A 288,358-nucleotide genomic window follows, 5' to 3' on the forward strand; every position below is an offset into this window, starting at 1 on the left:
TCCACTGCGTGAATTATGCACAGTGGAATGCATGACAGGTGTTGCTGCACCAGCCACACTGCCACATTAGTGCCGGCTCCATTAGGAGCCGGCGTCAGTGTTAAGGCCCTGCGGTAAATTCATAATAGGGCCGGCGGGGTTCAGGCCACACAGGCGGTCTGAAGACGGGAAGAGTTTGGCGGGTGGCCTCCTCTGCCCGCCAAACTCCTAATGAGGGCCATAGTGTACACTATACATAATGTGCAATGGTTGTAATACTTCCTGTCTCACTGTTTATAACTCTTCCAAACTTCTAGTTTGTTTTACTATCCACATTTTGCCCCTCTGATCATCGACTGAGCAGCGGGACCACTCCCATCTAGTACATTCTATCATCACAGGGTAAACCCTGCATCTTGTTCAATCATATAATTGAATCTGCAGTCAAAGTCTCTACCAGATTTTAATGCAGCAAAGAAGGACAAGGAAGAGGACAAAATAACTACAGCACATGAGATAAAATCTAGTCTTTATTTTGTCATACCCGTTCAATTCCTAACAAGATAACTTATCAGACTGCAAACCATTTTCCACTTCAACAGACTTTTTATCATTTTTGTTTGCAGTGTGCATGCAGAGGAGGAATGGATAGTTTGTAGAAGAATTGAAGCTGAAATGTTGGCCAGCTTAAATTGGCAGTGGAGGTTTTTTTTTAAGGCTTTGCGGAAGGTAAGGATGATCTCCATTTTGCATAGTAGGTGCTTCCATTGTGCGGATTACTGTGATGACTGTTACCACAAGATGACGAAAGTCTTTCATGTTGGTTCTACTGAGGGCAGGCCAGACAGTCAGGGAGGTCATTAGTTCCAGAAGGAATAATTACAGCTGCAGGAGAGAAGTGTTAGAGTTGTGGAGGCTCTTGTCCTGATTCATGTTCTCTGCTGGGCTGTGCCCTTGGGAACGGGTAAGTATGGTTCCATCTAACTTCTCCCCTGCTTACCGGGAAGTCATGCTATTCCTTGGCTCCGCTAGGTGTTTGTAAGACCACCCGCAGTTTATGGGCCTAAGAGCACTGAAAGCTGCAAATGAGGAGCCACTCAACCATGTAGAGTGCCCAAAACGTCATCTCACACTAAGGCAATGAGCAGATCGGAGGCCAGAGTGGACATCATCAAAGAAACTGCCTGCATTCAGAAGGGCTTGCAGGCTAGAAACCCTAGTTACAGTTACACATTTAGAGAATGGCTGAAGACTTGCGATGGACCCTGCGCTTAGCTGTGCCTCTGCAGTGGCCAATAGTGTTGCTTCTATAAACATCTGAATTATCTGTAAAGAAGCCCCTTGTTGAAAGGAGTTGTCAAACCAGAAAGTAGGAAAAGGTATGCTACAGGACCAGCTGACACTTTCCATTCAGGCTCAGTGGACCTATAAGGTTTCTAAAGGCGGAAAATGAAAATACAACACAATCCAATAAATGAGATGGAACATCAAGGAAGGAGTTGGCACCAAAGCTGGAGACAAACAAAATATGTGGTTCAGTTCTTTGTTTACAACAATAGAGTTACATCTAGGAGGCTCTTTGTGTTTCTTGAGTTCTCTTATTTTGAGATCTTGTCTGTTTGTGCCATGCTCTGTGGGTCCAGCTATCAGAATGCTGACAGATTTCTTGCTTAGGCTGCAAAAGAGACTCTATTGTGAGCTTTCTTTTTCTTTCTAATACCAAGGGGCCCATTTAAGGTGCAGTGGGTGGCTTGCCAGCCCAGCAGAGGCCCTGACCTCTGCTTCGCAAACAGATGGCTACCTGCTATGCACAGGAAGGCAGGGATCTCGGTTCTGCACTGTAGCCATGGATGAAGGCCAAGCATGCGCCATATTTCAAGCCCGCTGTACATGGAGATAATTCCTTGTAGGTAACTGGCATTTTAAGGTTTCTCTGCCTGTCTGCCATATGAAAAGTGGCAGACCAGGGCTAGATCCAGTAAATAGGGTGGGGTGGTGCCATTGTGACCTGGCAACCAGGCTACCTAGTCAGCAGTGCTTAATTTGTAAATAAATAAGTGCCAGGGCCCAAGGTATTGCTCAGGAGGCCACTGCAGCTTGCAATACCAACTGGACCTGCCATTGTTACCACATGCAATTATTAAAGCTCCCTTCTGCCAGACTCCTATAAATCTGACAATTTGGACAGGTCTAAGCCACCCAAAGCTTTAAGAATGGCCCACAGACCCTAGAACTATTTTTTAAATGTCTATTTAATTGTTAAACTGATGTGATCCACTAACAAATAGACAGGCAGTGCCACTATGTGGTAGACTGCCATAAGTAAGTGCGGTGTTAACAAATAAATTCTGGTAATCCGCACCGTCAGCATTGGTACAAATCCACAAATCAAACACTGCTGCTCTGCTATCAGAAACCCAGTGGTCCCACGACTATAGATAAGGCAGGGTGGAACCTCCCAATATTTAGTGCTGCAGGAGCCTGGTGGGAGTGTTCTTACCTATGAACCTTACATTTCATGTCATGAGGACAATGTTTTACATGCGTTATTGCGCGTCAAAGTTCCCCCTGACTGTTAACTCATTAATATTGAAAGGTGCCATAAAAATAGACCTAGTTTATAAACGATGGTACAAAACCTAAACATTCCATATACACATATTTAAACATATATATATTTTCTCTATTTGTTGCATAATAAACATCTTTAACTCCATGAGATAAACAAGTTTTCAGCCGAGTTTGCCGCTCTTCTTTGCTTCCACCTTAGATGATGGTCAAGGACAACCACTGCAGGAAAAAAGAAGAAGGCAAATCTTTAGGAAAATACCCACAAGTATGTACTTAATTTAACTTCACTCACTCTCTTGCCTTCTCAAAATCTGCGGTTCTTGGTGATTCCCCAGCCTAGGAATCTGGATTCAGGGTTACCAGGTGTTCTTACAGCTGTAGAGCCCCACACTGCCTCTTTCATTCATTACCAGATTTTAAAAAGCGCATGGCTACCCAAAACCGGGCTTCCCAGCGCTGAAGAATACCGGAAAGCGATCGACTTTTACTCTGTTTTTGGAAAGAGGAAAGTTTTTTGTTGCTTGAGAAAGCACAGCCAATTCTTTTCGCTTCTCAGGCTCAGCGGGAGAGACTTCCATAACTTAAGTGCCAATAGGAGAAAGAACGCCCGCCTCCCCAGTCCCCTTTGGCTATGATTTGCTAGGAGATTGGCTGTCACCCTGATAGGTTTGTGAGTTCAGACATTGTTTTGGCTGGCTCATAGATACTACAGCTTATATAGGCTCTGAAATCTCCTGTATACTCTATTGCTAGACCCACTGGCACCTGCAGATATGGGATTTACAATCTAAGTTCTCTGCACGTGGTGGCTAAAACAATAAAAATTCGGAAGATGCTGATTGGTTCATACCTTAGCTGATGTGAACTAATCAGAGAAGGGCCTCTAAACTTAGGGAAAGGAGTCAGTCAGACAGGAGCTCCTTCTGAAGGACTGTTTGTAAAGTCCAGAGATTGCATTCTAACTTACGTTGAGCAAATCCAACGGAATCGTTCCAGTTTTATCCACGTCCAGTTTCCTAAACACTTCTGTAAAACAGAAAAAAACGCCAGTGAGCAAGTGGATTACCATTCGGAAAATTATCTTTTATCTTTGCATAATGGTCCTTTACATTTTGGTTATAGTTTGAGATCAGCAGAGTTTAACACTAGTATACATCATTTTACACAAATGCTTTGAAATTTGAAACAGGTTTTAGTTCAAGAATGTTTTTTTATGTTTTTGTTTTTTGCATATGCATTTACATGCTCACTTGGCGTACGCACTGTATATGCAGTATTTTCTCTATGAACAAATGCTGCTTTCCAGTGCTCATATTATTCTTGAGGTGCGAAAAATATCCTCCTCTTAGCAAATGTTGGAAATTTCTAATTGTAAGAAGACGCAGAATTACTAACACATTGTTTAATCGAAAAGTGGTGCAAACCAACACATTGGCATTTACTTTCCAGTGCAAAAGGCATTTTGTGATGACAATTTGTCAATTTTTAGTACAAAAAGTACTCTGCGTTGATTTGTACCACTTTGCAGAAAGGCGGTTTTACAGTGCAAAACACCCATAGCTTTTGACACAAAGCCTGGACTTCTAAGATAGCCTGACTGAGCTTCACAAATCAAGCACTAACAAGGAAAAATGTTTTCACTTGTCTGAATAACCCATGTTTTTCATGTGTGGTGAAGTTCACAGCAAATATCTATTGAATGGGATCCTTCTATGTTTATTTAGGCATAGTAATTTGTGCTCGAAGAGCACGTTTCAACTCCGGATCCTATGCTAGACAATGCACACTGACCTCCGAGACTGTGTATCGAGCAAAGCAGCCTTAAAGAGCACCAGCACAGAGGAAGATAGCAGCAGCAGGTGAGTCTGCACAGGGCTTCCCCCTTGTGTAATGCAGGACAACAAATTCACTAAATCTGACCCTAAGTGTTTAATTGTGCCAATCATCTGTGGACATAATCAGCAGTGCAACCTTTAGATCTAAATCGGCTACAGAAATACATGGTTTAATCTTTGTTCCTCATTGAGATTCCTCAGATCCTAAAAGTCTTTAAAATGATTCAACTTTCGTAATCAATGCAATTCCTGAAATGACCCGTGGCCCCTTCAGGATATAATTTTAATGGTTACAAATAACTGTATTAGTGTATACGATTTGATGTGGAATACTTCTTCACTGGTACCACAGAATTATATCAAATTCAGTCTAATGGAAAAGGAAAAAAGATGCAACGCTGTATCACTGAAACTCCCCATGGATCTATGGCTGGTTTGTAACAACACTCACATATATGTAGCAAAGGTTATTTTGTTGAAGGAGAGAGTGACTCGGTTTCAGATGTACCAAATTATTTCATCTAATATACATCAATGGTCTTTAAACATTTAACCAGGCCCCCAGAATGACAAACACGTTTTCTCCCACTAATTTAATAAAATCGGCAACCCTGAACATATTTAATAATTCAGACATTGCAGTTATGTTTAGGTTTCCAGTTTAACAATGCAATTAAATATATGATTTCCAATAAGCTATTGGTGGCCCAGTCTCCCTAAAAGCGTGATGGCACCCACAGAGCAAGTGACCTTAATTTGGATCCCCCACTTGGACACCTACAGGGCATGAGTGACAAAAATACTACTAATGGCCCACTACAGAGTGCTTCACTGCCACTCTTTTCTTTCATTAAAACACTGCACTCTTCAGAATGATGTTTGCTTGGTTCCCCAGAGTTAGAATACATGTTCTCCTTACCCTGAGCCTGACAGTCCCTTCAGATCAATTCAAGATGCCCTACACGGTCCAAGACACCTGGTGTAGGGGATATATGCTAATTTTACACAAGGCTATTAACAGTACTTGTATTCCATCTTGGCCTGATGTTCTCACCTTAATTCCGTGTTTACATGCATCTCTGTCAGACAGTTTATAGATCAGTTTTCCCCAAGGTATACATCAGTGTAAGGAAATGCCTCCTTGGCATGGTTGCCCCCTGACTTTTTGCCTTTGCTGATGCTATGTTTACAATTGAAAGTGTGCTGAGGCCTGCTAACCAGGCCCCAGCACCAGTGTTCTTTCCCTAACCTGTACTTTTGTATCCACAATTGGCAGACCCTGGCATCCAGATAAGTCCCTTGTAACTGGTACTTCTAGTACCAAGGGCCCTGATGCCAAGGAAGGTCTCTAAGGGCTGCAGCATGTCTTATGCCACCCTGGAGACCTCTCACTCAGCACAGACACACTGCTTGCCAGCTTGGGTGTGCTAGTGAGGACAAAACAAGTAAGTCGACATGGCACTCCCCTCAGGGTGCCATGCCAGCCTCTCACTGCCTATGCAGTATAGGTAAGACACCCCTCTAGCAGGCCTTACAGCCCTAAGGCAGGGTGCACTATACCATAGGTGAGGGTACCAGTGCATGAGCATGGTACCCCTACAGTGTCTAAACAAAACCTTAGACATTGTAAGTGCAGGGTAGCCATAAGAGTATATGGTCTGGGAGTCTGTCAAACACGAACTCCACAGCACCATAATGGCTACACTGAAAACTGGGAAGTTTGGTATCAAACTTCTCAGCACAATAAATGCACACTGATGCCAGTGTACATTTTATTGTAAAATACACCACAGAGGGCACCTTAGAGGTGCCCCCTGAAACTTAACCGACTGTCTGTGTAGGCTGACTAGTTCCAGCAGCCTGCCACACTAGAGACATGTTGCTGGCCCCATGGGGAGAGTGCCTTTGTCACTCTGAGGCCAGTAACAAAGCCTGCACTGGGTGGAGATGCTAACACCTCCCCCAGGCAGGAGCTGTAACACCTGGCGGTGAGCCTCAAAGGCTCACCCCTTTGTCACAGCACCGCAGGACACTCCAGCTAGTGGAGTTGCCCGCCCCCTCCGGCCCGGCCCCCACTTTTGGCGGCAAGGCCGGAGAAAATAATGAGAATAACAAGGAGGAGTCACTGGCCAGTCAGGACAGCCCCTAAGGTGTCCTGAGCTGAGGTGACTCTAACTTTTAGAAATCCTCCATCTTGCAGATGGAGGATTCCCCCAATAGGGTTAGGATTGTGACCCCCTCCCCTTGGGAGGAGGCACAAAGAGGGTGTACCCACCCTCAGGGCTAGTAGCCATTGGCTACTAACCCCCCAGACCTAAACACGCCCTTAAATTTAGTATTTAAGGGCTACCCTGAACCCTAGAAAATGAGATTCCTGCAAACTACAAGAAGAAGGACTGCCTAGCTGAAAACCCCTGCAGAGGAAGACCAGAAGACGACAACTGCCTTGGCTCCAGAAACTCACCGGCCTGTCTCCTGCCTTCCAAAGAACTCTGCTCCAGCGACGCCTTCCGAGGGACCAGCGACCTCTGAATCCTCTGAGGACTGCCCTGCTTCGAAAAAGACAAGAAACTCCCGAGGACAGCGGACCTGCTCCAAAAAGACTGCAACTTTGTTTCAAGGAGCAGCTTTAAAGACCCCTGCAACTCCCCGCAAGAAGCGTGAGACTTGCAACACTGCACCCGGCGACCCCGACTCGGCTGGTGGAGAACCAACACCTCAGGGAGGACCCCCGGACTACTCTCCGACTGTGAGTACCAAAACCTGTCCCCCCTGAGCCCCCACAGCGCCGCCTGCAGAGGGAATCCCGAGGCTTCCCCTGACCGCAACTCTCTGAAACCTAAGTCCCGACGCCTGGAAAAGACCCTGCACCCGCAGCCCCCAGGACCCGAAGGACCGGACTTTCACTGCAGAAGTGACCCCCAGGAGTCCCTCTCCCTTGCCCAAGTGGAGGTTTCCCCGAGGAAGCCCCCCTTGCCTGCCTGCAGCGCTGAAGAGATCCGTTGATCTCTCATAGACTAACATTGCGAACCCGACGCTTGTTTCTACACTGCACCCGGCCGCCCCCGCGCTGCTGAGGGTGAAATTTCTGTGTGGGCTTGTGTCCCCCCCGGTGCCCTACAAAACCCCCCTGGTCTGCCCTCCGAAGACGCGGGTACTTACCTGCAAGCAGACCGGAACCGGGGCACCCCCTTCTCTCCATTCTAGCCTATGCGTTTTGGGCACCACTTTGAACTCTGCACCTGACCGGCCCTGAGCTGCTGGTGTGGTGACTTTGGGGTTGCTCTGAACCCCCAACGGTGGGCTACCTTGGACCAAGAACTGAACCCTGTAAGTGTCTTACTTACCTGGTAAAACTAACAAAAACTTACCTCCCCCAGGAACTGTGAAAATTGCACTGTGTCCACTTTTGAAATAGCTATTTGTGAATAACTTGAAAAGTATACATGCAATTGAAATGATTCAACGTTCCTAATGTACTTACCTGCAATACCTTTCAAACAAGATATTACATGTTAAATTTGAACCTGTGGTTCTTAAAATAAACTAAGAAAAGATATTTTTCTATAACAAAACCTATTGGCTGGATTTGTCTCTGAGTGTGTGTACCTCATTTATTGTCTATGTGTATGTACAACAAATGCTTAACACTACTCCTTGGATAAGCCTACTGCTCGACCACACTACCACAAAATAGAGCATTAGTATTATCTCTTTTTACCACTATTTTACCTCTAAGGGGAACCCTTGGACTCTGTGCATGCTATTCCTTACTTTGAAATAGCACATACAGAGCCAACTTCCTACAATCAGTTAACAACTGTGTAGTCTGAGCTTGCAGAACATTTCCTTTACAGTGTAATCACACACTTAGATGTTCTTAACACTTGTGCTGCTTTTTGCTATTGAACAGTGATCATATGTCAGAAACAACTGTTGTGCTCACAAAAAACATAAATAAACAAATCTTACATATGAGAAGAACTTTAAACTAATGTACTAAATCCTACTTACTGAACATAAATTCAAGGCGAATTAGGCATCGAACAAAGTTATCAAAGTCGATGTTAAGCTCTTCGTCTGCAAATCGTGCAATAACAAGTTGGTGCATGGAGCGGTTTAACTTAAACCCTATAGAAGTAAAAATAGAATACGTTTATTACACAGAGTTAGGCTACACATTAATAAACATCAAAGAGGATTAGGAGCTATAGAAGTAAAAACACAATAGGTTTATTACACAGAGTTAGGCTAGACATTAATAAACATCAAATGTGATTAAGAGCTATAGAAGTAAAAACACAATAGGTTTATTACACAGAGTTAGGCTACACATTAATAAACATTGAAGGTGATTAGGAGCTATTTGGGTTTTTCTTTTATTACGTTCCAAGTAAGAGGAAAAGTTACTTCAGTGTAAACCCAGTTCTCCATCATGGAAATCTTTATTGATAACTATGAATGTTGAACACTCCTTCCCAAATGCAGGATACAAGAGCACTTTTAGCAAGATTCCAAATTGCAGTTTAAAAAAAACATTTTTTTTAAAATACAAGTGCCTATTTGCAGGCTATCCTTGTTTTTTAATTTAACAAAGGAACAATGGTGATAGAAAATGCACTTCATGAAAACTAAACTGCATGGAAGCCTTTTAATGAAATCTTTCTGAAGGGAAAGAGGAAAGAAAATTAGGAAAATTGAGTCATATAAGCAGCAGCTTTTTGAAGCTGAAAATTGACACTGCCCTTTTAAGGGCACACCAATTCTATTGTGCTCTGCAAAAGCAACTGCTTCATTTCATCTGGATGGAATCTGAGGATCCTGATTTTACATGTAGCCGTTGCGATGTGGCCACCGGACAGGATGGTAGGTTGTTTAGGATGCCACCGAAGAGTCACTAGGAAGTAAGTAAACCTCCCTTCTTCATCTTGGGATCTTCATTGTTAACCATACACTCTGATTTCCGTGGTTCCTCTCTCTAAAAGGCCACCGAGAAACACATCAGAATATGCATGTTAACAAAGTGGAATAAGGAGGCTTAACTCGCGTGGTTCTCAGCACTAGAATTGTATCTTGGACGGTGAAGTCTTTCAAGTGTGTGAATGGATCTCCAGGTTTCCACCGTGTGAATAATAATGGAAAGGAGTTCAGGATTCCCATAAAGGGACTTGTTAGCTTTCTGTAACCACTGAGGTACACTGGGACCAATCCATCTGGAAATGGACTGTATCGACAGGGCTACAAATGTATAAAAAGGCCCATAATTGAAAAAGAAATGTTTGGACTTTCTGAAATCCATAGTTTCGCCCTGGTAAAAATACAAGGCTCATCTAATATGTATTATATGTAATATCCTCTCTGCTCAAGAGGCAGTATTTTGGAAAAACAAAGGCAAGGCTGTGGATAGAAGAATATGAGTGCAAGACCAGTCTGTGTAAGAAGGCTGGATAAGTCCTTATGACTGTTCTATGCTACAGAACACCACACACGACCTCTGGAACTGTAAAAGGCCTGATTCTTTTGCTCTCTTTGTGTGGTGCAGCTGATAAATGGGTAAAAGAAAGCCTTTTCCATACAACAGCCATAATAGAGTCAGTCTGCAAGTACACCTGTGGAACTCAGGAAGTGTAGTAGATTCTATTTTCACATGAAATGCAGCATTGCAACTCTCGTGGAGGATGGTGTAAGAAGCACCTCACATCACAGGCTCTGCAAGACTGCAGACTAGTGGTCGTACGTGCTTGGGTATTGCTGGGTGCTGAATATCAGAGGCCTGGGACTGTGAGGCTACCATAGACAACTTGAGCTTTCTTGAACCTAATATTAGGAGAATGTGAAATATGTTGATGTGGTCAACAGAGGATGCTTTTGAAGGAGGCAACAATTTTACGGCTCATGCTGCAGTAATTTTAGGAGGATATCAGCGTTCCCACACAAAATTAAATATTGTTTGGAACCATAGGACATAAATTACCAACTTTTGGGTAACAAAAGTTGTTCTAAACAGGCCCCCCAAATATGCCTGGACAGAAGCCTCAAAATCCACAAGATGACACTGCTTGCCTCACATTCTGATTACATTTCAAGACTGTGTGTATATCAGACACAGAACACATGCTGAGAGTGGGACCTTTCCCTTCTTTCGTCCTGCAAAAGGAGGGACACTTTACAAACAGCAAGGTATACCAGAGAGAAGTTGTGAAGCGAAATGCAAACAATGATCAAATTCTTTCCAGAAAGTCCTAGAATAACACTGCTTGATTGGAAGCGCACTAAGGATAAAGTAAAAGAATGATATTTAGTTGAGTTTTCCTGTTAGAAAAGTGAAAATAAAAATAGGGAAGAGCCTGGTATGGTGCCCAGGAATCCTGATCACAAGGTGTAAAACATAACTAAAATATCACTACCGCCAGCCGTGGTGGGTTACTCGTGCTATTGGCACCCTTAATTGAATAGTGTCAATTTACATTTTCATAGCGGTGTAGCCTGTCTGCCTTCCTTTTCTTCATTTTGTTGCCTTTCGTAAATGTTTCATTAAAGAGGTTTGCCAGCGACTTAGTTGCACTCTAATGAATTTATATGCTTATACGTATTTTTAGATTAAAAACAAACAGATTACTATCAAGCAAATGAATCTAGAGAGTTTTCATATAGAAAATGCTACTTACTGTGTACATTTCTGTTCCTAGTGTGTAGAGCAGTGGTTCCCAACCTTTTGACGTCTTCGGACCCCCCCTTTTATTATTGAAACCCGGGGACCCCCACTGAATCATTATTGGAATCCAGGGATCCCTTCACTGAGTCATTACTGAAAGCTGGGGACCTAACCTGTTAATATTACTACATTTTCTAAGCAGTAGCGGACTCCCTGGGAGGCTTGGTGGCCCCCCGGGGCCCCCGGACGAAAGGTTGGGAAACACTGGTGTAGAGTTATTAATTCACATTATCTGCATTCTCCTGCCATCTAGTTTTAGGCTTGAATATTTACAAGTTCCAAGAAATCTTTCGACATGTGCTGTTATTCCTCCTTTGGTCTACAACGTGCATGGGTTTAGACTCCATCTTAGATTGTTTTTCGCTCAGCGAGTAAGAATGTATATAGTGTCAAGTAAGCATAGCTTGGTACACCATGCATATTGTGGTCTGTTAACTGGGCACTAAAAGAAGAGATCTGTAATCAGCACATACTTCCAGGGAAGAGGGTTGGGCGCATGTGACTCTACAGCACTACAGACTGAACAGATGCTTATAGGGTAACATTTTCCATTCACAGCATGAGTGGCAGGAGAAACACATGCTCTGCATCACCTATAATGTAGTGCCCTTCACAAGTGGTAGTTAGTGAGTAGATGATGCAGATATCTGGAACAAAAGTCCTTAAAACTGTCTGGCCAACCCAAGCCTGCTGATAGGCTAAGATGTCCACTCAATACTGCTTGGTAGAAGTGTGTGGTGATGACCAAGTGGCGGCTTTACAAATATCAGCTGGAGGGGGATTTCCCAAGAAAGTCATAGTACTTCTTCCTTAATGGATGGGGTGTGCCTTGGAAGGTACAGGTAAGACTCTCTTGTGGTATGGATGCTTTGGAGATGGGATGACACTTGTCATGAAGGCTACAAATAGTTGATCAGACTTACGAAAGGGCTTGATCCTATCAATGTAGTAAATAGGAGTTCTTTTAACATCTGGCAAGTGGAGAGCTCTCTCTCTCTTGGTTACTGAATGTAGCTGCAGAAAGAAGACTGAGCGCTCTATAGTGTGAGTGAGGTGAAAAGGTGATACCACCTTGGGGAGATACTTAGGATTGGTCTTGAGAGCCTGAGATTCTCTGTGAATCTGAACAAATGTTTTTGGAAGGTGAGTGCTTGCAGTTTGCTAATGCACTTGAGGGAAGTCATGATCTCTAAGAAGGCTACCTTCCACAACATTAACTGTAAGGGGCATTAGTGTAAAGGTTCAAAGGATAGCCCCATGAACCTTGGAAGGATAATTTTAAGGTTCTACAAGGGAGAGGAGGTATTTGAGGAGGTCTGACCCTCTAAACACATTCCATGAAAAGCTTTACCACAAGGATTTTAAAGAGGGATGAATGTTCCCTGTTTTGCAATGTAGGCGAGGTATACATTTAGTTATGTATAGGAATGGTTTGCATTTTGCAGATGTAAGAGATAGAAGACGGTGTCCTGGATGTTAGCCTTTAGAGGGTCCAAGATTTTGGAAAAGCAGTAGTGCACAAACCTTTTCCACTTTTCAGCGTAACATACCCATGTGGTGGGCTCATATGCTTTGTGGAGAATGGTATTGCATTCCTGGTGGAGATCACAATAGCCAAAACTCTAGGACCTCAGGTGCCAGGTCACTTGGATGAGCTGTTTCGGGTCTAGATGTCTGATCTAACCTTGTCTCTGTGTAAGGAGGCCTGCCTGAGGTGTAGCTTCCAGTGGGTGGGGGGCCTGATGGATATCTCTAGGAGCATGGAGTATCACAACTGCCTGGCCCAGTTGGGAGAGACTAGACTGAATATTGGGAATGCTTTTCTCGGTTTCCTCACCAAGTGCGAGAGCAGTGGCAGAAGACGAAAAGCATAGGCAAAGATCCAGGACCAGTACATCCAAAGTGCATTGCCAATGGACTGTAGATGAGGGTACAACGAGGTGAAGTTTGTGCATTTTGAGTTGTCAGAGGTGTAGAACAGGGCTTATTGTCGGTTGTCCCAATGCTGGAACTACTTGCATAGGACTTGCAGATGGAGTTCCCACTTATACACTTGATGAATCCTGCTGAGCAAGTCTGCAAAGTTGTTGTCCACCTTGAGAAGATGTTGCACATGGGGCTGCATTGTGGCGGACAGTCCAATTCCAAATTCCCTGCACTAGTGCTGAGAGCTAGGGAGAGTGTGTTCTGCCCTTTTCTGTAAATAAAGCATGGCTGTCATGTTGTCTGTCTTGATAGCAACTACATTCTTTAAATGAAGAAGGCTTTGATGGTTAGGTGTATGGCCAGCAATTCAAAGTAATTGATGTGGCGGCCCTTGTGTTGAAGGGCTTGCACCCTCTGTACAGTCATGGAGTTGAGATGCACCCCTCAGCCAGTAAGGGAGGTGTACTTTGTAATGGTCACCTGTGAAAATGGATATAAGAAAGACTTTCCCTGCAACAAGTTGTTGCAGTTCCACCACTGAGAGAGTTGAGTAATGGCTCTTAACAACACCAGATCCTCACAGTGTCCCTCCACCTGTAATCATTGCCTCGCAAATTACTCTTGTCTGGGGCACATGTGGAGCCTGGCATGGGGTACAATATAGATGAATGAGGCCCTCATACCTAGGAGGTGCATCACAGTACTGACCATGTGCTGAAGATTGGGCTGAAAAAAATGAAGCAGCTGGTAGAATGCCAACACTCTGTTATTGGGGTGGGTTTAATAAGGATCCTAGAAAAGGCTGGATATGTTGAGGTTGGAGGTGGGACTGGTGGCACTTATAGTGGATCCTAAACTGTGGAGCAGGAAATTGCGGCTAGAGTGTGAGCTAGTGTTGGGAAATGGCCTTCTCTTAAGGGTTGCCTTAAACTTTTGCCTTCCTCCTTCTCTTTTCTGACCTTGTTTTTGTTGGCTTTAGGAGTCTGAGCACTTTACGGCTGCTCACCTGTGCTAAAGCGCATGTGCTCTCTCCTCTAAACATGGTAACATTGGCTTATTCCCGTTTGGCATATTTAATGTACTTATAAGTTCCTAGTAAAGTGCACTACATGTGCCCAGGGCCTGTAAATTAAATGCTACTAGTGGGCCTGAAGCACTGATTGTGCCACCCACTTAAGTTGCCCCTTAACCGTGTCTCAGGTATGCCATTGCAGAGCCTGTCTGTGTAATTTTACACTGCCATGTCAACCTGGCAAAATAAACCTCTTGCCAGGCCTACACCTGCCCTTTTTACAGATATAAATCACCCCTTAAGTAGGCCCTCTAGAACCCATGGGCCATGGTGCAATGTATGTAAAAGGCAGGGCATGTACTTTTAAGTTTTACATGCCCTGATAGTGAAAAATGTTTTCACTACTGCAAGGCCTATCTTCTCATAGGATAACATTGGGATTACCTTATTACATCTTATAAGTGTAATTCTCAATCTGGGAGAGATAAGTTTGTCACGTTTGGTGTCTCTGAACTCACAATTTATAATCACAACTTAAAGCAAGGTTGGATTTTAAATAGCAGTTCTGAAAATGCCATTTAGAAAGTTGCCAATTTTCTTCCTTTAGCCATTTGCTGCCTACTGCTTGCCTCCAATAAAAGTCTGGGGTGGGGTGACATCTGAGCTTGTGCTTTCGCCTAGACAGCCACACACAAAGGGAGTTTAGATGTGACTGATACAGCATCAACATCCTGATGGGCCATCCTGGGCAGGATGGGTGGGAGGTGCTGACACACCTGAAAGGGCAGTGTCCTGCCGCTCACAAAGACCTGCATACCCCCCTGTAGTGAGTCTGGAGCCAGGGCAGAAAGAGAGGGCATCTGTACACTTCAAAGACTCTCTTTGAAGTCTCCCCCACTTCCAAGGCACAAACTGGGTACTGGTACTAGATCTCTGAGACCACCAACTCAGTACACTTCTGGTGCTGTGGATACTCTGCCAGGAAGAAAGACTGCTGTGCTGCTGCAAGGACTGCCACTCTGCCGAGCTGCACTCTGCTCGACTGATACCCTGAAGGAGCTGCTGCCTTGCTGTGTTGACCTCCTGACAGCTGCACTCCTGCCTGGGGAAGATGCTCCCAGTGCCTTCCAAGGATGCCAGACACTCCTGCTCACACCCAAAGTTGATGCCTACACCAGTAGTTCCATTTACACTGGATCTGAGGAATCGGAGGCTCTGATTCTTTGACATCTCCAGAAGAAACTTGGGGCCAGATGTAGCAAAGGTTTTTACCCATTCTGTGTCTATGGGAAAAAGTGTTCATACATATGGTCCTTGATGCCAGACAGAAGCGTCTCTTTATTCAGATATCAGAAAAATCCCCTCAGCGACTGCCCCTCCCTCTGTTGCTTCCCCTGTTTGTACCCTTGGTGTAATCCCTGCCATACTACTGGTGGAAGGTGTGCTGCTGTTTATGGTAAGACTGTGGTTTGTCTGTGTTGTAGCCTTGACTCCTACCCTGGGCTGTCCACTTTATGATGTACAGTAGCCCTCTGGATGACCTCATGGTAGGCCCTGGTATCATCAAGTAGAAATGCCCTAACTTGGGAGGGGTCCAAGTCAGGATCACCTCGAGGGTTGACATTCTAGTCTTCCCAGGAGTCATCAGTGGCTCTGAGTCTAAGGACTGGTCATATTGATCGAAGGGCTCATATGGACTGCCTGGACCAGAAAAGGTGTGTGGGGACTCCTCAGGTGACTCTTGTTGAGACAGAGTAGGTGGTGTGCATGAGCATGGTGGAGGAGGTGGTGGAGGTGGTTCATATGAGGAATGGTTTGTGCTCCAGTCCCTATGTTTCTTAAGGGGCCCTCTGAGGAGGCACTTTGAAGATAAGCATTCTCTGGTCTCTGAAGTGTTTGGTGGAGGGGATATCTGAATAAAGAGATGATTCTGTCTAGCATCAAGTTCCTCCTGGAGATCTTAAAGAATCAGAGCCACCGATTCCTCAGATCCAGCGTAAATGGGACTACTAGTGTGGGCATCAACTTAGGGTGTGAGCTGGAATCCCTGGCAGCCTTGGAAGGATTACGGCTAGATTTCCAGCAAGGGTCTGTGCCTTTTGGTATACGTCTGATCCTGACTGGGGGAAAAAACACACAATCTAAGATGAAATCCATGGCAATGTATATTGCAGAACAAAGGAGGAGTCATAGCATATCTTGTATCAAAAGGCTTCAAGGAAAAAACCTTGCAAACATCCAAGCCAAACAGTAAATGGCAGAAGTATGCAGAGCATAGATATCTACTGCCGGCACACATGCTACAAACATTATCTCTTATGGAAATGCTCCAGGGTTCCATATATCGGCAGCATTATTTGATGAGTAGGGCTATCAATGAAAATTGCATCATGGATGATTTAAATGTAATATTAACTTTTGTATTGAACATGCCTTTAAAACAGGCGAACACAGTGTGTAAATGCTACACTCGTGTTTCACAACATATCCATCCAAGTGCATTTATTTCTTGGAAATAGAGGCCTTAGGAATCATTGCATGACATACAAAGACCAGGTCTTCTAATTCAAGGGAGAGACGTTTATTTTCTTTTTCTTGACAACATTTATTTATTGAAAAATCACAAGACTTATTTGTACAGCCCATAGTCATAACTTACTGCAGTATGTTTCAGGGAGGACATGCTACATATACACATGATCATGAACAATGCTCTGCTGATAATCAATACTTAAGCCTGTATATCTCAACACTCACGAATACAAATATGTTTAAGAATGGTGATAAGGGGGTGAAAATGGGGTATGAATAAAGGGGGAGAGTGAGGCAAACAGGAAGATAAATGTATTAAAAAATTAGGATAATTAAACAATGAAGACAGGTGCATCCACCTGACCTTCACAGCAAATTGTCATAATCTACATAGTATGTATAGCATTGCAAGTGGGTGTTACAATCTTACTTTCAATATGAAGAGGAGGTGAGCAGTGTTATGAGGGGATAATATTTATGTCTCATAGTTCAGTTCATCTGTGTTCCAAATTGATAACATCATCTATTATAGTTCTTTGGCATAGAGGGGAGGGATTTTCTTTAAGAGAAATTTACTATTAATAAGTCTTGACAGCCATATTAATGCTCCTCATTGTAGGTCTAGATCTAAAGTAGGGTAGTTTATGCCTGAAAGACATTCTTAAGATATGTGAGAATGGGAGGCAAGCACAATAGCTCCTGAGGTGCTATAAGGACAAAATCTACCTTTGCGGGGAACATCACCACACATCTATATTTCAATCAAAAGTTGAAAGAATGTGTATAGATATTGCATATGGTACAACAGATTCCATTTGGGTTCCTAAAGGAAAGGAAGGAAAGTGCTCCTTTTTGACATGGTGACCCCCCACTTTTTGCCTGTAACATGATGCAATTTTGCCTGAAAGAAGACTGGGTTTCTGCTAACCAAGTCCCCAGTGCCAGATCTCTTTCCCTAAAATTGTACAACTGTTCCCCAACTGGCAATATCTTTGGCCCCCTTTGAGTCCCTAGTAAATGGCACCCCTGGTGCCTAGGGCATGGGTTCCAAAAAAGGTCCTCAGGGGCTGCAGCATGTATTATGCCACCCTCAGGGACCCTTCACCTAGCACATGGAAACCGCCATTGTGGGCTGCGTGTCTTGGTGCAGCTAAAACTGAAAACACGACATAGCACACAGCCTGTGTGCCTTGTCCCCTAATACTGTGTGCAATATATGTAAGTCACCCCTACAGCAGGCCTCCCAGCCCCTAAGGCAGGGTGCATTATATTGCATGTGAAGACTTATCTGCACGAGCAGATATGCCCCTGATATATCTTTGTTGATTCTTAGACATACTAAGTGATTACAGGGAAGCCATTTCAAATACATGTGTTGGATACAGGTCAATCAATACAAGTTCCCCAGTTACATTATGGCTTCACTGAAAATAGGGATGTCTAGTATCAACATCTTGTATTAATAATCTCTCACTGATTCCAGTGATGGGTTTATTAATACATGCATCCAGAGGGCACTTTAGAGGTGCCCCCTGACAACCTACTGACCGCTGGTGAGCTCACTGACTAGTTCTAACCAGTCTGCCTCCAACAGACGAGAATCTGACCCCAAGGATGAGAGCCTTTGCTCTCTGGAGGTCAGAAAGAAAGCCTACTCGGGCAGGGGTGCTACACTCTCCTCCCCACAGGATGACCTGCATTCCAAGGCAGCAGCTTCAAAGAATCCCACAGCCTTTGGTATACAGAACCTGCCTTCTTCAGAGGAGGATGCCAACCTCCATGCCCAGGGCCCATCTGGCACCTGGACAGCTGGGAAAACTAGTTATGCTGGAGGCATGTAGCATTTCTCGGCTGGACACACCCCAAGGGTGACCAGCCTGAAGTGGACATAGCCCAGCAAATTTCATCATCTTGTGTGTGGTGGAAAGCTGGACAGAGTGATGCCCACTCCCCACAGGACGTGATCATCAATGGGGTGTAGTGACCTTAAGGGTAAGTAGCCCATTGGCTATTACCCTTCACTCCCCTTACCCCCTAAATTGAGTATTTAGGGGCCCCCCGGATACCCGATCCTCAGATCTTCACTGGACACAAAGGAAGAGGTGGACAAGAAGCCTGCTGAATCCAATAACCGAAGAGCACAACAAACTTAGCAACAACCCTACTAGCTGGCATGCTGCACCCGACCTTCGAGGAGCAACTGACCTGTCCTGCCACTGCAGCCTCCAAGGAACTGGGAGAGCTGCCAGTGCTCTGCAAATTGCCAAGAAAAACTCCCTTGGAGCAGAGGAGCTCCTTCCCTGCATCTGTAGGCACCCAAAGAAAGCACTGTGGGGAATGGGACGGCCAAAAATCAGATGCCGGACAGCCTCACTGCACTCAAGCTACCTAGCCCGAGCTGAAGTGAGCCCTCCGGAGATGGAGCTCACCCCGAGTTTGCCCTATGAACTTCCCACCGGCACATGCAGCCTGATTCTGCAGACCCCCCTTCACCACAACCGCTTTCAGTGGCAAAGACCCGACAGTCCACTGCACCTGGATGCCCCAGACCAAGGAGAAGAGGACCAAAGGTGTCCCTACGTTCCCTAGGCTCGTAAGACCCAAGCCCCATTGTTGGATCAGCCAGACCGGACCCCCAGTCCATGTCTGCAGTCTGTTTCTGTGGGCCCCGCAACCGCAACCACCCATGGTGATGGTAAACCTGACGGTCCAAACCACGTCGGCACCCGGACGCCCCAGACAGAGGAGAACAGGACCACTGGTGTCCCTACATCTACGAGCATCGCAAGACTTGAACCCCCTTGGTGGTTCGCCCAGACTAGACTCTCAGTCCAGCCCTGCAGCAACTTTGTGACCAGAATGATCCTCATAGACTCACACGGGGCACCAGACTCTGAACTGCACCACTCTACAAGCCGTCCCTGAGCCGCCCGAAGTGACCTGTTGGTGTGGCCTGGACCTTGCCCCATACTTACCCTAAGTCCAGGAGAATGGTCCTATAAGTCGCTGTACTATACCTGTATGCAGAGTTTGTTCTTCCTCCATAGGATAACATCACAGCATATGAAAAATGCACTGTCAGCTTTTGCAGACTCTAAAAATTCATAATTCGAAACATACTCGCTTGATTCTGGTGATCTTGGTATCAAAGTTTATATAAAAGTATATGCTATTTTTTATAAATTGGTGCTGGATTTCTTTATTGAGTGTGTCTCACTTACTGTATGAGTGTGTGTCTTACATGCTTAACACTACTCTCTGATAGACCTAAGTGCTTGACACACCACCACAAAAGAAAGCATTTGGGTTGTAATCTGTGCCTTTGTGATATATTTGGGGTTTGCCTGGACTCTTTGCACAGTGTACTACTTTTTGCTCCACTATATAAAGAGGCAGCTTCCTACACCTGCCCACTTGCATCTTGGGAAAGGGACGAGGGAGTCCACCATACAAAAGTTGATAACTATTCCTCAAACCACCTTCAAGCCACTATGGCCAATAAATTATCCTCCCACAAATCGGAATACCTGCATTTTATCATATTCGTGCCTTTGTATTAAGTACTGGATGTGTCCCAACCAATCTATGTGCAGATTTCCAAGCTATGAACATGGCCCTAATGACAGGATTATCTACTTCCAGGGGAGTAGTATCAAAAGAGTAAACCACAAGCACTGAGAGCTTATGTTCTAATAAGATCCAAATAAGAGTGCCTTCTGAGCATTTATAACCACTCCATACGTGCAATCTAATAGAGTCAATCTGAATAAGTAATCTTTTAAGGATCGAGAGTGGCAGCATGACAAATATATATTAAACCTGGGTCCAGCTGTCATTTTAAATGTCTGTACACTACCCCACAGTGAGATATTTAGAAGCATCCATTCTGTGTAATATAGCTTAGTTAAAGCTTATCATAGGTAGCAGATTATGTTTTATCATTTCCACCAGACCTTTATTAATTTGAATAGCAGAGTATTGTAGCCCCTATGTGGCACAACACATATCGAAACCACGAGGGTTAGTCTTAGTAGTAACACATGACATTAGAACACAAAAAAGGGCCAGTGGTATTTAAAGACCAATGAGTACTTCCTCCCAACTTTTTAATGTATGGTACACAAGGTATTTGAAATCTAAATATTCTGGTGGCAAGCTATACCAACTGTCTATGGCTCCAGAAATATTTTTCTGTTAGAAGCAAAAACCTCCACCCATCCTTAGGTAGCATTCTTCATCATAGGGTTCCTTCTAACACCATAATGAAAATGTCACTTACCCAGTGTACATCTGTTCGTGGCATTAGTCGCTGCAGATTCACATGTTTCGCACAGTCCGCTGCCTGGTGTTGGGCTCGGAGTATTACAAGTTGTTTTTCTTCGAAGAAGTCTTTTTTGGTCACGGGACCGAAGGACTCCTCCCTCTTCGGCTCCATTGCGCATGGGCGTCGACTCCATCTTAGATTGTTTTCCCCGCAGAGGGTGAGGATGGAGTTGTTTGCTATAAATAGTGCCCATGCAATGGAGTGAATACGTATGTACATAAAAAGTTTATAATAATTATTTACAAATGTACAAATGTTTAAGATTTAAGATCTACTTCTAAACGGCTACAGGCTTCCCGGGGAGGCGGGAGGGCACATGTGAATCTGCAGCGACTAATGCCACGAACAGATGTACACTGGGTAAGTGACATTTTCAGTTCGATGGCATATGTTGCTGCAGATACACATGTTTCGCATAGACTATAAAGCAGTTACCTCCCCTAAAAGCGGTGGTTTAGCCTGTAGGAGTTGAAGTAGTTTGGAATAATGTTCTTAGTACAGCTTGGCCCACTGTAGCTTGTTGTGCATTTAGTACGTCTACACAGTAGTGTTTAGTAAATGTATGAGGCGTAGACCAGGTTGCAGCCTTACATATTTCGCTCATAGGAATGTTTCCTAGAAAGGCCATTGTAGCACCTTTCTTTCTGGTTGAGTGTGCCTTTGGTGTAATAGGCAATTCTCTTTTGGCTTTAAGATAGCATGTTTGAATACATCTGACTATCCATCTAGCAATGCCTTGTTTAGAGATTGGATTTCCTATGTGTGGTTTTTGAAAAGCTATGAACAGTTGTTTTGTTTTCCTGATTAGCTTTGTTCTGTCAATGTAGTACATTAGTGCTCTTTTGATGTCTAATGTATGTAGTGCCCTTTCAGCCACGGAATCTGGTTGTGGGAAGAACACTGGCAATTCTACTGTTTGATTTAAATGGAATGGTGAGATTACTTTTGGTAGAAATTTTGGATTTGTTCTTAGAACTATTTTATTTTTGTGTATTTGAATAAATGGTTCTTGTATGGTAAATGCCTGTATTTCACTTACTCTTCCGAGGGATGTGATTGCAATGAGAAATGCGACTTTCCAGGTTAGATATTGCATTTCACAGGAATGCATGGGTTCGAAAGGTGGACCCATGAGTCTTGTTAAGACGATGTTAAGGTTCCATGAAGGAACTGGTGGTGTTCTTGGTGGTATAATTCTTTTTAGCCCTTCCATGAATGCTTTAATAACTGGTATTATAAATAGAGACGATGAATGAGTAGTTTGTAGGTAAGCAGATATTGCTGCGAGGTGTATTTTTATAGATGAAAAAGCGAGATTCGCTTTTTGCAAATGTAGTAAGTATCCCACTATGTCCTTTGTAGAGGCATGCAATGGTTGGATTTGATTGGTATGGCAGTAGCAAACAAATCTTTTCCACTTAGATGCATAGCAGTGTCTAGTGGAAGCTTTTCTAGCTTGTTTTATGACCTCCATGCATTCTTGTGTGAGGTCTAAGTGTCCGAATTCTAGGATTTCAGGAGCCAAATTGCCAGATTCAATGATGCTGGGTTTGGATGCCTGATCTGTTGTTTGTGTTGTGTTAACAGATCTGGTCTGTTGGGTAGTTTGACATGCGGTACTAGTGAAAGGTCTAGTAGAGTTGTATACCAAGGTTGTCTTGCCCATGTGGGTGCTATCAGTATGAGTTTGAGTTGGTTTTGACTCAACTTGTTTACTAGATATGGAAGGAGAGGGAGAGGGGGAAAAGCGTATGCAAATATCCCTGACCAACTCATCCATAGAGCATTGCCTTGTGATTCGCGGTGTGGGTACCTGGATGCGAAGTTTTGGCATTTTGCGTTTTCTTTTGTTGCGAACAAATCTATCTGGGGTGTTCCCCAAATTTGAAAGTACTTGTTCAGAACTTGGGGGTGAATTTCCCATTCGTGGACTTGTTGGTGGTCTCGCGAAAGGTTGTCTGCTAGTTGGTTTTGGATCCCTGGAATAAATTGTGCTATTAGGCGAATGTTGTTGTGAATCGCCCACTGCCATATTTTTTGTGTTAGGAGGCACAATTGTGTTGAGTGTGTTCCTCCTTGTTTGTTTAAGTAATACATTGTTGTCATGTTGTCTGTTTTGACAAGAATGTATTTGTGTGTTATTATGGGTTGAAAGGCTTTTAACGCTAGAAATACTGCTAACAGTTCTAGGTAATTGATATGAAATTTTGTTTGGTGTACATCCCATTGTCCTTGAATGCTGTGGTGATTGAGGTGTGCTCCCCACCCTGTCATGGAAGCATCTGTTGTTATAACGTATTGAGGCACTGGGTCCTGAAATGTCCGCCCTTTGTTTAAATTGTTGCTGTTCCACCATAGAAGCGAGAGGTATGTTTGGCGGTCTACCAACACCAGATCTTGAAGTTGACCCTGTGCCTGTGACCATTGTGATGCTAGGCACTGTTGTAAGGGTCGCATGTGTAGTCTTGCGTTTGGGACAATGGCTATGCATGATGACATCATGCCTAGAAGTTTTAGCACAAATTTTGCTTGTATCTTTTGGTTTGGAAACATAGCACTTATTACCTTGTGGAATGCTTGCACTCTTTGTGGACTTGGAGTGGCAATTCCCTTTGATGTGTTGATGGTTGCTCCTAGATATTGTTGTGTCTGACACGGTTCGAGGTGTGATTTTGTATAGTTGATGGAGAAACCCAGTTTGTGAAGGGTTTGTATGACATATGTGGTGTCGTTTGTGCACTTTTTTACTGTGTTGGTCTTGATTAGCCAATCGTCCAGGTAAGGAAACACATGTATCTGTTGTCTCCTGATATGTGCTGCTACTACTGCTAGACATTTTGTGAACACTCTTGGTGCAGTTGTTATTCCGAATGGCAACACTTTGAATTGGTAATGTATTCCTTTGAATACGAACCTTAGGTACTTTCTGTGAGAAGGGTGTATCGGTATATGAAAGTACGCATCTTTTAGGTCTAATGTGGTCATGTAATCTTGCTGTTTGAGCAGTGGAATGATGTCTTGTAGTGTGACCATGTGAAAGTGGTCCGATATGATGTAGGTATTTAGTGTCCTGAGATCTAATATTGGTCTTAATGTTTTGTCTTTTTTTGGAATTAGAAAGTACAGGGAGTAAACTCCTGTGTTTTTTTGTTGTACTGGTACTAACTCTATTGCATCCTTTTGCAGTAGTGCTTGAACTTCTAGTCCTAAAAGTTCTAAATGTTGTGGTGACATTTTGCGTGTTTTTGGAGGGATGTTTGGTGGGAATTTGTGGAATTCTATGCAATAGCCATGTTGGATTATTGCTAATACCCAATTGTCTGTTGTAATCTGCTGCCAAGATTGGTAGAATTGGCTTAGTCTTCCCCCCACTGGTGTTGAGTGAAGGGGTTGTGTGACTTGAAAGTCACTGATTAGGTGGAGGTGTTTTTGGAGTTTGGAATCTTCCCCTACTCCTTGGGAATTGACCCCCTCTATATCCCCTGAAACCTCCCCTTTGGAATGAACCCTGATATGGTGTGGTTCTTGTTTGTTGGCTGGTGGTGTCTGTGGGTTGGCCACGAAACCCCCCTCTAAATGGAGTTTTTCTAAAAGAGCCTCTGCTCTGCGGGGAGTAGAGTGCGCCCATGGCTTTGGCCGTGTCTGTGTCCTTTTTAAGTTTTTCAATGGCTGTGTCCACTTCTGGGCCAAAAAGTTGTTTCTCGTTGAAGGGCATATTAAGGACAGTCTGCTGGATTTCAGGTTTGAAGCCTGAAGTGCGGAGCCAAGCGTGTCTCCTTATGGTGACAGCAGTGTTGACTGTTCTCGCTGCAGTATCGGCTGCGACCAGTGAAGAGCGGATTTGATTGTTTGAGATCGTTTGTCCCTCTTCAACTATTTGCTGCGCCCTTTTTTGGTATTCCTGGGGAAGATGGTCTACGAGAAGTTGCATCTCATCCCAGTGTGCGCGGTCATATCTGGCCAGCAGCGCTTGAGAATTTGCGATGCGCCACTGGTTGGCTGCCTGTGATGCTACTCTTTTTCCTGCCGCATCAAATTTTCTGCTTTCTTTGTCCGGAGGTGGGGCGTCGCCAGATGTATGGGAATTTGCTCTCTTGCGAGCTGCCCCTACTACTACGGAGTCAGGTGGTAACTGCGAAGTAATAAACACTGGGTCTGTGGGTGGTGGTTTGTATTTCTTATCCACCCTTGGGGTGATGGCTCTTGATTTTACGGGCTCTTCAAAAATTTGTTTTGCATGCCGTAACATCCCTGGTAGCATTGGGAGACATTGATATTGGCTATGTGTAGCCGAGAGGGTGTTAAATAAAAAATCATCCTCTATAGGATCGGAATGCAGTTGGACATTGTGGAATTCTGCAGCCCTAGCCACCAGTTGCGAGTATGAGGTACTGTCCTCTGGCGGTGACGGCTTTGTGGGGTATGAATCGGGATCATTGTCCGGCACTGGGGTGTCATATAGGTCCCAAGCGTCTTGATCCTGATTATCTTGACTTATGGTAGTTTGCGCTGGTGAGTGCATTTGTGGCGGTGTGTGTGCTGGCGATGCCTGTTGTGGTGGAGAGGGCGGAGGCGTGACTTTTTTAACCACTTTGGCTTGTGGTTGTGCGTCATCCTTGAGAGGTCCGATCCTTCTTTTCCTCATTATTGGGGGAAGGGTTGATATCTTCCCTGTATCTTGCTGGATGTACAGTCTCTTTTGTGTGTAGTCTGATTCTACACTTTGGAGCTCTTGTCCAAATCTGTGCATCTGGCCACTTATTCCTTGTTCCTCTGTGTAGGATGAAGGTGTGGAACTTTTCGGCGCCGAGAGAGAATCTTTTTTCGGCTTCGGCACCGACAGAATTTTTGTGGCTTTCGGCAGTGTGTCTCGGTGCCGATGTTTTTCGTTGCCGGCATCTTGTTTTTGCCTCTCGGAGCCGCTATCTCGGCTCCGAGGTTGCTCCATGGCGGTCCCTCGACCGGAGTCGGGTGTCTTCGCTATGGGCGTGCCCTTTTTCGGCGCCTTCGACGGGTCGCCGGTTTTATGGGTCGAGCCATGGCCTGTTGGCAGTGGCGTCCCCTGGGCTTTTGTCTTCTCGATGGTTTTAATTTTCGACGTCTTACTCACTGTTTGTTGCTGTTGTTCGACGTCGGAGTCTCCGGATTCTGATTCCGGAACCGAGAATGTTTCCTCTTCGTCGTCGAAACGTTGTTTTGTTGGCGTGGACGCCATTTGTAGACGCCTGGCTCTTCGGTCCCGGAGTGTTTTTCTGGACCGGAAGGCTCGACAGGCCTCACAGGTATCCTCCTTGTGCTCGGGGGACAAGCACAAGTTACAGACCAAGTGCTGATCTGTATAAGGATACTTACTGTGACATTTTGGGCAGAAACGAAACGGGGTCCGTTCCATCGGCTTCGATGTCGCACGCGGTCGGGCCGACCAGGCCCCGATGGGGGAATCGAAGCTACCCCAAAGTCTTCCGATGATCGGTGTCGATGTACCTAACTATCCCGATACCGAACGGAACAATACCAATGCTTTCTTCAGAGATTCTGACTAACTTTCCGAACCGAAACACGGAGCGAAAAGGAATACGTCCGAACCCGACAGCGGAAAAAAACAATCTAAGATGGAGTCGACGCCCATGCGCAATGGAGCCGAAGAGGGAGGAGTCCTTCGGTCCCGTGACCAAAAAAGACTTCTTCGAAGAAAAACAACTTGTAATACTCCGAGCCCAACACCAGGCAGCGGACTGTGCGAAACATGTGTATCTGCAGCAACATATGCCATCGAACAGATTGTTTATAGTATGGGCTTCAACTTCCCTGCAGGAGAGGAAATCCCTATGTGGGCAGTGGCGTGGGTGATAGTGCAGAGTGCAGTGGTAAGTCTAAACACCGGCTCCATCTGGCCAGAAGTTGTACTTTGTCTGGGCGCTGAACCGACTAGGCCTTACCTTTTGCTGTCTTGCATTGTAACCACATCTTAGACTTTGCCAAAACCCTGCTGAAGTGACCCACAGAAAAGGGGGCTGTGCTACCAGAGGAGAGGAGAAGATCGGAGCTGATTCCCTCACAGGGAGCTGAACCAATTAAGAGATTAATAGTCCTGCTGGCCAAAATCAACTAAAATAAAACAACTGAACCAAAAATGACTGTGAGACGATAAAATGTTTTATTAAATAGAAAATAATGTTTATTTACATTTGTTTAAATTAGAAAAATTAGGCCGCAAATAAAATGTATTGGGCCTCTGCCTGCTTGCACTGATATCCATTTTAAAGTTTCGGAAGAAAATGTGGCTTTTAAAGTTTTGTGAACAAGTTTCCTATGTGCATTTTTGTCTTCAGTGTTTTTCCTTGGGTTCATTTCATGGTGTTGTTTTCTTGTACTGAATATAATGTATCTACTTGTGAGCCTGAGGAGGAAACCATGTCAAGATGTTATACTACGTTGCAATATTCAAGGTCTGCTGCTGCGCAAGCCATAATTGTTCTCCGACAAGAGAGGGGGTGAGGGGTGTTGTGAGCATGTGTGGGGGTGTGTGTGACTGTTTGAATGTGTGCATGCGTGTGTGCATGAATGGGTGTGTGTGTACATGCATGTTGTGTTGTGTGATTGCATGTGTGCTCGTAAGTGTTGCTGTGAGTGTGTATGAATGTATGCATGCGTGGGTGGGTGTGTATGTATGGATGTGTATGTATGGGTGTGCATGTATGTGCGTGTATGTGTGTAAAGGTGGGGGGGTGGGAAAGGGAGGGCGGGGGAGGACTTTGGGGACGGGGAGGGAGCAGAGGAGACCCCTATTAGTGCCAGGGAAGGAATTGCCTGGAATTGATAGTGCCTACCGCCGTGGCTTCCATGGCGGTACAGAAACCACGGCGGTGGATGGGGTCAAAATGCCACAGGCGGCCTAGTGATGGCCACCAGGCTGGAGACTGTAGTCTCCAGCCCAGCGGCGGTCGGTGTGTTAAAGCCAAACTGCCAATGTCATAATAGTGGAGGTATGTACCGCCAGCCTGTTAGTGGTAATACCTCCACTATTACACCGACCGGCGGGGTCGTAATGACCCCCATAATGTGCCCTTTCTGGTGATGTGTGCCAGACTTGCCAGAGAATTTCTCAAGATTTTTTGCTTGCTTATTTCATTTATGCTTAGAAATTTTACTTGCTCTCATACCTGGCAGACTGCTATCTGACTTTATACTAAGGCTTTTTCTGCCTTTCATATGGGATGGGCTCTATGTCGGATGGACTGTTGTCTGATTTATATTTATTGCTCCCCTCTCTCAGGAACTAACTAGATTCATGATAGCTAATTCTTTTATGTTATGACCTCTTTCAATTGGCTATATTGTTATGCACTATTGGTGCTGAATGGAATCTGATTAACTACTTTTTGCCTTTTATAATGATTCCTATTTTCTAATAAACCTTTATGGTTTTGACTTTGAATTTTGTTGTGCAAAGGTTTTCTTTATTTGTTCAAGGGCCCCCATCCTTTGGGAATCACACAGCCCTGATCCTGTACATCTGCCCTTTACATTTACTAGGAAAAGGGCAGACAGAAACCAGAGGTCAATGAACTGCGAAGACACTTTCCAGGTTTGCCAGTGTAGTGCGAATACATAGTTTCTGACCTTCTCTGAAAAATCGTTGGCCACAGGAGAGTCTGTAGTTCTCTGCTTTCACTCCCAGAGGACACAATATTTTTTCTCTTCACCGCAGGCTGTGGTACAGTGCTCCATTAACTGCAAGTTGCCGCTAGGGTTGAACAGCCTCTCTAAGTCCTACTACTCTGCCATGTCCATTTTCAGCCACAATGGGACTGCAAGACTATATTCTAATTGCAAATAGTTGTGCCTGTCGGCGGCAGCGGAGCCTCTGGTCAAATGAGTGTGAAAACAACTGAGAATTGTTACTGCAACCAGTTAGTTTAGAGATATGGGCCTAAGGATACTGCTGTGATGCTAGATCTATTATAGTATCTAGTCCTGTTGCATTGATTTGCAGCTGATAAGTCCTTAACTGTTTTCAAAATGAACTGTGCTGTGTGTGTAAATCGACTAATGAGATCCCTGGATCCCTTTTATCTGAATATCAAGACTATCTTGTGGACTGGATGGCACCCAGGATATATTTTAAACTTTGATGAGACCCCTGTTTCACCCTAAAGATGCTGCATTTTGGGACAATTTCTCTGGAAACTTACTCTTTGGCCTGAATCCACTGGAAAGTCCTGTCTTTGACCCAAAATGAGAAGATGTAAAAAAAATAAGGCTAACTCCTGTCTGGCACTTTTGCCTCATTGTCTGAAGTTTATAAATTAAGATACAGTAAAACCTCTGAGTAAGGTTGCACCTTTGAGTCAGGAATTACAACTTCTGAAAAAAATGTATTTTGTTTTTGTGCATATACAACTCAACAAGATGCCAACATACATCCTGAACAATCCCAAACATCAGCAGGTGGGAATCAGTGCAGCAACCCCATTCGTAGATACAAGACCATTTTTCTGACATCCCCATAATAACAGCAAATAGCACGATAGCACTCACAACTAATTGGGGACAGTCAGGTTCCATCTCCCTCTGCAAGAAGGTCCAGCCTGCAGTATTGTCTCCATGGACCCCAGACTTAGTAAAATGTTTGAGGACACCTTCTGCTTGTATATGTGACTTCTGCTGTATCCATATACATGTCCATCCCCTTCCTCCATTCTCTCAAATTGGGAACCTCTGGTGCCCCCCCCCCCTCCACCAGTGTCTAGCAATATCCTTCTTTGTCACCACCGATCCAAGACTGCTGAAAAGGAGCTTTGCCTGGGGGACATCCACATCATTTAGTATACCCCGCAGAAAGTATTTTGGCTCTAGTGGGATATCCAACTCTAGCATGTTGCATAGTTTGCATATTATATTGTCCCAGTATACCCGAATTGGTGGGCACATCAACAACGTGTGAAGAAAGGTCCCGCTTTCCCCCTTACACCTCACACATTCTGGGAATGCTGCTCTCCCCATTAGATTAAGTCTTACACTGTTATAATAAATCCAGTGTAATATCATAAGCTGTATCAGCCTCAACCTATATTTAATAGCCACCTCCTGCGGGTGCATTAGGGCCGCCTCCTAGTCTGTCATCCATCTTGCCTGTGTCTCGCATTCGCCACCCACGAAGCTTAGTGATGGTGACTGGCATGTTGTTATTATGTGTTTTGTAGGTGAGGTTAACAGCCCCTCTCCCAAGTTCCTCCATAAGTAACCTCCCTTCCAAGGGTGCGTAGTCAGGGATCTCAACCTCACCCAGCTTCTCTGCCGGCCAGGCATGCCTCAATTGTTCGTTCTGCAGGTACTGATTTGGATGCAACTGGTATTCTCTATGAAGTGATGTGAAAGGCATTAGGTTCCCAACCTTAGAGATTCCAATCATGTCCCAGGCCGCAAAGCCTTTCAGCTTTTCCAGTTCCTGCAGCATTGCCCCCCTTCCCAGAATGGGGCCTCTCGAGTCACCCTATGGGCCTAACCAATATGCTTGGTGCCTTGGTGCATGCCTCCAATGTTACCTGTGCTTCTGGCAGCTGTTGTCGGACACCCCATCTATCATACAGAAAAGGCATGTGTGATCATGCCCTCAGTCGCTCCCCTCTCTAGCCTGTATGTCGGGTGAGTGTGTGATGTGTAGACCCATTCATTAATAGCCACTAGATGTCCGGCCCAGTTTTGAAGTACAACACTGAGCAATTTAACAGCATGCCCATAGATTAACATTGCTAATAGGACCCCATGCTATTTGTTTTCGTAGTGCTTAGTGTGAAAATGTCATAACAGTGCTTAGAGTTGTATCTCATCCCTAGAGGCTAGTAGGGTCTTTTTCTTTTTAATGTATGTATTCTTTTTTTTTTTATCAATGGTATTTCTTTAAATGTAAAAAGAAGACATTTAGTTTTTTAAAACTTTAGCGTTGACTGGGCATTATGCTAGTTCTCTGTAATTTCTTGACATGCGGTATCCAGTTTCAAACCCCCCTCTACCACCTCCTGGACAAGGCATACTTCCCTTGAAGACTCAACTGTACAAAGGGAGTAAACTTGTTATCCAAGGGATACCAGTGTGTGTAGAAACATTACCCAATTGGGCTCTCTACCCTGCCTGCCACAGGAGTCAGAGAAAAGTATTCACAAATCAAATTGAGGACTGGCCGACGTCTCCCTGAGCAAGGACCCTGATGTGATGATGCCTTCTAGTTGACATGTAGACCATTTTACAGACACTTCTTGTGGCACCCTTTGCTACGTCTACCATTTTCACAGTCTATTAATATAGCTTCTAGATTCGGGTCATAAAGAAAGGTTATACTTGTTTTATTCTATTTCATTTATCATGGACAAGGATACAGAGTGCAGAACAATCACCTTTCAGACCACAGTATGACTTCCTAGAATCTACAGGCTTTTTCCTTGCATCAATTGTACATCTAAGGCAAATTACTACAGCCTTGAAAAAGCCTACGGTCAACCGATGGAAGGGTGAAACATGGATTGGCAAAGTTTAAGAAGAGCAGAGGGGTAATATATATGTCCTGTTTTCAGTAAGTATGGAGTGTTTAATCTATGATTATATGATTAAGATATAGCCCTTTGGGAATTAAAATTGAGGATAAGGAAACCACTTGAACATCTTGAGTTCTTATTCCCAGTGCAACTTTACAAGAGATATTAATTAACAGGCATTTTGCTTTCAACATATTTTAAGTTTAGCAGCTAAAGGATGATTTATACCAGCTAGACTATTTTCGATGCTTTGGAAGTCCACCCATTTTTTATTAAAAAAATAAATAAACCTATCTTAATTATGCTTTCAAGAACTTTATTACCTAAGCTTTTGGCAGTGAGCAGTTTCAATCTTTTTATATCAAGCTCGGTTTGGGCCTTAAATTATTTTTCTCTTAAGAGTTTTGAATTGTGAATGCGGATTCTAGTGTCAAACGTCTAGTGGAGTTAAGACTTATCAGCTTACACTGTGTAAAGTTGATCTGATAAAAAGGTGCTTCAAGAACATGATTGGCCTGCCTCAGTCAATATCTAAATGTGGATACTGTGGCAGCTCAGCTAAAGGATGTTAACACCTTTAAACCCCTTACCCACACACCATACAGCTATGGAAGTGACTCCACCTCTTGTATTTGCAATCCAATGCCTTATAGCTAGGCTCACACTCTAGCATTCTGGCATAGTGCAACATAACCACAAAGTATTGTGCCAATAATCTAATCCATTTATAAAAGTTTGTTCAAATGAAATTAAAAACATATTAATATTAAAATATATTAGCCAATATACATCCAGTTTCCTTTCAGAAAATATTTCTATTGAACAACCAAGTGGGACTGGTAACATTTGGTGGGTGTGCTTATGTCAAGGCTCCTTACCTTCACATAAAACTGTGAGGCCATGATGGTGGTTTATGTTATTAATGCTGTACAAACACAGTACTTGAAAGTTCTTTCTCTACAATTTGGTTTAGGATTTATTTTCCTGCAGGGTTCTGATGGAAGCAAACAAAGTACCAAAACTACATCTTCTAATACTAACAATCTGTAAAAGCTGACATTAGAATGAAGGCTCTACTGTCAAAGACACAGTGAAAAAGATTTAGAATTTGTTTCCTAAATAAGTTCAAGTTGTGCCTACTTTACCTGCTTCTTCTAATGCTCTCCTCATCTCGTAAGCATTCATGGTACCTGAACGGTCAGTATCAATGTTCTTGTAAATTTTCTACAAACACAAAAAGATAAAGTATTGGCATGGGTAAATTCTAATCTTTTTTGCATGCTTCAAATCCCCACAATATGCTTATTTCCATAGGTCATTTTAATGTTAGTATATTACAAAACAATCAAACTATCTATCATAGAATATTACTTGAAATCTATTTTATGTTACAGAGAAGTGTTGAACAACTGAGAAACAAAACACATACTTTTTTTATCAAATAGTGGAAGTAAAATGATAGCATGCAGATGGCAGTGGGTGTGCTAGGAAGTGCCAGTAATGGTGTACACTGAAAGAGTCCTTAATGAAAGTGGATTACATCACAAAGAAGGTTCTGAAAAGGACGATAAGGTAATGGAATTGAGAAACATCTTTGAGCAATGCTGTTCTTTGAATGGCAAAGCCTTTCATTGAAAGGTGCTTAAACATTATAGTATATTTAGGTCAGTAGAGGGAAAAGTGTAACATTAATTACCTTCAGGAAAAGGTTTAATTTCAATATGGATCAAAGGTATGCAGGCTGTGGTAGTGATCTCAATAATTAGATTTAGCATTTTTTGTTTAACGTAAGAGATTTGTACATGGGCAGAGACATGGAAAGATTTTGAACAGATGAGCTTAACCCTGAAAGATGTGAGGTCCATGTAATTTTAAGAATGGGGTCCATGCTGGTAATGAATGTAAAGCATGTAATACATGAGTGAGGACCATATTGATTGTGAATGGGGTTCATGACATTTATCATTAGAGACTATGGGCCTCATTACGACCCTGGCAGCCGGCGGTAACACTGCCAATAGGCTGGCGGTGTACCGCCAGTGTATTATGACTGTGGCGCATCAGCCACGGCCATACCACCGGCCCCCTGCAACTGACCGCCTGGCTTCCGCCAGGTGGTTATAATCCCCAACCGCCAGCCTGTCCATGGTGGTAAACACTGCCATGGAAAGGCTGGGGGACTAGGGGTGCACCGTGGGCGCCCCTGCACTGCCCATGCTGGCATGGGCAGTGCAGGGGCCCACAGACACAGCCCCATTGCGCATTTCACTGCCCGAATTTCGGGCAGTGAAATGTGCGACGGGTGCTGCAGCACATCAACATTGCCGCCGGCTCTATTATGAGCTGGCGGCAATGTTGATGGGCTTTTCCGCTGGGCCAGCAGACGGAAACACGGTTTCCATCCGCTGGCCCAGCGGAAATGTCATAATAGGAAGCCACAAATACCGCCAGCACTGGCGGTATAGTGGCGTCTGCAGCTTCAGCGGTCTTTTTGTAAGACCGCCAAAGTTGTAATGAGGGCCTATGTCCTTTTTTGAAGGAGACAGAATACAATTCTCAACTTTTGACCTGCCTAGCCAGTGAATTGACAAGGAAAGGCAGTTACAATTACTTTTTGCTAAGGTTTTTTCTTTGTGATACTTATGTTGGCGGAGGCTAATATTCTCGGAAAATGTGATTTTTTTGTGTCTTTGTAACTCATTTAAACAGTAAAGGAAACATTTCTCGTTAGCCGATACCATTGTCCTATTGCTTTAATACTTTGGGAGATATAGCTGGATGAATCAAATAGTGTTAGGACAATAGTGATAATCTAGAAATAAAAAGATCAACATGAGTATAAATTACCATTTGCGTCTTCTCTTACCTGATATTTTTGAATTTTAGACCATAGTATGTAGAACTCCTTTATCCCTAGCTTGCCAGAACCATCTGTCTGTAAGTGTTATTGTTAAAAGAAAACCACATGAAAGTGAAACAAAAAACATTATTGTCAACCTATTTGTTACAGAAGAAACTGTGATGGCTTCACTTATTGCCTGGGGTTAGGGACTAAGGTTTGGAAGCTTTATCAAGTTCAGAGAATGTTTCAGACAGTTTGGTGCACTCATTGGGAGATGGGGATGGCAGTTATAGAAATATATATAATGAACCTCACTGCTCTTCTGGTCCAGCAACTATAGTGGTCCCCCAGCGTGGTACACGATACATGTGCACTAATACCAATTTGTGTTGTCCTGTGTCGGCTCATACCATGCAGGCATCACTCTTCCAAGTCCAAACTTTTTTTTAACCATAAGACAGTTATACAGGCCCAAAAGGCATAGTTACCATCTGCCTCTATACCAGGTGTGAGACACTGTCAACTTTTAAACAGATAATACTTTGCCTTGCAATTAATATCCAGTGTCCTTAAAGCAAGTGCTTTTGGCTAAAAAACTGTATGTTTAATGGGGTCACTCATGAAATAGGGCTTCCTGACACCAAGGGTGCACCGAGGACTTTTTGGCATGCCTTATATACCTGATCACAAAGGAGGCAGTTCTATTTAAGCCAAGTTACTGTTTGAGGTGACAATAGTAATTGGTCCTTGCCAATAGGTACATAATCAAAGAAATAGGTGCAAAGGAAAAGAGAGGCAGTGACTGTTAGAAATGGGGTCTCTAGTTGGCAGTCAGCTTACACCCTGTCCAAGTAGGAACCCTCTCTCTAGTCAGGGTAAGGGAGATACACAGCTCAGATAATCCTTGTTCACCCCCTTGGTAGCTTGGCACAAGCAGTCAGGCTTATCTCAGAGGCAATGTGCAAAGTATTTGCACACACACGCATACAGCAACACAGTGAAAACACAACAAAAAAACTCCACACCAGTTTAGAAAAGTAGCCAATATTTATCTAAATCAAACAAAACCAAAACAACAAAAATACAACATACACAAAAAGAGATATACATTTTAAAAGTAAAAAGAGTCAATTGAAATCTATGGATGTGTTGTTTTAGCACAAAGTACCTGAAATACATCAAAAATAAAGCCACAGTGGCGAGGGTGCATCAAAAATGCAATCGGTGAGTCGATTCCTTATTTGCAAGTGAGGCCATGCTTTGATTCTTTCCTCAACAGGTAAGGGATACGTCGGGTCCTTGCGGTGATGTTTAAGTTTTGGTGCCCAGGGGCGATGCATGTAAAATCCAGATGCACAACAATGAATTTGCACTGAGTTGGCGATGAGTAGATTTCTGCAACTATGAGGCAGGCGCTGTCTATTTTACAGCTGTGAGGCGGGTGCTGCATTGATTGTTCTTCTGCTCGGCTCCGGTGCATGGATTTTCACTCAGGTTTGACCAGCTTCTCCTTCCATTCCTGGCAGATTAAGTCTTCGATGTCCCTGAGACTTCCTAATAGGAAACAAGCTCAGTCCCAGCCCTTGGAGAAACTTCATAAGCAGGATACACAACAGGGTCCAGTCTTTGTCCTCTCTAAGGCAGAAGCAGCAACTGCAGGCCAGCCAAGCACACACAGCAAAGGGGCAGTACACCTCCTCACAGCTATTCAGCTCTTCTCCTTGGTAGAGGTTTCTCTTGATCTAGAAGTGTTCTAAAATTGTGTGGTCAGCAGGCCAATACTTATACTCATTTCTGCCTTTGAAGTAGGCAAACTTCAAAGGAACGTCTTTGTAGTGCACAAGACCCTTCCTCTTCCTTGCCTTGTCCCAGCCACACTCTAGGGGTTTGTAGACTGTATTGTACGAGGTCAGGCATAGCCCTTCCAAGTGCAGGTGCCAGCTCCTCCCTCCCAATCTAGCCCAGGAAGACTCACCAGGCTATGCAGGACACACCTCAGCTCCCTTTGTGTCACTGTCTAGAGTGAATTCACAAACAGCCCAACTGTCAGTCTGACCCAGGCGTAGATTCAGCAACCAAGCAGAGGCACAGAATGGTTAAGCAAGAAAATGCCCACTTTCTAAAAGTGGCATTTTCAAACAGACAATCTAAAAACCAACTTTACCAAATTATGTATTTTTAAATGGTGAGTTTAGAGACCCCAAGCTCCACATTTCTAGCTGCTCTCAATGGGAAACTACACTTAAGAGATATTTCAAGACAATCCCCATGTTAACCTATAGGAGAGATATGCCTTGCAATAGTGAAAACCAAATTTGACAGTATTTCATTATCAGGACATGTAAAACACATCAGTACGTGTTCTACCTTCTAAATACAATGCACCCTGCCCATGGGGATACGTTGGGCATACTTTAGGGCTTGCCCTACATGTAGTAAAAGGGAAGGCTTTGCCCTGGAAAGTGGGTATACTTGCTAGGTTGAATTGGCAGTGCAAGACTGCACACACAGATACTGCAATAGCAGGTCTGAGACTGGTTTACAGGGCTACTCATGTGGGTGGCACAAACAGTGCTGCAGGCCCACTAGTAGCATTTGATTTACAGGCCTTGTGCACCTCTACACTCTACTACGGACTTACTAGTGAATCAAATACGCCAATCAGGGATAACCAATCATAATCGCAATTTAGATAGTGAGCACTTGCACTTACCACTGGTCAGCAAAGTACCAAAAGCAGCAAAAACAAAATTCAGCACACAGTCAAAAATACAGGAAGCAGAGGAAAAAAGACAGAGGAAACCACTCCAAGGATGCCAGGTCTAACAGTGACATCAAAAAAAGAAGTAAAACTATTAACCTGTAAAGTGCACATACATCTGTGCTTTTTGTTGAAAGTGGACTTGGGTCATTATTCCCACAACCTCTATATAATTATTCTAAGAAATCAGCACTGACTTATTAGCACTGATGTGCATCTGAAGTGCAAGACACTTAAGAGAAGAAATACTATGCAGACCATCTCCATGTTTTTATTTTTTTAAGCAAGAGTGAACCATAGACTAATGGGCATAGATGTGTACTTTAAATATAAGGGGCCCTGTTATTGTTATTAAAATAAGACATATTTGAGTTTGAGAGCCTCTCCTGGAGAACTGTATTTAAATTAAACAATAATATTTATTGTTCTCTGTTCAAGCACAAATGGCCCAATTATTATGGCATTATATGGTTACTGTAGTTACGGATGACAGCTTTCTATTGAAGAGACATTTTTTGATTCGCTTATAACTTTGCAGACAACTATTCACCAAATTTGACATTCACTTAGTGTATTCAGTTAAGGTCCAACACACCTATTTTTATGCTGCTCCATGCAGGCTTGCAGGGGGAAAAAGTTAAAAGGTGCGGGGAGTGAGGGCGAGAAAGGTGTGTTTTCCAATTTTGACTCTCACAGGAAATTTTGCTTGCAACTTCAGTAAAAACCAATTACCAGATTTGTGCGATACTTGGCATGAAAATAGAACTTTACTCAAAGTGTGCTTTCATTGGTTTAGTGTAAACTCCATCAGTAGTTTTAGAGGTAATAAGCATTTTGTTAAGTAGGCTTTAAAGGGTTATCATTTTTTTTAATCACTACCATTTAAAATTGCTATCTCTGTCACTTGTATTTGATTGTTTTAACTGAATTTATTTTTGTTTATGACATCTTGAATAAGGCACCATTTTGAGTACACATAAATGAATTACTAATAAAAATAAAAAGGGAAAAATAATAATGATGCAAAATAGGAAAAGATCACTCAATGAGCACAGCTGGGGAGGCTCCCATGCAGTTGGGCTGAGAACTGTGGTCACACCTATCTTTTGGCTGTGTTAAGCAGGGCTTTGTTGCTGAAGGGGGGCTGAGTGCAGGGCCTGGTTTAGGCCAGGCCTTGGAGCCCACCCTTTCTGCATATGGCCAAAGGCCACCAGCAGCAGATATTAACTGCCACTGGACAGTTGGGCACCAGGCCGATCCCAAAGCCGAAGTGTCTTGGCAGTACTATAAAGTACCAGTTTTTGTCTCGATCATATGCTTAAATACTCCAATGCTGAGAGGTTTCTCCCAGACATTTCTTGTTGTCTTCAGACCCAGTAAGACCACAAAAGTTTGTTTTCACTCAACTGTGTCCTGGTAGTGCAATAAGGCTTTTGCACTTTGCGCTTTCAACCCATAATCTTTAGCAATTCAAGTGTTCCTAAATTCAGAGGACTCTCCATTGTTTGCAAAATTCCTTACCATTTTACTGCCAGAAAGCCTAGTCCTATCCTCCAAATGAAAAGTTAAACACACTGGTTGTACTTAGGCCCTGATTACAAGAAGTCCATAATTTCTAACGTAGTCCAAATCTCCTGTGACTGGCTGCATCGAGAAATGTGCGTCTTGCTAATATGGTGGTTCCTGAGTTTTTACCCCAGACATTTCATTCGCTCAAAGCAAGAGTGAAGTTCAAGTGAAAATAAGCATTCAAATGCCAACAAAACATGCAAGAATCGAATCTGATGGAGAAAGATCTTGAGAGAGTGTTTTGTGGCACCAAGTGATGCAAGCTGTATTGCATGACAAAAATAATTTGACTACCGCTGCTACAGTGTATGAAGGAGATGTTGAAGTTTCACTACACCTTGATATTTTGCTTCTCATAGGCTTAGATGTAAACAAATGTATGCATTTAAAGGATACATCAAGAAGATCAACTATGGTTTTACAGGTTTCAATGCTGAAGCCGTCCGATTTAATGTCTGGACCTGAAAGAAAGATTATTGGCAAATTATTTTTTATTGTTAAGATGGTACTGTTATTTTGAAATAAAACGTACATTTAACACAAATTATTTTCTCTCATTTTCCTACATTCAAAATTGTCTTTAATGGCATTCTGATGGCACCAGCTGCCTTATCTTTATTGCCAGAGGGTTTGTAATCCTAACTCCAGTAATGTAAACACTGCAAGGGACCCTGATCCACCTTTCATAATCAGTCTCTCGATCATACCCATTTTTTCCATAGAGCATTGAGGTGACATTGTAAGGTGTCTATTGATTTGTGTAGCTCCCTTACTTTAACAAGATTTATTTTGTTATATGGAGAAACATAATTGTAATAGTCGTTCACCGCATTTTATGGAACAAATATTATTTTAAGTAATTTATCACATTGTGTGATCGTTTTTGTAATGAATTATACTATCTAAACCCTTACCCCATACTTTGAGCTATTATCATCAAACTTCCCATTATAATGTGGCATGTGATTATGGACAGACCGAAAAAAGGAATCCTGCTTCTACTGGTTGTCCATTGCGCTTCTACTGTTTTGCATATATATTCTTCAAACAAAACAGTCCTCTCACGGCACGCTCCACAGCTGGTGCTTGCGTCAGGGATGGACCATTTCCCTGCATTTAATTTTCTTCCAAAAACAAAGCGGAGCACTCCAAAAGCCTTTACCGTGATCAAGACTGCGATAGTCTAAATGCGTTGGTGGTGATGATGGGTTGTTTTGGAACACATTAAAGAATTAGACGAAGGCTTTTGGAGTGCTGCGCTTTGTTTTTGGAGATTTTTTTATATATATATATATGGAAAATGTCACTTACCCAGTGTACATCTGTTCGTGGCATGAGACGCTGCAGATTCACATGCTGTGCATTATCCTGCCATCTAGTGTTGGGCTCGGAGTGTTACAAGTTGTTTTTCTTCTAAGAAGTCTTTGTGAGTCACGAGACCGAGGGACTCCTCCCTTTCAGCTCCATTGCGCATGGGCGTCGACTCCATCTTAGATTGTTTTCCTCGCAGAGGGTGAGGTAGGAGTTGTGAATATACTAGATGTGCCCATGCAATGGAGTAGGTATGTATGTACATAATGTGTATTAAAATAATGTTTATTTACAAATTTACAATTTTCATTCAACTAATAACGGCTACAGGCTCCCGTGGAGTTGGGAGGGCGCATGTGAATCTGCAGCGTCTCATGCCACGAACAGATGTACACTGGGTAAGTGACATTTTCCGTTCGGTGGCATGTGTAGCTGCAGATACACATGCTGTGCATAGACTAATAAGCAGTATTCTCCCCGAAAAGCAGTGGCTTAGCCTGTAGGAGTTGAAGTTGTCTGAAATAATGTTCTCAATACAGCCTGTCCTACTGTGGCTTGTTGTGTTGTTAACACATCTACACAGTAATGCTTCGTGAATGTATGAGGCGTAGACCAGGTGGCTGCCTTACAAATTTCTGTCATAGGTATATTCCCCAGAAAAGTCATTGTGGCGCCTTTTTTCCTAGTGGAATGCGCTCTTTGTGTAATAGGTAGATCTCTTTTTGCTTTAATATAGCAAGTTTGAATACATTTAACTATCCATCTGGCAATGCCTTGTTTGGATATAGGATTACCTGCATGAGGTTTTTGGAGGCTACGAACAATTGTTTTGTTTAACAACATTGTTTTGTTCTGTCAATGTAATACATTCGTGCTCTTTTTATGTCTAACGTATGTAAGGCTCTTTCGGAGTCTGGTTGTGGAAAGAAGACTGGGAGTTCCACTGTTTGGTTTAGGTGGAATGGCATATGACCTTTGGTAGGAATTTGGGATTTGTACGGAGAACCACTTTATGTTTATGTATTTGTATAAAGGGTTCTTGTATAGTAAATGCTTGTATCTCACTTACTCTTCTAAGTGACGTGATAGCTATTAGAAAGGCTGCATTCCAAGTGAGAAATTGGATTTGACACGAATGCATGGGTTCGAATGGTGGGCCCATGAGTCGTGTTAATACAATATTAAGGTTCCACGAAGGTACTGGTGGTGTTCTTGGGGGTATGATTCTTTTTAGTCCCTCCATAAATGCTTTGATGACTGGGATTCTAAAAAGCGATGTTGAATGTGTAATCTGCAGATAGGCAGATATTGCTGTGAGATGCATTTTAATTGAAGAGAATGCTAACTTAGACTTTTGTAAGTGTAATAAGTAGCCTACAATGTCCTTTGCGGAAGCATGTAGTGGTTGAATTTGATTAGTGAGGCAGTAGTAAACAAATCTTTTCCATTTGTTTGCATGACAATGTCTTGTGGTGGGTATTCTAGCTTGTTTAATGACCTCCATACATTCTTGTGTAAGGTCTAAGTGTCCAAATTCTATGACTTCAGGAGCCAGATTGCTAGATTGAGCGATGCTGGATTCGGGTGTCTGATCTGTTGTTTGTGTTGTGTTAACAGATCTGGCCTGTTTGGTAATTTGATGTGAGGTACTATTGATAACTCCAGCAGTGTTGTGTACCACGATAGGCGAGCCCAGGTTGGTGCTATGAGTATTAGTTTGAGTTTCTTTTGACTTAGTTTGTTTACCAGCTAAGGAATGAGTGGGAGAGGGGGAAAAGCGTAAGCAAATATCCCTGACCAACTGATCCATAACGCATTGCCCTTGGATTGAGGGTGTGGGTACCTGGACGCAAAGTTTTGGCATTTTGCGTTTTCTTTTGTTGCAAATAGGTCTATTTTTGGTGTTCCCCAGCGTAGGAAGTAATCTTGTAGGATCTGGGGATGAATTTCCCATTCGTGTGTTTGTTGGTGATCTCGACTGAGATTGTCGGCCAACTGGTTCTGAATGCCTGGGATGTATTGTGCTATTAGGTGAATGTGATTGTGAATTGCCCAATGCCAAATTTTTTGTGCTAAGAGACACAGTTGTGACGAGTGTGTCCCTCCTTGTTTGTTGAGATATACATTGTTGTCATGTTGTCGGTTTTGACAAGAATGTGTTTGTGGGCTATTAGTGGTTGAAATGCTTTTAATGCTACAAACACTGCCAACAGTTCTAAATGATTTATGTGGAGTTGTTTTTGTTGATTGTCCCATTGTCCCTGTATGCTGTGCTGGTTGAGGTGTGCTCCCCACCCCATCATGGAAGCATCTGTTGTGATCACGTCTTGAGGCACTGTGTCCTGGAATGGCCGCCCTTGGTTTAAATTGATACGGTTCCACCATTGAAGCGAGAAGTGTGTCTGGCGGTCTACCAACGCTAGATCTTGGAGTTGACCCTGTGCTTGTGTCCATTGTTTTGCTAGGCACTGTAAGGGCCGCATGTGTAATCTTGCGTTTGGGACAATGGCTATGCATGAAGACATCATGCCTAGAAGTTTAATTACAAACCTTACTTGGTAGTGTTGGTTTGGCTGTATGCTTGATGTTATATTTTGGAACGCTTGGACCCTTTGTGGACTTGGAGTGGCAATCGCTTTTTGTGTGTTGAGTGTTGCTCCCAAGTATTGTTGTATTTGGTATGGCTGCAGATGTGATTTCTGGTAATTTATAGAAAATCCTAGTTTGTTTAGAGTTTCTATAACGTATTGCGTGTGAAGAAGACACTGTTGTTGAGTGCTGGTTTTTATGAGCCAGTCGTCTAAGTATGGGAATACGTGCATGTGCTGTCTCCTTATGTGAGCGGCTACTACTGCAAGGCATTTTGTGAATGCCCTTGGGGCTGCTGTTATCCCAGACGGTAACACTTTGAATTGATAGTGTACGCCGTGTATTACAAACCTTAAGTATTTTCTGTGAGAAAGATGTATGGGTATGTGAAAGTAGGCACCCTTGAGATTTAACGTTGACATGTAGTCCTCTTTTTTAATAAGGGAATCACGTCTTGAAGTGTTACCATGTGGAAGTGATCGGACTTGATGAAGAGATTCAGTGTTCTGAGGTCTAATATAGGTCTTAACTTTTTGTCCTTCTTTGGAATTAGGAAATATAGTGAGTAGACACCTGTTCTTTTCTGATGGTTGGGTACTAACTATTGCTTGTTTTTGTAATAATGCTTGGACCTCTAGTTGTAATAGGTCTAAGTGTTGTTTTGACATATTGTGTGCCCTTGGGGGCACATCTGGCGGGAAATTTGTGAATTCAATGCAATAACCATGTTGGATAATGGCTAGGACCCATGTGTCCTTAGTTATGTGTGTCCAGTTTTGGTAGTATGCGGTAAGTCTCCCCCCCACTGGTGTTAAGTGTTCGGGTTTTGTGACATTGAAGTCACTGTTTGGTTTGACTTGTCTTAGGTGTTTGGAACTTTACCCTTCCTCTTGGGAATTTTCCACCTCTATATGAGCCACAAAACCCTCCTCTCTGGTATTGTCCCTGATAGGTGGGTCTGGTTTGCGAGGTGGAAGGCTCTGGTGTTTGCATTCGAAACCCCCCTCTAAATTGTGGCTTTCTAAATGTGCCTCTGCTCTGTGGGGAGTAGAGCGCGCCCATGGCTTTGGCCGTGTCCGTGTTCTTCTTTAATTTTTCAATTGCTGTGTCCACTTCCAGCCCAAACAATTGTTCCTGGTTAAAATGCATGTTTAACACTGCTTGTTGGATTTCTGGCTTGAATCCAGAGCTTCGTAACCATGCATGCCTGCGAATGGTTACCGCAGTGTTGACTGTTCGTGCTGCTGTGTCTGCCGAGTCTAATGCGGACCTTATTTGGTGGTTGGATATTGCTTGTCCTTCTTCCACAACCTGTTGGGCATGTTTCTGGTGTTCTTTGGGCAAGTGCTGTATAATGTGTTGTATCTCGTCCCAGTGTGCCCTGTGTGGCGAGCCAGTAGGGCTTGTGAGTTTGCGATCCGCCATTGATTGGCTGCCTGTGCTGCCACTCGTTTTCCCGCTGCATCAAACTTCCTACTCTCTTTGTCAGGCAGTGGAGCGTCTTCTGACGATTGAGAGTTTGCCCTCTTTCTTGCTGCTCCTACAATCACAGAGTCTGGTGTAAGTTGCTGTGTTATAAACACAGGGTCCGCGGGGGAGGATTGTATTTTTTCTCCACCCTAGGCGTGATAGCCCTTCCTTTAACTGGCTCTTGGAATACCTGTTTTGCATGCTTGAGCATGCCTGGGAGCATTGGCAGACTCTGGCAGGAAGTGTGGGTGGATGCCAAGGTGTTGAACAGGAAATCATCCTCTATTGGCTCTAAATGCATTGTTACATTGCTACATTGTGGAACGTAGCTGCCCTTGATAGTACCTGCGTATATGCAGTACTGTCCTCTGGAGGTGACGGCCTTGTTGGGTAACAATCTGGGCTGTTGTCTGATACTGGTGCATCATATAAGTCCCATGCATCCGGATCATCCTGTGTCATCCCTGTATGCGTAGGTTACAGCATTGGAGGTGTTCTTACCGGGGACAGCTGTGGTGAGTGTAGTGGGGAAGGTTGAGGAGAAAACCTTGGTTGTGGGGTTTTATCTCTGGCCACCTTCGCCTGCATTTCTGACTCATGAAATGCCAGCTTTCGTTTGGTTTGATTGGTGGAAGAGTTTGTATTTTTCCAGTCTCTTTCTGGATATGCAACCTCCTTTGCGTATGGTCTGGTTCCCCCATACTTATTTCCTGCTCAAATCTGTGTTTTTCATGCATTTGGCTGGAAAGTCCTTGCTCTTCTGTGTAAGAGCTTCTTTTCGGCTCCGAAGCCGCTTTTTTCGGTACTGATGCTTCCGATAAAGTCTTTTTTCAGTTCCGACGTTACTTTTCTCACCTTGGGTGAGTAAAACTCTCGGTGTCGAGATTGTTCGGTGCCTGAATCTCGACCGGAGTCGAATGTCTTTGGCAATTCTTTGGCCTTTTTCGGTGCCTATGTTTGGTCACCTTCTTTTCGAAGGGTTAAGCCATGGCCTGTTGGCGGTGGCATCCCCTTGGCCTTAACGATCTTTGTGTGAGTTTTGGACGGGGCAGTTTTACTCACTGTTTTCTGCATTGTCGTGGGTCGCTCACTTTCGGATTCGTCAGATTCCGTCCCCTGGATGGAAATTCTTTCCTCCTCTTCGACGTCGAGTTGTTCTATCAGTGTCTACGCCATTTGTAGTCTTCTCGCTCTTCGATCACGTAGGGTCTTTTTCGATCGAAACGCCCGACAGGCCTCACAAGTATCCTCCCTGTTTTCTGGTGATAAACACAGATTACAGACCAAGTGTTAGTCTGTATAAGGATACTTCGAGTGGCACTTCGGACAGAAGCGGAAGGGGGTCCGGTCCATTAGTTTCGTTGATGGATGCGGTCGGGCCAACCAGGCCCTGCTGAAGAGTGGAGGCCCCGAAGGGCTGCCGGAGCGCTTCTACTATCGGTGTCGATACAGTAACACTAAACCGGTACCGAGCGCGAACAATACCGTTGAATTTTCGATATTTAGCTAACTTTCCCGATTCGAAATACGGAGCGAAGAGGAACACGTCCGAACCCGATGGCGGAAAGAAAACAATCTAAGATGGAGTCGACGCCCATGCGCAATGGAGCCGAAAGGGAGGAGTCCCTCGGTCTCGTGATTCGAAAAGACTTTTCGAAGAAAAACAACTTGTAACACTCAGAGCCCACAATAGATGGCAGGATAGTGCACAGCATGTGTATCTGCAGCTACACATGCCACCGAACATACATATATATATATATATATATATATATATATATAACCTGGAGTGATTGGGTAAAGTGCTTGGCACCTTAGATCTTTCAATTGGTAAAAGACTTACGCTTAGATATCACTCGCTTCAAAATATTGCACAGTTCGAATGCAGAGATCTCTTTGTCCTGTGGAGAAATAAAATCATCAGTGACAATAGATACAAACACTCTTAGTACCATGTGTGACATAAGAGTCTGGAGCTCAGGCTATTTTCCTGACAGTTCCAAAGCCAAGCTTTCCTCATTCCCACTATCTTCCTTGGAACAAATGTAGCCTCTCTCTTACCCAAACCTACCCTGAAGAAAATGCTAAATCTTGCACCTCTCACTAATCAGGCCTAACAATAACTACTTGCACGCTGAAAGCAACTATCCCAGACCCTTTTCCACCACCAGTGGCCCACCAGGAGTACATCAAGTAGCCGGGCCCCAAACTTTAACTCTGTTCATTTACAAAATAGGGCAGAGGCTGAAAATGTCACACAACAAAATCTGGAATGACAGAATAGATGTTCAGAGTAAATTTCACTACAATAATGGGTCACCTAGAAGCTCTAGTTTGGCAAACATTTATTTTTGGCAGCCTCAGTACTGCAGAAGGGAACTGAATAAATCCATTGCAGAGAGCTCAAGTTATCTTCCTCTACTCAATTGTATTTTTTGATAAAGAGATTTTATTACATTTTGCATAAAATAATTGTGATTACAGTACAACATAATGCCAATGGGCATCAAACAATAATGGTCACGTCCTCGGTCCCTGCCACTTTTTATTACTAAATATTGCTCACTATCAACGCTTAAAGGCCCGCTACGTCCTCCCACTTCCCCCATATCTTCTTGTGTTTGTGTAAGCAACCTCTGGCCTCGTACACAAGTTTATCTCGCTGCGCACACCAGTCCACTCCCTGTCTCCACTTAGCCAGTGCCGGAGCCACCCTGGCCTTCCAATCTGCCATTATGTCCCTTTTGACCACTAGACACGCCACCCCTAAGAAGGACCGATCTGCTCTTCGTAGCTCTGTATCTCCCATGACCCCCAGAAGGAGGGGCAGTGGCGACCTCTCAACCACCTCCTGCAGGACCCCGGATGTCTCTTGCACCACCCTTTCCCAATAGGCCGTTATAATCGGACATGTCCATACCATGTGGTAGAAATCAGCTGTATGATACCTGCAGCGGGGGCATTCTGCTGTGGGGCGGAGGCCTGCTTTATGCAACCTGGCGGGTGTGAGGTATGCTGCATGTAGGAAATAGGATTGTATTAACCGGAAGCGTGTGGCCATCGTTAGGGAGCGTGGGGCCATTAGTGCTTCTGTCCAGTCCGCATCCTCCATGGGTCCCACCCAACTCTCCCACCTTTGGCGAAGCTCTCTCAGGGGTCCCCCAGCGGCGGTGATCAAGGTGCGATAAATCTGAGAAACCCCTCCCCTTCCCAGGTCTCCCATCAGTGCCTTGGCTTCCATGGGGCTATGCTCGGGTATGGTGTCTCCTGTCTGTAGGTGAACTAGTAGGGCATGGCGTAACTGGAGATATCGGTGGAATTGTGTCTTGTTTAAGGAATATTGTTTCTGGAGGTCTTGAAAAGATCGTATGTGTGCCCCTCTCCAAATATCTCCCAGCGTGGAGATCCCTATGGTGTCCCATTTCTGAAAGTCCTCCAGACCTGCCACATGCATCAGCTGCTTTCCATGCCATAGCGGGGTTTGTTGGGTTAGACGTCCCCACCACCCCGTCACTTTCTGGGCTGTACGCCATCCCAGAAGTACCACTTTGGTCACATCTGGGGTCTCTCGGGTATCTGGTTCCCGTAGAGTGTGTCAAGGATCCGTGGGTATCCCATTGTCTGTAATTCTAGTTGGTATGCGGGGTCTGTCCATCCACCTCCCATCCAGTCATTGATTACAAGTGTGTGCATCGCTAGATAATAGTATTGAATTTTCGACATGCCCAGTCCACCCTCATATACATCCCTCTGACAGGTTTTTAGCGACAATCTTGTACGTGAGCCACTCCATATGAATTGGCGTGCTAAAGAGTCCATCTCCTTGAACCATCTCACGGGGATGGGGAGTGGGAAATTCTGCAGGAGGTATAAGAGCCTGGGGAGAATCATCATCTTATACAGTGCTATTCTACCAAGTAGATTCAGGGGGAGGGCCTTCCAGCGCAGGAGGTCGATTTTGATTTTCTTTGTAAGCGGCGTGACATTGAGTTCCCACGCTAGCTCGGGGAGAAGTGAGATATGTATCCCGAGGTATTTAAAGCTGTTTTTCCGTACAGGGATATTCCGTTGCCAATCTATACAGTCGCGCGAGTGATGAAGGAGGATCAGTAAAGATTTGGCTGGATTCAGGGTCAGTCCTGAGGCTTCCGCGAAAAGTCTAAGGATCTCCAGGACGCGTGGGCCGCTTTTGGATGGGTTGGAGATATACAGGAGCACATCGTCTGCGTACAAAGCCACTCTGTCCTCCGAACCAGAGGGCCAGCGCCAGCCCTCGATCAGTGGGTCGCTTCTCAGTAGTATCGCCAATGGCTCTACCACTAGTGCGAAGAACAGGGGAGATAACGGGCAACCCTGTTGAGTCCCACGGCCAATGGGGATTGGGTCGGAGACTACTCCGTTTACCCTGATTCGGGCAGTCGGATTAGAGTATAGGAGTTTCACCAATCCCCGGAATTTAGGCCCAAGCCCGTTTTTATATAGGACCTGTTCGAGGTAGGACCAATCCACCGTATCAAAGGCCTTTTCGAAGTCGAGTAAAAGCAGTGCCAGTTGCGTATGCAATAGCGCTTTGCGGTGTGCCAAAGCAAGATGTAATCATCTGATGCAGTGCCTTGTGCTACGAGTGGGCATAAAACCACACTGGTCAGGGTGCACCAGCTTGGGCATTACCTCCTTCAGTCTGGAAGCAAGGATTGAAGAGAGCACCTTGACTTCCACATTTGGGAGCGAGATAGGCCGATACGCTGAACAGTGTCGTGATGGGGGTTGGGTTTTGGGGATCACCACAATAGTGGCTTGATCAATCTCTGTTGGGAAGCGGCCATGATTCTCCGCTTCTTCGTACATGTTGAGCAAGTGGGGACCCAGAATATCGCCGCATTTACTATAAAATTACGCTGGAAAGCCATCGGGGCCTGGTGTTTTGCCTGATGCCAGGCCCGATATTGCGCTGCATACTTCTACAAGACCAATGGCCTCGTCCAGTCTGTCTCTCGCCTCTGGGGATACCCCGGGAAGGGTAATCTCATTTAGTAGGGGGGACTCTCTCTCAACAGCAGGGCGTGGGTGTCTGGCGTATAGACGGGCGTAGTAGGAGGCGAAGCTATGTGCGATTTCCACTGCTGTTTTGACAAGGGTGCCCGAGTCATCTAAGATCTCCGGTATAATTCTGTTAGCCATGGGGCGGGTGGCCAGCCAATGCAGTAGCTTCCCGTTTTTATCCCCCCATCCAAAGATTCAGGCTGCTGAGGCTCTCCACATGTGCTTGGCCGATTCTAGCATTATATGTTTGATATCTTCTCTTACCCTGGTCAGTTTCCTCGTTGTCGAGGCCGATGCCAAGTTTATATGTTGGCATTCGAGTCTCCGGGCCTTGTTCTCTAGCTCGGTGATCTGGGAGTTTTGATCCCGCTCACGGGACCGAAGAATGCTTCTGGCATGTCCTCTAATAGTGGCCTTGCAGGCAGCCCAAAGCATTCCTGGGGACCGAACCGAGCCCTCATTTAATTCGAAATACTGGCCGAGGTGCAACCTGAACTCTTGGGTGTATTCTTTATCTTGTAAGTGCCACGCGTTCATGCGCCACATAGGCCGTCTGGTAAGGTCTGCTCTACCCAGTCGGATTCGTATTGGTGCATGATCGGAGACCCCCCCGTGGAAGAATCTCTGCCCCTGCGACTTTTAAGAAATCTAGGGCGGGCATGAACACCAGGTCTATTCTGGACTGCGTCTGGTGGGCTGCCGATGCATGTGTGTATTGGCGTTCTCTGGGATGCCAGGTGCGCCACACCTCATACAAGCCGAGGTTCTCCGCCCAATTACTTAGGGCTGAGGCCCGCTTGGATCTATTTATGGTAGTTTCCCCAGAAATGTCCAGTTTTGGGTCAAGGACTGCGTTGAAGTCGCCTCCCAGTAGGGTGGTCCCTTGGGGTAATCCTGTGGTTACTCGGTGGAGCGAAAGTAGGAAGGAGTCAAGATTTGCCGGGGGCGCATAGGCGCACACCAAGTTTAGCGGTTGTCCATGAAGAGTCCCTGTGACTACCATGAATCTACCTTGTGAGTCAGATTGCGTGTAAGTGACCACCATGGGCAGAGATCGATGGAGCAGAATTGCCACTCCTCTAGAGCCTCTGGAAAACCCTGCATGGTATACTCTATCGTATCCTCCCCTCGCAAGCATAGGGCATCTGGACCCAAGAAGATGGGTCTCTTGCAGGAGAACTACTGAGGGGGAATATCTGCGGAGGGTGTTAAATACTGCCGATCTTTTGATCTTGTCTAATAGGCCGTTTACATTCCAGGAGAGGACCTGGGTTACTGAGGGCCAAGCGTGAGGTGTGCCGATCCTCTACTCAATTGTTAATGTGGCTCATACCATTTACTTTCATAAATAGTGGAGTTTCCAAACTCTACTGAAATAACTTCAATGAAAGATTCATTGGCCTGCTAATAATCCCACCCCATCAACCCTCCGATCATGATTAAAAGCTTCAGCCCCCACCACCCATATATGGCCCACAAAACTCTAAACAGTTCTCCTGATCATCTACGTATACAGGGAGAAAGTCTGTAAGTTAATTTTTCAAGAAGAGAATGCTTAGTCCCTTTAATAAATTGAATTTACGGTCCCAACTCAGAAAATCGCCATCAGATGTGGAGAGGAGAGATTAATTTATATCTCTTTGTATGTAACTATGGTCCTTATAGAGCATATTGCATTCACTGAAATGCCTCGAGAAGTTTATGCGAAAGACTAGTGACAGAGGTTAATCAAGGGGCTATTGGAACTTGGACCCCTGTCTTCTAGTACTTCTGGTGATTTAGATTTCTGCCTCATTATACCTATGCAATAGTTACAATGCAACAGCTAAAACTATCTACAGACTTTGAAGTTCTCCTGAGAAGGTTCTAATGAATACATTATAGAGGTACATGTGGATCCTCTGGTTTCTGAAATGTGCTACTACAATTAAGTGCACCATTTTTAAAATCAGGTGCAGTGGTGCCTGAACGAAAACAAATCAAATTGTTGTCCCTCATCAATAAGGCAAAATTAGTCAATGTTTTACAGAACTGGAAGAAGGAGTACCATACTTTACAACTCTACTAAACAGTGACAAAGGGCCTGATTCACAAAGGCAATTTGAAATCCATATTGTAATATTCCAGTAGTACTGCTTCATGTGTTACAAAATGCAATCCACAAACCTACAGCCAGAGATCTCAACCTCTGTCTCCCTTGTCTTTTCTGACTTAGTAGCAGAGATCTCCGAACACACAGGCATACATATATACGCCTTTCTTGTACTTGTAGTATTAAGCAGAGGGAGTGGTGGGAGCATGGGAAATAAGTACTACAAAATGGGTAGGGTTAAGGGAAAACGAAGTTTAAGGAGTTGCATGCTAACACAAAACACACACCTACAAGAGTAAGACCCTGGATGCCCTAAATATTTGGGGATTCCAATATGAACTCACCCCAAATCTCATATATGTGCTTCAATTAACAGACACCCATTGCCAATAGGATTACCAATAATTTTTACACTATCTTTCAGGATCGGATCTTTCCCTAATTTATTAGCCAAGGTTTGCAAATCGCAGTCAAACCTGGAGCCGGTGAAAAATGGCTATATTCCCATCAATGCCAAGCAGGCCCATATTAAGAGGGCTACATTAAGTCAGTCCTTAAACATATATGAGTTCTGGTGCTTGTAGTTCTGCATTCCCCAAGTATGGACCTACAGCTGCCAGATAGTGTTGGGCTAAAATGTCAGGTCACCACGAAACTGCCCCTGTGACATGGAGGTAACTGGAAGCTACATATCTGTAGTCTAGCAAATCTCTTGGAGGGCTGCTTGGCACAGAAGAGTTGGTAACAAGTGAAGATGTTTTTCCAACCCCTTATTACAATCTCTAACAGTGACTATCCCAAGTTCACAAGAGGTCTACTGGAATGGATTCGGAGAGTTTTTAGTTTTCCTTTTGAGTGACCCAGAAACATAGGGATGGGTAGCAGAGAGCTTTGCCATTTTCATCAGAGGATGAGGAGAAGCAGAATCTGACTAAGGCTTCTTAGGAGAAGCAGTCCTTGAGCTTCAGAAGAACTTCCTGAGAAGGTTGCAGTCAAGTAGTATGGTGGGCTGTGAGATTTTGGATGGGTGTCATAGAAATCTAGGTGGCTGGACAAGCAAGATAAATGAAAGGAGGCAAGCCTAACCACAAAGCTTAATAACTCTCAGGTTTTCCTTGGCAAATTATAACTGAGCATGGGTCATGAAAGCATTTGAAGGACCAGAAGCTCTAGAGTACAACTTGCCAGTGTGCAGTCCAAACAGGCCTCCATCAAGACTTGCACTTGACCCAGAAGACAGTAATGATCAACACTGTTCCCTGCCTGAAAAACTACCTTCCTAAGGGCCATCATGCCACAACATTTCAAGATTTGAGCCTTGTCGCGTTAACAGCAAGGGCCTGACCAATACGCTTTAAAACATCAAGCTCATTCCAACACAGCAGGACTCCAGAAAGGAGCCAATATCGCGCCTTATCATGGAGTGGATGATGCACCACACAACAAATCTGCCAGCCAGTTCCAACACAACCAGCTTATGCATGACATATGTCTCACTCCACCTTATGCGCATTACTTCACTGAGCCCTGCCTAGGTTTTACCTTATAATTAGTGTGGACATAATCAAAACAACACTTTCCATTTTTGATGGGTAAGGTCTTGAGACTCACTTAAAATATGTTGCTTGTGGGGGCCGTGTTAACAGGTACCATTTGTAGGAACCAATGTTGAGTGATGAGGATGAACGTGCAGACTCTTTCAGAGAGTAAAATAAATGTTTCTGACACTGCAACTATGCACAAAGGGCAGAGATGACACTGCAGCTGTCTAGCAGACAAAAGCCACAAATGACAACAATGACAAACACTCGCTACAACTTTTTAGAAGGAAAGGGTAAAAGGAGGAATGCAAGCCTGAGCACTACTGTGCGTAAGACTGTAGAGAACCTTGCTTTTAAATGGCAATCCAATAGACTTCATGTGGCTCTGCAGCAATTAGAATAACACTTGATGCTTCTGTAGTGCAGAAGCTGCAAGGCTTTTGAAGCTATCTACAAGACTAATATGCTAATTTTATGTGGCTTGTGCAGTGGTTCTTTATCTTTTGATATTTTCAATGTCCATTTTCTCTTTAAAAAATGTAGTTTGGAAATTAAATTTGAAACACAACACCCATATGCAGTGGAAACGGCAAACACAGAATTTGTGCACATAGTACTAGCCTTACAGTGCATGCATGCACAAGCCTCACACAGCTGTAGTGGACAAAGCTCAAGGTGGACATAGCAGATACACAATTGACATTGCTGTTATGCAGAAACAGTTTCTAACATTGCAACAGAGGATACACGTCTCAACATGCCACATCATATAAGGACCAGGACTATGTCTTTAGTTATACAGTAAGAGAACGACTAATGCTGAAGCCATAGTGTGATCACATTATACTAGCACTGCAGTAAATGCATGCTGGACACAGCAGATATGCATAAGCCACATGCTGGAGAGTACTGGTATGTAAACAATCCATACAAATCATATTCTGGCGTTTGCTGCTATGAACACAGTATTGTTTGGAACTGATGGTATGCAAAAGACAGACAGTACTGCAGCAAAGCATGAGGCATGTCTATTACCAAAGCTATGCATGAGGCACGCCATCTGGGCATGGACATTTTAACTATGCACACCAAGCACTACGAATCACCCGCTCATTTGACAAAAGGAAAATTAATAGTAAGACAAGAAATGAAAAAATAAGGGTGTGCAGAATTTGTGATAAGAAAATGGGTTTTCCAGTGGGTTGAAAATTATAAATATTGCAAATTCAATGGTATGGAATTAATACTAGATGAGAAAACAAGGGCAGGAAACAGGTAAATAATGCACACATCACTGTACCTCCAAACCCTCCTGTGAATGTATGGAAAGAAAAATTGGAAAAATAAATTAGCTAAAGAATGTATGAAATCTGGATGACTTCACATAGTAACAGACAGATGTTGGATGCTCTGTAGGTGCTGTAACAGGTTCCTGATTGCACCTACCTCTCCAGCTAATTGTTGAAAAAGCCTTTGGAAATTGTCATCGATTTCATCTGTATTCACCTAAGATCCACCAGAGAAAAGAACACAAATTAAAAAGAAGTAAATGCCTTAGACACAACCCTTAAATGAGTACCTTCCTTGAAAAGGGGGGGGTGGAAGGAGTGGATGTGACCATCTGACAGTCAGCATTCTGTTGAGCTGTTTCTTCTTCCTCACAAACCACTACCATGAGGTCTCTTACACTAGTCGTCCTCAATGATCACTCACACTGTACTCATTTCCTTTTCTCCTCTTATCCCTCTTTCCCATCCTATCCGTTACTTGCCTTCTCTCCTGCTTACAGCCTTTTCCTTCAATATTGTTTGAGTTATTTCCATTCATAGTTGTATTCCATACTCTTTTGTGCCCTGGAAAGCTCAAAAACAATTGCTTATATTGGCAGGAAACATTACAAGATGAATTACTGGGTCACTGTAATCTCAAAACTCGGCTAAGGCAATGCCTGATCTGGGGCCTTAGTCAAACATTAAATTCCCCAATTACAGGTATACAAAAAGCAGTAGCCATCTCATTTTAAATATCATGAAGAGGACAAGTAGTGTATGTCAGGACTCAGATCTTAACAATAGTTGCATGTGGACAAACACACCTCCTTTCAAACTCCGAGTTTACTCTGCATATACCTGAATGATTAGTATTCTTTGCAGAGTTAATCCCTGGTTTTAAACTTTTCAACAGTGGCTTTCATCTAAATGAGTGTTTTGAATAAATTTAATTGCGTGATTTAAAAATACAAGGGGAATGTGTGCGCTTTTGTTTTTTTCCATCACATTTTACACACTGCTGAATACTGTAGCACAACGTTCCGTAACCAATACTCTTTTTCTTCTCTATATTAGGACAAGGAGCCCTTATCTCCAATAGAATTATTCTATATCCTATGTTATGATTTTGAGGTGTTTGCCATTGTTTTATTTAACTTGTGTAATACAATAATAAAGTGGAAACCTTGATAATCCGTCTCCATTATAGCACTAGGAGAACATCAGCGGACAGTGTCCCACCTGATCCACTAGATCATCTGATACTGGCCATTTGAAGGCCTACTTTATGCTGGAAAAGTGATCACAGATTCTCTGTGAGAGGGCCAAACAAATGGAAGGCCCCTGCATCTGAAGTACATAGTGAGCTTTGGAAAAGCTGTAGAAGCATACTTCCCACAACTCAAGGCACAGTTAATTCCCTTCTCATTTGTCTTCCTTGTCTCGGTTCTTACCACACGAGTTTTCTCTCATTGAATGGACAGAATTTGCCATCTTCTCCTTAAACCAGTAAGTTTGCCCCAACTATCTCTACCCATCCCTGTGAGGTATGAACAGGGATCCATCGTCACTTCCTCCTGTTCTTTTTCTGCCTCCAGAAGCATGCCGATATCCACAATCAGATACACACATCAATCCATCCACCCGTCCGTCTACATATCTAAGTTATATCTATATCTATAGAAATGTGCGTGTATTAGTGTTACAAAGGCTAGGAACTCTGGGTAGTTCCTGGATTGAGATGGAGGCCTGCTCCTGCTTTTAGAGCATATTTACACCAACAACCCTCTAAATCTGCCCACATCAAATGTATTTTGTGGATGTGCTCCGGTAAGTGGAGCAGCTTTCCACCATGTACACATTAAAATATACAAATAACGTATTGTATGGTCCACAGAGGCTATTAGTATCGCCAGCACAAGGACCAAATGTCACATTGATTTCCCTTTGTGCTTTAAAGCAGTGGTTCCCAACCTTTTGACTTCTATGGACCCCCACTATATCATTACTGGAACCCGGGGACCCCCACTGAATCATTATTGGAATCTGGAGACCCCCACACAGTCATTACTGAAAGCTGGGGACCTAACCTGTTATTTAATTTTCTAAGCAGTTGTGGAACCTCTAAGGGTCCCCGGACCACAGGTTGGGACCCACTGATTTAAAGCAGACCAACCTGCGTTAGCAAACTTCCTCAGACACCCCCTACTTTTTTGTGTAGCCTGACCAGAGTATTCATTTGCTTGCTATATCTTCAGTCAGTAGTTCTTATTCTGACCCGCAGAGTGGTGGTGGAGTGGCAGATGATCAACAACTATGCTCACTGGGACACACAGATTAGGGCTTAGGCTTCTACCTACCACTGCTGTGTGTTTAAGGAATGGATTTGCGTGACGTGTGATCTTGGGCAGGGCTGGCTCTAATGCTGGTGGCGCCCTGTGCGACAGCCTCTTTTGGTGCCCCACCCCATGACCACCTCCTCGGATTACCTCCCTACCACCCAGTAAATGTGCTCCTCATCCCTCCACAGCTCCCCTTTCACATACATTCATTTATTTTAAAGCGCTAGTAGAGGCTGGCTTTACTAATCCACTCAGCTATCCACATAAAATATAGTTCTGTTCTTTGCAGCAGGCAAATTAACCCTCTACGCTACCTTGTGGCTAGTCAGAGCTGCAGCTAGACAAAACTCCATCTCTCTCCCTAGCAGGAACATTAATCAGAAAAAGTATCTTGAGATTTTAATTGCTTCCTGAAGGCTGGATGCACAATGAACTTTTCAGCAGGTTTTAAATCGCAAATTTCTAAGTTATTTTCTAAACATTTTGGCCCCCTGAGGTCAGAGCCCCCAATTCAGGTCAGCATCTGGTGTGGCTGCACCGCTCGCACTGAGATAAAGCTGGTCCTAATCTTGGGATTGACGCATCAGCTTGACTCCATGATGGTGGCAGATGCATGAGGTTTCGCGTAAGCCATGTTGCTCTGTCTCTGGCTAACAGGAGAAGCATGAAGCTGCCTCCTTGGTCTAATGAGAAGCAGATCCCTGGTGGTTACAACACAAGGCACTGCAATACCCATCAAGCTGTAATATTCATAAGTGGAGTCTTTGGAGAATGAATTATCCTATCAGTTCCAGTCTGAACTGAGCCCACTCTCACTCAGCCTGTTACAGACTCTTATTAATCAGGCTGCTGAGCTGCTCTTACGGTTAATGAAACCCCGTCCAGAACAAAACCCAGACTAGAAATTTTATGTCAAGAACGGAGGCTCCTATTATGCTTCTCTAACTTGCTTTATTTTAAATAGCAGCAGTCAAGAAAACTACAACTCCCATGAGGCTTAACAAGACCAAAGCCAATGGGAGAAGAACAGGAATAACCAATGCACCAATCACCATCCACGGTGCTACGTAACCACTAAGCTTGACTGCGACCAGCCCTCTTTCTTGCTGCTCGCAGTCAAGATAAGTGGTGCTTTTATTCTCTCCTACGTTTTTCAGTGTTTATTCTTGTTATACTGTGTTTATTTGTAGAGATTCGAGCGCGTACTTTTCTCGGCGCTTTGCCGGTTTTTACTGCATGCGCTGACACTCCTCGCAGCGTTTCATTTCAGCACCTGCGGCTTTATGACCGGTGCTCACGTGCGTCTTCAGGCATTTGGCCTCCGGCATGCGAACGTTCTAATGCGAACGCTCCTTACCGCGGGGTGCCGAATTTCTTTCCTCACGCCGCTCGGAGTCCCGGAGTCTTCCTTCTTCACCTCAGCTTCACAGCGTCCTTTGCCTGACCTGGACACGCCTTAAGGGGCGTGTTTCTTCGGTTCCTTCAGCCTATCATTACTTCCTGGTTGCTATTAACCCCTTCTTCAGGGGCTCTCTCTCTTTTTTTCCTCATACCTGCTACAATTGTATTTCAAGTGCCATTTCTTGTACTGTATAATGGAGCCTCAGGATTCGTCTTCAGTTAATATTGAAGATTTTGGCACCCTCATTAATGAGGCTGTGGGAAAAGCTGTTTCAGCTTCAATGCAAAAAATGTCAAAAAAATTTGAGACCACTGTTCAAAACATGGTCCACAAATCCTTTCTGGCCCATTCTGCGGGGGATAGCAGAAAAAGAAATTATAAGGATTTGTCTAACCACAAACCATCCGCTAGCGCTGTTTTGACTGGTGAAGCTTCTTCACCCATGGATGAGGACGAGTTTCCTCCCAGGCCTCCTTCTCAGGAGGGGAATGGTAATGTTTTCAGCAAATGCAAATCTAAAGCCAAGCATTCTGTTACAGCGCTACAACAAATTGTTGTCTCCCACATTTCTGATACTGATGACGACGTCGGTGATGCAGATGAGGCAGATGATGCCTCTGACATATGGGGTTCTCAGTCTCAGGCTTCCCCTGCCAAAAAGCCTAAACTGAATGTTTCAGACCCATTTTTTGCCAAAACTATTTTGGATGCGGATGGCAACCCCATGTTCGACCCTTCACTTTTACACCACCCTAACTCCACTGAGTGGTCTCCGCCTTCTCATGTGGGTCAATATATTGCGTCCAGACTGAGAGTTCCTCTCGATAAGCAGACAAGGTCTAAATTGAGATCTGAATGCCCCAGACCATCACTTTTTTCCCAGATTACAGCGACTCCTACAATTGACGATTCTATACTTACTTTTTTCTCTAAATTCGGAAAGGATCCTCGTAAGGGGGTAGATAAGGCCTGGTCAAGTTGCCAGGACAAACTGCTAGATGTTGTGGGTCCTTTGGCTCGTATTTTAGATCTCGCTGAATCAGCAAGAATGGATGAAGCGGACATTGATCCGGCTGAGCTATCCTTATGGACACAGAGAGCCTTTTGCCTCCTTGGTAACGCTAATGCCTCCATCATTCACGAGAGAAAGAAAGGTTTGCTCCTAAAATTGGACCCCAAGTTGTCAAATCTGGCCAACATGGACCCCGGTGTTAAGGCTGATGGTCATCTTTTTGGGAATACTTTCGTTAAAGACTTAGGAAAATTCGTTTCCACCTTCTCCTCGATTGACAAAGCTCAACAAAATATCAAAAAGGTATTCAATCATCGGGTTTTTGCCAGGGCCGGTACAGGCAGGAGCCGCTCTACCGGCCGTTCCTTTCAAGGAAACAGAGGCTCCTACTACTCTTCTCAGTCCACCTATCCTGCTCAAGCCTACAAACCCCAGTTCTACCCTCAGCGTGGCAGAGGCTACTGAGGTCGGGGGCAACGTGGATTCCGATCCCACAACAATCAAGGTAAGCCCTGTTTTTGGCCTTACTCCAATAGGGGGACGACTTCGTCATTTCATCCAAAAATGGCGCTCGCTGACTTCAGACCCTTGGGTTCTCAATACCATTATGGGTTACCAAATAGAGTTCTACGCCACTCCCGTACAAAGGTACTTTCCCCCTCCTCCTCGATTTCCAAGGAGATGTCTTCCCTGATTTCAGAAGAAATAGCTTCGTTGCTCTCAAAACGAGCCATCCAAGAAGCCCCTCTAGACACCTCCGGTTTCCTCAGCTCTCTCTTTTTGGTGCAAAAGAAAAACAAAAAGTTCAGGCCGGTTATAAATCTCAGGGATTTCAATCAGTTTGTCGTTTATCGGCACTTCAAGATGGAGACCATTATCCATCTCAGGGACATTCTTCTTCCTGGCGATTTCATGGTACGTCTAGACCTTCAGGACGCATACCTTTCTGTTCCCATTCATCCAAATCACAGCAAATATCTACAGTTTCAATGGTTAGACCACACGTATCAATTTTCCTCCCTTCCATTCGGTCTTTCTTCCGCTCCTTGGTGTTTCACCAAGTTAATGAAGCCGGTCACGGCTCATCTCAGGTCATTAGGCATCAGGCTTCTAATTTATCTGGACGATATCCTTATACTACATCAGAATCGTGCTATTCTCCTGTCTCAGTTACAGATAACTTGTTCCCTTCTTTCCCAACTCGGTTTCCTTCTCAACGAAGCAAAGTCCAATGTTCTCCCTGCTCAACGTATAGACTTCTTAGGGTTCGAGATAGACTCTTTGTCTGCTACTCTCCATCTCCATTCACAAAAAGTACATATCATAAAATCGGAAATTCGGAAAACACTCAGCAGGTCAATGATTTCCCTCAGAATGCTGGCCAGGATTGTGGGCCTTCTGTCGGCTTCTATCCAAGCCATTTTTCCGGGCCCCCTCCATTATCGTGCTCTCCAGAGATTAAAAATCCGTCATCTCCGAAGAGGTCTTGCGTATTCAGAAATGATAGCTCTCGATCACGAGTCTCGTTTAGAACTCCAATGGTGGATAGACCATTTAGATGCCTGGAACGGCTGGGCTATTTTTCCATCAGCCCCGATCTTGTATTAGAATCCGATGCAAGCCTTACGGGTTGGGGCGCCCGCTGTGGCTCAATCTCGACTGGAGGTACATGGTCACTCGAGGAGTCCAGATTGCACATCAATTATTTAGAGATGCTTGCAGGCTCCTTTGCAATCAAAAGCCTGGCAAAAGACAGGGTGCAGTGTACCATCCTCCTCCGCATGGACAATGTTTCGGCTGTCCGATACATAAACCATCTCGGAGGCACCAGGTCAAAACCTCTGGCAGACCTCGCAAAAAGTATTTGGGAGTATTGTCTCCTCAACGAGATTTCCCTTTCAGCGGAATATCTTCCAGGTTCTCTCAACCAGACGGCGGACTGGCACTCTCGCTTCCTCAGAGATTACAGCGATTGGAAACTTCATCCTTCAGTTTTTCGCTCCATTTGTCGCAAATGGGGCCCTTTTGCCATAGACCTTTTCGCCTCCCGTCTCAACTCCCAATTACCCCTCTTTTTCAGTTGGCGCCCAGACCCTGTAGCTTTGGCCTCCAACGCTTTTCTACAGGACTGGTCCCAGGCAATCAACTATGCGTTTCCTCCTTTCTTGATGATCACCAGGGTTTTGGCCCAGATCAGACGCCAGAAAGCCACATCAGTACTGGTAGTACCTTTTTGGCAGTCACAAATGTGGTTCCCACCTCTTTTGGAGTTAACAATCGATTCCCCTCTTCTTCTCCCGTCTTTCCCTTCTCTTCTTCGAGATCCTCACGGAGATCCTCATCCCCTTGTCATCAACAATACTCTTCAGCTCTCGGCATGGAAGGTATCGGGACTTCCCGACCTTCCGTCCCGATTTCGAATGAAGCTGCGGACCTCATCAACAAGGCCTGGGCCCCGGGCACCAGAAAGGCATATAGCTCTGCTTGGTCGCTTTGGTCTTGCTGGTTTGTGGGAAGGGACCTCGATCCTGTTTCTGCAGACATAAACTATGTCATTAACTTCTTGGCGGCACAAGCCGGTTTGGGTAAGTCATACAGGACGATTAATCTATACCGATCAGCAATTTCCATGCACCATACTCAGATCAATGGCAAACCTGTCGGTGAACATCCCCTCCTTTGTCGCCTGTTAAAGGGAGTAAAATTTTCATTTCCTCCATTACCCAAATACTCAAAGTTGTGGGATGTGAATGTAGTACTGAATCTGTTTTTATCTTGGCAAGATAATCATGAGTTGTCTTTAAAATCACTTTCTGCCAAACTAACCATGTTACTCTGCCTAGTCTCTATCAAACGTTTATCTGATGTTCGAGCGTTAGATATTTCTTCTCGACAATTTGCCCCGTCTGGGGTATTATTTTCAGTTCATAGACGTACAAAATCTAATTTACATACAGTTTTCTACCCATACTTTCCTAATCAATCTAAGTTATGTGTTGGTCAATGTCTTAAATGTTATGAAGATCGCACGGCTGACCTCAGAACGTCTTCCTCTTCCCAGTTGCTCATTTCCTTTCGTAAACCCCACAGACCTGTTGCTTCAGCTACGCTGGCTAGATGGGTTTGTTGGGTTATGTCTCTTGCAGGGATTGATACCTCTGTTTTTGGGGCTCATTCCACTAGGGGTGCGATGGCTTCCAAAGCTTTTTGGGCTGGTTCTAGCCTGGAGGACATTCTGAGGTCTGCCGATTGGTCTAACGATAATGTTTTTAGAACATTTTACTGTAAACCGGTACATACTGCATCTTCTGTAGTGATTAATATGCTTTAAAAAAGCATAATAGGAGCCTCCGTTCTTGACATAAAATGTAGATTTTCCTAGTAATTTATGACGGAAAGTCTTAATTTTATTAAAGACACGGAGGCGAGTATTATCCCGCCTCGACTGGGACAAACTTTCTTAATTTTTTGTCCTTTCCCTCCCTTACAGCAACATCTACAACAACGCAACCAGCTACCTGATCAAGCTCTGGTCATGCCGAACTCCATCGTTCCTTTTGATCTTCAAGATTCATTTCTGGAAAACTCACAGAACATCTCTCGGCTTCCTCCTCGTCTCTTCTTTTGCCTGCACTTACTTCAGGAACTTTGTTCTTTGGTTCTGGCAATTGCTATCATTTTGACTATTTTTCCTTTGTTTTCACGCATCGACTAAACCCTCGCATCAAGAAAGAGGGCTGGTCGCAGTCAAGCTTAGTGGTTACGTAGCACCGTGGATGGTGATTGGTGCATTGGTTATTCCTGTTCTTCTCCCATTGGCTTTGGTCTTGTTAAGCCTCATGGGAGTTGTAGTTTTCTTGACTGCTGCTATTTAAAATAAAGCAAGTTAGAGAAGCATAATACTTGCCTCCGTGTCTTTAATAAAATTAAGACTTTCCGTCATAAATTACTAGGAAAATCTACATTTTCCCCTCTTCAGATACAGATTCCTCCTCCACTCCAGACGATAATCAATGATTTGTTTTTAACTGAGTATCAGAAGAAAGAACCTGAATCTCTGCTATTACATAATGTTGCCAGAAAGACCATGGGTAGAGAAAGGGGACATATGGAACAGCACAGTTTTCCAGGGTTTGTGATCCACAGATATCCACTGACCAACTCAAAGGAACAATTGCCTTCAGTAATCAAAGTAGATTTTTGTGGCTGACTTAACATCCCAAGAAGGCACTTCACCAGTGGATGCAGTCACCAAAAGGTTGATGGCGCTATAAACAGAAGGCGTTGTGCTCCCACATTTGTGGTCAGAGCCAATACCTAAGTAACCCACACTGTTCAGTCTCTCCTGCATGACTTTCAGGACTTAGCAGGGGAGGTGAAATAGGGCATGCACAGTTCTTCCAGTCTTTCAGTAACAGAACAGCAGGTGATATTTTTATCTAACATCTTTTTGCTGCCTGTATTCTGCAGTGAATGCTTCTGGTTCCTCAGTGCAGGCACACAAAGGATCTGGATGAGTGCCTTAAGGCACACAATTCTCAAAAAAGCTTGTGAGAACTTAACTTTCAGTGATGCAAAACGTTTTTGTCCTCAGTGGAATGACTTGGTAAAATAGCAGCTGAAATGTTCAAGTTGTTGGCCTCTGTTTGTCCATCAGCCTCCCTTTCATGAGAGGGGCTGCAGCCAGGGATGCTCTTTTTCTGACAACTCCTGTTATCTCCCAGTCATCACAAACTCTATCCCTCTGTATCCTAAGTCCTTACTGCAATACAAACTGTTAGGGACTGTAAGGGCTCGGTGTCAGTTTCGGGTTCTTTAGATCATCAAGCCAGGTTATCAAATTGGCTTCCAGGAAACCCTCGAAGACTTCAATGCAACTCCAGTTCCACATTCACCTCTGTGAATCCAAGATCATCTCCAGGTATCCGGGATTTGATTCACAAAGCTGCAATGATTTCAGTGTTTGAGAGAGACTGAGCAGCCATTCTATGCCATCTGATGGACAACTATTTTCATATCCTTGTCCACACAGCATTATGAGCATTTCTATAATTCTGTGTACAAGGAACACGCTTCCAACTTGGGCTTCCTCGTTTTGACTGGCCTATACTCGAAGGGTTTTCACCAAGCTAGTAGCTCCTCTGGTGTATATTCTTCATCGTGAAACTGTTCTGGTTTTACCTTACTTAGGTGACAAGCTCATTTGTGCCACTTCACTTTCTAGGTAGTGGAGACTGCTCATCGGGTGTGCAACATAAGAATATATGCATTTCTACTCAACTGTGCTGTCTCTCACCTTCAACCAATACAGAATCTGCAGTTTTGGAGTGGGGTACTTCATCAACACCTCATGGTGCAGCAAGCTGATGGGCCATCTGTTGTCCCTGCTACATCACTCAGAGGCTTATGTTCAGTGTGCTTCAGTGTGCAGGACGAGATGGCGTGTTGCCTGTTGTTCGTACTGTGAGCCAACCAGCACCTTCCTTCTTTGATAAATCAACTTTTTTCTCATTGGAACCTAAAGTTAGAGGATTGCGATGGAATGGTGCCTGTCACCCCTAAATTTGCCATGAGGCTGGTGGACAGTTTCAGCCTGTAGGAAGTTGACTCTGTATGTGCTATTTCAAAGTAAGGAATAGCATGCACAGAGTCCAAGGGTTCCCCTTAGAGGTAAAATAGTGGTAAAAATAGATAATACTAATGCTCTATTTTGTGGTAGTGTGGTCGAGCAGTAGGCTTATCCAAGGAGTAGTGTTAAGCATTTGTTGTACATACACAAGACAATAAATGAGGTACACACACTCCGAGACAAATCCAGCCAATAGGTTTTTATATAGAAAAATATATTTTCTTAGTTTATTTTAAGAACCACAGGTTCAAATTCTACATGTAATATCTCATTCGAAAGGTATTGCAGGTAAGTACTTTAGGAACTTCAAATCATCAAAATTGCATGTATACTTTTCAAGTTATTGACAAATAGCTGTTTTAAAAGTGGACACAGTGCAATTTTCACAGTTCCTGGGGGAGGTAAGTTTTTGTTAGTTTTACCAGGTAAGTAGGACACTTACAGGGTTCAGTTCTTGGTCCAAGGTAGCCCACCGTTGGGGGTTCAGAGCAACCCCAAAGTCACCACACCAGCAGCTCAGGGCCGGTCAGGTGCAGAGTTCAAAGTGGTGCCCAACACACATAGGCTAGAATGGAGAGAAGGGGGTGCCCCGGTTCCGGTCTGCTTGCAGGTAAGTACCCGCGTCTTCGGAGGGCAGACCAGGGGGGTTTTGTAGGGCACCGGGGGGGACACAAGTCCACACAGAAATTTCACCCTCAGCAGCGCGGGGGCGGCCGGGTGCAGTGTAGAAACAAGCGTCGGGTTTTCAATGTTAGTCTATGAGAGATCTCGGGATCTCTTCAGCGCTGCAGGCAGGCAAGGGGGGGATTCCTCGGGGAAACCTCCACTTGGGCAAGGGAGAGGGACTCCTGGGGGTCACTTCTCCAGTGAAAGTCCGGTCCTTCAGGTCCTGGGGGCTGCGGGTGCAGGGTCTCTCCCAGGCGTCGGGACTTTTAGGTTCAAAGAGTCGCGGTCAGGGGAAGCCTCGGGATTCCCTCTGCAGGCGGCGCTGTGGGGGCTCAGGGGGGACAGGTTTTGGTACTCACAGTATCAGAGTAGTCCTGGGGTCCCTCCTGAGGTGTTGGATCGCCACCAGCCGAGTCGGGGTCGCCGGGTGCAGTGTTGCAAGTTTCACGCTTCTTGCGGGGAGCTTGCAGGGTTCTTTAAAGCTGCTGGAAACAAAGTTGCAGCTTTTCTTGGAGCAGGTCCGCTGTCCTCGGGAGTTTCTTGTCTTTTCGAAGCAGGGGCAGTCCTCAGAGGATGTCGAGGTCGCTGGTCCCTTCGGAAGGCGTCGCTGGAGCAGGATCTTTGGAAGGCAGGAGACAGGCCGGTGAGTTTCTGGAGCCAAGGCAGTTGTCGTCTTCTGGTCTTCCGCTGCAGGGGTTTTCAGCTGGGCAGTCCTTCTTCTTGTTGCAGGAATCTACTTTTCTAGGGTTCAGGGTAGCCCTTAAATACTAAATTTAAGGGCGTGTTTAGGTCTGGGGGGTTAGTAGCCAATGGCTACTAGCCCTGAGGGTGGGTACACCCTTTTTGTGCCTCCTCCCAAGGGGAGGGGGTCACAATCCTAACCCTATTGGGGGAATCCTCCATCTGCAAGATGGAGGATTTCTAAAAGTTAGAGTCACCTCAGCTCAGGACACCTTAGGGGCTGTCCTGACTGGCCAGTGACTCCTCCTTGTTATTCTCATTATTTTCTCCGGCCTTGCCGCCAAAAGTGGGGCCTGGCCGGAGGGGGCGGGCAACTCCACTAGCTGGAGTGTCCTGCTGGGTTGGCACAAAGGAGGTGAGCCTTTGAGGCTCACCGCCAGGTGTGACAATTCCTGCCTGGGGGAGGTGTTAGCATCTCCACCCAGTGCAGGCTTTGTTACTGGCCTCAGAGTGACAAAGGCACTCTCCCCATGGGGCCAGCAACATGTCTCGGTTTGGGGCAGGCTGCTAAAACTAGTCAGCCTACACAGATAGTCGGTTAAGTTTCAGGGGGCACCTCTAAGGTGCCCTCTGGGGTGTATTTTACAATAAAATGTACACTGGCATCAGTGTGCATTTATTGTGCTGAGAAGTTTGATACCAAACTTCCCAGTTTTCAGTGTAGCCATTATGGTGCTGTGGAGTTCGTGTTTGACAGACTCCCAGACCATATACTCTTATGGCTACCCTGCACTTACAATGTCTAAGGTTTTGTTTAGACACTGTAGGGGCACCATGCTCATGCACTGGTACCCTCACCTATGGTATAGTGCACCCTGCCTTAGGGCTGTAAGGCCTGCTAGAGGGGTGTCTTACCTATACTGCATAGGCAGTGAGAGGCTGGCATGGCACCCTGAGGGGAGTGCCATGTCGACTTACTCGTTTTGTCCTCACTAGCACACACAAGCTGGCAAGCAGTGTGTCTGTGCTGAGTGAGAGGTCTCCAGGGTGGCATAAGACATGCTGCAGCCCTTAGAGACCTTCCTTGGCATCAGGGCCCTTGGTACTAGAAGTACCAGTTACAAGGGACTTATCTGGATGCCAGGGTCTGCCAATTGTGGATACAAAAGTACAGGTTAGGGAAAGAACACTGGTGCTGGGGCCTGGTTAGCAGGCCTCAGCACACTTTCAATTGTAAACATAGCATCAGCAAAGGCAAAAAGTCAGGGGGCAACCATGCCAAGGAGGCATTTCCTTACACAACCCCCCCCCAAACGAAAGAGGATGAGACTAACCTTTCCCAAGAGAGTCTTCATTTTCTAAGTGGAAGAACCTGGAAAGGCCATCTGCATTGGCATGGGCAGTCCCAGGTCTGTGTTCCACTATAAAGTCCATTCCCTGTAGGGAGATGGACCACCTCAACAGTTTAGGATTTTCACCTTTCATTTGCATCAGCCATTTGAGAGGTCTGTGGTCAGTTTGAACTAGGAAGTGAGTCCCAAAGAGGTATGGTCTCAGCTTCTTCAGGGACCAAACCACAGCAAAGGCCTCCCTCTCAATGGCACTCCAACGCTGCTCCCTGGGGAGTAACCTCCTGCTAATGAAAGCAACAGGCTGGTCAAGGCCATCATCATTTGTTTGGGACAAAACTGCCCCTATCCCATGTTCAGAGGCATCAGTCTGCACAATGAACTGCTTAGAATAATCTGGAGCTTTGAGAACTGGTGCTGAGCACATTGCCTGTTTCAGGGTGTCAAAGGCCTGTTGGCAGTCCACAGTCCAGTTTACTTTCTTGGGCATTTTCTTGGAGGTGAGTTCAGTGAGGGCTGTCACAATGGATCCATATCCCTTCACAAACCTCCTGTAATACCCAGTCAAGCCAAGGAATGCCCTGACTTGAGTCTGGGTTTTTGGAGCTACCCAGTCCAGAATAGTCTGGATCTTGGGTTGGAGTGGCTGAACTTGGCCTCCACCTACAAGGTGTCCCAAGTAAACCACAGTTCCCTGCCCTATCTGGCATTTGGATGCCTTGATAGAGAGGCCTGCAGATTGCAGAGCCTTCAAAACCTTCCTCAGGTGGACCAGGTGATCCTGCCAGGTGGAGCTAAAGACAGCAATATCATCAAGATAAGCTGTGCTAAAGGACTCCAAGCCAGCAAGGACTTGATTCACCAACCTTTGGAAGGTGGCAGGGGCATTCTTTAAACCAAAGGGCATAACAGTAAACTGATAATGCCCATCAGGTGTGGAGAATGCTGTCTTTTCTTTTGCTCCAGGTGCCATTTTTATTTGCCAGTACCCTGCTGTCAAGTCAAAGGTACTTAGAAATTTGGCAGCACCTAATTTATCAATGAGCTCATCAGCTCTTGGAATTGGATGAGCATCTGTCTTGGTGACAGAATTGAGCCCTCTGTAGTCCACACAAAACCTCATCTCTTTCTTTCCATCTTTGGTGTGAGGTTTGGGGACTAAGACCACTGGGCTAGCCCAGGGGCTGTCAGAGCGCTCAATTACTCCCAATTCCAGCATCTTGTGGACTTCCACCTTGATGCTTTCTTTAACATGGTCAGATTGTCTAAAAATTTTGTTCTTGACAGGCATGCTGTCTCCTGTGTCCACATCATGGGTACACAGGTGTGTCTGACCAGGGGTTAAGGAGAAGAGTTCAGGAAACTGTTGTAGGACTCTCCTACAATCAGCTTGCTGTTGGCCAGAGAGGGTGTCTGAGTAGATCACTCCATCTACTGTACCATCTTTTGGGTCTGATGACAGAAGATCAGGGAGAGGTTCACTCTCTGCCTCCTGATCCTCATCTGTTACCATCAACAGATTGACATCAGCCCTGTCGTGGAAGAGCTTAAGGCGGTTTACATGGATCACCCTCTTGGGGCTCCTGCTTGTGCCCAGGTCCACCAAGTAGGTGACCTGACTCTTCCTCTCTAGTACTGGGTAAGGGCCACTCCATTTGTCCTGGAGTGCCCTGGGAGCCACAGGCTCCAGAACCCAGACTTTCTGCCCTGGTTGGAACTCAACCAGTGCAGCCTTTTGGTCATACCAAAACTTCTGGAGCTGTTGGCTGGCCTCAAGGTTTTTGGTTGCCTTTTCCATGTACTCTGCCATTCTAGAGCGAAGGCCAAGTACATAGTCCACTATGTCTTGTTTTGGCTCATGGAGAGGTCTCTCCCAGCCTTCCTTAACAAGAGCAAGTGGTCCCCTTACAGGATGACCAAACAGAAGTTCAAAGGGTGAGAATCCTACTCCCTTCTGTGGCACCTCTCTGTAAGCGAAAAGCAGACATGGCAAGAGGACATCCCATCTCCTTTTGAGCTTTTCTGGGAGCCCCATGATCATGCCTTTTAATGTCTTGTTGAATCTCTCAACCAAGCCATTAGTTTGTGGGTGGTATGGTGTAGTGAATTTATAAGTCACTCCACACTCATTCCACATGTGCTTTAGGTATGCTGACATGAAGTTGGTACCCCTGTCAGACACCACCTCCTTAGGGAAACCCACTCTGGTAAAGATACCAATGAGGGCCTTGGCTACTGCAGGGGCAGTAGTCGACCTAAGGGGAATAGCTTCAGGATACCTGGTAGCATGATCCACTACTACCAGGATATACATATTTCCTGAGGCTGTGGGAGGTTCCAGTGGACCAACTATGTCCACACCCACTCTTTCAAAGGGAACCCCCACCACTGGAAGTGGAATGAGGGGGGCCTTTGGATGCCCACCTGTCTTACCACTGGCTTGACAGGTGGGGCAGGAGAGGCAAAACTCCTTAACCATGTTGGACATATTGGGCCAGTAGAAGTGGTTGACTAACCTCTCCCACGTCTTGGTTTGTCCCAAATGTCCAGCAAGGGGAATGTCATGGGCCAATGTTAGGATGAACTCTCTGAACAGCTGAGGCACTACCACTCTCCTAGTGGCACCAGGTTTGGGGTCTCTGGCCTCAGTGTACAGGAGTCCATCTTCCCAATAGACCCTATGCGTTCCATTTTTCTTGCCTTTGGACTCTTCAGCAGCTTGCTGCCTAAGGCCTTCAAGAGAGGGACAGGTTTCTTGTCCCTTACACAGCTCCTCCCTTGAGGGTCCCCCTGGGCCCAAGAGCTCAACCTGGTAAGGTTCAAGCTCCAAAGGCTCAGTTCCCTCAGAGGGCAGAACTTCTTCCTGAGAAGAGAGGTTCCCTTTCTTTTGCTGTGTTGCAGTTGGTTTCCCAACTGACTTTCCTGTTCTCTTGGTAGGCTGGGCCATTCTTCCAGACTCCAGCTCTACTTGTTCACCCTGTGCCTTGCACTGTGCTCTTGTTTTCACACACACCAGTTCAGGGATACCCAGCATTGCTGCATGGGTTTTTAGTTCTACCTCAGCCCATGCTGAGGACTCCAGGTCATTTCCAAGCAGACAGTCCACTGGGATATTTGAGGAGACCACCACCTGTTTCAGGCCATTGACCCCTCCCCATTCTAAAGTAACCATTGCCATGGGATGTACTTTTCTCTGATTGTCAGCGTTGGTGACTGTGTAAGTTTTTCCAGTCAGGTATTGGCCAGGGGAAACCAGTTTCTCTGTCACCATGGTGACACTGGCACCTGTATCCCTCAGGCCCTCTATTCTAGTCCCATTAATTAAGAGTTGCTGTCTGTATTTTTGCATGTTAGGCGGCCAGACAGCTAGTGTGGCTAAATCCACCCCACCCTCAGAAACTAGAGTAGCTTCACTGTGGACCCTGATTTGCTCTGGGCACACTGTTGATCCCACTTGGAGACTAGCCATACCAGTGTTACCTGGATGGGAGTTTGGAGTGGAATCTTTCTTGGGACAGGCCTTGTCTCCAGTTTGGTGTCCATGCTGTTTACAGCTATGACACCAGGCCTTTTTGGGATCAAAGTTTTTACCCTTGTACCCATTGTTTTGTGAAGAGGCTCTGGGCCCACCCTCCTGTGCAGGTTTTTGGGGGCCTGTAGAAGACTCTTTACTATTTTTAGTTTTGGTTGTCTCATCACCCTTCCCCTGGGGAGTCTTTGTGACCCCTTTCTTTTGGTCACCCCCTGTTGAAGTCTTGGACACCCTTGTCTTGACCCAATGGTCCGCCTTCTTTCCCAATTCTTGGGGAGAAATTGGTCCTAGGTCTACCAGATGCTGATGCAGTTTATCATTGAAACAATTACTTAACAGGTGTTCTTTCACAAATAAATTGTACAGCCCATCATAATTACTTACACCACTGCCTTGAATCCAACCATCTAGTGTTTTCACTGAGTAGTCAACAAAGTCAACCCAGGTCTGGCTCGAGGATTTTTGAGCCCCCCTGAACCTAATCCTGTACTCCTCAGTGGAGAATCCAAAGCCCTCAATCAGGGTACCCTTCATGAGGTCATAAGATTCTGCATCTTGTCCAGAGAGTGTGAGGAGTCTATCCCTACACTTTCCTGTGAACATTTCCCAAAGGAGAGCACCCCAGTGAGATCTGTTCACTTTTCTGGTTACACAAGCCCTCTCAAAAGCTGTGAACCATTTGGTGATGTCATCACCATCTTCATATTTAGTTACAATCCCTTTAGGGATTTTCAACATGTCAGGAGAATCTCTGACCCTATTTATATTGCTGCCACCATTGATGGGTCCTAGGCCCATCTCTTGCCTTTCCCTCTCTATGGCTAGGATCTGTCTTTCCAAAGCCAATCTTTTGGCCATCCTGGCTAACTGGATGTCCTCTTCACTGGGGCTATCCTCAGTGATTTCAGAGGTGTTGGTCTCTCCTGTGAGGGAACCAGCATCTCTGACTATTATTTTTGGAGTCAGGGTTTGAGGGACCCTGTTCTCCCTAGATAGGACTGGTAGGGGGGAATTGTCCTCCAAGTCACTATCCTCTTCCTCTGAGTTGCCACCCTCAGAGGGGTTGGCCTTTTCAAACTCTGCCAAAAGCTCCTGGAGCTGTATTTTGGTAGGTTTGGGGCCCATTGTTATTTTCTTTATTTTACAGAGTGACCTTAGCTCCCTCATCTTAAGATGGAGGTAAGGTGTGGTGTCGAGTTCCACCACAGTCACATCTGTGCTAGACATTTTGCTTCTAAAAGTTGGAATACTTTTTAAGAATCTACAACTGGTTCTAGAATCTAATTCAAACTTTTACAAACTTTTAAACTCTAAAAGAAATGCTAAACAGGATCTAACACAAGGCCCTAGCAGGTCTTTTAAGAATTTAGAAAACTTTTTCAAATTGCAAAAATCAATTTCTAATGACAATTTTGGAATTTGTCGTGTGATCAGGTATTGGCTGAGTAGTCCAGCAAATGCAAAGTCTTGTACCCCACCGCTGATCCACCAATGTAGGAAGTTGACTCTGTATGTGCTATTTCAAAGTAAGGAATAGCATGCACAGAGTCCAAGGGTTCCCCTTAGAGGTAAAATAGTGGTAAAAATAGATAATACTAATGCTCTATTTTGTGGTAGTGTGGTCGAGCAGTAGGCTTATCCAAGGAGTAGTGTTAAGCATTTGTTGTACATACACAAGACAATAAATGAGGTACACACACTCAGAGACAAATCCAGCCAATAGGTTTTTATATAGAAAAATATCTTTTCTTAGTTTATTTTAAGAACCACAGGTTCAAATTCTACATGTAATATCTCATTCGAAAGGTATTGCAGGTAAGTACTTTAGGAACTTCAAATCATCAAAATTGCATGTATACTTTTCAAGTTATTGACAAATAGCTGTTTTAAAAGTGGACACTTAGTGCAATTTTCACAGATCCTGGGGGAGGTAAGTTTTTGTTAGTTTTACCAGGTAAGTAGGACACTTACAGGGTTCAGTTCTTGGTCCAAGGTAGCCCACCGTTGGGGGTTCAGAGCAACCCCAAAGTCACCACACCAGCAGCTCAGGGCCGGTCAGGTGCAGAGTTCAAAGTGGTGCCCAACACACATAGGCTAGAATGGAGAGAAGGGGGTGCCCCGTTCCGGTCTGCTTGCAGGTAAGTACCCGCGTCTTCGGAGGGCAGACCAGGGGGGTTTTGTAGGGCACCGGGGGGGACACAAGTCCACACAGAAATTTCACCCTCAGCAGCGCGGGGGCGGCCGGGTGCAGTGTAGAAACAAGCGTCGGGTTTTCAATGTTAGTCTATGAGAGATCTCGGGATCTCTTCAGCGCTGCAGGCAGGCAAGGGGGGGATTCCTCGGGGAAACCTCCACTTGGGCAAGGGAGAGGGACTCCTGGGGGTCACTTCTCCAGTGAAAGTCCGGTCCTTCAGGTCCTGGGGGCTGCGGGTGCAGGGTCTCTCCCAGGCGTCGGGACTTTTAGGTTCAAAGAGTCGCGGTCAGGGGAAGCCTCGGGATTCCCTCTGCAGGCGGCGCTGTGGGGGCTCAGGGGGGACAGGTTTTGGTACTCACAGTATCAGAGTAGTCCTGGGGTCCCTCCTGAGGTGTTGGATCGCCACCAGCCGAGTCGGGGTCGCCGGGTGCAGTGTTGCAAGTTTCACGCTTCTTGCGGGGAGCTTGCAGGGTTCTTTAAAGCTGCTGGAAACAAAGTTGCAGCTTTTCTTGGAGCAGGTCCGCTGTCCTCGGGAGTTTCTTGTCTTTTCGAAGCAGGGGCAGTCCTCAGAGGATGTCGAGGTCGCTGGTCCCTTCGGAAGGCGTCGCTGGAGCAGGATCTTTGGAAGGCAGGAGACAGGCCGGTGAGTTTCTGGAGCCAAGGCAGTTGTCGTCTTCTGGTCTTCCGCTGCAGGGGTTTTCAGCTGGGCAGTCCTTCTTCTTGTTGCAGGAATCTACTTTTCTAGGGTTCAGGGTAGCCCTTAAATACTAAATTTAAGGGCGTGTTTAGGTCTGGGGGGTTAGTAGCCAATGGCTACTAGCCCTGAGGGTGGGTACACCCTTTTTGTGCCTCCTCCCAAGGGGAGGGGGTCACAATCCTAACCCTATTGGGGGAATCCTCCATCTGCAAGATGGAGGATTTCTAAAAGTTAGAGTCACCTCAGCTCAGGACACCTTAGGGGCTGTCCTGACTGGCCAGTGACTCCTCCTTGTTATTCTCATTATTTTCTCCGGCCTTGCCGCCAAAAGTGGGGCCTGGCCGGAGGGGGCGGGCAACTCCACTAGCTGGAGTGTCCTGCTGGGTTGGCACAAAGGAGGTGAGCCTTTGAGGCTCACCGCCAGGTGTGACAATTCCTGCCTGGGGGAGGTGTTAGCATCTCCACCCAGTGCAGGCTTTGTTACTGGCCTCAGAGTGACAAAGGCACTCTCCCCATGGGGCCAGCAACATGTCTCGGTTTGGGGCAGGCTGCTAAAACTAGTCAGCCTACACAGATAGTCGGTTAAGTTTCAGGGGGCACCTCTAAGGTGCCCTCTGGGGTGTATTTTACAATAAAATGTACACTGGCATCAGTGTGCATTTATTGTGCTGAGAAGTTTGATACCAAACTTCCCAGTTTTCAGTGTAGCCATTATGGTGCTGTGGAGTTCGTGTTTGACAGACTCCCAGACCATATACTCTTATGGCTACCCTGCACTTACAATGTCTAAGGTTTTGTTTAGACACTGTAGGGGCACCATGCTCATGCACTGGTACCCTCACCTATGGTATAGTGCACCCTGCCTTAGGGCTGTAAGGCCTGCTAGAGGGGTGTCTTACCTATACTGCATAGGCAGTGAGAGGCTGGCATGGCACCCTGAGGGGAGTGCCATGTCGACTTACTCGTTTTGTCCTCACTAGCACACACAAGCTGGCAAGCAGTGTGTCTGTGCTGAGTGAGAGGTCTCCAGGGTGGCATAAGACATGCTGCAGCCCTTAGAGACCTTCCTTGGCATCAGGGCCCTTGGTACTAGAAGTACCAGTTACAAGGGACTTATCTGGATGCCAGGGTCTGCCAATTGTGGATACAAAAGTACAGGTTAGGGAAAGAACACTGGTGCTGGGGCCTGGTTAGCAGGCCTCAGCACACTTTCAATTGTAAACATAGCATCAGCAAAGGCAAAAAGTCAGGGGGCAACCATGCCAAGGAGGCATTTCCTTACACAGCCCATCTGTCCTTCTTGGTCCTTTCCAACCAATATGTCAACAATGGATGCCAGCAGCAAAGGAGGGGGGGGAATGGACACACAAGAGGAAAACTTTAGAGTTGGCATTTGTTCACTGAGCTCAGCTCACTTCCCTCCTTAGCTCTCGGTCAGGCACTTTGAGTCTGTACCAACAATCAAGTGGCACAAGCTTATATCAATCATTTGGGGCAATCAAAGCTCCCAGTTTGGCCTGCCTGGCAAAGGCCATATGAACCTGTATGAAGTATGGCCATCTTTCCTTGTCAACAATTTACTTACAATAGATGGAGAATGTGCGAGAGGATCATTTGAGCTGTGTTTTACATTTGCCAGTGTCCTCCTCTGTTCCAAGAAATCCAGAAAGAATTTGGGACTGCTTGGCTAGATATGTTTACCTTAGTTGACAATGTTCTTCTCATCATGTCCTCTCAAGTACCCTCTCCAGATGAGTGTGAAGGTGAGGGTTAATCAATGTTATGAGCCTTCATTGGTTCAGCAGTTTTCCGTATGAGTTCCTCCAATCCCCCTTCTATTTTCTAGATGTGTATAGGGCCTTATCTATCTAGTTGGTTAGCACTGTTTTTTCATGAGACAGATACTCTCTGTGACCTCTGGATTAACCAAAAAGGGAAACAGTCCATCAACAGCAATCTTGAGTAGTTGGATTAAATGGGCCATCCCTTTGGTTTATCATAGTCTTCCTGGTCTAGTTCAGGGGCAGTCTACCTGGAGCACTTACAATTTTTGGGTAGCTCTCAGAGGGTCCTCTTTGAAAGGTATATGTGTTGTGGCCACTTGCGCTATTCACCACACCTTTATTTACCATAAACGATTTTGCATGGGAGATGTTGTCTCTACCTAAGTTCAAACATCTGTTTGGGCTCTACACATTGATTTCAGTACATAAAAAATACTGGGTGTTGCAGGTTTTCTCTTCATCTTTGTATGTTTAATCACTCTATAAACAGTGGTTCCTATTTTGGTGCTTGGGCTCCTCTCTCTCTTACTCATCAAGTTCTAGCTAACCATCATCCAAGGGTGATTTAGGGTTTACTTTAACAACAGGCTTCTTATAAAGGTTTGATATCTTGGAGCATTTGAGGCTCACTGTTTATACCTCACAGGAAGGTAAAGTGTGTCCATATAACACGACAAAACTAAAGAGGTAAGGACTGTGACTAGGAAGTCTTAAGGTAAAGATTTAAGTAATCAGGACATTAACCAGGTATCTCGATTAGTGTTTTTTATTCTATTTTACTTATGTTCTAGTGCTTACAAACAATTAAACTACCTCACATTGCAACAGAATATGGGATGTGCCATATACGGATATAAAAAATAAAAGACCCTTTTGACTTCACCCATAGCCCCAGTGTAACATCCAGCTTTCATCATCTCCTACTCCACACAGAGTTTTAATAACAGAAATAGAGCAGAGATGACCATTTGAGCTGGAGCAGGTGCTCCCTAGACTCGCTTAAGAAAGAGTTCACCAAAGGTTGGTGAAACATTCACCTGACAGTCCCTCAGTCAGTGTTCTACCTGAAAACTAATAAGCAACAAAGGGTTTAATCTGTATTGTAGTGTACAGTCAAAACTTGAGTAAGCATACAACACTTTGAATGACATACTCATTTCACAGTATAACCAATCTGTCATTTGGTCAGATATTTACTGTGGATAACACAAACAATTTCAACGCCTAAAATGAGCGATTTAATTTTGTTCCCTGAGTGGGAGGCTCAGATTGGTCAGTCAAACAGGTGAAAAATGAAATTCTTCTTACCACTTCAACGTTGGCCTCAAGCTCATCGTCGACTACCCTAAGGGTGAAAGAAAAGACTAGTTAGTGTTAAATGTAATATCAAATGCAATTTGAATCAACAAATTAGAGCCCCTGAGAAAGCTGTACAATTAAGTATAATGGGGCCATAATACACTCATAAAACAAGAAGAAACAGCAGTGGCGTAACAAAACTTAAGCCCCCCCTGCAAAGAACATGAAGGCCCCCCCTCTGGAGGCACTCAGGAGCTCTCAGGCAAGGGTGCTGTGCTGAGCTTCTGATTCAATCCTTGCATCCCATGTGCCTATAAATAATGTTGAGTGACGTAATTCTAAGTGCTGTGTTAACACTACAATCAGTTACGATCAAGTTAAAAAAAACTAAAGTGCAACAGGCAACAGGCAAAAGTAATAATTGCTAGTACATCTAAAACCAGTTAAACTGGAAATAGAGTCTTCATTCAAACCATTAGATACAGACATTTACCTTTTAACTATCTATGTACAAATTTCTATACACTGGTAGTATTTTTTGTAGTAATGATAAATATATATAAATATATATCCTTCCCAAGAGCAGGAAGGCCAGCATTTACAGCTGTTATTACACTCAACAGTCATCAGCCTCTGTCAATGAGACTACAAAAGTTCTACAAAGGCCCACCCCACATAGATGTGGGCACAAACATACATGAATGCACATTTCAGTACACAAACATACTATACTACTGCACCGAGTTTGATCTTTTCTGGAAGGGAATTCCATATCTGTGGCAATGACACACAGATTACCACACACTATGCCACTGCACTGAGGTGTCAAGCCGTTTAGTTCCAACGAGCCCTGAAGGTGATAACTAGGAGTGGACCTTGATTTCGGAACAGGATAACCCTGGTTCTGGGTAAGATCAACAATGAAAAAGGTATTAACACTCTCCTAAATTCCAACCTTTCACCATTGCCTGGGTTTACTTTAATGTAATTTTTTATGCTAAAAATAAAGTTGTGTGGAAGTGACACAGATTTATCTGCCTTTCAGTGGCCCTGATGTTGGCTTTCGTCTATGTAAAGAAAGTGGACTGAAACTTAAAGGCTAATACCTGGGTTCTTCTCCTGTGCTCTAGTCAGAAGATACAGATTATAAACAATACTTCACAACTCCATGAACTAGCTGACCTTGCCACCACTTTCTCAAAAACACAAAAAGCCTTGAGTTGGTGTGGGAGGCTAGTTTTTTTTTTTGAAGCACACGTAGGAATAGTGGTCTATGTAGCCTAATTCTGCTGTCGACAACTTAAATGACCAGTATCCTATCTGACAAACATCATACGTCAACGGTAGTATCACTCATGAACTCAAACGCTGACTATGCATAGTGCCATACTGGGAGGTCTTCGAACAAAGCATTTCAAGTGATTACAACTTGCTCACAACAGGGCAGCTCAACAATAAATTGGGTAGGTCTGACAGCACCAGGGCCAGGTTCAGTTCCCTTCATTGGCTACCAGTAGCCAAGCATGTCACATTCAAAATGGCATGATTGGTGTTTAAAAGCCTAATAGCAAATGCCCATACATACTTTCGGGAGAAGCATGATTGCCGATTTCTGCTTCTCAGACCCATAAGAACCAGGTTCCATTGTAAGTGGTGCCAAAGGTTTGCTGCCCTGATTCCACAGATATGGAATTCCCTTCCAAGAAGATCCAACTTGCGTCCACACTGGTAGGTTTCCGGTAAGCAGTTAAAACATTTGTATTCATATCTATACATCTGTGATGATGCATTGCGATGTTTAAGTATGATTGCTTTAAGCAGTGCTTGACCCCCCGAAACAATTTATTTTGTAGTAAGTGGCAAAAAAAGTGTGTGGTTGTCTTAATTTGGTAGGCATGCTATTCACCCACCTCTTGCATGCCCCTATTTCCAGTGGGGGGATGGTAGTTTTCCTAACACTGGAGCCATGGGTGGCTCTCACATCAGAAGAGCCCTTTATGCTGGTAATCCTCTGGTTTAAAGAGTGCCGTGCTAGAATACCTACCTACTTTAATGCAGGCCTACTGACACAATGTCCAGTAGCATTTTATCCTGTCTGGGATAGCCACACTGGTCAGGAAAAATGCTGAAATGTTCCCCAGAGTGGGAGAAAAGTTTTTAAGACTTGAAGTGTGAAGTGCACTATGCATACCATTATATACTTAATAATTAGGCTTGGTCATTAAGGCTGCAGTAAGACCTCTGTTTATGGCTTGCATGTTGGTCTTCCCAAATCTGCAATGGTCATTTATATACCCATCAATATTGGGCTAACATTGATTTTCAAGGATAAACCCGATACATTGTGGAGAGAGGATTCTGGGTCCATCTCCACGACAAATCAGTGTAATTTGCCAATGGGGGGAACTTCTTCTATTTCTTCTGAATGAACCCACAGCCATCTCCTTCACAGTGCTAGTGTGGAAAATGTCAAAGGAAAGAAAGGAGCATTGATTGGTCAGACCACAGGAAAAAACAAGTCTAAGTTTCAAATAACTATATTTCTACGTACTGCGCTTCTGCATTTTTCTCCGAAAAGACCCGAAGGCAGAAATCACCAGTCTTGTTTGGTTCATAGGTGGAAGGGACAATTACATATTCTCCTGGCGGGAGTCGGAAGCGGTTGAGAACTTCTCGCAGGTTTATGAACGTGTCGGAGCGCTCTGCTGCTTTGGTCCTCAGGAAGAAATCTCTGCTCAGGTGAGTGCTTTGCTGACCACGAAGCTTAGGTTTTCAAAGGAAGAAACAAGTATTAGCCATCAACGAACCGATAACTTGCATTAGTGTTTCAAAATAAGGGTCCAAGTCGAAGGGTGACTTCATGATTGCTTTTCTTTCTTGGGTAGAAGAAGAAAGGACCACTCAGGTTTTACCAAGCCAATTGTACCAATAGGATCTAATAAAATTAGACAGACGGTCAAAAAAGGCCGGTGCATTCTGGCATAGACACTAATTCAGATGCATCATCAGAGTTGTTACTTAATTTACCTTTAAAAGACATCATGGTTTCAGGCCCCAGCTAATTAAATGGAAAAGGGGCCCAAGTACGAGAAATTCACAGCCTTTGGTTCCACCAGGGAATGGTGCTTACCTGGTCATTCTACAACATATGCATTAACTTGATGACAGGATTCACTTTTTAATGGTACACCGCAAGAAAAAGATTCCAAATCACTGATTATGTTAAGTATGACAGCAATTTCTGACTTATAGGATTACCTTACCCCTGTGGATTTATGTATGTGGGCATAATGAACGGAAAATAGAAGACCCTCATCCTCAAATATAGAACCATAAACAAGGCAATCCAATGACTAAAAAACACCTTATACATGTGCATAGTTTACAGGCCATTCAGATAGTGCCAGGGAACCCTAGAGGTAGCAACAGGGCACACGCCTGGAATTCAAAGCAGGCCACCCATGAACAGGTTTAAGAACGGAAATGAACGTGCTTAAAACCTTCCTACAGTCCAACCTTTTAATACTGTCCCAATTTCCTTTTCGTCCTATTTCTATATGCCAGATACATCAACCTGGTTGCTACTAACCTCTACAGGTTTTAAACAACCAACAAACACTCACAGGACAAAATGTAGAGGGGCATTATTGGAAGAGTTGTTAAAAAATTGTGTCCTGTCCACCCTCTTCTCATCCCCCTCCTCATTTAGAGTTTAAGGGTGGTTTTCTTGACCGCTAACCCACGGCTGGCTCAATCATCAAGAAAATTCTCTACACTAGGCATCCACTGCTAAACATGGTGCCAGAAGACCCATATGATTTATGCATGCCAGCCAACACCATGCCCAGTACCCTTTTTTCCTGTTGGAAGCACGAAGTGAACCATGTCACCACTGGGCAGGAGAAATGCTGAAATGTTTAACACTCCCAGCATCCCAGGGGCATTGCCTTTATTTTTTACGAAGACAATAGAATTGGCCCATGGGTGTCATTTAGGGATCACCAGAGGTCTCCGCTGCGACCCCTGGCTTGCTGTTTGTGACCCCTGGCAGTGGTTCTGCGACCCCTGGCTTCAGAGGTAGCAAAATCAGTGCCAAGAAGACAGAGGCCGCTCAACCTTATGGGCACTGTGCTCCACCTTTCTGCCAATTTTTTATTACACTAATAGTGAATAAAAATATGTTATTCACTATTAGTGTAATAAAATGGAGAACCAGGAGCCAGAATGAGACATTCAGTAGCAGAAGTAGATGAAACAAATGTTTTTAAAGGTGTGTGAGAGTATTTGTGGGCACAAGAGCACGTGTTTGTGAGTGTGTGTACGTGCAAGCATTAGTGTGTGTCAGTGCAAGTGAGTAAGAGTCAGTGACAAGTAGTGAGAGTCAGTGACGTGCGAGTGAGAATAAGCGAGATTCAGTGACTAAGTATTAGTGAGTCAGAATGTGTGACAATAACAGCGAGTGCACATGAGTGATAAACTATGAGCCTGTGAGAGTGAATGTGAGTGAGAATGAGTATGATTGAGGGTTAGAGAATGACGGGGTGAGAATCACAGAGTTAGTGCAAGTGAGTATGAGTAGGTATGATTGAGTCAGATTAAGAATGAGTGAGGGTGAGTTAGAGTGAATGCCCAATAGTGTGTGAGAATAAATAAGTGCAAGTAGGAATTAATGATTAAGTGTGAGTGAGAATGAGTGTGCCTGAGTGAGAATGTGGTGTTATATTTGCTAGTCTGCCATTGGTCCTGACATACTGAAGGTAATTCTTGGCTTAGAGAGGCACCCATGAAAACATTATACTGCTAGCATACTAGAGGCATTGTTACCATCACAAGCACCTGTGAAAAATACGGGTACTGGTGTGCTGGAGGTAATTATTGGGCACCTTGGGAAAATAGTGGCACACTTGAGGAATTTTTGGCCATGGAGGCACCCATGGCAAAATGCTGACACTAGCTCGTTGGAGCTATTTCTTGGCACAAAGGAGGAAAACATGGCATATGGTAGGGGGCAACCATGACACAATTATGTATATGAGGTAAATTGGCAATAGGGTAACCTAAGGTATATGATGGCATTAATGACAGAACTTTGACACTGGGATATTGTGGGTAATATTTGGCATATGGAGGCATGCATGACATATGAGAGGAACCACTGACAAAATGCTGGCCCTGGCACAATGGAGATGATTTTTTATATAAGGGGCATCCATAGCAAATTCTGAAAATAACGGGGTGAACTCGGCACTCCTTGAAAATACTTAAATATGAATGAGTGCCCTTATAGAACCTTTGGCTTTTTAGCAAATTTATGTGTAAATTGTGCTTTTTTATACACTATTTGTTCCCATTAAAAATAAAAAATCTCAGTGGAAAAACTCCCCTAAGCCGACCGAGAAGAGGTTTGGCTCACCACAGTTCAGGGTATCATATCTCACCGCTTTCAAAAGTCATGTCAGCACCCTAATATAAGTGTTTCTAAAATGGCCATTTGTCTTTGATGTGTTTTTATACTAATTATTTAGCTATTACACAACTTTAGTGATGTCAATTATTGAAATATCTTAAGTGGTAAGGTCTTGTGACAACTTCCCGGGGGTACATTTAGGGTGAAAGTTCATATGATATCACTTCCTGGGATGTAATTAAGGTCCAAAATGTGTGATGTCACTTCTGTTACCCCTGGCATTTTGAGGAATAGATGTCCATGAATTTGACCCCTCACGCTTGCCATGTTTAGCGCGCCTGGATACAGGGTTTCAAGTAGAGACCATGATTACCAAGTAATCAGTGAAAAGAGAGTTACTTTTAATTAATGCTTCTAATAGGAAATGTAGAAAAATTGTCTCTAATAGACGCAGTAGGAAAGAACTTGCAAAATACCCTTCACATAACAGGTTCACGTTCTGTTGTGTTGGATCAATGATTGTTTCACTACTTCCGATTCTATGTGAAGTGCTATAAATTCTTCGTAATGCACTTCAGACGCCGAACAATACATTACAAACGCAAACCATGGTTTTATCAGCAATTTCTTAGACTTTAACACCATACATGTTTTGTAAAATTAAAGTTAAAATGTAACGTACCTGCTCAGGAACCTGTAAAGGAAATACAAACGTATAAATGTAATATCACATGTTGTTTTAAAAACAAAGGATGCATTTACATTGTGAAAGTCTTTTTCTGCATACAGCATAGATAAGAGGTTATAAAAGAAAAGTGAAGCTGTTCACAACATTATTTGCAGTAACTGAGACCTATCACATGTCAGATGTGGAAGAAGCTGGTGGTGGTTAAGACACACACACGTGCACAATGTGTCTTTACCACATTGGATATACTAACTGTGCTTCCGGTGTAGTTGTCTGCACACCCACATCTTGTAGGAGATACACCCTTACAGAGTTACTGACAGCTTACACAGGGTGGAGACACACCTAGTCAGCCAATTTCTTTCACTGATCTGTCTTTCCTCTTACAAAAGCAGTATTCCTTATGTGAATCCTAGGTTTTTCCATATGCTGTCATCTACCTCAGCTACATCACATTTGGCAAAAAGTAGTTCCAGCGCCCATACCACCATGCCTGTTAAATAGAGCATCCTTACGTCAATCCACAGCCACCCCACCACAAGTCTAAATTTCAAACCCCTTGTTCACAGACTTCGTGCATGAAGGATCTATATTATTTTACAGTGTTTATACCTTGAGTATGTCAATGCTCACGTTATCTCCTGTTCTGTATTCTAGACTGTACAGATGTATGTTATAATTTTTTTTAAAATCTGTTTAATGTATAACAAAGTGTGAAAAAAGAGAATAACATGTCACAGCCCATTACACCATCGTCACAGCAGTCGGGCAGCAGGCACGTTTGGTAAAAACATTATACATACCTCAAGGCATTTGCCATACTTCTTAGTACATGTAAGAGGAGGAGAGGGGAGGAGATAGGATATATGAACATAACTATGATTTCTTTAGTAGAACCAACCATTTCTGTTAGTGTCTGTCATATATTCTTCCTTGGGCTTTATATTATGGTGCTATCAATGAATTGGTATCCCATTAAAAGTATGTCCATGTAGCGCGTTTGTGTTTTTAAATGCCATAAAGTTTGTTTCTGGTTGATCGTAATTATTCCTCTGCAGTTTTTCTATTGATAAATGATGCTGCCGCTGCATATTGTGATTTATGGCAGCGCAATATGGGGCGATCCTCACTGCCGTGTTATACACACTTCCACTGCGGCCCAGGTACTATGCTTATTCTGTGTGGGTTGCGTGTCCTGATGTCCATCCTCCCACCAAATGTTTGTTATACATAATAAGTCTGATGGAGACTTTGTTCCATCTAATTAGATCTCTTGTGGACTGTCTAGTCCCTCCTTATCCATTTCGAAACGACAAATGAGGTCTCATCTACAGTGTATTTTATTTGACTAATGACACAGATATGCATTTGTATCAAGTATATGTGTATTGGTAAAGTGCACTGTTTCTCTAACAGCAGTCCGGTTGCTAGTTTAATCACACCAAGCAGAGAATTAAAGATACAGGTCAATATGTGACAATGTATGGAAACTGTTGTTGCATAAACTACGACTCTGGCGTTGTTCTACAAGGTTAGCTTTCTCACCCACGTGACGTGGTAGAACTCACTTAAATGCAGTGCTGAGTGTGAAAGACAAGTTATTGCAGCACCACAGAACCACACGCAATACCTTGTGGCAGTGGAGTTATTGCTTTTTGGTTACTAATAATACCTGCAACGGGATCAGGAACAGTGTAGTAACAGAAATAAACCTATTGGCTTAGTCACAAGCTGAACTAAAATGAATAGACACTTAACTAAAAGGATTTAATACAACAGGGCAAACCGGTTTCTCAGCACATGTAAAACAACTACACAGAATATCATAAAAATAGCAAGAAGGCACACTGTGATCAACAAGAATAAAATGAACAATTTTAATGTGCTAAAAAGGTACTCTAAAACCTTGCACCCTAAAACCTACTTTTTTGCGCTACACTAAGAGAGAATGGAAAGTAGAGCAACTTGAAATCTTGAGTTTCTTAGGGAGAAGAGATGCACTGCATAGATTGTTGACAGTAAAAACTGTAGTTATCGGTGGAGGTATGAGGGCAGTGTTCCCTGCAAAGGACAAATGGGCTGCTGTCGCAGCCTTCCTCCAGGACTCAGCTTTAGCAGTTGCAGGGAGATGTAGCATCTTCGAAGTGCGCTGGCAGTAGGTGAGTCTGTCGTCCGGCAAACTCTTCTGCGATAATGTGGGCACAGGACCTCTCCCCCAAGTGGCCAAGTGGCTTCCCTTATACACTAAATCTTATCGGAGACTGGAATGCCTGACATAAGTTTAGAAATGTCTGACATAGATTATGTGCATCAAAGTGTGCGTGCCAGATATATCATTATGAATATATAAGGCGAAAGGACTTCGATCCAGACTACACTATTTTGATTATATGTCTGGATTTATTCTTATTTGAGCTTCATATAGTGATAAGTAAATACTTGTTCCAGACTGATGTCATATCAGGTGTTTTATCTGTGTCATGAGCTTAAGACTTGACACTTCCACAGTTTTTAAACAGATAAGGTCAGACAATATCTGCACCAGTGGCAAACATGACAATGATTCTGCATAGAGGTGAGGAAAATGGTGATTCCTTTTACTTAAAACTGAGAAGATGCTGACCTTCATTACCTAAGATAGAGTTGGGCCCATTTTTGATGGAGTCAACTTTACGTCACTTTATAGCAAGAGTGGGCGTGGTTAAAAACCCACAGAGATATTACAACAGGCTAAAGTGCTTGCGTGCTCGACACTTCTATCCTAGCCTCCAAAGTAGTCAGTAATCTGAGGGGAAATGCCTGACCTCGTAGATTGCGAAGCCGATTGTCTGCATATCCTCCCCCATCTTCCTCTGTACCCTTCTGTTCTTCTGAATTAGGCCAACAATGAAGGTGCAACCATCCTCGTTGTCATCTGGATCGTCATCCGCTTCCTCCAGCTTAATCAGATACTGTGGGTTCATCCAGAAAGTGTCTGAGTGAAAGAAGAGGATGCACATTGGTCTTATGTGGGCACACTAAATTATGATTAAAATATGAGAAATGATACATAGCAAACTGATAACTTAGTACTTAAAATAAGCCCCAAAATATTGCTTGGTAAATATTGCATCTATAGTACAGACTAGACAGCTTTATCTATTTGTGATCAAATTGGTTAATTCCCTCCTAGAAAACCTCAACAATGGTTGCAAAGATGTCCTTGGTGTGTTCATGAAGTCAGATGAAACATTCACTTAGTTGGTACTAAAATCTCCAAAAATTATCTGTTTGCTCCTGCAGCACACCATATAATTACAGATAATGTGCCCCATTCATCTAGCACAAAGAGGGAAAAATGGAAATGGTAGCAAGACAAACAGTGATCCGTTAAGCAGGTGAATGTTTTTGATGTGACTGGATTCAGTTTCTTGATCAACAACTCTGGTTGACTGCAGTGAAAGGCGAGGTGCCTTTACTGCCTTTACTCACCCAGACTTGCCAACCAGAAAATATAAATCTCTGTGTGAGAAGGAGGCGTTGTTGTGGAGGGAAGGGGCTTTATGATGAACTACCTTTGAGGCCCATCTTCCCCCATTGACCTCCTTCCCGCCCCTCTGAAAAAAGAAAAACACAAAGGTTGCTGGGGTGCAGTCAATGTCCTGATGTGTTTCCACACCTCCTAATGGACATCGGCTGTTTACAGCCTACTAAGAGGAGCTGGAAATCCACACTTTTCAGGAGTTTCCAGCAACTCTTACCTGCCACTGTGTGATTTTGCCTCTCCACTGGGTGACCGGGAAAAGGCAGCTGAAATTGTGTGACACACGGTGGCACCTTGTGAGTTGGCAGGTCTGCTCACCCCCACATTCCATATACTCATCATGTTGGAGGCGTGCCCAAGACCCTGGGTGCATCCTTATTTGGTTAGGCCTCAAGAGCTAAACAACTTCAGTTTACAAATTGATGGTTCTCTTATTACAAGACCATGGCTTTGGGAGTTGTACAACTTTAAAAAGACAGTGCCAGGGTACATTTCTTCGATTTACATCCCTACACAACTCATCAGACCACCCAGGTTCCTCTTTAACATCTTTGTTGTCCTGGATAGCAGAAACTTACTTGGGAGGTAGACATCAATGATCTCTGGTTGCCACAAAACATCCTCCATCTCGTCTCATTTGGGCCTGCCTTCAACTTATATATGTGTGGGGGCATGGCCTTTGATTCAATGTGGACATGCCACTGACCCTGCCTTCTATTCCATCATATTTCTCTGTATGAGAAAGCAAGAGGCCAGGCCAGTCTCATTTTGGCAGCACAAAGGAATGGTATGAAGGAAACCAGGGGATAACTGTTCCTCCAACTTCTTAAGAATGATGCTCCTCCCTAGATCCAATGAAAATGTAAAAACAACATTGTGGAAAATAAGGGCTGCACTATGCAATGGCACGTTTAACCACACATTACACAACTGAGCAAACCGTAAGCGCTCAATAATGTCCCCAACCATGCTACAAGGTTGAATGGGGTGTCTTAGTGAGACAGATACAATGGTGTAAAAACTTGGGATAGAACTCAAGCTCATTCACAATATCAGTACAAAACATGAAAATACTTTTTTCCATTTTTTGACTAATATGCCATCAACCTAAATAAGGTATTTAGAAGTTTGACTTAATTTGGGGCATGTATGCCTAGTAGGTGCTGAAGTACAAGTTACTTACCTTTGATAACAATATATCTGGTAGAGACATATTCTACTTGCAGATTCCTTACTTTAGAATTTCGGCCAAGGCATCAGACTGGATCTGGAGATTTTTTCTTCGAGCAATACCCTCACACGTCGGTCGACTCCATGGGCGTTGAGGTCACCCCTATGATATCGGGAGTAATACATAGACGCTGCCTCAGTGCAGTGACGTCAGTTTCTTTTCACAACTTTCCACGCCAAAGCGCAGAGCCGCGAACAACACTGAAATAGGTGCTCCAGAGCTAAGGCCCTGAATGGGGAAGCCCTAGAAATCAGTTTGAAAGCGGGAAGGATGGGCGGGTCGGTAAGGAATCTGCAACTAGAATATGTCTCTACCAGATATATCTTTATAGAAGGTAAGTAACTTGTACATCTGATAGAGACTTCTAATTGCAGATTCCTTACCTTAGAATAGATACCCAAGCAATGCCATCCTCAGAGGTGGGTTGCGAACCAAGATCATACTAGTAAGTCCTGCAGGACCTAACGACCAAAGTAGCAATCCATACGGACTGGACTGTCCAGGCAGTAATGTTTAGTAAACGTGTGCAGGGATGCCCACGTGGCTGCCTGGCAGATATCCAGGACAGGGACTCTGTGTGCTAACGCTGTAGAAGCAGCAGTTGCTCTGGTGGAATGAGCGCACAAGCCCTCAGGTTTTTTTTGCCAATGCCTAGCATATTTTGATTCAAAGAAGTACCCATCTAGAGATGGTACGTTTTTGCACAGCCTTCCCTTTCTTCGCACCCACATATCCAGTGAAGAGTTGATCATCCACCCTGAAATCTTTGGTACGATTGAGATAGAACGCCAACGCTCTTTTTGGATCCAGACAGTGGAGTCTCTCCTCCTCATGGGAAGGATGTGGAGGTGCGTAAAAAGTAGACAAGGTGATAGACTGGCTGACAAGAGAAGATGTAACAAATTTGGGAAGGAAGGAAGCCTTAGTGCATAACACCACTTTGTCAGGGTGCACCGACAAGTATGGGGGCTTAGAAGAAAGAGCCTGAAGCTCACCCTCTCTGCGAGCGGAAGTGATGGCAACAAGAAAAACAGTTGTGAAAGTAAGGATCTGCAATGGACAATTGTGCATCGGCTCAAAGGGAGTACACATTAGGAAAGTAAGCACAAGATTGAGGTCCCACTGAGGCATGATAAATGGAGTGGGACCCTTAAAGATTCGACTAACAAAAGGAGACTTAAAGAGTGAAGGCTGATTAGGCAAAGTAACAAAGGCTGAAATAGCCAATAAATAACCTTTAAGAGTGCCCAGAGCAGAGCCCTGCTAGGCTAAAGAAAGAATGAACAAAAGAACCTCAGAAAGAGGAGCAGAGAGGGGATCAACAGATTTATTGGTACATCATGTGTAGGAAGTTGGCTCTATATATACTATCTCAAAGTGAGAGATAGTGTGCACAGAGTCCAAGGGTTCCCCTTAGAGGTCAATAGTGGCAAAATTAGATAATTCGAATGCTCTATTTTGTGGTAGTGTGGTCGAGCAGTAGGCTTATGCGAGGGTAGTGTTAGGCATTTGTTGTACACACACAGGCAATAAATGAAGAACACACACTCAAAGACTCCACTCCAGGCCAATAGTTTTAATATAGAAAAAATATATTTTCTTAATTTATTTTAGAACCAGAAGATTCAAGATTTGAAGTAAATACAGAAAATGCAAGGTACTCCACATAGGTAAGTAAGGAACTTTGAACTACAGCATTAATGGCAATAAGCTATGTTAAAAATGGACACAGTGCAAACATCAACAGTTCTGGGGGGATGGGGGGAGAGGGATGTAAGTAAGGTTAAGTTTCTGAGGTAAGTAAAGCACTTACAACTTCAGTTACCTGGGCATATGCAGCCCACCGTTGGGGGTTCAAGGCAACCCCAAAGTCACTGCACCAGCAATACAGGGACGGTCAGGTGCAGAGGTCAAAGGAGGGCCCAAAACACATAGGCGCCTATGGAGAACAGGGGTCCTCCGGTTCCAGTCTGCCAACAGGTAAGTACCTGGTCTTCAGAGGGCAGACTAAGGGGTTTTTGTAGAGCACTGGGGGGGACCCAAACAGGCACCCAAAACACACCCTCAGTGGCACAGGGTCGGCCGGGTGCAGTGTGCAAAGTTACAGTCGGGTTTTCGGTAGAAATCAAGGGAGGGACCCGGGGGTCACTCTAGCAATGCAGGCAGGACACAGGGGCTTCTTGGGCCAGCCACTGACTGGGCTAGGCAGAGGGTCACCTGATGGTCACTCCTGCACTGGAGTTTGGTTCCTTTCGCTCCTGGAGGCTGCGGGTGCAGTACTTGGTCCAGGCGTTTTTTGTTCTTTGTTCCAGGCAGTCGCGGTCAGGGGGAGCCTCTGGATCATCTCTGCAGGCGTCACTGTTGGGGTGCAAGGGGGTCATCTCAGGTTACTCACGAGATTGCAGTCGCCTGGGAGTCCTCTCTGCAGTGTTGGTTCTCTGGAGCTTGAGCCCGGGGTGTCGGGGGCAGAGGTTGAAGCCTCACGCTTCCGGCGTGAGGAGTGAGTTCTTTAAAAGTTGCTTCTTTGTTGCAAAAATTTTGCTGAAGGTGAACAGTGCTGCTGTTCCCAGAGTTTCTTGGTTCTTTGGTTCAGGGCAGTCCTTTGAGGCTTCAGAGGTCGCTGGTCCCTGTCGGATGCATCGCTGTGCAGATTCTTAGAGTCTGCAGACAGGCCGGTAGGGCTGGGGCCAAGTCAGTTTTCGCCCTGTCGTCTCTGCAGGGCTTTCAGGTCAGCAGTCTTTTGTGTAGGTTTCAGGAATCTGATTTCATGGGTTCTGGGTCACCCCTAAATACTGAATTTAGAGGTGTGTTTAGGTCAGGAGGGCAGTAGCCAATGGCTACTGTCCTGGAGGGTGGCTACACCCTCTTTGTGCCTCCTCCCTGAGGGGAGGGGGCACATCCCTAATCCTTTTGGAGGAATCCTCTAATCTCAAGATGGAGAATTTGTAAAGGCAGGGGTCACCTCAGCTCAGGGCACCTTAGGGGCAGTCCTGACTGGTGGGTGACTCCTCCTTGTTTTTTCTCATTATCTCCACCAGCCTTGCCGCCAAATGTGGGGGCAGTGGCCGGAGGGGCGGGCATTCCACTAGCTGGGATACCCTTGGGTGCTGTAACAAAAGGCACAAGCCTTTGAGGCTCACCGCCAGGTGTTACAGTTCCTGCAGGGGTAGGTGAGAAGCACCTCCACCCAGTACAGGCTTTGTTCCTGGCCACAGAGTGACAAAGGCACTCTCCCCATGTGGCCAGAAACTCGTCTGGTTGTGGCAGGCTGGCAGAAACTGGTCAGCCTAGCATTAGGAGTTGGACTGGTATTCAGAGCGCATCTCTAAGATGCCCTCTGGATGCATTTTACAATCAATTCCACACTGGCATCAGTGTGCATTTATTGTGCGGAGAAGTTTGATACCAAACTTTCCAGATTTCAGTGTAGCCATTATGGAACTGTGGAGTTCGTGTTTGACAAACTCCCAGACCATATACTCTTTATGACTACCCTGCACTTACAATGTCTAAGATTTTGCTTAGACACTGTACGGGCATAGTGCTCATGCACATATGCCTTCACCTCTGGTATAGTGCACCCTGCTGTAAGGCCTGCTAGACAGGTGACTTACCTATGCCACAGGCAGTGTGAGGTGGGCATGGCACTCTGAGAGGAGTGCCATGTCGACTTAGTCATTTTCTCCCCACCAGCACACACAAGCTGTGAGGCAGTGTGCATGTGCTGAGTGAGGGGTCCCCAGGGTGGCATAAGACATGCTGTAGCCCTTAGAGACCTTCCCTGGCATCAGGGACCTTGGTACCGGGGGTACCATTTACAAGGGACTTATCTGGATGCCAGGGCTGTGCCAATTGTGGGAACAAAGCTACAGTTTAGGGAAAGAACACTGGCGCTGGGGCCTGGTTAGCAGGGTCCAAGCACACATTCAATCATAACTGGCATCAACAAAAGGCAAAAAGTCAGGGGATAACCATGCCAAGGAGGTATTTCCTTACTTCATGCCACAGATTTATGCCAACAAAAGGCGTATACTGTTTTGGTGGAGGGATGCCTGGCTGCCAAGATAACGTCAAACTCTTCAGGTGGATTCAACTGCCGCAGCTCAATCTCCACGCATGAAGGCGGAGATTGGACAGGTTAAGGTGGAGAACCGTCCCCTGCTACTGCGACAGAAGATCCTCCTAAAGACGCAGTCTGAGTGGAGGATCGGTGGCCATGCTCAATAGCTCTGGATACCATATTCTCCCTGCCCAGTGCGAAACCGCCAAGATGACTTGGGCCCAGTCGTTCCGGATCTTCTTGAGAATTCTGGGCAGAAGTGGTATAGGCGGAAAGGAAGCCGGAGCTCCACTTGAGACGAAAAGCGTCTCCGAGCGAGTGCCGCCTTGGAAACTCCAATACTCAAAACAGCTGACATTGCATGTTCTGTGCGGAGGCGAACAGATCTAACCAAGGATCTCCGCACTGCTGAAAGAGACCTTGTGCCACCTCCAGATGGAGACGCCATTTGTGATCAGCTATGCATTAATGGCTGGGTTTGTCTGCTCTGGTGTTCAGAGAGCCTGCCAGATGTTGAACCACCAGGGTAATGTCCTGATGTGCCAGGCACGTCCAGAGAAGCAGTGCCTCCTGACAAAGGGTCCAGGACCCTACTCCGCCCTGTTTGTTGCAGTTGGCGGTAGTGTTGTCCGTGAACACTTGCACTACTTTCCATTTGAGAGAGGGAAGAAATGCTTTCAATGCAAGCCTGATTGCCAGAGCTCCAAAAGATTGATATGGACCCCAGACTTCGCCGGAGACCTCTGATCTCCGCCTCACACATGTGGCCACCGCATCCTAGAAGTGACGGGTCCGTCACTATCAACAGATCTGGGTGGGGAAGGAAGAGGGATCTGCCATTGACCCAATGCGGATTCGAAAGCCACCACTGCAGGTCTTTCGCAGTTCCCTCTGATATCTGGACCATGTCGGAGAGATTTCATTGAAGCTGCACCCACTGGAACTTCAAGTCCCACTGCAGAGCCCGCATATGCCATATGGCATGTGTCACTAGCAAGATGCAGGAGGCAATGTGGCCCAGCAGCCTCAGAGTAAGTCTCACCGAAACCCAAGATAGAGGCTGAAAGATTAGAATCATAGCCTGAATATCCTGGACTCACTTTTCGGGAGGATACGCCCGAAAATGCCCTGTGTCCAGAATAGCTCCGATAAAAGGGAGCGCCTGAGAGGGAGTCAGGTGTGACTTCAGCACGTGTATAGTGAACCCCAGCATGTGCAGGAGGTACGCCCAAGTCTGAAGGTGGGAGACGACTTCTGGGGTGAGTCTGCCTTCAGCAGCCATTCGTCGAGGTAGGGCAAGGCTGAAACCTCCAACCTACGCAGACAAGCTGCAACCACCATCATCACTTTCGTGAACACCCAAGAGGAGGATGGTAAACAAATCGTTGGCAAAGTCTGTGGGCTGGCATTTTGGGAACATAGAAATAAGCGTCCTGCAAGTCCACCACTACCATCCAGTCTCCTGGGTCCAAGGCAGACAGGACCTGAACTAGGGTGAGCATTTTGAATTTCTCCTTCTTGAGGAATAGACTGAGGTCCCAAAGGTCTACGATAGGACTTAAGACCTTGTCTTTTTTGAGCACCAGAAAGTAGCAGGAATAACAACCACGACCTACTTCTGCTACAGGGACCCTCTCTATGGCTCCCTTGGCCAAGATAGCCACAACGACCGGGCGCAGAAGTGCCATATGATCCTCCAGGACACTACTGACTGATGGAGGCAAGGTTGGTGGGGCAGATTTGAAAGGGAGGGAGTAGCTCCCTTCGAACGATCTGCAAAACCCACCTGTACATAGTGATGGATTCCCAGTGGGGCAGGTGATGGTAAATCCTGCTGCCAACTGGAACGGACTGACTAGGAGGGTTTGGAGGCTGCAGCAGCGGCAGAGGTGGACTGGGAAGACCTCTGGTTCCCTGTCCCATGCCCATGTGGGATTCCGCGTCCTGTGCCACGCAATGGCTGAACAGCATGGGTGGCATGATGGCTGGAATAGGGACAGGACAGGGAGCCCCTTCCAAGGCTACAAAGGGGCGAAAGGTGGACTGTTGGGGATGAGGGACCGAGCCATAGCTCGGGAGTCCTTGAACCTCTCCAAAGCAGAGTCTGCCTTGTGTCTCCAAAGAGACGGGAGTCATCAAAGGGCATGTCCATAAGAGTCTGTTGGACATCCCCAGAAAAACCAGATGTACATAACCAGGCGTGGTGCCTCAAGGCCACTGTCGTCGCAACCAACCTACCTAGAGAGTCAGTCGTGTCCAGCCCACATCAGATAGTGAATTTTGCCATGTCTCTTTCATCTGTGACAGCTTGGGAGACAATAGCACAGGCTTCCTCTGGTATCTGTGGCAGAACTTGCGTGACCGTATCCCACAGAGAGTGGGTATAGCTGCCCAAAAGGCATGTGGTGTTCACTGACCACATCAAGAGACTGGAAGAAGAAAACATCTTCTTCCCAAATTGTTCCATCATTTTTGATTCTCTATCCGAGGGTGCAGAAGGGAATGTGCCCAAGGATGAGGATGCCTGGATGACAAGGCTCTCAGGCGTGGGGTGTTGGGAAAGGAATTTATGGTCATCGGGGCGGGCCGATGGCAGCGTGCGATAATCCTGTTCACAGGAGCTCCTTCCCCGAATTTGTACCCATTAGAAAAAGGGTCAGAATCCAACCTCGGGTGAATAGGCCCCATCGACATCGGGAGCATCGACAATCAAACCTGTGCTGGGGAAGGTCTCAATGGTACGATCGGCGCGGATCCGAAAGCAAATCGGGAGGGGACTTCGGTGGCCAGAGCAGGAGCCGCCGCCGCAGAACCTAAAGGCCCCCCGACGGTTCCATAGCGGGGTCACCTACCAAAAAATGAAGCGCATGGCCTCATAAAAATCCTTTAATTGGGCAGGGGTCGCCCTGGCTCCTGGAAACTCGGGGAGGCACAGAGCCGACCCAGAAGCAGGCTCTGAAGATGGAGGCTTCGAGCGTCTATGCTCCTCCCATATCGCATCAGCCGAGCGATGGGGTGAAGTCGAAAGATGACAGGATCTCTTCGACTTCTTCTTCTTCTTACCTTGAACCGAAGACTTCGAAGAAGAAGAGTTTTGGTGGCTCTGTGACCGGTCTCGAGACCTTCCCCTCGAGCGAGACCGGACCTACACGGAGTCGAGCGCCAGGCCGCCATAAGCTTGAGGGACCGCTCTCTCAAGGTCTTTGATTGCATTGTCCGGCACTCGGAGCATGACTTCCGGTCTTGGTCGCCCTCCAGGTACCATAAATAAACCTGATGCGGATCCGTCACCGACATCATGTGGTCACAGTCCTCGCACGGTTTGAAACCGTTCTTCTGGGACATCCCTCGACGCACCCGAAAACTCACAAAAAATCCGACAAAAGAGTCGAAGTCGGTCAAAAAGTGACCAAGAGTAGCTCTCTCCAAATCAGAGCGTGGCACGGAAAGAAAAGAACTGACGTCACTGCACTGAGGCGGCGTCTATGAACTACTCCCAATGTCATCACTGCGACTATGACGCCAAAGATGCCTGTGGAGTTTACCGAAGCTACCTACCGATGCGCAAGGGTATTGCTCAAAGAAAAAATCTCCGGATCCAGTCTGACGCCTGGGGAAAAATTCCAAGGTAAGGAATCTGCAACTAGAAGTCTCTATCAGATAAGTATTATTACTTCTCTTCTGAATTCCAGGAGGGAAAATGTCTCAGTGTGATATGGTTCAACAATATGAAAAACCTCACTCTGTCCCTCTCAAAAAAATATTAATCTTTTTTCAGTGCTTGTAGGGATTTTAAATATCTCCAGAGTTTGGCTCCTGTAGAATGTGTATAGTCCAACACAGTGATCTTGCCTACATGCAAAGCAATTTTTCTTTGGGCTGCCACATTGTTTTAACTTATGTAATATGTTTTGAATTGTACGGAAGTCTGAACAAGTGGGAGTCAATCAGAGTAGTGTTGTATGTCTGTTGCCCTTTAATGAGTGTGGCATCAGCATGAAATACTGGACAGAGTCGAGTAGGTTTGCAGAAATGGCATTGCCACCATCAACCTGAGAAAGCAGCTGTGGTTTGTAAGATTGTATGTGGTATATAGGGATTTATCTTGTATACAAATCTTCAACTCTAGGTACCAAATGATTGGAAGTTTGTCTCTAATGATGATCCTCTTGTTTATTTTAGAGTAGCCTTAAAAAGATTACCTACCTACATTATATATAAAGGGATTAAGGAACACAAACGTTGCCACTGTCGACACAAACTATACTACGGATCTGAAGTAAAGCCATGACACTCCTTGGTTGGTGGGGCAGATCAAGCAAGAAACCCTCTATGGGTCAGTACTATGCTGAAAAACTTGCCCATATTGAAGGGTTTTGGTAGGTGGCAAGCTGTAGGCCTTTCTTAAGTAGAGGAAATGAAAACCTTTACTCAAATGAAGAGAGAATATTACATGAGCTTCCTCAAAATGTTTATACCTGCAGCTGCAACATGTCCTAACAGTCTGTTTGACCCTAATGGTCCAGCCTACCAGAGACTATCCTTCTATAATACAGATTACTGTCCAACATATTGACCACAACACAAAACCCTGTTCAAGAATACATAGAAATGCTTTGAAGGGCTTCACATTCTCTGGGGAAAAGACCTAGACGCCTTCAAGATGTTAAATGGGAGTCCCTATTGATGCATCCAAAATAACAACAGGCATAACACTAATCCAACTAAAAATCCTACCCAACGCTTTCTATAACAGACGCAGGCTATATAAAGTAGGTCTGACGGAAAATGATAGATGCCTAACATGTAGGGAGGGTACTTTTATACACAACATTTGGGAACTCTGAAGCATACCTGAAGGAAATAGTGGAGAACTCTAGGTGGTATTGGATGCAAGGGTCCCAGTGACACCACATCTATTCATTCTGGGCATACCCAGTGATCAAGACCTACCCAGAAACACACTCAACACTCTGTGCACTTGGGCTTATGATTGCCAAGGAATATATAGTGAGGTAATGGGGAGCCACTTGTACCTCAAAAGGTTGTGCTGGTGTGCCGGAATCAACCAAGGCACGTTGGCACATTGAGTATTTTTTTAAAGCAGAGGGTGTCTTTGGAAATTCCAAAACATAGGGGTGTGGAGGGAATATTATGAACTGGTGGAGAGCATCGACAACCCCCTCCAGACTTCCAAGTCCATCTGAGGCCACAAACAAAAGATGGTTCAGTGAGAAATGTAGTCAATAGGAGACAATGTAATGCTTGGAACTCTGGTAAGATTGCTGCATGTCAGTATGACAACATCTTGATCACAGTCGTCATAGATGCTCTAGAGCTTTGTTATGTTTTATTTCTACTTACAACCGTTTCTCTCATCAGAGACTTTCATGCTTTGTGAGTAAAAAACACAATAAAAAGTATTTTAAAAAAACAGTACAGAAATGTGCATCAGACCTATTGCACATATTTCTAAATGTCCACAAATATCAGACTTCATGGGTGCTCACCTCATTTGCATGGCCTATTCCTGACAATCTACTAGAAGGATGGACTATTCCTCACCTGCTTCACCACTGCAGGAAAATCTACACATGTGGTACAACCTCTGCCTTCATGTTTAGCATTTTCGCACATAAAACCACTTGGATCTTATTTTGTGAAGCAGGACGAGATTCTGTGTGGAGTTCATTCACTGTTTAGGTATGTGGGGCTGCATGTGTAAACCATTTTATGAATTGTTCTCTAGATATTTGCCCACTTACTACTCCTTTATCCTTGCTCTATTTGAATGGATGCTCATTACATTGCCAAGGCATTTTGACCTGCACGCATACTATACAAATACCACAACGTCACTGTTATGGGGCCACCCACTATGACTTCTCTGTCACAATAAAACACAACCTTACTTGGATAATTCCTGCAGCCTCCAGCAGTAGAGCCTCGCCTCCAGTTCCCATCAAACTTAGTTAGGCTCCACTTCTTGTATTTTTCACTGTTCAGAGTGTCTGGAGTAAGGTTGCAGATCTCCAGCCGGGAGTAATTTCTCAAGAAATCAGTGAATGACATCCTAGTAAAAGCAAAGTGATTACAATAATAAATACTTCATTCAGCACTGCTGACAAAAATATCCAAAATCACCTAGAATACAGAAAAGCAGTGAGTACTTGGATGTTTTCCAAAAGTTGATGAAGGATTATGAACAATTGCAACTGTGAATAACCTGAACACTTCAGCATTTGTGACCTGGATTTAGATGGCACAAGAGAAAGGCCCATATCCACCAGAGAACCAGAACCAAGTTCCTTTAAGGATGGAAAGCAGGACCACTTGTGCAGCTGCATCTCACTCTTCTCCACTCCTCTCTATGCATAACCTACAGACTTGCAGCGACAGGACAAGAGTAGTGGCTGCCAATCATGAACAACATCAGCACACTTCCCACCCGGCAACACTTGCACTCTTTATCCTTCCAGACACAACAGTACCTTGTAAGCTCCACCTTCCAACCAAGCATTAGCTATTGAGTAGCATGATACAAGTTCTCCATCTGCAGATTGCAAGAATACATTTACCAGACAAACCTCTGCGTGACACAGGCCAGAACCTCACAGCTCAACGGAGTGTGAGCGAACAGCAAAATAGTGAAAGGAATGTCCATGAAAGTTTGTTTAACTCAAATGTGTCATGCCAATATTGAAGGGCAAGGCGACCAGGAATCATTTTATGGACAGATGATCAATGGCTGTTATTCAGTAAAATGCTTGAACACCCTATGGCTGTAGTAGCACTATTTAAGAACTGTAAATAAATAAATATATATGTACTCTTTATGAGGCTTCCTCTACTTCACCCCACCTCAGGAATGAAACATCCATAGGTATAAGTCTCTCTGTTTGATTGTCCAACTCACGAGGTCTGCATTTTGTTATCATGTTCTCTTCTACCCTAGGTTTGTGGTTACTTTGATGAAGCAAAAGTCACAGCAGCCAAAGAATCAAGAATTGAAAACTGTTATTACAGTGTTGATTTTGACGTGCTATGCATAATAATATACTGACTCTAAGAGCAGAGGAGGGTTAGTGGTTGGAGCGCTTCTTAATGCAAAGTAAGCCCTACTTGCCCCACTATGTATTTCATTGTTTGCCAATGGAGTATTTGGCTTGTACGTTTTAGATATTGTGTGTAACTGTTGTCTTGTGCAAACACTGCTGGGTTTGCTTGTAGAAGCTTTGTGGCATACTCATCAAATCTGAAGATCTGACAATCATCACTTTGGATATTTACCTACTTGCATGAGTTTACGGGTCACATGCAATAGTTTGGCCTTTTTTGACTGAATGACTTGTTTTTTAAATGAACTAATTTTAAATATATTAAAACGTGATTTCTCTTGTACTGTGTATTGCAAAGAAACCTATCTTTGTTAAAGTGTGCATTTCAGTAAAATGTTAGAATATAGGGAAGAAAATGGGTATAAGTTTACGCCTTAATCTGCTTGATAACGAGGGACATTTTTTTGGTGGTGGGGCCTCACTGCATTCAAATATGTTTCAATCTTTCTCATGACCCACCAGAAGGATGAGCTTCCTGCAACCCCATCTCAGACTGCTGCACTGTGCCGGCGTTGCAGATATACAGCAAGTATAGATTCCCAGATAGCATTAACAATAGGTCAGTTGCGTCACTGACTAAGAGCCATTCGCCTGAGCTCCAGAAGGCACTAGGCTAGGCTAGACAGTCAAAGCTAGCAACAAAAGTAGCAATAGCCAACGCTAGCAACAAAAGTAGCAACAGCCAAAGCTAGCAACAAAAGTAGCAACAGCCAAAGCTAGCAACAAAAAATGATCTAGAAACCAAAAGGGGAAGAGTATGGATTCTAATGAGTCCTAGCCTAAATGATATGTAATTGAAGTGAAATGTCATTGAAGTGACATGATGTGAAGGGTCTCATGCCTAAAGACAAGACACCACCATACTTCCTATTACTCTTGCACTGCACTGTGTGCAACAAGGTCACCCTCTTGTTTTTGTATTTTTGCCTTTGAAGTACATACTGGCCTATTACTAACTTTATATCCACTAATGTGTAGAAATGAGGAGCGCTACTTTTTCCACGCATGCTGTGATTCAAGCAGAATATGAAGTTGGGTCAAATATCTTCAGGTGAATTATCCTGTGTAGATACACTCATTGAGTATACTCGTCCTCAACAGGCAGGATCGCTTCTTCTATTAAACGTAGTGGTAGGTGAGCCAACTCACAGAACAGCTGGTGTAGATTCTCCTGGACCTGAAGTTTCAAGTTACCATGTTGTGACTCACACAACACAATTTATACAATTCAACTGGAACGCAAGTGAGAGTACAAGAATCACCCCGGGTTCGCTTGTGGGTTCCGCAGTGTTTTTTAAATTTGTTTGCATGAACGTATTTGTGTGTTCTTATACGGTCATCAGACCTGCATCTGCAATCAAGTGATATTAAAATTGTGTTATTTTTCTCTCTCGTTTCTCTGTGGTGCTTTTCTAGGAAGTTGTTGTACTGTTTATCCAGCTGTAATATTGATGCCTGTGTGTTTAGACTCCGAGATTGCCTAATGATTGCATGACTTTATTGTTCATTTTCTAAAACCACTAAACTATTCTGAAATTTAAAGAAATTATGTTCTTTTTTAAAGTTTCTTGTGCCTTTTCTAAATGTTTTTTTAAATCAGTGACACTGAAATTTCTTGGCCACTTCACGGTGGGCAGTGCCAAATCCCCCCAAGGTGGATTATCATTTTTCATTTTGATATTAATCACTTACTCGGGATTGTGATATTTTATCTTGTAGCTTGAAGAGTATGTACTTTTGGAAGTCATGTTAAGTTTGACCATCCTATCGCCTTCGTGAATTTCCCCCCAAAATCTTCTTTTTTCACTTAAGTTTGTATCTACTCTACCATTAATTCTTCTGATGCTAAGTGCCTTTTTAGGGTCGAGCCTGCGTTGCATGCGCTCGCGCATGCGTATCACAGCGAGACGCTTTAGTATTTAGAAAAGGGCTTGGAGCCCTGTCAACTTCACGTCAGTGTTTTTTATTGGCTTGTGGGCTTGCCTAATAAAATCTGCTTGCTTTCATTTGTCGAAGGCACGCATATGTCATGCCTTTTCCAGTGGCTAGCCCTCCTCGAGCGCAGCGACTAAGTACAGAAAACATGCGAGGCTCGCTGTTTTCCATCGGGCTTGTGGACTTCTTTTTCTCTAATTTACGAGCACGATCTCGCTTGGCAGAAGTCGAGCGCTTTACATAGTTAATTTCACTTTTTCGGGTTAGTTACATAAATGCACTTTTGCCCGATAGGTGAAAAGTCGGGTTAGGAGTTTACAACACAATCAGCTCTAACATGAGCAAACGCGAGACCCCTTACATTGTAAATGCTTGTTTTTTCTCCCACTGTGCTTTCATCTCCTGATCCATTGCCAGGCACCACTTTGGAAACAATTTACTGCCCGTATATCAAACATGTGCTTACAACCATTTTTTTCCATTTAACTTACTTTTTTGAACTTTTACTTAGATTTACTTCGCATGTGTGTGGTGTTGTGGGTTTCAGATTTGCTGTTATGCGTTTTTAGCTTAAGTTAACATTATTATTTTGTGCCCAGAAAATTATTCATATTGTCCACCATGTTCAACTACTCTTATTAGATAATCTTACCAAAACTCTCCATCATCACATCGTTTGATGAGCCTGTCCCGCACCTCCGGGTCAACTGAATTCCATTCTGCGGAGCTAAAAATATAGAAACATGCGCTGGTGTCAATGTTCGCAAATTAATTAGCAAATTAATGATGAAATCAAAAACATGTCTACTATTCAGGTTCTTTTAAGCAGGTCAGGTCTATCAATTATTGGTTTTGAGAGGACCATCCTCAGAGGTGGGATTGGAACCCTAAAGTATTCATAACATAGAGATCTCAAGGCGGTGACACGAAGTGGAAGCTGCAAAAACAGCAAAGAACCCTAGATCCAGAAAGCGAAAGAGCAGGGGACTTTCATAGACTCACTTGTCACTCCATCGCCCAGTCCATTCCACCTCTCCCCAGGGATTCCGGATTCGGATCAGCTTCTCCTGACTGCCTCTATATTCCACCTGCAGGACAGACATACAGAAGCACTTAAATGAGACTCTCAACCCCAAATATCATACCTGTCAAGGGCTTCAGACAGTAGCTACATGCACCAGAGAAACAGCCTTCATCTCTTGCCTAGAAGCAGCAACAACAAAGATACCAGGTGCTCACTTCTAGAGCTTTCATTTACCATCAGAGAAAGTGAATTCACCTCGACATACTTACTATGAAGATGCAAATGTAATTTCCCTAACATGCACTATTATACTTTTGTCAGTTGTGAATTTGGTGTCCTACCTGTTTGAAAACCACTAAAACCTTAGTATCATTACACACTTCAATGCATTTTTTCTTGTTTGTTGTTCCATACTTTGCACTGCTCATTTCTGCTGAACCACTCTAGCAAAGTGCAGCCTCTTTCTGAAGTTGAGATAGCAAAGTGACGATTTTACAAAATAATGAGGGGTAGATTTAGGCGCCCCCTTAGCGCCTCCCTAACGCCACCAAATGTGCTTCGTATTTCAAATATGGTGCATCATGGTGGTAGTCAGGGGTACTAGCGGTACAATTTTTTATGCTTGTCCGGCGCTTTGGAGGATTAGCGTCAAAATGTTTGACACTAATCCTGCAAAGCACCCAGAGGCCAATTGAAAACAATGGGCGCCTCCCTTTAACGCCTGCTCTTAGCAGGTGTTACAGATGCTGATAAAAATGATGCAAAGAAATCTCCCAGATTTCTTTGCGTCATTTTTTCAGCTCCCTTAGCGCTGGAATGCCCTCCTTGAATACATTATGCCTGGCGCAGGCATATTGTGGCGCAAGGGGTTACAAAGTGGCGCAATGCAAGCACTGCGTCACTTTGTAAATATGGCGCACTGTTTTTGGCCTTCCAACGCCATATTAGCGTAAAAAATTACGCTAATGTGGTGTTGGAATGTCGCTAGGCCCTCCTAAATCTGGGCCTAAGAGTTCACTCTTTTTAGTGTTAGTTGTATCAGTTTACCAAGGTCTTCTTACATTCTTCCACAAGAAGAACCTGGCACCTGGTCGTTAGGGCCTATCTACAAGTTCAATTTACATCATATGTTTTTGCTTCCACTTAATTGCATTGAAAAAGTGTATAAATGTAGCATCAAAATGTATGAATATTAGCATTACATGCTTCAACTGATCGCAGGCGAAGCTTTGATCGACTGAAGCAGCAATTGCTTTGCTTATTGTGCATACTTGCTGGCTATTTTTACATTTAAAGGCTTATATCTAAAATACTTATATGCACTATGCCAAGTGTTGTGTTTACTTTTACACACTCTGGTAGTTGCAGCTCTGATACCTCGACTAAATAGCAAAATGACAGTGGTTAGTAAAAGCAAACCAAGGACTAGACCTTTGCCTCCCTGGTGAAATGGAGTCTTCTGGTAATCCTAATGAACAGACATGAGACATGAACATCTGACCTCCCTGCACAGATTTCTTTGTATAGCATTAGAATGAAAAATAGGTGACTGCACATAACATTTTACCTTTGGATTATAGTGAAGACTAAACAGAAAGACACAGCCACACAAAAAAGCATTAGGATTGTGGTCCACAGTTGCATTTGCTCAAAAGCCCTTGCACGCATCCACAATTGACATCCCAGAATTGAAATACCAGGGCAGTTATTTGAAGATATTTGACAAAGGCACGTAAACAACTCTTCCTTGCAGGAAGCATTTCATGATAAGCACCATTGAGTATAAACGTTCATTATGGAGATGCTACTTTATTTATTAACATCTTTCCAGTTGTACATTGCGTGCACCAGGCAGTGCTTAGTTTGTGCCGGTGGTTGTATGTGGTTGGCACCAGCACTCATTTTTGGGAACCAGGACTTCCCATGGTCAATCTTTGACCCAGTGCGAGAGAGAAAGATAACCAAACAGTGACAATGGGAGAATGCTGGGATGCAAACCAACTCGCAAGAGAAGAATAAAGAGACAGGTTATCATTCTCTTTTGGTTTGATGCTTTTATCTTTAAGGGGTCCTTGTGGCTGGGTATCAAAGGTACGTGGTGGAATGGGTTCGGGGCCTTTGCACTGTACATATAACTGCACTTTCAGGTGTTAAATCTGGTCACTGCCAGCAGACACACAAAACTTTAATAGAAAAGTGTGAATATGATGGAACTTGGGGGCTCTATTGACTACACTGCTGGCCCCATTCGGAGTCTCCTATAGTGTTGCAATTAATGTTTCTGCAAATCTTGGTTTAGCTCTAATTATCAGCCAAGATATAATTACTTTTTCCTTTCACTCTTGACCTTCATGAAGTCTTACTTTTGACTACTGCATTGATTTATTTTACGAAAATGGCTGATGGTGGAGAAAGCTCCTCCCATCAGGCAGCCATTTCCAAGCAGGTTGACATTCTGATGTGCATCTCCAGCAGAACTTGTCCAGGGGAGCTAAACTTCACATCGTCAAAATCTGGCGAAATTTGAATTTCACAGAAGCCTTGTTTCAGAAGCAATCAGTAACAAATGACACAAGGTTTTAGATACTTCAGCTGTAAAGGACACGTAACAGTGTTATAGAGAAATTTACCCTGGATTCTGGTACTCTCAACTACATGAAAAGGTTTTAAGTGTAACTTGTGGTACAGAATACAACACACACGTGACATTTACATTAAATGTATTTGCATTAATGAAACAGTAGAGCCAGATGGATAAGTTCACCACAATTAAACCAAACTCTTATGCTAATTGATTTTAGACACACGGGTATTTTTCAACAGAAAATAAAAATAAATAATGCAATAAGTTTTCTTTAAATTATAATTTTGAACTCATGACTTCTTAAGTAAACGGAGACTTCCTTTTTGAAGTGATAGGGTTGTACACGCCCTTGAGGGGTACTTGAGTCATACAAATGCCATCTTTCCAAGTTGGAATGTCTTTCTCCATGATGTACTTGACTACTTCTGTGGTCTAATACAACAAGCAACCACTCTCATGCATTCTTAACACTACGTCAAAAGAAGCGTTCACAAAGGTCCTACCTCTTCTGCAGCGGTGACTGAGTACGCGTGGCCCTTCACCAGCTTCTGGAATGTGACTGCCTCCGTCTCAGCTGCACTGGTGATCTGGAAGCATCAAGAAGAAAAAAATGAATGAAAACCCACTGAATCCTGTGGAGTCTTTGCGGGAGAGTTATTTAGCGAGGTAGTCACCGTTCCAAGAGGTTATGTGTATGAAAGTAAAGTTCAACTTGCAATAAGGATGACTTGGGATCCTCTGCCCATTGTGGGCATGCAGGCACAAAAAAATCCCGCTTGGGTGAGTTACCCACTGCTCTCTTTGGAAACAGTTACTCTGTTTTCATCCCAAGCATTGAAGGCCATTTAACATCAAGACTTTGACTTGCTGGAGGAGGAAGTCTGCATTTATGTTTGCAAACCAGGGCTGCCAAGGTATGGTACTCCATCTGCTGTTGGACTTTTTACAGCACTCTGCTGGCTTTTGCCTAGTCTTGTGCTGTACAAACGACACATACATGCATATATGAAGCAGATGACGTGAATGGGTAACTCCGGCACATGGAAGGAGTCAGTGACTTCGTAATATCACCAGGGTGATCTTGGGAGCTAGAGTCTCTTCCTACAAATGAGACACACTGAGAAGCAAAACTGGAAGACTGGCAAAGATGGGGATAGATGGAGAAAGGCATATTTTAGCAGTAAGGAAATAACCTAATATCAAATCTTAAGAAGGTTAAGATCTCTTTCTTGGAGCTTCAAGGTTTTCTTTATCGTACTGTATCTTGGTAATCAGAAACATCTTGGCTGTGTATTCAAATTATCGCTTTGGGGAGATCTTTCTTGTTTTTGGTCCTCATGTTGTGTCTGAGCAAGAGGTACACTACTAATTTAAATGAGTTACCATTTTGTGATGGAAGAACAGAAGGTTTGTGTCTACTTAGACCTGCATTTGTAAACCATCGTAAGTTTCTGGGCACCATACCGGGTCACTTTATGATTATGTGAGGGCCTGTGAGTAAAATGCATGTGTGTTGTCTCTATCAAGTGCATAAAGGTCAGTTTGTGTAGTATTTTCTGGATGGTGAAAGCATTCTAACTTCTTCACTGAGCTGCTGATACCCAATGAGTACAGGAAGGTGGTGCAACTTCTGATAACGTTCCAATGTTATTAAAAGGCTCATGCTTTTGTAATTTCTATGTCGATTAGTGTATCCTCAGCGCATATTCTTTACTCTTATGGAGCAAATCGGACTCAGATTCATCTGCCATTTCAACGAGACATTAGAAGAAATACAGACTTACAACTTCATTCATAGTGTTGAAATATTCAATGTACAAAGTGAAGTTATACGACAATGCACGTTTTTTGACAACTTTAAGGTGACATAAATGTCGGTGTTCAGCTTAAGGCTAGGAGCAGCATTATCCCCATTTATTTGTGTATTTAGCGGTCTCGTATAGCACTCCTACATATGGAAGCATTAGGGTGTTTTACAGACAACTCCGCAATTACAAGTGTCTTCAAGTTCAACAAAGGTAGAACATGAAGACATAACAGATGTTCACGTGAGCGCGTGCTAAGGAGAGCGGTGGTGTGAAAACAGGAGCAGTGTGGAGAAACAGTTCTGCAAATAGATTGAGGTCATTGGTAACAGAGGTAGCCCTAATCCAGCAACAGGTGACAGAGAGGAGTCTTCAGGTGTTTGATGAAGGAGGCAACAGGGCTGGGCAGAGTTCAGCTGCTGAGAGGTAAGAAGCTCCATGCTTAGTTGTGGCTTGGGTGCAGGATCACGTCTCTGAGAGAGACATTAAATCTATAGAGCTCAATTTTAAAAGACATGTAAGGTCGTTTTGACAGCCAGAAGTGTAACACTTGAATAGATAGGAGGTTTCTGATGGAGAAATTGCCTTGTGAGAACGTGGTGGCAGCTAATTCTGCTAAAGAGAAAAAAGTCTGAGGCAGACAAACCTTCCTGGGGTGATGAGCAGTCAAGCTGCAGGGTGGAGAATTGCCTTCCGCAGTGCAAGACCTGATTAGGAAACCCTTTCTGGGACTCCATCCACAGTCTCATCTGCACATGTGATTATGTGCAGCTGCTCTGAAGTTGCCTACGGACAAAAGGTGTTTGACCTTCTTGAAGGAGTAGAGGAGGACATAGATGGGTGTAGCCATCTGTTGATCTGAGGGATTTTAGTGTGAGAGAGAAATTACGAGAGAAGCCATCAAGTTTTAGAAAAGCCAGTATTGAGGGATCGGCGCTGCACCTGAGGGAAGGCGAAAAATGCTGAAGCAGCTTAGTTTTTGTGAGTTAAACAGAAGGAAGCTTTCTGACATCCAAGGAAAGGAGTGCAGAGTAGCGATGTCCTCAATCGACAATGTTTTGAGGTTGAGTTGCATGTCATGTGCATATTGGTTGGGACATGTCTGCATTCGCAAGGATCAGATACAGGAGCTCTAGAAAAATCTGAGCTAAGTGGGAGCTCAGGTCAAGCCCCGAGGTATACTGGAAGAAAAGGCTAGAGTTTAAGATTAAACTCCCTATACTCTTGTTGGTGCCTGTTTATGAGAATTCAGGAGAACCAGCTCAGGACAGGAAGTCTAAAACTCATGAGGCTCTGGAGATACAGTGGTTAAAGTAACTTGTTGGTTGTATGTCAATTACATTTACATGGATCACAAGCACAGTATGTGTTGCTGGGATTCTCTCTTTCACCTTTTTAATGAGCTTGGAGAAAGTCCTTAAAAGAAAATACCAACAACCCAACTCACGTCAATGGAGCATCCGAGGAGGGAGCCCGTCATCAGGGCCTTCTGAATGATCTTGAAGAGGTTGGGCGGAGCCTTCTGCAGCTCGTACCACTCTGCGATTCCACCAGTGAAGTCCTCAAAACCTTCAGTTGTGGCACCTCCTGACAGAGCTTCATAGGATCCATTCAGCCTGTATAGAAAACTGTTTGTTAGCAGGCACCCTAGATTTGTGTATTTCTTTATTTTGTTAAGCTCTTTTCTGCCTCTAATGTAATAAGAGAAGAAGGTCAATGTTTTATTCAAGTGTTTATGTTTTATGAGCACTACATCGATAGCCCACTTTACAAAAGAATGGCCTTCCTTCTCCTCTACCCACCCTTCAAACGGAAAAAAACATATTAGTTTACCATCTGTGAGAATCATTATTTGAAAAAAAAAGCAGATATACGACTTAGCAGCAGGTTTACCCTCCAGTTCTCTTCTATTACTAACTATTGGCAGCCTTGTGCATTCATCTGACATTAGCAGAAATTGTCTGCAATCAAGAACATGTGATTCTGAATATAGGCGACAGAGCAAAGAGAAGTGATGGATAATATTAACTCCAGTGATGTAGTACGCAATGTGTTATTTGTAAAGCGCAAGGAGAGCCAAAAGGCAGCGGGGTCCTGTACAGGGGTAAAGACAAATATGCAGATGAGTGATTTTAGAGGTGATTTTAGAGGTAGCTGTTTTCGGGAGGAGAAGTGTACTGTTTCTGAATCCTCATGAACCAGGTGGCCGATGTAGTGCTTGGAAGTGCTAATCATATGGATACATGACCTAAACAATCTTTGTGAATAGCTGACAAGAAGAGAAATTAACGAGGAAGGTCTCAACATGCAGAAAATGTGTTCAGGGAAGACGATTCAACAGTTGCAATCTCTTAAAATTCAGCAATAGAGCAAATTGTATACAGGATGAATCGTTTAATGTAGTATGTTTGTAGGACTTTAAATAGGGTGGGTTCCTCTCGGTCTCAGATCTGGCAGTAATTACAAACTGACATTGCAAGGGGTCCTCTTCGGGCTCTATGTTCCTGACCTTCACTTTGCTGACAAAAACACAGTTTTACCTAATCTTGTATTTCCTAAGGAGGTTTGCAAGATTGTGTTTCTTTGGTTGTTCCTCACAGTGCCTGTCAGTGAGTCACAAATATGTTCAGAATGCATGTGCATCGAATCCTTCACCTCTGCCGATCTCACCGAGCAGTGGGCATGTGTGCTAATTGGCATTGCTATTCTATAAAGTGTGTGAAGAATGTACACAGTTGTTGAAATATTGACAGGGCAAAAGTAAAATAAAATGCAGTGCTTAAATGTGAGTGTGTGTGTTGTGTGTGTAGGGGTATGGTGAAATGAAGGAGATGCAAAGAAGTATGTGCAGGAGAGAGAGAAAAAAAACAGGTGCTAAACCGGAAAGTCGTGAGGTTCTTGATACGGAGATGGAAGATTTCAAAAAGACCTGGAGAGAAAAAAGGTCTAAGGGCCATATGTACGAACACTTTTTCCCATAGACACAGAATGGGTAAAACCCTTTGCTACATCTGGCCCTAAATGTCTAACAAAGAGACTTGCAGAGGAAAGAGATGTGCAGGGGAGACCCAGAGAGATTGAGACCCTCTGAACAACACTATCCCTTCCACAGACTTTAGTAATGTTTAATTCACAGTCATATTTTTAGAACTGAAACATTTTCAATTTCAATTAGTTACAACAAAATCGTTGTTACTTATTTATCCGATACCGCTAATAATCACTGGCAAAGCCAAAAGGTTTGGCTTTTAGGTGCATGTCTATTACCGTATGATATGTCTGGATGAGGTAACAGGAAATTCATAGAGAGGCACCATACATAGGTTTACATGTATAAGCCACACCCTTACTTATCTAGACCACACTCCTTGAAAAGGATTGATAGCTCCACTTCTCAGGCCACGCCCCTTAGAGACCCCCCTCCTCAAACTTTTTGATCCCACTTAAAGCCCTGTATGTTTCTATATTTTTAATAAGAAATTGATTTGCATCTTTAATAACTTATTTTCAGTTTGTTTCCTGTACTATTTAACTAAATTAGCTGCAAATTCATTCCATTTTTTCCTGTAGATTTCAAAGGTTACTAGTTAAAAGGTGGTTTTAAAAAGACTGGTGAAATTGGTTTGCAAAAGACTTTTTTTTTAAAATAACACAAAGGCTAGTAGTACAAAATGATACATATGTAAAAACTATTTTAAAAAAATGTGCACTGTAAAAACTGTAGGTAAAGAGACAGTCGGATCGTCACATAAACAGTGGGACATATAAAAGTTTAGAAACAATGAAATCTTTAAATCCTTGCAGGTTTACTGGGCTTCTGTGGACCAGCTTACTTACTTAGCATATGCCTTCTCCATCAGGGCACTCCAGAACTCATTGCCCTCCTTTGAATGAACAAAGACAAGTTCTCCATCCTTGGTGGGCAGCCTGTCATCGATGACCACTTCCACCCACTCACCATACTGCCAAAACTAAGAGAATTAGGAAAAGGTTATTTAAAGGAACAATGTTCCAGCTCTGAGCAAGGTATGTTAGACAAGCAGCCCTTGACAGTGGAGCACGCTAGAATGATTTGCAGAGATACTGAATAGTTGCCCTGGTAAACAAAAATAAAAAATAAAAAATAATACTTATTTACAAATGCCATCTATTGTACTGCTCAGTTACTTATTGGCCGTTTTCTGTAGTGCATACTAAACATAGAGTGTCATAAAGTGCATTACACAGTACAATTTTTTTGTAATAGGTTATAAGACTCATCGGATATAAGCGCTATAATTACTGCTCCTAGGTTTCATGGTAGGCATATTTTTACATTTCTGTCTGTACGTATCCATATTTATGTTCTGCTCATTTCATCTGTGTATGTTCATTTTTTTATGTGAAAATATTAAGTTATAACTGCATATTTTTGAACTTATTTACAGGTAAATGTACATGTATGTTTGGACGACAGACAAGTTTTGAAGCTTGAACAACGAATATACGATACATTTATCCATAAACATCAGCACTGTAGCACATGCACATTTGCAGCTCTTTTAGGAAACCTCCTTTTCAGGTCTAGAGCACCCAAGACCTTCTGAATCTACTAAGAATATATGGATAATATTCTTATTTACAGGGGCTTTTCAGCCAGCCCTCCTTATCCATTGGTCTGTTACTCTGTCACTCACATTTTTGTTCTGCTCACCATGGCATGTAGTGCAGGGCAGTGGGTTAGCCCACTTCAGCCATTGGCTAGCTTCACTGTGAGTGACAGCAATATGTCTTTCACAAGGAGCATAACCGCAAACTAAGTAATTCTCTAATGTGCCACGGACTGCTTTGACAATATGTGCTTTGTAAGACCAGAAATATTTTTGCTTTTAGCCAATAAAATTTTAGACTGATGAGAGCCGCTTCCCTAATAGTAAACCTTTGCAAAAACATGACAAAAAACAAGCACTGAAACGGTAAAAGGCTGGTGGACAACACTAGACCTATTGGCTTTGCCAGTGCTTGTTTTTTTTAAATACTCCTACTTGTTAATCTCCAGTTATTGGTCTGACAGTCAAGCGATTCGCTCAGGAAAATACATTTTCCATTTTATCTATATTTAGAATTGCATACAGACAGGTAAAGAGGTGTTTTTATTCTATACTTATCTGTAAAATAGTTAAAAACTGAAACTGTTCCCTCAGCCACGAGAGGAACTTGATTGCTGTCATAAGACCCTAAAAGTGGCAGGAGGCAAAGATGCTCAAAGGGAAATTGCTTTTTTCAGAAAGGATATCCCTTATTCAGCGTAAGCTATGTGCATGGATCATACTATACACCTAAAGGTTGTGGAAAATGAAAGGCGCTCCTCGCCCAACTGTCCTAGGTGTCATACACCGGTAGGCGATTTATTCCATGTAATCTGCAGGTGTGAGCAGATTTAGAGGTACTGGGCTGGGTATTGTCCGAGGTACAGGACTTAGGCATTGAGCCGTCCTCCAAAACAGTTATTCTGGCCTGGTGGAAGATCTGGAATATGCAAGGCGAGTTAGAATGTGGAGGATGCTAATGGCCAAGAGGGACATAGCAAGGCAGCGAAGATCACACAAAGGACCCACAAGAGCAGAAATGTTGTGCGGGATAAGTGCTCCCTATAGGAACCTTCTATTAATTCTGCCCATGGCCGTCCATGGAAACGACCAAAGATTTGTGCGCCAAGGTGAGACTGTTCAAACTGTGCCAAGAAATTATTTATCTTGAGAAATATTTTGGTACACAATATGCTGTGATCTTATTTACCACAAATTCACTTTGTGGTCTCCAATATTTTCTTCCATAGATACTGCCAATGATTAATAGATGCACTGTGTGATCTGAGATGTCATGTTGTTGTTATGTTAAACAATGAAGTGGTTTAGAAGCTGGTGGTTTAGTGGGTCATAATGCAGATACAGCAATAGAAAGAAAGGGGTAGACTGCCGCATACAATACGCAATACACTGTTAACACAGAATTGTTTAAAACCATTTTCAGGGTTGAGTGATTTAATAAACTTCCAAGAGTTTGAGCAGATTCTGAGCCTCTTGCAGTAAAGAGTATATATCTATTTGAAGGTTTAAATCCTTGTCCATTGACGGCTATTAGGTTACAATCCACCAACATCATAGAGGTGTATAGAGTCCAGTCACGGCCATGATAGGTGCTCACAACCAGAACTCTACTGTTGCCGCAACTTAATTTCGATACAGGAGCAGAAGGGTAGGTTGGGGGAGGAGACGGCTGAAAGGGGGCAGAGGAGAATTGTCTGGGAATTGCTCGTCGTTCAGTTCTAAGCTTGATGTACCCATTTATATTGACCAATGGATGGTTTAACGTGGCAACAAAATGTTGATAAAAAAAGTATTCAACGCTAAATTATTGTCTAGAAAGAAGTATGATGATTCGGTGCATTCCACACGGGCAGGCTGGCAGTCAGCACAAAGTATGGGCTGAGCCAGGTTTGGACTGGGACCCTGTGTGCGTTGGGGGGGGGGAGGGAAAGGGATCATCGTTATCTAGGACTGGGCTCTTAGAGAGGGGGAAACACTATGAATATCTACAGGGGAGGGAATGTTCATAGTGAGCACCATCAGCCTAAAAGTGGTCTGCAATAGTTGAGTGTTTCAGGAAGGAAGGAAGTGGTTCATATATAGATTTAAAAAGGCTTGAGACAAAGTGGACGCACGTGGAACACCTTATCGGGCGCTGGGGGGGTTGGAGAGGGAGAGAGGTGGGAAGTGTTACATGGTGGCACCTGTTCTCAAGATTAAAAGAAAATAGACTAAGAACACCTTCTCTTGGCCCCATTCTGTCTTTCAGAATTTCAGATAGAGTGGAGTTATCAAAACTCAATTGACAGATCAAAGAAGATGAGCTGGCGGGAGTCACCTTTATCTAGAATTTGAAGTGCACGGTCAACTAGTTTTAGAAGTGTTCTTTCAGTGATGCATTATGATCTCAAGCCAGATTGAAGCTCAAAGAGGGCATTCTGAATAGTCTGAGTTCAGCCTCTATGGAGGTTTACATGACATTTGATAGGTAGCTTCCAGACTGGGTAAACATGGTTTAGATCATCAGGAGCCGTGCCTCTTTCTTTTTTTGAAGGGGAGGCGATATGCCCTATTTCGGACAGTCTGAAACAAGGCCTAGTAACATAAAGCAGGCATTACGATTTTTCCAAAAGGGTGCAATTGAGAAGATTGTGTCTTTTAGAAGTGTAAATGAGTGGATGATTTGGTTTTGGTGACAGAGTTTAATAATTCTGATTGGGTCACTTCTCTGAAAGATGGCATTGTGTTTCTGGGAGGTGTCACAGGCCATCGACCAAAGTCGTGGGCGTAGTTCTATCTTCTTCATCTTATTCTCCAAACAGATGGAGAATTTCTCACACTTGTTTCAGGAGTAGTTAGTGTTCTCTTCTATTGGAGGATGTGTGGGGCTCCTCACTGTCTTGGACAGTTTTAGGGTGTTTTTTTTGTTTTCTTGGTTTATGTCCCTTCGAATAAAAGGCATATTTGGCTTTGAAAATGTGTTGAGCCTCAAATGCTCTGTGGCTCTGTGTCAATAGCTGAATGCAAAAGTTTCACCTGCTTCTGTTCTTAAGCTGCTTCTCATAGCAATAGTGTTGCTTAACACATGGAAGCAACAAGGGTCTCCTTGGATGGTCACTGGTTGGAGGAAAAAAACATGCAGCATAAAACATTTCAAGCAGACAGGATATCTAAATGAGAGAATTGTTAATTAACTTGGAACTCGCTAACCTTTACTGGAATAGATGAGAACCAGGCCATACAGAAACAGGATTCCACAGATAAAGCAGGGTTCCAGGAGATAATGCAAGTATTTCCAGAAATGGAGCACCATTCCACGATATGAAGCAAGAAAACACAGGAAACCAGAAGCAAGCAAACGGAAGGGAAACCCCCACCACAGTTACTGGAGCATTCGAGAGTTTCATCCCCGTGAAACGCGAAGTAGGAGAAAGAGGAAGTGGCCCACTAAAATAGTGCTAAGACTAGTTGGAATATGACAACATTGCAGACTGCGAAGGCGACCATGTTGGTTTGGGAAGAACCAAATGTGTCACGTCTTATATTTTCATGAAAGTTTGATTAGGAGCAATCTTGTGAAAGGAGGATTTTGTAGTTCTGTGATGAAAGGAAATTTAGAGGCAGGGGAGCAGCTAATGTAGTATTTAGCAACTTTTAAGGTGGAAGAAAGTAGAGAGCGTGTCAGCGGAGTCCTCCAGAGAGCGTTGTGATCATGTCCTGGGACCAACATACAAGTCTGCCTCTTGAACTGGACCAAGCACAGGGAGACTGCTGCAATCCATGGACCACAGCTGGAACGAGATACGCACTGTCTATGGACATAATACTCTGAGAAACTTCCTTTCTTTAAGTTTTTTTAATATCACTGGGCCGATTTGTTTAGATGTTATTCTTTTTAGTTTTTCAGGACTACTGTAACCATGATTCCTGTTAAGGTTTCAGGTTAGTGATTTGCAAGTCAATTGACATCAGGGTCTGGAAGGATGGCGCCAAACGATGAGGTAGTACTTTCAGCAAGTTTGGCGGGACCAATGTTATTATGATCTCTCGCCTGGTGTATGGATGCCCTGAAGTTAGGATAATGACAGCAAACAGACAGAATTGTATATTGAAGGGTGTCTTGTTCTCCACCTTCCATTGTGAAGCAATTGGGGGGGGAGGCCTGGAATGCAGATTTTATAGTGAGTGAGTGTAGTGTACAACTGTGTTTATTTGGTATTTATTAGGAATGAAGTTAGTCGCACAGCTGGCTTTCTTTGATCTTCTCAATGGGAGTTTAAATCTCTGAGGAAATGAATTACTTGAGGAGATCATGCTAATAGTTAGGAATCAGATCAGATGTCCTACAAATGTTATGTTGGCATCCTGTGGGTAGTAGAGGACTTGAAAGATAGTGCGGGCTGGGTCGATCAATTTAATTTCTACAGAAGGAAATTTAAATAGTGTGAAACTGTAATTTTTTGTAATTTTTTGATAAAGTCTGAGTATAACCGAGATCCCTTCTTCCCCATCAGTTCTTCCTATTCGATTAAAGTGGAAGATGGTCTAACTGGAGGAAAAGAAAGTTTAATGTTGGCTGCTATTATCTATGTTTTAGCGAAGAATAGGAGTTTTAATGGTATTAGAAGTAAGTAGCAACTGTTCTGCATGTATGTGGGTGACGGAGAGGAAGAAAGCCTAGTCCAGTTTATGGTGGCCTTTGCCGTTTTAATTTCTACCAGGCTATCATGCATTGCGCTTTTGCTGGAAAGTAAGCAGTTCTATTTTTTCTGGTCTTAAAGAAAGGGGTGAATAAGAGCTCTTGGGAGATCCTGAGGGGTCTTTCGTTGTCATAATCCTGTAGCAAAGTCTCAATGCCTTTAGTGCTGGGGAAAGGGCGGGCGAAGAAAGCAAGCATTCTTTATGCTTGTGCATCAGATGTCATGGGTTTACCCCTCCTGTTATCCCCAGGAGATGGTAAGACAGAGAAGGTGCTTATGAAGGCAATCCTGGGTTATCTCCCTTTGCTCATGAGGGCATCCAACTTGGATGAGGTCGCTAAGCACCCGGGTCAGGCGAGTGATCCCTCTTACTTGGTAGTGTGGGGACTCTGACATCACTTGTTAATAGACGGGGTGGGTGTGGCGGGTCAGTGCCACGAATAGGAATGGGGAAATTGAAAGAGCTGCCTTTCTGGCTCTTCTGTGTAGGTTTTAGTGGGGACCCTAACGAATTTGTGAGGAATGTGTGATTTTGTGCAGGTGTTAAGGGCGGGGATGTGGTTCTAGCAGAGGGTGATGGTAGGTGACAGAAAGGTGTTTTGTGGATCTGGCTCCAGCCAGGTGTTGACGGTGAAGTGGCTGACGCAGCATCTTCTGACGCAAACATCTCTGAGCACCCAATGGCAGGAGGTTGTGGGCTCAGCAGGTGGCTGGAGAAGGTGAGAGGGAAGGTTCTAGGGTGTTGGAATTGGGTGGACTTGTTTTGTGTGAGATGATGGGGGGGTTCACCTGGGGTTAGGCAGCAGAGGCCTGACTATGGATTCCCAGGAAGAGGGAGCCGACTGTGTCGGCAGAGTGAGACATACAGTTAGCGTACAAAGAGTAGGCACTGGGGTAGCTCGCTTTAGCCACTAGCTTTGTTGTCAGCGTCTCTTGCACCTTTGTTGAGCTCACAGCACAGCCGTCGGGTGTTTGGAGGGTCGATGTATTGTTAGTGATGGAATCCTGCCTAGTTGCAGGTTTTAACTGCACTTTGAGAAGTGGTCAGTGTCTCATATTCGAAGGTAAGCTGCTTAAAAATAAGCTAGAATATATATATATTTTTTTTACTTCGATGGCACTTCTGACACTTTTAAGCAAAATTCAATAGCAAATCTGGAAGTTATTAGCTCAAGAAACTGATGCTGTGCATTAAAAGGCAGGAATGGTTTCACACACACATAGCATCCTCAGAGAAGGAAAGGCTGTTAGCAGGCGTTTGTAGACTTTCTATCTCTTTTTTAGGTTTGGTCTGCATACTATACTGCAGTGTATTAGACACAAATGAGTCGTGTGTTTGTGCTTTTTCTTTCATGTATGTGATTTCAGTGAAAAAGTGTTTGTTGACTTTTAGGAGCCTGTGTGCCTTTTGGCAGGCAATTTGTCTGTTTTTTTCCTACATTCTCTCTGCTTTGGTCAAAGGAATTCCAGTTATGTTCCTACATTTCTCTCGCCAAGTGCGCTCGGTGCTATTTGCAGCAAGTGATTTTATATTTATTTAATGCTAGTACGTGGCCTCTTGACTTAAAACGATGTGGTTGTCGAGTACATTCCTGGGAGGGCAGTTTGAATGTTGTTGAACTCGACACATTACTTTTTCAGCAGTTACACACCAATGACTGACTCATGAGAGCTTTTGCGCAAGAATCCAACGTCATTGACATTTCTAAACACTTCATAAATCTATCATGGGGTCGGTCTGCTTTATCTATATCAATTAAACAAAGTTTTGGGAAGTGCCCGCGCCACAAGGCAGCAGGCGCGTTCCACGGCCTCTGCCTAAGGGCTGGGCTGTTCTGACCTAGTCTATCAGTCTTACTCCTTCTAGACACATACTCCCTCCCCTGCTTTCGTTACTCTTAATACTACTCACTCCTATTCATACTCCTAGGCGTACTTGTAATTCTGTGTAACTGACGGCTGCCTGTAGTCATTCATACACTGTCACTATTACAGGTACTTCTACGTAGGCCCATACTTACTCCTACTTTTACTTCTACATACTATTACTTAGGTTTATGCTTAGTTTGGCTCTTACACTTACTCCCACAATTACTCCTACCAACTAGTCCTCGCACTTAAGCATACTCTTTCTTTTAATTACTCCAACTGTTACTCTACAGATATCCCTACTCGTGCTCCAACTTCTACTCTCAATCCTATGTACATCTGATCTTAATCCTGTATTCTCTTACTCCTCCTATTACACTGATTCCTCAACTTACTCTTAACTCTTTCTTCTAATTATTCATACTCTAACTCCTACACTTAATGTTGTTCATTCCTGATCTTACTCCTACTTACTGCTACTCTTACTCATGCATACGTACTCCTACAAACACTTGCTCCTATTCCTATTCTTACTTCTAGTTACTCGTACTTACACCCCCCACTCGCCTACATACATGAACCCACGACCAAACATATCCATCACCAACATGCAAGCAGTCATTCATCAACGCACACCCGAGTTCATATATTCACTCATTCTTTATCCATCCAGCTATGTATGCATCGCCCCACCCATCCACCCACCACCGCATAGGCCCCCACCAGATGCCCACCCTGCTACAGCACCCCGCAGCCATGAATATATGCAATTTTCAAACCTGTTCCTGCATGTTCTCCTACCTGGCCTGACTGTGTGTACATGTGCGTTCCAGTGCACATCAGGGTAGGGTCTGTATGTATATGATCACCTGTATGTGGCCTCTCATTGCATTCAAAATATAACACAGAACATGAACAACTATGTCAAGACCAGACCTATTGGCTTTTGGAAATCCTTGTTGCCTTTTGACTTTCATTCCTACACCTCAGACCCCCGAAGGCCCAGGATTGGAGAATTCCATCGTCCAGGATCTTCAGGTCACGTCTTTAAGTTATCACTTTGGACAAATGTTCAAATCTAACCAAAGCTGTCAGTCATACTGAGCGGCAGGTGGCGCTGTCCCCTCGCCCGGGAGTCGAGTCTGTAAATGACAAGAGGGCATTTTGTTAGTCCACCCAATGTGCTGTCCGTACCTCGAAGTGGAAGATGCCCGCATAGCCGTCCGTGAAGCTCTGGTCTGGGGGCACGACGCGGGTCAGGATCTGCTCATTTAGGGTGAGGGAGGCGATGGCGGCCAGGAGCCAGCAGTCACCTAGAGAGAAACCCACAGCAGAGTGTTAGTTTTATTTGGCACAGTGAAATTGACATGACGCCTGATTTGAAATTGATCCAGCAAGTTAAACGCACTCAGGTCACGAGTTCGAATCTGGCCAAAACCAGCACATCCTTGCACCCATACTTCAAATGAAAATTATGACTAACTTTAAATTATACGTTATAACTTCCCACCGTGTGCTGTTATCACGGTGCACCAGTGGAGGAACTTTGTGCGCGAGGAGACATCAGAAGACGTTTGTTGGAGAGATGGAGGCATATAGGCCGGGCCACTAAAATTAAGCGGCAGAGGAGGACCAAATTGTGCGGCGGCGATGACTAAATTATGTGGCAAGAAAAAGCAAACTATATGCCAAATTTTGAGTTAGTATAACTTCAATATTTTGTCACCTAGCAAGTGTCTTGGAAAAGAGTTACCTTGTTAGTACCTATTTAGCACCCAAACACAGCAACAAGTAACTAAAAGACGACCCATCAACCTTTGCGAAGGGAACCCGAGTCGCCATATTTTTTGTAACTTTTGATCGGAATGAGCTAGAAACTATTTTTTTTGCTAAAATCTGCAGATTATGCAGCAGATACTGGATTATGTTGCAGATGCAGCAAATCTGTAACTATGCAAAAATCAACACAGCTGTAATTCAAAGTGCGAGGCAGACAATGGATGAAGTAGGCTGACCCTCTGCCCCATCCTGTATGCATTGGAAGGCGGAGCAAAATGTGAATGACACTTAAACAGACCAATTGACTAAAAGGGTTGACTCAAAGGTTATCTATGTATGTACCTATGTCTGTATTTTGTTATGATTTACTGGAAAACATGAGACTGGCACTACGGCTGAAGGTGTATCTAAGCCAGAACTAAAACTGTGCAGGAAAGTTTAAAGATTCATCTGCATGTAGTGGTTTGCCATGGGTCATGCAATTTGAGTCAAGTTTGAAAGCAAAAAGTAGAACCATTTTTTCTGGATTCATAGTTGACAATTTGCAAATAGAGAAGTGGACGACAGGTACCGAAGTTTGGTCAAATCACTGATTTAGTTGCTGCAACACAAGCCAGGTAATCTGGCATAGCTGAAATTATTGCACCACAGATTTAGCATCTGCAACACAAGCCAGGTAATCTGGCATAGCTGAAATTATTGCACCACAGATTTAGCATCTGCAACACAAGCCAGGTAATCTGGCATATCTGAAATTATTGCACCACAGATTTTACAACTGCAAAAACCTTTTGTATATCTGGTCTGTATGCCCCCCACCCAATGCAAGTTATGCCTCTAGATCAGGGGCGGCTCCTCCGCTTTTGCGGATGAGCAGCAACAACCCACCCCCACCCCAGCAGCAAAACCTTTACTATAAAACGATAATAAAATACATGTATTTTCTTTTTATAGTGAAAGGTGCAGGCCACGGGCTGTGACGGGGACTGAGTGCGCATGTATGTTTAGCTGGCTGTCTCAGGCACACATGTGCACTGGGCTCTCACCAGGCATTGCGTTGCTGGGTTGGCGACGGCAGGCAGAGACTTTTACTGTGCCCTGGCTGGGTGCTCCGTCCAATTATAATGCTGCTTTCATGCTGCAGCAGCCTGAACTCAGCATTAGGATTGGACGCAGGGCAAGCTGGGAGCCTGTGCCTGCAGTCCAGTCGAGGAGCGGATCGGAGCAGCAAAAGGTAGTTTTATTTTTTATTATTAATTATTTTCCCCCATGTAATCACAATCCACCCCCGCAACGCACTACCCCACCCCTTTTCCCTCCAATGAGCCTCCACTGCACTGGAGTGAGGTTTGTAGGAACAGCCAGGCATAAACATGTCGACAGTGGATATTTACCAATCTTGCCATAAATACACTTGTGCCCTTATTTAGCTGCAAAACGTGTCCCACGCCATGTTTAACACCTTTGATTAGCCAAAAGCATGTTGTATCCTGGGATTTGTAGATTTGCTTTTAATATTATTTATTTTATTAACTTATTTTTGCAGTTTTATCTAGAGAAAACTCGACCAGAAGGTATTGGAGCGCTTTAGATGAGCACCAGTTACATTACAATCGTTTTGAAAACAAATGTTTGGGCATGAGGAGATTAAGTGATTTGCACAGATTCCAGGTGTGCTGAGCCGAGACTAACTTGGTTCCCCAGTTTCAAACTCGGCAGCTCTGGCCGTAACGTCACATCTGCTACGGCCTCATAAACGTTTGCATGTAAACCGCTGTTTGATAAAGACCACGACTCGACGACAGTCACCTCTGGGATGGAAGCTCCAGGCAGCAATATCATCAGTGAGAAAGTAGTTTGGATCCCACACTCATCCTTGTCCTTACCCTCCTAGTAGATTCTGCCAATTACTGTGTCTGTCAGTATCACTTTTCAGGTTAGTTTTGTGAAGTAATTCAAAACAAGACTGGAGTCGGGAGACCCACCAGCTCTGCATGTTAAGTAGTTCCCCAATACTGATCCAATCTCTATCTGACAGAGCTGGACTGAGAAGGAAAAGCAATCCTGACAAAAATGTTCACACCTGCGCCAAACAGAGTGAGTGAGTGTGTGAGTGTGTGAGTGAGTGTGTGAGTGTGTGTGTGTGTGTGTGTGTGTGTGGTGTATATATATATATATATATACACCCTACCCCCCTTTCTCTCATCTCTCCCCTGGGAGAGCTGGAAAAATATCAGACATGCCTTTAAAAAAAAAAAAAAAACTCCAATGTCTCCAGCCCCTTGGGGAAATGCTCGAGAGAATACCTGAGCTGTCCGGCCCTGCTATCTGACTACACAAGCTGAGATTCTGCACTTCACACCAGTCACACAGTGAACACCAAGCTCGACCGAGAGCAGTTTCTTAAAAATTGTCGCTGTACCTGGAGTTTCAGGCTTGACCGACATCTCTCACACGTGCAGGCAGCACATGTGTAATCACAAAAACAAGAAAGGCCGGGGAATTTCCCAGTTCTACAGTAAGTTGTAGAAAAGAATCCAGACCATCAGGACTGCACACAGGTTTGGTTTCATTTGCACAGTTTGTTGTGTTACAAACATTCATTACCCTGAGGTTTCACGTTCAGAGGCCTCCATATTCAGGGGCGGCTCCTAACCCAGCAGCAGCTGCAAACCTTTAGAAATAAAACAATAATAAACGGTGTTTACTATCATTTTATCTTTAAAGGAGTGGGCCATGGGGGTGATGAGCAGTGAAGGGAATGCACAGAGCACTCCCCTCAGTGCGCATGTATGTTTGGCCGGCCGTTTCGGGCCAGCCAAACTCATATGCACACAAGGGTCCTCTCCAACTCGGCACCATGTTGCAGAGTTGGAGATAGCAGATCCAGGCTCCCAGTCTGCCCTGGAGCGCCCTGCCAGGTCACTCCAGCCAATCATAATGCTGCTCTGGGAGCCTGCGCCTGGAGTGTGGCGGTGGCTTATTTTTTCTTCGTTTTGTTCCCCCTGCTCCCACCCGCCACTGTGTCCAGTCGCCAGCCACAACTGCTCCACCTCTAAAGCAGGACTCTGCAAAATTAAATGACAACAAAGTGATTTCATGAATATGGTAGTGGACCTTAAGTCCAAGGTACGGTGCCTGGTCAGACTATCCGAAAGTCTGTTCAATCACAGGATGTTCCAATGGAACAAAAGCTACCTGCTTCGGCACACCTTAGAATGTGGCCGGGAAGAACCAAGATGACTCTTACGGTTGGAGCAAGTGTATGCGGGACACTCTTGACTCTGAAAAGTCGAACATTTGGGACCTTAGCAAAACTCTGCAACCTGAGAGGACTATGCCTTACCTAATACACTTTTCATATTCTTGCTGTGTGCTGGCACCACGTGTGAAGGTGAAGCCCCCTCAGTGGATTCCAGTGGTCCAGGCCTTGTTGTCATTGACAGTCTCCCCTCCCCAGTACCAGCTGAATTCTAAGAACTCAGGTTACTTAGAAAGGCAGCCTCAGAATAACCATTCTGTTCGCCTTCAATGCACCCTGAAGGAGGCCCATGGAGGAATTGGTCCCAACCTACTCAATCAGTTAATGAGCCCTTTTTGGTGAAGTGAGAGAAGCTTGTTCCACCATTCTGTGACAGCTACTGATAACACTGTAGAATTCCTGCAGTGACAGTTTCAGGGCAGAGACACCTGCCCACCGTCATGACTGAAGCCCCTGTCCACTTTGGGTCCAGCTCAGACATTTCATCAATAACGCAGCTCTTCCAACTACCCTTGTGATACTGATGTAACTCCAAGCCGCGCTGGCAGAAGGGCATCTGCTACTTCTAGGACAGCCATCAATGAGAGAGAATCACTTCCTTCTAGAGGGAAAGGTCTTTTTATTTTTATTCAGGCCGTCCTGCTTGCCTAGATAGTTGCCTACGGACCGAGGCATCCAAGCCTACCGCAGATAAAACTGGTGTGTCTCGGGCCTTCAGATCCCTCCCTCGCAAAGGAAAAATGATTTTATTCACATATATTAATGGCAGTAAAAAAGATGTGTTTGCTTTCCCTAAATGTGTACAGAAAAAGTTGAAACCGATTCCTAAAAGAAAAGAAAAAAATCAAGATGGTAACCTAATTTGAGATCCTGAGTGCTTTGAGAACTTGGGTATGGATGTATGCTGAAGCTCAAAGAGCTTTAGTTCTGTGTAACCTTCTACCTTCCCCTTAATTTTGACAACTGGCTACTAATGGAACATTCCATGAGGTGTCTGTGAAGGTCGTACACGAAACACTGAAGGCGGCTTCACGAGACCTCTGTTAACCAAGAGAAACAAGCCTTTGGTGCAATTAGACCACCTTGTTCCATGGGCAGGTCTGGCTCTCTCTGATCCAGAGGTTCTGTTGGGCAGTCCTCTGGGGCAGACCACATCGGGTTTAATCTCTCAGCAGGCACCACGGCTATCTAGATAGCGCCAAATGATATCTTACTGGTAAGAGTGGTCATCTAGGTATTCTTTCACGACCGAAACTGATTGCAAGACTATTTAAATGATACAAACCCTCACTCTAGTTCTCTTATAACTCCAACAAAACCAACAAGTAAATCGGAGTTAAAGATTGCTTGGGACTGGTCAGTTATCCATGGTCTGCACTGAGCAGCAACCTCTGCAGCATGTACGAAGAAGCTGATCACCTAGAGAAAAAACTCACAATGCCATAATTGTAATTGGAGAGTGTGCAAAACATAAACATTAGTTCCAAATCAGAACAGCATTCATCATGTCCATATTTTCCGTGTCGGTTTCAGACCAGGTGCATCTACCATCTTTTTATATACCAATTATAGGAACAACTGCAGTTTATAGCGAGGCATACCAGGTTCCTTACATCAGGCATTTCAACATAGGTCTGGAAGGAACAAATCCAGGACAGATTTTCAGGATATTCAGATAAAAAACAGACATGTAATGAGTCAAAATGGGAAACTTTTACAATGGTAGTGGTTGGTCTAAAAATCTAACATGGCTCCATGCCTTCTGGACTTGTGTTGGACACCCCTGGCAGCCACTCAAGGGAAACTTCCAGACACCAGTCTTTAATGTGTAATTCTTCAAGGTGAGAGTATGGGGTTGTGGGCTGGGGAAGGGGCACTGTGAGGTACTCTTGTACCGCCGAGACACCCCCACCCCCAACATTTCCCACCCCCACCAATTACACTTCACAGCTGCGCTTGAGCTGACATTCGCCTGCACCTAGTCCAGTTTGTTTGTTCTATAAAACGAAATCCTTCTGGGAAGTACGGATAGTTTAGTATACGAAATAGGAACGGAACATATTCAATTTCTTTTAATTGCAGTCGGATTTTTTTTTTTTTTAAGAGCAGGCCTTCTGCCACCCCACACCAGTGCTTGCAGTTCACCGATGACGTGGCGCCGCTCTGAGGTGCACACAAACCTCAGGCGTTTGTCAACACTGGAAGCATCTGAGAGACCGTGCTATCGATCTCTGTGCCAGCTCGAGTGCCCGGGAGGAGGTGCTTGGGGAGATGGTTGTCAACACAAGGAGCTGCAGTCTGCTGATTGGCTGAACCGCTTCCAAGTCTGGTAGAGAGGTACTGCACAGTGCCACGGGCCAGAGGTGTTTTAGGGCACGAGCAAAGAGGGCGATTGCATCTCCAAGGGACCCCCAAGTGAACGTTGTCTCTTTTTCACCTACTTCCATGTCTTAACCTCACGCTCTGCCTACCTCTACCTCTGACTGCCTCTCTCTGCTCAGTGTCATCAAAGATTTTTGAGCCCCTGGTAAAACATATATTAACTGTTTTTGTGTAACCCTTTTCCTCACATGTTAGTGTATAGTTCAGTATTGTTTGCCATCTTGCAGGCGTAAAGTAGGAGAAAATGGGTAAGAACATCCAAAGCTGTTCTGGACAGGGACCCCCAAAATATGCCTTGCCCAGGGCCCCCACAATCCCTGCTATAGGCTCCGAAGGCAGAAAGGAGAAACCCCAAGCATCAGAGCCGGTATGTTTTTCAGGTTTATGCATGAGTAGCTCATCCATTCCAGGCTTCATCTTTGCATTCTGGGAATTGTAGTCCTGATTTTATTATGGGTTTAACAATAGACTAGATAAATGCTCAGGGATGGTACTGGGAAACCTGAGAGCTCTGAAGAAGGTGAAATATGGTATCTGGTCATGCGGCATATTCATAAGTGATGCACACAGTGGGATGTCTGGTGCAGGCTGATGACTACGTTCCCATAGATTTTGGACATTAATATTTGATGTTACATATATAGCACCAGGCATCCTACGTATCCAAGGGCAGTAATTTGACCTTTACTCTAACTCACGCTTACACATAAACACACACATTTACACAATCTCTCAGATAAACACACTCTCACCCAAAAGTACACATCCAACATACTTTTAAAAGCATTTTTACTTACCTTAGCTGCCAAAGTGCCATATTCCAGCTAACTGTACTCCATTTTTATTACACTAATAATGAAATGAATAATTTTATTAATTATATTGTAATAAACAAATTGACAGAAAACCAGGAAAGTGGAGCCCCAACCAACGCCCATAAGGACGGGATGCCTCTCTGTTCCAGGTATGGATTTGACAAACTCTGAGTCCAGGGGTCACAAAGGCGGTGCCAGGGGTCACAAAGGCGGCGCCAAGGGTCGCAAAAGGCCAGCCATGGGGTCGCAGCGGTGACCCCTAAATGACATCCATGCGTTCATCCTGGAGTTTTGATTGGGAAAATGGATGTGATGTGCATCTTCTACTTGCCTGGCACTTCCAGTCGGGTGATCGTAAGTCTCATGTTAACTGGCAGCTTATCATAAGAGGCATAGTCCTTTCCATGGTCACCCTTCCTGCTTCAGCAGCGCACTCCTTTAGAAGGCTGCACCGTCATGATAGGACAGTCGGTTGTTGATTGGTAGTTTTGAGTCCTGTTATGACTCTCCAACACTTCAACACTGATTTGATTCATCCTTTATTCATTTGCTACCTTGTTGCACTGGTGTCTCCTTTGGCTTCCAGCAATAAGAGATGGGCAAATTTAAGAAAAGGCTGACTTGAAGACCTGCCTGCAGTTCCTTCATCCCAGACGACTGCTGGAAGTTGAGATTTCAGTCTGGAAGTTGAAAGGTCGGGGCTCCGACTGCCACCTTGAAGTCCCATGTCTCTTATTGCACCTCTTTTCAGATGCGGAGTGTCCAGCAGGCGCACATGCTTGGGACTGTGATCTTGCCCAGAGTTCACTGATTCTCAAGGAGGGCTTTGAGTTGGCTTTCAGCTTTTCCTCCCTCTGTGTGCAATGAGCTGCCATCTGTGAATTCTACGGTGGAGTACAGAAAGTGGAGCCTATGGGTGCCCGTCTGTTGAAGGGGTTATCCTGGTCAAATAGTCAACTCAGGTCTCCAGTGCTGAGTGGCCTATCCCTTATGAGGTCTACTCTGCAGGATCCTCTATGATTGCCGTCTTTAGCGCTCCTGTTTCTCATAGCCATTGCCTTGGTCCATGGTTGATTGATCGGGAGCTCAGTCCCTGGTGTCTTGGAATCTTCACCAATCATTTGGTTCGCTGCCACGCTCTAAGGTTCATTCCTTCGGTTTAATTCTCCAATTATTGCTCGAAAGAGGTTGTTCTGTCTGTTTATTTATCCTGAACCTCTTCTCTGCATTCCAATCGTTCAACCTGGACCTTCACAAGTTGCCATTATCTGCTGCTGCCTTTCATTAGAGTGATTTGTTCTGCGTGGATCCGGCTTGGATAGGCTCCAGCCATCAGCATCCACTTTCAATTGGTGGTTGAGGCCGGTCATATCCATGGCTTCTGATCTCTCTGGTCCATCATTCCCTGTGGTTGTCCTGAGCTGTTACTCCAGGAGCCTGGCTGCCTCCTAGGCGAAAGCCATGGAAACGTCTTTGCAAGAAGTCTGCACCACTGCTATTTGGGGTCTACGTAATGCCAATCATACGGTCTGCCAGGGTCAATAATTTGACTTTTTCCTTTGACTTAAAAAGTTGCTTGTTTACTGCCCTTCCTGTTGTGGTGGCTGGGGTCTGGGCAGAAATAAGCCGTATTCAGTATATCCTCATGTTTGTAAAGACTATAATGAGGAAGTGAACAATGAAGCTATGCTTTGATTACTTATTGCTAAAGTCATTAGTTCTTGTCTATTTTCCTGTCGATCCTTACATCCCGCAAACCTGCCTGGTTAGACTTATGGTTTTGTCGCTTTAGAACGTAGGTAACCTACTCAGGAGATTGCTTTGTATGGATTCTGTGGTACGGTGCCTGGAGGGGAGGGGCAGAGCCTCCCACCATGAGGACCCCAGTTATTTTTTATTTTAGCTGGGCAGTGGGGTGCCTTTCTAGGAGGTGCACACATTTCAAGCAGTCCAGGACTGGGGTGAGGAAGTTGTAATCAGAATAAAGATATTGGCAGCGAGTACTCATGGAACAAATACAGAGACAAACTTCTAGTTGCTAGGAGTTCTAAAAGCAGCAGAGTAAAGGGAAGCTATAAAACAAATGTTTACAGGTTATTAAGGAATAATGCAGATTTTGAGTCAGTGGAAAGCCAAGGGATTGGCAATCAGTGTTGAGGCCCCAGTACTCTGAAAGAAATACCGCCACATCTCACACTCTAAACACTTGGGATCTCAAGTCGGCACTGGCTCTCCAAACTAAGGTTCTTTGTAGGGTTGATGGAGTGGCCAAGTTCAGAGACGTTTCGGGCCTGCTCCATAAAAAGCCAGATGCACAATACAGATAATCATGAATTGCATTTGTCCTTTAACCAGCCACCTGTGTAGGAATTGTCATGCTGTGGCAACGTGGTCAAAATGTCTGAAGCCACATACCCAAATGACTGGAAGATTCAGAGCTTTAAGGGGCATATTTACAAGCCCTGGGGAGCAGGGCATCACAGCAAGTGACCTTGCTGTGCTGCCCTGCGCCACAGGGAAAGGGCAGAAATGCACTGTATCTACAAGATATGGTGCATTTCTGTCCTCTCCACCTGCACTGGTGGACCATGGGCTAACTAGCTCTGACGCGCGCACACTTACATCTGCGCCGCAGACAGGATTGTTTCTGTGAAGGAAGGGACACCTGGGAGGCTTTTTCTTCTTTCTGTGTGCGCTGCATTCAGAAAGAGGATAAAACTAAGAGAAATAAATATATTTCTCCTTGTTGCTCCTCTCCTGGGGAGGCGTAAGATTTTGATGCATTCCCAGGCTTACAGATTCTTGTACATCGGGGAATGTGTCAAAAATGAATAAATTATTCATTATTGAAAACCCACCGCAATGCCCATAGAACACCTCCCCGAAGCAGTGTAAGGCAATCCAGGAACGTGCATTTCGTTGCCTTACACCATATTTACAAGGCCTTGAAGAGTCGCGCAAAGTAGCCTTGCCTGGCCTTGTAGATATGGGCCTGCACCATGTGCAACCAATCACAAAAATTTACGCATCAGTGGTACACAGGGCATGTAAATAAGCCCCTAAGTTTGTTGATAGTAATACAGGGGGCTCCAGATAAATAGAGCTCCAGTAAACCAGGTGCTATGCAATGCACTATCCTAACACTGTGGGTGCATGGCTGGGGGCATGAAGGGGCGTGCCTTATGCAGAGAGCCTAGGGCCTAGGACTTTTGAACTTGAGTGCCAAAGGTAAGACCTGGATTGACAGTAACTGATGCTGAGGAATAGGACTGAGTTGCAAGGAAAAAGAGGAGGCTGGGAAGCAAGAAGAATTCTCACACACCACCAGGATTTCAGTTTTAAATTTCAGACATTTAACTAACATTAACAGCTGAATGGGAATGGGACAGTCACCAAGATGACTGAGGTTACTAGTTGAGGCACAGTCAAACCGCAGCATTGGCTGGTTGACAACAGAGAAGCAGAAACTCTGAAATTTGAAGGATCACAACAATTTCCCCAAAAAGTTGGATGTAATATTTTAACAAGACATGGGATTATGAAGAATCCTGATGCACGTCACACTTAAGCCTAACAACTATTGGCCTGAATTTGGGCGGTAGACCACCTTAGTCCTGTAAGATAGAAAAGAGCAGATCCATCCAAGAGCTGATTCCACAAATCCTGCCACATTCAGCCAGGTGACCATAATCTGATGCTTAGCTACATCGAATGAGGTAGAGATCTAGTAACAGAAAGCAAATGTATCAACTTTCATTCATTGAGAGGACTTTATTTAGAACATCCAGGACCACTGATGTCCTGCCACATGAGGACCAAAAGGCTGCCTGCACACAAACTAAAAAGTCACCTTTCTCAAGATGTTGGAAAGCCCTTGCAGGCTGCTTTCCATGACCTTTGAGATGGCAGGCATCAAGGGGATAGCTTGATAGTTTAAGACCACATCCAGTATCCATTTGTAGCATCTCCACTTTGTCTCTGTCAAACACATTTTGGAAAATCACAGAGACCCCACCTAGGTAGTCCGCACTGCTTCCCTAGAAATCTACATTTTTTCAATTAGTAGGTGCCTGCCCTACCCCTCACCCTCCTCTTCCGTGTGAAAGACCCAGAAAGAAAGTATGTGAAGATACTCTCCCATTTAAATAATTAGGGTCATGATTTTTTAACTTGGTAACTTAGCCAGATGGGTCGCGACTCCACAGGGCCCTATTTCTAGACCAGTGCAGTCTTTAGTTAGCCAATAAGTTACATTTGTACTAACCACAGAGGAAGATCTGCTACACCAGCAACCCAGTGTCACTTGATAGTGTCACACGTACAACAGGGGCTACTTGGTTATCCATTTTTGAGTGCGATTGTACCCAAGGCCCTAGGACACAATTGATGTTTTGCTGATGTTTGGTTAATGTCTTGTCTGCTTTTCTCTCAGTTCCCCACCTCATTTAGAGTGCAGGAGAATGTTGTGTTCCTGACTGGAAAGCAACAGTCACATCTGTCACCAAAGAAGCTTTGTGGTCGTTCTAAAGTGGCAGAAATGGTGGCCTAAACTGGATGCTCCTTTAATCCCATTTTCACCCGCATCCATTCTGTTAACTAAGGTTACACCGTCATAGAAAAATTCTAGAAATGTCACCCACACGCAGGGAGCTGAAAGACTGCCGCTTTGTGGATTTCGCTGGCCTCAGAAATAACACAGTTGACTGAACGTCTCTCCCGCTGCTACAGCACGGTGGACTTGCCATCATGTTTTTTTCCCACAAAGTAGTTCCTGTCATGGATGAAGAGTTTATTTTTGGGTGAAAGAGTCCTCCAAAATAGTGGACAACTATATAGTCCATTAATTGATGAATACCAAAATCTGAAAAAATAATACAAATTAATTAAAAAGGTGAGAAATGTTGAGACTCCTTACCCGAAGTCATAGATACAAGGGGGCCTATCTCAGATCTAGGGATTTCTCTCCCAGAAATACTTAAGGAATGATGGGTGCCCAGACCCAGTTATGCTCTGGAGCCACCAAATTACATATTGATTAAAAAACTAAACTGGCGCGCAATACAACCTTCTGTAGGAATCCATACCAGATATTACTATAAACAGGTTCCCTCGACAATTTAATGTAATGTCAAGGACATCTTCTAAGTCAATAGTTTAATTCCCTGACCCAGGGTATCTTATGATCCAAAAGAGACTGCACATATTCCTGATCTTAATCAGGGGTTCATGTTAAAATGAAGAACTCTTTAATTTTCCTAGGGATGCCAAGTGTTTAATTCAAAAGCTGCAGTATTCAATTATACTGTCAAAACTGGTGACGAATGCTATACAGGTTGCTGTCTAACCTGTAGACGGTAGGCTTACCCTATCTTCTCACTGGCCCAGTTGGAAAATCTGAGCAAATTTCTCCTGCACCGACAACTTATAGACATTAATGAGGGTGCTTGTCACTTTCATATGGTTAACTCCAATGGCTATAAGTCATGACATTAGAAACATGTGTTCAAGTTAATTAATTTTACATTGCTTGTGTCATGGAAGTTACATTGTGAATTGTCTCAAGACACCGTGGCATTCATGCTTCAGAAATCAGGAGTGTCAAACGCCCAAAGACAAAACAAGCTGAAAAGAAACTTAATTCATCAGCTGGGGATCAGAGAGGGAAAGGTTTTTGCTAGGTGGTGAAGAAGAAGGACTTGATGAATTTTCAATGAGGATTGGGAGGACTGTGATCTAGAGTGGAATGATGTATCGGAGGTTTAAAGCTTGAAGCCTGATGCATCGGTCCACTTCTGATGAACTAGACTAGGACGAGGTTTTGGGTGCTGAAAGTGTCACTGAGAATGTAAGGAATACCTTGCTGAAAAAGGTAGGAACACAAAGAATTCAAATGAATTCTTGCTGTGATTTACAGTCAGTATAATTTGGGCAATACAATGTTCGCGATCTCTTAATCTCAGGCCAGTGTACAATCCCGCAGCAACTTTTCTCACCATCTAGTTGGAATTCTAAGTAGTTTGTGTACTTGGATTTTATATGATCTACTTTGGTGTTAGTTATATGTGCTAATCACATCATCTGGAGATCTGGGGGTCTGCAGAAGATTATTTTTCAGAATTGTCAGGGTTGGGAAAAGGCACCATCAGTGGCAAGTCTTATCCCGAAAGACAGGTTGAAGTCTCCGACCAGATGGCCACTAAGGCTTTTGAATGCTGAGGCGAAAGTAAATGAGAAGTTAAAAATAAAACCTCTGAATTTACCATAATGCAGTGGCCTAAGAGGAAAAACAATGTTGGCACTGTTCACTTTCTGTCCACTTCTACCTATCCAACTCCCTAAGGATAGCCAGGCAGAGGGAGACACAGGTGAATGAATCCTGACTCTACCATCTCTTTACTCCTACATGGATTTTAAGAGGCAGAATATACATTTCTAAGAAGGTGGGGGGGGGGGAGGAAGTGGGGCCCTTTATTGGATGACAGGACTGGAAGCAGACATAAAGTATCCACACATTTTACTCATTCTCGACTAATGAAGAAAATGGTGGTGAACCATTTGATTGTGGAACTGAGATCCTGAGTTGGGGCAAGACAGCGTGAATGGCAGAAGAGAACTCCAGGAAAAGAGACAAGCTCAGGTCATTGGTGTTTCACTCTACCAGAATATCGTTATATAGGGCAGTTAAAGCTGGCTTTGTGCTATTAATGGGGCTGAAGCCGGACTTGTGCTTCTGGGTGTTTGCAAGATTTTACAGAGCCTGGGGAGCCCTGCAATGGGTTGGTAGTTTTATAGTCCTTTTGTTGGGGTGTGTAATATATGGCTTTATTCTCTCACCACGTCTTATAGAATGACGCACATAGCTATTATTCAGAATAATGGGAAGATTTGCCCAAATGCAGCACATTCTATAAGTGTGGGTGTATATAGTTTTAAATTTGATAGGGGACAAACCACAGTGGGTGTATCTTAAAATGCAAACAACTGATTGAACCATTTCTACATGGGAAGCAAAGTCTGCTCATATCTACAGGTATTCCCAATTAGTGGTCAAAATTGTCTTTAGTCAGAGGCAAATGCCTAATAGAGCCCGTACTGCTCCCACCTACATAGTGTGATAGATAATGCCGACACTGACCCACCCACTCACATCATGAACACATTTACTGAGAGGTCTGAGACACCTGCTGGGCCACAGGCAAGCCAACGATTAGCTAAACAAATCTTCAGTGGAAATCAGTTGACCCAGTAAGCCAGAGAACTGACCCAACCTACCATTCAGGCACAAGTGAGAGAACCGCAGCAGAAATAAATGGCTAAAAACGCCTTAACAGTTGGCGGTCGTAGGCTAGCTATCAAATAAAGGTTGGCGCAGAGAGATCTGGAAAGCAAAGACATGACAGATCATTTGATATTGTGAACCTGGGCCTTCCTCATATACCGCTTCATATATGACAAAACACAGGTCCACTACTATAGGAAATATAGGTCTAGAATCACTGACTTCACAAGCCTATGGAAGAGCACGAGATCTACACACTGATGATGGAAGAAATCTCAGAGCTAGTGGAGGATGCAGTAATATATATTATCAGAGAAAAAACCTTTATCTAAACTTTCTGCAAAACCTATACACCTGCAAAGATTTTGGCAAGACGAAGCTCATATTTAATGCAGATAAAGCATCACTGTGTTGTACTGTACATTAGCTGGAACGCAAGGCTTTCAGATGTTAGATACCAACAGACCTGGCTCAGGCAGGAGACTCCAGATTTTTAAAGCTAAAAATGGCTTTATTTCAGCTGCCCCCCCCAATCTTTCAAACTCTCCCACTTTTCAATTCTAAAATGTTGAATTCAAGCTGCTGACCTACACACACACACAGGGCTCTACACAACCAAGGACACACGTACATTAACCACAGCATGAACTTCCACCAACCGTTGAGAAGACTAAGCTCTGCTTCATTTTCATTTGCCCATACGCCACGCATCTACCAAAGCCGAAGTGGAGGACGCTCCTTCTCTCACATCGCAGCAAAAACCTGGAATAGCCTCCCCAAGAACCTCCGGACCGTCACCTCACTTCTGGAATTCCGAATGGCCCTCAAGACCTGGCAGTTCGAATAAGTCTACGAGACCTGCAAGCACCTGGATACCCTATCGGGTGATTAGCCACTCTTTATAAATGCCGATCGATCGATCGATTGACATGTATGCATGTGGCCCATTACTCAAGGTCTTTATGTGGGACTTCATGGGCTGGCCCGGAAGTTACTTTCACCCTCTTCCAGACAATAAAAAATGTATTTTAGTGCCTTGCTAGTTGCTGGAAAAGGACCACTGTTCCGAACATATCTGTCACAACACTAACACAGTATTAGCTGGATGGAGCAGAAGAACAGGTCTGGCAAGATGCAGGGGTTAGGTAGGGAGGGGCTGCGCTGGATGTGCATCTGCACAGTTAATACCCCTGCACACTAAAACAAATAATTAATTACCTTACACAACTACCAGGAGCCAGTTGTTATAGCGACCCTGAAAGTAATTGCTATTCACAGCAAGGGGAGATCATTGCATATGTGATTTCTGCTCTTAAGAGACGGAGCATCTCCAATTTCACTGACAGCCTAACAATGACAAGCACTGGCCCTGTAACAGCTGGAAAAAACCGAAAGCATGCAATGATTGTGAACGTTCTAAGCAAAATAGCAGTTTGCCTTTTCAGTTCTCCCTGTACCATACAACAGGCATTTGTGGGGGGGTTGTTGCAGTTTGGAGTCATCACTTCCAGCTGCCTGTCCAGTGCACCATCTTCAGCATTAACCACTGTGCAATGTCAGACTCGAATCTAAATGAAAGTCAGTTTCCCAACTTTCACAAGAAGTTTCCTTGCATTCCAGCTATCGGAGAAGAACGAAAAGTTAGAAAATGTAAAGCTTGTATCAGCCAATGTTAGGGTAGAAGTGGGTTGCTGACAAATCATGTTGCCCTTGAGCTATGTGTTATGCGGCTATAACATTGTTCAGAATGTGGCGTGGAAAATGTTTTGAAAAACTGTATTTTGAGGAGCAAAGTGTTTCCTCCCTCTACAGAAAATGCAACATTGTTTTCTCCGGTCTTCTATTTCTAGTCAAGTTTCAGAAAACTCTATTAACTCTATAGCTGCTGAAAGTTTTTAAACTCCAATGTCTGGTATTTAAAAATTGTTCTTTGTCCAAAGAGCTAATTGCGTGGACAATTTAAAGTGTTACTTCAGTACCAAGGTAGCTAGTGTAGTGAAAGCATGAATTTCCCTTGTACTAATCACTGCTGGTTTGTCCTAGCACTGAGTACATACAGAGGTTCTGTTCCTGGGGGCCTTGCATTGTGACTGGACAGTCCATGTGTTTACAATTCTTCAATCATCTCCTATGTCCCATGAGTAGTGACAGTTAGTGTAGGAAACTTATTTCATACCTCTCTTCCCACTGCAGTTCCTACCCTATCCCCTGCCAGCATCTCAAGGTTATCAAGGACCACCAGTTTTTTAAAAATAAATATGTTTTTATTTTATAATGTCAAGTTTTGTCTTTCAATTATTTGCAAACATATTTTCTTTTGGTTAATGTACATTAGTGTGTGTTGTATGTGTTTCTTGAGTGCATTGTTAGTGCAATGCACGTGAACAGGTCTTAGGGCCTGAGGTGTCAACCTGGCCTGCAGATGTGACTCCTCTTCTAGTTAAAACTATGTAACTCCTCAGCTGGAGTTTCCATTATTTCACCGAAGATTAACTTTTCAGAGATCTGTACCAGTTTACCAACATGAGCTATCCCTGAGTGAACAATGACTGTGACAAGCCCTGTACAGCATTCAGAGTTAACTGAAGATGGAAGAAGCGTCACCAACTCCACTAACTAGGCCACCACTGGAGCCACAAACACTGGAGCCACAAACATTAGGCGGCTCTAAAGCAAAACCGATTTAACTTAAAATGAATGAGCATCTTTCCGCATTCGAATACACGTCTGAATTAAAGAAACACCATGGATAAGGTTAGGCTGTAATAATAATAGAACTACTTTTTCCTTTAGTGAGAAAATAATTTTACCTGGTCAAGGCCTTGCCATTCCACTTTCTTTAATTCGACATTCCCTCTCCGGTGGGAAGATCTAACAACAGCCAATCAACCATCGCTCATCTTCAAACTTGTGTTAACCCAAACAATTATTCGAGATTTGCTTTGTTTTATAAAAGTATAAGGTTTTTATTAAGTAGCTATGTCCCCATTAAGTCTAGACGTTCTCCTTTTAACTTATTGCAGTGCGTCCAGAGACTGTCAGCTCTTTCCTGCGGTGCCAATCGCTATAGACATCGATTCGAACATTTTCGCTGTTATGCACTCTCTCTATTCGCCAATCTTGTTTGTTGTTGTATTGTCAGTCTCCAGTTGTTCAAAGCTTTTATAAGTGCCAGTAAATTTGGTATCCAAATGGTTCTCCTACACTCTTGCGTTTGAAGGTTCACACTCAGGAGATTCCAACAACACAGGCTCTTTAACACCTGATGGAAATCAGACCACTCCTTGTCTCCAGCCTCTCTTAGAACCTCTTTGTACCAACAACGCACACATCTTTGCGTCAGCCCAGCCCCAACATTCTGTGATGACATCACAGACCCTCTACAGCTCTGCCACTAGAAGGCCACTGCAGGGGAAAGGACAAAAAGGGATACAAAGATAGACCCCAGTTTAAAGGCACACACCAGAAAAAAACAGGCATTCGCCAAACCAATAGGCCTCTGTTCTAAAACGCCAAGCAATTGGCTTTACCAGTTCTGTTAGACATGCATATGCTATCAACTGCATCAAGATGTATACACAAGCATAGCCGACAAATGTGTTTGTTAGAGATGGCCTAAAAAGGAGCCTGTGATGAAAATAGAGATTTTATGCAGAACCATGACACTGGCCAGTTTCTCACATGGTCACCTTGTCAAGCAGCATCCAGGTATACATAAATGCATAATTTCTGTGTGCTATACTTGGTTGATTGGTCCCCTCGCTGGATCTTAATACATATCACACATTTTAATTAGAAGTCTTGAAAAACATGAACACAGCCTATGCCAAGAAAAAACAATTGGAACATCAAAACTATGAGGACAGCAAACTGAGCTCATTAGATTTGCTTCCTCTGTATTGTGCCATGTTTACCTTGGCTATGTTGACGTTCCACAATGATGTGAGAACAATGTGTTTTCTGTGCAAATGTACAGCAGCTCTGCTTTGTGCTACTATGCTGTGCAGTCTCACCTGAGTCCCAGCTCTACCCACAGTAAAGAGCTCTTCAATGTCGTCAGAGAATTCTCCAACCTCTCAGTCTCTCACAACATCATCACCCCCTCTCTGAAACTCTGCAAATCCCTGGCGTACTTCTTCCACAACAAGATCTCCACCATCTACCAAAACTTCGAACTCCCAACCCACCACCTCTGACACCCCCAGACTCTTCTCTCCCACAAATGCTAACCCCGATGCAATATACGACCACCTGCTCACCGCCTGGGACCAGCCCACCACTCAAAACACCACAGCCATCATGAACTCCGTCCAATCAAGAGCTCCCATAGACCTCTGCCCCAACCACATTTTCAACCTCGGGAGCAAGATGATCAACAGCGAGCACACTGCCATTTTCAACTCATCCATAATCACAGCCTCCTCCCCCAAAGTATGGAAATATGCACAAGTCAAACCCCTTCTAAAGAAACCTTCGACTGAGCCCAGGGAACTCTCAAGAATTACTGTCCCATCTTGCTTCCCATAAACACCAGGAGAACGGTCACTCAAGCCCTAGTCACCAGCAGGTGGACTACAGCAATGTACTCTACATAAAGATCACCACGCACCTCCTGAAGAGACTACAAACCATACAGAACTCATTGGCGAGGCTCACCCTCGACCTCCCCAAACGGATCCAAACCACCCTCCACCTCAAGAAGCTCCACTGGCTCCCCATTCAGAAGAGATGCCAATTCAAGATGAAGATCCACACCTACAAGCCCTTCACAACCAAGAACCAGCAAACATGAAGCACCGCCCGAACTTCCACCAACCTTGCAGACACACGCACTCCACTTCCCTCTCTCTAGCACACACAACCCGCATCTGCCGAAGTAACAGTGCAGGATGTTCCTTCTCCTACATTGTAGTGAAATCCTAGAACAACCTCTCCCTTCACCTGCGGACCTCACCCTCTCTACTGGAATTCAGGAAAGAACTCAAGACCTGGCTGTTCAACTGAAGCCCTTAGCAGCTATGTTCTCAGTGCCTGAATACCCCCACGGTAGATTGGTTGCGCTCTGTAAATCCGATTTGACTGGTTGATTAATCCGTAAAAACCTTACAGTGCTAATGGGGACTCAATGAAAATTAAGTAATACATAACAAGGTCTGTTCAAAATACAGTACAGAAGTGGTGGTGGGACCTGTGTCAGGTGACATTAGAGAATGTATTTACTTGGGCTACACTTTTAATAATGGGTGTTGGTCTCAACCAATGAAAGTAGAGGGCGTGGTTTTACTTAGACACGGGAGTGACTGCAAAGTGTTTATGAAGGAAGGGTGGTACACATATAGGGCCAGATGTACCAAAGGGTTTTTCCCATTCTGTGTCAATGGGAAAATGTGTTCGTACATATGGCCCATAGAATGCTGTTGCAGCATGAAAATAAGCAGATTCAATGGGCCTGGTGGGTCTTATCAGCCCTCAATTTAAGAGTACCTTGGTAGTCAGAGTAAGCATAATCCTTTCTCTTTATGTCTTTCTAGAGCCTGATTCTCAAACTTTTTGCACACCCAAGTGATGGACCAAAAAGGAACTTTTCAAGTTACCCCCTCGTTAAGAGATCTGAAGTTGTTCCATGTTCCACAAGGAAAAATAACCCACAGGAGACAGTAACCCCTTCATACCTGACTAGGCACTTGATATCTTCACTCATTCAGTCACTATTGCATTTATAACAGGCCACACAAGAAATGCAGACCTTTCATGGTGTTCAAGTCACTACTACAGGGTTTCTGCCCAATTACAGTTTGCAGGATACTAATATTGCTCTTGAGGTCCTTCCACTTCGTGCACGCCACCACTACGCATTGACTGGTTCTGTTGCATGTGCAGGACTGCTGGCTACCACAGTGCTGCTGTAATGATAGATTGTTTGGTATGTCGATTCTCTAGTTCTACAGGTCCTAACAAAATGTGCATGTCACTATTACAATAAAACACCAGATAAAGGCTGCAGTGCGCTATAGGCATGCAGCCATCTTCTCATGTGCCCAAGTCACTATAAGGAGCACAAAGCACTTGTCACATCTGCCACAAGTCACTGCATATGATCACGTCTCAAAATACATTAGGCTGTCTGATGGGGAGTGATGGTCGGTGACAGGGTATCAGAAGCAGTTCATTCAATAGAGGTTGACGAGTGATGCTGATGGCAGTGCATCAGGGCTTGGAGCCATCTTTCAGGAAGATGAAGGAGGGGGCCATTAGAAGGACTTGCTCTCAGCCCACAGAAACCATACTACGCAACTGCTGCAAGTTCATAAATTTGTGGGTAATTGTATACCTATGGTAGGGCGTTTTCCATGCTGGAAACACATGCAGATATACTCTTGCTAGATCAGGAATGGCTTCCCAGTGCGAGAAATAGAAAAAAACACTAACATACATAACATAGGTGCAGGGGAAGGGGCTGCTCCACAGGAAAGGTGATCCATGTGGAGAAGAAATCAATAAAATGAAATCGTGCAAACGCCCACGTGCATGTCTTCATTCTCTGAACTGGAGCTCCTGCAGGATATTTGGCGAATCACCAAAAAAGTCAGAAATTTATTGTGAACATCGAAATGCAGCTAGTGGAGTATATTACCAGCTTTTACATGCAGGACTTTACAAGAAAGGCCCACTGAGGGCACCACTGGTAGCCAGGCCACACAATACGCAAGTGATTTACAGGAGCCTTGTAGATCGCATGTGATGTTGATGCTCAAGCCTGAGCTGCTCGAGGGACTATGTTGGCCTCATTTGGTGGCTGCAATGAGACTGCTTTCTTTGGAAGCACCTTGCTTGCTAACTGCATATGTGCTTTATCGTAGTCATTTGTTAATGATTGCACAACGTTTGTGTAATGTCGGACGCCTACGCACCTTTCGTAGCTGAAGTTAGTGACATAAGTGATGGGTGTAAAGGTGAACAAGTTTGGAGGCTAAAAGCCAAGCCAAGTTAGCATTCAACCCGGGTCAATAAAATGGACCACGCCAAAAATGAGCTGTAAAGTTGCTGTTCATAAAGTTTTGTGAATGAACATAATGGACCCCAAAATCCTAAATGACTACATTTGATAGAAAGTAGGTACATTCGAGTGCTGGTACCATCACCTGTTTCTAGGGCAAGCATAGCAGAACGCAAACGCTGTTTTTCTGACGTTTCTGTATCTATGTGGGCTTTTAACCACGACCACCTAACGTCCATCACTATCAGTAGTTCATGGGCTTGCCTTTCAAAAATCCTTTGTTACTGTTGGTAAATGCTTTACGTTTGTCCCTCCTTAAGGAGGTTTTCTTACCGCCTCGGGACTGACCCTGTTACATGGATAATTGCATGTTTGTCGATATGTTTGAGTGGGAGCGAACTTCTTTTCCCAGCGAGGAATTTACAACGCCAATAGCTCTAACTGGAGCAAATGCGAGACCAACTGCATTGCAAATGCTTGTTCGACTATTTACCCACCTGGCAAACAAAATACTTCTGTAAACTTCAACAGAGTCAGCCCCTTTTCAAATCCTGCAAAAAAACAGTCAGTGCTCATTTCCCATAGATCTTAGTGGGATTGGATCACAGCTCTCGGCTGACTCCACCTGCATTTCTTGAGCAAGAGGTTGGCAGATACGTGTTAGTGTGGGATAAGCGTGTGGCACAGCTCAGATGAGCGACACTGATGAAGATGCTGCAACGGGTCCAACCATTTTGGAGAAGATCCAGGAAAGGATGTGCAGGCCCGGCCGCGGAAACCACGATGAGTCAAGGCCCGCGCGTGCCAGAGGCCTGCTGAAGGCACCGAGCTATGTGTGCGCGGCCTCTGCGCGGCTGCAACCGGGGAAGTGCAGCTATAGGAGTAAATGATTCATTCTATCTCGCGCCGGCTAGAATTACCGGATGCACCCTGAACATTAGGTCCGTTCCTTCACGGTGCGTCACAGGGAGGCTTCCCTCACAGAGGGAGGCAGGACTGCTCCAGATGAGGCGCGAGTGAGTCACGGCTCTGGCCGAGCTGGCAGCGCACCAAGGCGGCCGCACACGGGCACGTGGGTGCGCTGCGGTCCCCCTAGCAATAATCTGGTAAACACTAGGGGCGGAAGCGTTGCTAATGCACTTTTTTGTATCGCTCTCGGCACTTGGCATGAATGTTCAGCCCTATCTGATCCCAGGAGGGCAACAGCAGACCCGCAACTCACTCTCGTGTGGAGTGTCGTCACCCTTGTTTCACTTACATTCACTCTCCTAAAAGCAATGTGTGTCCATAGGCTTGCAGCAGCTCAGTGGCTTTGCAACTCTGCACCGCCCTTCAAAAGGGGTTTATACTTTATTCCTTTTAATGTGACACGACCCTCTTTGACATAGGACCCCACCATCATTTATAAGACGACTGGTTGACAGGTAGAGCATAGCATATTTGCTAGTTTTCCTAAACCCATGCGTGACTAGTTAGACTAGTCCCGTCTTTCCCCCTAGAATTCTGGGTCTTGTGGTCTTATTTTAGCCAGTATAAAATCAGAACTGAAAGCCACAGAATCCCGAGAAAAAACAGGACTGGACTAACTAGTCATGTATGGAGTTGGGGAACCAGACTTCTATGCAACCGGACTCTGTTAGTGAGGGCTAGTACGTGTGCTAACCACAGGGTTCCACACAATGATTTGGCAACGATTCATTTTTACATGATCCACACCCATGGATTTGTCAGAATACCACTATCAGCAGCCCTGCCAAGTTTCCAAGTCCATTTATGATGTACTGCTCCAGGCCAGGTTTTTTCTTTGAATTCTGGGTCTTGAAGTCTTCTTTCACTATAAAACAAAGCTACAAGTCACAGAATTCAAAGAAAAGCCCTGGGCTGGACAAGCGCATTGAGCATGGACCAGGGAACTTGGCAACTATGCATCAGACATTTACATATTCACTTTTGTATTGCTGCCTACATTTAAAAGGCTAACAGTTTCTCTGTGAGCGTTTGCATTGCCAAATACGAATTACTTTTCATCAGTTAAACTGCAATTTAACATTTAAAGTTAGGGTTACGCTCGGGCTGTTAACGTTAAGGCTGCGGCCCACGGTTATGGTTAAAGTGGTGTTGTAAAGGTGTTTTGCATAAAGTAATGATGCTGTAGCAGGACGATATGAAGTTGGCACTGTAAATATTGACAATGGAGTGGTACATTAGTAAGACTGATTCACTTGCATCAGGTGAGACACTCGTGACCTCTTCCCACACTCACCAGCTGCCAAACAGGGCCACTGGAACTATGCATTTGTGCGGCGATGCTGCTGCTGCCAGGTGAAAGGACTGACCACCTTTCTGTTGCTTATTGCTATATTTGGATGTTAAACTGGTAGTAATGAGGTGCAACCAATGCCCAGACAGCGCTACCAAGTTTGAAAATGCTGAAATAATGAAGTAATACTATTACAAAATATGGCACATTATGCCACAGAATTTACCTTTTCTTGCTGCAAAGTTTGCTCAACCCAGCCACATAATTTGTCCCTCTCCTGCCATGATTTCAATGGCCCTGGCCATAAATTAAGTATAATATTACATTGCACACACACACACACAAATGTTTAGTTTTCTAATTTTATAAGCGTAAATAAAAAGAGTACATCATGACTTCTCTGAAGTTGGGCACATCGTCTTTGGGTGCCAGTTACAATCTTGTAGTCATTTCTAAATTTAGGAAGATCAGCTGGGGAACAAGAGCCTTTTCTGTGGCTGCAGCAACATTGTGGAATTCTCTCCCTAGAGCTATTAGTGATTTGCAGGACCACAATAGCTTTCAGAAAGCGTGGAAGGCCTGGCTCTTCACCCTTTAACTAGCTGCTGCCAAGTCTCCTTATCTGATATGAGCATTTTTCTCCTTCAGAGCTCTCCTTTCTTTTAGTGCCTTGACGTCTTGTTGGCATATGTTCACTCTTATAATGCAAGTCAATATTATTCATTCATTCATTTGTGCTTCCAGAGGCTTGATTTGGACAGGGTTATCATCTCAAGTCCAATGGACTTTGTAAAAACAGCAACACGTTACAACCCATGCATTTACAATGTGCAATGCAGGAAGGACATCTGCGGTGAAGTTCAGAGCAAGGATTAGCCCGGCCAACCCAGACAAGGTAAGTGCAGCCAACCACACCTGTGAGCGTAGACCGGAAGGTGCAGCAAGCTTATCCGTTGACATAAAGTGGAGGGCGCAGGGAGAAGAGCAGGCATAGCAAGATCACGGATTAGGCAATAGGCCACACCTGCTCACCTACATTTGTTACCACAGCAAATGCTTCGCTACCACATGTGCCACAGCCCCTCCCACATCTTTGCGCTTCCTTATAACCTAACAGCCAACAACAAGTATAATTAATGGAAAAGAACTAATGCACATCTGGGTTTGCATGGCACAGATACTGCTGTTTAACACTGGCAACCGTATTGTTTACTCAACTCCGTGTCTTATTTGTAGAGAAAGTATGAGGCAGGAAACTCATGTGCACAGTTCCAAGAAATTGTTATTATCTGTGCAAAATTCGTCATGGCCTTGCAAGGCAGCTCCAAACCACCTGGAATGTGATCTTGACACAGTTTAGAGCTGCTGTCAAAGTGGCTGTTGCAGCAAACCACCAGGAAATATAATTTCAGTGGTATCTTCTGTAAAGAATAGAGAAAACGTCTGCCCTTTCAGGTATTGTCAGTTCAAATGCAGGGGGTCTTTAGTTCCGGGACCTCGCGCTGTAATCCAACCATGAAAAGACACCATTGCAGAAGGACCTGTGGCGTTTGCTTAAGCCAGCTTGAGAGAGTGGTCTGAGCAGGCACTGGCCCCTGGCACCATCAGCAGACATCATATTCACATGACCACATTCCATCAAGGGGCATGGGTGGTTAGTTTGAATGGTGGAGTTGACGCAGTCATGGACATGGCACATTTGTAGGTTGAGCTTACCCTAATAAGAAAACTAAATTTCACAGGCACAGCTGGCAGGGAAATAACACCAACTTTAAATACTAAGTTAGGAGACAATGTCCATCATGGAGTCTGTGCCTTTGAATAACTACCATGAAGTGAATATTTCATGTAATTTACTGCGCCAGAGGATAAAGCATCATCAGAAATTCTGGCATCCTTTACCAGGGTGGAGCCATAATAGAGCTGCGTCCTGTTCCTTTAACCAGGGTAAGAAACATGTCTCGGTGTGTTCATCAACTATCCCTGCAGGTCTGCTCAATTACACCAGTTGTGTAACTACTCAAACAAGCCGCTGGGCTACTCAGTTATACCAGATTTACAGCTCAGCTATGCCAGGTTGCCACCACCCAGTCATGCCAGTTGGCTGCTCAGAGAACTGCTCAGCCATAGTTTTCAGCTGGTCACCGATTCGCACAGCAGTTCCCAGTTACACAAGAGCACCGCTTACCCATGTCTGTGATGATGCTCAGTGATGCCAGTGGCTAGCCTATATTAGCACGAGGGGCCCACTTCAGCCTGAGGAAGGGCAATTGTGTGGAGGTCTGCTCAGTGGCACCCCTCAACTAGAACAGTCAACAGCACCTTTGGCTAGGTTTGCACAATGCAAAGACCACATACATATATACGCACATATGCTAACAAGCTCCTCAGTGCCTAAACATTAAATATTTACATTAGGATGCTGCACAGTGCTACTTACAATGTTTAGCTTCACTGTGTTCAGTGTAAGAGTGTTGATTCATTTTCTTAAGGGTTCCTCAGCGCTGCTACCCAATTATGAACAAGGACTACCCAGGGACAATTACAAGATGGTGATGCTCAGTGCACAGAACACTACCTTGTTATGGCAGGGGCTCTGAAAGGTGACACAGTGGTAAATAATATGCCACATAAATTTTAATGCCACAGGACTATTCAAAGTGAAAAATAAGCTTCTCAACTATGCAAGTGACTGGTCAGTGCTAATTTGTTAACTCAGGGCTACCACATTTCTCATTTATGTCAGTTGATGCTTCAGTATTCCCGAGTGCTGTGCATGAGTTCTAGTCATTTACATCCGAGTACTACCCAGTTAAATGAGGGGGGGCAGCCAAAGTATGCCAGGAGCTTGCCCAATGCCATAATGTACCATATTCGTGGCAACTAATGGCTCAAATGAAGGATATTTTCAAACGTGGCAGGATTACAGAATCATTCCATGTCCCTGTCAAGGGGTATCCACCCATGCTAACGCATTGCTTACTTATGTCAGAGTATTGCTCAGATGTGCAAGAATGCTACCCAACTCGGAGAATAGAGTGCTTGATGACAGGCAGAAGTCCAGCACAACGGAAGACCATCTGAAGCCTTTCAACCCTATTCTACCGCCCCCCCCCCCCCCCCATATAAATGTGCCGATAATTAACAACTGAAGAAGATCCACTGGAAGGGGTCAATATTCTATCAAACATGCTGGAACCTCCTATTCAATGTGCTGAAAAGAATGGGACTTCTGATTAGGTTTGTGAAATGGACCCACCTGCTATATATGGCACATACCACTGCCTAAAAAAAAAAAGAAAATGAGCTGCTCAAGCACGACATGGGCCATTTTAGATATAAAGCAAGTACACTATGCAGCATAAATACAACACAAAACAATCTGTTCTACAATGCCCCAGACCTTCTAGTAAATTAAAATGTTTGCAACACCACATAAACCTGTTGCACAGCATGTACACTGCACCACTTTCTCACCAGCCCTATCCAGGGAGATCTACCTTTCCCCTCAGCCAAAATGTGTTCTGCAGCGACTCTCAGAAGAAATGATCTTCTAATAACTAACATAAATGTACCAACACTACGTGCCACCAGCACAGCCTACACGACCAGTCAGGGAGCAGGTTTCTCTGGGAGACACTTATATCGAACCACACTGTGTACAGACAGGCAGTCTTCAACCTCTCACCAGCAGAGAAAATCAAAGACAGTCGAAGCACTGCAGGTAATGGGGTTCGGGTGCAGACCTCGAATCTACAAAACGTATTGGAGTTTGTTGCGTCTCAAATCACCCAAATAAACAGCACAGAAGCTGCAGGCCATTCCTGCAGAAATACTTATCTTTCCTAATGGCAGCTGCCAGGAGGCTGGTCTTTCTTCTTTGGTTAGTTGCTGCTTCGCAGCTATTTATTGCTTCCCTGGGGCTTCAAGATGATTTTAGAGACTCCGAGGGAGGACACCAATGGAATGGAAGGAATTAAGCAGGAGTTCTCCTTGACAGACGTTTACATCATGGGTGCATGTGGAACACATCTTCTACAGTCTCTTGAAAAAAACACCCATACACTCACTGGCATTCAACAACTTATTTTTCAGTGGTACTTTATGGCATTTACGAGTACTAGCTAGAAAAAAGTGAAGCAAGACAAGATGTATATAATAGGCACGACTCACAAAGCCACTTTCAGCCATAATCAGACTTTTACAATTGCAGATGGCTGGGCCACAGGAGTGGGTGGGCGGGCGGGAATAGAAGGGAACGAGGCATGGTTTATCTTGCTAGTATATAAATATCAAATGGACGTCAGTTTGTGAGCATTTACATACTCCCTTTCGACATCAGTTAGGGGCTGGAGTAAATCCCTTTTCAGGGTGGGAAGGGGAAGAAATCGCCAACAAACGTCTCATGAAATTGAGGAAGGGCTTTCTCCTGGGGCAGAATGTATTTCCTGTAGAGAACAAGCATTGGCGTAGCCAATTGGTCTTGCCTTTGGGATCTCATAAGTGTTTATCCATGCAGCACATTATCCTGGGTGCTGTGTCGCCAGGGACTGAATCTGATGCTGCAAGGTAGGATAGAAATAACACACCATTGAACAACGTTTTATTTAGATTGGTTAATAGAGAAACGTGTAGTAAGGCCTGTGGCGATTTTCTACTTGACGCAGCCTTTCACTCAAGTGCTTGAAGCCAATTATGATTTGGAGACCGGATCTAAGTTTTCCAACCTCTATATATGAGATTTGCCTGCACTGTAAGCAGGTAAGAAATTGGTCTGAGTGGTTGCACTAACTGCCATTCATATAGCACTTACTAATAAGTGGTTATTGCGACCGGAAGGAACCCTTTTTAGCAACCTTAGAATAACAAAAGAATGAGGGAAAACAACAGAAAGGTTCTACACATATTCCTTGCAGATCGCAAGCAGCAACTTGATGCTCATTCATAATGCATAGTACAAAGATTATAACTTGTGATCTGCAGGTAACACAAGGGTCTATTTAAAAAAAACAACCTAGTCAGCTGCCTGCCTAAAGAACAAGTCTGTGGCCTGCATATTACAAGTTGTGCTTTACAAACACACACACCTCCTATGATGCATCAAACCTGTGAACAAACTACATAGTGATGTTTTCAGCAAATGCATTAACCGCCAGTGTTATCTTACTGTGATCATACTGTAGAAATTACTAGGTACACAAAGAACTCCGCTGTTGGTGCCTTAACACAACATATTTTAAAATGCATTCTGTTTGTGACTGATTAAAAATGGCAAAGCAGAATTACGACCACATTTGTCCAAATTGCCAATTTCTTGGGGCAGGTGTCTAAAACTAAATGTGTTAGTTGACTATGAGACTTCCCTCCTTATGGCCCTCCCCTCTGTTGCCACCCCCAATAGCTAATCTGTGAGATCCCAGGGCAAATTATTTCCGTTTCCCAGCACTGACTGGTACAGAAATAGTACAAAAAACTGGAATAAATCCAACTGCTCAGCAAATAGCGACAATACCCAAACCCTGCATTAAATTCTGGATGACTGCCTGCCTGCAAAAACGGAGGTAGTTGCCGTAGTTCAAAAAGACTCCCAAAAGTAGTTTGGGCTGCTCGGAACAAGAACAAGGATGCAATGGGTGTCGTGAAAAAACCCCACACATGAACAGCTGAGACTGATCAGCAAAAGGATAAATTAAGCCTAAGTCAAATTGATTTTGTACATAATGTAACTAACACAAAACCAGATTTACAGTTATTGTGTCTATGTAGTTACTCAAATGGAATTCGACAACCGACCCTAACAAGTGGATCAAGTTCAATACACAAAAGGCCAGATAAAGAGCTAGGTTTTGTTTTTTATCTCAGAAGGCCAAACAGGGTGGCACATTTATTATTACTCTTATACACACAAAATAAGCAGTTAAGGTGACAATGCGCCCGCTACTCTATTGTGGAAGGTCACCTAAGACTGGAGCATGTCTCTTCTTTAACTAATCTTAGTACTTGCACAAAAGTTCAATGTGCTGATTGTGTGCTTAGTCTACACGTGTTAGTGCTGTGTGCAAAACACTGTACGAGCTGTCTGTGCACCTAGGCTGATTCTACGCCTCGAGGTGCTCGGTAGGCGGATGAATGAATTAGTTATGGACCTCGTACCAATAGGTGGTCTTCCTGCTATGTACGCTGATGGGGGTTGTGCTGACAGTGGCAGCAACTGGACAATTTGGCAAAGGTTGATTCTGTATGGTGAGATTGTCTGACAGTCAGATATCTCTAATGGGATTCACATATTTTCTGGGCCAGTCTTGTTGGCTGCAGTGTTGCTCATATTTAAGGGGTTCAGGTTTGCTTGATGACTGACATATGAATCTTCATTGCATGGTCTACAATATGTCAAGCTAGCCAGCTTGAAGTTCATATGATCGGTTGCGCTTGCAGATTCAAGTACATGGATCTCGCTCAGAGTTTTAAGTGTAGTACATCTTGGCAGATGTCAGACGAAGCAGTAAAAAGAAAAAAAAAATGATTTTCAAACGTTTCCTTATTGGGCTCACTTTAGATGTGGAATAAAGTTGAGTATGCAGGACTCTCGTCTGTTGTTTCTTAAAGCAGAGGAGTATCACAGACAGGAGGGAGTAAAGCTGAAGGTACTGCCCCAAAGGTGCGCAGCATCCTGAAGCTGCCACCATGCTTAAAGATAAAGTAGGGTGGCCGTGAAGCAGGTGTCATGCTGCGTTGGTGCTTATAGCAGAGGAGTAACACAGCATAGGGAGCAACACTGAAGGTACTGCCCCAAAGGTGTGCGGTCTCCCGAAGTGGCCGCTATGCTTAAAGATGAAGCACAACAGCCGTGAAGCGAGTGCCGTGATGCATTGGTGCTTATAGCAGAGGAGTAACACGGTAGGAGGGAGCAACGCGGAAGGTACTGCTCCAAAGCGGCGCTCCCGCCATGCTTAAAGATGAAGCACAGCAGCGGTAAAGCAGGCACTGTGCTGATCAGAGGAAACGCACAAACACTTGTGTGAAGTGTTGTTCTGGAATAAAAAAAAGTCCCTGAATTAGTAACTAAAATGGGACAAGTGGAAGGCTAAAAGTAATGCAGGCCTGCTGCATGGAACAACACAAAAAATGAAAAGGAAGGGCAAATAGGAACAATAACCACTCAGAAGCAAGGATTTTTGAAGGACACTGAAACTAACAAATGGAAAGCAGTGGGCAGGCCAAAAACCCACAAAGTATATACAACATGTCTTGAAGACACAGCACAAGCACTGCCTATGCTCGACCTAAAAAATAGAAAGAAAAGAATATGCTTGTGCAAAGAGGTGCTGCCTCATTACAGTGTGTACCATTCTGTATTGTGGAAACCCCACTCTTCTAAAAAAATCAAATGATTCCTATAAGTGTGCCCGAAAACAGGACTTGGTTTGTAAAAAAAAAAAAAAAAAACACACAAAAATAAATTATGTGCCAGTGTCCATGTATTTCACAGGAGGCCCTTTCAGCTGGCACCACCAGGTGCCAGCATTAGCTGTTATCAATCACACCCAAATGGAGGTAGTATTTTGGGATTATTCCTGGGAAGACAGAACATAATGCCAAGTTGTATCCTCTTATTTTTAAAGGTTATTAAATAGTTAAATGCTACACTAGCAAACTCTCTTGGAAAATAGACACACAACACCAGCATGGGGTAAACCTAAAATATGTGCCGATACAAAGCACAGGCAAACAAATGCACATATTTAGCACTGCCTAGAAAGCTGTTATTGGGGCATCCTTTCTGATTTATTATTACAAGTTTTGTGAATTATTTAGACTTAGCAGTATCAGCACAGGTGTAGATTTATAGGGTTTTCTTTGTGCATCAATCAAGCATGTTTGAAAGAATGGACCACCAAGAAAACAATGAAGATCTGCATGTAACTGACATGGTAAATACTGCAATGGTCTTAAAGATGATTTGGACCTATAGAGCTTGATGCAGCATGAGAGATCCTAGAAGGAGGGAGAGACTGCATAACTATGTTACCAGGATCAATGGCAATATTTTGTGGTAAAGCCAGGAACACATTTAGAACACAGAACAGCAACCCTGGGAGCAAACATGTTAAATTACAGTAAGTGTAGAAAATGTTTACGGCGCCTTGATTTTTTGGGCCGTGATCCCACTGTGCTCTCCCGACTAAAATCTATCTGTTCCAAAGTCTGCGCTGCTGCACAGCACAGATGTGCCTAGGTCACCTGGATGCCAATAGGTGCCCTTAATGGTCACATGGCCATTTTTGGGAAAAACAAGGTGAGGATAGTTAAGTGATGATCTTAATTTTTCACCTTTTCAGTAGTTTGCTTGGTTAAAAGTGGATTTCGATAATGGAGAGGTGGGTGTCAGGAGGCTATTTTGTTGCCTACCTGAGTCAGTGCAGAAATTAGCTGAACCCTTAGTTTTCAAAACACACTGGCTGATCATTTTCGCCACAGTAGTTTTGGGCACTATACCACTTCCTTACATTAATTTTTACATGTCTTGTCTAGTTATATTGTTTTTAGGCCTCCTTTAGCAGACAGCTTTTAGCTGTTTGTAGGCGAAAGCATCTTTTGGACCAAACTAAAACTTGCAGCAGCCTGAGAGGCCCTACTACAGGGTTTACCATTGGGTGGCTTTATTGTCACTCTCTTCACTTGGTTCTTATACGGTGGCTTGCCTTCCTCTTCTCACCCCTCATCAGCTAGGCTAGCTTGAATGAAGTGGCACAGTGAGCAAGGGAACCATGCCTGGGTATGCCCTCGTAAACTTACGGCAACTTTAACACTACAAAAGGATGATGGATGGAGTGCTGAAGCTTTTTAAACACTCACCCCCTGTAACAGATCTGGATTAAACCCAGATTTGAAACTGTGGGGGAGTGTTTTGAAGAGTTTCAGCACTTCATCCATCATCCTTTTGTGTTGCACAAGTACCCATTTTTACACAATGATGCAGTCTGAAAACTATGCTTCCCTAGCTTTATTTTTTATAACAATATTTTATTGGTTTTACTAAAAGCAGTACAGAGAAAACACATTCATTAAGGCCCCACTCAGCGGGCTCCCAGGAGTCACTCACAACAATCCCAATTTCCCACCACTCACTTCTCCTCAACCTCAGACGTGGCCCCTGTTCAGTCTGTAACACACCCACCATTTCCACCAGATTCTAGGATGTTTCTTGGGGCATCCGCATGCTATATAAATTGTTTCCTCTAATTTAGCACATTGATCCATATCTGCCATGCACTCCCCATCTTGGAAGGGCATCGGACACTTTCCAATATTTGGCCACATCCCTTTTCAATAGCAGCGTTTCCAGTCCCACCCACATTCCACTGCCCCTTGGGCCTCTCAGCTAGAATACTAAGCAGGGCGACCTTCTGAGATTCTTCTATCTCCTTACGGAGGACCTCCAAGAGTGTCCCAAAGATACAAACCCAATATCGCTGAATGGTTGAGCAACCCCATACCATTTGAAAAAAAATGCTTCTTGCTTACATCTAGTACAAGTGAGTTAAGAGTCTCTGGGCTTTCCACAGTCTTCGGGTGTGAAGTATGTACAATGAAGGAAATTGTGTTGAATGAGGTGCAAACAGGTTGATATGGCCAGGGTGCGAGGTGTCATAAATGCTATCCGCCACTCCACCTCTTCGAAGGGGCCCTGCCATTCCACCCACTGTGCCCTAAGGTTCAGCAACATACAGGGAAGTGATTAACCAAGGACCTACATATCTGGGAGTTGCTTCCCTTATACAGCTAGCCCATTAGTATTCTTGCCTTCAGTGGATTGTATTTGGGTGCCATGGTGAGTGCACTCTGGTGCCCCGCCAGTTCATGTCTAACCTGGAGATAGTGGTAGAATTGGGATTTATGTGGGGAGAATTCAGTTAAGAGCATCATAAAAGATTTCATATTTACATGTTCAAATTTTAAATATGGAAAATTCTGAAATGTAAAAAAAGAAAAAGAAATACCATAAAACCACCTCTCCAATTAATATTAAGGCCTTAATGACATCTCTATTAAGATCTATGCCTCTAGGAGGGCACTGCAAACCCTATTTTGATTCGGCAATCATTTGAAATCTCAAACCAGTTGTACCTGTGGCAGGTCACAAACTCCTTTGTTAATGCCATCATAAAGACTGACCTGCGGCGTGCATGGCGGCCGTGCTACCATACAACCATGCTGTACGCCTTTTACTCACCACCAAACAATTCTCCACTGAGAATATTTTGCAAACAAAAGACTTGTCAAATGCATTTGTGTTTCTGAAATAGTCATGCTGAATCAAGTTCTAATTTTTAGACTTTGCATTTTAGGAGACTTCATTGGCTTGGTTGTGAAGCAAGGAAGAGCAAAGGGTTGTTAGTCCAGGCACACGTCAACCTATGGTACTTTTGCTCTGTTTGTAGGAGATATTTTAGGATAAGGCTCCAAAGGTAAACCCAAGCAGGCTTGGGACATGACTGGGTAGCACTATAGTTTGATCATGAAAGGGAAACAGCACTAGTGCTATTTATGAGTATTTAATTAAGGAGTGATATTAATGGAGTTCGTATTTGGACTCCAGCATGCAACAAACCCATTCTTGAGACGAAGGGCTTGATTTAGAGTTTGGTGGATGGGGTTACTCTGTCACAAACATGACTGATATCCTGTCCACCGTAATATGGCCCCAAGACTGAACTACGTTGTTAAGTTTTCTTGTATGTAGAAAAGTGCACTGAAATTTTCCTTTTAAGTGCAAACATGGAGTAGTATATGCTCCCTTTATTCTGTACCCTTGTGCCTGAATTTCTGCAAGAGGCATTGAAAAAAAAAATCACTGTCTTTACCTGCTTTATGACCTTAAGATAAAATAGGTCATACCTTTGACATCACCTGACATGGTCCAGAACCAGAGCAAGCAATGATGACTGGTGCATGATGTGCTCCCAATCAGTCTGCACACAAGACTTTTCATTACCCGATTTAGGGTTTTTAAGTGCCACAGAGCAGTCCCTCCATGAATGATGTACAACACAGTCTGATGCTACCTTCATCATTACATTCTGGATATCAGTTATAAATACCACTTTCTCCCTAAATATTGCCTCATGGCAATAGGTTTCCCCTAACCACATCAAAAAGCTTCTTCATTACAAAATCCTCCATAGAATTTATATGACACCCATTGACCTGGCCAAATTTGATCCCACGCAACCCTCCACTTGTCTAAAATGTGCTGCTGGAAATGCTGACTTTGTACACATGACATGGACATGTGACCCGGTGTCTACATATTGGAGCGAGGTCTTTACAATCCTCTAGTCAATGCTGGACGTCCTGGTTGCCCTTGACCCCTGATGGCTCTGCTGGGCCACGTGGAGTCAATTGCCAAACCTTTGTGGGGCTTTGCGGCCATAGCTCCATATTGGCTAAAAACGATGCCCTTACAACATGGGCATGGCTTAGAAGTTTTGTATTTTGCGACACAACCAGTGGAGTTTACCTCTCCCTACAGCCCTCAGCTTGGGCCTGAAGGACATCTGGCAGTCACTCAGTGCTTACCTGCTAACTAACACTCAAGTGTTTGGAACTGCGGGACACACAGGGATGCAGCCATTCTTCAGCTCATGCATCACCATCCCCTGTGTCCACCGCACCAACACACACACTTACTCTCCAACCTCACAGGACTAACCAACTACAGACACCCACCGTTGTGCCATAAACAGCCTACTGAAGTTCACTGCTGTATAGAATGCTTGCACACATCCTCATGTATTAATGCTTCAGGTATATCACAATTAATGCTTCATGTGGATTGTGCTGCTGTCATGGTAATGTGCTGACTTGTATTATGTTACAAAAATAAATACAAATAATTATTTAACAAAAAAAAAAAAAAATCAGACCAAATCTTGACAAAGGACTCTGTTAAAACTGGCTTGGATTGAAGAAGTCCCGCAAACCCATTCTGAAAACTTGTTAGTATTAATCTAAAATCAAAAATCTATTAGAATAGATTGTTGCTTGCTGGAGTCGTAACTCAAAAACATTTTGTTATTGTCCACCAAGAATAGCCCACATACAACAGAATTGGATTCCAGGATTGGTGAAAATGTCAAGTTTTTAAGTGGATCTACCAAGCATTTAATGAAATGGACCATATTCTCTAGTGATATTAGTGGACAAAACTACTCAGCATTCATTGGATCCAAGCCCTCCTCCTCACTTTATTGGGGCTTTTTAAAAACCATGTAGTAAATGTAGGCTCCTCTGACTTCATTAAATTAAAAAAAGTTTAAGATAAACAGTATTTTGCCTGAATTAGGTGGAACTGTCAAGCATTAAGCCAATTCTTTAATTCACAACAATCGGGACTTCTTTTTGCTGGATGCGGAGCAGGAACTCTATATTCAGCAAGGTCTCCTGGGCGCTATGAGGCATTCTTCTGGGAATGTCCCAGGAGTCACCCTCATCCTTCACAGAAACAATAGGCTGTGCTGAGCTGCTTTGCTGAGGACTTCAGGCTATTTCTGTTCAAGCACAGTGGACCACTGGTTGAAGTGAACAAACTAAAATGTGCAAATCTTTTTTAATTCAATCTTAAATAAGGTTATACTGTGCTAACTTTTTCCCTCCTCACCTCTCCAGATAACCTACAGCTTCAACTATACCTCTTTCATTGCATCCCATGCGGCTCCTTTCTGAAAACATACCACCCTCCTCCACCAAGTGTTATCTCCTCCCTAGTACATCTCCCTCACCAGGATGTACACCCATTATCACCCCTCTCCACCCATCCCTCTATAGGCACCCCTCACACTCATGGCCTCAACTGTAATACCATTTTCTTGTACAGATCGGCTTTTTACTGTTACGCAGCGACTGCAGATATCATGGGGAGGGGTGGGAAGGGAGGGAGTAGATGTGGCAGGGGAATAAAAAAAAATGTTTTTTTTTTTTTTAAAACGTATCTTTTTCCCGTTGTCGCCATCACTGCCTCCTTCTGTGTTGCTCCTCTGGTGTTCTTGTGGTGTCCCAGCATTGACTGAGACACCAGCACAGGCTCACCAGCAATTCTGGCACTGCTTACATGCTAGACATAGCATGTAAGGAGCGTCTGGATTGGTCTGAGCAGCTCGGAGTGCCGCTCACACACAAGCCTTGGGTCTGTGCTGTTTCTCCAGCTTGGCTGCGTAGACAGCTAGGTTGGAGAAACCTAAGTGTGCATGTGTGTTTGGCCGGCCTGAGACGGCTGGCCAAACACACATGCGCACTCAGTGCACTCTTCCGTCCTCTCCCCTCCCACCTCCCACAGCCGAGCCTCGCCCCACCCTGAGCACACTGCTGGCTGAGCCACCAGTTGAAAGATATACAATAATTAAATGTAATTTTATGTTTCATCTCCTGCCAGGAGGGTGACACTCATTCGCCATTGAGCCGGGGGGTGATGCTCCTTCGCCATTGCAAACGAGCTGCGCCTGTAGTTACGTTTGACCACTAAAGTCACAGTTACACATATACATAGGTAAAAGCCCTGAGAAAACAGTGCATCTTTCACCTTTACCCTAAATGGCTTAATCCATTGTATTAGAGTGCATAGAAATAGTTGGGCTTGAGGTCTACGGAGGACTCTTTAAAATTTCAACTCGGAAATACGAGAAAAGTTTCTTTTTGCACACTGTGATCTTGATCAATGAGTGATCCTTCAAATATTGATGTTGGTGTACTTAGCTTTCCCTCAGCTATCCAAGTATTTTAAAACCTTTTCTGCAAACCCGGTGTTTTAAAACTTTTTCTGCAAGCTTGATTTAGCTTTGGTAGCAGCCCCTCCTCCTCCCATTGAGAAGTCCACCCCCATCCCCCCCACAGCTGGAGCACACAGGTCACCATATCTAGACATTTCAGTCAAGCAGGGACAGGCTTGCTATGTCCACCATGGCAGTAAGTTCCAGAAACTATGCTGCTGTTTTTAAGTGGAAAGACATTCAGATTTTTTTCCAGACTTGTCGGAGGTGGACAGAGGGCTCCGGTGGCAAGTGAATGAGCTGGTAAAATTGGGTCTATAGGACAAGTTGAATTTGAGGTGCGAAATGAAGGCAAACTGTAGCTCAGAAAAAGAGGCTATGAGACAGCATCACAAACATCATTATCAGTCACGTGCTGACGGATTTATGTGCTGAAATGTACTGTGAATACAGAGGAAATAATAGGGCAGGAACAGCACAAAAAAGCCAAAGGATTGCACACAAAACCAACCCAACTGAGGTGACACACAGTATAATGGTTGCATCCCAATAGCAACTGAAAACTAGCACACAAAAAAAAGGGAAAAATACCCACGTATTGGTACCACATGATAATTTCCACATAACAAATGATATTTCACGATTTACTTTTCATATAGACATTTGCACTGGGTGTTGTGCCTTGAGAACAAAACTCAAGCAAGAGACCATCTGCCTTTATACCATGCCATAGTTGTGTGTGCTTGACTGACAACATTGTTGGTGTGTGACATGCAGTGAATATAGTACAGTGCAGTTTGTTGCCATTAACTAAACACGCTGCGTTGCGCACATCTTGGTAAATCTGCATGTCTACAATAGCAAAGTTCAATCTGGACAAGCATGCGTGGCAGAGCCGGTTGGGTATCCGATCAAATGATACAATGACAACAGGTTAGTTTTGCAAAAGACTGATACAATGGAACCTTTGGAAACCTCTGACTTGCATTTCTATTTGCTTTTTTCTCTTGCTTACAAGACAGCCGTGTTTGAAATAGATGCAATACTTTGATCACAATGTCGGAAAATGCTACCTAAATAGGCTTTCATTACTCATCTCACATGCCATCCTCTCCCAGTCATTATTTGCCCCGCCCCACTCAAACAACTGGTTTGATGTTGTAAAGCGATTTAGGTTTCTAAGAAAAAACTGCACCTGTGACGGAGTAGGGAACCCAATGCCCTGGGAAAGTGTGCAGGGAAATCAAAGTTAGGTTCTTTAGCTGTCTGGTGAAAAGAGAATGATCCCTTCCACTCTCCACCTTAGCTTCATTTGTTTCTTCTTTCATTAATTTAAACTTGTGTTGTTGGGCACGGTCTTGATGCAGGTGGGCTGCAGACCATGCACAAATGTACAATAATAATAATGATGTGTAGTATCAGGGACCACCATCTTAAATGTGTTTGAGAAGATGCACAAAAACACCATTTGGTCTCTGCAGAGTGAGAACTTCTAGGATTCTGAGTACATTTTTGAACAGATGTTGGGTAAGTATCTAAGTTGTGGGGTCACTGAGGAAGACGCATGATTGAAGATGGAGGTGAATCCAAAAAGGACATTTTTAGAGAAGAAAAGTGTACTAGCAAAAACTATGAACTGGGATACATAGTAGAATCTTCTGAGGAGGGTATTGAAGGCTGTAAAAAGAGGATGAAGAGTAACAAAGAGATGAGAGGTAGTGTTGTAGAAGGACAAACCTGGAGACACACTCTCAGAGGGAGGAAGACTAAGCAGGATATAGCGAATGAGTGGTAGTAAAATGCTAGTAATATAACACATAGTTCAGGTTACAGGTGGACAGAAATGTGGTGCATGGGCCCCTTCAGCCGCCCTCTGCTAGTGCAAACACTAGACTCCCACGCACACGGTCTTCATGTGGACCTAGTCCCCTAACTGCTCTCGCTGGCATCCCAACTCGATTCTTCATACCCCAACTTCGGCTCCGCACTGTTCTTGCTAGCTTCCAAGATACGGCTACAAAGGAGTAACCAAGGAAGGGACGGCTTTACCCCCTGTCTCACCGTGATCCAGCAGCCAGGCTACCATCATGAACTTCCAGATGGTGCTCTACATAAAGGATCATTCTGATCTCTGAAACAGCAGCTGTAGGGTTTGTGCAGGTGGTAGTCTGTGAAGCTGGAGCACAACCATCATTAATGCCACAGGTGCAGTGAACCCAGGGCCCAGAAGTAAATCTCCCCAAATACTGCTTTTTAGGCCTCGTCTGGAGGCAGCACGCCGGTGCTAATGCTATGGCAATAATCTAATGTGCCTTCAAAAAAAAAAAAAAAAAAAAAAAAAACACAACTCTAAAAAGGGGCTTTTAGTCCACCCATTGTTTTTATCGTTGGCACCCTTATCACTCTTCTTTGCTGCCTTCTAATTTGGCAGAATATGCCAAGCGTCACTTCCTTTTGTTTGCGAGGGCATGCTGCACAGAAAGCGGGGTAGGTGGGTCCTGGTTTCCTTGGGAGTATTAAGGTTCAGGGCACCCTTGCTAGGCCTCTGCTTTAAGGGCACCTTTCATGTGCTTCCACGATCAACAGTGTTGTGGTCATTTAATGTATTTATTTATTTATTTATATAGATATTTATGCGATATACATATGGCATGAACATGGCCGGACGTAAGCCCTTCACAATAAAACATTTTTCTATTAGTCAACAATTAAAAAAGTTTCATTTCATGGTTCCACGAGTCCCATCTTTGGTTCTTACTTTAAAAAGTGAGTAGGCAGTGGTTTGGTAAAAAACTTAAATGAAAAGAAAATTGTTACCGGGTTTGGCACAAAGCAGTTTCTAGGGATAGCAAGCCAGGGACATCTTAAGGATTTTGGGGGGCCGGGCTAAACATATCTTGGGGGCCTCTGTTCGGCACAGCTTTGAATTCATCATCTAAGTTCCGTTCTTTCATGCCCTCTTTGGCCAGGCCTCTCACAGTGCACAGGCACATTCTCCAAAATCCAAATGCGTTTACATGCAATATTCAGGGATGGTGATGTGTGTTTTTAACATTGTAACACAGCAGCAGCTCAAAATATTACTGCAAATAATCTCTGCGACACCCTCCCATTTCTCGTATATGAGGACCTGTTTTGATCTAAAAACTTGTTTATGGATGTTGCGTGAAATATAAACACAATATTTCTTTGCAAAATATCAGCAATAGACTCACACACCACCCACATTAAAAACACATTAAAGGGGAATTCCATTTAAATCAATATGTTCAAGAATTATTCAAAGTCATCAGTGCAGGACTTCCTGCAGAATGGAGCTGGGTCTATCAGGGCACCCCTCAAGGCTGGCACCCTGTGCCAGCACCCACTTTGCCCACCTTAAAACGTCTCTGTAGTAAACTTGGAGTTAACTCGAGGCAGCAGCACAGCAGAACACTAAACCAACACACCCTTAAACCGGAATTACATTTCAAGGCATTACCCTAGGAAAATACTTTGACCCTAGAGTCCGCCGAACCTTCAAAATCGATAAACACTGGGTGTTGGTTCACGAAAGGCCTGGTGATTGTCAAACCACCGAAGTCACACATGCAATCGAAACTCACATGGGCTCTGGGGCTGAACCATTGGGTGGGTAAACAGAATGAATGTTGTACACAATATTATCTAACCGCAGGTTCAGACAAATCACAGGATGAATAGCCGTGAAGGGGTGTCGTCTATCCTCTAATAAATTAGTGTGTATTAATCTCGGCTATCTGGCAGACAGTCATATAGTAGCTTCTTAGTTTAACATTCACATTAAAAAAACGGATCCATTTCTGTTACTGCAAGTTTGCAAAAACACACAGCCAGGGTGAAGGCGGGCGCTGTGGTTAGTAAGGAGGGGCGAGGACTGCACCAGTTAGAACGGATACAGTGTTCTTGCCATGGTGACTGTGTGCACGTGGGAGGGCATCTGAGCAGAGAGAGAGAGCACTTCCAGGATGTGGGGGTGAGACAGTAGGAGTCCTCTACTCTAGCTTCGAGATGTCTCATGGACTCGGAGCCGTCATTAAACTGGAGATGTGGGAGTCCCTGCAAAGGACCTGCATGGCGTGTGGAGCTGTGGGCTGGCTTCCACACTCACCCCACACCCATCCATCAGAGGCGTCACCAGTCAGGTGACCCTGCTAATCAAAGAGGATGGGCACAAGTGCCCTTGACCAGCTGTACCCAGCATACCCATGTGTCTGTGACATCATTCACGAGTAGCACGAGGTCCTCAAACTTGTACCCACACACAATCCGTGTGTGGGTACAAGTGTGAGAAGAGAATGCATGATCCGAAACAATTAAGCACTTTTTGTCCTATAAAGAGCAGAAAGCTCTTTATAGGTGAAATGGGTGCAAAACTGGGTTCATGCATTATATGCTGTGCAGGACAATGTTCCTAGGTTCTGCTCTTGCACTGTTTCGGTCTGAAGGATTAAGGATGTTTGAGCGTCTGGCGAATTAAAGTTTGGAAGAGTTACAAGGAAAAGCAGCTAATGCATATGACATCACCCTTAGGAAACAACCTACACATTATAATACTACTGACACTAGTACAGTAGAGAGATATCACTTTGTGATGAGGGCACAAAAGTCCGGAGAGTTCGTGGAAGAAAACAGAATGGGGTTACTGAATTTTCCAATGAATTGTAAATTTTGGTAGAGATATGAAGAGAGAACATGCAACCATATATGCTGAAGTGTCAAAGTGGGCACATAAGATAAGGTGTTTGATGACAGGGAGAGTTGATGGAGATATTGTTTACTATAACTACAGCGAAGTGGATCAAGCAAACTTTGAGGTTCATTGGGGGAGAAATAAATTAAATACGGGCTTTTAGGAAATGAACAATTGAAAAAAATAGATAGGAAGTGGTGATGAATGTGGCTGAGAAAGGGGGAAAAGTAGGAAAGCACAGACGTTTGGGAGATTGTGTTGCAGTTGTGGGAGTCCACTATGTATTCCATCCTAAAGGAGAACCCCGCTCTTAAAGTCATTTACTAAACATGGGAGCAAGAGAGACACTTTCCAAGATGTGGTGCAACGCTAAGAAAATTGTGCCAATTATCCATGGGCATGATGGAGGGTGCGATAATGTAGGGTATGCGGAATTTGGTGTTGAACATTGGTGATACCAGAAAAAGATCCCCATACAGATTCATATCTAGCAATGTGAAACCAGACACAGTGTTGGTATACTGTCAGGATCTGTAATCCAAACATCAGGTGGCACTACTTGAAGCCGTTCTGTGATCCTACCTGGATCCTGAACATCAGTTTTGATCTTCTGCTGCATGCCTGTGTTCATGTGCATGCTTCGATGATATATATATATATATATATATATATAAAATCAGGCCGAGTGAAGTGCCGTGTTTGGTTCTACTGTTGCATTCTGGTACTTTTAGGTCTTTGCTGAGGTTACGATATTGTTAGTACATCAGTGTATGCTTTCAGTGGTACATTTTTACCTCACGGATATCCCAAAGATCCATTATGTCCATTGGGAGATACTGGGCCTGGAATTAACAATTCCAGCCGGTATCTCACCACGAGTTCGCAGGGATCAGGAGTTAAACTCCGTGGAATGGTGGAATAACCTGCCGGACCCAGAATCACTACATTTTTTACTGCAGGTTTTCCCCAAATCCAGAGAATTTAATGCTCATATTTCCCACCTGCTCTGAGCAGGTGATATAGACCTTCATGGGAGAGCTGGAGCAGAACCAGAGATTTGGGCATGGCTGGGGAGAGTATTTGGGGAGGTATGCAGTCAGCCTTTCTGGGAGGTGCGCTGTCTGCTACCCCTGTGATGCTGTGCTAGAGGGTGGGCTGATGGCTAAACCTTTGCCAGCAGCCTCTGTCTCTACCCACCTCTAGCTTTACTGGGAGTGGACACACACCTGTTAAAATCAGGTCCCTTGTTTCTGGACCCAGAATTTTGGGTCCATAAACACCAAGCAACTCATAGTTGCCCAGACCGATATCCCACCTGTGAATATCAAACTGGCAACCTCATAATGAGAGTCTAGGTGCATTTGCATGCTTTGCTTCTGAGATTTGAAAACAGATCCATTTTCTATTCAGTTCCAGATTTTAATTCTGTCCCGTGTTGCTTCCTGGTATTTGTAGGCACTCTTTTAGGAAGCGTGACTAACTCTTCTAGTGTGCCATGTGCTGCAGCAGGCACACACCTGAAATCCGCACCAAAGTTGTATCTGTAAAGTAAAAGACCTGTAAAGAGTTTTCATTCTACATCAGTCATTCGGTTCACTGTCTACAATGGGAGCTCCTGCTTTGTACAGTGTGTACCTGTACTGTGAACCTCTCCATGAAAACTTGAAGAGTCACAATTCCTGTCACTTCTGTTGGAATGCACTATCGCTTTTGTTGTGGCTGACTTCAGTTTACTTTCTCCATGTGCTTCCACACGAACAGTTCCACTTTCTTTTTTTCCCTGTTTCCTTGCCTTTACATTTTGGTCTACTTCCTGTACTCTGACTGTGTCCCTGGGTTTAGACAACCTCTTGTCTTCTTTGCATCTGTGTTTCTTCTGTCTATAAATTTGTTCTGAATCCCTGTTCTAGCTCATTTCTGCCAGTGGGCATTAGTTGCCCTAATGCTTGTTGGGTATATCCCTGAGTTTCTGTTTGTAATTCCCCACACTAACAAGTTTTTGGTTGTCACATTGTGTGCGGAGTAAACCCTGCTCTTAACATTTGAATTTCTTTTCTTAATTTCTGCTACTGATGTCTTTTCTAGATACTCTTTCTGTCCCCATTGCCATCACTAAGAACATCTGAGCGTGTGGTAGTACGGCTTCTACATTTTTCTCAGCCAAGTCTTTTTTCTGGTTATGCTTTCTACTCTGGGTTCTGCCTCATTTCCAAATCTGACCACTGGTTTTGATTTACACTGTGATATCTTAGATGGTCTCCATTCCAATCAGATAATGAAAAATATCCAGCTGTTGTACCCAGATCCTTTAGAGTATTACTTGCCTCAGTGTTGCCAGGCTGTACTCACCTTTAAACTGAGTATGAAAGTCTATAAAGGCATGTCCAAGCTATGCAACTTAGAATATGCCAGCAATTCTCATCCTCTGATAAAATGTGTTACCAACTAACCTTGCTTGCTTTACATTTCTCTGTATCTCTCTCTGCTTTCAGTCATCTCCTGTTCTCTGATGTTCCAGTGACCTTCAGTTTATGCTTAGGTAGACTGGAATGTAGCTTTTTCTGTACTTTTTACTCCCTAATCAACCATCCCTGCATTTGGCTCACTGCTATAAGATCTGTGGTTAGCATGACCAAAGGTTTTACCATAGGCAAGGTCAAATTGTAAAAAGCAGGTGTGTTACTTGAGGGGTATACAGAAGCATAAGTCACATTAAAACTGTTCTTCATTGTGTGGCTGCAGATTAAGAAATGAGCTATGCTGGACAAAGTGCACTTAATGGAGAGTGAAGAGCTTTGTTTGGGACCATGGTTCTGAGGTTTATAAATAAAGCTGGATCCTAATTAACCTTAAACAGATGTTACCAGTTGATCGAGTTTGCTGTTATGAGAAAATGTGCTCTGCCATGAGCTGCTCGAACAAGAGCTAAGAAGCATAAAAGAATTGAGTCATAAAATTACATTTAGGTAAGGGACAAAGGAATACGTTGAATAAGGGGAGGGAAGAGGCAACAATACTTTTTAGCAATTAAAGAAGAAAGTTATCATCAAATCTGTTGAGGCAACAAGTTGCTTTTGCTTAGTTGCTTTCTTTATTAGTGATTGCAAGGAAAACATCTTGGGAGATTAGGTTATGTATGGATCTTGAAAATATGAACAAAGAAGTGGCTTGATTTGTTCTGCTATGTAATAAAGAATTGATGACGTTGGTGAAGAGTCAAATTCTTTACAGCATGGCATCTTACTTCCGTGTGCCTTTAGCTAGTAGCTACATCTCCCAATTTAAGGCCTTATAGCACTTATCAAATTCATTAGGTCTGTGATTTTCCATTCTACAAAGATGCCATTTGTTTAATCTTCAGTAGTTTTTCAGTTTCAGACATATACACACACATTTGTTCATTTTGGCCGTTAGCTGCAATTTGACTAAGCAGTAGCAATACTGATAGGTTTGGCTTTAAATTGCACACGTTTTATAAACACAAAGTAATGTTGAAAAAGGAATAGTTATATACTGGCTAACATGGATTATACAGACAGACAGTCCAATTGAAGTCCCATCTCCCGCCCCCAGTGTCACTTACCCAGCGCTCCTTGGCAGATATCAGTACGAGTGGCTCCTCCGCTGATAAACAGGGGATCCGAGCACAGCTCCTGAAAAAGTAAATAGCACACTTTTACAATAGGCATGGCATAAGTGTAGCCCTGCAATTACGGCAGGTCAGTTACCTAAGTACACTAAGCAATCCCAATGATGCAGCCCTTAAACACCTTAATTCACCCCCCAAATCAAGGCAAAAATAGTAGGCATTTAACTGTTTCACTATGAACCCGTTTTTATGCTACAAAGCGTTCAAGCAACATCTCAGAATAAGATCATCATCTAAAACAGGTGTTTCCCAAATGTCAGTTTCTGATGGGAAGATCTGTGCCTCGCATTCAGATTTTTCCCCTAATATAAGTTCGAGTACAATGTACCTTAGTGAAGTCATTTATGAAGTCCGTTTTAAAATCCGTCATGGACCTGCCCCTCCTAGACCTAGGTCAGATATCACTGGCCGAAAGGTGGTGTCCCCTTCAATGGGACTTCATTACCCAAAGACAACTCAGGGATGTCCAGCTAACAACGAGGCATTTCCATTGAGCTTCAATACTCTCACAGCATTAAATGACATCACACCAGTGGCCCTAAGAAATAGGAAAGCACTTTGAGGTAGGTTGAAGGAAGGTTTTTCTGCTCCCCGGCTCTGCTGACCAACACCCACACTGTTGATGAGTTGATAAAAGCAACGGAAGGGTGGATGGGAGAAAGTTATAGGGAGACACAACATTACTCATGCTTGTATTAAAATGTAAGGATTTTACTAAGTCTTTAAGTGTACGGAACAGTTCCTTTGGTTAGATATTTTGTAACTACCCCCTTCCTTCTCCAATTTCTTTATATGTTTTCAAACACCTTCACTAAAAAGTTATAAAACACATGTATTTTTCAGCCTGTTTTAAAAAATAATTTCAAATTTTTCAAGAATGCAAGCCCTCGGCTAACATACTTTTGCCTCCTAAACATATCAACAGGGCAGGCCATATTATAGAAAAGTATACGTTTATATGGGTCTACATATGTTATTCACAAGTGCATATGATACACCATCACTTTAGTATGGCATTGTAGTACAGAACCTTACAGCTTGCCTGATGATCTCTTTAGAGGTCCTGGTCCACGTAAGGTACTGTATGTTGTGGAGTGGAAGGTAAGAGATTGTTTGATGTTTTGAGATATACAGGATCATAAACCATCACAAGGGTAGTAGTGGAAAAAAATACCCACACAATCATGCTACTTCATTTCGCACGTGACTGCTGTTTGGAATACATAAGAACTTGTCCCTGGACTGATGCACTTTGCCCAAATGTTGGCATTGTGCGCTTTAATACGCTTTGTGGAATATGACCCTCTGGTCTGTGGATTAAGTATTTACTTTCCACCTTATGAATATAATAATGCCCGCCGTCTACATATATGGAGAATTATTCACTAACTTTGTACACATTTACAACTCCATTCCATACAATTTTGTGACTTGTTGTGACACGTATGACTTACTGCACAGATCTATATCAACTATCTTCTGGTCATCATTCCTGTTCTACGGTCGGAATCCCTCTAGATGGCCCTGAAGAAGTCATCTTGTTGAAAGACATGTTGACTGTGTATGCTCATTGTGATCATGAAACATTATCAAGATCTGATGTGATAAAAGCTGCGTACTATTGGAATATTTCAACACACGCTATCCTTGTTGTGTTTCGCCCCCGCCCCGCCTCTCCCTGTAGGACAGTCTGATGTCATAGAAATTATGTTTTTCATTTTGTTCCACTCCATGTACACTGAGAGTGTGTGGACACTTATCTGATGGAGTATTTTTTAATTTGGTGTTAGAATAAAAACTTTTTATATCTTTCTAATTACATGTACAACATTGTTTGTCCAACACTAGTGTGTGCTCCAGGCGAGTTTGGGGTCATCTACAGGATCATGTAAGGTCCGTTTGGATAGGTTGATATTGATTTGATATTACTGACTGTGGGTGTATGATATTGATGTCAGAGATACTGGGGCCGACGACCTTTGTCGATACCTTGTGCAGCTCTTCGGTCAGTAACTCATCTGTTGCCGTGATTGAGAGGTATTCTGGGCTCTCTAGGGCCGTCTCTACAACGTAAGGTATACCAGGGCTATGCTGAATGTATGCGAGATGTCAACTTCCTTTTGTGTGACGTGTCATGATGGCCTGTGCTCTTGGGAACGAACTGCGTAGACTTTCTTAGCTACTTTAAAAAGTATATGTAGTGAACTAACTAATCTGTTCTGTTTCGTGTTCATGTCTGGCAAAGTTTTTTTAGATCATTTTTACAGCAGCAAACTGCATTTTCTAAAGCACTGGTTTATATTGAATAAACTCTATGACTCAAAGTACTGTAAGGAAAGTCATTTTTATTTTTGTACATCACGTTCTTGATGGAGCTGGTCCTCGTCCCAATTAGTTACTGTTTCCATCACTCTTCTGTACTCTTAAGGGGTGTCAGTGAGCTGCACACTTCTCATGCATGTTTTGGATGTTCTCTGTCTTCAGACCCAGGGGCCAGGTATTGCTTGCAGCATTTTCTGATGTATTAAAAATCAAGTCACTGGATTATCAATAGGCATTGCTATGGGCCGTCTTTGCATTTCAGCTCATCTCATTGTACTGGTCAAAAAACAAGACGAGATTTGGGAGAAGCATGGAATGTGTTCTTCAAAGGGAACCAGTATTCGGAGGTGTAAAGGTGGATTGATTTAACTGTCCAGATAATATGTATGATGCATGGGTTGCAAATACGCCCCTAGGGTCAGTGTGCCAAAAAAATACCTACATCCCCATCACTCCCCCTACAAGTGACGGGGACATTAGGGTTCTACCGAGCAGGCACTTCTGGGCTACCAATTCCAGGATATGCCAATAGTGGGCGCACTCCGACAGGGTTTGGGACTGTCAGCCAGTAATAGGTCTTCCTACAGACCTCTGGGCCCATGGGGCGCACCACCACAAACAATACACAAAGAATCAGACTGAGGGCTTGATTACTAACTTGGCGGAGGGGATTACTCCATCCCAAAAGGGACTGATGTCCCATACGCCGTTTTACAAGTTCCATAGAATATAACAGAACTTGTAAAACGGCGGGTGGGATATCCATCACGTTTGGGACAGAGGACTCCCCTACGCCAAGGTCGTAATGAGGCCCTCAGTATTCACACGGGCGTGGGAGTAAGTGCCTCTACTTTGGTTAAGGGGTGAACTAGAAAAAAAACAGACAAGACTGTGGCTCTGTATATTGTGGACTCCTCAATTCTACACCTGTTAAGTTTGAGGGCGTGATTTCTTCCATCAGGAGCCCCTCTGCATCAAAAGTGTTTTTTAATTTCTTTTATTTAACTGATTTCAAGATTTTCACTTCTAAAAGCCTAAGATCCATAGTAATAAACAACAAAATCAATACATAAACACATGGCTCCGATTATAAAAGGTAAAAATAACAGTGCCAGCTATGATAATATACACAATGCCATGGCCTTTAGAGCCTATGGCCGGGGCTCATGTTGTCGTGTCGTTACTGTTACCTGGAAGTAAAGCGTCCCTTGCACTGCCGGAGTCTGTGTTGGTGATACATGGGCTGATTCACCAACCCACTTATGAGAACAGGAAACTGTACCATAGGAATACTCCTTTATGCATTCCTACAGGACTTTGTGAATCAGCCCAGAAACGTCCAACACCCTATCAGTAAAAGTGCAAAAAGGCCACAGTCCCTTCCTTTTGTGCTAATTGTGGATAAATGCACCCAAAGTTTCCTTTTCGTTCCTCCTTTGGAGGGCATGTGAAAGAGTGCTATAGGGGTACTGTTGCCTGTACTGAAAATGCGTTTGCGACTCGGCCCCTATGGCATTGGTATGAAACCAAGCTGGCTGCCTGTCATCTATGGTGGAGTCAATAAATACTCCTTAAATTGATCTGAACTATAGTTCCATTTCACTGGAAACTGCAGTCCCCTCGGACATAACTCACAAACTTGCAACTTTACAACTAAAGCTCGTAAGTGCATATAGGGAAAACAAGATTTTCTGTCAGAGCAGCAAGGCCCTTCTTGCAAGGGTGCATGAAATCTTTTTGTATATTTAAGTTCAATGCAATACTGCCTGCTGAATGGAAAGTAGTTATCAGAGGACCAGTCCCACCGCTGCAAAACTTCAGATCGTGGACATTTCCCACACTGGTCCTGTCTAGAGTCTGCATCTTTCTTAACAGCTGCAAAAGGTGGGGTGGGGGCATCACTCCTCTTTCACCGTTCTTCGGTTCCTTAGCACAGCTGTGATGCTCCATGAACCACCAGGAAGGAGGGGTGGTTTACATGCACAGGGCTTTAAAGGAAAACAACTAACTTATAAACAATATTTCTACCCTCTTCAAGAGCCCACTAATACCGAGTGCTTCCAGAGGTGAATTTTCCTTTCACAAGAGGGCACAGCTTGGTTACTGGCTTGTGAAATCCTGGTTGCCTCAGATCTTAGCCTCAATGAGCTGGGAAGGCTACTTGGCAATTGCCAGGAATCAGCCTCCTCGGGGTTAGGGTTGTGGACAGCAGTCTTTTTTCCAGTGAACTGATGAGGACAGTTTGTCCGTCTATCATGTCTATACCGAATGTCACATTTACACTTTGCCACTTAGACACTTGACTACTAAGAATCCTGTCCCAGCTCCGAGAAACTGCTTGATCCCACAGTCCCGTTCCCCTCAACCTGGCTCTTTAACCACTTCTGTCAGCTGAAGGCACAGACAATTTGCAAACTGATTTCAACGGGATTCTACGCAGCCTAATGGATTCACTAAGTGACCAGCACCTTCCCAATCCAAAATGGCAGGTTTCCCTCACATAAGTGTTTATCAATGTGGATTACCTATAAAACTTACATAGTTACATACAGTAAAGAAAAACTACGATCGCCCAATTAAAACTCGTTGGGAATTGCATCTTCTCTATCACTTATTTCAATAGATAGAATTCTAAATCCAAAACCCAAAAATATATTTTTCAGCATAAAGGAATACAAAGCAGTTTATGTCCCTTGATATTTCTGCTCTGCTCTGACTCACCTTGATACCAGAATAGGCCCTTCCAGGAACGTAAACCGGTGGGAGCCCGGCTGAGACACATACCTGGTTCCCAGGGGCATCCGCGGGGCACACACTGCCCTGGCTGCCTAGCAGCTGCATTTCCCTCGCCCTCTCCACACATTACCTGTTTATTATTTAACGGTTTGTCAGCGAGCAACAGGACACTATCAACACAGCAAACACTGCTGCAGCGAATGAAGAGTGGTGATACTGTGGAGGTGCGGAGCCTGCGTCAATGGAGGCCGAGGTTATGGGATTTTCTGGGTATTTATGTGTCCCTGTGTGTGTGTGTGTGTGTGTGTGTATGTGTCTCTGTGTGTGTGTGTATGTGTCCCTGTGTGTGTGTGTATGTGTCTCTGTGTGTGTGTGTATGTGTCTCTGTGTGTGTGTGTATGTGTCTCTGTGTGTGTGTGTATTTCTCTGTGTGTGTGTGTGTGTATGTGTCCCTGTGTGTGTGTATGTATTTATGTGTCCCTGTGTGTGTGTATGTATTTATGTGTCCCTGTGTGTGTGTATGTATTTATGTGTCCCTGTGTGTGTGTATGTATTAATGTGTCCCTGTGTGTGTGTATGTATTAATGTGTCCCTGTGTATGTATTAATGTGTCCCTGTGTATGTGTGTGTGTTTCCCTTTGTGTGTATGTATTTATGGGTCCCTGTGTGTGTATTTATGTGTCCCTGTGTGTGTTTTTGTATGTGTCCGTGTGTGTGTGTGTGTATGTGTCCGTGTGTGTGTGTGTGTCCCTGTGTGTGTGTGTATGTATGTGCCCCTGTGTGTATGTATGTATGTGTTCCGGTGTGTGTGTGTATATTGTGTGCATGCATACGGAGCACAGACCTAAGGGATGCACAAACAGAACCACGAAGGCCCTGATTACAAGATGCAGCTTTTGCCCATTCCTCCCTGCTGCGGTATCCAATGAACAACCGGCTCTGCAGATACTGGACTGTGTAACCCAAGGCCCGCTGACACCGGGCCCGGAGCTGTATGCGGTACTGGTACTAAGGGGGCTGCAAGTAGCCCCAGGCCCCCATCGCTCCATCCCCCAAGCTCTCCCCTCACCTAGTCTGCCCTTTCCGGCCGCCACAGCCTTGAAGCTAGCCCCTGCACGCGTTCACCACCTGCTCCAAGCACATGGATATGGATGTGGGCGCCTTACTTCTGCCGGAAGAGAAGATTGCACAGTTGGACCTGGTATTCAGAGCTCTCGGTGGTATTCCCTATTCCGAGGGGGAAATACCTAGAATCCTTAGATTTAAGGTTAGATATACAGACCGGAATTAGAGACTCCGCCGCTCGAAACTGCTTCACTTATGCTTGTTTCCGGTGCGGAGCACCAGCTCCTATTTTTGAGGGCCGGGCCTTATTCTTCTGCCCCAAGCATTTGCTGCGAGCATAAAACGTGTATGGAAACGGCGCAGGAAGAGAAAAACGAAAAAAAATTACAATGGGAGAAAGCAGAAATGAATTGAAGAGGCCCGAGATGGATTACGCTGCCTCAGTATCCCGTGTTCCCACATTTAATTGCACGAGTTTAAGAGGAGGGCCATGGGCACCGGCACGATTTACTTTACAAATTAAGCACTGCGCTCGGTACTCCTGCCCATACAAACGGGATAACTGTAACGAGGCCCACGCTGTTGGACTGAACCAAAGCCCCAGATGGCAAGAACTGGAGGGGGGGAGGGGGTGGGGGGTGGCGAGGCCTGAGCTGCAGCGTGGTTAATTCATGGTTCATGTTCCAAATGTGGCGGAGTTTAGGAATTACATGGTTGGAAAGTAAGTACTAGTTGATGCTCGATGTATGGGTTTATGGAAAAGAACATCCCGCAGAGCATGGCTTTAGGTACAAAATTCCTAAATTACAGTCGAGTTACCCTAAATATAATCTGTCCCACCCCTCTTGTACAGGGGGGCAGTACAGTGCATGCTTCCCCCCACTAGGCGGTCAGCAGTGGCCCTCAACCCTGCATGGATCACCTACTCCCTGCCCTGCTAAGAACGGGAAGGGTGGCAATGACGTCAGACTGCATACCTATGCCTCGGGGCTTCGCATCAGGATCCCCATCTTACTGAAGCCTGTCACAGAGCAAAGGCCGGTCAGAATGAGGCATTATCGGGTAGAATAAGGATGCACCCGCGGGCAGCTATCACCCCATTCTACTTCGGTCCGGATTAACTACCAGGGGGCAGCGTGGCACATCTTTATTTCCCTAAATCATATTTTCAATCCTGTTTTAAACAGTTTGTTTTGAATTTGTACTGATGGGATATTTTATAAAGTTTTTAACTCACTGTACAATAAAATATTACATTACATTGGAGTAGGGAGCGACCAATGGTACAGCATGTGCAGTTGCACTAGGGCCCAAGGCCTCGTGCCTATCCCTTCCCAAACAATATTTAAATGTTGATTTTACTGCCAGAGCGCTGTCCGCGTAGGCGCCAGGGGCCATGCAGGGTGGGACAGGCCTTTTAGTCCGCTGCTAAGCAGGCCTATTACAATTACCACGGTCGGCTGGAGCTCCTAGGGGTGTGTGTGTGTGTGTGTGTGGGGGGGGGGGGGGGGGGGGGGGAGGGGAGGTGAGAGGAGGGGAGTTTTTCAAAGCCCAGAAGCTCCTGAGGTTAATTGCAGCTGCACGGGGAGGCTATACGAGAGAAGGGGAGGGATGGAGCGATGTGGAAGAGAGAAAGCGGCCAGAGACGGAGACGAGGAGGAGAGAGAGAACGGATTGGCGGAAAAGAGAGATGGTGCGGGGAGATGAAGAGAGCGGGGCTGGTTTAGGCATTCTTGCCAGGCCTGCCTCGCTCCCCTAGTCCGGCCCTGGGCCCGTAGCACCCTTGTGACTGCACCGCTGCGCACACACCGCATTGGTATGTGCCCGCTACCGTTTGCGTGTGTGGTGTTTAAGCCCTGAAAAGGGCTTCAACACGCATCGCACGGCGCGCGATTACACTTCAAATAACTCACTCGACTCAGTGCGTTTTTTCAGTAATGCAGCGTGGCTGGCTCCGGCCTTGAGCAGAACGAGCCCGTGTACACGGGTCTTCGTTTTGCGTCTCCGATCCGTACTGCCCCAGCCACGCCCATTCTTTATTATATAGCTCTGGGCCACGGAGCAAACCAAGAAAACCAAACGTTGAGGTGAAGTCCCTCGGAAACATCCGGGGACTTCACTCGGGGTGTTACACAACACCCAAACACCCCTCCTTTCTTCACCGTGTCGGCTGGCCAGTTACATCACTGGCCAGCGACATCACATTCCTCCACAAAATGCAAAAACAACAAAAACATCAATCAGAGCAAGGAGTCAATAATCACACAGATGATCAGGTAGACGGGTAGAAGGGCAGGGATTACCCCGCAAGCCATATCTGGTAGATCCGGATTGTTGAGACACCACCTCAGTAGCTGGGCCACCAGTCACCAGTTCAGTCGGAACAGGCCTCGCCCCACCCACAGTGCAACCCGCCGGACCACACAGTGGAACACCATCTTTAGGCCCCTCAAACCCTGAACCACACTCATCGACATCCCCAACACTCTCAACTCTAGAGTCTCCTGCATCATGAAATCTCTTAAAAAACGACACATTGCGGGTCACCGTATCTGTACCACGTTGGGCAACAACAGCAGACCCATTCCGTTGAACAATTCTCCATGGGACCGTAGAAAAAGGAGTACGAAACTTACTCCCCGGCAGGGTCTGCTTGAGCAACACATAATCTCCCACTTGCAGGTCAGACACGGCAGCTTGCCGAGCACGGCTGACCCGTAGATTCGACATCCGCCGTTTCTCCTGAACCAAGTCTCGGGCCATCTCCGGAGGAACCCAAGAAGAATGATGAGGAATAGCATCAACAGACGCCCTCCGAAACACAACATGACTTGGAGCTAGGCTAGTGGTGGAATGAGGCGTTTGTCGATAGTTCCGCAAAAACGAGAATAGGGCATATTCAACAGATTGACCACTGGCCACCGCAATTCTTATTACCTTATTCAAAGTCCTCATAAACCGCTCTACCTCCCCGTTGGCTTGAGGCCACCGCGGGGTGATCCGGCGATGACGGGTACCAGTGATCTTCAGATACTCAGCCAGTTCCTTGCTCTGAAACGGCAGACCATTGTCAGTCTTAATCTCTGCAATAAGACCATGAGTGGCCATCGTCTTCTCTAGCCTAGAAATCACCACTTCGACCGTGAGGGTAGGAATAATCTCAACCTCAGGATACTTTGAGAAATCATCAATGATGACCATAGTGTGGCGGCCATCAGGTAAACTGCCAAAATCTAGACTTGCAGAGACCCATGGACCTGTTGGGGACGGCTCAGTCTCAATGGGAACAGGCCTGGTCGACTCACTGGTAGCCTGACACCAACAACACGATCTGACCAACTGTTCAACCTTTTCGTCCATGAGGGGAAACCATAACTTGGATTGGAGGCGTCTCTTCGTTTTGACCATCCCTTGGTGGCCATTGTGTGCCAACTCAAGAGCTTTGGCAGTGAGGGATGAAGGAATAACCAACCTAATTCCCCTTAACAGGCATCCTTGAGGATCAGTGGTGAGTTCACCCCTCACGCTACATAGACTTCCAAGGATACGTTAAGATTCAATGTTCAACAATGGCAATTGGCCCTTGATACAGTGCCACTGATTACTTTGTATGGCTGCGATAATTTTCTGCAGGCACTCATCCGACTTAGTTGCTTGTATGATCTCACCCATAGTGATTGGCAAAGGTCGAGATCTATCAGTCACATGCTTCACATATTCTTCAGTTTCCTTCGCTTCTTGAACTTCCACGTCGGAGGCACTTCTGGGATACCTCGAGAGATAGTCAGCCGGGTTTTCGGACCCCGGACGATATTCCAACTGGCACTGATAATCTTGCAATTGTAGCATCAATTTTTCAATTCTTGGTGGTGGCTTGGAAGCGGTTCCATTGAATAGCGGAAGCAATGGTTTATGATCAGTGGTCACGACAAACGGGCGGCCGTACACGTAGATATGGAAATGCTTGCAACCCCAGTGGACCGCAATGGCTTCCTTTTCAATTTGCGAATAACGCTGTTCAGTGTCAGTGAGTGAACGGCTGGCATAGGCAACAGGAGACCACATTCCTTCTCCCTGTTCCTGCAGCAACACAGCACCTAAACCCTTAGGTCCCGCATCCACGGCGACCTTGGTATTTCTTCTTGGATCAAAATACTTCAGCACAGTGTCGCTGGACAACGCCTCTTTGATCTTGTCAAACGCTGTTTGTTCAGTAGACCCCCATTGCCAAGATTTCTTAGAGGTTGGGTCAGATTAGATAAGTCTTTTATAAATCGACCACAGTAATTTACCATCCCTAGGAAACTTCTGACCTCCGTAACTGTGGTGGGCGGTGGCGCCTCCTTAATGTCGTTTACCTTCACGGGATCTGGGGCAACCCCACTCTCCGAGAACGTGTACCCAAAGAATTGTATCCTCTCCTTTAGAAATTCACACTTTTGCCGATGCAAAGTGAGTCCTGAGTCCTGAATGCGTTGTAGGACTTTTTGTAGTCAGGCACTGTGTTCTGCAATGGTGGAGGCATGGACAAGGATATCGTCACTGACATTTATTGTCCCCGGCAGACCCACCAACAGCTCCTGGATAACATTTTGGAATACTTCCGCCGCACTGGACACTACTCAGACGTTTGTACCTCCGGAGCCCCACATGGGTGGAGAACGTCGTGATGTAGCGGGATTCCGGGGCCAACACCAACTGGTGGTACCCCGACTGAAGATCAAGCTTCGAGAACCATTTAGAATCACTGAGCTCTCCCAAAATATCATCAATCGTAGGTGTCAGATGTCTCTCTCTTTTAATGGCCGCATTTGGGAGACGCATGTCCACACAGATTCTCACCTCGCTTGGCTGTTTGGGCTTCCGGCTACCACAATGGGAGATACCCAGGGGGTGGGTCCAGAAACCTTCTCAATGATCCCTGCTTTCTCCAGATTGTCTAACTCTTTCTCCACCTGGGGTCTGAGATGGAACGCCACTCGCCGATGGCGAAGAGCTATCGGTTGAACTGTGTGGTCAATGTGGAGCTTGATCTCCCGGCCTCGGAGACACCCAATGCCATTAAAGATTCCATCATACCTGGCTACCAACTCCGTCACCGATTCTTGGTGGATGCTGAGCGCAAACGTCACTATTTGTAACTCCTCCGCCGCCTGACAGCCTAACAGCCTAACAGCATGCCAGTTCCTCCTTCAGTCATGTACACCTTTGCCGATATTGACTGTTGTCCGTGGGTGATAGTGGTCTGGAACATACCCCTCAGGGAAAGGGGGGTGCTCTGTCCATATGCATATACCTTGACATTTGTCTTGGACAAAGCTGGAATCGGGGACATTTGGCAATGCTCTTCTGCTGCCAGTAGGTCTATGGATGCTCCAGTGTCCACTACAGCAACCACTTCATGATGACCCATGAGTATCTGGCATTTTGGAAGTTGCGCTTGGCGATGGCTGGTCGGTGTGGCCGCAAATAAAGAGTGGACGACATGAATGACCGTTTCGTCATCATCCATGTCGCTCCCTCGCTCTGATTTTTCAGGAGGGACATCTTCGAGTGCTATGTTGACTGCTGCCCCTCGGGTGTTTTTGGATCTGCATACTTTTGCAAAGTGATTTAGCTTGCCGCAGCTGGAGCATACTTTTCCCCTTGCCGGACACTCAGAGGCTCGGTGTGGTACTCCCCCACAATACCCACATTGTCTGGGGCGTGGACCACTCACTTTTTGGGGGGCTTTCTTCTGGGGTGTCATGACTGCATTGGTGACCTCTTCTTTTATGGGACGTTGCAACGCCACCTCCATATGTGAAGCCCTAGCTTTTGACAGCTCCTTTGTTCGGCCCAGCTGTAGAATATCCAGTAATGATTTCCCGGATTCCTCTAATATGCGTTCCCTGAGGGGGAGGGAGGCACATCCTTGTATTAATTGTCCTCGGACTTCTTCAGTCTCATCACTGAACCTACATGTGCCCGCCAGTTCTCTTAGTCGTAGGTGAAAAGCATCTAGCGATTCATCCATCTGTTGTCTTGCTTGTCTGAATATGAACTTCTCGTAATCAGTATTGACCATTGGTTCGAAATGGCGGTTGAGGGCAGCTATGAGTGTCGTATGAGTTTTGGGCGCATCTTCCACAAGGTTTTTTGATATTTTGTATATGTCTTTACCTCCTACGTGAATGAGCATGGCACGTTTTTGGTCATTTGCTACTTTCGTGGCCTCAAAAAACAGTAACTCTTTCTACCCATTCCCTCCACTTGGGTGCTTGCGTACAGGGAGCCCCTTCTACCACAAAGGGTTCTACTAGGGGTATGGCAGATATTGTAGGTGGGGTGATGTTGGATAGATTTCTTACTCCTGTGCGTATGACAAATTATTAGTTCTGGGGTACTTGTACTCACTGTGTCCCTTTTGTTTTGCCGCTTTCCTTTGGATTCTCCTCAAATTAGCAGTCCAAACAGGCAGTTTGAGTAGGTTCGTTTCTCTTTACTTCTTTTCTTTGTTTTTTTTAAAGTTTGCCTTTTTTTTTTTTTTGAAGTAATGCTTTTTTCAAAGTTTGCCTTTTTTTTTTTTTGTGGCTCCCTGCCCGCTGCACGAGCACCGCGATGGAAACGCGGCCGCAGCAGGGCTCGAACCTATAGGCGTGGATCCGCCTACCTCGTCGCCACTTTGTGGTGTTTAAGCCCTGAAAAGGGCTTAAACACGCATCGCACGGCACGCGATTACACTTCAAATAACTCACTCAACTCAGTGCGTTTTTTCAGTAATGCGCCGTGGCTGGCTCCGGCCTTGAGCAGAACGAGCCCTTGTGCACGGGTCTTCGTTTTGCGTCTCCGATCCGTACTGCCCCAGCCACTCCCATTCTTTATTATATAGCTCCGGGCTGGAGGCCAAGGAGCAAACCAAGAAAACCAAACGTTGAGGTGAAGTCCCTCGGAAACATCCGGGGACTTCACTCGGGGTGTTACACAACACCCAAACACCCCTCCTTTCTTCACCATGTCGGCTGGCCAGTTACATCACTGGCCAGCGACATCACAGCGTGCACATCTGTTTTGAGAAAGGACTCACTCTGTGCCCTTGGAGCAGACGTCTAACAGGAATGTAAGCGCGCAAGAGCAGACATTCCTCAGAGAGGTCTTCCCTCCGAGTCCCTTCCTTCCGTCAGATTACAGGGCTGCAGAGCATAATTTGTGCTTGTTGTTTCCGGCGCGGAGCACCAGCACTTATTTCCGAGGGCCGGTGCTTAGTGTCAAGCATTTACTGTGAGCAAAAGACACGTGGGAATGACGGAGGAAGAGAAAAACGAAAAAGCGTCAGAAAGGGGGAAAAGTAGAAAGCTGCAGGGATGAATGGAAGGGGCTGGGAGTGGCTGTAAATGGATTGAAGAGGCCCAAGGTGGCTTCAGGATTACGCTACCTCAGTATTATGTGCTTGCACTTTTAATTGCAGCAGCATCGTGTTTAAGAAGAGAGTTTTGTGGCACTTTTTTATTTACAAATTAAGCACTGCAGGGCTGTAGCTCACAGTGAGCAACTCTCCGGACGTGTAAAGCCAGTTTCCATCTTGATCCTGGCGTTGCAGATGCGTGAAGGGAGCCACAGAGAGCAAGCACGTTACCTCTTCACACCGTTCCCTGTTCCTCTCATTACGAAATGAGACATTCATACCTCCACAGACACTTTTCTAAGCCCAAATTCCTATAAAAAATATACTTAACACAAACCCCACCTCTCCCTCCTGGTACATACATCTTTGGCTTACCTGGAAACAGCTGGTAATATACTAATCTTCATAATAATTTGAGTAAAGTACCTGAGGCGGAGGGAGGGATGTAATGATAGAACAGGGAAGTCTGGACTCAGAGTAATGACACTGCCAGTAAGTAATCTATGTATTGCCCCGGATAAGACAGTCGATCTGTGCGTAAGAGTGGTGAGAAACGCTAAAGGCAGAGTGAAGATGCAGTAAAAAGAAACAGACCAGACTTACTGCCACCACAAAAGCTCACAGGATATATTTCATGATTCTCCTTTTTAGGTCTGGCATTTGCAAACACATGTCGATTTTAGTAAAATTATATATAAATAGACTTACTTCCTCAAATATGCTTACAGAGGGTCTTCAGCCATTGGTTTAGTATTGTGTCACTCAAATTTTTCTTCGGCCACCGCAGCATACAGCATGGGGCAATAGGTCAGCCCATCTCATCCACTGGCGGACTTCACTGTGAGTGACAGCATACTCCCTCTTAACAAGAATCTCATCTTCCTAAGTGCCATGGGTTACTAAGGTAATGTGTGCTCTTTGAGACCAAAACATATTTTTGATTTTAGCCAATGTTGATTTTTTTTGTTTTAAGACTGTGGAGGGCCCAACAATAAAGTTTAGCAAAAACCATTACAAAACAAGCATTGACAAAGCCAAAGGCTGGTGGATAACACCATACCTTGTGGCTTTGCCAGTGCTTGTTTAGATTTGTACCACGCACATTGTCTCAAGGTGGTGACCTGCTGCAGAGCCCGACATACAGGGTCCAACATTCAGTAAGGAAAGGCTGGCAAGACTAACGTCACCAATTAATTATATATTATTACAGCAGAGTAGTGATGTCATATGGTTAGCATAGGTGACTAGTTACGTCACAACTAGCCTGAAATAAGGAAATTCTCTGCTGGGTTTATACAGGTTTCCACGTACTGAACTACAGGAAAATGCAGTTAGCATCTATCCTTAGCCTTGTAAAAAAACTCCCAAGTTAACTAAAGTGTGGGTTGAAAGTTGTGCCTTGAAATTTATAATTATAATAACCATAAACACAAAATATAAGGCAGTAGGACTAAAACCACTAATTTACAGACATCAAAAGAAAAATGCATCTGAAAGAGTTAAAGCTGTCCCCCTACAGGCATTCAGGAGACATGGCGTGGAGGTTTAAATGGCTAATGCGGCCTTTCACCAGCCGCCCTTGCCAGAGGCGTGAGTTTTAGCCCAGTGACTCAGAGACTTAATCAGTGGCGGCCGGCAGCTTTAGGAGGGAGGGGGGCGGGCGGGACACACACTCACACACACACACACACTCACACATTCTTTCACACACAGACACGCACGCACATCCATTAACACTCATACCATTCAAAAATGCACGCACGCACCAAACATTCATTTTAAAAGATCGCACACTCATACATTTACACACACAAAAACACACTTACCTTCGGCTCAAACATGCACGCCCGCACCAAACATTCAATTCCAAACATCACACACACATACATTTACACACACAAAAACACACTTACCTTCGGCTTCCAGGTCCCAGGAAGGTTGGGACTGCTGCCTTCCCTTATTGGCTGACATTGGTCAGCCAATGAGGGAAGGCAGCAGTCCCAGCCTCGTCACTGAGTGGGATGGGGTCAGTGAGACTGCTGACTCCACCCCACTCTGTGATGAAGTGTCACTGATTGACACTCGCCCATGGCACTTCAGGGCTTAAACCTGAAGTGCCCAGGGAGAGTGTCAATTGGTGACGCTTTCCTCGTCACCCAGGGGAGGGCCTCGAGGCACCTTTGCTGAGACGAGGAGGTCATGCCCACAGCAGCTGTGACCTCCTCAGCCCAGCAAAGTTCAGCTCAGGCAGCCAGGAGTCCGCGCAAATCGCGCATGTCTGCTCCTGGCTGCCTGGGCTGAACATGGAGAGTGTCTGTCAGGCTGACCTTTGTTGATGAGGGCAAAAGGTGGGGTGGCGTGGCCCCTCCGCCCTAAAGGACGGGCCGCCACTGGACTTAATGCGGACTGCTGGCAGCCCTTTGGATCCACAGGTTCGAATCCCGCCCTCAGCACCTCCGCCTTCTAATCTCGCAAGATCAGTGAATTAAGTACCATTAATTCAGGTAAATAAAACGTGTTACAGTGCTTAGAAGCGCTGTGTAAATACGAGTTATTGTCCTCTTTCAGGAAGTGCAGCTCACGAAAGTGTACAGATGGGAGACCGAGAACAGCATTTCTCTCACCCGTCCATATCCTGTAAATCAGTGGTTCCGAACCTGTGGTTAGGGGGCCCCTGGGGGTTGCAAAGCCTTCTCAGGGGGTAAGTGACTGCTTAGGAAATTTACTGATAATAACAGATTAATAAAATGTGTATAAATAAACTGGCTAAATGTACAATTGAAAGATTTAAAACATACTATAAATGTCAAGGAATTTGAAACTGGAAGCTAAAAATTAAATTAGTATTCTCAGATTGATTAGTGGGAGCAGTGCAGGTGAATCAAACAGAATATAGTATGGCTGATGTGTGGCTTTAATTGAATTTAGGAAAGCTCACAACTAAATTATTTTAATAGGAAGGTTGATTTTTTTTTTAATTCATTTGTATACAAACTAAATACAATGTGTTATCATTTGTGTATGTTTTATGGAATGTTTGTTTCTTTTTTTTTTGTGTATTTCTTTGCTGTCCAAATCATCGACAATGTTTAGGCCTGGCTCCCCGGCTTCCGCGAATAACTCAGTGGGGGGGGGGTGGGTCCCCGGATTCCAATAATGATTCAGTGGGGGTCCCTGCATTCCAGGAATGATAAAGCAGGGGTCCACAGAAGTCAAATGGTTGGGAACCACTGCTGTAAGTTATCCAGACAGGTTCAGTGTGCCAGCGAGCAGGAGGTGGTGTAGGGTTTCAGGTGTGGCAGGAAATAGATCTGGCCAGGGATTCCTTTCAGCTGAACCCGACTGACAGGTTTCCTTTTAAACATAGGAAACACACATACACAAAGGGAACCCCACCCAGAGGCATTGCGGTGTGTCACAACCCCACAAACAACTGGGGAGGGACTTCAGGAACAACGCCCCTTAGGAGTGTTTGTTAACCATGCAAGTGAACAATCCGTAACAGGAGGGCTATCCCTAACACGGGTAAAGGAAATAATCTGAGGAGCAGAAAAAAAAAAGTGGAAAAAGATCAACTAATAGATGCTCTGTACTGATTTTACCACTCTGCACTCCCACTAGATTTTCGTATTGTCCTTTGCTAAGTCATAAAAAGATTCCACAATATGGTTCTTCTTGGTATTTTGAGCTATGATGAGAAGTTCTCACTGGGAAAGGTTGGTTGTGAGTTTTGGTGGTTGGGTTGGTTAGCGCTGGGTGTCTGGAGGGAGCGTGGGAAGGGTATGTGGACATGAGTTTGGTTGTAAGCAAACTGTCTGTGGCTCCCAGGCCATTGGATCACACTTGCTGATGCATGGACCACTTTCTGGCCCACCTGTCACTGCATCCCTACTCAAGCATCTTTGTTTCCTTGTTGCATCTCAAGGTCTCAGTGGCATGTCTCCCTGTACCGGCCCATGCTTCTCCCTGCACCAGCGCCCCCTATCTCATGCTGTGCAGTACTGCCAGACCTCCCCTCCAGACATTAAAATATGGACAGAAAGGGCTCTTTAACCTGGTACACCTGGACATTTGTCAGGGGCGGCTTGAGATAAGGGGCTGCAAAATCCTTTCATCCAAGGAAACCACCTCAACCCAGCTTGAATATTTTACTACCAGGGAGTCTATTTCCTAAGAACATGTAGAGGACTTCGATTGACGCATACATACGCTGGGATCTTATTGCCATCCCTCAATCGCAGCAAAGTCATTACCAAAAAAAAACACAGCAATCAACCTAAAGTACGCGTTCTAAATCTGCTACAATGAGGTCATTTAAAATTAGTTTTAAAATACTTTAACTTTTAGTGAGTAATTAGCTCAACTATTTCTTTAAGAGTGAAAGAGATGTGTGACTTGGATCACATGTATGTGTAATACAAATTCTCGTATTTGTTGGTTTAACATAGTGGTCAAGTAGTCAAGCGGGAGCTCCAGAGAGATAATAAAATAAAACAATCACAAATCTCCTAGATCATGTCACATGTTCTTGTATTTATCCCCGAGAACTGTTTGATGAATTTGAGTGATAAATGATAACATCAAAAGGCACACAGATTTTTAAATCAATCTCTTCATTTTTAGGAGTGCGCGCAAAGCGCTCTGTCCCATTTTGTAATCTCTCTTTGGCCTTCTAACCACACCCATGTCACGTCAGTCCCTTACATTGGTTTGTGAACTTGCCTTTTAAAATCTGCTTGCTTTCATTAGTGTAAGGCATGCATACGTCATGCCTTTTCAGGTGTTTAGCCCTTCTCAAACGCACCGACCAACTACTGGAAACATACAAGGTTCCATGTTTTCCGTATGGTTTCTGAACTACTTTTTCTCTTTATTTTGCAGCGCAGATTTTGAACGGCTTCCTGAATGCCAGTAGGCTGAGATGACATTGCAACTCTAGTAAACAATGAGTAAATGTAATTATACAAATAACAAGAAAGAAAAAAAGATATAGTCATGCAATGGGAGAGACAGAACAAAAGGCCGGGCATGAAAGGAGCACAGGTGGTGTGTTTTAAGGTGAGAATGGAAACAGGAGGAACATCCCATAAGTAGAGGCAATTTATGACATCAGAAGGTATAGAAATAACAAAGGAGCACGTCCCCATCCTGCAGGAAGCGACCAGATGGCCGTTAACGAAGACCCACCCCCTCAAGCAAGAAACAGGCCAGGTTCATGTACCTGGGATCTCGCAGGTTGAGCAGTATCCAAGTCTTGGTTTTTTTCATCTTAAATTATAAAATAAATATTTCTTTGTCTTCTAGGCTGCTCTTACAGTTGTGAAGAATCTATACAATGGTTGCTTGAAAGAATGGTCTTTCTTTTCTAATAGCGAGGTTTCAGCAACCCACTCCTTTTGATTCTCTGACAGGTTTTCAATCAAGCCCTTGAGATTCAATCTTGGATGACAGGCAGATAGGGCGACCACTTCTGCCAGGTCATTACGGGCAGTGTTTTCATCCCTGGGCTTTTAGGTGATAGCCAAATGCATTTTGATAGTTCTAGTCTTGTTTTGCTTCTGTTTAGCTAAGCAGACTAAAACACCTGAAATCAATGACCTGTAGGTGAAAAGTTCAGGACACTAGAGAGTGTTCAAAGTGACCTGCAGTGAGATGGTCATCCTAGAGGCAGGTGATTCTCTGGGCTAGTACCAAACCTATGGAATAGCATACCTTAAGACGTAGGAGGACTTTGATAAATCTCTTTTCAAAGAAGAGCCTGAATCCATGATTTTTTTTACCTAGAACTCGGTTACCATTAGCAGATCACATCTCTTTGACCGCAGGCATCAAGGAACCTTCAGGTGGAGGTGAGCGATATACCATAAAAAATTGACATTGTTTCCTTAGATTTTAGCAGGGTGTTGGCCCAAAGTTCCACATAGAAATCTCATGGGCACAGCAAGCAACTTCTGATTAAGCACGAGTTGGGACGTTAGTTATGTAGTACCTATTAAAATGGGGATACTCTGCCTGGACAACTGGGGGACACGCTGGGTAAATGTCAGGAGCGGTGATGTTCAGGAAAGGTGTGCATCACAAGCTATGCTTTTCTATGCATTTATTAGGGATGCTGCAGAAAGGCTCCTCCCAGATGCAACACATTTAGTACCACGCAAAGTCACAAAAGGGGATTTAGGAAAGCTCGAAAAAGGGGCAGAGTTGTGGCAACTGGGATTCATTGCAGCTTGGTGTAAAGCGATGCAGCAGGTTTCAAAAAAGCAAATTTGCCTGGGACAGACACTGATTAATACTGATAGCTACAGCACTTAGAGAGACTGGCAGATAACATGGGCCTTGCATGCCATCAATACCTTTGCATTTGAGTGATGCAGCCAATGAGTGACAAGTACACCGGGACACGTATATTTGTAACAAACCATCACTGCATGGCCAGTATGCAACCACGCTGGGGCGTTGTCATAATGAAAACCACTCACTGCTTCCGAAATACAAAACCAATGGCAGACCTCCACGGACGCATGAGGCCTGAATCTGTTGCCTTGGCGGTCACATGCTTGCCTTGGCATACACACCACCCAGTCAGCTCCAGCGACCACACTAGTTAGGCCAGGCCTAACCCTAGACCTGCTGAGATGGGATACCATTATATGCAAGGGGCGCCTCAAAGAGCTGAGTCCTGCCAACCTGTCTGACACACAGATGCCTAAAAGCTGCACATCTTATAAACTTTGGTTATATTCTAAGTGCATGCATAAAGATTTCTCTGCAGGTAGCAGCAGCCTTTGAATTTTTATTCGGTTTTCGATGAAATTTACGAATCTAAAAATCGTTTGGTGAATATTGCTTCAAATCGTAGTTTTATTTCTCCAGAAGATACAACTTTAGTCAGCCAAATACCCAAACATGTCTGAGACTGAATTAAACAGTACAATCCCAAGGTAAATAGGACTGCTTGGGAAGCTCCACCTATGTGTAACATGCAGGCCTGCTCAGGAAGTACCATCACGTTCGTAATCACAGGGGTTCTGGTCTCCTAGGAAACAGAGATGCATTCTGGTTCTCTAAAGCCAGCACAAGAAGGCACCCCCTTCTCTTAATAGTTGAGAACCTCTACTTTAAAGTAGAAAAGGAAGGGAACAAAGAAGGAAGGGAAACCCTGCCAGGTAGCAGGGATCTCTTTGTGGATAAGAGTGGAAGTCGGGTGAAAGGAACCGGCTGTCACAAAACCACATCTCTCACGGTTTCCAGATGATACACTGTAGTCAGCGCTTTAAATGGGCAGGTACTGTCCGGTACCGAGTATCTGTAGGTCTTTATTTTGAACGGGAGAGTACCTGCACTGTTGCAATATATTTAATGGTGGTGGTGGGGGGGGAGGGGACTGGCATTTCTGAGGAGCAAACAGGTATTCTAAATAATGAGTACCTGCTATGTTTCCATTTAAAGCACTGACTGCAGTGAAAGGAAGAGCGGGTAATTTTAAGGCAAGCGGTGCCTGGAAGGTTTGGAAACTTAAGAATTAGATCTATTCTTTTTAGAAATGCTAAACTAGACCCATTTAGCAGCAACTAAATCACAAAGAATTCCTGCATTTTTAGAACAGGATATTACAAAGAGCTCTTTTCTTATGCAGGTGCATGTGTTGGATGGTACACACCCACTTCATTCCCTCTAATAAAACCACTCCACATTACATCTTCAAATGTAAGGTAAATAATATAAGTTGTGAGTAAGGGTTATTACATTTAAAACAGGATACAGATAACTTATGGGGAAAAAACAAAGTGGGTTCGGTTTGTTGCCCCACCCTATGCTCTGGAGAGATCTAACATTGGGCGATGCAGTGGAGGAGATGTGTTGAGGCCAGAATTACTGCAGAGTTTGCCCCTTTTAGGGGGCCTTCCTGCTTTAAGCCCTGTACCTTCAGTGCACAGAAGCAGCAGAAGATACTGCGGCAGCTGCTAGTCCAGTGGTGTGACAAAGCATGCTCATAGGGCAACCAGCCTGAAGGCATCCAACAAATTCACACCCAGCATCAGTCATCAAGATACCCATCCCTGTCCGCAGCTTTTTATTCTTCTTCAGTGTTCTTTGCTGTGATGGCTTCTTCATAACACGAGGTCTTGAATGCAGCCCTGCCCTAGGGAAGTTTCAAGTCTTGGAAAAAAAAAAATGTAAAGGCAACTTTCTTCTCTGGATCTGCATGCACTTGTGCAGGAGCCTGTGGGAAGCTGGCTCCCTGTGTAGTGTGCAAAACCAGGCACACTGTACAGAGAGTCCGAGCAACCGCATGTTGGTTTACAGAAATAAAAACTATACCAACTAATGCTCTAATTTTTACGGTAGCTTGGTCAAGCAGTTAGGCCAATCTTGGAGAAGTGCAAAGCATTTGTTGTACTCACAGTACTAATAACGCAAGACACACACTCAAAAGAATAATCCGAGATTTAAGATTTTTATAAATTTTTTGAGACCAAGATCATCAAAATCAGGTAAGTACTTTTTAAGTTCCGATTTTTCAAAGTTTAGCAAAAATTGTCTTTTTGTGCATAATTAAGCACCATAGGAATCAATGGGATAAAACATTAAAATGCATATAAAATTAGGCAATGCGTTTACCAATGTCTCCTTTTGTTCTTCGGTTGAGGTCATTATGAGATCCTGTGGGCCAGCCGGAGGAGTTCGGGCAGTTCCTGGTTTTAGCGGGAAGAGCTGCTGAAGAGTCCTAGGAACTGGTGCAGGACCACTTGGAAAAGCAATGCACAGGTGGACTCCGAGATGAATCCGGTGGGTCCCCTTGCCCTGTAGGGGTCGCAAGGGATGGGGGACCCTTTGAGCACAGCTGGTTCTTTTGTGCAGGGCTCAGAGAGGCCAGGCACAGAGCAGATAGATGAGCCAAGAGCTGTGCGCAAAGGTGCCCTTGGAAGCAGGAGGATGGTCACTTTGAGGGTTACTTGCAGGTCAGCAGGGACACTTATGTGGGTGGTTGTGGTGGTTTTTGGAGTCCCACAACTGGGGCTTCCTCCTGGTCCTTTTGGAGTCTGGTGTGGACTTTTCTTCTTGGTGTCCGACGTTGACTGACCAGTACCGCGGGCTATTGCACGGTTCAGCCACTAGAGGGTGCAGTACCACCAAACTTGGCACACTTGCAGGGTTCGTCCTCCGGATCCGTAACATTTGGTCTGGCTGCAGCATCCGGTTTCTTGGTCAGCAGCCTGTCAGTGAACTGGACTTCAGTGGTCTTTGTTGCAAAAGAGTAATGCCTTTGGCGATTTTCAGAAGAGTGGAGGCCCTCTGGGGATTTTTAGAGTATGTCCGATGTCTGAGCAACCCCTCAGTGGCGATTGTCAAGTCATGGGTGCAGCAGGCAGAGTTTGGCGCCTTTTTATTTGTGCAGTAGGAATGCACAAGCCTCGGGTCTTCTTTGTTGTTGGTCTTCATGTATCCTTGAAATCTGATCTGTAGGTTTAGCGGTGCCCACTAAATACTGCATTTAGTTTGCGTTTAGGCGAGTACCTTGTAGTGACCAATGGGTCATCTTCCTTAGGGTGGGTACGTCCAGTATGTGACCACTTCCTGTGGGCAGAGGTCACTTCCCTATCCCTGATATGCTATTTTCCTACAATGCAAGATGGAGGAAAATGAAATGGAGAGGTCAACTTGCATGCAACACCTTAGGGGTGGTGCAAGCTGGGGGGGAGGAGGGCACTCCTCATTTCCTTTGTGCATTTTTCCACCATTGCTCCCAACAAAAGTGGGAGTTTGCAATGGGGGTAGCCATCTGTTGCTAGCAGCAGGGCTGAGGGTTGAGTTTCAAGGGTGGTAAGCCCTTTGAAGCTCATGGGCAGGTCTGTGCACATTCCTGGGGGATGAGATGCAACACCTCTGCCCAGGAAGGGCTTTGATCTCTGGAACCAGAGAGCACAGGCTCTCACCCCAGGGTTCCAGAATCTTGTCTGGTGGTGGCAGCCTGGTTGTGACCAGCCAGCAACCATGCCCGGGTAGTTAGCTTTTGCAGGGGGCACCTCTAAGGCGGCCCCTATGTAAATTTTGCAATAAATGTAATACTGGTACCAGTTTGGATTTATCATTCTGAGTTGTTTGATACCAAACAACCCAGGGTGCAGAGTGTCCATCATGTAGCTGTGAAACTCATACTGACCAGTGTCCAGAACATGCATGTAAAATGGCTGCTCTGTTCACTTACTATGCCCCAGGTTTGGCAGGGGCATATTTGCAGCATATTGCTCATGCATCTATGCACACACATGCAGTATACTGCACACTCCCGTACGACTGCAATGCCTGCCAGAGGGGTGATTTACCCATATTGCATGCAGTGTGTAGTGGACAGGGCACACAGGCTGTGTGCCGTGTCAGCTTTGCACTTTAGGATTGCACCAGGACACTCAGCCTGCAATGGCAGTGTTGGGTGCACAGGATGCATGGTCCTCCAGGGTGGCACAATCTGTGCTGCTACCCTCAGGGGCCTACCCTTAGTACCCCATGCCCTCGGTGCTAAGTACCATTTACTAGGGAGTTATAGTTGCAGCTAAAGGTGTTACCAATTGTGACAATATTTTTATCCCTTTTAGGGAAGGAACACTGGCACTGGGGGCCTGGTTATCAGGCACTTAGTGCACTTCAGTCCAAGTTACATTCAGATACCAGGCAAAAAGCGGGGGGTACTACAACAAGGGGCCAGTTTCCCACGGAGCCAAACTACCTCCCGGCCCGCTGAACATATCTATATTAACAATTATTTTCTGACTTTTTAAAAATCGAAATGTGTTTTTTTACTGGCTTTCTTTGAAACAGTTAGTTATATTTTTAAATGCCAACTGCAGATGGCTGATTGGCACAAAGACCAATTACATTCAATATAAAGTTGGAGTGGGTTTTGTGTTGGTCCCTTTCTCATGAGTCAATGGCTTTCTTGTTTATCTTAATTCCCTACTTCTGATCTGATGGCTTTCCTCCCTATCCTTTTGTTTGTCCCACCCAAGAAACACTTGTCTCACTGTATTTTAATGGGAGGGTTTGTTTTCTACTATTTTTGATATAAGGAACTCGAATTGCAGTGCACAAGGGACTTGTTTATTCTCCCGCTCCCTCAAACTCTTTCTACCCCTGTTGCATCCCCCACTGGCTTTCACTCACTTTATAATAGCCCCTCACCCCCATTTGTCACCCAAAACGCTGTTTTACTCTAAATACTGCCAAATAATCAGAGGTGTGGAATTTAATACAATATCTACTCGTCCACGGGACAGGTTGCTTCTTAAATCTACTTGCCCTGTAAAAAAAAAAAATCTACTTGCCCCTTTGGTACCATGTGGTGTGGCGACAAATTATGGCAGCAATCTCATTATGTAAGAGCTCTGATGATAGCCTCTCCGATTATGCTAGGGTTACTACTACAATAGGGCTTGAATACTTGCAATTTCAATCCCTACTATAGCAATTTCCTTATTGTGCTACCTTTCCGCAGATCTACATACTAGGGCTGGAGGAAGCAATAGTTCCAGGGCTGGAATGCCTTTGAGTCTACAAACCTACTAACTTGCATGTTTTAAGGATTTTCACTAGCTCTTATCTAATCTTTTCCCATAATGAGAAAGGATGGAAATTTACTCCAGACAATGGCAGAAGCAGAAGTTCTTCCAGGGTTGGGGAAAAAAGTGGTTGGAGGGAAAGTGAACTTGTAAACCCTCAATAGATTTTTACATGAGCAAATCTACACATTTGCTCCTGTTAAAATACAGTTCACAAATATTTTCTTGGAATAAGATTTCCTGGTCTACTTCTGTAAGTTCTTGTGAATTCACGAAAGCCACTAATTCAAAGACATATACCAGGGGTGCACTTTTGTGTCTTTCTTTAAAAATTGGGTCCCTAATTAGGTCTGGTGTTAACAAAGACATTTTGTTTTTATTAAACTTCTATTTCTAGATCTATCGGCTGGCTTTACTGCGAGTGATCGCACTCTGCTCTTCCACAAGGAGCATATTGGCACACAAAGTAGTTTTGCTCAGTGCCAGGAACTACTGTGGCAATCAATGGTGTAACGAAACTAGAGGGGGGCCCCCTGCAAACTACATGGAGCCCCCCCCCCAAAACTCACTCAGACAGGTGCTGTACTCAGGGGGTCCCCTGGAGGGGGGATGCAGGGCCTTTGTTACACCACTGGTAGCAATGTGTGCTTTTTGAGACCAAAAACTTTTTTTTTTTTTTGCCAGTGTTTGTTACAATGGTGAGGGCCTGGCAGCTCCCACAACAATAAGGTGTTACAAAAGCCATGTCAAAACGAGACACGCCTTGTCGAAACCAAAAGACTCACAAAAAAAATGTCAGATCGGTTGGCTTTGCCAGTGCTTGTTTATTTTCATGCTTCCCATAATCTTGCTGAAAATGGTTACACAGATTTTCCATTAGGAATATTTTTGGGAAATACTAGCATGCATCAACACAATTCACTAAATGATGCTTCAAAGAAATAGCACCTAAAATTTAGTAGTAGCAAAATGTTTTTTTTCCTACTTGCATTTTTTCAGAACATTTTATTTTGAAAGCAAAGAATCATCACTCTTGCTTTTGAGGTTCTGCAAAACATTTGCATCTAATCAGAGAGCATTCTTGGAGCATTATACTTAGCCTCATATTGTTAAACTTTTCAAACGTGTGTATTCTTTTTTTTTTTTTTTTACTGGAACCACTTTCAGTGGTGCGGTGTGACCTTAAAACGTTTAGTTACAGCGCTCATCCTAATAATGAAGGCTTTTCATTAATGAACCATAAATACAAGTGTGAACAGCATTCACATATGGACACATATTACCTCAACTGCAGACAGTTCCCTTCTCTGTAAACTCGCAGCCAAAGGGTTTGTGCAGCAGGGGGTTGGTCATACTTGTCCCAAGGACAAAATAAACATGAAAACTTGACCCTAAACAATATGTCCCGGGTATCGGGCGATAGAAATTCCATATCCCTGAACACTATCTGGTGAAGGCTGTCTTTACAGGGATTTTAAACCATTCTAAATGCTATTCATGTGCATGAATTGGCCATCTTGGAATGGTTTTTCATATAGTTTAAGAAAAGGCATTAAAAGATGGCCGACATACATGTGTCCATATGTACGTCTGCCATCTTAGAATGGTTTTGCTATTGCTTTAAGAAACCTCACATAAAAAGGGCTGCTGTGCATGTGTGCCCACATGAATTGGCCATTTTGGAATGATTTTTCTTAAAGTATAGCAAAAAACATTTGAAGATGGCCATCGTACTAGCTTTGACATGCACTACAGACATGTGAAAAAAACACAAGTATTAGAAAAACCAATAGTGTCACTAGTGAGACCTCACGAGCTAAGTACCCTTTATAAAATTGTTGAGAAGACATGACCAAAATATACAAAAAGGCTTTTGTCAGGTGTTAATTTGAGATAATCGACAATATGGGGGTGTAATTTCTGTTCATTTGAGATCACGGACAATAGTATGGGAGTATGTTTCTTGTTGATTTAAGATTATGGGCAATCGTGGAAGGGTGCCATTCATGTTGATTTAAGGTCACAGGCAAGAGTGGGAGGATGTGATTCTTGTTGATTTAAGATCACAGGCAATAGTAATAGTAGAAAGGTGTTCTTGTTGATTTAAGATTTGGGCAACCTATGTTCATGGGCATTAGTGAAAGAGTGTGATTCTAGTTGATTTTACATCATGGGTATTAGCGAAAGGGTGCAATTCTTGATTTATAATCATGGGTAATTATGGCGAATGGTGGAACTTGTTAATTTAAGATCATGGATAATGGTACTTGTAGAAGGGTGTGCTTATTGTTAATTTGCGATCAAGTGGAACAATTTTTGCTGATGGCCAGGGACCTTAGGAACAGCTTCCATCCATACTGATCAGGTGCTCTTTAAGAGATGTGATGATAATACAGTTCTGAACAGCAGACATGAGGGTGTCTGTGTGAAGGGATGTTACTCAACATCTGAGATTATTAGTATTTGTTTTCTACACTGCCCATTAGACTGTCCATGGTTTTTAGGTCGTAGCCTACCAGATAGTGCAGCTTTCTGGTGGCAAAAGACTTCTGAGGCACATTCTAAAAGCTTCCCTAGGGATGCATTCTACCCATTGTTTTTGTAGTTTGTAACTCGCATTTGCTGGCTTTCTATTTGCTGGTTTTGTTTTAGGCTATCCAACATGTCTTTTTTCCGCCCTGTGAAGCATAACCTGTTTACCACCTCTCTGGCTGGCTCCTTGCATTTTTCCATGAATGCTCACTTTCCATAACTTCTTTTTCAGCAGACATTTCAGGAGAGTGGATTTATTTTCAGCTGTCTCACTTGTATGCTAGTTTAGGAAGCAGGAAATGTGCTGTATTTCTTTGAAAAGATTTCCTCTCTCCTAGCTTTCTGCTTGACTGATTCCACTTATGTTTGCTACTACCAGATGCCTGTGAGAGACAATGTTTTTTCTACAAGCTTATTTATTTTGGTCAGTGCTTTTAACTGATAGCATTACTTAAGAAATCCTCTTTGTGCATATGACATAGGCACTGGAAGGAGTGGAGTTGGGGTGCTGAAACACCCCCGAAATAACTATGCTGGAGTTCAGAAGGGAATGAATACTAAACAGACCTTTAAATTTTGTTTTTATATTGTCACATTTGCTGTGCATTTAAAGACAAAGGTCAAATGTTCGGCCCTGTCTTATAGTGAGCTTGGTGTTTACATTTCTTTCTCTGACTGCAAAGTGAGAGCATTTATGTGATATGAGAATGTAAAAAGTCTGTAGGGATATTATTTTTTCTGGCACACAACAAAATGGAAATGCCAGTGAATAAACTGTACAAATATTTCTGACTATAATCAGAATTAGGAAAGCACAGATGAAGCAAATTTCTTTTGTAATTCTGAAGTGTGGTGGAATACAATCAATAAACTAGGTGACGCCAATTTCTACACATTATTGTCTGTGTGTTATATATTTTTATCAGTGAAACTGTAGGTCTGTACAAATGTAATGACCATTTCAATTGAAAATGTGTTCGCTTTAATGGCAGTGCACTATCACACCATGCATACTCCACTCTGTGCAACTCCACTCTACAACACTCAACTCTATGCCCCTCCACTCTTCTCCAATCCATGCCACTATACACCATTTCTCTTTGACACTCTACTCCACTCTAGGCCACTCTACTCTAGGTCACTTCATCCTACTGTACACCACTCCACGACACCACTCCAGTCGACAACACTTTACTCCACTCTATGCCACTCCACGACACCACTCCACTCTACAACACTTTACTCCACAACTCCACTCTGCGACCCTCCATGCCACTTTACTTCACTCTATGCCACTCCACATCACACTACTCTATACCACTCTACCCTACTCCATGCCACTCTGTGACACTCTACGACACTCCACAACATGCCACTTTACTCTACACCACTCAACACATTACTCCACTCTACAACACTCCACAACACTCCACTCCAGCACACTCTACTCCACTCTGACATTCTAGTATATGCTACTCCACTCTGCAACACTCTACTCTTTTCTACACTCCATGACACTACTTCACTCTACTATAGTTTACGACGCTCTATATCACTCTACATCACACCACTCTATTCAATGCCACTACACTCTACAACACTTTACACCACTACTCTATGCCTCTCCACTTTATCACACGCTACACTACTTCACTCTACTCCACTTTTTGCCACGCCAGGACACCCTACTCTACTCCCTCTCTGATACTCCATACTATGGCGATCTATACGAGTCCACATCACCCTACTCCATTCCAGTCTACAACACTTCATTCCACTCTGTGCTTCTACGCTATGCAACACACAACTCACTTTTAGCCATGGTGAGCAGCCACATTGGTGTAGGATATGGCTAAAAAACATTGTCAAAGTCACTAGCTTTTGCATAGGCAAGACCTATTGTCTTTGCCAATGCTTGTTTTCTTTAGGTTGTCTTTATTACACAGTCCTTGACCCAGAAAACAAGTATGGCACAGCACTCAATTCACCGCTTGTCAGGAATAAGGGTTTAAACCGATGTGTTTTCGCTGCCTATTGCAATATCTTTAGTTTTGCTTCTCAAATTATAGATCCGGGCAGTCTGGACTACAAAATCCCGACACAGGCCACTTTGAGAGCTGTGTTTCTGAAGGGCACCGAAGACAAGGGCGCATAAGACAAGCAAGCTTGTCACAAGTGATGTGTCCCCTTCCTAGAAGCTGTAGATTCCAGTTGTTAAGCAATTAAACAAAACTTCCTGCTCTCCCTCGTGCCCCATTAAAGATTAACCTGATGGAGAAATAAGAGTTGTTCCAAATCACAGGTTGATGGCTCATGATTGATCTAGGCAACATTTCTCTCTCTCTCCTTTTTTGTTTCTCTACCTTTGTGACTCACTATTATCCTGTGAGCTTTGTGCAAAGCTCACCAGCGGCCTGAATTCGATGTTTACATGCATATCCATTACCATGCCATATTGCAAATGCACTCCGCCCATATATAATGTATGGGGTATTGGCAGTAGAAACGGCAGACTACCGTCCTTTCTGTGTGCTCTTCCTTAATCTGTCAAAGTGTAAGCTGAACAGGAGCTTCACATAGCAGTGGCCGAACTAAGACAGCAAGCTAAGAGCTTCATGGAGCCATTCACCGACCACAGTCTTTACCACCACCCATGCGCGGATTCAATGTAGAGGATTCATTCTATAGACTGTGCTGCATGAGCGATATTCATCCATCTATAAGCCAACCATCCCAAAAAGTCTACCTGTACTGCATGAATCATTATGCTCCATCTATCCACCCACTGACTCCATCCACCAAGCCACCACACGCCATCCAACAACTCTTTCCATTTACCTACCCACCCACCAGCCAACTCCATCCATCAACCTACCCACTCACCGACTCCATCCATCCACCCACTGGCTGACCCCCATGCATCCAATAACCAACTTCACCCATCCCCCGCTGACCGACCCAATCCACTCACCTACCCAGCCAACTTAATACATCCATCCACGCACCCACCAATGCCATCTATCAATACATCTAACCACAATCCACGCATCCAAAAAATGAACACACCTTCAGCATAGATTCATGTACTTCATCCATCTCCATACCAGCAGAACCCAGTAATCCAGCCAACTAGTGATTGACTCAATCCATGCATCCATCCATTGGCCAGCTGCATATATCCACCTATTGACTCCATACATCTACCCACGTAGTCATGCACCAACTAATTCACCCACCCGCTTACTCATTCATCCACTGGCCAGCTCCATCTTCCATCCACTCATCAACTTACCACATCCATAAATCCATGCACCTACAGACTCATCCATCCAACACACAGATCCATCCATGAACCACCTAACTCAATACATACATCCATTGACTCCATCCAGCCATAAAAGTCCTAAGTCACTCACTGACTCATGCATCCACTGATTCCATCCATCTAACCACCGTTTAACCCCATTCAGACACTGACTCATGCACCCACTGTCTCCATCCACTCAATTGCCAATCAAGTCCATCTACTGACTCATGCATCAACTGACTCCATCCACCCAACCAACATTCAACTGCATCCACCCACTGACTCCATCCACCCAACCAACATTCTACTGCATCCACCCACTGACTCATGCATCCACTGACTCCATCCACCCACCGACTTGTACATCATCTCAACCAACACTCATCTCCGTCTACCCACCAATTGACTCAGGCGATCACTGACTCCATTCACCCAACAACCACTCAACTCCATCCTCCCACTGACTCCATCCACTCAACCATCACTCAACTCCATTCACCCACTGCCTCACGCATCCATTGACTTCATCCACCCAACCACCTCTCAACTTCAGCCACCCACTACTTCATGCATCCACTGACTCCATCTATTCGACAACCACCCAACTCCGTTCATCCACCCGCCAGCTCCACAGATCTATCTACTCACTCACCCGCGAAGATCGTCTTATAACAGAATTCCAGTTCTGGGGAGAGAAAAGTTAAGTGGGACCGGGACGGGACGCATCACCGCTTTTACTTTTAATTATTTTTAACAAATCCTTTGTTAAAGCTTAAAATACTGAAACCCTTTAAGACGCGCGTTTAATTGCTTGTTGGTGCAGGCAGATGTGAGTTGCGAGTTATTTTTTCACTTTCAACGGTACCCTCGCGGATCCCCAATCCTTAGACGTGAGACCCCATTTGCTCACACCATCACCCCTCCTCACTCAGCGCCTCGATTCTCCATTCATCCCTTCACTCTGTCGCTCACTTCTCCAAGCGCAGCTCCTCCCTTTTTTTTTGCAGTTTTAATACAGCGCATTGGAGCGCTCCGCATGACCACCAGTTACATTACACAAGGACACATTCATTCTTTGCAGGCATGGGGAGATGAAGTGATTTGTCCAAAATCACAGACAGAGCCAAAGCAACCCCGTTCCCTATTTCCAAAGCCGCCAGCTCTGGCCGGGTCCCTTCCCCAGGGTTGGACTGTCCTGTAGGGCAATCTACCAGTGCAAGGAGGGCTGGTCTCACAGGTCAGCGTGTGGGTCGGTTTTGAGAAGTTTGTGAGTCCGTTTCACGGCCAAGTGGATCGTTTTTCACTTCTAAGTTTCGTATTACCGCAACCACTGTCTGCAGCAAACACAAATTCATGCAGTGTCCCACACCTCGCAAATTACAAACTATCTGGAGAGAGTGCGTTTACGCGTCCAAAAGCAGCCAGTCTTCATTGTTCAGCCCCTCACCCCCCATCACTCATCATCACCCCCCATGATTCAGATCCCCTCGCAGTCACTTTTGTACTTTCTCCATCTAGCAGTTTCCGTCCCTCGGTGCGTCCGGGACACTAGATGTGTCTCTGCTCCTCAGCCCCAACCCCGCCAACTCCCTCGCACTCTTTCCACATCATCATCTCCAGGTGGCCGCCGCCCCTACCCTCCTCCCCGGGTGCGGTCAGAGCCCCGGCCCCTCTTACCGTGGGCCGCATCCACCGCACGCCCTGCACCTTGGAAGAGCCGGGGCCCAGCTCCTTGAAGCCCAGCGAGGAGGCAATGGCCGGAAAGGTGGGGTCCTTGAAGAGCTCCCCTGACTGCACGCACTCGGCGCGCAGCGCCTCAAAGTCCTGCCGCAGGTACTTGATAGCTTGCTCCTTGGTGCCCAGGCCGCTGGCCACGGCCCGCTCCTTGGCCAGCGCGGCGGCTACCCCGGTCATGGTGTGGCCTTCGAGGGGACAGAGGGAGTACCGTGGACGGGAGGGCGGCGGACTGAGGGATGCGCGAGTGCATGAGGAAGCAGGAACCCCGGCCGGGAGCAGGCGGGTGTGGCTCCGCTTAAAGACACAGCCCTGCTGGGTGGCAACGCTCCAGCACGGCGCAATCCACCCACCTCTGCAGCAGCACCGCCCGCCCCTCCACCCCTACCTGCAGCACAACATACACGGAGCCTCTCCTTCTCAGGCTCGCCCCTGCGAGCTGCCCTGAGCTTGACTCGGCATCACCTCGTTAGGAGTGTGTGTGGGGGGGTTCCCTCCTGGATATCAGTCTGTGCAGACAGAATGCACTTCTCTTCAGCATGGGCTCTCAGTGTTCAGACCTCTACTGTAGGTTTCGTTGCTGGTTTTTAGTTTGTCTTTTCGCAGGGGGTGCTCCTCCATATGGGCGGAGAAGCATCGCCCCCATCCCCCCCAGCAGCCACCGCTGCAAATCCTTTCACAAGGAAGGCATATTAAACAATGTTTATTTTGTTTATTAGGGGGGGCCATGGGGGTGATGAGCAGAGGGGAGTACACTGTGCAGTCCCCTCACTGCACATGTTTGTTTGGCTGGGCGCCTCCTGTCGGGCAAACATACATGCGCAGTAGGCTGTCTCCAGCCCGACAGTGCTGTTGCTGGGCTGGAGAGAGCCTGCACAGGCTCCCAGTCTGCCTGGGAGCGCGCTCCGAGCCTATCCTGACGCTGCTGTGCCGGCCTGGAGAGAGCCTGCACAGGCTCCCAGTCTGCCTGGGAGCACGCTCCCAGCCTATCCTGACGCTGCTCTGCTGGCCTGGAGAGAGCCTGCACAGGCTCCCAGTCTGCCTGGTAGCATCCAGCCAGGGCGCTCCCAGCCAATCCTGATGCTGCTTTGAGCAGCATCAGGATTGGCCGCAGGGTAGGCTGCAAACCTGTGCCTGCAGCCTTCAGATGAGCATGGAGCACCGGGGCACAGGAGGTAAGGTACATTTTTAAAGAATTTTATTTTATTTTTATTATGCGACCCCCGCCCTGCCCCCAAGAATCCCTGCGAGCCGCAACTGGGAAGGGGTGATGCTAATTACCTTGTTCTACTATTGTCCTTTTCATTAGTTATTTAGGTCGGTTCTCCTTTTATTTATATGAAAAATAGGAGGATCCTCGAGATATGAAAATAAATGCATATCACTTGTAAATGTGTATTAAAATAGATGCATTACAGCATAGGCAAATCAATACAAAACAACAGAAATATCTAAAAAAAATGAAAACGCAGCAGTTAGACACTAAAGGAGATACGGATCTGAGGTTTGGCAGAGGGCCTCTGAAGCCTGGCTGAGGAAATGCACTGGCCAGCTCAGAATACTCCATGAGACATGAGAGGGCGTCATAGGCCTAGTCTATACTTTGTTTTAGAGTTTTATAAACCGCAATCTTCACCCCAAAGGTATCAAAGCACTGTACAGAGTAACCCAATAGCAGCCCCTTACATAACATAGGGCCTCATTACGAGGTTTGCGGGCCAACTACCGACCCACCAGCCCTGTGGGGAGGACACCGCTGCGGAGCTGGCTGTCGCCCCTCCCGGCCGTATTACGATGTTTCCATTGGGCTGACCGGCAGAAACCTCCATATTAGGAGGCTTCCGCCGGTCAGCCCAGTGGAAACAGTGTGGCGGCATTGGCCTCGGCTCCGCCTGGAGCCAATGCCGTCGCACAGAGGGGGCCCCCCAGCACCGTCGTAGCAGACAGTGCGAATTCAGAGGTTGCTGGGCAGTGGGCCCCCTGCACTGTCCACAAAATGGTCTTGGACAGTGCAGGAGCCACCCTGTGGTCCCCAGCACCGCCATGAAAAGGCTGATGGAAAGACGGCTCGTGATCAGCACGGAGGCATTGAACTCAGCGCCGCCGTAGCTGACCACGACTCCGGTCGCCGCCACCCTGTTGAGAACCATGTTCATGGTGGTGGTGGTGGCAGTCCCGTGGTTGTCTGATCGCCAGGGTTGTAATCTGGTGGTTGGCCCACCAGGAGTGCGGCGGTCCGACCTTCACTGTCAGTCTGGCGGTCTTCAGATCACCAGACTCGTAATGACGCCCATAAAGTCTCCCATAAATACAGCATAAAAACACAGTATAAATCTTTGCAATCCACAAAACGCCCTCCTGTCCTTGTGCCATCATGCCTGATGTGAGATGCATCTAGGCGAGATGATGCCCTTGGTGCTGTGGGACCCTGAGACTGGTTAGATCTGAGTCTTATGTTAAGAATCTGCTCAATAAAATCCTATTAAACTCTTACCGAGTCTCCGCTGGGGGAGACTTCCAAATTCTCGGAGTGGATCCGGCAGAAGTGCTGGCATGGCTTTTCTTTTTCCTGAATCAGGGCAGTTCCAGCAAGAGGGAGTTGGCACTTGTAGCCAGTGGCTGCCCCTGAGATCCTGAGCTTATTTGTAAGGCTACTAGGAAAATTATGGTACAGCTTTGGTGTGTCATGCGTGTGATCTTCATTTGGATCCTACCTTCGACTAGGAGTCACCTGAGAGACTTCATAGGGGATGTGATGCTGTAAAATGTTTATTTTCAGTTATTATCCTTGCTGCAGCATTCATAGTGGCCTTGAGTGGTGCTGTGCTTGCTTTAAGTAAACCCGTGAAGGCCGCACTCCATAGTCTAGTCTGGATATCACTAGGTAATGAACTGCGGCCTGGTGGTGGGACGAAGGGTTTAACCTTCTTGAGGAGGTTAAACTCGTGAAAGGCACATTTCATAGATATGGTTCCATAAAAAAATTTTGATTTCATTATGACAAAAGATTTAATAAAAGGCTTTAATAATTTTAAGGATTCTCCTTTTTGTCTTCTAAACTGGTAGAATATGGTCTTGGCCCAAATTGTGTCCCTTTTTAATGTAGTTTAAGGATGCTTAAAAATATCAAGTCTGTCCTAATCAAATCATAAAGATTTTAATTTTTACTTAACTCTGCTATTTTGAGTTATGACACTTATCGGAAGATAGCACAATATAGAAATCTATAGGAAATGCAGACAAACCTGAATTCTGTCCTCTAAGCAAGGAAGGCCAAGTCCTTCACAGCACAAGAAGTTTTGGCACCCTAGGTGCAAAGGCAATGGGCAACAACAAAATCAATTTTCTTCGACCTGTAGATGAAGAGAGTCAGCATAACCCCCAGTGCTTAATTTGTGCTTGTTGGTTCCGGTGCTGAGCACCAGCACTTATTTTTGAGGGCCAGGGCTTATTCTTCTGCCTCAAGCTTTTGCTGCGAACAAAAGACACACTTGGGAAAGACGGATGAAGGGAAAAAGGAAAAAGCGTCACAGAGGAAGAAAGTAGAAAGCTGCTAGAGTGAGCTGAAGGGGAAGGGAGTGGCTTTATATGGATTGAAGAGGCCCGAGATGGCTTCAGGATTACGCTGCCTCAGTATTCTGTGCTCGCACATTTAATTGCAGCAGCCGCGTGTTTAAGAGGAGGACTTTGAGCACCGGCACATTTTTATTTACAAATTAAGCACTGATAACCCCAGAGTCCAGCTAAATAGCATGCTAAGGAAACACCCATTATTGTATAAGGTGATAATGCGGGGGTAAATACTTCATGCCTAATCTAGAAGCAAAATTCAACACGCCAGAGATTGAACAAAAGATTTTCTTCTGGGCAACAGATGCTGCAAGCCGCAGGCAGTATTGTCAAAAGTAACTCCCATGTGTGATTAGGCCTGTGCCTTATTAAGAAAATGCACATTAATTGAGAATTGTCTGCATTTGGTGTTTTTAGATCCCAGACATCATAAAGGAATTCACATAGTTAAATACTGAGATCCCATCCGTCCACAACAGACAGAATCCATGAAGGAGTTGTTTCAAGTCAGTAGCTGTTCCTGCTATTAAAACCATGTCATCGGCACCAAGTAACGTGGGAATAAATCTATTCTGCACATGGGCGCAAGTCCTAGCTCTCATCTATCAGGGAAGATTCAAAGTCATTAATATATAATAGAAATTCAATTCTAGCCAGCGCACACCCCTGCTGGACACCCCCAGCTAAGCTGAAGTTCTCCATACAGAGTTAGTAAAGTAATTTGAATTTATAATTTCCCAAATGTGACCATTGACCCTTTGAGAAGTAACAGCAAGAAGGTTATTCCAAGCTTTGTCTCTTAGTTCATTCTTTCTCCTAGTAACCACTTTTTTTTAGAATATAGCCTACATTGCACAACTTCATCCCTATGTCTAGGAAATCAGCTAGGTGCCTGTCGAAGTATCTGATTAGCTTGTGAAAATCATTTGTCAAAACATCTATCACACCTCAGAATAACAGGACCAGGATTATCTTTCAGCAAAAGTGTTAACAGTTTTACAAATACTATTAAAATAATCAGGAACCAAAACACCAAGGTTGTTAATTAAATCCAGACAATTACAAATATAGCTATTGCTAAAGCTCATATATTTACTAAGGAGGTGACAAGGGTCAACACATTACCATTTCAGCCTCAGTTCTCCTTCAATGGCAACCTTTTCTTTTTTCGCTCTATAATAGAAGTGTACTGGAAAGCAAAGGAATAGAAAAAAGATAGCAATAAAGTATTATGATCACTGTAACCAATAGGTTTAACACTCTATTACTAACAAGGTCATTAAAGATAAAGATATAATTAATGATGCTTGTATAGCCCATTTCAACAAATGTGGACTTGAGACTTTCAGTACAGCAAGAGCCATCATGAGCATCAATTGGAATAGCCATTTAAATCTCATTCTGTAGTAGACCAAGGGCCAGATGTAGCAAAGGGTTTTACCCATTCTGTGTCTATGGGAAAATGTGTTTGTACATATGGCCCCTAGTCTCTTGGCTCAAGATAATATTATTAGAATTAATATACATTTCACTGATGTCTAGCCATAAGGTGAACCAATTGATGTGCTCACCAAGGTGCAAAACATTTTAGAGAAAGACTCATGTTATGCTATGCAAAATCGCAATGATACAAAATGTGTGCAGAAAAAAGAATCAACTGAATAAATTTGCAACATCACAAGTAGACAAATATATGGTGGAGAAATATCAGAGGGCAACAAGATGTATCATTGCACAAAAAAATAAGTCAGTTTTTGGTGTCTGGAGATGCCAAAGGAATACCGCAATTTAAAAAAGATATGTTACATTTGTGAGTATATTAAAAGTATCTGAATCGATCATGGGGGATTACCTTGATAGTGGTTTCAGAAAGCACACTACAAACAGTGAAAATATAAAAAAGGGTTTCTAAAATTATTAATATTCCATTGCTAGTGCTCTGTTTTGTAGAATGCCCTACCCAAAATACCCGCTTGGCGAAAAATGATTTAATCAAAGCGTGGGGAGAAAACCCTCACCTGTTTGTGGAACCAATGTACAATTTTGTTTTTAAGCTGTATAGAGGACTGTTTCTTTTCTTCCTCAAAAGGTGGAACATTACGAAGGTGGTAGCTGCAGGTGGTAAATTAAGTGTCATCAAATTAGACTGATCTTCCCTAGAAATATTTAATGATCACAGAAACAGCACATTCTTCAGGGTGGGAAACTGGATGTGTGATGGATACCTCTGCAACCTCACTTACTGTTTTGACATAGTCGGAGGACTGCATTCTGATGGGAATCTCCGAAGCTAAGGATTTTTGAGGATCACAACCAATTATAATGTCCAAAACTGGACTTAATTTCTCTGCAGATATGAATGTCATCCATTCTTCCTTCAACAAGTGAGATCCGCGCTTAAATACATTTCAAGCAGGGATCAAATGCAACAAAAATGCAAGTCAATAAATTATCGATCAGCAGCTCTAAACATGTGACGTAAGAGCATCTTGAAAAAAAAATCCTGGATTTGAAGATGGAGAACTAGAAATCTTCTTCACAAAAGGGCTGCCATGCTCAAAAGAGATTAAACTTGATCCCTATTATAAACCTCAGCTTCTACTATGAAAGAAGTATTAACAACACATTGTTCTGGTGCAGAGGCAGTTCCTTACACCATTGGATAACATCTTATCAGAATACATTTCAGAAATACCAGAAGACAGACTATGCTTTGGACTTACTTGGCATGTTTCACTTTCAGTGATGTTCTTATTAGTGGCCCCCACAGCGCACACTATGAAAGAGTTCATCGAAGAAGGAGCAGAATGTTTTTTTTGTTGTTGCAAGAACTATCCGTGTAGATGGAACACACCTTTCTTTCCCTTATGTCAATGAAAGCGTATCACCCAAGCAAAAACCAAGGGGCTGGCTCATCTCAGCCTTCACCGGGCTCTGTCGGGCACAGCCAAGGTTAGGTGCGACCTGCATATGTCCTGTGCAGCAGGAAAACACAGTGCGCTATGTAACGTCTCCTCCTCCGGCGTCTGCTAGTAGCTATTTAACAATGGAGTCAGGGAGGTGTAGTCTCTCACTTCCAGAGAATTGAATTTGTTCTTCTTTGACGCTCTCCCTACTGGCCAACCCTTCTCTAACTACTGTTTTACCTCCAGTAACTCTTTGTCTACTTCCATCTCCTATAACCCCTCATCTTTCTGAATATCAAAATGGTCAGTACTTGAAATCACCAAGACATTTTCTTCTTCTTCTTCCCTGCTGTCCTCCTCTACTCTTGATAGATCTGAAAGACAGTCTGCTACTCTGTTTCAGTTCACAGGAATGTATTGAATCACATACTTGTGTTCTTGAATTTGGACCACCTTCTGATATATCCTCCTAGAGATTTTATTCAGACCTTAAACACCTCTCTTAGCAATTTGTGATCAATCTGTAGAGCAACCCCTTTTCCCCCACAAAAGTTCCTGAATTATCTGATTCTGCAAAACACAGCCAATTCTAACTTTCAATTATACTGTCATATCTCTGACTGATTCATGAGGTGTGAAACAAATGCAGTAATAGTATGCTCCTGTCTTCTCCCTATTGGGTTAACACTGACTCCAACCCAGCCAGGATGGTATCTGTATTCAGTACACAATGTTTGGCCGAGTAAGACCTGCTAAGTGTGGATACCATACTTCATTAAGTTATTAAATTATTGAATTCACAGTCCACCGACCACACAAATTGAGATATTTTCCTTCTGAGTATCATAACGCCAGCAGTCTTGGCCACCATTCGCTCAACAAAACTAGTGTAGTAATTGATGAGTCCCAAAGACTATAGAGCCTGCTCCTTCCTGTTAGGTCATAGTGCTTTGAGAATACTTTACCCACATGTTACTTGGGCTTTATGCCTCCACCACTAATTTTGTGCATTATATACTTGATTATTTTGACTCTGAATTGGCACATAAGTCCTTTAAGAGTAAGTTTCTTTCCTTTCATAATTTCATGAACTCTGCTCAGTCTCCTTCACCCTCATCCGGGAAAAGGAAACACCTAATTCTCCTTTAAGTAGTTGGTACATCATAAGTTGGAATGCTGATACAGCCGACACCAGCCCAAAAGTTGTTCTGCAAAACCTGTGCATACCTTCTACCACTATGAATGTAATACGTGGCCAAGAACCAGGATGCTATCTGACCTGGTGATATGCTATGTCTATTGTGATAAAAGAGTCCACTTCTCCCATTATACTGGACATTTCCTAGCTAGTGTGCTTTCTCATATCAATACACAGCCTAACCTCATCTGAGGCCTTTCCACTACCACAATATGGCTCAATCATTCATTAGCTTCCACTGGTCAGTGATTATTTCCTGTCTGTACGTTGACCCCTTCTTGACCCCCTCTTTTAAGCAGATATGGATACATTTTACTACTTCCGTGCTTGGTGTGGTCCCTTCTTTTAATAATATACAATGAACAAATTCTTTTGAGCAACCTAACCTTGCTAAGCACTTCACCACACTCATTCTTCTCCCATCTTCCTTTGAAGGTAAGCTCCCCACATTGCTGAACTTGTGGCATTATATCTGGATCCAACTTTATTCCAAACCTTTTTGAGGTGGCCACCTCTGAAATCATCCCTTCCTAGGTGATGTAAACCCTGCTAACTATTTTCATCTCTCTGAATGTAATCCCAATTTCTAACCATACACATACATAAATGGGAAATCAACAATAACATCTAGGCCTCATGGTTGCTTCTCACAAGTCAACTTTCCCTTTCAGGAATTCTTTATACTATTTAATGATACAAAAATATGAACTTTCAGGAATCAAGTAGTTGACAAGGTGATCTTAATTCGTGTTTAAGTGCATACAGTCAGCAAAATCTTACAATGCTTGAACAGCCACTGGGATGCAATTTTCTCCCTTTGGAATCTCCTGTACACAGAACAATCTGCCAGGTCTCAAATAGCCATTATAGTGCCATTCACTCTCTAATATTATATGTATAATAAACCTCTAGGTGTTTTTAGTCAGCCCTCTTCACCCATTGGTCTGCTACTGTGTCATTCACATTTTAAATCCACCCACCACGGCATACAGCGTGTGGTAGTGGGTTAACCCTCATACACCACATGAAACATGAAACACACAGACTGCGCCTGTTGCCGCAGCTCCAGGGTGCGGCCACCACATTCCTTCCATGTTTTCAATCTTTCTTAACAGAATCATTTGTTTTTTCAGGGGCCTCGACCGCAGCGTAGATACCGAACAGAACAATCTCTTTTCCACGGGTTCTTTTGAACAACGAACAGCCTTCCGCAGCTTAAGTAAATAAAACCATGAGCACAAAATACACATTTTTCTTAAGACACTGAAATGAGGCTGGTATTTACATCAGAAGTCACACATGCAGCCTGCGAGTCTACAAGAATCCCACAATGCTTCCTACACTACTGATGAAAATAAGAAGTAAGCAAAAGTAATTCCCTATTTTTGCAGTTTTTTATTGCTGAACTGGACCTGAAGGTTGTGGAGCACTTTACACGAGCACCAGTTACATTACACAAGGATACATTCTATTTTTTGTAGGCATGGTGAAATTAAGTCATGTGCCCAGAATCACAGGATGTTGAGCCGACTCCGAGATGTGAACCTGATTTACCAGCTCAACAATAGGCACAACCAGGACGTCTTGAGGTTGCTGTCTAGAGGATCCATGCCAGCTGGGCTGGCGCTAGGCATGGGCAGTGTGGGCAGCTGCCCAGGGCCCCGCACTCAGCCCACCAACATGGGGCCCGCACCAGGATGTCACAGTAAGGCCATGGCGGCACAGCTGTCCTTTTGTGCCCCCTGCCTTTCCAATTAAAAGAAAGGTGTCTCTTTGCAAATGGTCCCATGGGAGGGGAGCCTCCTCCCCTAGGACTTACTGACATGATGTAATAAGACAAGGCCCACGAGAGGGGGGGGGCTCCTCCTGTGGTCCCAGTTGCAAGGGGACACACTTGGCAGGCAGTGGTGGTTCCTCCTTTTGGGCAGAGGAGCATTACCCCTCTGCATAAAATGCCCCCCAGGGACGAAAACATTTGCCACTATTTTATTTTCCATCCTCCCGTCCTGAATTGAGTTGAGTGGCTGAGTGGCAGCAGTGAGCTGTGCACAGTTTAAAGTGTGCATGTGTTTTTGGTTGGCTGTCTTGCAACAGCCAACCAGACATGCACACTTTACATTTCTCTAATCTAGCTGTTTTAAGACAGCTGGGTTAGTAAATGCACAGACCTACAGTGCTCTTAAGAGCGCTGAGGGGCTACTCCCTCCAATCCTGACGCTTCTTTCATGGTGGTTACCAGCATGAAAGCAGTGCCAGATTGCTTAAGGGAATTTGCTGGAGCCCAAGAGGAGATCAGAGCGAGGAGGATGTTGGACATCTTGCAGCAAGCAAGGTAAGTGTTTTTTCATTTTTATTTACACACACCACTCACCTTGCATACATGCATGCACGAACACCAGGTTTGCCCGCCCCTTCACTCTGCCTACATGCCAGCCGCCCCTGTCTGCATGTTTGTCCTGCAATTAGGCCTACTGCCCGGCTGTCTACACAGAGGCACCGTGGGATGCATGTTGTCCTACAGTTTACCCCCCCACACAGTATTAACACATAAGCAACTCTCAAACCTTCAGCACTTTTTGAGCTGTGGAGGTGCTTGTAGGTGGCCGAGAGGGAGGCACCGCAGCCCAGGAAGGAGTCAGCACAAAGCGGCTTCAGGAGCAGGGCCAGCTATTGAGATGCTAACATCCATGTATGTGTCATGTTGTATGAAAATCAGAGGGCCCTGCACATTCCTATTTTAGCTCCAGAAATGTGTGTAGGCTGTTGGCAGCACCTCAAGACCCTCCCGGGTGATTTGCGTCACTCTATGAATGTTTGATTGATTTAAGGCTTATTTTTATCACTTTTGAAAAGTTATTAGAGCATCGCTGGCAGGTTTCCCAGGTCCACGTGTGATGTGCTACTCCAGTCCACATATTTTCCTTTGCATTCCGGAACTTGTGGTCCTGTTTTATAATGGAATCAACAGGACTACAAGTCCCAGAGTTCAAGGAAAAAAACCTGGTCTGGAGCAACACATCACACAAGGATCTGGGAAACTTGGCAGGGCTGTTAGAGTTATGTGTTGGAGTAGACAGAGGCATAAATAGTTAATCCAGTTCTTCTTTTTCTTAGAATTCTGGGACTTGTAGTCCTTGTTTAAACTGTGTTATTCCTTGAAGTCCCAGAATTCTATAAATAAATGGGCTTGGCCTATGCAGCTATGCATGGACCTGGGAAAATTGACAGCTAGGCACACTATGTAGCGTGGCCAACTATGGTACAACAATTTGGAGAGTGCTTAGCCTTTAAGAGTGCAGTTCAATTAGATGTGGTTTGACATCATTCCATTCCAGAAACAGGCTTCTTATTCTATACTTAATAATGTGACATATCCTATAAAATGTCAAGGTAGTCAGATTTCCATTGTCCATGTGTGAGTACGTCATGCAGTTCAGCTTTTTTATTTGGATTCTGGGAATTGTAGTCTTCTTTTAAAATTGGATCAACAGAATTACAAACCCCAGAATGCGAAGAAAATACCTGCACTGTATAAACTGCTCATGCTTGGGCCTGGGAAACCCAGAGAGCTCTGAAAATGTGTATAAAGGATTCAGAGGCCAGTTGTCTTCGAAGCACTTTGCATTCTGGCCTTGTCCTGTTTCTGTCTCAGTCCCAACAAACAACCAAGAGGACCTTGCATCACGCATAGTGCTGCTGCCTAAATTGTCACAATTGTCAGAAGGTGTCACCCATGTCATTTTCAGTAACATCTACTAGTCTGTAAACGTTGAAAATATTTCGGGTTACGCAATACATAATGCACATTATTATGACAAGAAGCACTAGCAATGATGTTATTAGAGAATCTACTCCTAACTTATTTACATTTTTACCAAATTCGTAATTTCTTGCTGACTTTTCTCAATAGGTCAGAGACTCTACAACAACAAAACATTTTCAGAGCACCAAACTACAGCCAACTATGCCTAGCATGAGTAAAACAGAAATATCCGGCAGTATGCCAAATAAGCTTCATGCAGAACTACCCTGTCCCATGTTAAGTGTGAAATGTTGAGAAAGGTACAGCTTGTTTGGTTCGATTTCTTTGCATGTGTGCACCTAGCGTCATTGTATTACACTGGGGCCAGTGAGACTCCTGGGACAAGAATACACAGTGATGTGAGCTGAGGCGTCAGGGCCGGGTGAGCATTATCACATCAGGCATTAGATCACTTGAGATATCTGTGTGATTTCCAAACCACTGGATGTCTGACGAGGAGAATCCCCCTCCCCTCCCCGGAGAGCCCAAGCAGTGCCCACAAGAAGACCCGACACTTTTACAAAGGGCCTTTGTGAGTAGGACTACACTTGTGACCTGGACGTGGATAGTTGTTCTATCACCACTCACGTGGCTGTGCAAAAAAACAAAAGTGAACACGGTATTAGTTAAACCTAAAAATCGAAATACTACGCAGATATACACCACTTATTGAACTCGCTGAGGTTAAAATGCAGCACGTAAACTTTCTAGAGCCCAGAGTAGCTTCAGTTACAAGCAACAGAAGCAGAGAGACATGAAATGCAATTATCTGTGCTGCAGATGCATTCCACTGAGCAGAGAGGCAATCTTGTTCAAAATCAATAAATGTTTTTAAAAAATAAGTCAGAAGCGCAGAACATTAAGACACTTGGGGCCAGATGTAGCAAAGGTTTTTACCCATTTTGTGTCTACGGGAAAAAAGTGTTCGTACATATGGCCCTTGGGTTCATCTGTGAATTGATACTTTAAAGACAACAAGTAAAAGAATTTCCTCATATGTTTGCACCTATAGATTGAGTAGGGACTGGATGTATCAGCGTGTATGCTCAACTGGGCCATTGATATGTCTGCGAGCTGCGCCACCAATCAGATATCACCTGAAGTAAGGCCGCCTGCAGGCAATGTCAGCGCCTTGAACTCTGTTGCGCCTTCCTTCCATTCAACACAAGAAGGCAGAATCTTGGAGCAGATATGCCCTTAGTGAAAGATGGGTAGGTAGCTGAAATAGTAAAGGACACGCGCAATATTGTCATCAATGTCCCCAGTGTCAAAGCCTGAGTCATGGGAAGTCCTAAGACATAAGATGCAGGCTTGGCTGAAAGAAAAGGCCAGGCCTCTGACCATTTGGAGGGTCTCCTAGCTAACAGCCCATCGCCATTTGGGGGATGGCGCCATTAGGCGCTCCATGTGGAGGGGTGGGGGCCCGAGGAAGTGGGGTATGGTCGGAAGTGGTCATGGGGTATGTGACTGAGGGGAAGGGGCAAAGTAAGACCCTTTAAAAGTGGGCTGGCTGCTGGCACCTGGTGGCCCCCTCTTTGTCCCCTGATGTGTGCTAATCTTAGTTTACCATGCCCTGCCCAGCCTGGCTATGTTCCTATTTTGAAATCTTGAGAATGTTTTCCTTGAGGTCCCTTGCCATCAAAATACGATTTTTAAACTAAAATGAATCACACCCCGGTAAAGGGTCCTGGAGCAGTCCTGCGGGTACTATTAATGTATTAATCTCATGCGCCAAAGCCCACATTAGGCCGAAGCGTGTTAAATAAAAAGTGTCAAAGAGTACCATAGTGCCTACATGACTATGTCACAGCTCATGTTTGTGACTTCTTAAATCCTTCATACTGAGGGCATGACAGAAGCAGATAATCACATGGGAGTGCGCACTTCAAGATCCATTCTTGGGTAAAAATGATGTGTTTTTTAAAGTATTTTTAAAGGGAATATGTCTGTGGTGGATGCCCAGGTCCTTATTAAGTGAATTGTGTGCAGTGATCTCCTGTAAACCCATGATTGATGGAAGGATGCTGCATCTGAGGAACCGAGGCGTTGACATGAATACGGGTTTCTTGTCCCACTATGGTGGATCCTGAAGGTGACATCGCCCTGATGGTAACCGTAACTGTACCAGTTCCAAGGACCAGGCAGGGCACTCGCATTGCCACCCACTCCCCACGTGAGGGTAAGGAACACTGCGCATATGCTCGGTGGCGTGGAGGACGCCAAGTCCTTTGTACAAATACTATCCTTGGACAGCCCCCAATGACCAGAAATTATTCTACAATACTCGATTCATCTTGGACACTGTACATCGCTCATGTGATTGTCTGACTGGCCTAGAAATAACTCCCAGGACTGGGAGGAGGCGGGACTGGGCACACTCCAGGACTTACACAGGCCAGATGGAAGAAAAAATACACGGAACCACCAGGGCGTTGCCATTTTCATTTTCTACAGGAACTGAACGTCAACAGTACACTGACCAACATTTTATTGGGAACAACGCACGTCATGATCTCCGCTTTCCTCCAGCATTAGATCTTTAGGCAGCCACTCCAAGTGGTTTCTGCTTCTGACCCGGAAGCATCTGCCCTCACAACGTGAAAGATTTAAAGAGAAACAAACATGAGCGATGTGCCCTTTAGATGCTCTAGTCTCTGAACAGTGTCCGAAGACAAGGTCCCCTATTGACCCATTATTTTCAGGCCGCATCCTGGAACAAACAGCTGCGTAGAAGTTCTCTTTATCTGCTCACCACAATTATGAAATATTACAAAATGAGATTGATGACGTTACAATACAAAAACAAACCGAGGGTGGGTGATTGCATCATCGTTCGGTGCAGAATGTGGGGCTCTGTGGTCCGGGGAGAAATGTCAGCACTTGCTGGTTTACGGCATTCCCTTCCCTGGCTGCCGCCTGGTTCAACAGACTCAACATTCGGGTTCTGGATACACACAACCTGTGTGGTGACTCACCTTCTGTCTGGAGGATTAGGAGGGATGAGGTGGGTGGGAGAGGCGACTCCCTAGATGACACCTGTTTGTGCTTCTTTGTAAAAACTCTTGTTTCGTATGGGATATTACCTTGCCTTACAATTTCCTCACAGCCCTATCGTTCAAAGGAAGTGCATTTTATGCATTTAACACGAAGACCTCCAATAAAATATGTCTTCGAGCATGAAAGTCGTTAGATACTGGTGGTCCCTTGCCTGGACAGGATCCCTCCCCCCAATTAGTTGTTAGTTATGCAGTTTGCCTGCCAGGTTTAGCTGGGAGTCCTTGACTTCAATGGGTGAACTAATTAATTGAGAAGGACCTGAGAAAGGGGAGGGACTAATTAGGTTTGGAAATAAATCAACAAGCATTGGCAACAGGTGATTTATTTGGGACCTATTGGGGTTGCCGGTGGTTTTTAGCCATGCTAAACAGCATCACCAATGCTGTGTAGCATAGCTTAAGAACTCTTAAAAAGCCTTTGACGCAGTACAGTGTGACGTTTTGTTGATGCACGTGCCTACGAAATTATATGGCTGCTTTTTTTTCTGATTACTAATCTGAGTTGTATTGGTAACTAAAAAGAAAAAAACATGCAGAATTGTTTTTAGAAAGTGGGTGGCAGGAAGCAATGAAGAGCAGAAGCACTCATGTGGAAGGTGGAAGAAAGCAACATCAGGGGTCTTTGGGGGTCTCAAGCAAACCAGGGGCATAAGTGGGAGGAAGCAATGCTGGTGCGGGACACGGAGAGCAAAGCGAAACACTGGAAGAGAGCAAATGGCCAAAAGAGAGCAATATGGAGTCCAAGGGGGAGAAACACATGGCTGAGAAAGCAACCAGGGGAGTGGAGCAGCACACGAGGGTGAGCGCAACTTGGAGGATGGAGACAAAAAGCACATAGATGACAGACGGCAACTCCAGTAGGTGGCCTACAGAGCTCATGGGAATGCAGAAATCCACACATCTGTCTGGGGTCTCTTCTACCTCCCTGTGCTTCTCCTGCAAGTCCTGGGTCTCCCAAAATGAAACCCACAGACCTCCATGTATTGGGTCTTTCACAAGCTCATATACAAACCAGCACTTTCACACAGCCCTGACTCTCATGTATTGTACCACTTTATAGGCACACATTCGTCGAATGTCAAACACAGCCACGCATGCTGACTCTCATGTACTACACCACTTCACAGGTATACATACATCCCAGAGCACACACTCAACCATGCACATTGGCTGACACTGCATACAATCTAATGCAAGTGAAGGTTGAGCTAAGCACCCAGCCACTGAACTTTACACAAGTGGGCCAGTAGGCAACACTCGAGTGACACAGGTAGAAAGGCCTGTTCACCCTACCAACTACTGTTACTTGAAAAACAGTATGCTGTCACCACTGCACTTGTGATATGTAACTTCTGGTCAAGGCAGAAGCATTCCACCTTCCAGGGGTAATGCTTTAGGCATCCCTCACGTTCTTTTGCAAGACCACAATTTGTGAGACAGGCCTATGCAGGGACACAGGCATAATCTTTATTTGCCCATGACCAAAACATTGTTACCAAGGATCTAGATCTCAAAACAACTGTGGCACTTAGTGCAGGGGTACATGTCCATTAGCATGCAACAGACTTTTCTGTTCCAACAGTGCACATCTTTTTATTTTGGAAAAGATGGCCTTAACAATTTTTTAGATATTGTTTAGGACATGCTTGGGTCTCTCTTGCAGAACTGATTTATCCACAAAAACCATATGGAGGCATCTGTGCCATGAAACACTTGTGACTTTTTGTTAGTCCCCATCATTTTAAGTTCTGATTGGTCAGAATACATTTTGTTTTGCGGTGTCAGCCTCCAAGCAGTGTTTTATGTATTTATTTAGTTAAAGAGTTTTCTAAAGCTTGAACATGATCCAAAGGTATCAAAACACTGTACAAGGAAACAACAAACCAACAAAGAAAAACAAGGGGGGCGTGGCCTGACAAGATGGCCGCGAGGACGTGACGACCGAGCTCTCTCCCCCAATATGGAGGTTTTCCTCCATAAATCCTAACTAATCCTGCCACCCAACTAATTCTACAGAGGGCATGAGGAGTGTAGAGACTGGGGAGCATGGTGCCCCCAGAAAAGTGCTCCCTCCAGCTGCGGAGCACGGCGGGAGGCCTGCGGTGGCTGCTGCGGGCCGCGAATCCAGCACCCGGCATTCGGCGGCTTGGAGTTGGGGGAGGATGACCAAAGGACCGCCTCCTGGCAGAGGCAACAGTGATCCTGCGGCCTGGGCCGGTCCTGGCTGTGGCAAATGTTGGGGGTCCCAGCGGGCCCCCTTACATATCCTAGAGCAACGGGGCACTCGGCCCTTGGGTGGACCCTCGTGGGGCAGTGTCCCCGGCAGCGAGAGACCTGCAGTGACGTGAAGAGGAGGCCGGCCTTGGACTGCTAAGGGCCGAGATAAAGGGACCGGCACCGGCTGTGGGCCTCTGTGAGCCGCCTCACTTTGGAGACATGGTAAGGGAGTCAGCAACCCCTGTGTGGAGCTGCGTGGAGGCTGGAGGAGCGACGCGGCCTTGCCTCGCCACGGGGGGGGAGGTGGAGCTCTGGATCGTAGAGGAGAGCCCATTAAGAGGTGAGCTCTGGCGACACAGGACCAGGGAGGAGGTCGCCCGGTGAATGGTGGACTTTCTTGGGCCCCTGGGGGGGAGCCAGTGACTGGTTCCCTTGACTCCATCCGGGGAGAGGTGACACCTTGAGGGCGCCGACCGGTGGCTCCGTCTGAGTGGCTGCTGGGCTCCAGCGGATAACATATCCTGTGGAAAGAGGAGCTTGATTGCTCATGACTGACATCCACTTGTCCCCTGGTGGGTACTCCCTAGGACTAAGGGGGTCTAGATGGAGTGTGTAGATGGGGAAAGACAGAGCGGCGAAGGCGGCTGGAACGCACTCCATCCCACAATATACTACCCCGCGACAACCTATGCAGCGGCTCACGCCGCAGGTGGGGTAAGGCGATGAGGAGCCCTCAAGAGCGGATTTGATGCAGGCCATTCAGGGACTCCGCTTTGCATTGGAACACTGGATAGAGACTGTGTCCATCGACCTTAACTTACTGAGGGCAGACCTCCGCAAAGTCTCAGAGAAACTTAACACAGCAGAAACCAACATAGGGACCCTCCAGGGGGAAATGGCCACACTGAAGAGACAGATGAATACAGTAAGCGCCGAAGTGGCCGAGCTTGGCAGGAGGGTGGAAGATACAGAGGGACGCTCTTGCCGCAGCAACATTCGGGTGCTGGTTTTCCCGGAGGGATCAGAGGGGACCTCGGCAGAGCGATTCCTGGAGGACTGGATCAGTTCGTCACTGCAGCCCTGTGGTCTGCCGGAGGTTTTTGTCATTGAAAGGGCACATAAGGTCCTGGCCCCTCCGCCCCCTCTGGGGGCCCCTCCGAGGCCATCATCTCGAAAGTCCTAAATTACAGAGACAGAGGCTGTATCCTGAAAGCGGCCCGCGAGCAGCAGTCTCCCAATATGGAAACTGCTGTATTGCCATATTTCCTGACTATACCAAACAGGTGCAGAAACACTTCAAATCCTTCTTGGCAGCAAAACAGAAACTAAAGGCCATGGAACTGACATAAATGTTGTATCCTGCCAAATTGAAAGTCCTTTACAATGGCAAAGCACACTTTTTTGAAAACCCACAGGAGGTGTGGGACTGGCTTGAAATTGGGATGCCGGAGACTGCGGGCCAGGGCCGAGAGACCAGGAGAGGGAAAAGGACACAGGACGAGAGACCACGTAGAGCTCCTACCAATTCCAATGATGAGGCGTGGGAGTGAGACTCGTCGACCACTCACAGAATCCGCATAGGGAAGGATGGCGCTATGCACATGTCGCAGTCGAGCTCCCAGGAGAAGGAGAGCTGGTCACTGTGGCGGGGACCCTCGGGGGGGTTTGTCTCGCACAGCTGGGGTGCCAGCCCGAGGACGGTGTCAGATGTGGCCCTCGGCGAGGGGGCACTGCTGGAGGGTTGAGGACCATGGCACTGGAGTGGAGATGTGGCAGTTGTCTGTTCAGAACCCTGGGGGCCCACACACTAGGCAAGGAACATGTGCTGACTCTTCCTAGGTTTGCTATGCCACAAGCCGCCAAAGGGTACAGTGGAGACAACAAGCTGACTTTCATACATGCTTCAGGTCGTTATAGTAAGCAGATAGCAGGGTGCCTTGATGCTGTAGGAATGTCGGTATTGGGGGAGTAGACAGTTAAGTAAACAGGTCCAGGTTGGACCGGTAAGGGGAGTGTCAATATCAAGAGGGGGTGGGCTCCGATGGACTTACGTTCATGCTACGGTTGTCGGTGGGAGGTTTTTGGGGAAGTTCTGGTTTCAGTTGTGTATGTTATACATGTTGGTTTGTGTTGCACACTATGGCTGGGAGGGTCCGAAGGTGCCAGCTCAGCGGACATATTTAGAATATCAAACACCATGGTAGTCCGAACCACTTATACACTTCTCACTTGGAATGTGAGAGGGCTTGGTACTGCTACAGAAAGATAGAGGGTGATGTCATTGCTTAAACGCCGGGCGTTCAGTATAGCTTGCCTGCAGGAAACTCATCTAACGGACGCCGAAGCGCAAAAGCTGGCCAAAAAGTGGAGGGGGCAACATTATTATGCTACTTTCTCATCCTTTGCTCTGGGGTGCATGTCTGGATATCCCCGATAGTCCCTTTTGCCTCAATTCCTATGCCCCAAATATAGATGATCCCGCATTCTTCCCCGCCTTAGCTAGTGAACTGTCCATGCACATGGAGTCTGACACTTTCTGGGTGGGGGACTTCAACTGTATAATAGATGGGGACAGGGACAGACATCCCCCCAGACAGGGCACCAGGCCTAGAATGACTGCAGATTTAAAAACAATAATGTCGCACCTTGGGTTTACAGACATTTGGAGGGATACACACCCAGACTGCAGGGAATACATGTGTTATTTGTATACACATAACACCTTTAGTCAACTCGATCGTATAGGGCTCACCCAGCATACTATCCCCAAAGTACAGAGGGTATCCCAGATATTTGTCGGACCACGCTCCAGTGACGTGTGTGTTTCAGTGGGGCTGTCCCTCCAGAACCCTGTATAACTGAAGATTCCCCTCAGAGATTCTTCAGGATCCGGTGGGCAAAGACACAATTGCACAATCACTAGCAGACTACATGGAACACAACTGGATGTCCACTCACATGCAGGCAACGGAATGGGAAGCATGTAAAGCTGTGCTCTGGGGAGGATGTATGGGGTTTACGTTTGGAGTGCGGAAGGCATTGCTGGCAGAACTGACTGACAGGGAGGATGTCCTGGCGGCATGCCAGCAAAGTTCAGTGCAGGTGTCTGCTAGTCAACAGGAGGAAATTAACCTTTTCCGTCAAGTGACTGAAACCAGAGATAAACTTGAACGCTACACCTTAAAATCATATCGACAACTCCTACATCACGAGGGTGACAGCTCGGGGAGACTTCTGGCATGGATCCTCCGACAGGAACAGCTGGGCACCTTAGTACTCCATCTCACAAATCCCCGGGGTGGGGAAGGTGAGCACACAACATGATGTAGTCACAGTCTTCAGGGATCACCTTGAGGGAGTATATGAGAGCCCGGGGAACCCAGACCCAGAAAGATTAGGAGAATACCTGGCACCCACTTGAGGAGTTGGAGGCGGCCATTAAATCTCTCCCACTGGGGAAAAGTCCTGGTAGTGACGGCTTTACGGCCGAATTTTATCAGACATTTGCGACTGCACTCGCTCCGTGGCTTTTGGCTGTATACGAGGAGGCGTTAACTGCTAAGATATTGCTAGACTCGATGCGGGAAGGTCTCATTGCGATGATCCCCAAGTCAGGGATTGCCTCCTCTGACCCGGTGTCATACTGCCCTATTACGATGATTAACCTTGATATAAAAATCCTATGTAAAATCCTTGCAATGCGACTTGCCCCTGAGGTGACCCACTTGGTGCATCCTGACTAATGTGGGTTCGTGCCGGGACAAAATACGACTATGTACACCCAAAGGCTTCTGCATGTCCTTCATGGAGCTGAGGATAGTGAGGAGGACCTGGCACTGGTCTCAATAGATATTGCTAAAGCGTTTGATACCGCCAACTGGGTCTACCTCCTCCTAGTCATAGTGGCCTTCGGGGTTGGGCCACAATATCGGCCCAACCCCGAAGGCCATCAGCGAGGGTCAGAATGGGGGGACATTGTTCAGACATACTGAAGATACAGAGGAGGACACAACAGGGGTGTCCTTTGTCATCAATGCTTTTGGAATGGCCCTGGAACAGTTGGCACAGAGACGCAGGCGCGACATGGAGAGGTGGGGCATTCTTCTGGGTGGGACGTGCTCTTGCTGTATGCCGATGATACACTCTTTTACTGGAGGGATCCCAGAGTCTTGCTCCCTATGTTGATGCAAGGACTGGAGAATTTCGGGCATTTATCTGGCCTACGCATTAATGTACATAAATCTCTGATATTGCCCCTAGGGGGCCTAGCGCGGCTTCCACTGGGTGAACTGCCGATCATGCCCCTACGCTGGGAGACTGACCATTTCTGATATCTGGGGATTATAGTTGCCCAGACAACCAAGCACCGTAGTAAACTCAACATTGAGAGGGTACTCACAGGCTTGGAAAGCTCGGTGCAATTTTGGAACACCCTGCCATTATCAATAATGGGGTGAGTGGCGGTCGCAAAGATGGTATTTCTGCGTCAATGCTTGTATACTTTGCAGAATTCGCTTGACACACTCCCTCACTCAGTATTCAGGCGTCTGAATTCCCGGCTGGTGTCCATGGTATGGGTGGGGGGCCACTGCAGAGTGAAGCGGGAGACACTTCAACTCCCCCTCGTTGAGGGGGGACTAGCATTACCTAATGTAGAGTATTACAATTTAGCCTCCCAGTTTCAACACGCGGTGCTCTGGCTAGCGGAGGATGACAAGTGGGAGAAAACCCTTCTTACGGATGATATCTGGCGCGACTCCCTTGCACAGCTGCTGCACACAGGGGATGGGGGGAACCATCACTCCCATACATAATAACACATACAGCAACACTGTGGATGCGGGCCATGAAAGTGGCCGTGCACTGCGCACCATTTGACCAGGCATTTGAGTTTTGGGATCTTCCAGCGTTTCAACACTTGACCTCTATGATGGATGTTCGACCCTGGCAGGAGGGTGGGTGCTTATCGCTTGCGGACCTTTACCCCAGTGAGACCTTTATAGCCTTCGAGGGGGCACGGGATGTGTCCGGGTTGAACCAGGGACAGTTTTTAACGTATGCCCGAGAGATGTGGCTCACTTACTCGGAGGCCCCCCCTCCTCGGTACTGTTAGGTTGCTCCTGGAATATGGGAGGGCAACATCTTATATCCCACATATATAAGGCCTCCTGGGGGATGTCAGGAGAAAAAAAGGTAAAAAAATGGAACAGAAGTCTATGCAGCTGGCCCTGGTGTTGGCCAGGCATAGGGTGCCAATTGCCTGGATGAACACGCGGGGACCCAGCCTACAAGGATGGTGTAAAGACATCAAGGAATGGGCTGTAGTAGAGGAAATACGTTACAGCAGGTTAGAAGGGATAATCACCTTGAGGAGGATATTTAGACATGGAAGGAGATACTCACAAGAATTGATGTGGTTGACAAACTGAGCGGCATGTCTCACTGGGTACTCCAGAATAGCGGTTGTGCAGGCTGTTAGTAGGAACAATGCTTATACCGCTACGGGGAACTCAATGACTTGATGTACCATGCACATCTGTTGTACCTTCTGATTTTGGGCTAGGGTCTACTGTTGAGGTGGAATGTGATGAAGGAGGAAGGGGGGACTGGCCTATATGTGCAAATGTGTTCATGTTTCACTGTTTAGAATGTATTGAGAGTTGAAAAAATGAAAAATAAAGTTCAAAGAAAAACAAAATCCACATGATCACAAAAATAAAAAAACTAGTTAAATACAAGTAGGGAGGCATCCTAGCCTATCATAGTCTGTCATCTGCATGCAATCTTGAACTCTAGGCTGTGATGTAAGTAGGAAAGAACTGACAAAGAATTTCTGATTCAGTCTTGGTTATTGGAAGGAGTAAGTGATCATCCATCATGGTGCATGTGCGATGGGATAAGGTAGCACACAAGAAACATCATCCGGTGTCATCCTTGTGGGTGTGGTGCTCTCAGTCATAGGCCACCAGATTCACCACATAAGAGAGGGTACTTCAGCATAGAAGGAATCTGTTCATTGGAATCAATATTAGCTTCTTCTTGAACGTAACTGGAAAGCATCTGTAAGGAACACCTTTTTAGGATTTAATGTCTGTACACAGTTACAATATATCACTCTTTTCCACATTTCCAAATGAATCGTTGCCAGCTAGATAACTTAAAGGCTACTTACTTCTCTACTATTTGTGCTGGCTGATCTTTGAATTGCAGTAATAGCTGCCGACTCTGCATTAGCCAAGACATTTATACACACACACATACACCCAAACACACACACTTGTGTGTGTGTGTTTGGGTGTTTGTACACGTTATTACAAAAATAATTTCAAGATGGACACCTTGCATTGACATGGCCAGCTGGCCATCTTTCCATGTTTTTTGTGAAACTTTATTACAAAAACTATTTCATGTGCACATTTGCATGTGCACACATATGCACACATATGCGACCATCTTTAACATTTTTTTTGTAATAAAGTTTTACAAAATACACTTCCAAACAAAACGAACATTGATAAAGACATTGGCCCTCATTACGACCCTGGTGGTGGGTGATAAAGTGGCAGTAATATCACCAACAGGCTGGAGGAAAGTACTGCCAAATTATGACCATGGCGGTGATAACTCCCATAGACAGCCAATGTACCACACCAACCGCGACAGCGGAAACAACAGCCACCACGGTGGTAGCCTCCAACAGCCAGGCGGGAGACAAAGTACCACCCACCATATCATGACACTTCAATCCCCCACCTTTTCCGGGGTGGTACCAACGGCAACAAAAGCCTGGTGGAAACAGAGCTCGGAAGTGAAAGGACCCACTATCGGAGACACAGAGAAGAACCACGCCGCCATGGAACCCGAACTGCAAGTTTTCCCGATGATCTTCTACGTTATGCTCCACCTGGAACACCAACGCAGACGAAGACGACAATGGTGAGTACAGCCGCCTAGCACACAAGGGAGGCAGGGAAGAAAAAGAGAGTGACATACACACGCACAACACACCACACACCAGACACACACACACCATACACACAACCAGCTGCACACATCAACCAATCGCACAAGACACACGGCAGAATAATACACGGACCATAATGCTGGAGTAACGACAATGTATTAGCATAGCAAAATCAACCCCACAAACCAAATATATACAAATGTCCATAAAGGGACAATGCCCAGTCCAAAGTCATGAGGGCACACAAGGCCACAGGGCACATTTCAAGGCCCAACATGTTCCCTGACACAGCAGGAGAGAACACTGCAGGGGCATCATTTTGTAAGTGGGAAGGCACCTCAGGGGGATGGCGGTTGCACTTCAGCTGAATACGGAAACGTTCACACTCGTTCTGGAGGAGGCATCATGCCCATTGCTTTGTCCTGGGGAGTGCAAGGCCACAGTCTCTGGAGTGGGTGACTTGTCCACTGGTTCTGGAGGGGGCAACATGCCCATTGCTTTGTCCTGGGGAGTGCAAGGCCACAGTCTCTGGGGTGGGTGACTTGCCCACTGTTTCTGGAGGGGGCAACATGCCCATTGCTTTGTCCTGGGGAGTGCAAGGCCACAGTCTCCGGGGTGGGTGACTTGCCTACTGGTTCTGGAGAGGGCAACCCACACAGTAACCCGTGGAGGGTGGACTACATGGCGTCCGCCGGCGGTGATTGCTGCACTGTGGTGGTGGTTGGAGGAGGCTTCTGGGCAGCCCTCCTGCACTCTCTGATGGCTGCATTGTGGTGGTTGTTGGAGGAGGCTCCTGGGCAGCCCTTGCACTCACTGATGGCACAACATCCACAGCTGGTGGTAGGGACCCTGTGACAGCTGGTGGTGGTGGCGGTGTTAGCCTGACAGCTTCCGCTGGCGTAGAGTGCCTAGTCTCCTCCTGTTCATGGGTCGGGGATCTCTTCCCCTTCCTGGCAGGGATGGATGGGCTCTTCACCTCTCTGTCTGGGGATGCAGGCTCCTTCCCCTTCTTCACAACTGGTGCAGACTTCTTCCCCTTCTTCACAGCTGGTGCAGGCTCCTTCCCCTTCTTCACAGCTGGTGCAGGCTCCTTCCCCTTCTTCAAAGCTGGTGCAGGCTCCTTCCCCTTTCTCACAGCTGGTGCAGGCCCCTTCCTCTTCCTCCCATTATCCTCACCTATAGACTGGACAGGGCCACAATCACAGAGCTGTGTGCCCAGTTGGAGCCTGACCTGATCTCAGCTATTCAAAATCCGACTGGGATCCACCCTCTTGTGCAGGTTCTATCAGTCCTCCATTTCCTGGCAACAGATTCTTTCCAAGTGACAGTGGGCTTGGCAGCAGGAATGTCACAGCCATTGTTCTCAATCGTGCTGGCATGAGTGTTGTCTGCCCTGGTAAAACACATGTGCAACTACATTGCTTTCCCCCAGGTGGAAGATTTGGCCACTGTGAAGGCCGGATTCTATGCAATGGGACATATCCCCAATATTTTTGGAGCGATTGATGGAACACATATTGCGTTTGTCCCCTTCCGGTAGAATGAACAGGTGTACAGGAATCGTAAGAGTTTCCACTCCATGAATGTGCAGATGGTGTGCCTGGCGGACCAGTACATCTCATACGTCAATGCTAAATATCATGGGTCGGTGCATGATACCTTTGTCCTGAGGAATAGCAGCATCCCAAATGTGATGGCCCAACTACAGAGGCACAGTGTGTGGCTTATAGGTCCCCACCCAGTGTATGTTGGTGTATGCCTCTGCTGTTAGCCAAATAGGATAGTGTGTGGCTAAATGTTGTCCCTCGATACTTGCAGGTGATTCTGGCTACCCAAACCTATCGTGGCTGCTTTCCCCTGTGAGGAATGCCAGGACAAGGGCTGAAGAACGTTATAATGAGGCACATGGGTGAACCAGAAGGATAATTGAGAAGACCTGAACCTCCTGAAGGCCAGGTTCAGGTGCTTCCATCTGAAAGGTGGATCCCTGTGCTACTCTGCCCGATAGTAGTGGCATGCTGCATGCTGCACAACCTGGCCGTTAAACGCCATGTACCTTTTCTGCAGGAGGAGGAGTCTGGAGATGCCACTGTGGCAGCAGTGGACCCTGAGGACAGTGAGGATGAGGAGGCAGAGGATGAGGATGTAGACAACAGAACATTAGTTATCCGTCATTACTTACAATGGCACACAGGTGAGACAGAGCAACTTCACATCTCTATGAATATTGTTGTATTCTGTGTGGCAGTGGCATGCTGGCATTACCCACTTGTTATCTCTACTTACTGTCACCTATGGATTATCATTTTACAGATGTTGCTGGTATGACAACAATGTCGTGATGTGATCACTACAGCCAGCAAAAGGTCATTCATTCTATGCTCTCACTATGTGCAGTTCATTTGCAACGGATGTAGCTGTTTCAATCAATACAAATTTGCAATACATGAAATACTAGTAGTCGAGTTTTATCCAAGGGTGTTTATTGTAGTGCTACAAATTAGAGGGTAAAACGCAATGGAATGGGGTGATGATGGAGGAAAGTCCAGGGTATTGTTCCAGTCTGTTTGTAACACAGGTGCAGTGTTTAAGGGGACATAGGAAGGGGAGCAATGGCAGTTCAAGGTGAACAAGGTGACTGAGTGGGACACAATGGGGACAATCAGGAGAGTCTCATTTCCTGGAGGTGGTCTTGACAAGTGTCTCTGGCTTCTGTCTGGGTCGCAGGGAACATTTGCGGGGTGGTTCACCTTCTGCAGGGGGAGGGATTCTGGTGGCCTGTGGGTCCTGTGGTGGGGCCTCCTGCCCACTAGCTGCAGCGGAGGTGGAGGGCTGTTCAATTGACTGGCTAGTGGTAGGGGCCCTCTGATGTGCTGTTGCCTCCCTCGTGTCTGCCAGCACCCCTGCTATGGAGATCAGGGTGGTGTTGATGGCCTGCAAGTCCTCCCTGATCCCCTGATACTGTCCATCCTGCAGCTGCCCGTTCTCCTGCATGTTGTCAAGGATCTGGCCCATCGTGTCCTGGGAATGTTGGTAGGCTCCCAGGATCTCGGAGAGTGCCTCCTGGAAAGTCGGTTCCCTGCTCCTGTCCTCCCCCTGGTGCACAGCTGTCCTCCCAGTGTCCCTGTTGGCCTGTGCTTCTGTCCCCTGAACGGTGTGCCCACTGCCACTGACCCCAGGTTCCTGATTGTCTTGGGTGCGAGGTATGGCCCGGGGTCCCTGTAGGGCACACTGCTGATTGACGTGTCCTAGGGACAGAGGTGTGGGTACGCTGGGTGGGTGCTGTGGGGTTGGATCCTGATGGGGGAGGCTCTGTGGTGGTCTGTGCTTGGGTGTCCGGCTGTCCAGTGGTCCCTGATGGGCCAGGTAGGTCCTCCAGATCCAGAAGTCCAGAGTTACTGTCATCACTGGGGGCCTCTTCTGTTGGGGGACTGGATAGTGGTGGCACCTCCTCACCACTGGCATTACCTGGGGTACCTGTGGGGATGTAAATGATGTATTATGCTTCAAGTGTTTCACATTAGTACTTCCGTAGCTTCCTCTCTATGGTTGGTGTTGCCCTGCCAGCATTTTCTTGTGTATGGTGATGTATTGTGGGATTGTTAGTTTCCCTATGCTGTGCATGCTTTAGTGATGGGTGTCCATGCAGGGCTGTAAGGGGTGTCCATGCATTGGTATGTTATGCAGTGCTTGGCATTGGGATTAGTGAGATGTGTAGGTGCAGTGTGTGTGATGGAGTGGAGTGATGGGAATGAGGGTGTGGGTGTGAGATGGCATGCAGGTATTGGGGGGCTGATAGGTAGTAAATATTGACTCACCAGTGTCCAGTCCTCCGGCTACTCCAGCGAGTCCCTAAGGATGCTGTATTGCCAGTACTTGCTCTTCCCATGCTGTGAGCTGTGAGCTGTTGGGGAGGAGGTGAGGGTCCACCGCAGTCCTCTGTATGGCAAGCTGGTGTCTTGCTGCTATGGAACGTATCTTCTCCCGTAGGTCATTCCACCTCTTCCTGATCTCGTCCCTTGTTCTTGGGCGCTGTCCCATGGCGTTGACCCTGTCCACGATTCTCTGCCATAGCTCCATCTTCCTTGCTATAGATATATGCTGTAACTGTGCTTCAAAGAGCTGTGGCTCTATCCTGACAATTTCCTCCACCATGGCCCTTAACTCCTCCTCAGTGAAATGGGGGTGCCTTTGTGGTTCCGTAGGTGTTATGTGATGTGTGTTGGTGAGGGTGTATTGGGTGATGTGGTGGGGTGTGAGATGTGGAGTGCATGAGGGGTGAATTGGTGTATTGGTGTAGGTGGTGTGTGTCTAGTTGTCTCTGTGCTCTTCTTCTCAGTCTCCTGGCGGCAAATGTTGTTTCTAAAGGGTTGTGGGTACTGTGGGTGGGTGTTTTATAGTGGTGTGTGGGTGTGGTGTGTGTATGTGTGTCAGGTGTGTGTTTTTGGTATTGACCAATGTGGGGTTGTTTTGTGTGTGAATGTCCATTCTGAGCACTGCGGTATGTACCTCCAATGGTTTACCGCCGTTAAATGTCTGTCGTGGTGATTTGTGGGTCATAATGTGGTGGGTGTTGTTTTGTTGGCGTAACGGTGTGGGTTGTGGGACCACCATTTTATCACTGACCTTTGGTCTGGCGGATTTGTGTATGTGGCTGTATTCTGTCAGATGGGTGTGTGTGTGCGTCATAATAAGGTGAACGGATATCCGCCACCGTGGTGGTATGTTGGCGGCCGTCAGCGTGGCGGTAACCAGGATTTACCACTGGTGTCATAATGAGGGCCATAATGTCTGCAGCCAACATCAGACCTATTGGATTTGACAGTGCTTGTTCAGAGCATGTATTTATATGCAGAAGTAATACGACTCTGGGCATAGACTTTACTTAGCTGTCTGCAAAGGAAAGAGAAAGTTGAGTCTTAAAATTCATTTTCACAATTTTAATGCCATTTCTGGAAGATCACTGTCTGTGACCATGCTATTATTTGAAGAATCCATACAGCCATAACATTACATGAAATTCATCTGGAATACTATGTGAGCCAAACTGTTTGGAGGGTTGATTATTTTATTCTATTAAAAAGTAATACATTGAACAAAAGAGTATTTTAGACACAATTGAAACAACTTTAGCATCATTTAAAATACTCTCCTGCTTCTACCTTATGGGAGCAAGGGACTGAAATATGGCTTCGGAGGCTTTGGTCTTTGAGAAATTATGGCGTTTATTGAAAATAAATTTAAAAAACCAAGGGAAATGTCTTTAGAACAGTCAAATTGCTTGAACTGCTTTGAGGTTAGATATACATCTTCAAATTGGGTCTTGACTGAGGTTTGGTGGTAATAATCTTGTTTCTTTCAGGTTTCTATATGTATGCCTGCTGACACCCTCAGAGGCAGGAAAGCAACGCGGTAAGTATAAGGTCCTTTTTTCTACATTAGACCATCACCAGTATTCCCAGTAGTGCGAAGGGAAGACACTCCAGTCTAAATCCGTGTTCCCTTTTTGGGAAATCGTGAATAAACAAACAAACAAACAAAACACTCGACTGCTGATTGGCTTTTCCCTTATTTCGGGGTTCCTGTGAAAGTGTCACAATATAGGGGAAGAATGTGAGGTTTGTTGGAGGGCGAGCCCAGGGGGTCAATGTATAAGTAGCACCATTGCAATAGTGTTCCTCCCCACCCATGTGAATCCCAGCCCTGTGATTACGGATAGCAATAACTAGCCCCTCCCCCACTTACCACCGGTTGCCACAACTCCCCATGAGTTGGTGGGTGTTTGTGTGATGTCAGGTATCGTCAAGCTCCACCAATCTTCATACCAGGTCTCTTCCTGGTCTGGAGGCTCAATGTCTCCTTGGTCCTCTTGTGTCCCAGACTCCTCCTCAGCGGTCTTGACTTAATGATCCGAATTGGTCAGAAACTTCTATGGTCCCCCTTCTGGTCTATGCTTTGGTTTCTCCTTTCTTCCCCCGTTTCCTCCTTATGCCCGCACTTCACTCTCTACATCTTCCTGGATTTGTCTCCCTTCTCCACACCTTCCAGTGCATTGCTTCGCTTCAACCAATCAGCCTCCTTGCACAGTAGATTGCTTCTGGGTTTTCGTGGCTGAAATAGATAGTCCTTCATTATTGTTGTTGTCAACTGAGGATTATGTGTGTTCTGATCAGCATATTCTATTTCTTTCTCTAGGTGTCTCACTTGGGAAGCAGGAGCGGACTCCTGTAGGGTAGAGATGTCAGGTAAGGATGGGATTAGAGAGGGTGGTTCATCACATAACTTCACCCCTATTTTCTTCCTTGGAAGAAAAGAATTGACAGGATATCGGGAAAGATAATTTCCATTACAGTGTTCTTTTTCCTTTCAGAGTAAGGTTTTGAACCTGTAAGGTTATAGTGCTAGACCCATCTTAGTACCTGAGCATTGTTGCCTTTGTTATGAGCCATCCACAAGAGTAGTGTGTGATCAGTGTAGGGAGTAAACTCTCATCCCTCAAGGTAGTGTTTAAGGACTTCCATGGCGCATTTAATAGCAAAGGCTTCTTTTTCAATGGTCACATATCTCTGTTCTCTTGGAAAATAATTTCCAGCAAATATATAGGAAGGGTCTCTCTGTCTCATTTCATCGGTTTGTGCTAGGACAGCCCGAGACGCACTCCTGAAGCATCAGTCTGGAGCATGAAAAGTCTCTTATAATTTGGGCTCTTTAGTACTGGTTCTGTCATGAGGGCTTCTTTCAATTCTTGGAATGCTTTAAGGATGCTCGGATTAGGATTTCTTAACTGTTTTTCCGTAGTCATGCCTTTTTTCAATAAATCTGTCACAGGTGTTGCTATCAAGGACAACTCGGGAATGAATCTCCTATAATAGCCAACTAATCCAAGGAAAGCACAAAGTTCTCTCTTAGTTTGGGGAAAAGGAAGCTGTTGGATAGCAGCTATTTTCTCGGTCTCGGGTCTTATCATTCCCTCGCCTCGAAATAGCCTAAATAGTTTACTGAAGTGGTGGCTTGGTGACTTTTTATAGGATTGAATGTTAGTCCAACAGAACCCAAGGCCTGTAATACATTTCCCAGATGGTGTACATGCTCTTTCCAAGTGGGACTGAATATTATAATATCATCTATGTAGACAGCTGCATATGCATAGTGGAGTGCGAATATCGTATTCATTATGTGTTGGAAAGTAGCAGCCCAAAAGGTAGAACGGTAAATTGAAACAGACCCTCTGGGGTGGAAAAAGCTGTTTTCTCTTTATCTGTAGGGTTTAATGGTACCTGCCAGTAGCCCTTACAGAGATCCAGAGTGCTAACATACTGGGAGTCCCCTAATCGTTCAATCATTTTGTCGATCCGTGGTATGGGATGAGTCAAATTTAGATACCTTGTTTACCTCAAAGAAGTCGATACAAAACTGGATAGAACCATCCGGTTTAGGCACTAACACTATGGGGGAACTACATTCACTTGCCAATGGGTTTTTTATCCCCATTTCTAGCATTGTTTGGATCTCCTTTTTTATAGTCTCCCTCCAGGCTTCCGAGATTCTATAGGGTTTAAGACAAACTATAGTTCATGGCTGAGTATGGATGGAATGGGTGATGATGTTTGCCATCCCCGGAGTGGTGGAGAAAACAGATAAATATGAGGATAATTGAGTAATAAGGTCTTCTTTTAGGGTTTGGTCTAAGGTTGGTGCTATACAGTTAATTATTTGATCATTTTTACTCTCTCCCAATACCAGTCCTTCCTGTTTCTTTAGTAGGTTGATGTGAAAAATTTGGCTTTCTTTCCTTTCTTTTTTCAGTTCAAGACTATAGGTTACAGGTGTCACCCTCTCAAGGACTTTACATGGTCCTTCCCATTTGCACAAGGACCTGTTGGGAATGGATGGTATCATCAGTAAAACCATACCTCCCTTCTCAAACTGTCTGATGGCGGTGCCTTTGTCATATTGTGTTTTTTGTGATTGCTGGGCCTCTTCTAAATACTTTTGTGCTATCTCCTGAATTTGGCTGAGAGTCAGCAACATATTCTAGCAAGGGCTTGGAAGTGTCATCTTCCTGCTCCCAGGTTTCCCTCCCCATTTCTAAAAGGATGCGTGGCTTGTGTCCAAATACCAGCTCTTATGGCGAGTATCGGGTACTGCTTTGTTCTTTACATCAAATGGCAAACATCGCCAGAGGTAACATTTGGTCCCACTTTCTCCTCTTAGCTCTAGCAATCAAAAAATCAAAAAGCTGTCGGTTTGTGGGTAGATGCAGAAGTCATGATCTGTTTAATATCTAGTTGTTCACATATATGTTTCGTCAATTTTGAAGTGAAAGGAGTACCTTGATCGGTCACTACTTCTCTAGGGAAGCCCACTCAGGAGAATATCTCAATCATGGCCTGTGCTATAAGGGTAGTGGTGGTCCTACGGAGGGGTTTGGCTTTCAGATATCGTGTGGCATAGTCTACTATGACCAACACATATTGGTACCTTATTTTGGTGGGAAGGAGGGGTCTATGATGTCCATACCTGTTCGAGAGAACGGCACACCTTTGACATGAAGGGATCTTAAGGGGACCCTCCTTGGAAGCCTCAAATTAGCCTTTTGGCAGATAGGGCATTCCCTACAATATTTCTTTATTTGGCTGTATATACCCGGCAAGTAAAACGATCCAGAATGGGTTCTTCAGTCTTCTCTGAGCCAAAATGTCCACCTAATAGCTGTCTACGGGCTAGAAAGAGTACGTTCTCCCTGAAAGGCGTAGGTACGCAAAATAGTTTTCGGTTCCTTTTGCCACCCTTCCTAATTAACAATCCACGCTGGCAAAGGCAGTATGGCTCTACTGCTTGTGGATCTTCCTCTTCCTCAGCCCTGTTCCAAGCTTCTACAAACTGGGGTTATTCTCGTTGGGTGGCCCTATAATTTCTGTCTGATTCCCAAATGAAGTCATCCTTCTGAACAGGAAAAGCTTTGGATATAAGGCTTCTTCTACTTCAGAAAAAGGGTCAGTTTCCAACAAGGCTTTGTTTTCTTCCTAAGCCTTTTTCATCACGTTCTCCAATTCTGAATGGTCAAACCCTACATTCAAAGATTCAGAAAGGCTGGGTATAACCCCTACGTTTAGTGGTACAATGAGCCCATGTCCTTGTTGGATATGAACTTGAGCAAGGGGAATATGGGGGTCATTACAACCCTGGCGGACGGTGTTAAAGCTGCGGTAATACCGCAAACAGGCCGGCGGACAAAAAAAGGGAATTATGACCGTGGTGGAAACCGCCAACATAGACAGCCACTTTAACACTCCGACCGCCACGGCGGTACAGACAAGCAGCGCGGCGGTCACCGCCAACAGACAGACGGAAGACAATGTACCGCCTACAGTATCACAACCCGCCAATCCACCACCTTTTCCGGGGCAGATTCACCGTGGATAAAAACACGGCGGAAACATCCATTTCAAAGGGAAAACGCTCACCTCTACATACTCCACGAGGAAGGAGGACACCATGGAGCCGGAGCTACAAATACTCCCTGCGCTTGTCTTCCTGCTTCTCTACGAACACCAGCAACGTAGGCGCGGAAGACAACGGTGAGTACTGCACCTACGACATAGGGGAGAGGGGAGGCAAAAGTCAGGGACACACACACGCAACACCCCCACCCCCAACCCGACCCTCACCCACTACAACAAACACACCAATGCATTTCCAAACATCACAGTAACGACCCACAACCCCCCCGGAGGAATGCAAAGACAAAAGGAAATCAGTTCAAACATTGTAATGTATCCAAATTCAGTAACCAAATATATACAGATGTATATAAACATTCTAAAAATCATACATCACGATTAGTACTGCAGGTATGCACATATCAATGTCCGTGGACCACTGGGCCCACAATGCATGGGCGAGGCCCACACTAGATACCTGTCCACAAACGGAGAGAACACTGCAGGGGCATCAGATAGAAATACAAAAGGCACCTCAGGGGGAAGGGAAGGGGGGGCACCTCAGCCGGATTACAGCACCACGCCAGATCCACGACGGGGCTCCATGCCCATTGATGTATCCTGGGGAGTGCAAAGCCACAGTCTCTCAAGTCTCTCAAGTGGGTGGTTTGCCCACTGCTTTATCCTGGGGAGTGCAAAGCCACAGTCTCTCAAGTCTCTCAAGTGGGTGGTTTGCCCACTGCTTTATCCTAGGGAGTGCAAAGCCACAGTCTCTCAAGTCTCTACAGTGGGTGGTTTGCCCACTGTTCAATCCTGGTGAGTGCAAAGCCACAGTCTCTCAAGTCTCTACAGTGGGTGGTTTGCCCACTGCTTTATCCTGGGGAGTGCAAAGCCACAGTCTCTCAAGTCTCTCAAGTAGGTGGTTTGCCCACTGCTTTATCCTGGGGAGTGCAAAGCCACAGTCTCTCAAGTGGGTGGTTTGCCCACTGCTTTATCCTGGCGAGTGCAAAGCCACAGTTTCTCAAGCAGATAACAGTCTCCACTGGTTCTGGAGGGGGCTTGGTGCCCAGAGTGCTTCATCCTGTGAAGGACAGACAGAGTGGATGCAGGTCTACACTGGTTCTGGAGGGGGACTGGTGCCCAGAGTGCTTCATCCTGTGAAGGACAGACAGAGTGGATGCAGGTCTCCACTGGTTCTGGAGGGAGACTGGTGCCCAGAGTACTTCATCCTGTGAAGGACAGACAGAGTGGATGCAGGTCTCCACTGGTTCTGGAGGGGGAATGGTGCCCAGAGTGCATCACGCTCCCCGTGACGGTCCCAGTTCCGTCACTGTCCCAGCTGCACATGGGCTAACAATGCTTCAGTTGGCGGTCTTTGCCCTGTTCAGCGGTCTACACCATGGCGGTCTTTGCCCTGTTTAGCGGTGCTTGCCTTTGCTGTCTTTGCCCTGTTCAGAGGTGCTTCGCCATGGCGGTCTTTGCCCTGTTCAGCGGTGCTTGCCTTTGCTGTCTTTGCCCTGTTCAGCGGTCTTTACCATGGCGGTCTTTGTCCTGTTCAGCGGTGCTTGCCTTTGCTGTCTTTGCCATGTTCAGCAGGGATTCGCCATGGCGGTCTTTGCCCTGTTCTGCAGTGCTTGCCTTTGCTGTCTTTGCCCTGTTTAGCGGTGCTTTGCCCTGTTCAGCGGTCTTCACCATGGCGGTCTTTGCCCTGTTCAGCGGTGCTTGCCTTTGCTGTCTTTGCCCTGTTCAGCGGTGCTTCACCATGGCGGTCTTTGCCCTGTTCAGCGGTGCTTGCCTTTGTTGTCTCTGACCTGTACAGCGGTGTGTGGCATGATGGTCCCTCAGTGCCCAGCGGGGCTGTGGCTGCCGGGGCCCTCCAGGGCACTGACGCTGGCGGCGGTCTCCGGACCAGTGACGATACTGCTGCCCTCCAGGGCACTGACTCTGGCGGTGGTCTCCGGACCAGTGACGATACTGCTGCCCTCCAGGGCACTGACTCTGGCGGTGGTCTCCGGACTAGTGATGATAGTGCTGGCGGTGGTGTCCCGGCCGGCGGGGAGGATGGCGGCCTTCTCCACCGTGCTGCTCTTACCAGACTTTGGAGACTTCTTCTGCCCCTTCACCACCTTGGGAGGAGTCACAGCTGACTCGGCACTCCCCCCGGGACCCTTGTGAGCTGTTTTGCCGGCAGGAGTCTTCACCCTCTCCCGTCGGCCACTTTCCAACTTAAGGTGCTTTACAGGGGGTGGACTGGCAGTGCTTTGGCTCTGTGTCACACTGGCTGCCCTGGTGGCCGGTGCACTCCACAGACCTTTAACACGCACCACTGATATCGGACTTTTTTTGGCTGAGGTGCTACTACGGGACCTATGAATTGGAAGGGAGGGGGTGGTGGGAAAGAGGTGAGGAAGAGTTTCTGACAAACACTGGGATGGGTAGCTGGAGGGGGTCTGGGAGTGGAGGAAGAGGAGGTGGTTGTAGGAGGTGTAACTTTAGGTGATTTGGGTGCAGATGCAGGTACTGGAGGCTGTCGTGAGGTGGATGGATGTTGGGTGTGTGGGTGCCCGCGTTTGTGTCCATTGGGAGGGGGCGTCACAGACACACTGGGAGTGGATACAGGGGACGTGTAAATGGTAGTGGGGGTGGTGAGTGCAGGTGAGCGGGGTGTGGTGCTGCGTGTTCTGGTGCGAGTCCTAGTGCCTGTAGATGTAGTGCATGCAGGTGAGAGTGTAGACGACACTGGGAGGGAGGAGGGAGACGACGAGGAGGGGGACACAGTGGGGGGACACAGTGGAGGCAGTGGCTGTTGCTGTGTCTGTATGTGGGTGATGCTTGTGTGAGTGCCTGTGGGATGTGTGGTGCCTATGTTTGCCTGAGCTTCCCTTGTGTGTTGAGGTGTGTGCATGCTTGTCTGATGGTGTGGTTGGGATAGGGGATTGGGTCTGGGTGGAGTAAGTTGGAGGGGGGAGGCTAGACACAGGGACAATGGCTGCCATCAGTGCTGAGGCCAGAGATTGCAGGGTTCGATGATGGACAGCCTGACCAGAATGAATGCCCTCCAGGAATGCATTAGTGTGTTGCAACTCCCTTTCTACACCCTGGATGGCATTCACAATGGTAGACTGCCCAACAGTGAGTGACCTGAGGAGGTCAATGGCCTCCTCACTGAGGGCAGCAGGGGTGACAGGGGCAGGGGCTGAGGTGCCTGGGGCGAAGGTGATGCCCACCCTCCTGGGTGAGCAGGCACAGAGCGAAGGCTGAGGGGCTGCTGGGAGGGCGGTGCTGGTAGGGGGGGTGGTACCTGTAGAAGTGGGGGGCACAGATGGTGCCGCCACCACAAGGGAGCTCCCATCGGCGGACGAGTCCGTGTCGCTGTCTGCTGATCTGGTGACCGACGTGAAGCTCCCCTTTCCCTCCGTCCCACTGGTGTATTCAGAGTCTGTGGTGTGGCCGTCCATGGCCATGTGGGATGCAGCTCCCTCGTGCTCCGGTGCCACTGTACCTCCGCCTGATGATGCTGATGCACAAAAGAACAGGGAGAGCACAAAAAGGGGGGGGGGAGGCGACAGAAGAAAGACAGGTTGAGTGCATGGCTTACCGCTACCGTTGCCGGGCGATACAGACACAGCAGCCCCCTGCACTACGCCGTGCTCTTGGCCTCTACAGATGCAATTCCTGGGAAATGGCCTACATGGCTATGAGTGTCATCTGTCATCTGTCCACATAGATGACACAGGGGCATGTATACCTGTACTTGGCACTCTACAGAGGTGGGGTGGGGGGCCACAGGGTCATGCCTTACGAAGGGGCCTAGCCTACGTTACTCGCCCTGGCCTAGGGAAACCCACAGCCCTCCTCCCCCACCCAGACCCCTCCACTGTGCGCAAAGTCCGCAGAATGAGAGTGTATTCACCCCCTTGTGTCTGCTGAGATGCCCTCAAGCGCCCATCCAACTTAGGGTAGGCCACCGCCACGGTGGCTGAACATCAGGGGGGTCATGGTGCGACGGGCACTCCTCCCACGTTGGGAGGCCATCCCCAGCTGAGCCTTCGCCGTCTTCTTGCTCCAGCGGCGAATGTCCTCCCATCTTTTACGGCAGTGGGTGCCCCGTCTCTGGTGGACCCCCAGGGTCCGGATGTCCTTGGCGATGGCACGCCAAATGTCCTTCTTCTGGTGGGCGCTGACCTACATGACATGTACAGGGGAAGAAGAGAAGTAATTAGCAACTGCACCGTCGAAGTGAGTGGCCCCCATCCCTACCCTTGCCATGTGGCACATGCATTCACACTCCTTCATGGTCGCAGAACTCTGCCCCCTTCCTACTGACATCCAGCCCTCTCCACCCAGCATAGCCCATACAACGTGTTCCATGTGTACTTACCTGTTGGTCTGGAGGACCGTAAAGTAGCGTGTACTGGGGGAGGACCCCGTCCACGAGCTTCTCCAACTCCTGAGCAGTGAAGGCAGGGGCCCTTTCCCCAGACGCAGCAGCTATTGTCTCTTCCAGACCGAGGTCACAGCAGCACTTGCAGTATAGGTCCTCTCCTGTCGAAGATCAGGTATCGAGTGATTGAACAGATAGAAAATGGCGGTCACGTCCACGGCGGTGCGTATCATCACCGCCGGCGCACATCATCATTGGCTCCTGGGACCCATAGGGTCCAATGTTAACCAATGCAGCATTGCGCCGCGGTCTACGACCGCCTACCGCAACAGTGTACAATGCCAGCGCAGTTACCTCACATCCCATTGTCCCAGTTTAGAGGTCAGGCAGCCGCCATTTCAGGGGCCCACATGGCTTCATTTACTACTGCGTCACACATACCTAGGCCTACACTCAACACACATACAGGAAGAGTTTTGTATTTGGTGTTGTGTTATGTGTAGCTGTGGGTACATACCTGAGAATTTGTTGATTCTGTGGTCGCTGTTGTCCTTCTTAGGCACCGTCAGCTGGGACATTTGAGGAGATGGCGGAATCCTACGGTTTACCGACCGCTGATGGACCTGTTAAAAATGGAGGAGCGACATTTGATCATCACCTACAGGTTTGACCGTGCCACAATCCAGGACTGTGTACCCAGTTGGAGCCAGACCTGATCTCACCAATCCGCCATCCCACAGGAATACCCCCTGAAGTGCAGGTGCTATCAGTGCTCCATTTCCTTGCAAGTGGATCATTTCAAACAACAGTGGCCATGGCATCAGGGATGTCCCAGCCTATGTTTTCCGTGTTGTCCAGAGTGTTGTCTGCCCTTCTGAAACACGTGAGGAGCTACATTGTTTTCCCTCAGGTGGAGGATTTGGCTACAGTTAAAGGTGACTTCTATGCCCTGGGACATATCCCCAACATCATAGGTGCTATTGATGGCACCCATGTAGCTCTGGTCCCCCCGCAGGAGTGAACAGGTGTACAGGAACCGAAAGAGTTATCATTCCATGAATGTACAGATGGTATGTTTGGCAGACCAGTACATCTCCCAGGTAAATGCTATTTTCCCTGGCTCAGTGCATGACGCCTACATCCTGCGGATTAGCAGCATCCCGTATGTGATGGGTCAACTCCAGAGGCACCGTGTGTGGCTATTAGGGGACTCTGGTTACCCCAAACTGTCATGGCTATTGACCCCAGTGAGGAATCCCAGGACAAGGGAAGAGGAACGCTACAATGAGGCCCATGGGCAGACTAGGAGGGTGATCGAACGCACCTTCAGCCTCCTGAAGGCCAGGTTCAGGTGCCTCCATATGACAGGTGGTACCCTATTCTACTCACCAAGGAAGGTGTGCCAGATCATCATCGCCTGCTCGATGCTTCACAATCTTGCTTTGCGACGCCAGGTGCCTTTTCTGCAGGAGGATGGTCCAGATGACGGTGTTGTGGCAGCTGTGGAGCCTGTGGACAGTGATGAGGAGGAAGCTGAGGAAGAAGACATAGACAACAGGGAGTCAGGCATACAACAATATTTCCAGTGACACACAGGTGAGAAATTATTTTTTTACTATTACATTCACTTTCACACTTCTACCTCTATCCTGTCTGTCAATTAGAAGCAGTATTTGGTAACTGAGTTTTACATTTCCATTACAGTTTCACAGGTGTGGTTACCAACGTGTGTCATCTGCTTGCATCCTTCATGGACTTGTGATGTGTGACATAGGTATGTTGGCATTACATTTGAAAACGCATTTTGTCACTGTCATTGCTAATACACATTTTCAAAATCACAGACTGACTCCAGATTGTTTTGTGGTTCAAGGGTGTTTATTGAAGTGCTAATTATTGGAGGTGGTGGCAAAATGGTGATGGGTGATGGTGAAGGAATGTCCATGGCAGAGTCCAGTCTATTAGTCTCACAGGTGTACTGCCCATATGGGCATAGGAAATGGAGCTGGGGCAGTTCCAATCTGGACAGGGTAACAAAGTGGGACAGTGGGATGACAATCAGGGTGGTCTCATTTCCTGGCAGGGGTCTTGCCATCTTGCTCTGTCCTGTTCCTGGATCTCAGGGACCGCTTGCGGGGTGCTTGTCCGTCTGCAGGGGGTCGGGTGCTGGTGTGGTGGTCCTGTGGTGGGGTGTCCTGTCCACTAGCGCCGGCGGAGGTGGTGGGCAGTTCATCGTCCAGGCTAGTGTCAGGGGCCCCTTGGAGTGCCATGGTGCCCCTCATGGTCTTTTGTATGTCCTTCAGCACCCCCACGATGGTGCCCAGGGCGGAGCTGATGGTTCTGAGCTCCTCCCTGAACCCTGAATACTGTTCGTCCTGCAGGCGCTGGGTCTCCTGAAACTTGGCCAGGACCGTAGCCATTGTCTCCTGGGAGTGGTGGTACGCTCCCATGATGGAGGAGAGGGCCTCGTGGAGAGTTGGTTCCCTTGGCCTGTCCGCCCCCTGTCGCACAGCAGCCCTCCCAGTTCCCCTGTGTTCCTGTGCCTCCGTCCCCTGGACCGTGTGCCCACTACCACTGCCCCCAGGTCCCTGTTGTTGTTGGGGTGGTGGGTTATCCTGGGTTCCCTGTAGTGGTGGACACACAGCTGATTGATGTGTCCTGGGTACGGAGGTATGGGCCCGCTGGGTGGGTGCTGTGCTGGTGTTACCAGAGGATGGAAGGTCAGTGTTGGGCTGTGCCTGTGCAAGGGGAACCGACTGTCCCGAGGCCCACGATGGTCTGGGCTGGTCATCTTGATCCAGTTGGCCAGAGCTGCTGTCGTCACTGTGGGCCTCTTCTGTGGGTGGAGTGGAGATGTCTGGACCCTCCTGTGTGGTGACGTTACGTAGTGATCCTGCAGGGGTATAAGAGCATGATTATTGCATGTGTGTGTGTCATGGTGTGCAATGGGTGGGTGTGCGTGTACCCCAGTGCAAGCATTCCTGTGTGGGGGCTTGTGCGATGATGGTTGGGGGGGTGTTATGGGTATGTGCAGTGAGCATGCTTTAGTGATGGGTGTCCATGCTTAGTTGTGTCATGCAGGGCTTGGTGTTGGGATGTGTGGTTTGTGTTATTAGTACATTAGTGAGGAGTTGGAGTGATAGGGGAGGGGGTGAGGGTGAGGGTGTGTGATAGCATGCAGGTAGGGTGGGGGATATGATAGTTAAGATTTGACTTACCAGTGTCCATTCCTCCACCGACTCCTCTGAGGCCCTCTGGATGCATGATGGTCAAGACCTGCTCCTCCCATGTTGTTAGTTGTGGGGGAGGAGGTGGGGGTCTACCGCCAGTCTGCTGAATCGCGATGTGCCTGGAGACCACTGAATGCACCTTCCCCCGTAGGTCGTTCCACCTCTTCCTGATGTCCTCCTGATTTCTTGGATGCTGTCCCACAGCGTTGACCCTGTCGACGATTCTTCGCCATAGCTCCATCTTCCTGGCTATGGAGGTGTGCTGCACCTGTGATCCAAATAGCTGTGGCTCTACCCGTACGATTTCCTCCACCATGACCCTGAGCTGCACCTCGGAAAACCTGGGGTGTCTTTGGCGTGCCATGGGGTGGTGTAGGTGATGTGTGGGGTGGTGTATGTGTTGATGAGTGTGGTGATGTGTGGTGGTGTGGGGTGTATTGTGCGTGGATGTTGTATGGATGATGGTGTTGTGTGCCTCTGTGTGGTGGGGTTGTCTATTGCTGTGGTCTCTGTCTGTCGCCTTCGTCTATAGTTTTTGGTCATTGGAGTTTGTGGGTGATGTGTGTTTTATAGTGTGTTGGGTGTGTGGGAGTGGTGTGTGTATGTGTATCAGGTGTGGGTATTTTGAATTGTCCAATGTGGCGGTGTTTTGGAGATGTGTGTGTATTGTGAGTGCCGCGTGGATTCGTGGGTTGTGATAGCATGGGCGTGTTTCTGTTGGCGTGACGGTGGAGGAATTGTTTTTGCCAGTTTATCACTGACCTTTGTTGTGGCGGACTTGTGTGGGTGTCTGAATTTCGGCGGATTCCATGCTGTGGGTCATAATAGCTGTGGCGGAATTCCGCGGCTGCGGCGGTGTATTGGCGGTCTTCTGCACGGCGGTAAGCGGCTTTTACCGCCAATGTTGTAATGACCCCCTATGTCTTTTATCCCCATGGATGCACTGTATGGTGACTTGCCCCCTTTTGGGAAAATGCCACCCGGATATCTTGGGATCTTACAACCCTCTGGTGACTTCCGGTATACAAAAGAGCAGGTACCTTTGCACCACTGACTTTCATTAGGCAGTGGAAGGAGGACCTCTTTTTCTTGGTGGCTAAATAGGATGGCTTAGCTATGCCTATCTTCATGAGTTTCTCCTTTTGTGGGCAATTTCTGGCAATGTGACCCACTTCCCTACACTGAAAGCATGTTCGGCTAGGCACATGGGATCTAGGCCCTATATTAGACTTTAGAGTCAGAGTCTCTGTCTTCTTGGGAGCAGGATGTTTTATGGGTTTGGGGGGGCTGGTTGTTTCGTCCTTGCCACCGTGATTATAGATAGCAAAAGCTGGCCCCTCCCCCAGTCACCGCCGGTTGCCACAATTCTCGGTGAGTTGTGGCGGGGGTTTGCACATTGTTAGGTATCGTTGGACTCTACCAATCTTCACACCAGGTCTCTTCCTCGTCTGGAGGCTCGGTGTATCCTTGGTCTTCCTGTGTCCCGGATTCCTCCTCGACAGTCTTGCCTTTGTGGTCCGAATCCATCAGAAACTTCTCCTCTTCCCCTTCTGGTTGATGCAGCGGTTTCTCCTCTCTTCCCCTGTCTCCTCCTTCTTACCTGCACTTCACTCTCCATGTCTTCCTGGACTCGTCTCCCTTCTCCACCCCTTCCGGCACATTGCTTCCCTTCAACCAGTTTCCTTGCACAGGAGATTGCTTACAGGTTCTCGCGGCTGAAATTGAAAGTCCTTCGTTATTGTTGTCAACTGAGGATTATGCATGTTCTGATCAGCATTTTCGTTTTTTTTTCTCTAGATGTCTTACTTGGGAAGCAGGAGCAGACTCCTGAAGGGGTGAGATGTCAGATAAGGAGGGGATTACAGAGGTTGTTTCATCACATACATAGATTGCTTTGTTTTGTAAACATAAATTAGGGCATTATTCTGTGCGGGGCTCATATAAATTATGAATAGTTTTGTGCACAAAACTGTAAATATATCTGTTCATTTTGTGATAGTTGAGAACCATTAAACATACACAAAAATATACTTATAGAAAGAAAAACACAATGTCTGGCTCACCTTGATTTTCAGATCGAAATTATTACAAGATGCAGGTTTTTGTGCACAGTGTACTGTACAACCAAAGGTCTTAAGTTGTTTTGGTATTTCTAATAAATATAGTCATTTTCGTAAATGGAAATACAAATGGTACTTTTCCATTTTCAAATGGAACTTTCCCTTTTTGGGACACTACACTCTTTTAACACAGGTGACATCAAACAAAACAATATGTGTTTCACTTATTAAACATCATATTGCTAGTTTTACTACTTAGAACAAATAACTCACAAGTACACCAATACAAAATCATTACACCACACTTTATCCCTTTTAACAAACAAAAATGAGAAAACCCACCAACATCCACAAACGCTTTGACACAAGCACCAGCTAATACAGCCAAATAACATACAAGGTTATCACACTACAATCATGTACGGAAATGGCTTTTTTTGCATGCTCAAGCCCAAAGTTTTGGACTGATGCTGCTAGAATTTTGACTCTGAGAGAGCACTGAGGCCTGCTAACCAGACCTCAGTGCAAGGGTTCTAACCACTTACAAAATATACTTTGAATTGGCTATTCTCAATTGGCATAAGCTGACTCACTTATTAATAGGGTAACATGGGTATCCATTTCATGTAAGACAGAGTGTCCTCCCAGGGCTGCAACACTGGTTGTGCCATCCTGGGTGTGACAAAGCACAAAGGGGGTCATTCTGACCCCGGCGGTCATAGACCGCCGGGGCCAGGGTTGGCGGGAGCACCGCCGACAGGCTGGCGGTGCCCCGCAGGGCATTCTGACCGCGGCGGTTCGGCCGCGGTCAGAAGAGGAAAACCGGCGGTCTCCCGCCGGTTTTCCGCTGCCCATTAGAATCCTCCATGGCGGCGCAGCTCGCTGCGCCGCCATGAGGATTCTGACACCCCATACCGCCATCCTGTTCCTGGCGGTTCTCCCGCCAGGAACAGGATGGCGGTATGGGGTGTCGTGGGGCCCCTGTGGGCCCCTGCAGTGCCCATGCCGATGGCATGGGCACTGCAGGGGCCCCCGTAAGAGGGCCCCAAAAAGAATTTCAGTGTCTGCTCAGCAGACACTGAAATTCGCGACGGGTGCAACTGCACCCGTCGCACCTTCCCACTCCGCCGGCTCCATTCGGAGCCGGCTTCCTCGTGGGAAGGGTGTTTCCCACTGGGCTGGCGGGCGGCCGTTTGGTGGTCGCCCGCCAGCCAAGTGGGAAACCCAGAATGACCGCCGCGGTCTTTTGACCGCGGTACGGTCTTCTGGCGGTTCCCGCTTGGCGGAATCACCCCCAAAATGACTCCCAGCCTGGCACTACCGAATGGAAGGACAGTGTTACAGCTGCTAGTCTGACTTTGCATTTAAAACAATGGCAAAGATCATACTTCTCTTAATAATATATGTAAGCCTTCAGTGAAGAAGGTCTATGGAGCCCAAAGGCATGAAGCTGTACATTATTAAGTAGGACATATACTTTTAATATGTCCTAACAGCAAAACTTCCAAATTGTAGTTTTTGCAGTGGAAAAGTTAGTAGCGCCATTGGATAGTACAGAGCAACAGGCTGACATCTCAGCCCTGCTAACTTCTGAATGGGGCTACTAAAATGGGTACTTTAAGGTAAGAAATTAATTGTGGCATTAAATTCAACTTGATGCTCAAGTCGACTTGAATGTCACTTTTAAGTAGACCTGGGCAAAAAACTCCGCTCCGCTGGAGGAGTTTGCGGAATATGGCAACTCTGCATTCTGCGGAGAATGCAGAGCTATCAATAGACTCAGCACTCCACAACATAGCAGAGCTTTTTTTTCCCATTGGCGTGCTTACTGTCATTTTGCGCATGGGGGAAGTGAGATGAGAGACTTCCAGTCTCTTGCAAGTACAAATGAGATTTTTACCTGCTTGAGAGAGTTAGCGCAGTGCCAGCGACTTCCGGCACGTCTTTTGTGACTTAGGTGAGTGCGAGTGAGCGCGATCCACTGCTGCTGCAACCTGGCGAAGCTGACACAGCTAAAATCTACAACTTCGAGTGAACAATATTCTCTAATATTCTCTAATGGACCGTTCACGTTGATATTGTTGTGCAAGAAGCACTTAAAACATTTTTTTTTCAACAACAGAAAGTGCCCCAGAGACTCCAACTTCCTGTTCCCATCCAGCATGCTCTTCCCAGTGCTTTACCCATCTCCTGGTCACTTTTCACTTGGATTTCAAGCTGGAAGGATCACTTTCTTTGTCTCTTGGATGTATCATTGGATTTAAGGGCTTTGTTGTATTTCAGATTTCACGAATAAGTTTAAAAAAGACTTGTATACGGGTGTTGTACAACTTGTTTGTTTAATAAAGATCACACACCGGGATTTATCTGCACTTTTATTCAAATGTTACAATTTATTGTGGTGGGTGGCCTGCATTTGGGGCCTAGTTATAGTTTTACTTGTAATGTTTGTTCTATAAAGGAAAAATGTTTTACAGTTCACTGTATTTTCTCAATTGTTTTTCATACATTTGCAATATTCATTTAATTCACTATGTTAATTTAAAGTGGCCTACTTTGCTAATGGAATAGGCCTTCCAGCTGTAGGCCCAGTACTAGTCATGGGGCCATGATGAAACAACTGTTGAACTGAAACACCATGGATGGCATTGGATTAAAGATAATAAAATGTTGTTTGGCAGAATTTCATATTTTTCTTCTGCAAACAGTGTATGGTGGGGTAGAATTACTTGATGCCTTTGTATGATGTGTGTTGTTGTAGAATGTTTAGTCCCTTTAATTTTCGTTTTTGGAATTACTGAGTTAATGCTGCTTTCTTCTCCTGTATCAATGCCTTCTTTGTTTGGCCAGTGCGTGAGAGTGTTTGTCATAGGCCACCATTTGTCTTTGTTCCCCATGCCATGCGGCCAGAGACCTTTTTTGTATAGTCAATTAATTATAGTCCTATACCTATATATTTTTTTATTTTCCATTCATCCTTCTTGTTGTTTGACTATGTAGCTGGCAGCTATTTTTTGTAGGTAGCCATGGTGCTTTTAGGCCTGCATGTGTTCTTCTTTGTGGTGGTGGCCATGCCTCATTGCTAGTTGTTGTTTGACCATGTGGTTGGCAGCCATTTTGTAGAGGCAGCCAGTGTGTGTTTAGGCTTGCATGTGTTATTCTTTGTTGTGGTGGCCATGCATCCTTGCTGGTTGTTGTTTGACCATGTGGCTAGCGGCCCTTTTTTTGTAGGCTGCCAGTGTGCTTTTAGGTCTGCATGTGTTCTTCTTTTTTGTGGTGTCCATGCCTTCTTGCTGGTTGTTGTTTGACCATGTGGCTGGCGGCCATTTTTTGTGTTATTATTCAGGCCTAGTAGGTCAATGCTAATGACTAAATGTACTATATGAGCAGTTTTTAAACATTTTTTATATACTTTTTTTGCACTTTTGATTTTTCTCCCCCACCAGTCCTTGCCTCTCAAATCCCTTTGGTTTTTCATGGCAGTCCCCTTCCTGTAGTACATCAGCAAATGAAATCTTTTTTTTTTTTAAATATTCTTTTTTTGTAATTTGTTTCACAAACTTTATTTAATTTTATAATAGCAGTATAATAATATTTAAATACTTTTTTTTCTTGGTTTTAGAATATGTTTAAAATAAATTACATTTTTTTCCCATTCTCCCCATTTAGCCCCATGTCTGCCATAGGTGTACAGTTGCACTACATTACATTATTCAAGGATTATTATTCCATTTGTCACCAGCACCTCCATGAGTGCCACATACCATATTGATGTAGATAAAGCTATCAGTCAAAATCTGTATGTTGTAGTTGTTCCTCTTTCTTATCCTTTAAGAGTGCACATGATAATGAAAGCTAATGTTGGTGTGGTTTTACAAATTGATACACTGTAATTCATAATTTATGTTTATCTAAGTAACCATTAAATGATATTGTTTCTACTGCTAATGCAACTGCAACAATGCCACATTTCACTGATCCTTCTTGAATGTTTGCTTTTAGGTGCACAAGGAGAAAGAGACATCACCCACAGTACTGCCAGACAGACTTGACCACACTCACGACCACACAGACATCTATTCAGCTTGTGAAGCTAAGTGCTACTGCCAAAAGACAGCTGACAGCTTGAAGATGGCCCAAAAGAAAGCTGCTACCAAGAAAGCGGCCAGTGGTAAGAAGGATCTTCCCACCACTGGTATGTCGCCCCAGACCTTTTTTGGGCAAAAATGTGTGCCTGCCGCACCAGCCTCTGGGGAGCAAGCTGGGAGCAGACCTCCCCAGTTTGAGACTTCTTTAAGGTTAGTGAAAAGGAGACAAACATTGCCATATGATCCATTTGCCAATCAAGTGTTAGTTGGGGTACGTTTCGTACAAACTGTAGAACCGGAGGCCAAACAACCCATTTGAGAAAACACCACGCAATCCGCTGGGAGGTACACCTTATAGCCAAAAGCCTACAGGTGGTGTTAATGAAGCTGTTGAAAGCAGGGAATCTGATCTGATGTTGGTGGAAAGTGAACAATAGGGTGACATTTTTGTTACACAAATCAGCCCTGTCCCCAGCAGTGCAGTAGTATCGTCACCCACATCAGCAACATCACAATGGCACAGGAAGACTCAGAGTCAAGTTGAAACACCAAGGCAAGAACATACAGTGGCTGCCCCCCTGAGACACACATTGAGCCTACCACCACCTTCCATGTCGCCTGCATCAGTGGCCGCAGCAAAAAAACAAATCCAGGCTACTATTACTGCCATGTTTAGGCAGGAGGGGCAGTACGAACGCAACCCCCCAATGGCACATTTGTACAATGGGAAGCTGGCTAAAATATTAGCGTTGGACCTCCTCCCTTTTTCTTTTGTGGAAGGAGTGGGTTTTCTAGAATTTGTGGTGGCTATATGCCCAAAATAGAAGGTTCCCAGCCAAACCTATTTTGTCAGAGTTGCTGTTCCAGCAGTACATCACAATGTGTTAGAAATGGTTGGACAAGCTCTGCAGCAGAGTGCTGTCCACACAATCCACCTGACGACAGACATGTGGACCAGTTGCCAAGCTACTGATTACATGTGCATCACTACATACTGGATCTCTTTTGTGGGGGTTAGAGAAATAAAATATGCAGGTGTTAATACAGCTGACATTTTTAATGGTGCTCGAAAGCATGCAATGGGAGCTATGTTCACCATGGAGAACTCCCATACAGCTGCAAGCATCTTGATGACTTTAACAACAAGGTCTTTGGATGGCTGCGCTGCAGAGGGCTTAACATTGGATTTGTTGCCACAGACAATGGCAGTATTATAGTTAAGGCCATGTCATATGGTGGCTATTTCAGGGACCTGTGTTTGGCGCACTGCATAAACATCATTGTACAGGACTTCCTAAAAAAAGAACCTGAGTCAGCAACATACTGTCCACATGCAAAAGAATCAGCACTCATTTTAGCCATTCTTTTAAAACTTGCAAACTGTTGAGGATTATCCAGCATGATAATAGAATGCAAGTTAAAGCCCTCAGATAAGAGATGCCAAAACATTGGAATTCTACTTATTACATATTACAACGTCTGTTTGAGCAGTACAGAATGATCAATGAATATGTCATGTAAAGAAGGGGTGCAACTATGAAAGGCATGATCATTGAGATGGACCAATGGGGGCCTGGTCAAATGCTTGACAGAGATGCTGCTTCCTTTTGAAATTTTCACATGGGAAGTCAGCAAGGAGCACTGTACCATGGGCCGAGATATCCAATTGGTGCATATGCTGCAGAAACTGCTAAAGGAACTGTCTGAAATGTGCGCAGGTGTGGTTGAATAAACAGATGTGCAGGAGTTAGCGGAGAGCTTAATCCTTCGCTTATCTGTAAATACAAGGCTGCAGAGAGACATTGTGTCATCCAAACATTACATCTGTGCCACAATTCTTGACCCACAGTACAAACAATTACTGGCCAATTTCATTCCTTGTTCAGATGGGGATGTTTCAACCTACAAGACATAGACTGCTGAGCAAGCCAGAGACCTAGAAAAAGAACAGCTGGAAATTAGAGGCCCACTCAAGGGCAGAAGTTATGGGGGGCAGCCTACAACTTCCATAGAGCCTGCGGTCAGTGCTGTTGGCTCACAGCAGCCAAAATCAACACCAGCAACAGGAACAGGAACAGCAGGCCCAAAATCTGCATTTGATTGGTTTCTAAACGCAGGGCTTAAGTCCACTGCAGAGGCGAAGGCAAAAGAGCTCGAGCAAGGTGGAGCACTAATGATTATTGAGAGGATGGTCCAAGCCTACCTAGATGACCCAACGGAGGTCTATCTGGATCAAAACCCATTGGTGTATTGGTATGGGAAGAGGTGCCAATGAGCAGTGCTCAGCAGGCTTGCAATAAAGTATCTAGCTTGCCCTGTTGCCAAGGTGTCTGCTGAGCGTGTGTTCAGTGCAGCTGGTGCAGTTGTCACAGTGAGAAGGACCAGTCTCTTGCCCCAAAACGTTGAGAGATTGACCATGATCAAAATGAATAAGCACTTTATACCACCAAATTACAGCATACCTGAAGTACAACAGGAGGTGGATGAGGGTGATTGGTCAGACTCAGGTCATGGTAATGTGTTAGCTGGCCAACGTCTGGGCGAACCACCTGAGTTTGAGGATGAACTCTACTTCTCTGAATAGACCCGGGGTACCATAGAACTTTCTACTTTCTGCTATTGATGAACTGCTTTGAGAAAATAAATATAGCTAGCTAGGAGAACCTTATTGTTTGTTTCTGTCTAAATGACTAATGAACCGCAACTGTTTAAGGCACAAGTATAGCCGCATTGGAGTTGGACCAGTGAGCATTGAAGAAGCCCAAAACCCCCCAAAATCACTTCAAGGAGATTTGAGAGACAATGCCTGCCTTGATTCTGTGCCTGTCCTTCCTTTTTGTCCTCTAGCAGGACTGCCCCAGATATTTGATTTACAACTTACTGGCCAATGTGTGTTTAATTTCCTGAATCAAAGATGATCAGCAATGTGCCACTATGCTTTATTGGAACAGGTAAGTAATGCTATATGCCTCAACAATTGAAATTTTAGATACTTGTTTCAATTTTGAGATGGTTCGTATGACTCATGTCTAGTGGTGGCAGATAATGAGAGTGGGTGTTTATTGTTTAACTATATTATTACGCTTGCTTGTGTTTGTGTCGTGATTGATTTACAATGTTGGTGACATAATAACAATGGGTGATAATTTTTTTTTCCGAAGGTGATTTTTTTTCCCATTCCCCTTTGACACTTAGCGACATTTCTTTGCCAAATTCCAGTCCAGAAAAAAAACTACTCTCTTGTTGTTAAACACAGCTATGAGCTACAGGTCGCTCTATCTCAACTGGGTCAGGAGACTGACTCTCGGGAGCAGTTAGTATGGAGTTGGACATAATAATCTTTAATCAGAGTCTGGAGGTTGATAGAAGGAATCAGAGTGTGAAATGACAACTTAAACAACTGCCAGAAGAAGGAAGTTATCAACATGGATGATGTGACAATGAATCCAAGAGGCCTACTCCTGTCTGTGGACTGGTGGTGAGAGGTTTGTCGATTACTTGATTTGGGAAATGCAATGCTGTTGCATGTGTCTGCTGGCTGGCCAGACTTGAAACTATGTGGTTGGGAGGAGGGGCCTGTTGTAGGAAACTGGAGGAGACAGACGTGATGGATTATGCACATGCTTTAGGCTAAATGTTTTGATAATCATGACAGTTGCAAGTTTGATCATCCTGATACATGCTGCCACTTGTCTGTGATTGTTAGTTGTTGTAATTGCTCTCACTTAATTGATCGCACATCAGTCATAAAATGAATGATCACAAAGGTCTTTGTTCTTGCTCTGCCACCTCTGAGTTTTCTTGGTACACTACTCCTCATGAAGCTTACCTTCCATTCCATCCTTCTTGATTCTACAATATCATGATAATTATTTCTGTTTTACAATCTGCAGGCCTTCTCTTCCCCTGCAGCATAACACTCATGCTTACCTTATAAGATCGCTTCAGGCAGGCACCCAAGAAGATTGATGGGCAATCCAAGAAGACTACAGATGCACCACCCAATTTGTCAATACAGACTAGTATCATTTTTTTTTCAATTGTCTTTTTTAGAACTGTGTGTGTTAGCTTCACCCCAAGGTTAATTATATGTACTATTTTGCAAACATAGTTGACCGACCATTTTTAGATATATATTATAGCAACTTGGGGCTCACTAGGGCTGACGGAATGTAAAGTTATCTATTTCATACATATTCATTTTTTCTATTCCTCCCACAACAGACTGCTGATCATTTCCCAGATGAATATTGTGTTTATGTAGTGTTTGTCTTTTTGTCACACCTTTCCCCAAATCCCTTTCCATTCCATTAATCAAATCTATAACCCTCTCCCTGAGCAGTGTGATTGTTTGAGGTGTTACACCATAGATTAATCACACACTTGGCGGGCGGATGTGGTAGAAGCAACGTCAACTCAGTGTGCAGGATCTTGATTTGAGTTCACCTAGTTGGAGTGGGACCTCGCTTCTGCTGCCTTCCCTGTTAGTGCACTAGCATGCACCTACTACACCACCATGGTGCCTTGAGAAACCATGCTGCCCTCGCTTCATCCATTCAAGTAAGAGAATAATGGAGCATTGTTGTACTTTTAGTTTAGACAATATAATTGGCAATGGTTAATCTCTCTGACCCACTCCTCTGGGTCATATTTTGCAGAATGTACTCCAGACACTAGGAGAGTATTAGGTCAAGGTTACCTAACTGCATAAATAAGTGTTATACAGTATCAGAAGACTTTAAAACATGCTGCACTAAAAGGAATACACTATCAGCAGATTTTAAAAACATGCTGCGTAAAGGCAGCAGTGCAGAGTAAAACACCCCAAAAAAGATTTTAGGCATAAACAACTGTAAATAAATATTTATTTTCCCCCGTCGCTAACAAAAAGAATAAATACCTACACCTTCCACCCACAGCTGGCTCACATCTATCCCCAAACAAATGTCCCTTCCCCCAACCAATGTCCTAAAAAAACTGTCCGAATGTCCATCATATACGTATAACACAAAACGTAGAAAAGTCCTGCACAAATACATTCCCACCCTCTCCACCCACAACAAGTCCCACTCACCAAAATAAAAGGTTAAAAAAGAGGCAAAAGAGGACACTAAAGGCAGGCCAGGATTCATCTGAGGATCACCTCTATGCATGCCTGATGGGTCTCTAACAGTGCCAGCCTCCAAAGGATGCAGCATTGGAAGACGGTGTCTGAGGCGGGGGCAGCAGGGATGAGATGGCGGCAGGCACCTGTCCTGGCACCGCAGCACTGGTGTTGTTGGGCTGGAGGTGGAGAGGCCTGGCTGGGGTCCTGAGTACTGGCAGCAACTGCTGCTGCCGCCTCCTCGTCCTCTTCCTCGAGGACTACCAGACACTGGTACTCGGCCTGTATGGTCTCCAGCTTCTGCCATTGCAGATGGGCCGTTATTTCCTGCCATGATGGTGGACCTGCAGGAATAGCTATATCAAGAAAGAAAAAAGGGAAATTGTAAACAATGCAGTGTACACTGTTTACAAATCATGTAGTGTAGTGGCACAGTAGCAGTACATTTGATGATCACCTCAGGCCATTCAATGTTAAGGTGATAAGAGTCACAGCCATTATGCACTATGGAGTATATGTATTCTTTTCTCTCCTGTTGTGCTAAATGAATGGTGGCATTGCTAGCTCAGCTGGTGCCCTAGTCGTACTTGCTACTGTCTGAAGCTGGGGCAGCTGTACTAGCATAATATCTTATTGCAATGGTCCTGTTCTTCTTTGTACCCGGACTGCAAGGCCGATGAATACTAAGAATGAAACACTTCATGCAGTATAATAAAATCAATCATGCAGACATCCTGTCTACCATAAGCAGGGGGTGGGATAAGAGATGCACTGAAGTACAGAGAAAGGATTAGGGAATGGGATATGTATAGAGAGATTGAATTTGGTGCATTTGCATCACCACAGACTATCCCATTCAGGAAAATCAAGACACTTACTTATGTACCACTTTACTCACTGTACTCATGCCCCTCCTCCACCACACTTTGTAATAACTACTTTTTTCCAAACAAAAACAGTTGCTTTGCAGTAAGGAAAGGCATCTTCCTAACTTACTCAACTGCAGTGTAAGGTAGAGGGGATTAGGATGGGTAGATAGAGTAAACACTTTACTGATCAATTAATTCCTCATCATCATCATCTTGTGCCTAAGGTTTGGCTAGTGGTGTGTCTCACTGTGGTTGGCAAATGTTGAAAGGAAAAACTTAGAACAGAAGTAAATCCGTCATGGAAGCTATAATGAATTATATTTATATCACTTGGCTAGAAAAATGTGGCGCAAGCAAAGATTGGATTTTTCAAATTATTCAGAAGTCTGAGGCAGAATATAAGAAAGAATGAAGGAGTGAAGTACTAGGAACTTGTTTTTGCATTGCCATGCATTGAAAAGTGTTTGACACATTAACTTAACTTAAACAGACAGACACACATTGCACAGCCAACACTGCAGTGCCGATTCTGCTGAACTGAACAATGCAGCTGTTAGGTCATTATGGGTGGCACTGGTGAAAGGCCATAGGGAGGGAGGGAGGTGATGGGTAATGGATGCTGGGATACACATTACCTGCCTCGCTTGAAAAATACTGTGAGTCAAAGGAATAATCTAAACTACCATCCAACCCTTTGAATCAAACCATTGATAAAAACCAGTCCATGCAAATAAAGTAGGTGGGAAGAATGCCCCTATCCAGAAGAACTCCCTTGTTTCATCATTCCAAACATTTATCAATTCATTATTGCAAATATGTTCTTCTAGTACTCTTATTCTTCACCCTTGGTTTTGATACACACCATTTAAGCTTTACATTCTCTAATCCAGGCCTTCGCCATTTAAAACCATCCAAATTCCAATCATGGCTCTGTACTTACCTTTCACCAACATCCATTTATCCAATAACCACCCATGCATCCTTTGACCCATTCACTTATCCAAGAGATCTAACCCACCCAAGGAGTCGGTTCACCCATCCAGGAATGGAATCCTTTCACCCATACCCTTTCACCCACCGGGGATGGCATCCTTTCACCCGTATACCCTTTCATCTATCATTACCCACCCATGCATACTATCATCCTCCTCATCACCCACCTACATCATTATTATGCACCCTTTGATTCACACATCATTTCACTCATATTTCACCCATCCTTTCTCCTTCCATCCTTCTTTCAATTTTCCAAAACACATAATAGTTCAAGTTAATTTTATGAACCTTAGTCTTCTGAGTTGCCGATAGAAGAGGCCATGAATACTTAACGTCCGCTGCATCCACTAAAGCAGTTTGTTGACGAGTGAGTCAACAACACTAGTACACCTTTGTAGTGACTATATTACTAATTGTCATTAAGCAAGCAATAGGACATACCATCGCCCGCCACTGCTGCCGCCAAGACTCCCCCCCCCTCATCTGCTCCCACAGTCGCAACTGCACTGGTGCTGATGACCCTGGCACTGGTGGTCGGTGCGGCTAGAAGAAAAATTACACCATTCACACAACAGATACGCTTCCCCCTATTTTGTTTTGTAATAGCAAAATATAACTGCAATACATCAATATATTTCGGTTACAGACTTCTCTTCTATCAAAATATCAGGTGGGCATTTTGTTGATTGGTAATTTTTTAAAAGCCAGGTAGTCGAGTAAAAAAAAAAAAAAGAATTTTGGTAATAAAAGGGCAGAACTCCCTATTGATGAATTTGAGTTTTTCAAGAGAAATAAAAGGAATTGGTCAATTTAGGGCATATGGTCTTGGTTGCTAATGCAATGAGGCCATCCTCCTTATACTTCCAACCATGGTACGCGGTCATCAACTACTAGTATACTAATTCACAATATTGGAGGGTACAAACAATTACATGACCATGTTCAAAAACCTTTTTTTCCCTTTTTTTTAATGATTGAGCTGGAAGAAGAAAAAGAAAGCCTTCTTACAAAACGTGTAGAATACCTTACATGGGCATGCAATCTTCAGTACATGGGTTCTCTGAACCTTATCACCACTCCACAGGATTAGATACATAAGGGGAGAGGGAAAGCTTGAAATATAGAAAAGAAGTAAATAGGATAATACAGGGAGAACAAGAATGTACGAAACAGATAAATCTAGGTGGAGTAGAAAAAAAATTAGGAGACTGGCACAGTAAAAAGGTTGAAAATAATTCTAAATGTGGAGCGGTAAAAGTTATGGAAATAAATATTAATATTAACAACAACTGGAGGACTTACTGGGGCCAGCAGAGCCATCTGCCCTGGCATTTGTGGAGGGGCCACCTTCAGCTACCTCACCCACCTCACCAGCCCTCTTCCTGCCCCTGGATGCTGGATGATGTAGGAAAACGAATTAGAAAAGATTAGTGGTACTGTTAATAAATAACCAGTGCGGAAGCTGTTGCTGGGTGCACCAGACCCCAGAGCTGTGGCGCACAGCCCCGCGCACCCTCTCCCAGCGTTGGTGGCACTTCCAGAGGCCGTACTCAGACCCGGGTCTGCTGCCTGCTTCCAAGTTGGAGGGTAGGTGGTGCTGTGATAAAACACCAAGGCAGCCACCTCCACCTCAGAAAAAGTGGTGCAGGGCTGCACCCCTTCACCTCATCGCCGCCCCCAAGGAGGGCGGCTGACAATGGTGTTTGAGGGAGTGGCGCTGCCGCTCCCCTGCTTTGCCATGGCGCTGGGGACTTGGGGAGGATAAGATAAGGAAGATGGAAGAGGAAGTAAAGCAAATAATTAAACAGTAAAAAAGTTGCAATAAACACAAAAAGATTAGGATAAAAACACAAAGAGAAAAGGTAATATAATAAACAGAAAATAGGGGAAAGTAGATTTTAAAAGTGTGGGATGTGAGAGATATAGAGGAATATAAAAGTAAGCCTAAGCACCATAACAAGCTGAAAAACAAGATGGCCACGCCCATGCGAACTGTGTGGTGCCGTTCGTGTGAGAATTCCAACACGAGGACGTACTTCACGTTGCCAGTGACATTAAACATCACACAAACGGGAACACAGCAAGAAACTCCACCTGCTAGCGGAACTCCACGTCGCGCAACAGAGTCTTTTTGAGACTCCACAGAGTTCCGTGTATTGCGGCTACGCGAACTCCGACCAGCCCTACTTTTAAAGAGTTGCCACTCTGTTACCCAGTTTGTCTAGTGGCCTTGTACAGTTGTTGGACACCAAATAACCTTCTGCCCTCCTGGGGAATTGTGTGAATGACTCCCAGACTCAGTAACAATAAAAGCCTGCTACAGGGAGAGGTGTTATCTCCCCCTTGCAGGAAGCCACTCAGGGTGTTGAATCAGAAGGGAAGCTTCAAAGACAAAGCTGCCTTTGGTGAGCAAACGGTGATCACAATCCAGGAGGGTTGCCCCTTTGTTCAGGTAGACAGGCTGGTAGCAGGAACACAGAGGGGAAACCAGTGGGCAAACTGGTTTTCCCATGGGTGTGCACCCCACAGATAGCCAAAGCTCTTGGGGGGGGGGGGGGGAGACGGCAACTAAGCTCCTACCATCGAAGGAAGGGTTCTGACATCTTGAGAGTGGGCAGAATGGTGTACTCTGGGATTGCCACATGCCACACATAACGGGAAATTGTCACAGGGTAAGTGGGATCCAAGTAGCCCATTGGCTGGTAACCACATTATCCCCCAGGGCACTCTCTGTGCATAAATATGACATGCTAGGCACCGTGAACATCAGATCACAACAGAATTGGAGAAAGGACTGCCCTGCTGACCCCTGAACTTGGCAAGAGAGGCTGCATCAACTACTGGACTGCACCTGCCACACCTTGGGCTAGCAAAGAGAGAACTGTGTCTGTGGCTCCTTCAAAAGTTGCTCCTGAGCCCCAGACCAAGGAAGTGACCTTCCCTGCCTGGCTACTGGAAGGAACCTGAGGTCTGTGGACTTATTATCCCAGGACTTAATGTCACAACAATGCTCTGAACATTAATTGAAGACACTGCCTTACTTTCAGAGTTAGAATATGTTTATTTTGAAACTATCTTTCAATTGAATCTTTACCACACCCTTCTTAAAAGTGTTTAGAATCCTTTACCTGTACACTACAATGGTCCATCCAAGGGTGAGTCGCAGAACATATTTGGATAGAGTGTGCATCAAATGAAATATACCTACAGAACACATTTCAATAATATAGTTGGAACAATAACAAGATATCCAATTTTAGGGACGCTAACAAGTTCAAACTTAGAAGATTTATTTAAATTCTAGTGTTCACCATGTTTTTTAAGTATGAGCTAAAACAGTAGCATCATATGTAGTTTTGGAAATACATTCCATGAGTGGGCTTATAACAACAGTATCATCATAACAAGGAATATCTTATTGAGTGTTAATTTGGAGCTCTGACATGACTCCTTACTTGTGACTAAGGTCAAACTTGTGAACTGAGGCACATTGGAAATACACACAGATTTACCTTCCAAGGAGATACCAATCAAGCATTTACAGCCTAATAATGCTTCAGTGCTAATTCTATCAGTTTGCTTTAATTCTGAAAAGCAACCCTCTTAACCATTTACATAAGGGCACAGTTCAAATGCCTCCCAATTTGTAGAGACAAGTACACTAATACCTCTTGTCCTGAAATGGAACCACTGTTCACAGTGTTGCAATCAATGATGGTTACTCATAGGTTATAAAAGATGTAGGTTTATTAGCTTAGTTGTAGGTTACAGGTAAAGCCCCTGCAGGAGCAGAATCCTGCCGCTCAACACTTCTCACTCCAACTGTCCACTCATCAAAGCACAACCAATGTCAACATTCCTACCATACAATGACTTCACTCACTGGCTGAACAGCAGGGAACATTAAGGTGGTGGGGATAATGCATAAGATAGAAACAGGCCCCAAAACACAGAAAAATACCCTGACCAATCAAAAGACATGCATAGCATGTCTGATGGTCCTCAATAGCAAATTAAAAGTGTGAGCTCCTCCATAATTCATTTTGAATGATATTCTTTTTTCTGATGCATCTTCTCAGTAATACACCTTTCTTATTGGGTCAAGTTATTGAGAATTTACTCTATTTCTCAGGGTTTGATTTTCATACAGACGCCCTTTCAGCTTTTATCCTCTATATACAATTATAGGCTGGGGATTAGGTGTTCTAAATATTTATATACAGAAGCACTCCTTCACTTCTTCTGGGATAATTATATAGCTGCAAAAGGGTACACCCTGCCTATGAGCTTAACATCACCTCAGCAAATTTCCTCCTCTCAACTTGGGAAAGTTACCACATGCCCTATGGTAACACTACCTGTTATGGTTACCAGTCTGACCTGAGTGACTACCGCTAGATATCCTTCACTAATTCATGATCATTCCCATTTGTCAGCTCTGACACCCTTTCTGGAAACCACCCTCCCACTTAAAGAAGGTTCACAGGCATTTGCAGAAGCATTCCCACCGAGACCCTGGATAATTAGTATCTCCAACAGACATTCTTTTCATTCGGACCCTTCATGGCTGCAATGACTTTCTTCCAGACTAGAGGCTTGACTCTGATGTCTCCACTTACTCTGAAGGCTGCATCAATATTCCAACTATGTCAATCAATTGATTCTCTCCTGAGCTATTCTGCTGCTTTCCTTCCAAGTATTTGACCTTTCTTTGCCTCAAACTCTCACTTGAGCAGCTTGCACACCTGCTGTAGACCAGCTGTTGCAGTTCTTCACCTTCTCATCTGCATTTGTATGAAGATTTTCTTTATTAGACAGAAGATAAATAGTGCTAATGCAATCGCATATTTTCATGAAACATACTCGCAGACGTCTGCCAGCACTAGCAGGATTGTAACCCTCTTCAGATGCTGCCCATACATACATATCCATGCTACCTGATCCAGTCAATTGTTTGTACCCATCCAAACTACATTTTTGTAAGGTACAACACTCCACAAGTACAAGTTTCAACCCTGGATGACAGCGGTTTACCCGATCAAGAGCCTTCACGAGCTGACACCCAGTTCTAATAACAACATTCCTACTAGTCTATGGAACGAAAACGTTACATTGGACTCATGATATATGCAATTGTACAAGGCAATGTGAGAAAATATCACACTCATCTGCTTCCCAGCACAAGGAAAGAAATAACAATAACCACACAGGATGAAAAATAAACAACATTTAGGAATCATGTCAGTGAAAACCTTCAAATGAGAACCTATCGCATGTCAAGGTCAAATAAGCACAACTCAGCAACAATAATAACACAACCAAAATATTGACAAGTTACACTATGCACTGGAATTACACCTACAGTGAAGCAAAAGGCAGACAAGATGTCATGCATAAAATATAAAATAAGTAGTGGAAACTATTACCACTTTCAGAGGATCTAAAATCTTGTTTTACCATTCCCTACCTTGATGCTCGTCCTAAATCACATCCATTTTCATTCTACACTGAAGGCCAGATTTATCAAGGTTTTTTGCATAACCCTTGCACCCCGCAAGTGGACGGAAGGGTGAAGCAAAACCTAAGTGAGATTTATAAAGCCACGCAAGGCTACCTTGCATGGCCCTGCATGGCTTGCCAAATCTGGAGTAATGCAAGACAGCACAAATCACTGTTTTGCGTTACTCTACGGCAGGGAGACGTTCCATGGGTGGAGCGTGGGATATCCCAGGCATCAACCCATCGCTTTTGACGCATTAACAGATTTACCATTAGTTGTAGACCTGGGCATGCATCAAAATCTGACTCCTTCCCAGGTGAGGCGTAATGAGGAGAAATATATTTATCCTTGTTCTTTCCTCTTTCTACGTGTGCTGTGTTCTGCAAAAACAATCCTGCCTACAATGCAGGCACCCTTGCACCATGACGCAAGGGTACCTGCGTTAGCACTAGGCAGCCAAAAATGTGCCAGCACTAAGAAAGGACAGGAATGCCCTATGTAATGTTAATTATGGTGCATTCATGTCCTTTTGCTTTAAGGCAGCGCAGCACAGCACAGCAAAATGATAAATATGGGCTTCACTTCTTTTGCGCTGTGCCTATAACACTCGTTATAAACTGCATGCACTTTCTTAACATTCTCCCTAACAACTTATGGTGACCTATCCACAGGTCTTGACTATGAAATGTATTATTTTTTTGTTAAGATTTTAACTTTAATAGACCAATTAGTCCATAAACATTGCATACAAATTTAAGAGACATTATATAACGAAGATATCTTAAAATCTGTATATCCAAAATGCATTGCAAACAATATATAGTAGCACAATGCCAACAATTATAATCAACAATACATTTTTTCCAAGAAAACTTAATATAATTCCCCCCAGAATCTATGACTCACAGAGTATCACGCAAGTATAAAAACAAGTAACCTTCAACCACAGTGCAAATTTTACTCTCAATCAGTAGTCTTCGATTACATTGTTTAAAAAAAAAAACAGACAAAGAAGCAAACAATGAGCCACCTCATCCAGTGCTCTACAACTACAATCATATTTTACACTACCCTTTACCTGAAATGAATGTGGATTGGCCTTAGTGGAAAGCACTAATTGTCTCAAGTGCATTGGCGTGATTGTCCCATGTAGTTAAAGCAAGCTGTGAAAGAAATATAGCCAGAGGCTTTTTATTTATTAAAGGCTATCAAGAGATTCCTTCCAAGATGTATACACTTTGTCACCAGTACACAATATCTGAGCTGAAATCTCCTTCAAGGCCCTCTTTAAAAAAAAAAATTGAATGTCTTCCTTAATTTAACTTGCAATGCTAAATTTGTTTACCATGATGTTTAGATGTGTCATGATTCTCAGCTTCCATGGTTTATAGCCAGAGGCTTTTTATTTATTAAAGGCTATCAAGAGATTCCTTCCAAGATGTATACACTTTGTCACCAGTACACAATATCTGAGCTGAAATCTCCTTCAAGGCCCTCTTTCCAAAACAAAAGAAATTGAATATGTCTTCCTTAATTTAACTTGCAATGCTAAATGTGTTTACCATGATGTTTAAATGTGTCTTGATTCTCAGCTTCTATGGGTTCCCATATTTTACTAAAGCACTAATACCGAATGGGGCTATAGCCCTCAATGTCACCATTATAAAAGGAATACTTACATATTCAGCAATAATGTTCAGTAATTAAAGCCCTAGTTCTTAACACAGAGTTTTTACTGAAGTTGGTATGGCATACGGAGAAGCTTCTTAAGCATTTTCCCATCAGTACCTTTAAATGAAATATTATAATACATATGTGGTATCTATATAAAACTATGGGAGGAATATTTCAAAATAAATGTTTATAGTAGCAATCTAAATGTTTAACTCAGTAGAGGCTTTCTGATGATTTCATTCTTTTTAAAATAGCATGGATGGTGTGCCTCCATTTAAATGAAGAATTGAAAATGATATTCATATATTTATAACTTTCAGCTTCATCAAGACTGTTTTTTCTTATTTCCATGGAAAGCTTACCACTTTATCCCCAAACGATGCCACCTGTGTTTCACAATAATAGTGGTTCATGATAGCTAAATGGTCGGCATATAATAGAACATTCAACTGATATCTATCTAGCTTTGCAGCGTGGCCCTTGCTAAGCTTCAAGGTAGTTGGAAGAGCTGCCATATATAAAACATTCTGAGTCTTCAATTTAATATCTGTGCATACAATTGCAAAATTCAGATTGATTAGTACAGCAAGCTTTCATACACGCACAGCATTTTTTCAAACTCTTCAAATCCATGAAGATGTAACTGGCCAATCAGCCACTTCTGTTGTAGTATAGTAATTATAACTCTACTTAGTAAGACTGATTTAGAACTCGTAAAATGGATTACTCCGTCACAACAATGACGGATATCCCGTCCGCTGACATTGCAATCCCATTTTACCCTATGAGATTTATATTTTGACGGACGGGATATCCGGCACCGTAGTGACAGAGTTATCCATCCACCGAGTTCTAAATCAGGCCCTAATTCTGGTTCTGATTTCAGCCATCTTTCAAAGCCAAATATGTTTCAGGACACAAGAGGCCGTAGTTCTGATAAGTCACTCCATTCAGGAATATTGTGGTCGCTGAGCTATGGGCAGCACTACTCACTAGTTCTGGAAATTATCTAGTGTAATAATTTGGCAACACCGATTTGTGAATCTTGTCCGTTCATTACATATCACAATAAGGGCTGGATTAGTGAATCAAAAGCAGCCCTGGCAACAATGCCCAAAACCAACCCTGCTCCCTTCATGCTAACTCTCTCTTTCCATGCATCTATTCTCTCTCTCTCTTTCTCTCTCTCTCTCTCTCTTTCTCTCTCTCTCTCTCCTCCCTCTATTCTCCCTTTGTGATCAGTTTCTCTCTTTCTTCCCCTTCCCACTCTCTCTTGCAAAGTCTGCCCTATGCCTTTTTCAGTTAATCTCAGGGGAAAGTGAGAAAGGCACCTGGAGTGGCCATGGGCTCTTAAACCCAGCCTCCTAGAGCTCCAGCCCTCCAGTGGAATGAATGGCCGGCCTGGCCCTAATGAGAAGCACCTTGCAAAGTAACACTACTGCCACCACCTGAGTTTTGGTAATAACTGTGTTTTGTGCCATTCCTAGCCCCAGTGCTTTAAATGGGCTGGTACTCTGTGGTACTGAGTACCGGCACTTTTTTATTTTGAGAGGGAAAGTATCTGCACTTCACAAGGAAAACGTAATACTTTTCCTTGGAGAGTACCAGCACTTCTCAGAACCAGCGGGTACTCTGATACAGAGTAACTCCACTTCTATTTTTCCATTTCAAGCACTGCCTAGCCACACTTCCCCTGAGCTCCTACTCTCAGAGTTTGTACAACAGTCTGCTGGAGTACAGAAACTGGGAACGCGTGGATTGTTAAATACTACTTCTCTGTACCCCGTGAGCGTGGCAGCATGAATGATCCCTCCGCTGGGCTCAGTCACCTTTGATTTTAACTCCCTAAGTTAGCAACTAAGGGCCAGATGTAGGTAGGTTAAAAATAGCGACTCGCAAATTGCGAGTATTTGCGACTCGCAATTTGCGAGTCGCTAACTGCAATGCAGGTAGAAAGTGCGAGGACAATTTGCGACTCGCACACGGAGTTGCACCGCAGATAGCGAGTCCGCTGTTTGCGAGGTCGCTTTTTGCGACACCGCAAAAAACGGACTCGCAATTTGCGAGTGGGTGTCGCAAATTGCGACTGTGCTGAAAATTGAATGCAGGTGCTACAGAACACTCTGGAAAACTACTCAGAACACTCAGGAAAACACTTCCTGGCACATGATGATGACATCACAGCCAGGAAGTTTACAAATACACCTGGGAGGAGGGAGGACCACACCCATTTAAACTCAGCACAGCAAACAAACAGAGCTCCTGCAACCATGGCTGACAATCCTAGGAAAAGGAAGCTAAAGTTTGCTGAAAAGGAGTTGGAGGTGCTGACTGATGAGTGCTGTCAGCACCATGACGAGCTGTTTGGCAGGGCAGCCCTCACCGTGCCAGACACTGAGAAGAAAAGAATTTGGCAGGAGATGCAGGACAAGGTCAACTCCCTGGGGGTCAGCCACCGGAGTGTGGAAGAACTGAAGAAAAGGTGGTATGACCTGCGCTCCCGAACCAAGGAGAGGGTGGCAGAGCGGCTCTGGGAGATGAGAGGCACTGGAGGGGGACCATCGACGGTACCACCACCCACACCCCTGGAGGAAAGGGTAGAAGAGACCCTAGAGCCTGAGGCTGTAAGCGGTATGGGAGATCTGGACACCTCTGAGCTAGGCCATCAACCAGTGAGTACCATGTGACATGCATGTACCCTCATTAATGCCATACCCCCACCCACCTTGTACACAGGGGCATGCACAACCAGGATAGCTCCTTTTCAGAGTAGAAAACACCAGAATGATGCATTATGGGCAATGTAGTCAAGTAGGCAGTTCATAGGCAATTGTTTATTAGGAAGTTGATAACAGATAGTAGACACTGACAGTGTGTTCCCTATGTCCCACAGGTCTCCTACAAGACACCCCCACCAGCCCAAGCAGCCAGGGGCCAATGGTCAGCCAGCACACACAGGAGACAACAGGACCAGCCACCACTGCTACCTGCACCACCAACACCATGCCCTCTCAGGAAACACCTGTTGCAACAGTGGTGTGCGAGCCTGCACCAGGTACGAGCCAGAGTGCCACGGCAGACAATACAGGGCATCCACCGCTTCGCAGGCGACGTAGGATATCAACAGCAGAGCAGCAGGCAGAGTCAGGGCATGCCTCCACATCACCAACAGAGGCCCAACTGCTACGGGGTCAGCGCCTGCAAAACCAACAATTAAGGAGGATTAGTGGGGTATTGCAGCACTTTGAACGCAATCATGCCCTCAGTATGCAGCAGGTACATTTTGAATTGCAGGTGATTGGTAACAACACGGGTGACCTGGCACTGTCTATGCGCCAACTGGTGGCAGGACTGCTAACGCAGAGTGACAGTGCACGGCGCAGGGACCGCCAGCTGCTGCAACGCCTGGACAGGAAGGCCTCCTCTATAGTTAGGCTGGCTGTCAACACAACTGGGCTGTCTAGGCGCACAGTCAGCCTCCAGGTGGACATGGGCCACTTTGCGGGTGATGTGGCACGGGGACTGGGCCGTCTCAGCCATGCAATGGACCTCATGGAGGCACGGCAGGTGGCCAGGGGCACAGGCGACACGCCACAGGACAGTGAGGAGGGCTCCACTCTGCCAGTGACACCAGGGTGCTACGTAGTGGAAGCACAAGGCAGAGCACTGCTGACCCCCCCTAGTACCAGCCAGGCTGGCCGACCCCGCCGTAGGGTGTGAGCTCCACACTGTCCTTGGGGTTGGGGCACATGACGTCAATGTGTCTCATGCCAGGTGGACTATTGAAGCCCCTGAACTGTTTCTATTGTATATAGTTTTGTTATTTGCACTTATTAAATCACTTGTTCTTTCCACTTAACACATGGACTCTTTGTTATATTGGTGAGTATGGTAAAAGTTGGCACGTACCTTCCAAAGTATTGGTTTGCAATGTGTTCCGGTCTCAGTCTGCCTTGATTTGCGATGCTCCTATCCCCATGATGGCGATGTGGTTGCTCTTGCTCTTCATCCTCAGAATCAGGGTCTTCAGGGGTGAGAGGTAGCCCACGTCGGGTGGCAATGTTGTGCAGGATAGCGCATGCAACAACTATTTTGAAAGCCGTTATTGGGGTATACTGGAGTGCACCTCCACTTCGGTGGAGGCATCTGAACCTTGCTTTCAGCAGTCCGAAGGTTCGTTCTATCATGTTCCTGGTCCTCTTCTGTGCACTGCTGTATCGCCTCTTGCAATCATTGCTGGGTGTTAAGTATGGAGTCAGTATCCATGGACGTAGTGCATATGCACTGTCACCTGTTTGGCACAAAACGTACAATGTTAGCAAGGCATGGGTGGTTTGCACATTGACCTGTGTGCATGTCTTCAAGGTGTATTCAGCTCTACCTAGGAGGTATCCATCTCCAAACTCCCCACGTTCCAGTCGTTGGTGTATCCCACTGTGCCTAAAAATGTAGGAGTCATGAGTACTGCCTGGAAATTTGGCAACCATGTCAGTGATGATATAATGAGCGTCACATACCACCTGAATATTGAGTGAGTGGGTACACTTCCTATTGCGGAACAGATATTCCAGGTTTGCAGGAGGGCATATTTGTATATGTGTCCCGTCTACACACCCTATGACATGGGGGAAGTTGGCAATCCGGTAGAAATCCAACTTGGTGGTGTTGATTTCTGTCTCATTCCTGGGTAGGTATATGTATCGGGACATGTGTGTGAGTAAGGCATCTAGGAATGCCCTAAAGAACCGTGATAGTGCACTTTGGGATACCCCACCTGCCACAGCAATGACCCCCTGATAGCTACTGAGGCCAAGAGGTGCAGTGAACATAGCACTTGCACATGCGTAGGGATGGTACAGCTGCGCACAGTCTGGCATTCTAGCTGTGGTTTGAGTAAATCTATTAAATATAGTATAGCTGTGCTGCTAAGTCTATATTTGTCATAAATTTCCTCCTCAGTTTGCTGGAAGAGTGTCTGCCTGGTTCTGTATATCTTCTCCTGTCTCTGGCTTCTCCTCCTCCTCTGCTGTGCGGCGTTGGCTCTCCTCCTCACTGCTATCAGGTATATCTCCGCCATCTTGAGTAACCCAGATGTCTTCTGGGTCTCCTTTTATACTTTGCTAATGGTTACCACCTGCTCTGAGTTAGTGGTAAATTGGAAGTGCAAACTGGGCTTTTTGTGACTAGTCGCAATTTGCGAGTTGCTATTGCATATGGTTTGCGACTCGCAAATTGCGACTTCCTATTTGCGGGTCGCAAATTGTGCGAGTCGGTAACGGCTCGCATCGCATTTTGCGAGTCGGAAATGGGATTTTTGCATCCCATTTCCGATTTTGCGGGGTCGCAAATTGCGAATCGGGCCATTTGCGACTCGCAAAAGTTTGCTACATCTGGCCCTTAATCCCAAAACTTTGTTTTAAACTTCCCGCTCCTTCTCCCTGCTCATACGTTCATCCCGCCTTCTACTCTGACATCACAGCCAATCACAACAGTCGCTGGCTATTCTCTGCACATGCTCAGTTTACTTGCAGGCTTAGGTTTACACAATCGTCAGATATACGTGAGACTGGGATATACACGCACTACCGCTCGTTAAGCCTCCCCGTGCTGAGGGTGTTCCCCAGAGCTCTGCACATGTATTGTACTTGACCTGAACACATAACTTCTGAGAACGTGATTTATGTCAAAGACTACTGAAATGTGAATTGAATTGTACTTGGGATGTAAATATGTAAGAGAAATAGGGCCCCCGCTTTCCCTATTATATAATGTTGGATTCATGTCTTTTTGTGCATGACGGGAAACACGTCTGTTGTATTCTTTTGAATAATGTTGGGGGTGGTAACGCGTCCAGCCCTTATAAATTACCTGTACCTGGACACGTTGGAGGTCAGTTAATCTTTTAACCGAGTTGGGCTCTCCTCATCCGAGAATAGTCGAGTCGCTTAAATCAATAATCAATAACTACCATAATCAACACTCGATTCTCAATATTAGATCAATATAGTACATCAGAAATCAATAACAGTTGGTATTTCGGCGCACCATGACCGTTCAGTCATGAATAATCACACCAGTTTATTAAAAGTTAGTGAATTTATTTCTCTATATTAACAAAGCTAACACGATATATATTTGTCTCAAAACCAAATGATACATGTATATGAACATTACTAGCTGTCCATTACGGTGGAAGAAACGCAATCTACACAAAATCTGAACAATAATACATTCAGTTATAGCAATGCAAATCACTAATAAGACTAATTGTATTTGACTGATTTCATACATTTGGTCAGCATAACAAGATCTCAATTTGACATGGTGCATCGAATGAAACCCTCAACTAACCTCTAATTAGCATTGGCATGTGGGACTTCATGCAAAACGAATTTAGGCAACACAAATTTGGAAAACTCCTAGCTTGGGATCTATCAAAATAGCAGTTGGTACCTAAAAGGAAAAAAAACACAATGCAGAATACATTTATCCTTTCATATTTACCAAGTACAAACAGCATTCAAGAATGTCTTCGTCTTCAGGTACCGGTTCGATCAGAATGGGCAAGTTAAAAGGGGCAAAGTTAAGGGCAAGTTTCCTTGCAGCGGCAAGGATAATGGGGCAAAGTTATTGCATAGGCAAGACGGGGCAAATCAAAGTTAAAGTCTCTAGGGTGAGAATTCTCAACGTCTCTTTCTCTCAGATAGAGAAGAGGGCATCAGGGTGTCATCCAAAATGGAGTCTGGCATCAGGCTTCAAACTGGCATCGAAGAAAATGGCTGATTTCTCTTTGTTCAGTAGGTTTAAGTAAGAAACATTCCAAATTCTGCAGGTTCCTTCATTGGAGGGTTCATAGGTTGGCTTCAAATTGACCAATCAAAATTGTCTTTTACTAGCGCTCATTTATGCATAGACTGTCCTTGGAGCCTTGGAACACAAATTGTTACATGGTTTGCCAATTATTTGACTATCTGTACCTTCATTGTCCGCACCTGCAGAGACTGACCTTGTATCAAAGGAGATGAAACCGGCCTGGTACAGAACCTTGAAGATAAGTGCATTACTCGTCTCCACTGGAAAAATACAACTTCAAGCAAGAATATATGTTTCATTAGTTCAACGAAAACCACGCAGTTAGAATATGAGACCAGGCAACTAGGCCAAAGCCTCTACTAAATTTAGGCTAAGCTAAACAGTTTTAAACACGAAAATCATGGCATACATTTGCATTTATGACGGACTACTACATTTTCAATACTTCATGATTAATAAAGCTCGATTACAATGATGGCAAACTACCCCGAGGGCACATTTTCCCTCGTACATTATTTCTTTTACTAACATCACACTATATTAAATGATTCGATTACACAACACGCATGAATATATGTAGAACCCTTTTTTTCTGCGTCATCAATCCCTCCTCTGATGACTAATTATGTCATCACATCAAATCTACCCACAAATTTTATTCCATTAAAATTATGTATAGTAATTTGGCACTTCAGTCAATTCCCTTTTTCTTTTAGTCCCTTTTGATTTTTCCCTGTAAATTTCTACCATTTTGATCTCTATTTTCTCTTCTCTCTTCCTTTGATTCCTTGCTTTTATTAATTTTATAGCTTTCCATATTCCCCATGGGCCTAATATACAAATTAATACTATCAAAATTCCCTTTATTATTTTCAATAATAATCCGTTCCAAACGTTGCTGAGCCAATTTCCCACTGAAGCAAATCCTTTTCCAACTTTCTCCCAAACTCCGGGTTCTTTCAGTTCCTTTAAATCTACGCTTTCTTTGGTTAAATTTGTAAGCATGGTTCTAATTTTTCAACTACTATCTGGTATATAGGTACAACAGTGACGCGTACCAAGCATTTTGCAAACGCCGCCATCCTTTGCTAAAAGAATGTCTAAGGCAAGCCGATTTTGAAGAGTCATAGCTCTTTCTGCAGCAAGTTCAGCATCCATCAGGATTATAGCTCCTGAAAATTTTGTCAGCATGTTATCCACAATAGTAGACAACTTTCGTATTTTAATTGAATTCAGTATGACTCCCACTGAAGGAATCAATGCTCCAAATATATCTCCTACCACACCAGAAGCTGTCTCTCTTTTCTGAACATGATGTGATTGTGACAGCTTCGGAAATTTCTTTAAGTCGTCTAGTTGGTAAACCTTTGGGAACACTATTCCCAAATAACATCTCCCATACCATCCTCTAGGAAGACGATAATAGGCATTGAGTCCACAAATGTAATATATTCCAGGAATAACTGGGTCTTGTCCATTCAGCATGAATGTCCACTTAGGTTTAAATGCGTAAGTATGTTTGCATTCACTCGTTCCCACAAAAACTGTGTCATAATATGATTGAGCTCTATATATACAAAATTTCCCTACGTGCATTGTATCTAAAGCTATTTTCCCTTGTGTCTTTATAGCAGCAAAAGCATAATTATCTACAGATGTTCTTTGGTGTAATTCCCTTTCTAATTTCTCCTTCATTTCACTTCTCCTGTCATCAGTGCGATCTAAGAAACTAATTTCTTCTGGTGAAAGCAAGCATGTAAGATTTTCCCTATGTGCGTGAGCTGTGTGAAAAGGCGCCATTGGTTCGAAAAATTCCCTCATTAATTTAGCATTCCAATCTTTAGATATTTTACTCAGATGCAAAATTATGGGGACATACGCAAAAGTGACATCATAATTTGTGTAAAAATAATGAATGTTCGTTTGATCATAAAATCTAGACGCTATAATACTACATGTAATTCCATATGTAAGAGGCATGCTATGATACGTTACCCCTTCCACTACTGAGGTAGGTATCTGCGTACACACGTAACAATCTTTCACATCCATGGTCTCAACATACTCACTCAGCAAGCGATAGAAAACGTTAGATGAAAGTTCCTTTTTATCATGCAAATGTCTCTCGTCTTGTTCGAGTCTCTTTAAAGCTGTTAGTTCAGTAACAATAATAGGTTTAGAAGTAGGAGCATCATTAGTTTCATTCTCACTGTTACCATGCATTCCAAGAATTACCACTACAATTATTAGTACGCATGCGGTTATTAAACCTATGCACATATATTTACAACACTTCATTCTATGGCCCTGTATAATGCAACTAGTCATGATCTGTATAGAATCAGAAAGTTGAGGACACTCTATAAAAGCGGATTTGCAGATATTTACAAAGCTGAACGAGTTCAATGTTCACGCAGTTTTCTTTAGCAGCTTAGTCTCTTATTGGTTAGCAGCGTTGTCTCAAAATCGGTTTCAAAGTCAATCAAGTTAGCAATGTCTTAGCCGGTTGAAAAGTCACTCAGATTATCAATGTCTTCAATCGACAGAGTCCATGAAGTTTTTATTTCCAAACTGAAGTTCTGTCTCTTCGTTTTCGAGACTGAGGGATACGAACTCGTCTGACCAATCGTTAGTGACCAAATACGCCCACTCCGGACCAGAATACCTTTTGCTTGGTATTCTCTTTCTCTTCAATTTTGCATCTCTTTTCGACTCTCTTTCGCTGGTACTTTCTTCCTTGGCCATATCTCCCTCCTCACTTGGTGCTGGTACTTCGACAGACACTTCCTTCCTTTTCTCTTTCACTTTTGGCCCTTCGCTGTCGGTCAAGGTTTCTCTGATTTTCAATTTTACTGGTGATATGCTCTGTCTTCTTTTCGCACTGGGTCCACTTGATGGACCTGCGAGTTCTTCCGAAGGAGTTTGAACAGCTTCGTTTTGTCCTGTCTTATCTTCTCCCTCTGGGAGGTCAATCAGGTTCTTCTTTTCTTTTCCTGTATCGTCTGCTTCTGGGAAAGCCCTCCTCTGATCAGGCTCTCCTGCTTCTTCACTTGTCTCGAGCTCTTTGTTACCGTTACCTGCTTCAGGCTCTTTGTTGCCTTCAGCTTTTTCAGGCTCTTTGTCACCTTCAGGACCTTCGTCACTCTCTGAAGCTCCTCCTTGGTCTTCCCCAAGTGAATCGGCTGCTTCGTCTTCAGAAAATATTTCTCCTTCCTCTATTTCTATTTGTTCGCTTCTTGTTCCCCTTTGCTCTGTTTCAGCACTTGTTGCTTTGTTACCAGACACTGGTAATTTCAGCGCTTCAACTTCCTCATCTGTGGGACACGACACCCTCTTCGTGTGACTGGCGTGAATCCAGTTGGGAACTCCCGCACACTTCACTGCGGTGGTAGTTGTCAGGATCACTTGAAAAGGTCCTTTCCAACGGGGTTCCAGACACGACTTCCTCACGTGCTTCTTTATCACGACCCAGTCACCTGCTTTCAGGGCGTGTCCTGGTCCTTGAATCGGTGGCAAGGTGGTTGCCTCCACCTGGTGAGAGAAAGAGCGAACCACGTCAGCTAGACCTTTGCAGTAGTCTAACACCATATCATCTGTAATATTCAAAAGAGCATTCGCAGGAACTGCAGGGAGTCTCATGGCTCTGCCCATGAGAATCTCGTGCGGGGACAATCCAGTCTTTCTGTCAGGGGTGCTTCTCATTGACATTAACACCAAAGGCAATGCGTCAGGCCATTTTAAGTTTGTTGATGCACATATTTTCGCCATTCTCGATTTCAACGTGCCATTCATCTGCTCCACTAGACCTGAGGCTTCAGGGCGGTAGCTACAATGCAACTTTTGCTCAATGTTCAACGCTGCACAAAGTAATTTTATTACTTCATTATTGAAGTGACTTCCCATATCTGATTCTAAAGAGATCGGGAATCCGAATCGTGGTATTAGCTCTCTCAAGAGTAATTTTGCAACTGTGAGACTGTCATTTCTGCGTGTAGGGTATGCTTCAATCCAGTGACTAAAAATGCACACAACCACCAACACATACTTCAAGCCTCCATGCACAGGCATCTCAATGAAGTCCATTTGCATCCTGCTGAAGGGACCCCCTGCTCTTCCAATGTGGCTCAAATTTACTACTGTTCCCTTCCCTGTGTTCATCTGTTGGCAAATGACGCAACGATGGCAAACTGCTTCAGCAACTTGACGAAATTTGGGATTAAACCAATCGGTTTTGAACAGTCTAATCATGGCATCCCTCCCAAGATGTGCCTGCCCATGATAAAATCTGGCTATCTGAGTCAAAAGGCTGTTTGGGAGAACAAATTTCCCTTCATTGGAAACCCACAAATCATCTAGTCTCTTTACACATTGTGACTTGGTCCAGGAGAGTTTTTCATCCTCACTGACATAATTCTGTAAAGCTTTCAATTCATCCATTGTATCTATAACTTTTAAGGCAAAAACTTCACTTGGCTCAAGTTCTGGCTCATTTATCAAGCTCCACTCATTCCTGAGCAATATACAGTTCAATGCGCAAAACCTCGCGACTTGATCCGCATATCCATTTCCCAGGGAAACATAGTCTTTTCCTTTCGAGTGTGCACTGCATTTTACCACTGCTACTTCTCCTGGTAATTGAATGGCATGTAACAATTCTTTTATTCTTTCACCATTTTTCACTGGTGATCCTGAAGAAGTGAGAAAGCCTCTCTGTGACCACAGTTGCCCAAAATCATGCACTATTCCAAATCCGTACTGACTGTCAGTGTAAATAGTGACTTTCATTAAGGCAGAAAGTTGGCAAGCTCTAGTAAGGGCTACCAATTCTGCTACTTGTGCAGAGTAAACTCCTTGAAGCCATGATGCTTCCAGAACACCTGTTACAGTACATACAGCATATCCTGCTTTCAGTATTCCCAGTGCATCTCTTAAACATGAACCATCGACAAAGATAACTTGATCATTTTCCTCCAATGGAGTGTCTTTGATATCGGGCCTTGGTTTGGTGCAAAATTCAGTCACCTGAAGACAGTCGTGCTCGATGTCTTCAGCATTCTCAATTTCGGCATTTTCACTGGGAAACAATGTTGCTGGATTCAACGTAGTGCACCTTTTCAGCTGCACATTAGGTGATCCCAGAATTATTGTCTCGTACCTTGTGAGTCTAGCACCAGTCATGTGCTGTGTTCTGGACCGTGTCAAAAGTATTTCAACTGAGTGAGGGACCATGACTGTTAAAGGGTGTCCCATCACTATTCCTTCACTCTGAGTGAGGCTAATACCAACTGCGGCTACGGCATGCAAGCACCCAGGTAGTGCTGCTGCGACCGGATCCAAAGTAGCTGAAAAATATGCTACTGGTCTGTTTACGCCCCCATGGGCTTGGGTCAAGACAGACAAGGAACATGCATCACGTTCATGACAAAACAATGTGAAAGGCTTTGTGTAATCAGGCATACCTAAAGCTGGAGCCCCACACATGCATTCCTTTAATTCAATAAAAGCATCCATCTCATCTCCTTTCAGCTCAATTTCATCCAGCACTTCTTTCTGGGTCAGTTTCAGTAAAGGTTTTGCTAGAGTTGAGAAATTGGGAATCCACTGGCGACAGTAGCTCACCATTCCCAAGAATTTTCTCACCTCCCTCCTCGTCTTTGGTGGACTCATTTGAAGTACACTTGTTATTCTTTCTTTCATAATTCTTCGTGAACCTTTTTCTATTTGGTGACCCAAATATTTCACCTTCTTCTGGCAGAACTGTAACTTTGAAGGGGACACCTTATGTCCATTCCTTCCCAAATGGTTCAATAGAGCAATAGTGTCAGCTGTACAGTCACTTTCTGTCTTGGATGCGATCAGTAAATCGTCAATGTATTGTACTAGGGTTGACTCAAATGGCAACTCTAACGCTTCCAAATCTTTCTTTAGAATCTGATTGAATATTGATGGTGACTCCGAAAATCCTTGAGGAATTCGACACCAACTATAGACTCTGTCCAGAAATTTGAAACAAAATAGAAATTGGCTGTCCTCATGAAGAGGCACAGAAAAGAATGCTTGTGACAAATCGACGACTGAGAACCACTCAGCATCGCAAGGAACCTGAAACATTATCACAGCTGGATTCAGTACCACGGGACAACATTTTATTATTATGTCATTTATTTTTCTCAAATCCTGAACAATTCGGACCTTTCCACTTGGCTTGATCAGTCCCATGATTGGTGAGTTACATGGGCTGCTCAACACTTCTTTCAGTACTCCCTGTTTCACAAACTCATCAATGAGTTGTGCGACTTTCATGAGGGTGTCTTGTGCCATATGGTACTGTGGGGTCTGGGGAAAGGTTACATTGGGTTTTACAGTCACTTTCACAGGTTCCACTCCTTTCACCAATCCCACCTCTTTCCCTGTCATGTCCCACACTTCTTTTCCGACTGTTTCCCGTAACTCAGCAGGAATATCTGCTTCAGTGATCATTGGATAAAGAGTAATCAAGGGGTACTCTTCATCGACAGTTTCCACTTCATCTCCTCCTACACTGTCCTCTTCCTCCCCATCACTACTTGTCTGAATTTTAATTCCAGTGTTTGAACACATAATTGAACATCCCAATTTGCACAATAGGTCTCTCCCTAGCAGCGATATGGGGCTTGAGTCACAAATCACAAATTTATGTGTCCCTCGATAGTTGCCAATTTGGACTTGAACTGGATCTGTAATCGGGTTTGTCAGGTACCTATTTGCCACTCCCACCACCTGAACTGTTCTCCCTGAAAGTGGCAAATTTGGTACTTCAATGCTCCTAACAGTGGAACGTGTAGCTCCTGTGTCAACCAAGAATGAAACACGATAACCCATAACTCTTCCCTCTACATACGGACCCTTTTGATCGACTTCTAAAGATGCCGCAAGCACACAATTTCCCTCCTCATCTGAACTTTCACTCTCCCATATATCGTTTATTCCATTCTCACTGTGTAATGGGAATTGGTGTACTGTGTCACTTTGACTCATTCCTTGACCCGTGACCTGTTGAGGAAGCATTGCTTGCTGCTGATTCATTGGTGCCAAGGGTATTTGCATTTGCTGATTAGGTACCATAGGAAACTGCTGTTGCATTGGTTGCAACTGTGTCATTTGTACACGGGGCATTTGCACCTGTTGCGGTTGCATGGGTTGTAAACCCTGCATCTGATTTATATTATTTTGAAAATTTGGGTTCGGACCTCTCATTTTCTGTCCTCTCATGGTCTGAAATGCATTGACATCATTGTTTTGCTGACCTACACCTTCCTGCACCATCAATGGGCACTCCCGTTTCCAATGCCCGACGATGCCGCACGTGTGACATGGCATCACCTTCTTCATTGCCTGTATACCATTTGGAATCAGAACAGTATTTAAATCGGGACCATTATTCACAAAACCTCCTCGGCCTCTGCCTCTCATTTGCGGCTGAAACATAGCATTTCCCTGCTGCTGCTGCTGTGGCATCTGTTGTTGAAACCCTTGCAACCCTTGCAAACCTGTCTGAGCTGCTCTAAGCTGCATCACCATCACCTTTTCTTTCAATCTTTTCTGCTTTGTCTTAATCTCATCACTGCAGTATTTTGCATAATTCAACACTTCATCGATCGACTTTGACTGCCAACAAATCAAATGCGTTTTAATCATCTGGCTGATTTCGGGTCTCAACCCTTCCACAAATCTGAACACAAAATGGAGCATGTCCTTTGCCTCAATTGTCTCTGTGCCACTGTAATTTTTGAACGCTTTCAACAACCTTTCATAGTACGCATGTATAGACTCTTTAACCTCTTGGGCATTCCTGTCAATCCTTTGCCAATCCACATTTTTCGATGCAACTTTTGTTTTCAAATGCTCGATCACCTTGTGGTATAAACTCATTACCGTGGGCGATGGCGCACCTGTGTCCCTATCCCTCTCTGGTTCACTCGTCGGCCAACCTACAGCTCTTTTACAGTCTTCCCACAAATCTGCCGGAACCACAATCTCAAATAATGTATTCAGGTCTTCCCAGAGACACTTCGCGAGTTTCACAAATCTATCTGTCTGCTGATACCATTCAATTAGCTTCTCCCTCAATTTGGGAAAGTCATCTGTGAAAGACTGAATATCGCATCTATGCCATGGTACGTGTACAAGTTTTCCCCCTGCTGTCTCTCTCATCGGTAGCATAGTTATCAGATCGTCGTTCTGTTGCGCTTTCTCATTCCGTTCTGGGATACTTTCTTTCTTTTTATCCTTTTTCTTGACCCATCTGCTTTCCCACTTGTCTAAACATCTCCAGACTTGTGCACTCTGCAGTATCTCTTTAAGGTGTGTCTTCATCCCTGCGGATCTCATGTGTTCGAAATCTTTTGTCACAAAATCTAACCTGTAACTTCTGCTCAGGTGTTTAGTCTTACCTATGTCGATCTCATTTTTGTCTGCAATTTCTTGTAACTTCTTATGTATGGTGCTTACTTCTTTTGTAATTCTAGGGCACAGATATCTCAACTCTTCTTCTGTGTATGACTTCAATCTGTTCAGCCCCATTGTTCCCTCTACCAATTCATCTGCCTCCATACCCAATCTTATTTTATTCAGGTATTCTTCTCCCTTCCCGCTGGATGTACTCTGTGGGGAATTCAAGCTGTTGAACCACTGTGTCAACTGTTGCGCGTTCAGTCCCATCAGCGTAGCAGTTACATCGACTGCTACTGATGGTTTCTGTAATGTTTCAGTCTGGGAGGTTAACGGTACTAATAGTGGCGGCTGTGATCTTACCACGGTTGACGGAGCACAAATTGAAATTGGACTAAATTCCGACAAAGACCCAGATCCATTTGGCAGTGCCGCTATCGGAGTCGTTTCTGGAGTGGTTTCTATGCATCTTCTCCCTGTCCCACTCTGAATCATTAACCCTTGGTCGCATGTGCTTGAATTTGCCTGTATGTACAGTGGTAATGGTGGACCTACAGTAATAGGCAGAGATATTGCGTCTGGATTCTGTCTGTTCCCTGAATTCTGTGGCATGTTAATCCCTACATTATGGTTCATCATTGCTGGCATACCTAACTGGTTCTCTGTTGCTCTAGTATACTTCGGTCCTTCTTGTGCCTGTTTTTGGGGCACCAAGAACTGCATTGATTCTCCTTGAATCAACATCGGTCTCTGATAACTCTGTCCTCCCTGCGCCATTGAATCAGAGGTCATGTTGTGCTCATCACAACAGTGCCTTTGAACCTGTGGCTGATAATTATCAGCAGGTTTCAATGTAGGCACATCGGGGTACATTCTCTGAATCTGTGGTATATGTGGTGAGAAAGGCATATCAGAAGTACTTGGCTTCTGAGCTATTCTCAAATTTGGTGTTACATTACCCTGTGCTGGTTCTGGAGGGGCAGTACTAATGCTCGAGCCTTTTTCACTTTCCACGTATGGCGGTGGGCGATCATTCAGCAATTGTATAATTAAATCCTCATCGTCTGACTCTTCTCCCCTTTTCGAGTTCTTATTACTCTCTCTATCTCTGGACTGACCCCTGTTTGTCTTATGGGTAGCTTTCCTTCCTTCTGTCTCCTCTTCCTCGGCAATTGCCGGAAATAATTTGATCCCCTGCAATACATCTGATCTCCAAACCTTTTGTGTGGTGTCCCACCTAGCATCCGCTAGTGTCTTTTCTACTTTTCTTATTCTGGTCTCGAACTTCTTTTGTTGTTGGTTTCTAGCTATCAGCTCCCAAATTGCTAGTGCCTCAAACTGCGCTGGTCTTGGAGGTACTTTCATATCGTATAGCGCAAATCTCAGATTTTCCAAAACCCTTAGGTTAAATGACCCATGTATCGGGAACGCTACACTCCCATGCTTCTCTGTTAATTTGCACCATTGTTTCAACCAAAGACATGGTGCTACTCCCTTTTCTTCAATGACAATGTAAGCTGGTGTACCCTCAGGCGGTGTTTCTTCTCCTACATTTGCCTTAATGTAAGCATCTCCCCTCATGGCACTCTTAAATGCTTTGAAAAATTTCATCTTTCCGTCTCTTATTTTCTTAAAATGTGTAATCAATAGGTGACTTTAATTCCCGGAATACTCTTCGCTTGCCTTTCCCCTACCAGTTGCGCCTTCTTGGACTGCGTCCAATCCGTGCGCGACCCTTCTTACCAACCAACCTATCCCAGCGCGGCTCCTAGTGACGTCACACTCACACACTGCGGCTGACAAAGTCCTGCGGCTTGTCCACCTCTCATTCAACTTCACTCATAAACTAACTTTTGCAATATAACGCGAGCACTAACCAAAAGATGAAAACAAATCTGTCGGTTTACTACAGGAAGGGTAATACAATCGCTTCAGAAACCTTAGGGATTTTTCACTAGCCTCGGCAGTTATTCCATCTTTCTCGGTTTCCCACTTTCGCAAGCAAAATTTGACCCGCAAACTTTACTCTCGACTGATCAATGAACTATTCTAGTGCACTTTAGAATTCGTCAAATCTCAAAGTCGAAATTTTCTCTCATTCCTCAATATTCATACCGACTTGTTGACCACGCCCGATCAACCTATTAAACCGACCAGATCACAACATCAACTAAGTGTCTCATACACTTTTCAACATACTCCGGAGTCTCTTGACCTCGCAGGGCCCGTCTCAACATCAACAACCACGTGGACAATTTTTCTGCACAAAGCGCTACACACACGTGAAGTTCGACGACTTCCCTACTTTCACACTTTGGAGTCACACTCCCCTAAACTTAATCCTCACAAACTTCTCAATTAATCTGCGGCAATAAGCTGTGCAAGCGCAAAACCCTAACTTCACTCATACCGCCACTAGAAACGCCGAAACCATTTTCACACCTCCATGTCCTCCATTCGCAAGCTCCGAGATCCCGGGAAAGTCATTGGGGACTTAGGGCATCATCATCTCTCCAACTTGTTTTATCAATGAAAATTCTAATTTGACTTTGTCTATTGTTCGGATAGGGTCCCAAAAGGCTAAACCATCAATCTCTGCTACCATCTACTGGTAACGCGTCCAGCCCTTATAAATTACCTGTACCTGGACACGTTGGAGGTCAGTGAATCTTTTAACCGAGTTGGGCTCTCCTCATCCGAGAATAGTCGAGTCGCTTAAATCAATAATCAATAACTACCATAATCAACTCTCGATTCTCAATATTAGATCAATATAGTACATCAGAAATCAATAACAGTTGGTATTTCGGCGCACCATGACCGTTCAGTCATGAATAATCACACCAGTTTATTAAAAGTTAGTGAATTTATTTCTCTATATTAACAAAGCTAACACGATATATATTTGTCTCAAAACCAAATGATACATGTATATGAACATTACTAGCTGTCCATTACGGTGGAAGAAACGCAATCTACGCAAAATCTGAACAATAATACATTCAGTTATAGCAATGCAAATCACTAATAAGACTAATTGTATTTGACTGATTTCATACATTTGGTCAGCATAACAAGATCTCAATTTGACATGGTGCATCGAATGAAACCCTCAACTAACCTCTAATTAGCATTGGCATGTGGGACTTCATGCAAAACGAATTTAGGCAACACAAATTTGGAAAACTCCTAGCTTGGGATCTATCAAAATAGCAGTTGGTACCTAAAAGGAAAAAAAACACAATGCAGAATACATTTATCCTTTCATATTTACCAAGTACAAACAGCATTCAAGAATGTCTTCGTCTTCAGGTACCGGTTCGATCAGAATGGGCAAGTTAAAAGGGGCAAAGTTAAGGGCAAGTTTCCTTGCAGCGGCAAGGATAATGGGGCAAAGTTATTGCATAGGCAAGACGGGGCAAATCAAAGTTAAAGTCTCTAGGGTGAGAATTCTCAAAGTCTCTTTCTCTCAGATAGAGAAGAGGGCATCAGGGTGTCATCCAAAATGGAGTCTGGCATCAGGCTTCAAACTGGCATCGAAGAAAATGGCTGATTTCTCTTTGTTCAGTAGGATTAAGTAAGAAACATTCCAAATTCTGCAGGTTCCTTCATTGGAGGGTTCATAGGTTGGCTTCAAATTGACCAATCAAAATTGTCTTTTACTAGCGCTCATTTATGCATAGACTGTCCTTGGAGCCTTGGAACACAAATTGTTACATGGTTTGCCAATTATTTGACTATCTGTACCTTCATTGTCCGCACCTGCAGAGACTGACCTTGTATCAAAGGAGATGAAACCGGCCTGGTACAGAACCTTGAAGATAAGTGCATTACTCGTCTCCACTGGAAAAATACAACTTCAAGCAAGAATATATGTTTCATTAGTTCAACGAAAACCACGCAGTTAGAATATGAGACCAGGCAACTAGGCCAAAGCCTCTACTAAATTTAGGCTAAGCTAAACAGTTTTAAACACGAAAATCATGGCATACATTTGCAATTATGACGGACTACTACATTTTCAATACTTCATGATTAATAAAGCTCGATTACAATGATGGCAAACTACCCCGAGGGCACATTTTCCCTCGTACATTATTTCTTTTACTAACATCACACTATATTAAATGATTCGATTACACAACACGCATGAATATATGTAGAACCCTTTTTTTCTGCGTCATCAGGGGCATTGCTTTAAAGAATGTGGGAGGCTTTGGAATGGGGAAGACGTAGGGAAAGGAGAATGGAATGCGGGGGAGGAACGGTGGATTATTCAACGGTGGACGGGGATGAGTGTAGACGTATCTTGTCTCTGCCAATAAATATTAAAACTGTACCTTGTTCCTGCGTGCTGTATTCTACAACGTCATTGCTGAAACAAAGTGCCCAGTGCGCTGCGCTGTGCAATATGATCTATCCACCTCATCTGTCTGAGGTAAAACATTATTTTTTATTTTTTAACAGTCAACTTAAATACTCGGGGCAAAGACTCGGCTCGACCTAACTTTATATGTATGTCTTCTACGCTTGAATCCTAATGTCAATATTTTTAGAGTATTTTTACAGGGGACAGTGTTTTTCTTGTGGCGGTTCATTACTAACCCAGCCCTCCCTTCTTTCTTTGATAGGAAACTCACCTTTACAGGGACTCTTTCGCATCCAGCACACTCATTCTTCGCTTTCGATGCCGTCTTACCAGGCGGTTCTCTGAAGCTATCAGGAAAATAGCTAAACACCAAGTTGCCTCACTGCTACTAAATTATGCAATCCTGGCAGTAAATCTGGACACTACGTACCTCAGGACCCACCAGCAGCAGCGCTAGCCTTAGGAAGGGAGCTCGATGTGCTGCGACGCCATTTCCAGTCTCAGGAAGCTGGGACCTCTCTCAGGGTAGGCAGCTCTCTCAGTTGTGCACTAGCTGGGGCCTACCGGTATGCAGGGTTCTGAGGGCAGCGGAATCCAGTTTGTGACTTCTTGTCCCTTCTCTCTTCGACACTTCTCCTTCTCTCCCCTGCTCCTAAATGACTCACAATCTCCTACACCTCAGCAGTAGCCCAAGAGTGTAATGACAGCATCTCAGGAGGTTCCACCTTTGGTCGGCACTGGAACTTTTGCGCAACAGCACAAGTTAGAGAAAGAAATGCAGAAGAAGAACACTGAGAAAATGCAACTTTTAATTAGTAAGATGAGACATGGTGCTTTGGCCCTACTTCAGATTAGATAGAACTTGAACACTATACAAGGCACCAATATTACTCCGAAAAAGACATTCAACCCCATGAAGTTGCTTTCCTGAAGGACCCTACAGGCACACACGCCTACATACACACGCCCTGAAGGACCCTACAGGCACACACGCCTACATACACACGCCCCAATGCACACACTTACTGCCTGATTTACAAAGGTAAACTTTCACTTCTGTGTAAGTGTACTTTTTTGGTATTCACTAAATTTTACTAATTGTAATTGTATGACTGCGGAGACTGCACATAAAAAGATAAGACAAGCCTGTCTTTTTATGTGCCAGTCTCCACAGTCTTGATGGCTACGAGTATTTAATCAAATCATCCAAACACTTCTCTTCCAATGCCCAGAGCATTTACTAATTTTAGTCACTTCTCCGCCTAAGAAAACAAACTCTAACAATTAATTACACGTTTGTACTCCAGACAGAGCATTGGATAATAATTCAATTTTGCTTTTTTTTTTTTTACTAGGATTTTAGTTGAAAAGCCATTTGCTAGAATGTCACAAACTACAGAGTTATTTCTTCTCATCCTTGCTTTTGTTCTGAGTCATCAGATTCTAAAAAAGTCACCCCATTAGCACTCACTGGCCAGTGTTTTGACAGTAATGTGGCTTCTTCTTCAGTTTGAATATGTGGGTTGGACAACAGCTCTCTCAGCAGTTCTCCGCCTATCGACAGCCGGGTCCATTACTGTGCACTCGCCTGAAGGTAATGCTTTTAGCTCTGGACATCAAAAGTGTGCACTCAGCACTTCAGATGGTTACAGAATCCAGACAGAAATCAATACACGGAAGCCATTTTATGCATCTTGACCTATATGTATAACAACAAGATGAGTAACAGGGCTTATTGGGGGAGCTTCAGGGCTGCTCTCTGATACACTGTTTTTATCTGTCTGATTAAAGGGCCACAACATACTAAAAACACTGCTTTGCATGTCTGATGACAGTATTGGAATGTCAGGAACTCACGGAATTTACTAATAGACCCCTTACTAATGTCTATCTTTGAACATTTTTTAAACGTGTTCATGAAACTATATATTTCTGTATAAAGCACAGACCACGTTTCCGAACATTAACACTATGTACAGTGGTATATTAAAAAAATGAAAATAAAACTGAATGAATTCCTATCTTTTAAATATTTAAATGATACATTTCATAAAGGTATACCTGATACTTTACAGTCAGGAATACGCTGGTTGTTCATGATAGTGTCATTCATGACACCACAAACAAGGGGCGATCTCTGCACTGAGTACTCCACACACTGGGCTCCAGGGGAGCGCATCTTCACCTGCCACTTCCTGCAGGTTGGGGCTCCTCTGAGGTCACGTCTCATCTCACTCTGGTCCCCTCTTACTGCTTTCCCAACTCAGGGCTCTCTCGACCAACATGCTACTCTGAGCTGACACTCCTGTGGAGTCCTTGCACGCCAGAGGGACTCAATTGCAGACCTGTCTCCTGTCCATCATGGTGTGGCCTCCTCAATGTCCCAGATGTCTAACACCTCTCTAAATGACCTTGCCCCACAGCTCACTCCACCCCCCAACAAAATGCCTCATAAGATTTCCTAATCATTTGGACGGTCTCCCGGTTTCAGGTTTTATCACAATGGCAAGGAGGCTGTTGACAGCATCTCCCCCTTTTTTAGTGCCACCAAGCACTATAAAATACACTCACTATTACAACAACACAAAGTCCGTTTCCCTCTTCTCCAATAGTCTTACATAGAATGCGCGAAGGACTCTGGCTAGAGAAGCACTAGTTTAGGTCACAAATGTCTCCACCCAGCCCAGGGGAGCAATTATTTGGATTCAAGTAGAGGTCCCCTTCATAGACCTGTAGGGTAGATTGTAGGGGAGACTAGATGGCAAGCAGGTTGAATTGCATAGTATATACACTCCACACAGACAGCAGTCCACCTCCCTAGATCAACTATCCACATGTTTCAATGGACTCTCACTGATAGGGCTGGTAAATGGCACGAAAGGCCTGGGAGATGCATAGAGAAACACCACAACCACTCCCTCACCACAAGAAGTGGACCACACCCTGTCCTAGCACTAGACACAGTTAACATTTGAGGTTTGATGGGGTGGATGGGAGGGTGACAGATGTCTATGGAGCTGGTGAGGTGACCAGTTTTGTGGGTGCAGCCAGAGACAGTAGGGAGGGGACAATCAGTTTGAAGGGGGAAATGTAGTTCTTTTCTGCTGTTTGCAATGTTCTTTGAAGCACCAGATGATTAACGATAGAGCAACACACATGGTGGGACAGCACATCCAGGGAATCAAGGAGATGACCACTGTCAAAGAGACCAAGATATGGGCAACACAACCAACACACAGAGGTGAGGACTGACAATCCTCTCCTGGAATGGCAATGGCCTCGGAAGTAAAGTTAAATGAGGGGTAGTCACACGTTTCCTGCAGGGACATAACCCAGACATTATCCTATTACAAGAGACGCACCTAATTGGGAATAACTGTGTCAATTTGGGGAGAGACCACTCAGAGCCAATGGGCATCCTTGTTCTTGTACATGCAGAGTTCACTCTGAGTGTACACGAGTGGGCATATTAGTCAGGAGGTCTCTCTCACTGATGATGTCTAGCACCTGGGTATATCCGAGGGCTGCGATGGAGCAATCCAGAGAGATGGAAGGGGGAACGTGTAACTGTGGCCTCCTGGCACCTCCCTCTGGGACTCCAATCTAAACTAAAACTCAAAAGTTGGGGGACTGTCTGCTCCAACTCCTGGACATTGTGATAGATGGAGACATAAGGATCACCATGAACAGCACCCAGAATAGACTCTGCAGAGGGGGGGAACCAACTGAGTTGAGACGTGACTGTGGACCTTCTCTGCATCCCTTAGACTGTTAGATATGTGGAGGGAGGTGCACCCCATGACTCGACAATATTCCTAAACTTTGGGAACCAAAAGGACCATGACACAATTTGACGGGATCCTGGTCCTGAAGAACAAAAGGGGCAGCTTCCAGTGCACTAGATACCTACCTAGGGGGATATCTGATCATGCCCCCATCTGTACGTAGTTGGCACACGTGGGGGGAACAGAGTTGGGTCACATGGAAATTAAAGACCATTGGGAACTGACTGACTGGCACACCAGTAGGTTTATCACAATTCACAGGGAAACCTATTTTAAAGAAAACATGGGATCGGTCGACTTGGACTTTGTAGTGTGGGAGGCCTATAATGCTGTGATAAGGGGAAGACTTCTCTCTCATATAGTGGGGAAAAAGAGGAAATGACTAGAAGAGATGTCCTCACTAGAAGCGAAGTGTGGGGCCCAGGAATGGGAATACATAGAAAAGCCCTCCACAGAGGGCTACACCACACAGTCGTGCTCGGAGAAGAGTACAGATGGGAGGTGAAAGAGGAAGCTTGCCTGCCAAACAACACCGCCTGTATGAAGTTGGCAATAAAGTGGGGAAGCTTTTGGCATGGCTGAAAAGACAGGAAGAGGGGAGAATATTGGTCCTCAAGGTAGTCAATGTCACCAGAGAGGAGGTAGCAACAGCAGGCAAGATTGCTGGAACCTTTGTGAGGCATCTTAAGAAATTATTAAACCCCAAATGGGAAGACTAGAATACAAGTCTCCAGGAACTTATAAATGATATCCCAGTCCTAACACTCAACCACAATGATTCTAGGACGTTAGAGGAAGAAGTTAGTGGGGGGAAAAAAGGAAGTAATGCGACAACTTAGAAGATGGAAATAACCTGGGCGCAAAGGCTTTCCACTCAAATTCTTCAAATCTGTGGGGCGGCACTTGAGTGAGCTGATGTAATGCATGTAGAGAACTGCCACAATTGTCATAATCCATTGAGAGGGCAAGTCGGTTGCTCAGTGTGCCTCATATATGTGGATCACTGAGTTGAACACATAAGTTAAGATATTAGCTGAGGTGTTGGCTAATGGCTTAGTCCAGGTGAATCATAAACTAATTGCACTGGATCCATCTGACTTCATGCCCAAGTGATCCACTCACCATAATCTCCAGCAGCTGTTTGGATGCTTGGTGCGGAGAATAGAAGTGCTGGTGGCACTACATGCTGAAAAGGCATTTGATTTGGTCAAATGGGATTACCTCATGAAGGTTCTAGATAAGATGGTGTTTGGGCCTGAGTTCACCTCCTTGAATGTTGTACACAGATCGAATGGCCACGGTTAAGGTTAACGGGACAATGTCAGGAGAATTTGGGCTGGGACGGGGCGCAAGACAGGGGAGTCCACTCTCTCCCTGCTATTTATGCTGGCACTGGAACCTCTAGCCTGCTGGGTATGGATGGATGCCCACATAATGTGCATACAGTTGGGCCATGAGTGGCAGGGCATCACCTCTCTTTACATAGATGACGTGCTGTTGTACCTGGCCAACCCACATAATTCCATAACAAGGTCCTTAGAGATGCTGTATATATTTTGGAGATACTCTGGAGTCTGTTTTACCTGGCACAAATCAGTGATGTTCTTGTTGGGCAGTCGAACTCCCCAGATAAAGTGACTGTACCCCCTTAAGTGGACTACAGTAGGTTTCAAATATCTTGGGGTCCATATCTCCGTGGATTATGAAGTGTTCCACCAACTGAATCTCAGGCCAGTACCAGATGATTATAAATGAGATGTGGTACATTGTAGGTGACTTCCACTGTCCTTGATGGGCAGAATGCCCTCTATAAAATGATAGTTCTGACAAAATGTTATACTTGCTTAAGAACACACTCTGTGAGGTCCCAGAGAGTTTTTTCAAGGTCCTAGTTGCAAAACACTACTGTAGGATGAGGGCACTTCTCGGATCATCCTGCAAACATTGATGAAAAATCCTTATGAGGGAAGGTTGGCCCTGCTTGACCTTAGAATGTACTACTGAGAAACTTATCTGCTCATAGTGAATGACTGCCTTTTTCCCCTACTACAGACGCCCTCAATGATGGCAGATAGGAGGGCAATGGGCCCAGGAGAGTATAGCTGTAGGCTGTATTTAGGGGTACATGTGCCACAATGCCATTCACTGACCAAGCTGGTGATCTTCCTCTGGAAAAAAGCAGAATCAAGAATGCTAGAAGGCAAGAAACAATGGGACTTAATTGACAATACAAAGTTGGGAGATGTGTGGGGTACACACGATCTTTTCTCTTTCAAAGACCTACAGGCTGAATATGAACTGGCTGACAGCCAATAATTCTGAGATTTTCAAATAAAACATTCCTTAGCAAAATTTAGTGATGATCTGTCTGAAGTAGCAGAGAAGACCCCTCTGGAATACTGGGTTCACAGAGTCCCCCTTCACAAACATGCTTTTTCACATATGTACAAGACATTACAAAATAATAGCCAGCTGCCCCTAGAAACTTTGCGCCGTAAGTGGAAATGAGACTTGGGGAGGATGGTGTTTGGGGGAAGCCTGCTGCCACCCAAGGGAGGTAGCCATAAAAGCAGGATTTAGACAGATACAATTAAAATATTATGCCAAGTGTACTATACCAGAATCAAACTGTATTACATAGGGAAGACTGAAAATAATAAGTGTCTGTGAGGCTGTGGACGCCAGGGGACACTAATGCATACATTGAGGGAATGCACTCAAGGGAGGCTGGAGGACAACTGACTCTGGGTGGGCTGATGTATTTCGGAGGTTACGGAAGAGAGCCTATCATCAAGGCAAAATTGGCAACCTTGGGCCTCTGGGGAGACACAACAGGGTCCATGTATGTTAGACTATTCTGCAACGTGGCTCTTGCAGTGGCCAGAAGGAACATTGCTCGTCTGTGGGGAAGGGCAGAGCCTCCAACACTTGAACAATGGAGGGCTGGCCTAGACTAGTTTATTAGGATTGTGTATAGAGCCTTGGGGCACCCACAGAAATCCAGAAAGGTGTGGGAAGCCTTTAAGGAGTACATAGGCATGGGGTGATGCCCAGAAAGAGGACACTTCTAGAGTTGAGTGAGGAGTCCCCTGTCTTCGCTTGGTTTGTACACATGGTTCTAATATCAATGTTGTGTCATGCTTATATGTTTGAGTTGGTGCTGATAATAAAAAACAATACAAATGTTTGAAAAAAACTATCCACACAATTGGCAGACTGGGCCCACATCCCCTGGGTCCTTGGGGGTGACTTTAACGGTCTACTGGATGCAATGCTCAAAACATTATATCCTTCATTCCGAAAGAGCAGACTACTTTGAATGCAGCCACGCTGCCCAATGACTACACCACTGGCCCCTGTCTGACATCTGGCAACTCAGTCACTGAATGCCCTGCTTGTAATCCTTTACAGTTCCGTGACCTGTATGAATGCCTGGACAGGATGGCCTGCCCTGCTAGCATTCCCTGATGGTCTCAATAGCTAACTATCTGGGGAGAAATGTTTTTGACCATAGTCTCATGGTGCTGAGCCTGGCGTGGGCAAGGCCTTGCACATTAGTCTCCATGTGGCAACTCCCTGCATTGTCACAAGGACCCATTACCATCCCAATTGACCAAATACTTTGACAATAATGAGGGCTGAACCCCCACAAGGGTGACTGAAAGGGAAGTGCTGAAAATGGTAACGCAGGGCCATTGTATCCAGGCTGTCATAGGTAACCGTAAGTCCCTAAAATCTGGTTTAATGTGGATTGATCAAGAATATACAGATGTGGAGTGCAGGGTGGAGTCTGACTCCTCTGCTAGGGAAAAATTGGGAGATCTTCACAAGGAAGAACTACGATTCACCAAGCAACTTTTCTGCCTTGATTGGAAAGCATAGGCAACTCTGGCCAACTCCTAGCCTGGATCCTGTCCTCAGAATCCAGAAGCTCCCCCACTAACAGCACTTTGGGTTGAGGCAGGTACTCTGGTCCATTCTTAGCAGGCTCTTTGTCAAACTCTGTTTCGCATCTATACAGGCCTTTACAGAGCTGTCCCGGACCACTCCCTGCCAGCAGTTCATGAGTTACTGGATGGCTCAGACCTCCCTTGGGGTGAGGTGGACTCTCATGAGGAACTCGAAGGCCCCATCACGCCCCAGGAGATTAACCCCACTATGAGTGTCATGGTCCTAGCTATGAGCAGGGCTAGTCATGCCTTTGTCATGCCTTATGCCCCCCTCTTATGAGTAATATCAGAGATATTGTTATTTTGTTTTCATCACAGTACCAGATTGAATCATGTTATGCCTTTGAAACCCTGTGTAACTTGGCAACTCAGTTATTAACATAATGGCAATGTTTAAAGCAGTTCTAGACCAATGTTTGTTGTCAAGATAACTTCTGAACACCTGGACCTCCCCCTGGTAATCCAGGAAGCACGTCAACTGTTGACAACTGCTGGTTCTTTAATTGATCCTCCTAATGGAAAAAAGACAGTTAAGAAACATTTGCAATTACAATTATGACTAACAAGTTCCTCTGTTCTCCCCATGTGTTTCCTTGCACCTGGTTCGGGCTGGCTATAAAAGCCGGCAGTTCAGATTAAAACCAGCTTAGCCTTGTTTAACTTGGAAGCAATGCTTACCTTTCTCCAGTCTTCGGCAGCCTTCCCTTGGCAGCAGCAGTCCTCTCTTTGCAACGGCATCCAGATCTTCACAGCGACAGGCTTCTCCTCGCAGCGACATGCTTCCTGAGTTCTGACCTAGTATTTCCAAACTTCTCCGCAGTTACCACAGTTACTGTAAAAGTTGGGCAGCTTGCAACTCATCTCTCGCATCACGCTTTCTTGCGCTGGTAAAAAGACACAAATCATCCCAAATAAGGTAACACAAGTTTTTCTGTTTAAATTGGGATATTGATCAGCACTGATTAATCAAACTTACTTAAAGCCAGCAATTATACTCAGATCAATCTTGTGACTGAAAGACATTAGAAAAAAGTTGTATTTCTTGTAATAGCTGCGCCTTCCTGGTTCTTGTGCTCATGGTTTTCAATCTGTTTTTTCTCAATCAGAATCTGATGTTCGTGTTCTAAAGCCTTTTGGGACAATTGAGAACTATAATCTGATTGACATTGCATATTTGCATATGAACCTTGAGCTCTTGAGACTCTTGAACTACTGAAGAATTTGAAGTAGTTGGCCCCGTTATTTTCTCTCAGTGAAATCCTTGTACATGATAATTTCAGTTCATGATAATTCCTGGGTAATTCTTGAATCACACTGGGGAAAGTTTCTAGTGTGAATCATTGGTATGTTGATTTGACATTAGTTAATGCCAAAGACCTGTTTAGGTTTTCCTGTTTTAAAGTGTGGTTTCATTACAGGGAAATCCGAGTCCAGACCCTTGTGGCTGAAATTGCCAGGATCCTGAATCCAGAACCAGAATCCAGCTATCCTTGAGTACAGCAGTGCCTGGAGTAGAGAAATCCAAATATGCAGAAGTCCTGGTATTTTTGTCACTCTCTCTCATCCCATTTCCACTTCCCCTTGGAAACTCCTAGGGTTGCAGTGTATCCTTTACTGCTGCCCTGTCAGTTCTCATTGGGATTCAGGGATTATCGTCGCCTCATTGGAAACACCTGGAGTTCAGGTGAGCGGCTCGCAACAATGAGAAACCTGGCCTCATGCAAGATACCAGGCCTGGACGGCATCCCTTTAGAATTTTATAAAGCCTACTTTGGAACACTTGCTACAAAAATGGCACAGCTGTCTCAGGAGTCCCTAGAGAGTCCCTAGAGAGTCCTCCTTGCCCCACTCACTCAAAGAAGCCTCTTTAGTTTCCATCCCAAAACATTACAAGAACTAGGTGTTCCTCATCTTATAAACCAACTACCATTCTCAATACTGATAATAATAAGATCCCCACCTCAGCAAGATCCTGGCTGACCATCTGCATAGTGTCCTGACACTTTTGATCCACCATGCTCAAAATGGCTTTGTCCTATGTCATAGTATCATCAGTAACATTTGCAGACTGTACAGACTTATGAACACAGCCCCACAATTATGCCCTGAAGCAGGAGCCCTGATTTTGGACCTCGGGAAAGTGATTGACACGCCTAATTGGAGCTACCTCTTCATTGGCCTCCATCACTGTGGTTTTGGGCCCCGTTTTCCATGCTCAATACAGTTGTTATACCAGATCCGGTGACTAGAGCCAGAATGGGGAACTCCATGTCTGAACAGTTTGCAATCGGTATGGGTACCAGACAGGGCTTCACGCTTGCGCTCCTCCTTTTCACCTTAACCATGAAGTCCCTGCCTGTCTAAATGTGGAGGGTTGGGGCATCCCGCTATCTGGGTGGTATCCACATGATTTCCCTCTATCTAAGTGACCCCCAGTTAGGCCTTGACAAGCTCATCCACATATTGAAGGGATTCGGATGGACCTAGGGACTCTGAGTCAACAGGCGGAAATCTCGCCAATTTCCCTTATGTCATGCTATCACCTCTGACCTTACAGAGGGAGGCACTACTACAAACGGAGGATGACACGATTTGATACCTGGGGATCAATATCCACCATGATGAAAAGGATCTGTGTGAGGAGAACCTGCAGAGGTGTGACTCCTCCATCAAAAGCCAGATATCTTTCTGGTGAATTCTCTCACTTTTGATTATGAGGTATATCACCATATCTAAGATGGTGCCTAAACTCCTATACTGTTTTGCCAATCTCCCCATTTATTTAACCCGTCGACTATACAAGGACCTGAGTGTCCTTCTAGGGGATCTGATATGGCCCTGTGGCCACCAGAGGTGGTACTAGCCTCCCTAAGACTCCTTGTTTATAAAGGGGGCCTGAGGACCCCCAACTGTGAGGCTTAATATTTAGCAGGCTAACTGCATTGTCTGGCCAGATGGCTCTCTGATGTTTCTATAGGGGAAACTAGGGGAATGTGCAGGCTGTTTCAAATTGCCAAACTATTAAAATTTAGTCCTCTATGTTGTGATGACTGACTAGGCTTTTTCCAGTCACAAAAAAACTCTCCCCTGAGCCCCTAGGATCCCCCTTCTGAGTCTCTCCACACACTGCACTGTCCTTGATCAGAATCGCTTTGCACACTGTATGGCACGATTGGACACTTTGGGGGACTTATTCCATGACGGTCTACTCTAGTCCTTTCAGATCATGCAAGACCAATCTACCTTAGAAGAAGGGCAGTTCTTAATGTATGGTTTCATAGCCCCTACCTTAAACACAAGATGGACAAGAGTGGATGCAATGCCACCTATGCATTAACCGGCCCATACAGTGTACTCTATCGGTATTACTAAACACTGTGTTACCTGGTTATATAAAT

General features: G+C 44.9%; 1 protein-coding gene across 1 annotated transcript; it reads right to left on the bottom strand.

The window, feature by feature from the left end:
• Positions 1-496: 496 nt before the first annotated feature.
• On the bottom strand, positions 497-196,856 carry LOC138295492 (calpain-2 catalytic subunit-like). The gene is made up of 21 exons (XM_069233832.1): positions 196,496-196,856; positions 163,849-163,918; positions 118,209-118,327; positions 109,715-109,848; positions 107,325-107,493; positions 104,576-104,659; positions 101,467-101,552; positions 101,117-101,191; positions 97,324-97,484; positions 85,402-85,571; positions 82,592-82,603; positions 79,054-79,265; positions 76,512-76,548; positions 54,094-54,153; positions 45,815-45,872; positions 38,998-39,062; positions 34,296-34,364; positions 32,575-32,653; positions 8,400-8,516; positions 3,518-3,576; positions 497-2,769 (listed from the first exon to the last, which is right to left on the bottom strand). The coding sequence occupies exons 1-21, from the start codon at positions 196,730-196,732 to the stop codon at positions 2,746-2,748; spliced, it is 2,097 nt and encodes a 698-aa protein (XP_069089933.1). The 5' UTR covers positions 196,733-196,856; the 3' UTR covers positions 497-2,745.
• Positions 196,857-288,358: the final 91,502 nt, after the last annotated feature.

This window comes from Pleurodeles waltl, chromosome 5 (genome assembly GCF_031143425.1).
Source record: "Pleurodeles waltl isolate 20211129_DDA chromosome 5, aPleWal1.hap1.20221129, whole genome shotgun sequence".
NCBI classification, from domain to species: Eukaryota; Metazoa; Chordata; class Amphibia; order Caudata; family Salamandridae; genus Pleurodeles; species Pleurodeles waltl.

Excerpts from the sequence above, each read along its gene's own strand:
- LOC138295492 (XM_069233832.1), bottom strand. The coding sequence starts at position 196,732 with ATGACCGGGGTAGCCGCCGCGCTGGCCAAGGAGCGGGCCGTGGCCAGC. Across the intron at positions 85,572-97,323 it reads AGGCTGCAGGAATTATCCAA|ACACTTTCTGGATGAACCCA; the intron begins GTAAGGTTGTGT and ends TCTTTCACTCAG. Across the intron at positions 39,063-45,814 it reads GAAGCGAGTGATATCTAAGC|GTCCAGACATTAAATCGGAC; the intron begins GTAAGTCTTTTA and ends TCTTTCTTTCAG.